The 288,358-nt window shown below is 41.5% G+C and overlaps 5 protein-coding genes, 2 non-coding genes and 2 pseudogenes across 13 annotated transcripts; 6 read left to right on the top strand and 3 right to left on the bottom strand.

Moving 5' to 3' along the window:
* Nucleotides 1-36,127: 36,127 nt before the first annotated feature.
* LOC123815975 lies at nt 36,128-36,290 on the top strand. Its single transcript, XR_006785196.1, has one exon. It is a non-coding gene; the product is annotated as a U1 spliceosomal RNA (small nuclear RNA).
* A 21,322-nt stretch (nt 36,291-57,612) lies between these two features.
* IGFBP7 (insulin like growth factor binding protein 7) lies at nt 57,613-125,589 on the top strand. The gene is made up of 5 exons (XM_045834606.1): nt 57,613-58,182; nt 114,983-115,092; nt 122,837-122,953; nt 123,576-123,702; nt 125,324-125,589. The coding sequence occupies exons 1-5, from the start codon at nt 57,708-57,710 to the stop codon at nt 125,341-125,343; spliced, it is 849 nt and encodes a 282-aa protein (XP_045690562.1). The 5' UTR covers nt 57,613-57,707; the 3' UTR covers nt 125,344-125,589.
* On the top strand, nt 72,262-72,820 carry LOC123815900 (annotated as a pseudogene).
* On the bottom strand, nt 125,506-167,258 carry POLR2B (RNA polymerase II subunit B). The gene is made up of 25 exons (XM_045834603.1): nt 167,106-167,258; nt 162,200-162,272; nt 158,501-158,651; nt 156,413-156,525; nt 156,068-156,287; nt 155,533-155,691; nt 152,696-152,860; nt 149,299-149,495; nt 149,029-149,148; nt 148,041-148,227; nt 145,210-145,353; nt 144,829-144,968; nt 144,617-144,728; nt 140,668-140,822; nt 139,741-139,939; nt 139,249-139,417; nt 133,740-133,836; nt 132,707-132,801; nt 131,404-131,654; nt 131,234-131,323; nt 130,887-130,994; nt 129,920-130,033; nt 129,367-129,527; nt 126,560-126,755; nt 125,506-125,767 (listed from the first exon to the last, which is right to left on the bottom strand). The coding sequence occupies exons 1-25, from the start codon at nt 167,122-167,124 to the stop codon at nt 125,678-125,680; spliced, it is 3,525 nt and encodes a 1,174-aa protein (XP_045690559.1). The 5' UTR covers nt 167,125-167,258; the 3' UTR covers nt 125,506-125,677.
* A 495-nt stretch (nt 167,259-167,753) lies between these two features.
* Nucleotides 167,754-181,548, top strand: NOA1 (nitric oxide associated 1). The gene is made up of 7 exons (XM_045834605.1): nt 167,754-169,061; nt 169,935-170,099; nt 171,011-171,216; nt 175,360-175,491; nt 176,442-176,558; nt 179,364-179,484; nt 180,159-181,548. Exons 1-7 carry the CDS (start codon nt 167,912-167,914, stop codon nt 180,368-180,370), a joined length of 2,103 nt encoding a protein of 700 aa, XP_045690561.1. The 5' UTR covers nt 167,754-167,911; the 3' UTR covers nt 180,371-181,548.
* On the top strand, nt 179,965-180,133 carry LOC123815977. Its single transcript, XR_006785198.1, has one exon. It is a non-coding gene; the product is annotated as a U1 spliceosomal RNA (small nuclear RNA).
* Nucleotides 181,549-194,601: 13,053 nt separating the features above from the next.
* REST (RE1 silencing transcription factor) lies at nt 194,602-216,622 on the bottom strand. Of its 7 annotated transcripts, none has more exons than XM_045834155.1 (5): nt 216,448-216,622; nt 216,277-216,347; nt 213,011-213,914; nt 207,180-207,263; nt 194,602-200,241 (listed from the first exon to the last, which is right to left on the bottom strand). In XM_045834155.1, exons 3-5 carry the CDS (start codon nt 213,903-213,905, stop codon nt 198,269-198,271), a joined length of 2,952 nt encoding a protein of 983 aa, XP_045690111.1. In that variant the 5' UTR covers nt 213,906-213,914; nt 216,277-216,347; nt 216,448-216,622; the 3' UTR covers nt 194,602-198,268. The 7 variants fall into 7 exon arrangements, with proteins under 7 accessions (XP_045690111.1, XP_045690115.1, XP_045690116.1 ...); XM_045834159.1 differs by lacking the exons at nt 216,277-216,347; nt 216,448-216,622 and adding an exon at nt 215,465-215,585 and having other exon boundaries at nt 194,602-196,551; nt 198,401-200,241; XM_045834160.1 differs by lacking the exons at nt 216,277-216,347; nt 216,448-216,622 and adding an exon at nt 215,465-215,585 and having other exon boundaries at nt 194,602-196,551; nt 198,487-200,241.
* Nucleotides 216,623-261,281: 44,659 nt separating this feature from the next.
* On the bottom strand, nt 261,282-262,227 carry LOC123815624 (annotated as a pseudogene).
* Nucleotides 262,228-279,463: 17,236 nt separating this feature from the next.
* On the top strand, nt 279,464-288,008 carry SPINK2 (serine peptidase inhibitor Kazal type 2). The gene is made up of 4 exons (XM_045834571.1): nt 279,464-279,574; nt 280,376-280,419; nt 286,485-286,594; nt 287,698-288,008. The coding sequence occupies exons 1-4, from the start codon at nt 279,520-279,522 to the stop codon at nt 287,741-287,743; spliced, it is 255 nt and encodes an 84-aa protein (XP_045690527.1). The 5' UTR covers nt 279,464-279,519; the 3' UTR covers nt 287,744-288,008.
* The last annotated feature ends 350 nt before the right edge of the window (nt 288,009-288,358 follow it).

The raw sequence follows: 288,358 nt of genomic DNA, 5'->3' as shown, positions 1-288,358 counted from the left end.
TTGAGTTGACCACACCCCTAACCTCACTCCTCCAAAGCGGTAGAAGTCACCTGCCTGCCTGTGGTGGCTATTTCTCATTCTACAGTACTCGGCTGCCAGGTCCAGGGTGAAGAGAGACACACAACCATGGGGACATCCACAAAATAAAGGCAAAGAAAGAGTTAGGTTTCAACAAGAGAAGACTCCTGAATTTTAAGCTCTGCTTTTCTGCAAAAGTTGTTTCATTGTCGTCGTAATTACCAAATTTACATTATCTCTATTTTCAGGTCTCAGGAAGCCATAAAGAGAGAAAGAAGAGATTTTTCAGGGTGAGAAATAAGAAATGATGAGGGGAAGAGAGTGGCCTGGGGAGCAGGCTTGAAGAGGAAAAATGTTTCTGGAGTCAGGTGCAGCCAAGGCGGAAAGGAAGGAGCAATGGCACCAGGTGAGTGGACAGGGAAAGTGGGAAAGGCGGGATTCTGCGCAATGAGTTTGAATCAGGTCAGAGGTGAGGACCACAGATGGAGTTCTAGGAAGGACTTTTTCAATGATGGCCATTGAAGATGAATACTAAAGTGAATGCCGAAAATGAAATCATATTGCTTTCTGTGCCTGTGAGCAGTGTTCGCAAAGGATGGGGATTATACACTCAGACTCTGGATTTCTTCTGTGTATTTAAAAAAATAACAATAAAGCAAAAACACAGGAGACATGACAATGATAATCAACTGATGGATCCTTGCTACCTCCCCAGGGAACATTTGTCAACAAAGGCTGGAGTCCCTGTTCCCTTGATGGTCTGTGCATGGGTGCATTTCTCAGTAATTTTTAAAGGCTTTATTTTTGCAAAGTGGGTGGACTCCACTTTGGTTTCTAAATATATGATACCTCTAAGTAATATCCAGAAACATAAGGAATGGTCACCTTTTGGTAATTATGAAAAATTTTAGAAATGATGGAACTATTTCTATAGGTAACACCTAATTTTGATCAAGTACACATTACATGCACACACATTATGTAATGTAATTTTCACAACCCGCTGAGCGTGCAGTATCCTCCCAGTTTAACAATGAAGAAACAAAGGCTCTGCAATGTTAAGTAAATTACCAAGTTGCTGCTGTGGACTGAATGTGTCCCCCAGAATGTTGAAGCCGTAACCCCCAATGTGATGGTGGGAGGAGGTGGGACCTTTGGAAGGGAATTAGATCATGAGGATGAAGCCCTGGTGAATGGCATTAGTGCCCTTATCAGAAGAGACATGAGAGAGAAGATCTCTCTCGGTCATATGAGGTCACAGCAGCAAGGGGGCCATCTGCAAACCAGGAAGAGAGTCCCCACCAAGAACCACATCAGCCAGCACCTTGATCTTGTCTGCCCAGCCTCTAGAACTGTGAGAAATGTCTGCCACTTAAGACAACCAGTCCATGGTATTTTCTATAAGAGCTCAAGCTGACTAAGATAGTTACACATCCAGTAAGCAATGGAGCAAGGACATGATATGAAGTCAGTACTCATTTTATTGTACCAGACTGCATATCAGTAGCTTGACCAACCTCTGGGCGTGACAATCACAGTCACACCCTTATGTCTGTGTGGCTCACAGAGTTGACAAAGCACTTTCTCATCCATCACTTACTTTAGAGAGTGTTGTAAAAGGCAAGGTCTAGAATCTTCAGACCTCTGTTCCTAGATCCCATTACCCACTGCACACACACATCATTGTATATTATTTCTAACAGAAACAAACTGGTGAAACAAACTTTACACTCATAACATGCGGTGTTTCTGAGGATGCAGGGACATTAACATTATTTTACCCCCTCACTGAACATGCCACATGGCATAAACTTTCTGGAGAATAATTTAGTAACAAAAGTTTTAGAAGTCCACAATTTTACACCCAGTAACTCTGCTTCTGGTACTATGTTTTAAGAAAAGGGTGATAAATGTATAGAAAGATTAATAAAAGGGATATTTACTATATGATATCAAATAAGAGTAAAAACTTGGAAACAACCTAAAAATCCATAAAATCATTAATTGACTAAATAGATCATATGTACATATATATGTATGTATAACACAATATCATGTGTCCATTACATATGTCATCAAAGAATGTGGAAAGATATGTGGAACGCTCCTAATATAGCTTAAGTGAAAAAGCAAGTCACAAAATAGTATATGAAGCATGATTCCTGATTTTAAATTGTACCTACATAGAAATGTGATCAGACACAAACACACCTACCGTTAACCGTGGCTTCCTCTGGATGGGAGAGTGACAGATGATCTTTGATTCCCTTAACATTCTTTTGTATTGTCTATATGTCTGTATCTTTTCTAGTGAGAGAAAAAGAAAATAGAATGTCATGTTTAATTTATAATAATTGTACAGGAAGGCCTCCCCACTAATCACTTCTTTGCGAAGGAACCCCAAAACACCCATTCCCACCCACCCCACTCCTCCAGCCACAGATCTGTCTGCATTATTAATACCATCACTCCCATTCTTCTTGAAAAATTAAGTCTCTTCAAGGGCATTTAAAATTTCTGTAGTGTCTTGCGCTAGCTGGTGTGGCTCAGTGGATTGAGCACTGGCCTTTGAGCCAAAGGGTCACCCATTTCGATTCCTAGTCAGGGCACATGCCTGGGTCGCAGGCCAGGTCCCGAGTAGGCGGAGCATGAGAGGCAACCACACATTAATCTTTCTCTCCCTCTCTTACTCCCTCCCTTCCCCTCTTTGAAAATAAATAAATAAAATCTTTTTTTAAAAAATTTCTTCAAAGGTAGGGGCTCTGTCTTAGTTGTTTCCATGCCCCCAGAGCCAAGGTAGTGCCTAACACAAAGTGACAGCTGAGTAAGTGTTCATAATTAAATAAATAAATCACCAGCCTTCTGGTCCCCAAGTTAGATGACCACATTTACTCCTTAGCCCTTCTCGTGTTAATTAGATCAAGAGAAATATCACAGCAGCCATACCCAGCACTCGGTCTCTGCATCCTATAAATCATCACATCCACACCTACTCCATTCATTCCCCATGTCACTTGGCAAAGACATGAGAGCCAAGGAAAAAAATCCCATGTCAACGAGCCTTCAGAGAACCTGGACAAATTCAGGAGTGAAGCCACATGTCCACTCTCTTGACCGCTCGTGCCGTCGTATCCTCAGTGTAACAACGGGCAAGTGAGATCAGATCAAGGTGCTTACCCAGGGTCATCTGACCCCTGTGCACCAAACTCCACATAAAGTGTCTGTTCAGGATCCCCATCAGGCTTGCCAGTCTACTGTTCGCAAAGAGCTGGCCCTGGGAAAAGAAAGGGAAATGCTGCTGCCACATGAGTCGCAGAGGGCACGGCTCAACCGCGTGGGCCCTGGGTAGAGATGCTACTGGGCGTGCATGCAACCAGTCATGTGTTCAGCTTCAGATCTGCTCGGCCCACCATTGCTCGGCCTGTAGCACAGCATGCTTTAGCAGGAAGAGCTCTGGGGCAGGGTCAGAAGCCCTGCATTGGAATCCCAGCTCTAGTTCTCACAAACTACATAACCTTGGCCCACTCAGCTCTTTGGGCCTCAGCTCCCTCTTCTGTAAAATGTAAATAATAACAACTCCTTCACAATGTTGGTCTGAGATTAACCGAGATGTGTTGTGTCAAGTTCAGTGCCCATCATTGCCTCAGTATGCAATCGATGCAAGTGGAAAATGACTACATGGGTCCTATTTGCTCAGGTCTGTGCTTGGATCGGAAGAGGCAGAGTCAGACAAGGTCAGGCCACATCCACAAGAGGCCATGTTCAAAATGTCCTTGGACTTGTGCTCTGCAGACCTCCCACTCATGGTTAACTTGAAGATTTTTCTTTTTTTTCTTTTTTTAAATATATTTTATTGATTATTCTATTACAGTTGTCCCATTACCCTCCCTTCATTCCTCTCCACCCTGCACACCCTCTCCCACTCACACTCCCCGCTTTAGTTCATATCCATGTGTCATAAGTTCTTTAGCTTCTACATTTCCCATACTATTCTTACCCTCCCCTGTCTATTTTCTACCTACAATCTATGCTACTTATTCTCGGTAACTTTTTCCCCTCTATCCTCCTCCCACTCCCCTGTTGCTAACCCTCCATGTGATCTCCATTTCTATGGTTCTGTTCCTGTTCTAGTTGTTTGCTTAGTTTCTTTTTCTTTTTGTTTTAGGTGTGATTGTTAATAATTGTGAGTTTGCTATCATTTTACTGTACATGTTTTTTATCTTCTTTTTCTTAAATAAGTCCCTTTAACATTTCATAAAATAAGGGCTTGGTGATGATGAACTCTTTCACTTGACCTTATCTGAGAAGCACTTTATCTGCCCTTCCATTCTAAATGAAAGCTTTTCTGAATAGAGCAATCTTGGGTGTAGGTCCTTGACTTTCATGACTTTAAATACTTCTTTCCAGCCCCTTCTTGCCTGTAAGATCTCTTTTGAGAAATCAGCTGACAGTCTGATGGGAACTCCTTTATAGGTAACTGTCTCCTTTTCTCTTGCTGCTTTTAAGATTCTCTCCTTATATTTTATCTTGGGTAATGTAATTATGATGTGCCTTGGTGTGTTCCTCCTTGAGTCCAATTTCTTTGGGACTCTCTGAGCTTCCTGGACTTCCTGGAAGTCTATTTCCTTTGCCAGATTGGGGAAGTTCTCATTTATTATTTGTTCAAATAACTTTTCCACTTGTTGTTCTTCCTCTTCCCCTTCTGGTACTCCTATAATTTGGATGTTGGAACATTTAAAGATGTCCTGGAGGTTTGTAAGCCTCTCCTTATTTTTTTTAATTCTTATTTTTTCATTCTTTTCTGTTTGATTGTTTCTTTCTTCCTTCTGGTCCACTCCATTGACTTGAGTCCCAGTTTTCTTCCCAGCACTATTGGTTCCCTGTGCATTTTCCTTCATTTCACTTAGCATAGCCTTCATTTTTTCATCTAATTTGAATGCAAATTCAAATAGTTCTGTGAGCATCCTGATCACCAATGCTTTGAACTGTGCATCTGATAGGTTGGCTATCTCTTGGTTGCTTAGTTGTATTTTCTGTGGAGCTTTGATCTGTTCTTCCATATGGGCCATTTTTTTGGTCTTGTCCCACCTGTTATATATGAGGGGTGTAGCCTTAGGTGTTCACCAGGGCAGGGCAACCCTCGTCGTTGGGTTGTGATCCTGTATGTGGGGGCAGGGTCCAAGAGAACTGTGGCATCCGCTCTGCTCTCCGTCAGACTTCAGTCCCTTCCACTACTTCCCCAAGCAAACTGGGCCCTTCTGGTGCTGATTTCCATGTGGGTGGGCTTGTGCACATTCTAGGACCCCCATGGGTCTCTCCAGTGAACTTTCCTATGAGGCTGGGAGTCTCTCCCTGTACCTCAACCCCCATGGGTGTTTTCAATCAGTGCCCCGAGGCCCTATTTTCTGGCGCTGGGACCCTGGGTTACAAGTAGTGCCTTGCTTCACAGTCGCTGCCTCATTGGGTCTGCCGGTTGTCACCCTGCACCTGGGGTCTGCCAGCCACCGCCTGTGTGCCCAGCGCCCATCCACTGCAGTCTTGTGTGCCCAGGATGCCTTACGCACCTGGTGCTACCGCTCTTTGTGCTGTGACCCCTCTCCACCCAGCTGCCTGATTCCACCCCTCCTACCGGTCTGGTGAACGTGTCTATTTTAACTCCTTGGTTGTCCGACTTCCATACAGTTCAATTTTCTGTGAGTTCTGGTTGTTATTCTATTTCTAAATTGCTGTTGTCCCTATCTTGGTTGTGCGAGGAGGCACAGTGTGTCTACCTACACGCCTCCATCTTGGCCAGAAGTCCCTGATCTAAAGATTTTTCTTGAAAGGAACTACAGCACCTACCAAGGAACCTCATGACCAAGCTCTTTCCAGTTGTCTCACTGTGCCACATGGCTTCGTCACATAACATTGCCCAAGCCCCTTAATCTTTCTGTCTCAATTTCCTCATCCACAACAGGAGGATACATAATCTCTGTCTCCTTTCAAAGAGGTTTTTGAGAGGATCAAATGACACAATGGAGATAAACATCTATGGAAGAGACTGCCAATTATTCACCATTCTCCCCACTTTCCCTTGGCAATAACAACCCAAACTCCAGCTAAACACACACTGCCGAGCCAGAGACTAGAGGGCCCAGCCTTTGCTGCAGCCGATGTAGCCAAGCAACCATGGCTTGCCAATGCAATACAAAGAGAAATGATATCTGCAACTCTCAGACCATGCCTTGAAAAAGGAGCTGTTTGCTCTATTTTCCCCTCGCCTTCTTTCTGCAAATGTTATTTGGACTTGGTGGTGATGAGTCATATCTGCCCTTAAAGGATGGTGGATGAACAAAAGAAAAGACATCTGGGTCCTGCACAACCTCATGAAGCAGAGCTCCCTACCACCCCTGGGCCACCTACCAGCTCATTTTTCTAAAGGACAAAGAAATAATCTATTTTATTACATACACTATTATTTTATTCTCTAATGCACCAGCAGAACCAATGTCCTAACTATTGCAACATCCTTTTAATGTATAACTGTCATGCCAAGACATGATATTGTTCCTATTGTTAATTACATCTGCTGTCTTGACTGGACAACCCTGTTGTCACATAACAGTCACCATCTTACCCTAGGATCCCAGTTTCTGCTTCTGCAGGTCTGGAAGGCTGCACAACCTCACCTGTGGTTGTCCCACGTCCACATGTGAGGGCTGCTCCTAGCATCCCTCTGGCACGGCTCCTTCTGTCTCTGCACCAACACTCCCTGGTAACTTTCTTCCTTACAACACTTCATTTCCAGTTGAGAATTTGGAAGCTCAGCAAATACCAGGCTCAGCTCCTGTGATAACCGGACTCTCAGGTGATGTTTTCCTCAACCTGGCTTGGAACAAGCAAAGAGGCCATCATCCTACTTCTAAATAAACTTCAGCCAAGCAAGCTAAACATTTCAATTAAAAAGGTTACTTAAGGGTTTTCGCTTGTTTGTTTTTGTATCTTTTCATTACATTCACTGGGATGTCATTGGTTAATGAGATTATATAGGTTTCAAGGGTACATTTCTACAATTCATGATCTGTACATTGCACTGTCTACACCTAACGCCAAACCATCCTCTGTCACCATATATTTGGCCCCCTTTACCCTTTACCACCCCTCATCCTCCTTCCCTCTGGGAACCACCATGCGGTTGTCTGTGTCTATGAGTTTCAGTTTTGTATTCCACATATGAGTGAGATCATATGGTTCTTAGCTTTTTCTAACTGACTTGTTTCACTTAGCATAATATTCTCAAGGTCCATCCATGTTGTTGCAAGTGGCAGTATTTCATCTTTTCTTGCGGCTGAGTAGTTTGCCATTGTGTGTGTGTACCGCATCTTCTTTATCCAATCATCAATCAAAGGATGATTTTGTTGTTCCATGTCTTGGCCACTGTGAATAATGCTACATAAACATAAGGATGCACATGTCTTTGTGAATTAATGTTTTCAAATTTTTTGGTTAGATACTCAGAAGAGGGCTTGCTGGGTCATTTGGTAACTTTATTCTCAATTTTTTGAAGAACCTCCATACTGCTTTCCAAAATGGCTGTACCAGTTTAAATTTCCAATAGCACTGAATACATGTTCCTTTCTCTCCACAGCCTATCGAATACTTGTTATTAAGTGTCTTATTAATAATAGCCATTCTAACAGGTGTGAGATAGTATCTCATTGTAATTTTGATTTGCATTTCCCTAGTAGTACCTTTTCATGTATTTTGAGCATCTTTTCATATATTTGTTGGTCATTTATATGTCTTCTTAGGAGAAGTGTTATTTTTTAATTGGTATGTTTGTTTGGTGATGAATTTGTGAGTTCTTTATATATTTTGGATATTAATCCCTTGTTGGAGCTGTTATTTGCAAATATCCTCTCTCATTCATTTGATTGCCTTTTTGTTCTGTTGGCAGTTTCTTTTTTGCCTCACAGAAGCTTTTTAGTTTGATATTATCCCATTCACTTATTTTTGCCTCTACTTCTCTTGCCTTTGGGGTCAAATTCTTAAAACCTTCTGTAGAACCAAGGTCCATAAGTTTAGTACCTATGTTTTCTTCTACATAATTTATTGTTTCAGATCTTATATTTAGGTCTTAATCAATTTTAAATTAATTTATATACATGGGAACAAACTGTAGTTTAGTTTCATTCTCTTGCATGTGGCTTTCTAATTCTCCCAGAACAATTTATTGAAGAGGCTTTCTTTTCTCCATTTGTTTTTTTATCCTCACCCAAGGACCTTTTTTCATTGCTTTTTAGAGAGAGGGGAAGGGAGAAAGAGAGAGACAGGGAGAAAGAATGAGAGGTAGAGAGAGACATCAGTGTGAGAAAGGAACATCAGCTGGTGGCCTTCTCATACACATCCCAACTGGGAATTGAATCCACAACCTGGGGAAGTGCTCTGACAGGGAATTGAACCCATTACCTTTGGGTCTATGCAACGATGCTCCAACCAAGTGAGCCACACCAGCCAGGTCTTGTTTTTGTGTTTTAATGTGTGCACAAAGAGATGAACCTGCCATGTCTGCTGTGGGGAAAGAGTACAGGGGGAAATAACTAAGAGGCAATACTATCAAGCACGTTTACTTCTCCCATCTCATTTACCCTCACACCATCTTGCACACTCTATGACCAGCTATCCTGGAATACATGTACTTCCCAAATTGACATGCTCTCCCACACCTGAGGGCTTGTAACTTCACCTTCCCCTTGGGAAGGACTGTTAACTCCCATACATCTTCCACGACTCAGTAGAACATCCACCCTCCAGCAAACCTTTTCTGACCCTCCAAGACTGGGTCCAGCAGCCTGCATCACTCTGACTGCCCTGTATTAGAATCACCTCTTTATTTGTCAGTGCCCCACTTGGACTATAAGCATTATAAGGTAGGGACTGTGTCTTATCCACCTCTGTGTGCCTGGCTTCTAGTGTGGGGTCTGGCACCAAGGAGATAATAAATATTGATTAATAAATGGAGGCATCATGCCCCCACCACCAACAACAAAGGCCCTAGCTGTTCTTGCTCCACACAGAGAAAGAGACAGCAGGCCCTGAGAAAGAAGGACCACACTATCTTCTATAATGCCCACATTTGATGCAGTTTAGAAACCTGTAAAGGTCTGGCTCCAGGCCTGGAAGCTTGAAAAACAAAACCTTGCCCTACTGGATGTGATACTAACAATCCAAAAACCTTACCCAGCTAGGCTGAGTGATCCTCTGTCCACATCTATCTGTTAGAATACTTAAAAAAGAAATCTCTCCCTTAAAGCAAAGTGTGCCCTGCCTATTAGTCCAGCAGCAGGAGAGCAGCAGGGTGCCAGCCCTGTTAGAGGTTTACTCGGACCTGTTAAGCGTCACACTCTAGATCTCACTGACTGCATTGCAATTGGATGCCGATGGTTAGGCATTTTTAGCAGGAACTGTTTCAGTGGGTGGTGGGTTTGCAAATGTGCTATTTTAATGGCTATTCGTATTAGCTCTGTTTTACAGGTCCCAGGTTATATCTCCACTCAGTCTGGTGTTTATTTAGTGCTCTTAGAACGAGTAATCAGCCTCTTAGCTTTGTGACAGATTGTTCTTTAAACATGAGACTCATCAGCCAGCACGCTGCCCTGGAGCTCCTGCTAAGCAGAGAAGAATCCTAGGGTATAACCCCTCGGTCTGCAGGAGCTTGTGAAACTGGAGATCTGCGGCAGGGCAAACAAACCTGGAAAAAAGCTCTGCAACATAGAATCCGTTTCCTCCCACTGAGACTAGTGGGGGGTGGGGGGGCGCCCATAGGAAAACATGGATTATGCATTTGCAGTTGACTTGGAAGCACCAAATTTGGGTACAAGTAATTCTTTGCAGGTTTTTTAAAATTCCAGGTTTTCTTTTTCTACCCCTCTGAGAGGACAGAAATAGATACTCTGACCTTCTTTACTGATGGAGAAAACAAAGCGTAGAGCTGTGGACAGCCTGAGCCATGCAGGAAGTGCTACCCGGTCAGTCAGTACAGCAGCTAGGATTCTGGGGCCTAGAGCGCATCCTGACCACTTGCTCACATGAATGACAGAGCCTGGTACATGACATGCAGGCAAACAACAAGTGCTTACTGAATGAATGCGTGAAATCAACCAAGCGTGTGTGTCAAACTTGAGTAACATAAGGACCTCTTTTGAAGAAAAAAATTGTCTCTTAACCCAAGAGATTATTTATAAAACCATTTATGTCATACAGTCTTTAAAAAGTTCATTCCTATTCTTTGAAAATATCTCTCAGTAGCCAATTATCATTGTAAAATATAATTTCAATCCTTATAACTGATACAGATGTTTTTATTATTGAAAGGGGAACATAATATATGAAGTTCTCACAGAATTCACAGGCCCCAGGTAATACCAGTTGGAAAAAGACTGGACCAGGCTGCGCGCCGTTGGCAGAGGGGGGACAGAGGGTTGTCCTCGGCCCCGTGACCAAGTAGACTTTCTGCCACTCTCTGAGAGTGATGCCGGGGATGGGATCGTGGCCAGCCTCCCACACTCTCAACAGAAAGGGACAACTGGCAGTGCCATCTAGCCAACACACGGTGGAGCTCCGGAGCAGGATGGTTGGTTAAAGGCACGGCAGTGGAGCGGTACTCCAGTCAGCTGTGTGCTCGGAGATGGTAGGAGGTGGATGGGGCCTGGGAACACGAAAAGGACTTGGTCACACAGAGGTGGGAGAGGAGGAGAAGGGCTTTGGCCAGAAGGAAAGGGAGTCCTTCCTTTCCTGTTGATTCATGGCCTCCTCTTAAATTGGATTTGCCAGCAAAGACAGGCCCTGAGGATTTGCATCAGAAGCCTGCCCAAACCCCAAAGGATGGACTGGGTTTTGAGTGATTCCCAACCAGGAAGGACACACTAGAAATACAATTAAAAACCTAAGGATTTTTATGCCCCAGTGAAGAAAGCATTCCAGCAAGGTGGAAGAAAATTATTCTTTTCAAACACTCTGTCTCCTTTCTCCCTACTCCTGAGTATAAAAACTAATACAGGCCACTCAGATCCTGTTCTTCCCAAAATGCGAAGTTTGTCTTTTAGACTCTGAAACTTCCATTTGTTTTCCGGTGTGTTTTCACCCACAGCCCTGCACCCCTGCACAGAGTGTCCTTGAGGTCAACTGGAGTGTCTTTTTCATGTTTATTTCCGTGTCTAACTGCCAAACCCTACTCAGGCATTCAATAAATGTTTGCTAAAAGAGTATTGTTTAGCCAAATCGATGCCCAGAGTTCTCCTATGGCCCTGTCTCTCTGCCACACCAAAGTTACTCCCGTGACATTCAGACACAGGAAAGTCTGACTGCCACCACTCAGCATGTTGCCCTGCTCCTGTGGCATTTTAGATCCCCCATAAGGACTTTTTGTATGTACACAAACTGGTTTTTTGTGTATTCACAAACCGATTTGGGAGAGAGTTCAAGGCTAAAGAAGAAGTGTCCCTGAGCAAGCAGGTATATTTTAGTAATGCTATCCTTGAAGCGAGCTGTTATCAAAAAGACAGAGTGAGAGTTTGGCAAACTTAGAGAAGGACAGTCAAGTTCTGTGATGACAAATATGAATGGCAAAGAGCAGCCCTTAAAAAAAAAAAAAAGAAAAACACCTACAGTCTATAGCCTAGCAACACTTATTAAGATGAGATTTAACCAAAGACTATAAAATCTTAAATGGTAGATAAAAAGGTCAAGTCAAGTTACTATTTTCAGCTCAGAACAGATGACAAGACAGGACATAAATGGAAATTAAAAGGGATTCAGAACCGATCAGAAGGTTACCCACAATAATCAATGGCTGAAATGATTTGCTGGACTCCTTCACTTGTGCTGAAAATATTGGGTCATTGAAAAAGTAATGAGATGTATGTTCTTGGGAAACGGAATGGTTAACATGAATGAGTCCAGATGGACCCAAAGATTTTAATCCTTCTGAAGAGAAAGGCTTGCTGGAACACTCTTAAACCAAGCTGACATTTCATTCTGCGGGGATAACGAGGTGGAGAAGAGGACTTCACTTTCCACGTCCCCGGAGTTGCAGCAGGATGCAGAGCTCCCCTTCAGAGTCGCAGTGGGATTTAACATCAAGGGACTCTAGGAGAGGCGCCTCCTACTGGGTCTTCACAACAAAAACGGGCAAGACAACCACTAGGGACATGATGCCCTGGAGTTCATCCTCAGCCAGGCTCCCAACCAAGGTGGACATCTTCTCCGTGTCCCCCCAAGTCACACACCTGCCAGGGCATAAGCTCCGGAACAGCACAGTTCAGGGGCAGCGGAATGGACTGTCTCCCGCCCCAATCATTAGGTGGCTAGAATGTTTCCGGCAGTGCAGTGCCTCCCGGGGGTCCCCTGTCTGATTACGTTCTTCACAGCTATACCCTGTGTGTCTACTTCTACATGGTGACTCAGCAAATATCTAAAGGCAGAAAAAGTAAAGTGCTCTCTTTTCCAAGTTAAATATCCCATTTCCTTCATATGATAAGTTTTCCAGACTCTTTGCCTTCTCAACCAGCATCCTTGAACAGACTCTAAATGTTGAGTAGTCACACATGCCCAAATGCACATGTGCGCACACACCTCCTGAAGTGGGTGCCCACAACTGAGCGTGTGCCCCCAGACAAAGCTGAGAAGGACATCAACTACTGTCTCTTATCTAGAAACACCTCCTCTGCCAATACAGCCAAATAACATTAGCAGTAGCTACTCTTCACCACAGCCCACTGCAGGCCAGATACTGGGCTAGCCAGCTGCATACATCATTTCCAATCATAACCATGGCCTATTTTAACATTTCCACTTTACAGATGAAAAAATTTAAACTCAGAGAGAAAATAACATGCTCAAGTTTGCAGAACTAAAAAATAAATAAGCAGGGATTCACACTCGGATCTGTTCGACTCTGAAGCTGCCACTCTATGCAATAGTCCGTACTGCCTAATACTTTCCTAATGACTGCATCCTGTTCTTTCATTAAAACTGGTGGTGAAGTCAATATAAACAAACAAGCCAAACAGAAACGGGCTCATAGATACAGGCAGTAGAACTGGTGGTTGTCGGAGGGGAGCAGGGTTGGGGGACTGGATAGAAGAGAAGGGAGAAAGAAATACAAACTGGTAGTTATAGAGTAGTCATGGTGATATAAAGAAGGCAAGGAGAATACAGTCAATACTACTGAAACAACTATTTGGCGTGCCAGGTGGTTACTAGACTTGGTAGAGGGATCATTTCATAAATTATATAAATATCTAACCACTATGCTGTACACCTAAACTAATATAAAATAATATTGCAAGTCAACTGTAATTAGAAAAACAAAAAAACTATGGCTAACTACCATCCCCAGAACTCTTGCACCTTCACATATTTCAGGATGTTTGCTCAGCAAGAAGTATAGGATTTGCAGGTAGAGCATTTGTCGCAAGGCACTCTGGGAGAAAGAGGCTGGACCAAGCAGGGAGAAGTTCAGGGCTGTGTGGGCAGAGCTATGACCCAAAGATAGGCCATCTATTGTCCAAATCCCATTCCAAGCAGACACATAGCCAGTGCAGCCCACTTCCAGGGTCTCCACGGTACGGAGACCAGGTCAGGGCCACGGCTCCAGAAGGATGAAGTAGTGACTATGAGAATGGCAAGCTACCCAACGTCCTACACAAAACTCTGCCTCCAACAGGGCCTCAGAGAACAATGTATGAGCCATGAGGGCTTAAATCAGGGTTTTGACCACCTGGCTCAGGCCCCATGATGTAGAAAAAGGTGAAAAACAAAAATTCTAATCACCCAAGAGATATTGGGAGCTTAGAAGGGAATCAGGCCCTGCTTGCAGAGCCCAACCTCCTCCACAGTCAAGGTCAACTTGCAGGCTTGGGATGTTCAGACCCAGCACACCCCAGAGAAAGGACTAATCCTCGCCAGTTACTAGGAGGTGACCTGTAACCCTTGGAGTAATGTGGCTGAGAAGAGCATCTTTGTATACCTGGAGTCCTGGGCCACGACAGGTGGTTCGTGCTAGCAGTGTGATATATGGTAAATGACTACTTTTGTTTGCCTGGGGCCTTGGGCCAGACTCAGTCAGTTTGATGGTGGGGAGGCTGGTGACCAAGTAGCTAGGTCAGTCGCAGGGTCACTCCACACTTACATGGCAGACCCGTCATGCAAAGCCTGGACACCAGGGCTCACGTGAGCAACACTTGTGTGCACTGTCCATGTGCCCTCACTGGATGAGGACAAAAGCTCGTGCCTGGCTGCTCCTGGACTCTGCTCTCTACACCTTTTCCTTTGCTGTCACAAACTGTAACTGTATCCTTTCCAACTGTATCCTTTCCATCTGTATCCTTTCACTGCAATAAACCATAACTGTGACTATAACGTTTTTTCTGAGTTCAGTGAGTTCTAGCAAATTATCGAATCTGAGGGTAACCCGGGGCCCCCACACAGACTTCCCAATGGCAGAATCTGTGAGGGGGTGGCTGTTGGAAGGCTCAGAACTCAGACATGGAACCCACCACAAAGGCTAATTCCAAACCTCCATATGGGAGTCAGATGGGACTTTTTTTTTCCATACAGGACTCTTACATAACAGGCCCACTGGCGGGTCACTGGTAGGAGGGGAGAGCCAGCAGAAAATAGGCTATCATTTAGAATAAGTGGGATGGATCTAGGACAGGGGCAAAAATCCACCCAGCTATCTCCATCTGGTATTCATTCATATGAGTGGCGGTTTTTTAAATAAATTTATCAGCAGGCTCCATGGTTCTAATTGTGAAAGGAATACATATTCACTGTTGAAAATCTGGAAAATGAAACAAAACACACAGAGAAGGAAACAGCCCCCTGGAATCCCACCCCCCGGAGGTAAGCATGGCTGACTCTGCAGTCTAGCTCTTCCCGGCCAATCTCCTTTTCACGAACATGCATTGGTGTCCCTGAGGAGACCGAATTTTAAAATGTTTTGTTAGCACGGAAATCTGCGAGTTGAAAGTTGACAGCCACGTCCACGTCCATGTCTAACAAGACATCTTGGGACGCACTTTCGTCCTGAAAACAGTCACGTGGGCAGTCTCCCTGCGCTTCGCAGACGCAGGCGCGGCACCCACCGTCCAGAGGCAGGGGACAACGGGACACAGTCACGGGACAACGCTTCCCTTGACAAAGGCTGTCCATCTCGTCCTGGCGCTGCAGCCCAGTGCCACGGGGACGCGAGTGAGGCCAGTGTGAGAGGGCCTAGAAGCTTCCTAAGAGGAAAGCAATCAGGCCCCCAACTACCTCTGAGGCTCACTCAGTTTCGGCACGTCTGACGAGTTCGGTGGGCCTCACCCAGGAGCCTGGATCGCTGGGTGGTTGGCGCTACAGGGCAGGCGGCTTAGGCGTGGCCCGGGATGGACACAGGAACCTGCCACAGCCACGGGGGCGGGCTGGGGGGGGGACCAGGGAGAGTCATGGTTTGACAAAAACGTGTGTGAGGGCAAACTAAGAAGCTGAAACATTGGGAGTCCAGGCCTTTGTCGGTACAGAAGAAATCGCCTCTTTCTGGCACCACAAAAACCAGGCAACGACCAGGTGTGGCGGCATGGCCGGGGTGGCCCACTGCTTTCCCAGGCGCGAGGGCCGGGAGCCGGGAGCCACGGGGACAGTGCAGCGCGGACTGGCCAGGCCCCCCACCCGGCGCTCTCTCCCTCCGCAGGCACGGGGGACTGCCCCGGGTCCTCTGGTCTGAAAAAGCTGGAACCGAGGAGCCTTACCTCTGCCGCGAGAAGGGGCCCACCGGGAAAGAGAAGGGCATTCTCTTCTACTCTCCTGAGACATGTGACCATGTCTTCTACCCCAAGCGGAGGAAATAGACCATCTAAACTATACAAAAACACAAACCCAGGTAATCTGTAACAAAAGGGAATTAAACTGCATAATATGTATTTTTCCTCAATTAACGTTATCTCCTGAGCATTTTCTAATGCCAGTAAACATGTTTGGAAACAGCGTTAGTAGGTAACAACAGTAGCTAGCACTTGTGTAGGGCTTGGTGTATCACTCACTACGGGAGGTAGTATGAGTTACTCTGTATTCTAGATAAGAAAACTGAGGCACACAGAGGTTAGGTAACTTGTCCAATCAGGTGGCTTTGTTAGTAAATGCAGAAGCTAGCATTTGAACCCAATTTTGTACACGTAGGATATTCAATCATTTCCTAGGGCTGAGTATTTCATCTTTTCCATTTATTCACTATTATAAATGTGCAGTGATAAACATAAATCTTTGACAGTCTATTAAAATTTTCAACCCAAGTGCAGAACGTCACATTGGTTGAACTCCATCACTTCTAATTACACCTGTGAGATGTTCTTGGATCTCAGCTCTGTAATTCACGCTTCCCACTTTCCTCCCAGCTTTGTATTACTCAGATTTAAGTGGTCGGTCCTCTCCAAATGCTTTATACAAAGCGTGACCCGGGCGAGACAGGGTCCTGGGCTCGGTTCCCGTCTCCCTCACCAGTTCCCCACCGGCCCAGCTTCCGGTTCCTCAGCCACACGTGCTCTCTCAGCCCCGGGGCCTTGACACCCTCTGCTCCGCACAGAAACCCCCTCCCTGCTCCTCTGCGTCTCAGCCCAAGCTGAGATCTGAGTGACTTCTTTAAACTCACAGAACCACCTTTTTTTTCTTCCAAGTAGAAAATTTATGCACATTGTCACTAAATTACCTGATTAATGGCTCTCTCCCCCCACTCAACAATAGATTCTATGACAGAAGGAGCCATACCTACTTTCCCACTGTGGTATCCCCAGCACCAGGCAGTATACTTGGCCTTAAGTGGTATTCAATGAATATTTTTTGCTAAATAAATGAATACAGCACCCCATGGTAGAGCCACTGACCATCTGTGTTGACGATAGCATGCACGAACTCATCAGCCTTCCCTGAGCACAGGCTCCCATCAGTTACAATTTGTGACTTCCCACAGCTCTTATCTTAGCCTCGGGCTATTTCTAGAGAGTTTGTCAGATACAGCTGAGATCTAGCCTGCGGGATGGACCTCCTCCCCTCCCCTCTCTCCAAGCATCCTCTATTCAGCCTCCAGTCATCCTTCCAAAAGCAGCTCTGATTACCCAGACTCCCCGATTAAAAACCTCTGGGGCTCCACAGTGTCCTCAGGATGTCAAGTCCAAGCTCCATGACAGGCCCTTCACATTCCAGCCCCAGTCGGCCATTCTCCTGTCATCTTCCCCTGCCACTGACCTCCACCCCCTTCCCTCCCACTCACACTGCGTAAAACTACAGGTCATCGCCTGCACCACGTGTTTATGTATCTTTCGGCCTTTTCTCTCTCCCTAGAATGCAAACCCCTCTATTCTGTCTGGCAAACTCCCTTTGTCCTTCAAGGTCCAGGTCAAAAGTCACCTGCACCTTTGGAAGTCTCCCTATCTGCTTCCCACGCCCATCAAAGGCAGAGCTAAGGACTCCTTCTCTTGTATTCCTGTGGCATTTTGTACACAGTTCTGGTCTGCTGTCTTCACTGTGTGACAGAAGGACGGTGGGCTCCTTGGAGCCAGGACCCATATCTTACTGACTCTATTTCCCCAGAAACCTCCTTAGTTCCCGACATAAAACAGGCAGCCAGTAAGTACTTCATGTGGCTATGCCTTTGGCTATGTTCCCATCCACAGATCTCATGACACTTTTAAAACACATCCAACTTTTAGAGCCATGGCTGCCCAGCCTGCTAAGACCCCGAGGTAGGTGGGACGTGGAGCTTCCCGGTAATACATGGGGTGAGGGTGGAATCTCTGCTTCCTCCACCACCGCAGGCTGTTGCCCCCACCCCGTCCGCCACCCGTCAGTCCAGTGGGGGTGTCTGCTCCACCGTGCCTGTCCTCTCTGCTGCCTGCATTTCTAGTGCTCTGTCCTCCTTCATAAATGAACCTCAATCCTGGGCTGGCTCCAGGTGAAGAGGCTACAGGCAGAATATAGGAAAACCTTCAGAATCCAAGGGAAGAGAGTACTGTGGGTGTCCTGAGACACTGGAAATGGAGGCACTCCAGGACTAGCTAACCCTCACCTCTTTCTCCTTCCTCCTCCTCCTCAGCTAGTTGCCTCAGTTCACTCATCTTTTACATACTGTCCCCCTCCCCGCTACATGACTTTTCAGCTCAGCTCTCCAAATTTCAACTTAGACCATTCTTTTCGGTCTCAGAATCTCAAAAGAAGACTCTGCCATCATGTTGCCACCCCATTTTTGTAGCTTTGGCTCAGGGGTCCTGCCCTGGCCCAAGCAGCCAGGGCTAGGAGAGAAGTTCAGATGGAGCGGCCAGGTGTGATGCCCTCGGCAGAGGGCGGAGGAGGAGAGGACGGTTCAGCGACTGCATCCCCAGCTGAGCACTAGGCAAGGACAAGTTTTGATCCCGAGCAAGCCTTGAAAGAGGACACCAGCTATTTGGGGTGAAGCTATTTGGGTTGTTATTCAGGCATTGCTGTGCACAAGACGAGCACTGCCGACCACCCCCACTCGGTGGCATAGCCCAGGTGCTACTTCCCACACATTATTTCCAGGCAGCCCCTCGTAGCCTGGCAAAACGAAGAAATGGGTCTGTACCTCAAGAGAGAAATTTGAACTGGAGGTAATAATGTGGTCATCGTCAGGATAAAGGATCCGCAGAGGCTGCTGGGAAGGCAGTGCAGGGGTGGGCTCTGTGGACATAAACAGGGTCTGAGGGAGGATGAGGAGCCATGAGAGGGGACAGAGAACAGGATGCTGGGGCCACCAACATTTGAAGGGTTGGCAAAGGAAGAAAATTCCTATGGAAAAGAAAGGAACAATCAAAGCGGTGAAACTCTCAGAACCAAAATCCAGGCGGGGTGGGATAGAGTATGGAGGAAAGGAGAGGCTGTCAGTTGTAAAGAGATTAAAGAGATAAGGATGGACTTCTGAGAAGTGGAGGGGAGGGGGTGCAATAATTGTGAGGGGGATGCAGGAGGCAGACCAACTAAAAGCAAGGTTGCTGGATGGGGAGTGCCCTGAGAGAGAGGTCAGAGGGGAACTTAGTGACACGGAGAATCTTTTTCCCAAGATGAGTTTTACCTGAAGCTGTTTAAAAGCTGTTGGGAAAAGCCAACATATTCAGACAGGTTGAGAAACAGTTAAGAGTGGAAGATGGGTGAAATGATACTCCTGAGCTTATGGGAGCTGAAGCACTCGGTGAAAGATCACACATAGTCAGGGACAGGGAATGCCTCCACCAAAGGCGATTGCCGGTCCCAAGGTCACGCCTAGGACAGGGACGGCGCTGAAAGGCCCGCTGCCTGCCTGAGCCGGACTCCAGCGCAGCATGTGACGATGGTGCCCTCTAGTGGCGACAGTTGGCATCGCAGGGCATGCAAAGCCCCTGTTGACAGGGGACAGAGCAAAAGACAAGCACCTCGGGACCCTGAGATGGGGGAGGATGAAGCGGCTTCGAATAATAAAGCTTATAGCGCAAAAGAAATGGGGGGAGAAGCTATTTGTTTGCGTGACGTTTATCAGCTTTCCCTGCACTTCTACTTCGTGAAGGTAAAAAAAAAAAAAAAAAATCAAGCAAGCTGGGCCAATTAGCCAAAGCAACGGTTATGCCTGGAAGCACAAAAACACCCGAGTCTGAGTGAGCCTCATACTGTGGACTCAGACCTGTTACCCGCCAAGCTCAGCTAGCTGCAGACGGTGTGGCACAGCAGGCGCTGCCACCTTCGCCTCGCAGCCCAGCGCCGGGAACAACACAGGGGAAAAGCCAGGCTTGCTCCGGGAGCGGGGGCATCGGCTGCACAATGCTGCCATCTAGTGGACATGTCCGGGAATGCTCGGCCTCCCGGAGCTCGCCCAGGTGGCCAAGGCACTTCTACACAGTGGGAGCCTGTCCAGCTCAACAGTAGCACCAGATCTGTTATTAGTGGGCGGATTTCAGGCTTAGCAACACAGGGACTCACTGGCTTGCATAGCAGCTCGGGAAAAATATGCAAACAACAACACTCCCATGACCAAACCATATAAAAATCTCCAATAAGTGTATATAAAACAAAACATGTCTGTCTCTGGGGTCAGGAATGGTGTGTGTGGTGGTCCAAGGTCATTCTCAGCCTTACAGGTCTGTGTAGCACATGGAAAAGGGGTTTTACTTACGTCTGTTAGTTTCTCTGGGCTCAGTTTCTTCATCTGTAACATGGCAATAAATCTGGTCTCAGAAATGCTCTGAAGATCAGATACCCTGATCCCTGGAGAGAGTGTGGGAAGTGTAAAGCTGAATGTCATCACTGGATGAGATCAAGTGCAAATTCTTTCTCCAGATCTCATTAGCAGTGGCTGGTGCTGACGGGTGAAGCTGAGTATCTCCATTCCACTTTCCCCGATAAAACCTGGCTCTCCTGAGTGGTTCTCCCATAGCATCTCTAGGGCTGTTGTAAGGAAGAATTAAATGGCTTTCATAAAAAGCATACCTCTGTCCCTGGAGCACAGTTACCAGAGACTGCAGAGGACATTTGTTTCTTGGGGTTGTATTTGTCCACTCAAAATGTATGTAAGTCTTATTTTTTAGCAGCTAAACAAAATAAATGCTAGACATCTCTGCAGTGAGCATGACTTTCTCTCCAAGAGAAAACTGAGATTCATAGAGGCTAATTGCCCGAGGTCACAAAGCAAGTAAGCGATAAGTATAAGACTCGTTATTGGGAGAGAGAAGATCGAGAAACTTTGAACAAAGCTAGCCTTGGCCTTAGGCAGTATAAGGGACCATCCACAACATCATTTTAGATGCAACGTGCAGACTTCCCCGCCTGCAAAAAGCACTTTCCCTGCCTGCTTCTAGAGAAAATGTTCCCATTAGAGAATAATTACTCAAGTTGAAGGCAGTTTTGTTCCCTTTTTTGAAAAGCAAATTCTCTTGAGAATGGTAATAACTTTAAGCTTTTTAGTCATTTATACCTAAGTTTTCAAAAAAAAAGTTTATTCTTCTCCAGAGAGCAGCTTTTGCTAAAAAGATGGATAGAAACCACGGGGAGAGCCTGAATGCCCACAGGGAAGAAAAAGAAAAGGGATAGAGAAAAGGAGACAGGTTGCCCAAAATTACCTATTTCACTGTTTTACCTCGAGTTTTGGCTTTGACGAGGGGATGTGGTTTTGGTGCCAAAATATCATTTACTGAAAAAGAACAAAGCTGGAGAAGTCACATTCCTGATTCCCACTCACTGTGGAGCTGCAGTGGTCACGGCATAAGTGTGGAACTGGTGCGAGGACTGGCCGAAACGGAGCAAAACTGAGAGTCAGGAATAAACCTTAACATTATGGTCAATTGATTTTTGACCAAGATGCCAAGAAAATTCAATGGAGGGGGAAATAGCCTTCTCAACAAACGGTGCTAAGAAAACTGACATCCACATGTAAAGAATGAGGTTGGGCCCTTCACTCGCACTATGTACAAAAATTAACCCAGTGTGGCTTATACACCTGAATGCCAGAGCAAAAACTAGAAAGGTCTTAAAAGTAAATATAGGAGTAAAATCTTCATAAACTCAGGTTAGGCAAATCCTTCTTGGATATGATATCAAAAGCACAAACAACAGAAGTAAAAAAAATAATAAATTGGACTAAAAATTTAAACATTGGACGTCAAAGGACTGCGTAAGACATTCTCTAGAAAGTGAAAAGAACCCACAGAACGGGAGAAAATACTTGAAAATCGAACATCTGATGAGGAAATTGTCTAAAATGTATTAAAAATACATGTAAGTTTAATAATAAAAAGACAACTCACTTTAAAAACGGGCAAAGAGATGAGGTCAGCGCATTCAGGGTAACATGGCCTGAAGAAGACCACAGCAAGACAGGTCGTCACTAAAATGCCGAAGGTCAAAGATAAGGAGAGAATCCTTGAAGCAGCAAGAGAAAATCAGAGTTACCTACAAAGGAGTTCCCATCAGACTGTCAGCTGATTTCTCAAAAGAGATCTTACAGGCAAGAAGGGGCCAGAAATAAGTATTCCAAGTCATGAAAGGCAAGGACCTACACCCAAGATTGCTCTATTCAGAAAAGCTTTCATTTAGAATGGAAGGGCAGATAAAGTGCTTCTCAGATAAGGTCAAGTTAAAGGAGTTCATCATTACCAAACCATTATACCTGAAACATTAAAGGGACTTATCTAAGAAAAAGAAGATTAAAACTATGAACATTAAAAGGGCAAAAAAATCACCATTATAAACCACTGAATCTAAGAAAGCAAACTAAGCAAACAACCAGAACAGGAACAGAATCACAAAAATGAAGATCATTTGGAGGCTTACCAGCTGGGAAGGGGGAGAGGAAGAATGGGAGAAAAGGTGCACAGATTAAAAAGCATAATGGGTAGGTACAAAATAGACAGGGGGGTGTTAAGAATAGTATAGGAAATGGGGAAGCCAAAGAACGTAAATGTACAACACATGGACATGAACTAAGTAGGGGGATTTGCTGGAGGGAATGGGGGTACCAGGTGGAAGGGGGGCAAAAGGGGAAAATTGGGACAACTGTAATAGTGTAATCAATAAAGTATATTTAATAAACGGGCCAAGAACTCAAGTAGATATTTCCCTAAAGAAGGTACACAAATGTCCAGAAGGCACATGAAAAGATCCTCAGCGATGTAAGCCACTGGGGCAACGCTAATTAAAACCACAGTCAGGTATCACTTCAGCCCCGGCCAGATGTGTGTGAAGAGCCTTGTGGATGGGTCTAGCCTCCAGTCATTCAAGTGTTCCCATGAGGACCGAGACACAGCAGGGCAGACAAGTCATCCCCGCGTGTGCAGCCCAAATCCCTGACCCACGGACCCATGCGCATGACCAAATGGCTGCTGTGTTGCACCGTAAATTTGGGATGCTGTGGAATGCCACCGTAGATAACCAGAATGTTGTTCTGACATCAGTGCTCAGACTCCGTCCCTCTGTCAACCTGAGCAACACAGGACCAACACACGGGAGAAGAGTATAGGGGTCTCAGTGTGAAATTACCCACCACCACCACCAATGGAAACCGTGAACTGGGCACGTGTTAAATGCTAGGGTGCTCCAGGGGCCTTCTACAGTTCATCACGTACTCTCCTGGAAACCCACCCGGTGGGTGGCATGAGCCCCGTGGTACACAAGGAAGCTGGGGTCAAGCAACGACTTCCCCATGGTCACATCAGCAGTCGGCAGCCTGGAATGACATCCACCTGACCGCACTGCTACCACAGCCGAAACCCATGTTTCCCCCCCAACCCTGGAGCACCCACTGCCCCACCCCACCCCCAGACGATCCACCAGGATGCAAGATTATTCCTAAAACCACAAGCAAAGCATTGAGGTATGTAAAGAATGGTGCCATCTTTAGTTTCACTGTCAAAACTTCACAAGATATGCAGAAAGTCAAGTGGCAGAGGCGTTCAAAATGTTTATTTTCATTAATTCATCTTACCGAAAGAAATTTAAATAATACAAGCCTTTCCGTTCTACACCAGCTTTAGGGTATCGACCTGGCTGGATCATTGCATGCCCTGTGGACACAGGAGGTGGCCAACTGTGGGGGGTGGGGGGCGTGATCCAGAGGTCCCGGACCCTTCGGGAAAGGCCAGAGCCTGCAGGGTGCCTGGCCAGACAGAGACTCAGCCCCACACCACGCCCGCAAGCAGTTACAGAATTATTCAGTATGTCAACTGTTTAATGTCTGAATTAACCATTGTGCTCCAAACAAAGATTGTAGATTATATATATGCATGTATCTCTCTCTACATATGTATGTGTGTCCAGGAATAATCCAACTATTGTTAATATAATGAGAACAGTTTGAACAACATCGATGTAACCCGGCAGCCAAGGAGAGTGGACTGGAATGCACATGTGTGAACAATGACGACTTCACTGTACTAGTCAGTGGGAGTGGTAGACACCATTCAGTGAGCATGTGTGCTGTGTGGCCACTGCATTCAAAATGACTGAGTGAGTACAGCAACAAATCTGATCAAATTTTGTGTTAAGCTTGAACATTCCTCCAAGGAAATTATCTGGCTGATTCAGAAGGCTGACACTGTGGGCAACTGGTGATTGGCAGCTTCATCATCACAACGTGTCCACTCACACATCAAGTCTCACATCTTGTGCCAAGGCTTTTGGTGGAACGTCAAATCACCCAGGTGACTCAGCCCCACTACAGCCCAGATTCGGTGCCCTGTGACATCTGGCTTTTCCCAAAACTAAAATCACCATTGAAAGTGAACAGATTTCAGACTGTTGATGAGATTCAGGAAAATACAACAGGGCAGATGATGGCAATTAGGAGAACTGTGTGAGGTCCCAAGGTGCCTATTTTAAAGGGGACTGAGGTGTCATTGTCCTGTGTACAATGTTTCTTGTATCTCATAGCTTCTTCCATAAATGTCTCTATTTTTCACATTGCAAGCTGGATACTTTCTGGACAGACTATATCTATATCTATACCTATATCCATATCTATCTGGAGAGAGAGAGAGACAGATTTATCGCAAGGAATTAGCTCACATGACTGTGGAGGCTGAAAAGCCCCGACATCGGGAGTCGGCAGGCTGGGGCCTTGGGAGAGCTGACGGCATAGTTCCAGTCCACGTCTGAAAGGAGGAAAAGACCAATGTCCCACGCAAGCAGTCAGGGCACTGAAGCTCCCTTTTACTCAGCCTTTTAGTTCTTCAGGCCTTCAGCTCATTGGATAAGGCCTGCCCACAGTGGGGAGGGCAACCTGCTTTACTCAGTCTACGGATTCAATAACAATCTCATCCAAAACACCCTCCCAGAATACCTAGAGTGATGCTAGACCGAACATCTGGGCACTGCATGGCTCAGTCAAGCTGACAAATGAAATGAGCCATCAGTGTCCCTTGCACCTCCCAGACTGCAATCTCCCCAAGACCAGTGACTATTTCTTGTTCCCATAGTCTCAGAAGCTGGCATAGTAGTCTGTCTTCAAGACGCAGCTGCATAAATATTTGTTGAATGAACGACAAGGCATGACCCGTAGGAGGCTGCTTCACTGACACCAAACTACCGAGTCCTCTCTGAGTGCCTGGTTATGACCATGCGTACCCAAGTGTGAAATAACACTCATGCAGTGAACTACCTTTTACGTTTTAAGGTCCAATGCAAATGACCTATCCAGTTCTCACCAGTAACAGTGATGTCAAATGAAGAAGGCAGAGGTTAAAAACAGAGTAAAGGGCCCTGGCTGGTGTGGCTCAGTGGACTGAGTACGGGCCTGTGAACCAAAGGGTCACTGGTTCAATTCCCAGTCAGGGCACATGCCTGCATTGTGAGGCCAGGTCCCCAGCAGGGGGCATGCAAGAGGCAACCACGCAGAAATGTTTCTCTCCCTCTCTTTCTCCTTCCCTTCCCCTCTCTAGAAATAAATAAATAAAACCTTTTAAAAATAGAATAAAGGTATTTAGGGGTGCAGATGAACCTAAAGTAATCCAGTAAAAATGTAATGTGAACCACGTGGGTATTTTCAACATTTTAGTGGCCACAATTTTTAAAAGTAAGAAGCAATAGGTAAAGTATTTTAATAAAATATTTATATGGTTATAAATATAAATTATCAGTTTTACATATAATTATTTCACCCAATATATTCAAACTGTAATTTCAGCATGATCCACATAAAAGTTATTACAGGGATAGCTCACCTTCTTTCACACTCAGCCTTTGAAACTCACACAGCACACCTCAGTTCGGACTAGCCAGATTTCAAGTGCTCAGTAGTCAGTGCAGCAGGCGGCCAGTGCAGCCTAGAGGACGGCAACGCAATGCCCAGGTACTTCTAAGTAAGGACCTGTGACATCGCCAAAGCGCTGCTTACTTAGTGAGCCTGACTGGCGTCTCCCTGGGACTCAAAGTCAATGCTCCCCTGTCTTCTCTGATCTGAGAAAAGTCAGAAGCAGGCTCACTGTGTACCTGAATAAAGTCTATGGAGCCCGATAGGGCTAGAACTAGGCACCTGCCCTGCTCTGAGGGCCCCGGCCTCACAAATCACATGGAGCACCGCTGGCATCATTGAGTCTCAAACCCTGCACGACTCTCCTCCCGCACAGGGCACGTCAGGTCCCAGGCTGACCTCCCCAGACATGAAGCTAAATGGGGGCCTGCTATTGGCTGCTTCTGCAGAACAGCAGGCACTTGACTTAAAAAAAGAAGGAAATTCTGTAATGTGCAACACTATTAGAATAAGTAATACAAGCCCAGACACAGAGAACAAGTACTACATGTTTCCACGTATGTGAGGTTTCTAAAATATTCAGATTCATATAATCTATAATATTGTAACAACTATGTGTAGTACCAGGTGGGTACTTCAAATATAGAGGCTTCACTGCAAAATGCATGCTTGTCTAACCACGGTGCTGTACACCTGAAACTAATACAAAACAACCTTGACTGTCAACTGTAGTTGAAAAACAAAATTTTAATTAATAAATAAATAAAATACCGTAACATAGATTTGTAAAATCCCAGACTGGAAGGACGGTTGCCAGGGGCTGGGAGGAGGGGAAAACAGGGGGTTACTCGCCAACGGCCATGAAGTTTCCGTTAAATAAGATGAATACGCTCTGGAGCTCTGCCCTACAACGCAGTACCTGTAGTCCACAGTAACACAGTGTGCCCTTAAAGTAGATCTCATGTTAAGCATTTTTACCAAGATAAATTTTTAACAAGAATGGCTGACGCTTGAACAGAGTCTGAAAGAAGTTCCCACCTCCCTGGGACCAGGTGGGACCCTGAAGGAAGAGAGCCTGTGAGTGGCCACCGCCCACGGAGGCACCTGGTGGTCTTTCCCAGCCCCTGACACATGCTTCTAGCCAAGACACAGGAGATTCGAGTAGAGCGAATCGCCTGTCAGATCCCAGAATCACTGACATTCGCTACAGTGTGAGCAAAGACGCACACTCCCTCACTCTCTCCGCCACTTTGGAATCATCCCAGGAGCTCAGAGGCGCATGGACTGGGGCGCCCAGGGATGCCGGCATCTCCAGGGAATGATGCCGGGATCAGTCACGTTAGGACGACAGTCACAAACCCACCTGTGGCCATCACAGCTGCCTCCAATCCCCCGCCCGTGCTCTGCTCTCCCACCGTGCACACACCTTCAAACTCCCCATAAGAGCAGCTTCTGGACGTCATAGGTATTTAGAAATCTGCCACCTTCTCCTATGCTCTAATTTCTGTGCTGGCTTCCTAGCTCCCTCCACATTAACCTCCTACCAAATGTTATCAAATACATGTCCCCATTGATGATGTGTCAGCCTTGTAATCTTTTAGAACGGTGACACGGAGAGAAGACACGAGCCCAGATGGCTTTTTGACTGCCCATGGAGTTCTTGCAGATCCGTTAGCGAGACTTCCAATGCCTTCTTCCCTACGGGTAGCCCCAGCCGCAGGCCTCGGGCTGACAATGCCCTTGCCGGCAGTGGGGTTGCTCCAGTCTGGTCTAGAATAAAGCCCAGCTGTTCTCTTCTCTATCCCACAGTAAAAAGGGAGTTGTGAGTAGCTCATATATTATCTCAAAGCAAAAAATGTTTAAGACACTTCCTGCTTAAATAGAACTGTGTGGAGAAGCAGCTGGAGCATGCACCACGTGTAAGCTCCTGCTGGGAGCACACGCCGGCAGGGCTGCTGGGGAGGACCGGCCCTCCTGAGGACGCCGGGGCAAGGGGAGCAGGGAGATGGGAAAGAAGGGGGAGAAAAGGTAAAAAAGAGGGTGGTTTTAGTGACGGGGAGGAGGCGTGTTGGTTGAATGCCTGCGTGGTAGACGTGAAAATAAGCTGCCTGCCCGACACAGCCTCCAGACGCCAGCTCAGGGTGAGCCTCTGCTGTGGGAGCCGCCTCGCCCAGGGCTTGCCCTTCCCGGCGGCTGAGTGAGGTGGGGAGGCGAAAGGCTCACTGTGTGGGCCCCGCATGGGACAACTCCCGTGGACAGTACTCACTCCGGGCTCCGGGGTTGGCCGAGGGTCCACAGGACCTGCAGCTCATTCCGCCCCCCCCCCAACCCCGTCCAGTCCTGCGCCCTTGCCTTTCTGCTCACAGCAGCTGATCCCCGATTAAGGTCTTGCACCCCAAACTCCATTTCAGCATCTGCTTCTGAAAACCCAACCTGCAATGACCTAGATTCAATTATACTGGATATTTTACATACTTTGCCCCTCTTACCCTGAACTATTGTGTGGTATATATATTATTAGTACATAATTGAGGAAACCAAGGCTCTTGGGTCACGCGGTGGCGGATGCGGGGTTGCTCCACCAGGAACGTAAGCCACCTTCCTGGGCTCGCTGGCCGGAAGCCCCTCTGAATGAATTGCTGCTGACCCACAACGTGCCAGAAAGTCGGGGCTGGAGCGAGCCCCTTTGAGGAAAGAGCAGAGATGGAAGAAAAACTGCAGTCACCTTTTGATGAGATTTCAGGTTTCTTGGAAGGTCCCTTGCACACAAAATACTCTGCCCACCTGTCCAACTGCTCACTACAATCCCTTTCCTTCCCAAATTGGAGAGAAAAGTTAATATATAAATCCTGAGGAGAAGATCTCATCCACAGGGTCAGGTCAGCAACAGCCAGCACCCCCTTCCTTTATTCCTATCCAGCACAGCCCGCTTTGCCCCCTTGCTCCTGTGCTGCCCCAGATCCCTCCTGTCGTGAGAGAAGCAACCCCATAAACTAACTCCTTCAGAGAGACATGCAAAAATCTATGGGTGTACATTTTGCAAGATGACTCGGGAAGTGGCTAATGTTTAACCCAAGCACTGGGGTTCCACGTGCGGCAGGTATTTTAAGGCAGGAGGATCGTGACATGTGCTATCTATCACTTTATAGATTTGCATTTGCAAGTGCGTTTTATTTCTTCCCAGCTACCTTGCCCTTAATTGAGATATGGTGGATAATAGTCCTTTAGTAATTGTTTAGTGGTAAAAATAGCTTTTCTTTGCACAGCGTGGTTGACACAGATATTTTCTAACAGCCCAAATAGAATTCTTCATTAAGCAACACAATTAAATACTAGTCTCTAAAATATAACACATAATTAAGGGAAGGCTTTTTTTAAATAAAAATAATTGAAATCTAATTCTACTAGCCCTTTCGATAAGCGTTTCATCCCAGCATAGCCGCCCTCCACGGGATGACTGCGCCCCCACTCTCTTACCCGCCAATAAATAAAACGCCGCAATGACGCTGCTCTTGCGCGCGCGCACGTCCGAGTGTCACCAGCCCTGACTTTGGCAAGTCTCTGAATCCTCTGCCCCATGAAGGGGCCCAGAATATGCCACCCCAAAATACGCTACCTTGGCACAAAGATTAGTTTGAGCTAAAGGCAATTGAGGGTCAACAGATGCGGAGAGAGTTCTCTGACCTCCTCTTTCTTACCTTCCTAAAATCAGGGCATTGATGTCCCTGGGTGAAGGCACTCCCCTCCCCATCCCATTCCATGAAGAGGAGAGCATTCTTATCACACTGGGAAGACCTTACATAGACATACCTTACTAAATAGCCTTTCTGTTCCATGTGTTGCCCTACGTATTAGTCACTTCCCCGTGATGTGTCATCTCTTGACGCCCAAACCCTCAGAGTTCAACCACTCTTCTGAGTTTCTGTAAACTCTGGGGCAAATAAAATATTGATTAAATTGTATCCTTTTTTTTCTTTTGTGAATCGGTATTTTGCTGGTTTAATTCACAGGCCCCAGTCACTGAACACAAGAGAAGAGAAAGCTTTTCCTCTGTGACATCAGCTACTGGCATCTTTTTTCTCAAGACAGAGAGCCTTTGGGTCACTGTGGAGTTTCCCTCCACGGGGCGGGGAGGGGGGGGCGGGGCTCAGGATTCATTCTACCTAACAAGGCAAGATCTCCTTGTTGCCCACTTTGAAGGAAAACACTTTCTGAGTAATCTAGCTACTGAAGGGAAATCACATCATCTCCTGATGCACCACTTCTCTAGGCGCAGAAACCCTTGAGACGCACGGAGGTAGTGCATACCTGCAGTCTGGGTTCTGTGCTAACTGTTCTGTGACTGGGCAGGGACCCACCTAGGGCTCAGTTTCCTCACAAAGGGAGGAAAGGGGAGGGGGCGAGGTGAGGAGAGTTGATTTTAACTCCAGCTCCTCTGCTTATTCTCCGACTGGCCTTGAGCCAGCCCCCCACCTCTCCAAGTTTTAACTTCCCCTAATCATTGCTTCTCAAGGTGTGGCTCCCCCCATCCCAGCAGAATCAGCAGCACTGGGGCCTCATTAGAGGAAATTATTAGAAATGCAAACATATGGGCCTTACCCAGACCTACTGAATCAGAATCTCTGGGGCACAGTGTATTAACAAATCAGAAATCTGTGTGTGAACAACTTCTCCAGGTGATTTTCACTCAAATGATCTCACAGGTCTCTTCCAGATTAAAAGCTTCACTCTTTTTGCCCCGGCCTTAAGACTTTCTTTCTTTCTCTAAAAAACAAACAGAAAACTGCTCCAAACTACTTCTTTCCTCCCTTAAGATTGCTATCTTCAAAAAAAAACTTATAATAAAATTTGCATTCAGTCATTTCCATAGCAACTTAAACAAAACCATTAAGATTCTTTTGTTCTTTAATACCTCTGCTCCTTCTTTTAAAGGGACTGCTCCTTCTTTTTCTTTTCTGCTTTCTTTTAAAGGGACTGGTTTGTTTTCTGGTTTTTGTTTCTTTTAATTATAAAGCCAACCTTATCTAACAATACCTCTTAAAGACATTTCAGTGGTACATAATTATAGTCCCAACCAGCAATGCAAAGAATGTCATTTGAATGATCTTCTACATTGATTTTCTACCTAAATTGATCTTCTATATCAATTCTCAAGATAGAACGAATTCTAAGCTCCTAAATCCACACGGAAGAATCTGTCTCCATAGTAATACTCCATACATCTTTCTTGATTTCACACTCCATCCATTGACCCTACTTCTAGATATAACTGCCAACTCCAATCAGTGAGCCTCCCTGCCCCACTCAGACCATGAAGTCCTGGTGCAGCTGACTCCACCCCCAGCTCCAGGTTTGGCCAATCAAAGCCTTCACGGTCCTGAGCACTCTAACTGGTTCAGAGACGGACACAGAACCCATCAGAATCAATGAGACATTGACGGAAACTTCTGGGATATAAACCCGTGATGTTTCTCATTAGACTAGAACTTGCAGTGATGAAGCCCATAACTCCACAGCTGTTTTAATCCCATGAAGGAAGATTTGTCTGAGATGGAGTCTCCAAAGAGAAGGTAGAGCCGAGAGGCCAAGAGAGAGAAAATACAGCCAGATGACATCATTTCTGAGCCTGTATCCAACCATGCTTAAAAATAGTCCCTGCTGGACCTTTTAGGACAAGGTTCATTAAACTTCCTTTTTCCATTTTGGGTTGACTTTTCTATCACCTGACACCAAAAATATTTTAATGCATTCAGAGTATAAATCAATACAGCTTTTGGTAGGCAACTTATCAGTGTCTATTAAAAATTTGTTCATGTGCATAACTCTTGTCCTAGTGAGTTTACTTCCAGAAATATACTCTTTAGAAATGTTCTCAGAAGTATGGAATATACATATATATTCCATCTTGAAGTTCATCGAAGTATATTATTTGCCACAGCAAAGAGCTGGAAACAACCTAGTGTCGTTCAATATAAACCTACCTCATTTTTACTCATTTATGATGTTAATGAAGAGGAAAACACAACCCTGATCTTAAAATCAAAGACTCTCAGAGCTAGAAGGCACTTCAGGTCAGATATTCAACATTTATCTCCTGATAGATGCAAAATCTGAATCCCACAAAGGTAATGTGACTTGGCTAATTCACCCAGCTAGTTCTTCAGAGCCAAGACAAGATCCCTTATTTTCTGGCAACCTTTCCTCCTCTCTCATGCTGGGTTTGAAATTTCAATTGTGCTGGTCATTGTTAGACAATGGCTGGAATCTGGCATTTCACTGGAAAATCAATAACCCCAGTGCAAAAGTTAAATCAACATTACACTCAGTGTCAATGATAACAAATCACACAGCTTCAAGCTAACTGTAATGCAAGAAACGTTCAAACCTGGAGAGAATTTTTGTGAGTCTATCTGAACCAAACTGACAGCAATTGCCAGGAAATAAAATCTGGAGCATTGAGGAAATGCTCCAGAGAATGGCAGTTTGACAGTTTATTTTATACATGCAAATCAAAGGAGGAGACATAGGGGAGTTACGTGAAACTCATTGGTGGTAGATGAGGGAGGCAGGAAAAAGCAGAGCAGGGAAATGTCCGAGATTGGATAAAGATCAAAACAGAGAGACATGTACTTCTTTTGATTGGTGGGCACTGGATAATTAACAGTTAACATTTACAGCACCTACAGACAGTGTGTGGGGAACAAGACAACACTGAGAAGTCCTTTGGTCTTGTGCTCTGGTGCTAGGTCGTACATCCAGGAATCTGGAAAAGGAGATTACTCTGACATTTCAAAGGTTTACTATCTTAGATGCAAAAAGACAAACCCAGACTTCCTTAAGATAAAGATTGACCTTTGTCAAGGAAGCTACAGGCCTAGGATATGACTACCCACCATGCTCAGCTTTCAGCTAGGAATGTTCAGACTACCCTATGTGGTAACTTTCTGCCTCTGAGTGTGTAAGGCCCATCATGCAGACTTCCCCTGAGCTTGGCGGGTTTAGTAAGTGGCCTTTTTTCCATCCACATGACAAAAATAGCTTTTTCCCTACAGACAACTTATTCTTTTTCTCTCTTCCCCTTCCCATCCCCCGAAAACTTATACTTGCTTTCGATACTCCAACACAAACGACAGTTCAGAAAACTTCAGTGGCTAAATGCCAATCTCAGCAAAGCTCTCTTCCCTGCCACAGTGGCAGAGCAGTTGAAAGTACTGTGCATTCAAGTCACAAGAGAGATCATTTCTGCCTGAGATTCTCCAATAACAGAAAATGAGTGATGGTTCTTTGCCTGAAAATACATATTGATTGTTGGCTGTGAATTTCGCCATGGATAACGTGGAAGTCACCATCCTTCAAGTGTGTGTGAACTGAAGGTGCTGTTGCCTACTCTTTGCAGGATGATTTGTAGCAAAAGACAAGACAAGGCAGGAGAAATGTCCACATCCAGGTCAGGCTGGATGTTCTCCAGCCAATCTTCCATCCTGGATTATCTGATCTTCGCTTCTAAGGTCCCCGTGTATGGCATGCAAAAGGCAGATTGATTGCCTTCATTTGACTAAGATGAAAACACTTTCATATTCTTTAATCTTTTTCCAAACTGAATTCCTCAAAACTCACCCCATCATCCCAAGCCCAGCCACCATTTAACAACTTCTACCTCCAATGGCCTGACCTACCCTGGGCTGTACACACCGTACGCTTGCTGGTGAACGGGACCCATCGGAAACCAGCAGGTATAGTGTCATTGCCTCACCCCAGGCCAGACCAGATGTCACCTTTGCTGCTCAGACACAGCATCATTGGTTCATTTTTATCACTTTCTGATATGTAAAAGCATCCAGCATGACTGGCTAAGTTGGTGCCAGGATACTTTTACATCCTGCAGAGGTGGCTGTTTGCTCGTTGGTGGTCAACAGAGGAACAAACAAAAGTATCTGTCTGAGCGTCAGCCTTGTGCTACTCACAACCTTTCGCATGTGCTACTCATAATCCCAGAGTCTGGTGAGCTCAGAGATTCTATGTACAAAGTTTATCACAGGATAAGAATCACAGAATTCAGGAGTTCCCAAAAGTTTCCCCTAACCCAAAAATCTTCCCTCAGTGACCTATGATACCTAAAATGTCACCATTACAAATTTGTTGCATTGGAGTTCAACCAAATCAGGATTTCTAACTGGCCCTTAGAAAAATTCTAATACCACTGAGAAGGCTAAATATCATCTCCACCTCTGCAGACAGGCCTTCTAAGTCGACAGGCATTGACCACGGGGCTTTATGGGAACATGAAACACCCCCATCAGGGAGAGACGTGAGGGGGAAGAAGAGTCATGGGAAGAAAAGGCAGGCAGGCACCGCAGACACCTACCTTCCAATTTAGCCCAGGATCAGCTCGAGCAAAGCTCTGAGCCAGTTTGTAAGAGAAACTAGTCCCAGCAAAATGTCCTATAGATAGAAGGACAAAATTGCACAAGCCATTCCTGGAACCTCAGTAAGTCCCAGAGGGGCTTTTTCATGCCTTTCCAGCTCTGTAACTCACTTCCCTGGTTGCTCCCAGATGACTAATGAGGAAAACAGGACCACCCAGGAGACACACTCCCAGCAGGGAGGATTTGAAGAGGAGAACCACACCATTCAATATAACCAAGTGTCATTAAATAGGTTTTTAATGCTTCATATAATCAGCAAGACAAATCAGTTGACTTCACCTTTCTTAAAGTATAAAATATTGCAGTTATAGCAGCACCAGAAAAATTTCCTTAGATATTCCAATGCTTTATCATTGTTGTCAGCTCTTGCTTTGTCTAACTAATGACTTAATCATCTTTCTCCTTCCCCCAAGGAAGAGCAGAGGCAGTTCCTCCGCACACTCCCAGTTGGTACTTAGACTGTGCAGGTAACCATGGCCTCATCATCATTTCTCTTCAGGAAGGTCTCTACTGACCTGAAATTCTTCCCCTCTAAATGGATCCTACCATTGCCCTGAGACCCAGATTCACTTTCTGTTCTGGCTTGTGTTAGGTGACGACTATAGGTATAGGTTGAGGGGGTACTGAACATGTAGATGCCCCCACCCCACCTACTGCATGTATGTCAGTGTACCTCTTGTGTTTAGGACAAACTCACATGAGATTATCCAATGTCACCGTCATCACAGCACCTGCTGGCCTCTGAGAAAACCTGCCTGGGGACAAATCCTCTGAAGCCTCTACACTCAGTCTTTGAATGTACTCATCTCATCATCCATCATTCCTCCTTCCAGCTCACCTCAGGATAAATGCTGTACCGACTCGCTTAGGAGAAAAGCACCTTCACTTTCTCTTCATCTTGTCCATTTCTCTTCTGCTGAGTCTTGAAATATTAACTTTCTACCCTCAGCCATCACTTCATCATAAATGCTCCCTTTCCTCCACCCTCTTACTCTTTTTCTCTAAATTTGGACCTAAGCCCTGACCAGCATGGCTCAGTGGGTTGGGCAGCATCCCACAAACCAAAAGGTCATCAGTTCCATTCCCAGTCAGGGCACATAGCCTGGGCTGTGGGCCAGGCCCCCAACTGGGGTCATGCGATAGACAACTAATTGATGTTTCTTTTGCATATGAATTGTTCTCTCCCCTTCTCCCTCCTTTCCTCTCTCTCAAAAAATAAACAAAAAAATTTTTTAATATGCACCTGGCTCCTTCAATTATAAAACATCACAATCTTCTCTCCACATAAAAAGTGCAAAGACTAGTTCAATGGCTAAGCTTTCTTTCCTTTAAACCATATATCTAAAGTGCTAGCCACACAGAGGATTTTCCAAAAACTGCAGTTCTCTTTGCCCAAATTGTGATGATTTGCTCCTCAGCCTTCCAGACAAGTCTGGGGCAGTGAAGCACAGTGTAAAGGGCACAGACAGATCGTTAGGGTCAGGCCAATCTAGGTGTCCTTCCCAGCCCCTGCACTTACTGTCATGTCTGTATGACAGTGAGGGTTGTTGACAGTTTGGTGGGACTGGGCATAGAGAATCAGTGCAGGATTTTTCCCTCTCCCAGCATCGAGGGCAGGAACCATGACCTCAGTGATCTTCACATCTATCTCCAGTCCCGAGAGACACACCTGGCAATGGGAGCTGTTCAATACCTATCTGTTGAACTAACATGCAACAGAGACAACTCAAGATGATATTAAAGGTAACATCAGATGCCATGGAGCTATGGGAGGGAAAAAATACAGGTTTTCAGGTAAAAATTCCCTGCAAGTCAAGAGTAGCTGTTGAGAAATGGACAAGAGGAGAAGGGGTAACCACAGAAAAAAAAAAAGGTAAGAAACTAAAGATTGCCAGAACAAACATTTAGTTCTCTACTCCTTTCTTAAAAAAAAATAAAAATAATAATATTTACCTGGCTGGGGGAGACACTATGATCACGATTGTGGTTTTCCCGGGATGAGGCTTATCCATTGCACTTTGGGTGTCCTGACCCCTGCGATTTCCCCAAATGTGGGAGACTTGACTGCATAATTTGTGGTTGTGGGGGACTGTGTTCATGGTCTCCCCTAAAAAAAAAGCCCTGTCTGGTGTGGCTCAGTAGATTGAGCACCAGCCTGTGAACCAAAGGGTCAGGGCACATTCCCAGTCAGGGCACATGCCTGGGTCGCAGGTCAGGTCCCCAGTAGGGTGTGTGTGAGAGGCAACCACACACTGATGTTTCTCTCCCTCTCTTTCTCCCTCCCTTCCCCTCGCTCATTAAATAAATAAATAAATAATAACAATAAATTTCTATTAAAATTTTTGAAGGACTCTACAATATTTCTATGGGCATTTTCAGTCATAAAATGTTTTTTGTGTCAATTTTCCCTCTTGTCAAAAACAGCAAGAATTTAAAATTTACTTGGGTGCAGGATCAAGAGGAGAAAGAAACTTGAGGGAGGGTTAATCATCTAAAAGACATCAAGGAAATATTTTGGCATAGACCTCCAGAAACCAAAAGGTCCAGGTAGAAGAAAGATGTGAGCTTCTCTAAGGAAGGTTCCTTTCAACTCTTTTGAAAAGGTATCTTGAGTGAGGCTCTGCCCTTATTTAGCCTTGGATGTTTTGAAATCATGTAGCATTTTATAGTCAAAGATTTTTGCCATTTATTTGTTTTCGTGAAAGTGTATCCAGGGTTACAGAAGGGAATCCATGTTTTATTTGGAACTAGAAGCTCCATGTAATCATTTAAGCTAAAGGTGATTGGTCAACTATTTTCTATGTGGAAGAGAATTCTCTATCACAGGAGAAAAAGGGGTTGGTGTCTCAGGTCCTCAGAGATTGCTCCTAAAGCCCTGGCCACGAGGTCCAACAGCTGGAAGGCCTTTATCAGAAAGAAGCACAGTGGAGACAGCCAGTGATGACACTAGGGTCCCGTTATCCAGAGAAGCCAGTGGATAGTAAGTTTCTACCTTGACATATTTTCTGAAGTGCTTGCTTTCCTTGGAGGAATAAAAGATAATAAATGTGAAATTACCATGTTTTCAAAACCTAATCGATTCTGAAGATGGGATTATGAATTTTTTATATTCTCTTCTTTGTTCTTTCTCTTTGTAACCCAAAGAGAACTGGGTATTTCACAGTCTCATCGCAGTTTTGCATGCAAAAGCATCCAAAAGAACACATTGAAAAGCAATTTAAGCCTGTATAGGAACCTTTAGAAGAAGACGGGAAAGGGGTTTTAGATGCGATGAAATCTGGGGAGACTTCCTTCAATGTGCAATTTAATGTTGCTCCTTGGCAGTTCCACACAGAACTCCAGTCTTCTTCCTCTCCTTCCCACCCCAAACACTCATTCTGAAATCCGTTCCATTCTTCCAATAGGTCAGCACTCTCTCCACTAGAAACCAGTCTAGTCTTTCTCTTTCTTCCAGTTCTGCAGCCTCACATTCCTCAATTAGCACAGAAAACACTAGATCCTAACCTCCGTCTTTCCTGAGGTGAGGCTGCAGAGCCAGAAGAAAGAGACTAGACTAGTGGTGGGGAAAGCTGCTATTACTTCTACATTAATACCGTACAATGTCACCAACTCTATCATATCTGTATTTTCTAATATTATAATGAGCATGTGTAACTTTAATTGTGTAAAAATTTATTTTTTTCCTTCACTTTTATGTTGTGTTGATTTCAGGTGTACAACTTAGTGGTTAGACAATCATATACTTCACAAAGTGTTCCCTCTGATATTTCCAGTACCTACTTGGCACCATACATAGTTAGTACAACACCATTGACTATATTCCCTATGCTTTCCTTTATATCCCCGTGACTATTTTCTAATTACCAGTTTGTGCTTAATCCCTTCACCTCTCTTGCCCAGTCCCTCCAACCCCCCTCCCCTCTGGCAGACATCTGACCACTCTCTGTGTCTATGAGTCTGGTTCAATTTTGTTTGTTTTTATAGCTCTTTAGATTCCACATATAGGTGAAATCATATGGTATTTGTCTTTCTCTGACTGACCTATTTCACTGAGTATAATACCCTCTAGATAAATCCATGCTGTTGCAAATGGTGGATTTCCTTCTTTGTATGGCTGAGTCCATTGTGTATACACACCACAGCTTTTTTATCCATTTGTCTATTGATGGACACTTGGGCTGCTTCCAAATCTTGGCTGCTATAAATAATGGTGCAATGAGCATAGGAATGTATATACTCTTTCCAATTAGTGTTTTGGGTTTCTTTGAATAAATCCCCAGCAGTAGAATCACTGGATCATAAGGAAGTTTCCATTTTAACTTAAGAAAACTCTATACTGCTTTCTGTAGTGGCTGTACCAATCTGCCTTCCCACCAACAGTGCACAATGGTTCTTTTTCTCCACATCCTCACCAGTGCTTGTTGTTTGTTGATTTATTGATGATGGCCATTCTGACAGCTGTGAGGTGATATCTCACTGTGGTTTTTATATGTATTTCTCTGATGATTAGTGACATGAGCATCTTTTCATGTCTATTGACCATCTTTATGTCTTCTTTGGAAAAGTGTTCAGTCAGGTCCTCTGCCCATTTTTAATTGTGTGGGTTGGTTTTGTTTTTTGGAGGGGTTTTTGGTGTTAAGTGGTATAAGTTTTATTTTGGATATTAACCCCTTATCAGATGTAAACATGTGTAACTTTGTAATCGGGGAAAAATACATGTTTCTATTTTTTCAATAAAACATAGAGAATCTTTAAAATGTACCTTATCTTCTGGTCAAGATGACAGCATAGATAAACATGGCTCACCTCCTCACACAATCACATCAAAACCACAACTAAAACATAGAACAACCATTACTAAGAACCATCAGAAATCAAGCTTAATGGAAGTCTGACAACTACGGAATTGCAGAAACCACATCTGTCCAGACTGGTAGCGGGGCAGAGACACAGAACAGGTTGGTCCCACATACATGTGTGGTGGATAAAAATTTGTGAAGGACGTCTCAGGAGTGAAAAGTCCCAGCCCCACACTAGGCCCAGGGTTCCAGTGCCAGGAACTTTCCCACAACTTCTGGCTATAAAAAGCAGTAGGAACTGAGTTAGTGGAAAGAACTTCTCAAGTCCCCAGCAGTTCCTCTTAAAGAACTCACACATGAACTTACTCAGACTCACACCCTCTGAGCTCTAGTACTGGGGTAGCAGCTTGAAAGGCACCAGTGGCAAACAGGGAGTAACTAAAGTACCTGGCATCAAGGCAAGAGCTGGGGGACAGCTTTTTCCCAGACAGAAAGGCAGACAGAGCTCACTATCTCTTTTCTGAACCCTCCCCGCACAGAGCCACAGGGCTAACAGGCAGATGCTATTTCTGAGACTCCATCAACTTGGCTAACACTGTTTGACCCACCCCGGAGGTCCTCTGAGACTCCGTCCCACCAATATGGCCTCCCCCAAGTTGTTAACCATCACTTTTCCATGTGGATGGCTGGTCTTGGTTCATGTTTTACAACTTTCTAAATCCTCTCAAACAAGCAAAAGCCAGTCTCACCAAGGACCCAGCCCCTGTGCTACTCAATAAGGGGCCCTAGGCCTGGCACTAGCAGCAGTCAGCCTAGATTCACAGCTTGGCTTTGCCTAGGAATCTCCAAGCCCAGCACAAGTAGCAGACATGTCAGATTGCTTTATAGCTCAGGCAGTATGGTCCCAGACAAAACACAGGTGAGGGCTTTCCTTGGCCTGCACCACCTGGGAAACCTCAGAGTCTGAGCACCCAGTTGACAGCTACAGGCCACATTGGAGCACCACTATGTTGCCCCCACACAGCTGATCTTCCACAGAGGGTGGAGGTTGGTGGTCAGTGGTCACAGCCAGTCCTTGAAGCTGACTGGCCTGGGTTATCCCTCCCATTGACCTGCAAACAGCAATGGAGTGTCAACTACATGAGGAAGGTGTACTCAGACCACATGAAGGGCACACATCAGGTACCCAGCTTGGGTGATAAGAGAGGCTGTGCCACTGAACCCTAAAGGGCACCTACTACATTGGGCCACACTACCAAGATGAAGAGTCAAACAAGTTCTACCTAACACATAGAAACAAACACAGGGAGGCTACCAAAGTGAGGAGATAAAGAAACATGGCACAAATAAAAGAACAGATCAAAACACCAGAAAAAGTACTAAATGAAATGGAGATAAGCAATCTATCAGATGCAGAGTTCAAAACAGTGGTTATAAGGTTGCTTGAAGAATTTAGTGAGGATCTCAACTGTACAAAAAAGATCCAATTAAAATCGAAGGACACACTAATTGAAATAAAGAACAATTTACAGGAAAACAACAGTAGAGTGGATGAAGCCAAGAATCAAATCAATAATTTGAAACATAAGGAAGCATAATCAATAAAATATATTTTAAAAAAAGAAAGAAACATAAGGAAGCAAAAAACAACCAATCAGAGCAACAAAAAGAAAAAAGAATCCAAAAAACAAGGATAGCGTAAGCAGACTCTGGGATAATTTCAAGCAACCCAATATTTGCATCATAGGGGTACCAGATAGAGAAAAGAAAAAGCAAGAAATTGGAAATCAATTTGAAAAAATAATGAAAGGAAACTTCCTTAATTTGGTGAAGGAAATAGACATGCAAGTCCAGGAAGTACAGGGAATCCCAAACAAGATCAATACGAAGAGGCTCACTCCAAGACACATCATAATTAAAGGTTAAAGATAAAGAAAGAATTTTGAAAGCAGCTAGTTACCTACAGGGGAATTCCCAAAAGACTGATTTCTCTAAAGGAACTTTTCAGGTTACAAGGGACTGGCAAGAAATATCCAAAGTCATGAAAAGCAGGAAACTACAGCCAGGATTGCTCTACCCAGCAAAGCTATCATTTAGAATAAACAGCTTCCCAGACAAGACTAAAGGACTTCATCATTACCAAACCATTATTATATGAAATGTTAAAGGGATTGTTTAATACAAATAAGAAGATCAAAACTATGAACAATAAAATGAAAATAAATACATATCTGTCAACAACTGAATCTAAAAAACAAACTAAGCAAACAGGAGGAACAGACACAGAATCATGGATATGGACAGCATTTTGATGGTTGCCAGATGGCAGAAGGTTGTGGGGGGATGTGTGAAGAGGTGAGGGGATTAAGAAGTACAAATAGGTAGTTACAGAACAGCCATGGGGTTGTAAAGTACAGAGTAGCCAGAGAACCTGTGCATGACCCATGGATGTGAATAACGGTGGGGGTACTGCCTAAAGGAGTGGGTGGTGCTGGGTGGAGGAGGGCAAAGGGGTATAAATCAGGACAACTATAATAGTATAATCAATAAAATAAAATTAAAATTAAAAATGTACCTTAAAACAGTGGTACCCAGATTTTAGAATTCTATAAACATATATAATTTTAATAAAAATCTTGAGGACGAACGCAGAACTAATAACTTCACATTTTGCCCAAAAAATAGGAGTACTTTTTAAATCTGTTATCTTCATCATTTCGTTTTTTTTAAAAAGAGTATTTTAACAGCCATATAAGCAGGGTAGACATTACTTCATAATGAATGAAAATCTCTTAAACTGGGTGATTTGGTTTTAAAAACTCACTAAACTTTGGTTCTATCTTCTTTCACCACTCAAGGTACAGTGTGAACTTTGCTCAGAACTTCTCTGAGCGCAGGCATTTGAAATCTACCAGTATAGACATGATGGAAAAACAAGAATGAAGTCAGGGGAGACTAGGGAATGTAGAGAAAAAAGATTAGGAACCGTCAAGCAATGATTCAGCAGGGCAGCTGCAGGGAAGGAGAAGAATAACAAAGGCTCCCACTTCAGCCAAAGACACTTCAGTGGGAGTCCACCCAGTCAGGCCAGTCTGGGATGCAGTGGTTCTCCCAACGGGCTAGTGGTTCAGACCAATTCTTTAAATATCAAGTGATAGCAAATAGTGACAGTAGAAAAGATTGATTTCTGTTGATAAAAATCACACACCCTTTTATGTTCAGAACAAGGGACAATCATATACACTAATCATTACCGTATCTTTAAACTTATTTGTCTTTTATTTTACTGATTTTCCAATATTCCTAACTACGACGCACTACTCACTCACACCCAGACCGTCAAACTCGCAGGGATGGAAGCAGCCTGTGTGGCTATTTCTACATGCCTTTGTCCTGTTTTGCTGTGTCGTTCCTTTTCTGAAATGTGTTCTCACTTAGGATGTAAATCTGGATATATCCAAACCAGATACACTTTAGGAGACATTAAAGGGCTTAAAATTTATATGATGAGATATATCATTCATTCTCAGCAAGTGGAGCTAAGTGATATATTGTTGGATTTTAGAATTTCGACTGATTGTGGCTGCCAACTCCTGGCTACGCTAGGCTGGCTGGCCAGGGTTGGCTGGGGCCGCTGAACTTCACACACACTGGAGTCATAAAAGCATTCCGAAAACATTGGCCACTGCCACCAAGAGTGTTCTGTGTTTTTGTTTTTATTTCCACATGAGGGCCTCTCCTTCATCAATAATAGGAACAATACACATTTGGACACAATTGGAACAATACACACTTTTTGAAAATAATAGCAGGTGGAAACATGAGTTTAAAAGTATCATACTTCTGACTTCTTCCAGAATCCCTTAAAGTTGCCTCCTTAGGAAGAAGCTCAGTTGACCTGCTTCTGAATCCAGCTCTACAGAATTCACCAGGGTTTGGCTTTTACATAAACTTTAAAACCCATGAAAGAGTAGGTGTGCACATCGGGGCACACCAGAGGGCTACAATGTGTAGTTGAAAACAAAGAGTGTTTCTAGGGCTTCATGTAGTTACTGACTCTGTTTCCCTCATCTAGCCCAAACTGGTAACAATTGCCCTACCTCTGAAGGTCAGCTTTGATTGCTGCCAGATGTAGGACGGAAAGGGAGAATGAAGGGAAGGAGACACCAGGTGATGCTGACAGTGTATCCTCCCAAAGGGAGGAGGAGAGGAGTCTCTTCTGCCTCCTCTCCCCAGCCCCCCACCATACTTGGCCAACATCCATGGAAAATATGTGCAACAACAGCAGTCACTTCCCCTCTCACCATCACCCTACAAATTTGCACCTTCCCCCACCCCCCTGACTGATGCAGAAAGGAGCCAACACAGCGGGAGAGAATCAAGCCCAAATTCCTGTCCAACAAACTGAGCAGCAGCCTGGCTCTGTGGTCCCAATGGTAGTGTGCCCACAGGGATGGGAGATCCGCGCAGGTAGGACTTGGCACTCGCTGGAGCTGCCCTCTGAAGCACATCCAGTAATCCACCCCTCTGGATGCAGGAGGTGTGGAGACAATGACTATTTCCTGAATGTCATGCTGTTTAAATAGCTCTGCTGTGGTGTTTGGAGAAAGTCAGGATGTTTTTGCACCAGGTGCTGTTGGAGCTGCCTAGCTAAGCTAAATACTACTCACAGGCATTGAGAACAGGTGGTGGCTGGCCAGATTGCTGGTAGTCAGGGCGGTGGTGGTTGTTTTTCTTGTTCCAGCAGTTGGCAGAGGAATGCATGCTTCAGTGTTATCAGTAGCTTCTCATCCTTGAAAAAGGAGTGTTTTCCCTGACACCAGAACAAGAAGACACACTCTACACTGCTAAGAAGCCCTTCCTAAGACCACGCCGAGTCCAAAACTGCAGGCTGCTATTCAGAATAGTCCTCAATTTATCCCTGTTTTTAGTTAAAGTACTTTGGCTTGCAAAACCGGAGACCCGCTTCAAGCTAGTGCCAAAGAGGGTGGGGTGTGTGTGTGTGTGTGTGTCTGTTATGGAAGAATCCAAGGGAGGATATAGCTCTGGGGCTCAAAGGAACCAGAAGCCCACCAGGAATCACCGATATCTCCCTAAATCTCTGGGACCACACAACCTCCCACCTCTAGTTTCCTCACTACCTGTCCCCTGGCAATGATTCCCCTCCTGGCTGCCATGGCCTACGTGCCCACCAGGCTCTGTCACCGTTTTGGAAAGGCCTTCCCTGACCCTCCCATTTGATGATATCTGTCTCTCCCATTTATACTCATATTGGATGACCCTGCTTATCCTTCCATTGCCTTTATCGCTGCGATGGACCAAATATTTGTGTCCCCCCCACCACCAAACTCACATGTTGAAACCAAATCCCCACTGTGATGTTATTAGGAGTTGGGGCTTTCGGGACATAATTAGGTCCTGAGGTGGAGCAGTGCCCTTATAAGAAGAAGCAAGACAGCTACCTGGCCCTCCTCCTGCCATGGAGGGCACAACAAAAGGATGGCTGTCTGCAAACCAGGAAGCAGGCCTTGCCCAGGACCCAAGCATGCTGGCACTCTGACCTTGAACCTCCAGCCCCTAGAACTAAGTTTCTGCTTTTTATAAGCCACCCAGTCTATGGTACTGACTAAGACAATTACCACGTGAAATTTATGTGTTTATTTGCTTGTTCATGGCTCCACTTTAAGGTAAGCTCCATGAGAACAGGACTTCCTCCTGCATATCCCCACAGCCGCAGGCCCTAAAGCAGCACAAGGCAGAGAGCACTCTCCGTGATCTTTCACGCCCAGTGCCCTCTGTAATGAGATTTCTGGGACTGCTGGCTTACATTCCCCAAAGAGATCATCTCACTGTTCTCCAGCCAACAAGTGTACTTGTGCGTTTAGTTCTGGAAACCATCCTTGGCCCACCATCCAGGTCAAGGGGGGAGGGTGTGGTCATAGACTGCCCTTTCCATGGAAATAGGAAGTGCTGGGCCTCTGGAGGGTTGCCTGGGGGAAGAAGATACTGAAGCTTGTCCCAGAGGTGACTCCCCAGCTTTGCAGAGTCACCTCCCCCTACAAAGGGGTGCACACAGTGTGCGCACAACCCATTCTGCACCCCATTCCCTTGGGCCTCTCGCTTCCCATGAAGACCCCTGGCTCTTGTTAGGCACTCAGAACCTTCTAGGTCACCTTGGGTTTCTTGCTTCTAGGTCTTGCCTCAAGCTGTTCCCTGTCTTCCAGAAAGGCTCACCCCCACCAGGCCCAACAGCCTCCCTCAGTCTATAGATGTTATGACCTCCTTTCAGAATTCTCAGATTCCACCACTTCCCAGATTCTGTCATTCCGAATTAGTCACTCCTTTCCCCGACCCCAGGAATCGCCTTGTTAGAGACTTGCTCCAGGCTTCCTTCCAAGAGAAAGGTTAAGAATCAGATAAAAAAAATGCCACACAAAAACCCTTTGCAGTTTTACTCACAGTAAGATGGAGCTAAAGGGTGACACCCGTGTCTGATACAAGAGGCTGCCGTGAGTGCATTCGCACGGAGGGCAAAGCCCCTGAAGGAGGCCCTTAGAGGGGAGGTGGCGACGCAAAATGACAAGGAAAGAATCAGCGAAGGCCATGAGGATAAATTTGCCCATTTAACAACTAGCATAAGCCCAGCCTTTACCCAAATACAGGCTATCGCTAGATTTTACTCTGGGGATCAGTGGTTATCAACTTTGGCTGTATGTTAATGTCACGTGGGGTGTTTTTGAAAAATATCCACATCCAGACCCTACTCTGGAGATTGTGATGTAATTGTGCTGAGGTGGGACGTGGCTATTGAGAACCACTGGCCGAGAGCTATACCAAAACATGCACCCTAAGAGAAAGACAGGGCTTTGGTTCCCGAGTGGGCTGAGCGCGGAGTCCCAGCTCCACCCTCTACAGTTTCACCATCTCCTGCAACTCATTGAAACTCTCTGGACCTCCCTTTCCATACAAATAAAATGGTGCTAATAATTCCTACCTCATATGATTATCATAAGGATCAGATAGAACATGTTGGAACCTCCTAGACCATAAGAGACCCTCAGTAAGATGGCAGGTATAAATGTTATTAATGCCCCCAACAAGCTGTTGCAGAGTGTGATTTAATACTTTATCATTTAAACATGTAAGGCAATGTTGCCTACATGACAAAACAATCAAGCATGAAGGAAAAGGATGGCTTTGTTTCTGCAGGGGCCACCTGAGCCCAGTCACATAAGAAAGTTGCTTGGCAGGCTCCACGTACGCCTCTCTGAAAATGAACACTGTCCAGACTCTGACTTCTCACTGAGGCAGTGTGCCCTTACTAAGTACCATTCGTGTCAGCCGCTGCAGACCAGGAGGCAGCTATTCTGCACAAAGCAAGTCACAGAGTATTCAGTAACTGCTCTTGAATAAGAATGCTGCACCAACAGAAAGCACTGGGGGAAAAGGCACTGTGGGAACAGCACGTGTGTCTGGGCCAGGCATGTCTCGTGTGTTTCAGGCATATTGTTATGTGAGGAGAAAAAGCACCATCATGCTCAGAAGACAAGGAGAAATGTCTTTCCTGTTTGTTTTTGTTTTACCAAAATCATAGTATCCATTTCCCAAATTCCAGTAAAGAAACACTTCCTGGCTTTTTCACTGTACTTGACCCTCTTCCCACCCAAAACTAATCTAAAATACAATGGCATGAAGCTGAGAGTCTGCAAAGTCTGGCCTGATTGAGGCCAAGTTTGTGTGCAAGATAACATGTTGTACGTACAGTCTGAACCACTGGAGAAAATAGCACATTTTATTCAGGATAATTATTTGTTAATTTAATTTATGCTTGTGAAAATATTGATGAGTCTCGATTCCCTCTTGAAGAAGATATGGGGAGAAATTCCAATGTGGGAATCAACAGATTAAATTTAGACAAACTCTTGCAAGACAAACAAAAAAAAATCTGAGAAAACAAAAGTATCCTAATCAGGACCCTAATTCAGGAACTGACCTATTGGTTTTTTCTCAGCTGTCAACCTTAGCCAGTGTCTACTCACTATCCTTGATGGCAGAGGCCACCAAACTATAGCCCAGGACTCAAACCTGGCTCACTACCTGTTTCTGTAAATAAAGTCTTATTGGAACATCTCCATGTTTACTTGTTTGCATATCGTGTATGGCTGCTTTCATGCTACAAAAGCACAATTATACAGTTTCAAGATCATATAACCTGTCAAGTTGAAAATATTTATTATGTGGCCCTTTAACCAAAAGTTTGTTGAGCTCTGATCCACAGAAATATGCCATAATATCCTTTCCTCATCCAAAATACTTAGACTAAATATGACATAATAAGCATGACATAATAAAAATATATTAAAATATGGGCTTGAAGATTTATGCTTTATATTGAAGTACATGGAATAGCAATAATGTGTTTATTATTTGTTACATACCACTTGGGAAAAATTAATAAGTAAAATTATTTCATATCACTAACTATTTTAATACATGTATGAGTTATGCTAATGGTAAAGATTTCACTTCAGTCTTTATTACTAATTACTAGGTGGCTAGTTATTTTCACCTATCAGAGTAACTTGGAAAAGAAATACAGTTCAAGCCCTGGCTGGTGTAGCTCAGTGGATTGAGCGTGGGCTGGGAACCAACATGTCCCAGGTTCGATTCCCAGCCAGGGTACATTCCTGGGTTGCAGGCCATAACCCCCAGCAACCACACATTGATGTTTCTCTCCCTCTCTCGCTCTCTCTCTCTCTCTCTCTCTCTCTCTCTCCCCCCTCCCTCCCTCCCTTCCCTCTCTAAAAATAAAAAAAAAAGAAATACAGTTCATATTATTTCTGTCTTTTACACAGATTAAATGTAAGAGGAAATGAAACTGGTATATTTAATTCAACTCAGCACTTTCTAACAAGGATGAAATAGTGTCAATTATATGCACTGCAGTTCTTTTAAAGCAAACAGAAACATAAAATATACTCAATTTAATTAAAGCATGAAAATAAAATGAGGTATCAATAGTAAGAGAGTGAGAACAGCAGTACTGGTATGGTAATCTTATTTATGCTTCTAGATTTACTGTATCTAAAATTGTGTTTGTTTTAAACAGTCATTAATGGGAATCTGGTTAAAATAGAGCAACAAAGAAGGCAAAAAACAATTTAGATAAGTGACTTTTTTTTTTGCATTTAGCCATCTTCTAAATAAGGAGGCTGGTACATTTTTAAATCCACTCCTAATCAAAGTTTAGTGGTATAATATTTCATTGAAAACAACACCAGATGTTCTTTATCAAAACATCTTTCAAGGCCTGAGAAGTTATGTAATGAGATAATTGTCGGTCTATGAATACAGCGGCAATGTCTTATTTACTCATGGCATGAGAACACTCAGGTTTGGAGGCTGGTCAGAGTTCTGTCTGCTGCTATCTACTTCTCATTTCTCTCCTTGCGAAGTTCAAGCAAAGACGGGTGCTTGGAACACCAACCTCACAGTCCAAATCCCACAGACGAAACCAGGGATCGATGCCCTGGAAGACTGGCACCCCTCTCTGAACCACAGGGAGAATTATATTGATTGAGTTACAGAACCTAGGCAGCAAACTCTGAGGTGCGAGGCACACAAACGTGAGAAAGGGAGCCACAAAGCTTGGCTTCAGAGAAGAATTAATCTCAGAAGACAGCATTTGGCACTCATAATAAGCAGAATTCTGAACTGACCATCCAGGATTTCCTCCCCTAATTTCCTGGACTGTAAATATGATGAGATATCATGTCCATGATTATGCTGCATTGGGGGCAAAAAAAGATTTTATTTATTTATTTATTTTTTATTCTATTAATCAATTTTGTCAAACATTGTTGCTTTAGTTACCCTGTGAAAATACCACGGAAAACAGAGGCAATAATTAAATAATAACATTTATTGAGAGTTATGTCCCAAACACTGTTCCAAGTACTCTATGTGCATTAGCTCATTTATTGCCCCCGTAACCTTGTGAGGTAAGTACTACTCTTATCTTCATATCATATCATAGATGAGAAAATTGATGCACAGAGAACTTTAGTTACTTACTCAAGGTCATACAGTTAGAAAGTGCTGGAAACTGGAATAAGAAAAGAAAGGGATTCCCCTTCCCCCCAACGCATGCCCCCAAAACTCTAAAGATTATATGGCAATTAAGATGCCTTAGGCAACAGAGCTAACCTGTAGAAGATAGAGAAATTATTCTTTCTTTCTTCCTTCCTTCCTTCCTTTCATTCCTCCCTTCCTTTTTCTTTTCTTCTCTTTTCTCTTTTCCTTCATGCATACATGCACCCATTGTGCTGAGTGCTAGAGATACAGCAATAGTAAATCACTTTTTAAATCTAGTCATTACCCTGAGATCGCACAGTCCAGGGATTAGTCAGACAAAATGCTGTAAATCTAGGGGAGAAAATGCACCCAGGGGGCTCCTCCAGCAGACCTGAGGAATAGAGAAGGCCCCTCCCGCAGACAGCAACGTCTGGGCTAAAGGACGAGCAAGAACGCTCTGGGCGGCAGAGAGGAGATAACAAGGGGCTCTGCAGTCTTTGCTCTGGTGTGCGGACTGTGTCACGAGCAGTCTGGAAAAGATTATTCTGACATTTCGAAGGTTATCTTAGATGCGGAAAATGCTGGACAGGCTCTTTAAGGCAAACGCTGACCTTTGTCAAGGAAGCTACAGGCCTAGGACGTGGCTACCTGCCATAACCTGCTTTTAGTTGGGAATTTTTAGGTTCAGAACATCCTGTGTGGTTACTTTCAGTCTCTGAGTTTGTAAGGCCACCGTGCAGGCCTCCCCTGAGCTTTTTGGGTTCAGGATGTGGCCCCTTTTTCATCCACACCTGGCAACAAACTGCAGGAGTCCAGACTGCGCTGGGGTTCAGAAGCAAGACAACTGCCCACAGGGAAACGGGCAGAGGCAAAGGCCCACCTCGGGGGGAGCAAACAGGGCTTAAGGATGAGGGAAATGCCCAGCTTCCCCAGAGAGTTCTAAAGAGAATAAATACCACATAAGAAGCCTAGTGAGAACATCACATCCAGGGAACCAGAAGTGTTTTTTGGTTTGGCAGTTCAGGGAGGTCAAAGGGGAAAAGTCAAGGATGCAGCTGGAGTACAGGTTTTAAATCGTTTTGTAAAGAAAATTTTAGGGGGTACAAGGGGACTACATGGTAATGGAAAAATACAATAAAGATTATTTTTTTTTTAAAAAAAGGTTTTAAAGTCTGTCATTCTTATCAAACTGGGGTGGTAAATCAAGAGTATTTATTTAGGAATAAACCCTCAACTAACCAGAGCTGCCTCAAAAGGCCCAGATTAAGAATTCTCTACGTTCTCATTGGTTTGGTGCAGTTATACTTGGGCATAACTTTTCTTCAGTCCCCAATGAGCCTCCTGCAAATGCTATTGCTATAGAATTACCTTAAGAATGTGGGAAGAAAAGATTCTTAGCAAGATGGTTTCTGAGAGGCATATGAAGCTGGAAAGCATCACTTTCCCCTAATAAGCCAGTTTTCTGGACTTGTGAATGTCTATCACCTCATTGCCACGGCTAAAGAGGTAGCAGGTTTCCCACACAGGCACTATTGCCACCACAAAGCCCCTCCAAACACTCCCACTGCACACCTACCAGCTCATCTCAGTTGAGTCTACTTCCCACCCTGAAGGCGTGCAAGCCTCCCCTGGGCTCCCCAGCCGTGTGCTAGCTGGCCCCATGAATTCCTGAGACCTGGGACCACACAGAGCTGTGAGAGATCTCACTGTGGGCCAAGGACACACCAGTTCCTTTCTCCTGCAGCTGTATCCTCTCTCCCCTCTCTCACTTTTCCCACAGGAAGAGTATCACTGGGGAGCCTGCCCTGCCCCTGAAGGCCCTGACTTGCACGCCAACCACCAGTGCATCTCATGGTCTTCCAGGACACAAGGTCAAGTGACATGAGGACAAAAATTTCACCTCTGAACCTTAGAGAAAACCTAAATATGTTACTTCTCAATAGGGTGTAAGAATGACCTGAGAGAATTCCACACAAAAAGAATCAAAAAAAAAGAGGAACTTAAATTTTTCCAGCATTCCCACTTGTCTGGCACATCATCATTCCTTGTAAAAAGCAAGCATTTCTATTAAACGTTAATGCTATTAGAAGGCACTCATGGGGGGCGTGGCTTGGATTTCTATCTGAGGCTTGATGGCTATAGATGTGACAACGCTGGGATGAGCTGTTGTTCTTTAAAGAGGCGGACACACCAGCCAGGGTTAATAAAGCAACAATCGTGTCATTCAGTTATGGCCTTTACAAAAGTAAATCTTTAGCATCAGTGAAAGGAATAGTCATTATATGAATCCCCTAACAACCTTTGTTTTATCCGTTTGTTACTCCACACCTTAACATCTTAGCCAACGATCTGCTCAGAAGGGAAGGAATCAGCGCTCTCGGGATAAGCACGCAGACAGTCAGACACCCGTGGAACCCACCCTTCATGACCACAGAGTTTCACACTCAGTTAAGTTTGTGACGACAACTTATTCCCTGAAAATATCTTATTTGCCCTACTTTGTCCTTCTAGGCCTCTTCTAACGGTGAGGAGTAATGTTTTATTTTTATTTTTCTCCTTTGCCAAGGTGAATTATGCAATCAGGCAACTGGAAGATTAATATGGGGCACTGCATCATTTCCCACCCAATGATCACATCATTTCCCCCATAACAAAAAAGGATGGGGCCTAATTATGGAATAGCCCAAAGAGATTTCTTCCTATTTGTTGTCACAAAAAGCAATGCTCTCTATTGTATAGGGAAATGTAAAAGTCTGTGTTAATTCAAAGTTAAAGTGAAAAGATAATGATTTTAAGCCAGGAAATGAAGCTCCTAGAGGTTTAACAGCCTCCTATGATATATATATGGCAGAGTGAGGATTAGAGTTTAAATTTCATTGCAACTGTGTATATTTGGAAGTTGGCTTATTATTCCATGACCTTCAGAAATCTTGAAAGGCTGTCAAATAATAGAGCGGAATACAAGAGAGACCATCTTCCTTGATGATCTCTAAGAGTTCTTCGGGTATCGGTGAGCCCCGATGACTAATGATCAGGGCTAACAGCATGCTCCAGTGCCATCCAGCTTTAAATGACCCCCAGACAGTCCTTCAAATCCTGTGTCTCTAAATATTGAATTTTATAGGCTATTAATGCCTTTTCAATTATATCATTAGCTATTTCCCTGCACAGCCATAACTCTTCTAGAAGATCAGATAAGAATGCTGTTAAGAAATCAGTTCCTATCCTTTATTACACAATGAGATTTTATCACTGAGGGACTTCACATATATAGAGAGAACAAATATCAAGGACTTACTCTAAGTCAAATGGCCAGCAAGGTCTCTACAACAATGTGCAATCATCACTAAGAAGCCCCCTTCTCTTTCTAGAAGTATCCAAAAGGAACAGACCTGGTTTTGTAAAGAAATTAGCACGTCCAAAATCCAGCTTGGCACCCTCCCCCAACACAAACCTGCTTTAACAGTTGCCTTCACCCAGGCCCCCATGCAAAAAAAAAAAAAAATGTCAAGGTCTCTCTCGACTTCTCTCAGATACTTTCCAAGGCCTGTATATTTTATTTCTCAAAGATCTCTCATCTGCCCTTCCCCCTTCTATTTAGGGTGATCATATGTCCCTGCTGTCCAGGACAATCTTGATTTATGCCGGTTATCCCAGGATAATTATGAACAAAAGTGTCCATCATGGACAACAACTAACATGGCCCATTTCCCCCATTCCCACAGCCAACTTCCTCCAAGCCCTCATTGATCCCCATAGATGGTAGCAGTTGTTGGCAATAGTGACCTGAAGTACCTGTCCAACTGATATTCCCTTTCATCCATTTACTTTTTCAAAATTTTAATTGAGTGCTAATTCTGTACCAGACACTGTGTTGGCACCAGGTTGGGCCCCCCCATAAGGCTGTATGGTTTGCGCAGTGCCCTGGAGCACCCACCCCAGGCACCAAGTGAGGCTGAAATTTAGCCCTCCCTTCACCCACTAAGCCGTGCTAGGCTCGGTTTTCCTCCTAGACGGAAGAAGCACATTTTTCTTGGCATGAAAGCACCATCTCCTTGCCCTGTATCTGCCCAGTGAGGGGTGCTTTTTTCTAACTCACATAAAAACACTGCATAGGCTATGAGTATCTCCTGCATTGTGAGAATTACATTCTGTCCCTATTAGAATCCGTTCCCCTCTTCTGTATTTACCTTCCTACATTGCAAACCTGATCTTGCCTCTCTCCTGCATCCTTCAATAGCTGACTGCCACCTATATCTCTGGGCCAAAATCCTGGGTGTGGCGTCCAAAGTCTTTGGCATCTGGCACCTGCCCTACCTCTAGTCTCATTTCTCCCCATACAAACCTTACTTCACCTGTGCAGGCCTTTTTCTGGCTGCTGGAATGTACCAAAATGATTTCCCCTGGCTTCATTCCTTTCCACAGGCTATTCATTGGAGCTTGGATGATCATCCACACCCCACCCCACCACCCAACAATCTACTTACAGATAATGATGAAGGAGGAGGGAGAAGAGGGAAAAATGTAGTGATGCTAAAGATGATAAATGACTACCGTAATAACTTTTGAATAGAACCATTTTTCCCTTGCCTGGAACTGGCACTAGGATACACAGCCCCAAGTTAGAGGTGCTACATGTGCCCACCTTCTAAAAAAGAGCCATCAAGAACTGGAGCAGAGTGTTCCTCAGTGTTAACGGGCCCCACCACAATCAACCCGCCTGGCACACTACGCCCCACTCTGTACAAGCAGGTTGGGGTGAGTGACAACCCAGGGGAGGATGCATGGAGTTTCTCCTCCCCAACCATGCCTGTCCTCCCACCCCACCCAAAAAAAAGCCAAAAGAACAGGAAGAAACCAACATATGTGTAATGTCAGCATCACAAACATTGATAAAGGGAGACAAGCATTCCATTCTCCAGGCAGACATCTGCCGGAGAGGCAGGGCACCAAGGAACACAGCAGGGCAGGTTGCCTGAAACCATGGGTTTTCCACAAATGCCACTGAAGTTCACAGATGTCATGAGAAGTCTTGGAGGTGTCCCACCAGGAAGGCTGCCTGCCAGGTCCAAGGACCATCAGCAAAGGGTTCTGGAGGGTACTGTGGGTTGGAGCAGGGGAATGCTAAGCTGAAGTAGTACAGAAAAGAAGGAGCTGGAAAGGACATCGCTCATGGGTCATTGCCCTTCACCCAAAGACCACCAGGAATACACCTAATAAGTCAAATAATTGGGTTTACTACTCATCATAGCAAGAGGGAATGGACTGCATATGGAACTGTGGGGTGTCTCAGGAAGAGGGTGTTAGAAAGAACAGATTATGGGTTTGGGGCTTTGACTGAGTAATTTGGGGGAAGGAGTTCACTCTAGATGGGGTCAATTCTATGATTATCTCCATAAATCTTACCTGTAGTAAAGGCAGACTCAAGCAATATAAACCTATGATTGGTAAAGCAGCAGTCTTGTCTAGTGGGAGACAGAGGTGCTTAGTGTTTTGTGGCGGCACCATGCCTGAACTGGGAGAGGATCTTGCCGTTGCGGCCCTCAGAGGAAATCAACTCTATGGCACCTTGTTCTTGCACTCTCAGCCTTCAGAGCTGTGGGAAAATAAACATCTGTGATGTAAGCCACCCAGTCTGTGCTTTTTTTCTTATGCATTCCTAGCAAACCAATACAGACCTAGAACAAGTAAAAAGATTGAAGTGGGCACCAAAACACTTCCCATGAAGAAAAGCCCAGGCCCAGTTGGCATCACTGGTAAACTCTAGTAAACATTAAAAGAAGAATTAATACCAATTCTTCACAAACTCGTCCCCTAAAAAAAAGGAAATGAGGGAACACTTCCTAACTCATTCTATGAGGCTACTATTATCTTGATACCCAAAACCAAAGACGTCACAAGGAATCTCCAATCCAATACCTCCTTTAGACACCAAAGTCCTCAACTAAATATTAGCAAATAAAACCCAGAAACACATAAAAAAGGATTATACATCATGACAAGTGTGATTTATCCCAGGAATACAAATTTGGTTTAACATTCAAAAGTCAATTACTGTAATATACCCTAACAACAGAACAGAATACATCATATTAATAGTTACCAAAAAAGGCATTTATCAAAATTCAATACCGCTTCATGGTAAAAGCACATCAGTGGGATAGAAAGGCATTTCCTCAACCTCATAAGACCTCATTCATAAAGGACCCACAGCTAACATCATGCTTAATGGTGCAAGACTGAAAGCTTTCCCTCTAAGGTTGGGAATAAGACAAGGATACCCACTCTTGCCACTTCTATTCCACATTACACTGGAGGTTCTAACCACTGCAATGAGGCAAGAAAGAGAAATAAAGGCCATCTAGATTAAACAGGAAGAAGTCAAATTCTTTGTGCAGACAACATAATCCTGTCTCCATATCCAGGACCTTTGTCTCACTAGAACTGAAGCTGAATGGGTGGCAATGTCTTCTTTCTTGGAAGAAAGGCGTTGTCAAAGAACTCCTCTCTTGGAAGCAAGGCATTCTCTTCCAATTTTCAAGTCCTCCAGACAGGTATCATCGCATAGCCCAGTGTCCCCTTCAGTGATGAGGACCCTGCTTACTCTTCTGCTTGCTGCTCAGTGAGGCCCCCGCAAAGGGACTCTCCTGCCCCAACTGCCTGTGTTCTTACTGCTGACTTCCACGCAGCGTTTAAAAACACTGTGGGGGCAGCTGTTAGTGGGGCAGCTGCTGACAGTGCCTCTATGCCCCCTACACACACACACACACACACACACCACACACACACACTCAGTTTGTAGAGCCTGGGGTCTTGTCTGGCAGCACAGCCCGATACCCAAACTGATACCCGCCCTGACTTGATAACCATCTTTTTTCTCTCTCTTTTTTTACATTGTTGTTCAAGTACAGTCGTCTCCGTTTTCCCCCCACCACTCCTCCACCTCAGCCATCCCCACCTCCCACCTTCGATCCTACCCCCTTGGCTTTGTCCATTTGTCCTTTATACGTGTTCCTTGACAATCCGCCCTTTTTTGATAAGCATCTTCACTGGCGCTCTTCCCTTCCTGCTCACTCCCTACCTCACCTCCCCCTCTCCCCCACCCCGTGCCCTCCCAACAAACTGGTATGTCCTGACCTGGCCTCTCAGACACACGAACTACTTGCACCAAGGTCTTTGTCTAACAGTTGGCTGCTGGGGAACCTAGTAAATCATGAAATCAGTTTGGTGGACTTTGACCAGCAAATTAATAAAATTGAAATAGAATAGAATAGAATAGAACAGAATAGGAAATACCAGAGTATGCTCTGCACGTGTTTCAACTTGGTACTGTAAACCGTATCTCTTACTGCGGGTCAAAGGCAAAAATATTCAGGAAAATTCTACTGTAAAGACTTTTCATTGTTTTTAAACAATTGTCATATTAACAAATGACCCTTTTAAAAAAGTACCACTTTCCTAGGACATGTTAAGAGGCCAAAAAGCAGTACCAGGTTTTCTTAATAGGAGGGTGCTTGGTTTTGATTTTTTCCTTCAATATTGTTATTTAATTTTCAAGAAGTTTACAGTAATAATCCTAGAAAGACTGTTGTTAAGAGCGACATCTATATATTGCTGATGACATTGTGAACCACACACTCCGAGTTAGCTCAAAATCCTATAAATCCCTGGATTTATGCTAAGAAAAAAAGAACTAAAATGTGACACAGAATCACACACACACTGCAGTGTTTTATGTTCAATTAAAAAATGGAAGCAACTTAAATCCTGAATAAGAGGAGTTTGAAGGACCGATTTCTTGGAAAAAGAGACTTTCAAGTTGAATTTGTAGAGTCCTTTACCAAAACATCGAGGAGGAATTGTCAGGCGTATACATCAAAAACCTCACAAAATTGATAGTGAAAACTGGGGGTGCTTTACGTCTTCAGTGGCACCCCCAGCTCAGCTCAGTTCTCCGGAGAGGTTTGACGGAGGTCCAGCACGGTTTAGTACGAACTTAAAACATTGGCACAGCTCTCACATGGATGGATTCCAGTATTCACACTCCAAACTTGACTTGGCATAAGAAAGCAGAGGGAGAGGAGGCAGTTGCGGTTCCAAAGAGAGTAGGGGTTGGCAAGATTATCCCCCTTTGGCCTGGCACCCAAGACCACATGGGGTCTGTGGCCAACGGGACTCAAAATCCCCAGGTGGCGTCGTAAAACGACCACAGGGTAATGAATACCCTGGTTTCTCGGGCCCACGGAGAAGTTAATACATTAAACACTTGTACAGATATCTGTACATTAAGTACAAATATCTGGACTGGGAAAGACGAGGGTCCAGAGGGTAAGAGAGGCGATCTACTAGGGGTTGGGGCGCAGCCCACGAGGCAAAGGGCAGGAGGCTTAGCCGGAGCCGGCGGGGTGCGCTCCGAGGCCCCTGCCGATCGCAGCAGGCCTGAGCCCGAGCGCCCTGGGCTCCCGCGGATGCCCCACCCTTCCCCGCCTGCTGGAGCGCGCTTGAGCCCGCGGGCCCGGGCGGGGCGACGGAGCACTCGCCGCCCCGGGGTGTGGTTCCCGCGGCCGGGACGGGTGGGGCACTGCGTTTAAGGCGCCGGCCAGCAGGTCGCGGCTCACTCGCTCTCCCTCACCGCCGCCGCCGCGCCCCACAATGGAGCGGCCGCCGCTACGCGCCTTGCTCTTCGGCGCCGCCGGGCTGCTGCTCCTGCTCCTACCCCTCCCCTCTTCCTCCTCTTCCGACGTCTGCGGTCCGTGCGAGCCGGCCTCCTGCCCGCCCCTGCCCCCGCGGGGCTGTCGGCTGGGCGAGACCCGCGACGCGTGCGGCTGCTGCCCGATGTGCGCCCGTGGCGAGGGCGAGCCGTGCGGGGGCAGCGGCGCCGGCAGGGGGTACTGCGCGCCGGGCATGGAGTGCGTGAAGAGCCGCAAGAGGAGGAAGGGTAAAGCTGGGGCAGCAGCGGGCGGCGCTGTGGTGAGCGGCGTGTGCATGTGCAAAAACCGCTACCCGGTGTGCGGCAGCGACGGCAACACCTACCCCAGCGGGTGCCAGCTGCGTGCCGCCAGCCTGAGGGCCGAGAGCCGCGGGGAGAAGGCCATCACCCAGGTCAGCAAGGGCACCTGCGATCAAGGTGGGCACGAGCGCTTTCCTCTCCCACCCCGCTCCCCTCGCCCAAGTCCTCAAGGCTGGACAGCCGGGCGCCCCCTGGCGGGTCAGACCCGACCAGGCAGGCGACCGTGGCGGGTGAGCCCCGCGCTGGTTCCCGCGACGACTCAGTTGGGCATCCCAGGAAACACTTGGGAGGGGAGAAACTCGCAGCCACGGGGATGCTGGCAGAAATTGGTGACGCCTCCCTTCTCTCTCTCTCTCTCTCTCTCTCTCTCTCTCTCTCTCTCTCTCTCTCTCTCTCTCTCTCTCTCTCTCTCTCTCTCTCTCTCCCTCTCTCCCTCTCTCCTCTCTCCTCTCTCCTCTCTCCTCTCTCTCCTCTCTCTCCTCTCTCTCCTCTCTCTCCTCTCTCTTTGTGTGTGTGTGTGTGTGTGTGTGGTTCTATTTTAAAAGTTTGCTGCGTGCGCCAAGAAAGTGAGGACTCGAAGGGCCAGTGTATGTACGTATAGAAAAGATTTTGAGATAGCTCAGACTACCGCATCCCAAAAGCTCACCTAAGTGATGCGAACAGTTGGAAAGTCTATTGCAAAAGTGGTCCCCATTCTTTTGGGACACCAGAGAAATCATGTTGTCATCATTTTTTCTCGGTTGGGGAGTACAAATAAAGGTGAAGTCAAGAAATAGGGAAAAGAAGTTTGACCATGAAATGCGAAGTAAGGACTTACAGAGAATTGTTTGTTTCACCTTTAATTGGCTAGATTGTTAGAATTAAAACCAGGATTTCATGGTTTCTTAATATATAGAAAAATACTTCACTTATGGGAAATTATGGATTCTTAAACACTAATCTAGCTAATTGTTTGTGAGCAAAAAATATATACAGACTTTGACAAATGTCTTTATTATGTAGTTTATGTTATGAACCTCATGGACATATTGTGGTTTTTTTTCTTGTTCCTTTTTTGTATAATCTGTCCCCAGGATGCACTGTTCAGCAAGAATGGCTTTGAGGTTATTTTGCAATGGTTTATTCCGAACAAGTGCAATCTTACCATAAATCAAAGTGGAAAATAAGTAGAGTCCTAACTTGGGGAGGGAGGGGAACAGATTTTAACTCTAATGCCTGAAATAACATTTTCCATAGGCAGTAGTTTCAAGGGAAGGTTAGAAATCCATCCTTGGCAGTCGGTCCCCTGGTCCCAGCCAAAGTAGAAAAAGGGAGCGAGGCAGTTCTGAAATGACAGAAGCAGTTGCTTCTTTCACAGCGCAGATTTTCACTGAACTTTCCAAATAATTCACTTTTACAGCTTTTCCCAGAAGTCCCTCTGCTAACAGGTCATGTATTATTAATTTCAGAGTTCACTACTGAAAGCCTTAAATCATATAACTTAACTGGTAACTATATTATGGTCACCTGAAACTTACAAAGTCACAGCCCAAAGTAATGCACATACTTTTCCAACAGAAACAGTCATTTGTTCCTTTGGATCTAATTTATCAGTCACATCATGAAAGAGAAATGTGCATAGCTGAAGAGTTCATTTCAAATACTGAGACTTCCTTAAATGCCCCAAGGGGCATTTTTCTCCATAGTCTTTCCAGGTCATAGTCTTTCCAGATCAGTCTTTCCAGATCAGTCTTTCCAGTGGCTGAGACTGGTAGTCGTATGAACCTACTGCTTATCTCAGAGGTGATGAGGTTAGGTTCCAGACCTCTGAATCAGAGTCGTAATCACTTTTTTTTTTTAGGTGGAAGGCCTTGTAGTCAATTTGTCTTTGAAGCACTGACACTTATGAAATGCATGCAATAAAGCGAAATGTGATAATGAGGAATACCTGTGGTTGTGTGACCGTTACCATGCACACCGAGCTTCTCAGCCTCTTTCCAGGCTGCAAACCCCATGAGGGCAAAGACCTGGTTTTTCTTTATGTTTGGATAAATGTTAAGAGAAATCACATCTGAAACTGGAAACCTAGAAATAAATGAGCCATTTCTTCCCAACCTAAATTTAGAGATGGAGTCTAGTGCCTGGGACCAGTTATAGGAGAATTCCAGAGAGCACAGAAGACACTGTGAGGTCCACCAGAGTGCTTTTCCACAGCAGATACAATTAGGGCAAAAAACAGATTTTCTGATATACTACTCTGACTCCTAAATGTATTTTGATAATTATAGAAGCAAACCCGATATAGTGCCATTTACTTCTGTGCCATTTACTATTGGGCCTTTGCAGAAAGTAAGAAATGCATTTTCTAGGTTTCTGCAGCCATTTCTACCCTCAGAAGGAACACGAGTTATGTTTGCTCCTTTATTGAGAGGGAGGGGACATTGTAGGACTCAGCCACAATGGTGCGGTCCAATCTATATTCTTTTGTATTGGTCTCACATAACCCACACTTACTGAGCATCCAAAGTGTGTCAGCACTATGCTAGGTGCATACAGCAATGGATGCACAAAACAGAACTGGTGCTGCTGATTAGGAAAGTATCTATACAAGTTGCAAACTCAACTCCCTGGGTGCTTTTACGGGAGCCCTGGAGATACTCCCAAACCTTGCCCTCATTTTTTGAGGGCACTTACCCACCTTCAGGAGACAGAGATTGGTCTGTTTGTTTTCTGTACCTCTGGTGATAAGAGGCAAAGCCATCTTCTTGAAAATCTGTTTGAAAGGTAATAAGCTAATAATCTCACATCTTAGAACTGTCATCATGAATTTACTGCCACTAAATCTTATTGAGGTCCCTGAAGGCATGAGTAACTAGAAGAGGGGATTTGACAATTCAGTTTCATAAAAAGTGAATATAGAAAAGCAGCGATGTTTAATAAAATCTCGCAGTTGGAAGAGACCATGGTGCTCCTTTATTCCAGTTCTTGGTTACGCTTCTTGTTCGTGGCCCTTTAAATCTGGTTAGTTACTTTGGTAATCCCAGTTCAGCCCTTGGTCCCTTGGTCCCTTTTGGGTCCCATATTCTCATTTTCTCCCTCAGAATTAATTTTAACATGTGGTATCAGAATACATTCTTTAAGAGTCTCCCTTGTTAGTACCTTTAGGACCAAGTTCAAACAACCTAGCAGGGCACACAGACCATTCACAATAACTCTTCTGTTATTTTGGCCTCTTCTCTGCAGCCCCCTTATAGACCAGCTGCGGTGTTTGCTGTTTGCAGTCCCACCCGCGCTCTCGCCCTCACTTACCCTTCCATGCTCTGCACTCTTAGCTTTCAAGGATCAGCACGTGTCACTTTCTCTGTGAAGCTCTTGACTCTCCCAGCCCCGCAGCTCCTCAGTGATGTCCCTGTCCTTCAGCCCTTCCAGCCATTTTTTCAATAATGTTTATTGCACACCTACTGTGCATATCAAACCAAGAGGTATTCTAGAAGAATAGTTCAGATACTGAGCTACAGAACCAGACTCCTGGAAGGTGAATCGTTACTTTTTCATTTACTTAGCCTTGAGCAAATTTCTTGACCTCTCTGGGCCTGGATTTTCTCACCTGTCATGCAAGGACTGTAATCATACTTGTCCCACAGAGTTGTAAAGAGTCAATGTTGTGAAGGTTTTCATAGAAAGCCCTCAAAGAACATTCATCATCGTCATCATTCAACCTTCAAGTAAACTCCATGAGGGAGGGGGAGTTTTGCTCCCCGATCCATCCCCAAGGGCCCAGATCAGTGCCTGGTACCAGTAGATGCTTTAAATACATGTTGAATAATGAATATATGAATTTTCCAAGTATTATACTAGTACTGGAAAATTTTCCAAGACTGTACTAGTCTCAGCCTTGAATAAGATAGACAAGATATATCCCTGTCTTATGGCATTTACTGTAAGATTTGCACAGAAATAACTGAACAAATAGTTTCGTGTAGTCCTATGGGCTGTGAAGAATGTGCCCCAGGAAATGGGACAGAGACTGGAGATGGATGAGCAGTATTTAGTGGGGTGGGCCAAGCAATGCGGAGGACCCACGCATGGATTTCAGCAAAGGGAACAGAGCTTCTGAGGGGAAAACGAGCTCTGCTGGTTAGTGTAGTACCTCCCAGCAGCCTCCAAGGGTCTCTCTGAACATTTGTCTCCCCCCGGGACTGGGAGCATCCTAAAAGAGGGGCTTCATCTTCTAATTCTTTATAAACACAGTGGCTGGCTAATAGTTGGACACTTTGTAAATATTTGTTGATTAAACACAGGACTCTCTTAAGAAAGTGCCTTCCTATTTGGAAACGCAGGCAATGGACTCTGCTGCCTGTCTGCTCTCTCTTCTCCTTGCAGCCTCTGCCTTCTTAAAATCCAGGCTGGGGAATACATTTGACATCGACTCACCTTCCCATCCTCTACTATCTGGAAATCTGACATCAGGTGGCCACTCTCCCCACTCCTGCCCTCACCGACAAATCTCAGCATTTCCACATCCCACTGCGGGTTAGAATTTGGTTCAGAGCAACAGAAACTGCTGAAACTGTTCTGTAAATGGAGAAAGCTTCAGTGAGTGTTTTTATTCATAGAAACTCATTTTGATGGATTTTAAACATTCATTCTTTAAGAAGCTCATTTTGCGCTCATTTTTGTGTTGATAACATATTACTTAAATGCCCATGTTTAATTACTGTTTTTCAATGAATTTATGAACTTGTGATATTGTGATTTATAATAGGAAATATATATATTTGATCTTCACCCCATATAGCTCCTCGAACCTTTGACAATTGTCCAATTGTCTCAATTCTCCAATTGAGAGCAACAAGGTGTCTTGTTAAATTAACAAGGTGACTTTCAGAAAGCCCCTAAGTCCGCTAAGGATGCCCATCAATTGCCAGTGCAGCCAACCATGTGATTAGTGGGTTGGAACTTTCAGTGCCGCCCCTCTGACCTCCTGGGAGGAAGAGGGGCTGGAATTTGAGTTCAGTCACCAATGACTGTATGATTCAATGACTTGATCGACCATGCCTACGTAGTGAGGCCTCCCTAAAAGCCCAAGAGGATGGGTTTAGAGAACTTCTGGGCTCTCCAGGTGATGGAAAAGTGGCTCGCACAGTGCACGTGGAGGCCACTTGCACTGTCCTTTCTTCATACCTTGCCCTGTGCATCTCTTCCATCTGGCTGTTCCTGAGTTACAGCCTTTTATAGTACACTGGTAACCTAATAACCACGTAAAATGTTTTTGACTCCTGTGAGTCACTCTAGCAAACTAATAGAACCAGGGAAGGGGTTGTTGGAACCTCCAATCTATGACCAGTCGGTCAGAAGCACAGATGACAACCTGGACCTGTGGCTGGCACATGACGTGGGGGATGGGGTGATCTTTTTGGACTGAGCCCTGAACTTGTGCAATCTGATGCTGTCCCAGGTAGATAGTGTCAGAATTAGTTGAATTGGAGGACACCCAGCTGGTGTTGGAGAATTGTTCGGTGATGTAAACAAAGACACACATGCAACGGGTGTCAGAATGGTAGCACTCATTGAAAGTTGAGACAGAGTGTTTCAAAGTTAAATGAAATTATTGAAGCCTGGCTTACCTTGTGGCAAAGGGTTGGGGTGGCGGACAATGCAAGTCAGGTTAGTACTTTGTTAAACTGCCACTGCCATACCACAAAGATGGCCAGGGAGCCCATTTAATTCAGATTTACGAAGAGCTAGGGATGACCTCCTAAAAGAGTCATATCCTGACTGAGACAGGGATGAGAAGGAATTGGCTGGAGAAGAGCTAGCATGAAGCTTGTAGGGAGTTAGAAGGAAGTGAGAGGAGCATTACGAGCAGAAGGAACAGAGCCAAAGGAACAGCACGTGGCTCCTTGGGGCTGTCTGACAGAGAGGGAGAGCCACGGGGGCAGCTGGACACTTAACAGAGCTTAGTAATCCAGGGCCTCATGGCCCATTAAGGAGTTCAGACACTCTCAGAAGAGGGTGGGCCACTGAATGATGTGATTTGATTTGTGCTTTTAAAAATATCTGTTGTCGGCCCTTAAGAGGATGGCTTGGAAGGGGCAAGACTGTGGTCAGGGACTCCCATTAGGAAGCTGTTACAATAATCCCAGCGACAGATGCCTACCTGCTTCTTCACAGGACCTTCAGTTTCTCTCTCAGACCTCAGAAGCATTGCTGAATCCAGGGTCCTAACCTGCCGTAGCAAGCTGTTCGTTACTTGGAAGTGAAAAGTCTGTACTGTGCTTTTTTCTTAACTAAATGACTCCCCACAAAGCACACTGGCATTGCTCTCTCATGAGCCAGCGCTGCGCCCAAATGACAGCCACTTGCTAATTTTATTTCAGGAAGATTTTCCCCCTATAATCTCCACTCCTCTCTCTCTCTCTCTCCATTTTCGGATCCAAAACAGAAAAAGTCACATCCTGAAGAGTCTACCACAGCTCCATAGAAATGCTTTAAATTTTTTCTAGCTTCAGTTGCCCTTCTTGAGTACAGAAACTTCTAGAAAACTGAGTGAATCACTAGTTCTTTCCTATCACTTTACCCAGTTTTAATCACTGCATCTTAGGACAGATTTGAAAACCTGAAGAAACCCTTAGAAAAGAAAGCAGGCAGCCTTGTTCTCCAATCCTGCTTGTCAGGAACTGACACCATTAGCAGTTGTGTAAACTTCCAGACCTTTTCCTATTCACATATAAATGTATTTTTGTGTGCACATGTAACATATATAGCAAAGGTATAACATACTTATGTGTGGCCACACATTTATTCACAATTAACTTGGTTTTTTACTGTACACCCTACACGTGCATTTTTGTGAATTTATAATAGTATTTGATTGATAGTTTACTATCAGTAGAATTGATAGAATAAAGGTTGTTCACATTTTAAATGTTATAAGCCAGTTGCCTCCCTAAAAGATTTATACTCCCTCCAACTGTATACATGAGCATCCTTTTTCTCACACCCTTGCCAGCATGGGTACCATCCATCTCTCTAATTCTTGCCAAGCTGAGAAGCAGTATCTCCATGTTCAGTTTGCAACTTCCCGGTCTCCAGTGAGGTTGAACACCTTGTATGTCTTCTGTGAATTGCCTGTATATGCTTTGCCATTTTTTTCTGTGTGTTATTTTGTATTTTTCATATTTGTTTGTAGAAGATTTTGAATTATTAAAGGTATTAACATTTTATAAAATATTTATTTTTTCTCTTAAAAGAAAATAGGCGGCCTTAAAGAAGGGTTTTAGAGGACTTAAGATTCTTTTCGAGGAAAGTAACCCAAAGAACAAATCAATGTTTCTTCATGGTTTGGAAATTAGTTATTAAATGGAAAGTGCCTGACCTGCTTTTCTATAATTCTTCAAGAGATGGAATTAGAAAGGCCTGGAATTAAATAGCCCCTCTCAACCAATGGTCATTGGCATTAATTCAATGTCAATAGGACTCCCCAGTTTGGGGCGTGGTAAAGAAGGAAACTTTATTCAGTGAAAGCAGCTCAATTGTGATACAGCCCAGCTGTGGAACAGCTCAGTCGTGTTACAGCTCAATTATGAAGCAGCAAGGCTCTAAAGAGGCCCTGGAGAGAGGCCCGTCTTCAGCTAGGCACCTCCGGCCTGCTCTGCATGCTCCAGTCGCATGCTCCAGTCCACCCCCGTCTGCGTCTGTCTGCCTCACTCTGCTCCTTTGCTCCTCCTGCAGGATGTGTTTGGTTTTGAGCTCCAGCCGGGGAAATGAACTCTTCGGTCTTGGGTGGAAAGAGAAAGAAAGTGTGCTTGGCGGAGCTGGCTTATATAGACAGAAGCCCCTGTCCCTGGTGCGGATTGATCCATCTTCATGCAAATAAGAACTCCAAATCTTCCCAGTTTGATTAGTCCAAAAGGCACTGTCCTGATTGGTCAGAATGGAGCTGCTCTGATTGCTTGGTGAAGATGCTGATGGGGATTTAGCTGTGCAGCTCCAATTGGATGGGGAAAGTCACAGCCCTATTGGTTGAAATAGGATTCCAGGAACTCTTTATAAGGGCTGGCTCAGGTGGCAGAATACAGTGCAGGTAGGCAGTTCAGTGCAGAGGTGGGTAGCTTAGTTGCAGGCTTCTTCTCCCTGAAGTGCAGTGGGAGTGACAGACCCCTGTGTAGAAATGTCTGCTAGGCAGTTTTTCAAATTTGAGCCCAATTAAGCCACTGAGGGCCCTTCTTAGTAGGTATTTTCTTTCTCAGGGTCCACACCACAAAGCATAGTTAGCTTACACACCAGGAAGAATTTGCAGGTTAAAAACTGTTGAACACTGTTACATGCTCATACGGGAGTGAGGAGTGTTCTGTTCTGCAGATTCTCTACTGGAGAGCTGAGAGGTAACCTAAGTGAGAAGGGGAAGCTGGGAGAGCATGCTATCACCATTTAGATCTTTTATACTCCAGATATGAGATGGAATGATTAAGCTGACCAGGCATCTGTTATCATCTTTAAATATGACTTCCATCCTGTCCCTAGAGCCTGCCCTCGGGGTTTACCAAAGACTCGCCTTCTGGAAGAAACTGCCTTATAAGTATCTCTTGGATATTTTAATGACAGAACTCCCTTGGGTAGAGTCCAAGGCCAGCCGGCCTTCCCTTGTTCTAAATTCCTCCCCCACAGTGGATAAGATGATGGTGCTTTCTTTAACCTCAAGACACTCCCCAAACGATTTGACCTCATCTGTGTTTTTAATTGTGAGATGAAGAACATCTTATTCTTAGCAACTATTGAAAGGAGGCCCTGAATTAGTGTCAAAAGAACTTTTAGGGTGGAGAATATGTGAGTATAAGCTTTTTTGTCATTTAAATCCAGGAATGGCACCTTTTGACAGCTTTGAGATGGAAGGAGGCTTAAAAGTATATAAATTAATGAGTCTGCTTGTTTCAGGCAATTTTAAAGATTTCTCAGTGAATCCTTTTTATGAGGATTCATTTATGAGGGCATAGAAAGGTGGGAAGGACTAGAAATGTCAAAGGAAAACCTTCCCAAGCCTGTTCTAGGTGGATTTTCCAGGTCAATCAAGACCATCACCCAACAGCACCTCACCACCCCCACGAAGCCTCAAAGAGAAAATAAGGAGGTTGGGAGAAGAAAACCGTGGTTGATAATGTGGGGAGACAATGTTTATTTCTGACTTACAGTTGATGTGTTAAATAGTTGAATTAATGGCAAATTAATGGTGGGATTCATTAGAAACAGCTGGAGCTAGCAATAAGCCCACCCCCTCAAGACCTCCACCAAGCAGTAGGTTACTGAGAGAGGCACTGTCTGTGAATCAGCTGGGCCCCAAATCAGGCCAGGGCTGCAGAGAAAGTTTGTGTCTGAAAAGCAAGAAAGGTTCAGACCAGGTAAAGCAGACCTAGTATCCCCATGCTGACAAAGCCGCATTCATTTGGTATGAAGTTTCTTACTTGCACTAGGAGTGTTGACAAGGCTAAGCACAAGCTGACACGTTCAAAGTAGAGTTTACCACTATGAGAAAGCAACCGCCCCCCAAAAAAACTTAAGAAAAATATTTATTATAAAGGTAGTTTTAGTTTACCTCCTTCACAGGATTATTGCAGTCACATTATAGAACAGATATGAAATCACAGTGTAAACAGCACAGCACCACATACATATAAAGTATTATTGACTGCCTGTTAACTCCCTTGAGCAAGAATTCCATGTAGTGCCTTGTAGGTGGTGATAATGACGACTGAGGTTTGTGGTACTTCCCAGGTTACTGGGGGCTTCTGTGGATGTTTCCTCATTGTTACAATGATTTCGGAAAGTAAGGGAAGTTACTGTCCCAGTTTCCAAATAAGGAAACTGAAAGCCAGCTATCACATAACCAAGTGAACAGCAGTTCTGGTATGTAAATCTAGATACCCTGCTACAGCCTTGCTGCTCAGAGTATGACCTGTAGGCCAGCACTGGCCCTCTGTACAGTCTTTCTCTTCTGTAACCCTAGCACTGTTTCAAAATAAACAGTTTAAAACAGAAGTAGCCTTGACCGAGTAGCTCAGTTGGTTAGAGCATCATCCAGACACGTCATCCATCCAAAGTTGCAGGTTCAATCCCCAGTCAGGGCACATACAAGAAGCAACCAATGACTGCATAAATAAGTGGAACAATAATATCATGGTTTCTCTCTCTCCCTTCTCTCTCTCCAAAATGAATCAATCAATAAAAAAATTAAGTGATTCATGGGAGTCAAACTCTTGGATGTGAAAAACTTTAGGAAGACCTTAGTGAATTTATCTTGCTTATATTTTCTTTTTTGATGAATTGTTAAGGGGGATGCATGGTACATTCCTGTCTAAGTAGCTTTAAAAGAGCTCTTTCAATTAGCATAGAGTAGAAATTCTATATGCTAAAAAAGTTTATGTCATATTTAGGTCACTTTTTTGTGGTAATTTGGTACACCCTATAATAAATGTCATATCACATTCTGGGAAAGATGGAATTTCTTACATGAATGACCGTCTCTGAGGGGACATATTTTGTACCGATCCCTGAGCCCAGTCCAGCATCAGTGCCTCCAGGGCCCAATTGGAAACCCGAGGGCCAGTCTCCTCATCAGCAACCAACAGGCTCCGGAAGGGCCAGTGGATTGGGGGCAGCAGGCCCGGATATTTTCCCAGGCAGGCCTTCTTGGGGCATAACGTTCGTGTGTGGCGTTTGATCATTTGCCAGGCCTTCCTGGTAACTCCAAGTAGGGTAAAGGAGGAGAAAAATCACTAAGAACCGACAACATGCTCAAGTGCTCATTTCCACTGGAGGTTTTAGCGTGCGCGCCGACTGAGCCCTGTCTGCAGCACCACTCTGCCCTCAACTCTCCCAGCCAGGATAACAGTGTTCGCCCCCCGCATCTCAGCCGTGGTTCACTGGGGGGGGCTACTCTTTTCTGGGAATCTGCATTTTTAGGGACTGAAGCATATTTTTGGTCAGGTGACATCTTCCAGAAGAAGGAAAACCCATGTGAGAACTCAAGCATAATCCATTTTGACTTTCTGAAGAGAGTGAGGGGAGAGCATTTTAGTATTCTCACTCAGCTGACTCCAATCACCCTGTTCTTCCATGTTGTTTTTCTTGAAGAACAGTCTCCAGCTTTTTTTGGAGACTTGTCTTTTTCCCGGAGTGAGTGGGCCAGTGGTCAAGTGCTTGAATCAGGAAAGCCTTAGATCTAACATCTGTTCTGCTCTCCTCTGGCCCGACCCCAAGCAAGGGAAAAAATTTTATCAAGAAATAGATCTCCTGGAACTTTCAGAAGGCTTTGAAAGAGACCACACAGAAATGAGGCTTTAGGAATTTGTCAGGGGGAGCCTGGGCCTACAGGCCACAAAGCCTGCTCCTCCTCCCTGTGAGCTTTCAGAGCTTTCAGGAACCAAAATCCAAAAGTGAATTTCAATAGCAGCTGCAGCAATTACATTGCAGTCGGCACCCCCCCACACACACCTCCAACCTCAGGAAGCCACAGAGCCTGTGATAGAAAATGAAATGCTTAGGCAACAGTGCCGCTCAGAATTTGAGAAGGCTGGCTGAGGGGATCCATGCGGTGAGGCTGCTTATTAGAGATGCTCAGCCCAGCTGGAAGGGGCAGGCTAGGGCAGAGATCAAGATGCTACTGCGTGTTGACAGGCCAGGGCTGTGGAGCCAGAGGCTGTTCTCCACTCAGGTGTGTCTCAGATGAGAGCTGCAGGGCGGGAGGGAGAAACTGGTCCAGCGAGGCTCCGTCTGCACCATGGAGCCTTTGGTTCACTAGAAGATAACCGTCAGGGCAGGAGCAGGCTGTCCAGGACCAGTCACGATGTGGAAAAGTTAGCGGCCCCCTACCTCGTTTCTGTCTCATCTGAGCCCTCTTGCTTTCCACCTGCTCTGCCTGGGCTCTCATGGCATGCTGCCCCTTTTTCCTGCCTAACTGAGCACAAGTGTGGTTTTCTTTTTCCACCCCCAACCCTTTCTCAGTAACAGGGCTTGGCCAGCAACTTGATAAATTGAGCTCTGCTCAATCTGCTCCCCCACCCCCATTTCATGCCTGAACTCATGAGCCACCTCTGGCATTCCCCCCAAACTTGGCATGCCACCCCTGAGGGGTAGCCAACACAGTCCGAGTCATCCAGGAAATGGTTGTCCCTTCTTTTCTTGATGCTACTTTGGGATGAAGTTTTTACAGATGTCTTAGGATCCTAATCTACTCCATGCATCAGCCCAAAACTTATGGCCCCTCTTCCAGTCCAAGGAGGTAAGGGAGACAGCCAAAACCCTATGGCATGAAACATTGTAGCTAGCACATAGTAAAGTCTCAGTGGATGTTGTCTCACTTCCATTTTTATTGTTATTGGCATTATAAACCCTGGTATGAGTTCACTGTAACAGCCTTGATTGTGATATGTTGATGTCTTATTTTGACCAATCCAAACATAATACTGCCTTATGTATCTCCAGGTTAGATCTGAAACCTGTTTTGGATCTATGCAAACAAAATGGCAGGATAAAGTTCTTATAACAAGTCCCTAGGAACTTCCATCTAGCTCTTGTTCTTGCTCTTCAGGGATTCCAGGACAAGCAGTCCTGTTCCATCTCAGAGAGACCTCAGAGTCCAAATGCAGTCACATGGGAAGCACCCTAGGTGCTGGTCAGAGGGTTTGCTTTGCTTTATAGCATGAAATATTTCCATCTTCAAGTTCAGAGTCACACACACGATTTTCTAATGACAATTTTAGGTAAATAGGACATTTTGGAGTCAAAAGACACTCAAATTCAGTAATTATTGGTCCCTTTCTGCCCTATATGTATAAGAAATATTTTGGTGTTTTGTTGGTTGGTTCATTTTTTTAAAAGATGGAGATATTGGCTTCACAGAGGAATGTGAACCAAAATCACAGAGTTTGGCAGAGAAAGAATATTATTAATGTCCATTGGGCACATATTAAACATTATCCTTGACTTTTAGAGCTTATTGGTGCAAATAATAAAACTCTTTGCTCACAATTTATGTCTATCTTCTTTCACTTTCACGTGTATCCTCAGCTTAGCAGGAACTCATTTAAAAAATTGAAGCATTTAACTATAAATGGGCATATTTAGACTCCGGAAGATACTCACTAAGGTGGTTCTCAGCATCTATCAGAAAAGTGGTAACATCCACCCCACCCCCAGCACAAGGTGGAGAGAAGTAATAAAGCTGTGCAGACGAGATTTAAGGATCTGGATAACTTTTCAGGTCCACCAGGATCAGTAATTGTGCGTGAAATTGACAGAATATTGGGACTACGAACCCTCTATGCACAGGGTACTCTATCACCTCCCAAAGCAGAGGCTCTTGACCTTGGCTGGACATCAGAACTACCTGGGGAGTTTTACAAAGATCCAATGCCTGAGTTCAACTCCAAGATTCTGACTTCACTGGTTTGCTTGTGACCTGGACAGCAGGAGTTTTAAAAGATTCCCAGATGATTTAATATCCAGACCAAGTTCAGGACATTGTCCTAAAAAGACTTCAAGTGGCTTTGGAGGTGCATTTTTTCCTTGGTATAATTATCATAATGATGGGCCAATTTTTGCTTAGTTTATCCAGCATCTAGTGTTTTACAGCAAGATGACATTTCAGAATGTCTCTAATACACCACAGGAAGTAGAAACCCTGGAAAACATGAGCACTTGGTACAGTGCAAGCAGCAGAGTGAGTTGGCTGCTTCTTGTCCTCTTGGCTACTTCACTGCCATTATCTGAGTCAGATATAACATTTCTGCATCTATCAGTATTATTGGTATTAATAGAAGTTTGAATGCCACAATACTTTAAGAAAAGTATTCACCTAAAGCCACAAGAGTCTAGTATTTCAGTTATGCTACTAGAATGTAAGTCCCATGAACTTAGTGCTTTTATCTGTTTCGTTAATTGTTGAGTACCCAGAGTCTAAAGAGTCCTTGGGATGTAGTAGGTACTCAATACATACTTGTTGAATAATTGAACAAATAACAGTGGATTACAGGGTCCTTGCCAACAGCTACCACAGCTTCCTCCTTCAACAGTGCTTCAACAGAACCTGGCACTTGATCCGCATCCCAGCCCCCAACCCAGATCCATCCTTCCACCACCTCCTCACAGTTCCCCGTGACTGCCCTAAAGCCCCCACCACCGCTCCAGCACCACGAAGCCACCCCTCCTCAGCTGACCATCATGACCACCGCGTCCACCTTGTAGGTGCGCCAGAACTACCACCAGGACTCAGAAGCCACCATCCACCTGGAGCTCTATGCTTCCCACATCTACCTGTCCATGTCTTATTACTTTGACCACAATGATGTGGCTTTGAAGAACTTTACCTAATATTTTCTTCACCAATCTCATGAAGAGAGGGAACATGCTGAGAAACTGATGAAGCTGCAGAACCAACGAGATGGCCAGATCTTCTTTCCGGATATCAAGAAACCAGCCCGTGGTGACTGGCAGAATGGGCTGAATGCAATGGAGTGTGCATTACACTTGGAAACAAGTGTGAATCAGTCCCTGCTGGACTTGCACAAACTGGCCACTGAAAAACACGATCTTCATTTATGTGACTTCACTAAGACTCACTTCCTGGATGAGCAGATGAAATCCATCAAAGAATTGGGTGACCACGTAACCAACTCGTGCCTGTTGGGGTCCCCTGGGTCTGGCACAGCAGAACGTCTCCTTGACAAACACACTCTGGGAGACAGTGGAGAGAGCTAAGCCTTAGGCTGGCTTCCCACAGCCACAGGGGACTTCCCTGGTCACCAAAGCAGTAGGTGCATGTTGGAGTTACCTTTACCTTTCCTGTAACTTGTAGCAAATCATCCACATATGTCTTTCATTTGTACCATTCCTTCAAATAAAGTAATTTGGCAACCCCCCACCAAAAAGAGTAGATTATGGTATGCCCCATTGGAGTGGGGAACCTGGTAGAAGCCTCCCTTTGTCGCCCAGTCTGGGATCTCTAATAAGAGAGGAGACTCTGTCCGGCTTATAGGTCTCCCACCCTAGAGGAGAATCAAAGCCAACAGCCTCTAAGTAATGCTCAAACAAAGATTATCTAACACACATATTTTCTCTAGGACACAAAACAGCCATTTTTTTCCTCAGGAACACTAGACAGCACTTCCATACTACACTTGGGGACCATTTAAACAACAAGATCACCAACAGAAAGCACAGAAATGCAAAAAATATGTGGCATTAAGTAGACTGTGAAAGGGACACTTGTTTATAGTGTGAAAGCTGAAACAAGAAGGCAGAGTGTTGTCCCTCAGCTGGGACCTCAAATGTTTGCCACTCCGTGAATGTCTAAGAATGGTTTTATTTAGGGGTGACAAATAAATCTCAGCAAGTAGGTAGATTCACAGATATGGGATCTGTGAATAATGAGGATCGATGTGTTGGAAATGGTCAGATCAGTGACAAGCATTAGGGAACTCCCAGGATTTCTGAGGTTGGAGGGCATGCATGAGATATGCTCCCTTTGAATGCCCCAAAGCACTCAACATAGTTCTGGGCACAGAGAGGGTGCTTAGTAGATCATTTTTGGACTCTTGGTCCCATTTAATAAGCACATGTACTGTTCCTGTGTAGACTCTCCATGAGGAGCCTCTGTTTTTGCCTTGTACCCATCTGCTAGCAGGATGCCCATTCCACAGGCGTTAATGAGAAGGGGAGATTTTTCTAAGTTTCCGAAGGGGCAACAGTAAAGCCCCTCCCATTTCTCTCCAGTCTTCCCACCAGCTGGAGACTCCTGTATGGCCATTCCCTCGCACAGAGCCAGCCTGGCCTTCACTCTGCCTGCAACCAGGCCTCTCATCCCTCTCCAGGTTTATGCTTATAAATTAGTCTCTGTGCAGGCTCCTCCAAGCTCACCTATCATGTAGCTCAGGAAACAAAGGTTACCTGGATTCTCACTATCACTAGAAGTGGAAAATTATGATTCCCTGTCACTCATGTCCAGTGCTCGCTTTTTGTAAACGCTGTGCTGGCGCCATAAGGAAAGTTGCAGTGATGAGACAGATAATGCCCCTTCTCTAAGGAGCCACAAACCTGTGGTCCATCTGGTGGGTTCTGAAGCATGGGAAGACAGAAGAGGCAATTAGACTAAAATAGAAGAGCCCCGTGTAAGTCAAGTCAACAAAAATGCAGACAAGCAAAGAATGCATACACATATGTACACTCCCCTACTATTTTAATCATGGCAATCATGTACTTTCTGTGCAGTTTCTACTGGAAGGGAAAAACAAACAAAGGTACATTCACATTTGTGGCCTACGAATACATTATAATTTAATTATAGACTGCATGAGCTTATAAATAATGTAACTATGACTAGATGTGTAGTATATAAGTTAATGAATTAGTTATTAGCTTGCCCAAAGTGACATTCTGGAGTGGAGATGAATGAATGTTGTTTTGTTTGCTCAGAATTGAGCTAAGGATAGAATATTGATCCAAAAGGATATTAGAGGTTGTATTTAACTTGGTAAACACTAAGGAAAAAATACACAGTAAATTCACTTTCCTTTTCATCATTCCCTGCAAATGTGTAAAAGCAAAATTTTAAATTGGCACAGTGACCTATTGAGACGAGTAGGATGCTGTTTTGCAGTAAGTGATCCATTGTCATACATTTAGCCATTTGCACAAACCACAGTGGGTTTTCAATTCTAGACATACGTGTCCTTGTCAGTTAATTTCAGCTGCCGTGCAAGTATGGTAATATGTTTTGTGGGAGTATGAGCTAATTTAACCTCCCTTTCAATAAAGATTTTTTTGTTGTTGTTGGAGAAGAACATAAACATTGAAATTTGAAGGACTCATTGAAATCAGGGACAGTCATTAGTATTTTCGGTATACCCCCTCCATGTTTTATTGTTTCTTATTCTAGTGTTTTGATAGACACATGTAATTGATAGTGGTATTCATATCTTTTTAGACATCTTGTTTTCACTTTACAAATATTTTCTATGTGTTTAAAATATTTTATAAATATCATTTATGCTGCATAATCATCTGAAGGAACCATGATTTACTACCATTTTTCTCTGTCACAAATAATGCTTAAATACTCATCTTTGGACATAAAGACCTTATTTATTCAGCATTTTTTTAGAATAGGTCTCTGAACATATTTTTAATTTTATATATGCAGACAATGGTAATTCCATTTTAAAAATTAGCCTCTTCTAAATAATTTAGGCACACTTTCTCTAGAAAACACAAAGCCAAAGCAAAGCATTCCAATGTGCAGTTGAAATTACTTTTTAATTATCTTCAGACTTGATTATACTCATGACTGTCCCTCCCCAATGGCATAGAGACCATTGCGAGTAGTATTTCACCCCAATTTCTGTGTACGAAATTTGTAATGATGGGCCAAAAAAAAAGGAAAAAAAAAGCCCTGCCAATTGTCTAGTTTGCGCCCAAAGCATCGGGAGCAGTCCAGATCAGCTACAACCCTTCCAGCCAGGACAAAAAGGCTGTATGCTTGCTAGCATGCTTTTCTTTTGTTAAAGTCCATTTTGCCAATAAAGTATTTCAAAATAATGGGGAAATGGAAAGAATATGCCTTTGTACATCATTGCATTTGGGGCTCATCCCTGATAGAGGAGCTTGAATATGTCTGGTAAAGGCAGCCACTTACATGAGATGTGAACAGTAAAAAGGTTGTGAAATTTGGAGGTCTGTCTTTAGTATTTTCTCACAGCAGGAAAAAATGGCCTTCACAACTCTATTTGACTACAGTCAAATACCCGTACAATTGATTCCCAGCATCTCTGCGCACGACACGGAGACCACAGCTCGACCACCAGTTTCATCTCAGAGCGAGCTGAGCTGTTACTCTCCAGCTCTCAGGGAGCCTCTGGCCTGCTCCACTTGTTAAAACTGGAAAGGAATCTGCTCACAGCATTTTAATGCCTGTGTCTCTGGGTCCTTAAAGAGATCGACAAAGCCCCATTTCTCTCTTCCTCAGATCCTTTCATTTCCAGCACCTTCAGCAACAATAGTTCTTTGTTAGGCAGTTATTCCCACTAATGCAGTAACTAGACAGTGTCGAGGGTGTATTTATAAAGTGAAGAAGCTGCTTGTGATTTTTCTGGCAGAATTTTTCCCATATTTGTCCAGGAGATAGGAATACAACAATGACTTACATTAACATAGCACAGTATGGTTTATAAAAATGGTCACATACTTTCATGTGGAGATCACCTTTTTAATCCTCATAAGAATGCTGTGTTGTAAGTATTAGCCCCACATTATATAATCAGCAACCAAGATGCAGTGCATTTGAGTGTCCGAGCAGAATCCTAAATAATGGGATTCAAGTGAAGCCAGAGCAGATCTGAGGTGAGCTGCCGTGAACACAGGCGCACACACATGTGTGCTCACATTTAAAGCCATGGGAAGGTAAAACTGAGTTTCAGAGCCAGTTAAATGTGACACACCTTATTCCAATTCTTTTTTGTTAAGTCCTCGCCCAAGGACATCCTTTCATTGCTTTTAAAGGGAGAGAAAGGAGGAAAGAGAAACACTGATGGAGAGAAACATGAACTGGTTGCCTCTTGCATGCACCCTGACTGGGGATGGAACCCACAACCTGGGTATGTGCCCTGACCAGGAATCGAACCTGCAACCCTTCATTCTGCAGGACGACATTCCAACCAACTGAGCCACACCAGCCAGGGCCTCGTTCCAATTCTTGTTTTGTATTTTTTTATTGTTTATGCTATACAATTGTCCCAGTTTTTCCTCGCTTTGCACCCCCAACCACTCCCCCCACTTCCGTAGTCAATCCCCACACCATTGATATGTACAAAGGTCCATGTCCATGGGTCCTTCTTATATGTTCTTGGACTTCAGTCTCCACTCCTAAATCCATGTCTCCTTCATTAAATTCCCTGTATTGTTAATACACTACGTGTTCACAATCTCCAGTTACCCTGATTGTTACCAGGGTATGGAAATGCACATGCTTGTGCTTGTCTTGTTAAACCAGGCAGGTATGTTTGAAGAAAAATATCCAGAGAATCTAAAGATGTTGTTTTAGTTAATTAACATAACTTAAATTCAAGGTTTCAGTAATGGCAGTTGTCTAATATGGCGTGATAAAATTATTCTCCAAGTGCCCATGATTAACTTGGTTAATTAGAGATGGTTCAACTCCCAAAGCACACACACAGCCTGGGTCCGTTCATTTTATTAGCTTTGCTCAATAAAATAACCAATGTGACATACATTCTGAGTAAAATGTAAAATAAGTTAGAAAATCAGATAAGTTGCTGCTTTCATATATATTTTCTAAAAATCAAACATAACTGAAGAGTATAAAAAGAACTTTATGAAAAACAAATTAAATTTTAATCAATTTGAATAAAATTGAGTTTGGGGGAGATTTCATTTTGGATGTGCTTCTCTGTGAAATGAGAATGTGACCCACTGCAAAGTCCTTAAAACCAATAGCCTGTGTCATAGAACTAGGAAGCCTAACTCTGGACACTGCCAAAGACAGCAGGAAATAGTAGGTTTTTCATGGAAGCCTGAGCTTATCTCAAACTCAGCAGATTCTTGGGCAAAGAGGTGAAGAAACATGTCTCAGCAATCAGTCATGTAATTTAGTTTGGAGGTACTTTGGATTATATTTTAGTTTGTAAATACTGTTAGGTATGTCTTCACCTGACGGAAGCTGCCATTCTGTACTAGTTCCTTCAGCTTAGAAGAAGATGGGTGAGTTTTGGGGAAGGGAAAAAGAAGAATGATCACCCAGAGACAACAGCTATTCTATCAGTAAGGAATGTGTTTGGCTGCAAGTAATAGGAAACCTGGCTACAGTAGCTCACCCAAAAAGCAGTAAAAGGGGTTTCCAGTCATCCTTAACTACCTGAGAGGGATTGAGTCTAGGACCCCCCTCATATAAAATGGTGTAGTATTTGCATATAACTTATGCACATTCCTCCATATGCTTTAAATCAACTCTAGATTATTTACAATACCTTATATAATGTAAATAGTTGTTACACTGTATTGCTTAGGGAATAATGACAATAAAAAAGTCTGTACATGTTTAGTACAGACTCGACCATCATAAGCCTAATACATGATACACATCAGCAACAATGTTAACTTTTTTTCAAATACAGAGTCTGGCACAAATAACGCCCCTTTTATTACAACATCTTTTATTACAAAATCATAAACACGTAATTCTGTAACATAATATCACACTCAAGCACACCATATGGCATTTTAGGTGAAATGTCCAAATTAAAACTATAAATTATTACACCCATATTATCACCCTACCAACCACACTCAAGCAGGCGTGACTTCTGCCAGACCCCTGTTCTTTCGTTCTGCAACTGGTTGAATCTGCAGGTCCAGAACCCACAGATATGGAGGGCCAGCTGTACTTGCATGCAGAACAAGGAGTCCAGGTGTAGATGCTGCTGGTGTGAGTTTAACCACCCAACAATGCTGTCCAGAGCTCAAGCCTAATGGTCAAAAGTAGGGCGCTGCACCTCCCAATATTGAGTCCTAAGTCAAAGCTGTTAGAAGGAACAGAGAAAAAGGTTGTTCCGGCCTTACATCCAAAATTATCAGATGAGCAAATGTTGCTCAGAAGTGCTTCTCTCAGCAAATGTCTGCCTAATCTCACTGGCCAGAAATGGTCATTTAGCCACCTCTAGCAGCAAGACGGACTGGGGAGGAGGGCAGGGGTTAGGCGGCATCAGCCTGCCGTTGCTGGGCAGCAGTTCCTGGTTTTAGTTACATTTCAGAAACAGTTGCTGAAGGCAGTTTTAAAAGATGACTGACTGGAAGTGTAGTGTCAGAGAATCCACAGACCCCTTCAGAGTAGTAATCAATCACTTTTGAAACCCAAATGATAAAATAGATCATGGCTGGCGAAAAAAAAAAGAGACAAGCTTTGAAGCAAAATATGCCATGCCCAAAAATCAGTGGGAAGAGAGAAGTCCTTTCTAAAAACTGCCAAAGGTCTTCACAGAGACAATTTTGAGAGAAGTGATATTTCCTCCTTAACAGTTTCCTCTGCAGAAATGATGGTCAACACATTTGAGAGTTCCTGCCTGATTTGCTCTACTGTGTGAAAAGGAATCATTTGAAATTAATTCAAACAATAAGAAAAAATGTTTTAACTGTTTGTATGCAGATTTGTGTTATAAAACTCTTAGAAAACAAGCATACTTTGATTTTCATTAATTGCATAAAGATAAGCTTCAATTCACCCTCAGATCTAAGTATGCTCAATTTCTAACTGTAATTTTTTATGCTTATTTAAGTCATACATATTACAGAGATTAATGTTTAGGACAACATGGAGTTCAAATCCCCACCCTCCCACTTACTAAATGCATGACCTTGGGCAAGTTACTTAACTTCTCCGAGACTCGGTTTTGTCATCTGTAAAGTGGGGACCATAATGCCCACCGTGCAGGGTTGGTAATAGGACTACCTCTGTGTGAGGCTTCCAGCGTGGTGCCTGTCGGTCTCACACGGTAGGGGCTCCGCCTGGTCACTCCCCTTATCGTAAGTCGTAGTCCTAATGCTTCTAGAACTGTCATACCACAGTATTTGACCTTTGTTCTTCCCTCTTTTTTGTCTCTCCGCAACTAGAGATGTGCTGATCAGGGATGGAGGCAGAAACTGGGTGGTAGCAGTTGTTTTGAAGGTTGTATGAAGACAACAAAGCCTATTTTTGCCCAGACTAGTCCAGCACCTCTTTGTTTTTATATATTTATAATTTATACCTGCCTTCTTCCAACGTGGGATATGAGGTGGTCTATACCACCTCACTCTTCTGGTAATAACAGTAGTGTAATAAACACTGGACTTAGAAGAACAGTCAGAGTGCTGACTGTGCCCTGACCAAATGTGTGCCTGTGAGCACATCACTTAGTCTCTCAGGCACCCTCATTTCCTCACCCGAGAAGCGGAGCTAGCAGGACCTGTATTAAAGCCTGAGGGTAGGCTTATGGGAATAAACGAGGTAATGGGTTTGAAAGCCCTTGTAACTATAAGGACTCTATGAAGGCAAGATTTTTTCCCTTTGATTTCACCAATTATTTATAACTCTCAAATATGCCCAATTAGTTAATTACATAGTGTGCATCTGTGTCAAATGTTCACTTTTTAATAGGCCGCTCATGTATACCTGGGCCATGTGCCTCCCTCCCTTCAAATCACTACCAGAAGTAGTGCCCAGAGACGGCTTATGTTGTGATGTGAGCCTGAACCAAGCACAATTAGTAAGGAAATGTGCCACAACAAATTCATACATGGCAGAATGTGAAGTACTTTAAAATCAGCATCCATTTGAGATGGACTGCCCTTCAGTTGGGTAATCAAGAGTTGGCAGCATCCTCCCATCTAGAAACTCCTGTTGCATATTGACCTGGAAAGGTATTAGTCCAGGTAACGATGGCAACTTTTATGTTAACCATCAATCACTTTAATGACTACAAGAAAGCATCCTATCATCCTGCCAGAAACAGGAATTAGGGGTGACTCACTCATCAGTTGAATATGTGCATGTTTTCCACGTGTCGGGTGCTACACTGGAGCCGTGGGCACGGCGCGCAGACTCGTCTCCAGGAGTTTCAGATTAGCCTGGGGGCCCTGGCAGCAGCAGAGACTGATAATGTCCCTGAATTCAATCCTGTCATAGAAACAGAGCCACTAGAAGGGTGGTTGCCAGGGCTGGGGAAAAAAGGAAGGGGGAATTATTTAATGAGTACAGCATTCCATTTTGCAGGATGAAGAACATTCTGGAAATTGGGTTGCACAGCTGAATGTACTATACACTTAAAAAGAGTTTAAGATGGTTAATCTTATACAATGTGTATTTCACCATAATTTTTAAACATTAAAAAAATAAGAATAAAGCCACTGGATACCAAAACCCCCTGGACAGCACTTACCACAGAAAAAGTGATAAGTTATTCCCTCAAATCCCAATAAAAAGGGTTGAAACAACCCACCCACCCATGCCATAAGGCCTTTGTAAAGTCGGCTTTGTGGGAATCTGCTCACTATGTTCTTAACACCAAGTGAAAACAACACAAAATGGAGCTCTGAGGAGTTAGAAAAGGTACCTTGGACAATACCTCCTTGTACAAGTTCAAGAAAACTAATTTTCCATAAAGGCAAGCACAGAAAAGGAATAAGTTCAATGTCATACTAGAAAGAAATCCCATATAAGAACGAGAGAGACAGAGAATGGATATAACATCCCTACAGATAGTGAAAGCAAGTCAAAAGACATACCTACAAAGCAGGTGGAAACTATAACCTACTATTCAAAATGAGCTACAAGACATTTTTTTAAATACAAGATATTAAATAATAATAGAAATCAGAAGAATTAAAAAATGAGGTGAGCTCAAGAAATAATTACAAATAAAAAGTAAAATTATTTTAGAACTATAGTGAAAAGACAAAAAAACACAATAGCATATAAACACAACAGATAGTTCCTCAAAAGAAATAGGTCAGAAGGAGAAAATTGTTAAAATTAAAAAGAAATTAAAAAAATGAAAGAAATCAAAATCAGCCACTGAAAATATGCAAAGCAGATATAGCACAGAAAACTATAGCAAGAGAACAGATTAAATACTTAAAACCGTATTCTAGAACTGTATTCTAAAACTATATCCTACAAAACTGTCATATATATATATATATATATATATATATATAATTGGAGAAGTAGAGAGTATACCTAAGAATAATTGATCTAGAATGACAGACACCAAATCATATTCTTGTAAAATTAGTGAACTTTTAAAGGGAAAAAAAACCATTTCAACATCTGAGTAAAAAGAGAAAATTACTTATAAGGTAAAAAACTTATTGTCAGACCTCTTGACAGAAGCTCTTTATGCTGGAAAAAAAATGGAGTAACCATTGAATAATGGAGGCAGCTTAGGTTTGCTCGCAAGCCACCTTGTGAGCAGTGCCCCGGGCAGGGGTGGTGGAAAAAAGAATCCCCAGACAAGTCCAGACACAGAAGGCACGACTCTCAAGCAGCAAGACTTCATGGAGGAGGGTGGAAGTGTTTTCTCATTAAAGAAAGCCTTGAAAATTTTTAAGCTGCTAACATATTTCAGAATTATAATGTATAAATGTAATGTATTCTCAAAATGTTTAACTATGTGCAATATTGGGTTCATTGCATACCACCCTGTGTCCATATTTTTCCTTTGTTTTTACAAAGCGTACATTATTTCTAGCTAAAAGGATTTTTAATATTTGAATGTGAGTGATTTATTCTGTAAATCCAGGATATGTTGCTATTAAATAAATTATATACAATTCAGTGATTTTATTAGAGTAGATGTGATTTAAGCAACATACTTAAATTTTTTATGTGTAAATAGAACCCTTGATAATCCAGCCTCTGAGTTGGTTGGTAATTGAGACAAAAGTGATTGTATGTAATTAAAGAGAAATCTAACCAAAATTGTTTATAAAGCACTCTCCATCTTTATTTATTTGGGGGCTAATTATTTTTAGATATTTTAATAATATATAAGATGGATAATAGGGTATAATTACATTTTAATGCACAGAACACCTTAAACTAATTTCTAAAAAGAATTTGCATCTTATGTAATGCTTTTTGTACAAAGTAGTGGCCAAAGTTCAGAGTCAGACAGTTTACCCTGCTTCACACCATATGCAGAACAAATTCAAGATGAATTAGGATTCCAAATAGAAAAAAAATTAATAAAGAATTCAAGATGGATTCAAGAACTAATTGCAAAATAAAATAAAATAAAATAGAGCTATTCTTTTTTAAAAATTTTTATTTATTTATTTTTAGAGAGGGAAGGGAGGAAGAAAGAGAGAGAGAGAGAAACATCAATGTGCGGTTGCAGGGGGCTGTGGCCTGCAACCCAGGCAAGTGCCCTGACTGGGAATCGAACCTGCGATGCTTAGGTTCGCAGCCCATGCTCAGTCCACTGAGCTACGCCAGCCAGGGATTAAAATAGAGCTATTCTGATAGCCCGGAAACCATAGAGGAAAAAAATTGACAGCTACATGAAAATGTTAAGCTTATATGTTCATTCATTCGTTCATTCATGAGTCCTTGTTTTTTTGGAGAAGGCTGTTCTCAGTGCTGAGGACAGGATGCAGCAGTGTACTACACAGCCATCATCACCACTCTGCTAGAGCTTACATGCCATATGGCAACCAACACCACAAACAAGTGGCTGTAGACAAAACTGAAAGACAGTGATTCCTGGAGAATTATTTACAAATGTATGATAAGGAGTAAATATCTGTTAAAAAAAAAAAAGAGCTCATATAAATTGATAAACAAACCAAGTGGAAAATGAGCAGAAGTTACAAATAGTAAATTAGAAGGAAAGCAACTACGCATGGCTAATAAACACACGAAGAGTTGCTCAACCTCACAGCAGTCCCAGAAGAGCAATTAGAACAACAATGACAAACAGTGTTTCCCCTTCTGCTTGACCTAACTTTTAAAAATTTCTAAGTTCTGCTGCTGGGAAATGTGTGTGGAAATGAGCACCCTCATACACTATTGGCAAGTCCAAGAATTCCTAACAACCTTTTTGAAAGTAGGAGTATCTATTAAAATTAAACATTCTCATACCCTTTGCCCCAGGCACCACATTGCTGGAAACCTAACCCACAGAAACAAAAGCATTAATACATAGGACATTTGTATAAGGATCTTTATCATATCATAGTTTGTATATAGAAAAAAACTTGAAACATCCTGAATGTTCTTAGCGGTATGCCCATGTTATAGAATATTTTACAGCTTTTGAAAGAACAAATTTGATTTATGTGTATTGACCTAATATGATCAATATGTGGTATATTGATTGTTCACTGACAAGGCAGTTCATAGGGTAGTTGGTATGAATTTTTTAATTAGAAAAGGAAAGTAAAAAATGTATGTGTAAGTATAAACTGCTAATGTAGGTTATTTGGGGGTGAGGATTATCATAAGGTTAAAGAGGACAATCTACTACCTCTCATAACATGCTTGTATAAGAGTGTTGTTTGAATTGTTACGATGAACAGGTACTTTTTGAACATCATATGGAAAAACAATTTATTTCACGATATTTTGGAGGATGGAACTGTAATCAATGGCGGAAGTTCAGGAAGGCTGATTTTTAGTTCATCTAAGGAGAAACTTTATAACAATAACAGCGATTCAACAATGGATTCCAGAACCTCGGGTGCGGGTTTCTGGATGTGTTCAGGCTGAGACCTGCAGCTGGGGGAGAGAAGGCTTCGTGTCTAATTTGAAAGCTGGACTACAGGACTCTGAGATCCCTCCCAACCCCCCCCCCCACCCAGTTTTTGTAATAGCTTAATCACATTACATAACAAGATGTGTAACTATCTTTATTAAGGTTTTTATTGAGATATAATTGGCATATTACATTAGTTTCAGATGTACAATATAATGATTTGATATTTGTATATATTGCAAAATGACCACAATAAGTTTAGTTAACATCCTTCACCACACAGCTACGAATTTTTTCCTTGTGATAAAAACTTTTAAGATCTACCCCTCTTAGCAAATTTTAAATAGACAATACAGCATTATTAACTGTAGTCACTATGCCGCACCTTACATCCCCATGGCTTATTTATTTATAACTGGATTGTGTGCCTTTGACACCCTTCACCCATTTTTCCCTCCTGTTGTCCCTCCCCCACCCTCCCCCTGCTTCTGGAAACCTCTGTTCTCTATGAGTTCGGTTTGTTTGTTGGTTGGTTGGTTTGTTTGTTTGTTCTAGATTCCACATATAAATGAAATCATACAGTATTTGCTTTTCTCTTGCTGACTTATTTCACTTAATATAATACCTTCAAGTCCATCCATGTTATTGTAAAAGGCAGGATTTCCTTCCTTTTAATGGCTGCATTGTATATGTATATCACATTTATCCATTCATCCCAATCCTTCTAGGGATGAATGGATAGTCAGAAGTGATTGATGCACATTTAGATTTGTTTTCGTGTTTGGGCTGTTGTCAATAATGTTGCAATGACCATGGTAGTACAGATAACTTTTCTAGTTAGTGTTATTTCCTTCAGACAAATAGACAGGAGTGGAATTGCTAGATCATATGGTAGTTCTTGTTTTAATTTTTTTAAGAACCTCCATTCTGTTTTCTAATTAACCATCCCCAGCTCGCATTTCTATTTTATTCCAATCTAAGAGATTTCAAACACGACAACTCCAAAGACACTAGCACCAGAAGAGCTCTCTCAGACCACAAATGGGGACCCACATTGGTCCAGAAAGAAAATCCCAGAGTATCCTTTGCAAACAGGTTTACTCTTAGGAAAGTCTTTCCTATTGTGATTGATACCCTTTGTGCTGAAACTTATACTCATTTCCCCCACCTCAGATATTAAAGAAGCAGAAATGATGTATTGGCCTCAAAAGGACCTCCTAGGTGATTGCTTCCACCTCCCCCTTTTAGAGATGGAAAGAAAACAGAACCCAGGAGAATGTGGCACCGCCTGTGGTGAGAACTGGTGCCAAAACCCACTCACCTCCCTCCTACATGAGTATACTTCCTGTTGTCCCAGGCATTCCTTTCTCTCAGATACACACTAGCTCCCCTAGCTGGTTCTACATACAATGTCTTTTACTCATTAGATTTACTCATTAGATACAGAACATCCAAAGTATAAACTAATTTATCAATGTCAAAGGCCCAGATAGGCAAAGTAGGAGTGTTTCAGAGCCAGGATAAAACTGAATGGCTCCTAATGTTGTTGTAAGGATCTAGAACCTCCACTTTCCCCTCTCCAGTTCCAGACTCCATGCTGGGGCTTTGTTTTAAGATCAAGGTCCCACAGGATAAGGAACCAAGGTGATTTTCCCCCCCAAACCTATTCAAAACTGAAGCCCTGCCACCATCAAGAAGCTCAAGTTCTTTGCTCAGCGTCTGCTTGTGTCTGGGCTAAGTGAAAATCCCTGAGGAGCAGTGGATGCTTCCAGCACCAAATGATTTCTGCATGAGGTCCAAGCATTCCTCTTTTTCTGATATGAGGCTCACACCACACACCAAGGAGGATGTGACTAATAAAAATGTGACTTCAGAGACTCTGCAAGTCCAGACAACTTCTGATAAACATTTAGACAGACGTTAAGAATGTTTTCCTTTCTGAGGGGAAACTATGTGGTCTATGGTGTGAGTGGGAGGAGGCAGAAGAGACTAAGTCTAAATATCAGCTTCCTCCTTTCATAATTCTTACACAGTGTAGCAGCCATTTTTAACTCCTTGACAAGCTTTCATATGCATACCCCTCACCTGGGTGCAAGTCACAGAAAAGAGGGACAGGATCTGTGAAGAATGAGCGATTCCAAAGTGATTACCAAGCAAGTTTCAAACTAAACTGGACACTGGGGCCAGTGTCCCTGGTTCCCACCGAGGCCAGGAATGCTTCAAAAGGTGTCCACTTGCCCTGGCTGGCATAGCTCTGTGGATTGAGCGCAGGCTGTGAGCCAAAGTGTCGCAGGATCGATTCCCAGTCAGGGCACATGCCTGGGTTGCAGGCCATGGCCCCCAGCAACCGCACATTGATGTTTCTCTCTCTCTCTCTTTCTCTCTCCCTTCCCTCTCTAAAAATAAATGAATAAAATCTTTAAAAAAAAAAGGTGTCCACTCAAGGCACAGTAGAAGTACCGACATTGAGATTCTCATGAGTTCTCATTTCCTGTGCTGACAAAAGGGAAAGGCTCGGTGGAGGAAATGGGTGTTGACTTCCAGGGGAAGAAAGGTGAGGTGGAGTAGATGGCACCTCTCAGCATTCTCAACCCACCCAAGGAATTCCAGGAACATGGGGCCAGGACAGGGAGGAGAGACTGAAGAGCAGAGAGCCAGCAGAGACATCCCTTGGCAGGGGAAAGGAAAGCAGCAGAGTTTTTGAGATCCAAAGCGCTTTCATTGGTAGTACTGATCCAACTTATGTCTTTGAGCACCTTCCTTCCCATTGGCTGTTTGGTTTGTCCCCCCACATTTCCTGGACCATTGCGTGTTATGGGGCATGAGGGTGTTGGGTGGGGGTAGATAAGACTGGCATTCTCTCTAACCAATTCTAATAAAAAAGTAAGGAAAATAAATGCGTTGCAAGAAAAGACATGGATGTTAACTTTAGTAAAAAACCCTTCATGTATCCAGAATCTCATGTCTGAATGAGAAACATATTTGAAAGAAATTTTTGACTATCTGTTATTTTAGCCACGACCCCCGTGGCCAGGAGCGCTCGGACAGAATGCAGTTCTGCCACTTCTAGTCCTTTGACTTTTAAGCAGGTGGAGAAATGATTGCATTTTGAAATCATAAGGATTCCCATACTCAGTTTTAGTTATTTCTTGCTTTTCTGAGAGAGTACTTTATTTTAAAAAGCTAGTGTTCAGAAACAGTCACTTGTTTTTGTTCGTTCATATGTTCATTTATTCATTCATTCATTTGTTCGACCATTCATGGGGATGGAAAGCGCCATATCAGTGGCTCATTACTCAAAGACTTGAGAATCATAATCAGGATGAAAGCTCCGAAGTTAAATGTACCATAGAATCCTGGCCGTGCTACTGATAAGTTCTGTGACTCTGTTCAGAGCCTCTGCCTTCTCATCTGTAAAATGGGGTTAAGACAAGCATCACCACCTCATTGGATTCTTGTGAAAATTATCTGATAACATAAGGAAGAGCCTGCACTGAGCCTAGCATATAATAAGCTCAGTAAATGGTAGTAGCAGAAGTATTCGTGGTGATGGCAAGGACAGTAGTAATTTTTATTATTAACAATTATTATTAATGAGACCAGTAGCGTAAGAGTGATTGGGCAAACCACCGTTAGATGTCAGTTGGGGGAAGAGATTGCGGGACGGGAAGATTTCACATAGACCTTGACTTGCTAGGTTTCTTTCCTTTGAGCTCTATTTTTTTCAATCACATCTTAGTGGAGAAATTGGGAAAGTCCTTTCCCTTTGCATTACATTTTCTATTACATTCCTGAGGACTGCAGCTTTGGTACCAAATTCAATTGAAGGCCACATTCCAGCATTTGCATTGACCTTGGAGTGCCAGAATAATTATTCTGTCAATTATTTGACTTGTTAAACTGTGCTTACCTTGGAGAACCTCTGCAAAGGAGGACTGTGTTAATGTGTAACACAGAGATAAGCCGGGTGCTGCTTTTTTTTTCATGGCCGTTCAACTGGAAAACTGAAATGGTTTCTATTTGCATCTCATCGAGCAGTGTTGGACGGTGGGGAGGGCTTTTACTAATGAAGTACAGTGGGGTATGAATTTAAGCAACACAAAATGCAATTTGTTTTTTTTTAGAAGAAAAGTAAATTACAAGACCGTGTAATACCTCACATGAGGAAGTGATGATATTCAGCAAGAAGACAGCCAAGAGGAGTACACTGAGTTGGTCAAATCAAGTAGCTTTGTGCTTTTCTCATAGATAGAATGAATGGTTCCCACTTGCATGGATGGCAAGGTCATTTTTCTCACCTTAAATAGAAAGCATTAATCACTGGGGCTGGATGACAAGATTTGGGACAGGAAGAAATAAGCAACTGCAGCAGGCAGCGTTGAGTTAAGCCAGGAGGGTGGAGGACCCTGTGGGCAGGAGCCAGCTCTGCCCTGCTGGCAGCTCCCAGGCTGCAGGGGGGACCCTGGGAGGAACAGTGGGGTGGTAAAGCTGGTCTTCTAGAGCCCTGAAAGCTCCGTTGGTAACTTTCTGTTGTTAGAGAAACCTCCTACTCATCATACAAGTGCGTTTCTGAAATGCCTGACTGCTCAGGGCTCGGTAAGCTGTGGATTAGCCAGCCCTCCATGCCCCCAGCCTGCCAATATTTTTTAACTCACCACACAGGTGAATAGGAAATGCATATTTGTATCACTGGGCCATCAAGGCTAAGGGTGTTTGAGAGAAGAGAGAAAGAAATTGATAATTAGGAATAAAACGCTGGCATTTTGAGGTAGAAGAACAATGTTGAAGACTGAAGAACTTGAAAGCAAACACTGGATCTGTAACCACTTTTCTGTCAACTGCAACAAGTAGTTTACTCAGATGTTGGTTAATTGATGTGTCGAGGCAGAATTTTTGGTTACCGATAAGGTAACATGGCATAGTGGTTAGGCGCCTGGGTTCTAGAACCAATTTGCCTAGTTTTGAATCCCAGCTCTGCCATCCTTTAGCCTTGTGAGTTTAAGGCTAGTCACTCAACCTTTCTGTGCCTCAGTTCCCCCCCCCCCCCCGTAAAATGGGAGGTAGCTCCAACTGCACAAGGTTGTAGAGAGGGTTAGTTATACATCTGGATGCCGTCAGTGAGCAGTCAATGAATAGCTGTTGCTGTTGTTTTTGTTAATGGCCTCTAGTGGGGAGGTGGTGGGCGGGAGTGAGTTCAGGCAGAAAAAGTAATGTGGAATAGGATCTTACAGTATGGTGGTGGGCAGGAACTCTGCAAGTCATTTAGTTCAGCCTCTTCCTTAACCAGGGAAACAAATTCCATCACATTTTTAAATAATAATAAATCATAAATAACAGTGACCATTTATTGAGTGGTCACTATGTGCCAGACAGCCTAGGAAGTCCTGTGCATATATCACAACAATCTCACAAGGCCTGGGTACTGTTATTACTCCATTTTATAGATGAGAAGACTGAGGCTCAAAATGTTAATTGACTTACCCAAAGTCACTTAGATTAGAATTGAGATCTGTCTGAATCCAGAGATTATATGAACACAGCCATTCCTTTGCCTTTGCATTCCCTTTTCTATTACATTCCTGAAGACTAAAGCCTTGGTGCAGGACTCACCTGAAGGCTCCTACCTCCCAACATTTGCATTGGGCTGTCAGTCATTTGGCTTTTTAAAATTTGCTTACCTTGAAGAACCTCTGGGAAGGGAGGACTGATTTATTGTGTCCTGTGGTCTCATAGAAGCAATTATACAATATCTATGCTTTGTTCCTTGCATATAAATCCAGGGCACCGTATTTTGAAAATTAATTCTATTCATCTTGAATGAAGCATTTCCCAATGCTATTGAGGTTAGCTACGTAAAAGACATGGTAATATTAAGTAATAAAAATTTTTCTTTGGAATCACTTGAGTGTATTTAATTAAAGAAAATGAAGACTCCATCCTTGACAACCCTAAGCCATTGCTCATATACACACAACTGCCTTTAAGGAAGTCTTGTTTATTGTTGGACAGCTTTGTCTGCCCACACTTTGTTCCCTTGACCTTAAATATGCAATGCATCTTTGATCTTAGTGCTTTCTTCTGGAGAAACTAAAATCCAGACTTCTCATTCCATGACATGGCTTTCCTTCAGATGTTGGAAGATATTTAACAGGTACTTCCTTCCCTCAGGCCTCTCTCCTTTAGTTAAATACTCACATGCTATCTGTGTTGGTTTTCAGACCCCACAACATCCTTTAATGGGTCAGTTCTGCTTTTAACCCCTTGAATGGGACCCAGAGCTATAGGGCTGATGGATGGGTACAGAGCACAGTGCGGCCACAGGCGTGTGCAAATACCGACCAAGAGGGCTGGCCTCTAGCTCTCTGCCTCACTGATGTGACGGTGGGCTCCACAGTTAAATAGTGAAGACACAGTGACGAGCGGAACCAAGGGAAGAACCAGTCTAACAAACCAGTCTAACAAAGAGAGCCTTGGTCGTCAAGACTTTTTACACACTATTTCTAAATTCTGAGGAACAGGTTCTAAAAATGAAGGGAGGTTTCTTCTTTTCATAATAGGGGACATTTGTAGCTATGTTTATCACAGATCCGCATTACAAATAGACAAGGATGCATAGAAAGGGAGATATTTGAAGTCAGATGTTGAGATATTCGGGTGGCTCCCTTGTAATCTAACTACTATACTGCTTCATGTCCACTCTTTCTCTCAGGTGTGACATTACTGGACTTTATTTTTCCACTTGTCAAATTCTCTAGCTTTTTAACTGCTGTGTTGAACTCTTCTTTCCCTTAAAGGCATTTAGTTATTTTTGTTTAATGTTTTTGCTTCACTGAAGCTTATTATGTTTGTTATGGTTTTATAGTTACCTTGCAGAAATCTCATTAGAAAAGCACTTTAATATATTACTTGGCAACCAGACATCTGACAGTGTCCTAGTTCATTAGTTAGGAAACCTCCCCCAGCTCAGAGGAATGGACATTCCTCTGTGAGTTGGGAAGCTCTGATCACTGCTTCGAGAGCCAGGACTTTTTATATGCATTTTTCAAGGAGGGGAAGAGCTACTCTAAATCTGGCCAAATAAAAATAGCACCGACTAAGAAAACACTGAAACATTCTTGAAGAAGGAAGACAGAACTCATTTCAGAAAACAGGTCTCCTTTCATGGGCAAAAGGCTCATCAAACAGCCTCACACCAGACCACAGATCACATTGAAATGATGCTAATGAGGATAGACTTTTCAAAGCTATGTTCACTTTACCATGAATAACTGGATTCAAGTCTTATTCGTGGGCTTTTAATTTTCAACTTTGAATTTGCAAACTATCAAATTCCTTCAAAGCTATGGTGTGCAGAGAAGGCTCCGAGTAATAGGATTGCTTATTTTTTAAAGGAAGATGCCCTTTAGCAAAGCACTAGGCTTTGAAATGTGATCAGTCAAGGGTCCAATCGGCATGGACTTCCCCACGTGTCAGTTTCTTGTTGAATTCCAACCAGGTTTAATATCTTACACGAAGTACGCTACCCTGAGGGCTTCCAGTGCTTTCAAAGTAGATGATGCTGTATTGTTTAACACCGATTATAGCAAATGAAGGAACATTTTAGTCCCTAAAGCATGACAGTCCTTGGGTGCTGGTGACTTTTTTTTTTAATTTAAGATCTGTATCTTTTTAAATTGAAGGACTTAAAAGAAGCAAGCCATCAGAAAATGTGTTTTAAAAAAAAGAAAAAGAGGGCTCGTTGTTAGAATGGTATAAATAGGACAGAACACAGGCCTGCTGTGAAAGACAGGCGTTCCTCCAGCTTCAAGAGATAAAGGAGGAGGAACAGACAGCTTTGCAAGAGCGAGTTAAGCCCCTGAACTAAGTGAAGCTGGACAGTAAACACCAGCATCTCCCGTGATGAGATAGGTAGGTGAAGCCCGCAGTACTTTCAGATTTGCCTGAATGAAAAACGGAACCCAGATGCCAGTTAGGGCTCACTTTTACCTTTTCACATTTTCAGAGACAACAGGAGACAGGAAGGAAGGATAGAAGGAAAGGGCAGAAACAATAGAATGATTTTGTTCTGGGTTAGAGGCATTTTCCAAAGAGGAAACAGGCCAGCAGTGTTGGGACTCATAAAAGGAGAGCAGCTGTGTGAGCTCCTGGCCTCAGGCAGGTGACTCAATCCGTCTCCCTCACCCCCGGGTCCTCACCTCTGTCTGACAGGGGTCACGGGGCCTCTGCTGATGGCTGAGTGACATACACGCTTCAGAGAGCGCTCCACAAACGGTCGGGGGGTGGGGCGGGGCGGGGTAGTTAGAGCTGATGATGCTGACGGTGGTGTTGTACTGGGTGGATTTGTAGCCCAGCCAGTTACTGAGTAGTCGTGGAAGTTGATGAGGCTACCCAGAAGACCCACCCAAGTCTCACCCCCATGATTCAGAGACCCCAGTAATCTTGGGCAGTTCTGGAACATTCTTTATAACCACCTCCCTCCCTCCCTCCAGCCAGGGTTCCCAATACCCAAGGAAAAGCTGTTCAAGCCTCTTAAGCAGACCAAAATTTTGAAAGTCAGAGTGGACCTGCCTTCCTGAGTACCCTGATATCCTCCATGCCGAGTACAGCACAATACCAGTGTGACTTCCTTAGACATGTCACACGCTGACCGAGGCCCAACGCCTCTGCTGGGCTGAACACCGAGACTGTGGGTCGGGGCCTGAGGGCCCAGTGCATGCTGTCAGAGGACCCCGTCTACCCAGTGACCATCCAGGGAAAACCAAAGAGAGGCCGTCTTACCTGGTGCGTGTTAGAACTCGCCAGCGTTGGAGATCTGGGACTGCTCAAAGTCTGAGTAATCAAGAACTGGGTTCAGTGCCAGAATGAACACAGGTTTTTTGTTTTGGTTTGGTTTGGTTTGGTTTTTGTCAGCACAGATGGAAAAAAGAAAAAGGCATGCTAGGCATGTGAGAGTCCCACATGGACCCTTTACGGACCACCTCTCCCCTTACGCACGCAGAACTCCCCTGATGTGTAGAGTCACATTCTCAGTGATGACGTGGGATGCAGCGCTGGACCGCAGGAAGAGGCTTCCCAAGGCGGCGGCAGGGGGAGCAGCCTGTGTAAATTCCAAGCTAATGTTGCGTGCCCCAGATACATCAAAAACAGCGCCTTCCGTTGGACCTAGCGTTACGCGTTGGTGGGCATCGCTTTCCGCCAAAATGTGCTTACACTGCACTTTGTACCAGTTTTCATAATTCTTCCAGCCAGGCTTCACCACCACCATATATGCACATGAACCACAGTGACTCTGTGAACCTGGTGGGCCAGGTATGTTCAGAGCAAACGGAATAGGACAGAGTATAAAATGAACACATGTGCAGAGAATGCATCTACAGATAAACTGGCTTTTTTAATTAGCCACTTTATTTCAATCAGTTATTTAGTACATTGAAATGTGTGCATTGGATCATTCACCATTGATCAACAAGATTGATAGAATTTGTTTTTCAGGATCAAATAGAAAGTGCACTGAGGTTTCCCTGTGTTCGTCGCCCATTACCCCTCTGCCCAGTTTGTGAGCTGGCTTGGGTTATCTTAGACACTGAAAAGAAAAAACAAAGGTGTTTTTATTTAAGCCTTTGATTTTACATTTTGCATGTTTTGATTTGAGAACGATTTTCGTCTCAGGTTGAGGCCTGCAGTGAGAGACTGAGAACCTTCCATTATTATAAATGTGGCCTGGGGCATCCACCTCATTGTACAGCATAATGGGGAGGAGTGATTTGGGACTGACTCCTTCCTCCTACAAATTAATCTTTTTAAATGGTTTGCACTTTTTCGTTTCCCTAAAGGGATTTGTTAAATGTGATTTTTTTTAGCGAGCAATGTGCTTTCATCACATTTGTTATCCATAATGGAAGTGCACAGACAACAGGACCTGTGCTACTATAATAAGTCAGTCAGACCTGCAGGGGTGGGGGGGCACCATGGAGGAGACAAAGCTAGAAAGGCCCTGTCAAACATGAAATGGGTCTTTCTTTGCTTTTCATTGTTATTTAAACCAGCCTCCTCTGTATAAAATTAACTTCTTAATAAGACAACATTATACAGTGAGTCTGATCAACATTTTGAGGGAAAAACATCTCCCTCTGGGAGGACTCCTAGAAGAAAGAGAGAAAGACTCACACCTGGACACCTGTAGGAACTCTAGAGAGGATCCCCGCTGCTGAGGGGCTCCTGCTGAGGAACCGCGTTTGTGCTGTGCTGTGAGGGACCTAGAGAGACAGAAACCTCAATGACTGGACATGCGTGGTTCCTGCCCAACCACTGTCTGCTTAGTTGCTGTCTTTATCCTTCTCTTCCTCTCCCTCCAGCCCCACAGATGGCCCAAGAGGCTCTGGTGGGCATCCCAGCTTCCACACCAACTTGTTCTCTTACTGAGCAAGTCAGTGTGCCTTGATAATATTATCTTGAAACAATACAAGGGGAGGGTATTGTTCTCCTTCATTTGACTCTTGGAAGCACACTTAGAGGAAGGCGTAAGAGCCATAGGTTTGGTGGGAGCCAGCCCAGATTCGGTCTCCTGACTTTGACCCCCACCCCTCAATGTCTGGGCGAGGAAGGGGTTCAGAACATTGCTCTAGTCTTGGCCGGAAAGCCTTCCTAGAGAAGCCTTGGCTCCTCTCTCATGTTCTTCAGAAGGGGCCTGCACCTGAGAGTGGTCATTGAAAAGCTTCACAAAATTAGCTTTTAATGTAAAAAAATAAATAAAATAAAAGCAGGTGGAAGAATCAGTAAAGAGAAAGCACGCTTCAACTGTCAATCAGCTTTGAGAGCATTGGTATATGTTCTAAAGTTAATCAGAACTCTCCCCTTTCTCCTTGTCCTGATAATATCCACAGTTTCTTTTCAATTCCCCTCATGCCTTCCATTAGTTGCATCCCGGGTTCACTATGTGGCAATGATAATTAGATAGATACACCATGAAAATTCCACCCCTCGTGTGCCCTTTCCCCTCTTTTGCTAATTTTGTTCCTTCTTTTCGTGGAAAATGATACAGCAGAAACTTGCCATCCATAGGATCTTCACTGTTGGCCCAATTGTGTATTAATGAATAGAGAGCATTTCCATCTTCTTTCTTTTTCTCTGTCAATACAGATGTAACGCATGGCCCCTCTGAGCTGTGCACAAGCTCATTGCTTATCTGAGTCTTCACTGGTTTCTGTTTTGCCCTCTGCCCTTTTCCTTGGGTATTATGTTTACACAATCTTTGCTGTAAGGACAATTAGAAAGTAAACTGGTGATGTCAGTGCTTTGATTAGACCTTATCTTTCAAATGCCTCTGTATTTTTTTCTTAGGCCCACTTATTTTGAAACTTCAAATCTAGATCAGTGATTCCCAGACTTCTTGGATTTACAACATCCCATCCTTCTGTTTGGTTACATGGCATCCTACCTTCCTTCCCACCCTGCCGATCCTCTAGGAAGAAGGGAGAAACATTTTGTTTTATTGTAAAAACAAGTAAATTTTATTTTTTATTTTTTTATTTTTTTCTTTTGAGGTATTTTTTGAAACAGTATGACACTCAGTTCTGGAGTATTGCAAAAAAAGAAATTACTGCTGTGAATCTGGAATTCTTAGAAGGTCATTTTAATCTCATTATTTCTGTTTATTGTGGTTAAAAACCATAACATGAAATTTCTTCTCTTAAATTTAAGTGCACGATATAGTATTGCTAGCTATGTACACATTGTTTTATAGCAGATCTCCAGAACTTTCTCATCTTACACTGAAACTCTATACTCACTGAACAGTGACTCCCCCATTTCGTCTTCCGCTAATCTCTGGTAACCACCATTCAACTCTCTGCTTTATGACTCATCTCGATACCATGTGGAAGCACACAGTGTTTGTCCTTCTTTGACTGGCTTGCTTCACTTAGTATAATGTCCTCAAGGTTTATCCACATAGTATCTAGCAGGTTAATCTCACTCACTATTCTTAAATACAAGACTCTTTTTTAAGAGTCTTGCTCTTAAAAAATGCTCATAGTCGAGGCTTATGTCTTGGGGATTCTGAGAAATGTAAGTTTCAATCCTTTTTTATGTGATGATGAAATAATATAAAAGATTCTAGGTTAGCAGGTACAAAGAACATGTTAAGAGTAGTCCTTGACAACTCTAATAGCATAATCAATAAAATATAATTTAAAAAATAAAATAAAGGAAAATCTGGGAAGATGGGGTAAACTGGAACAGGAGCTGGCAAACTATTATCTGTGCCTATTTTTGTAAATAAAATTTTATGGAGATGCACTCACATGAAAAAAATAAGTCCTTGAAAATGCGTATTATCATCATGCAGCCATGTCCTCAGGGTTGGGCCACAATGGCCTCAAATCAAAAAACCTCCATCCATGAGGACTCTGTATAAATGTGGGTTTTTTTTTTTTACCCTAGCCCTTGGGAAGAGAACATTATGACAAAAAACAACCAAGGAAAAAAAAACTCTCATTCTCCAAAAAGAGATAACTTAATTAAGGGAAAACTCAGTTAGTGCTGGAGGAAGTTCAAAGATGTTGTTTTAGTTATTTATTGCTACATAGTAAATTAGCCTAAAACTTAGAGGCCTAAAACAACAGTGAACATTTATTATCTCATGCAATTTTTGTGGGTCAGACATTTTTGGGGGGTAGTTCTGGCGTGAGGTCTCTCGCAAGGCTGCAGTTAAGATGTCAGAGGGGACTGCGGTCATCCGCAAGCTTGACTGGGTGGTAGGTAGGGTCCCTTTCCACACTGGCCCACTCACATGGCTGTAGTCGTGAGGATTTAGTGCCTCCTCGCACGGACCTCTCCGTTGCTCTGCTGGAGCATCCTGACAACACGGCACCTGCCTTCTCCCAGAGCCCGTGAAGCAAGAAAAGGCAAGAAAAAGCAAGAAGGAAGCTGCAGCCCATGCTGGGTAGCTCAGTTGGTTAGAGTGTTGTCCCATAGGCCAAGGTTGCAGGTTTGATCCCTGGTCAGGGCACAAACAAGAACCAACCAAATAAGTAGAACAAGTCGATGTTTATCTCTCTCTTCCTCTCTCCTTCCTTCATTCCCTGCATCCCTCCCTCCTTCCCTACCCTCTACCTCCCTTCCTTCCTCTCTGTTCAAAATCAATAAATAAAATTTAACTTTAAAAAGAAGGAAGTTGCAATGCCTTTAACAACCTGTCCTTTTACCATAGTCTGTTCAGTAGAAGTGAGTTACTAAGCCCAGCCCACACTCAAGGGGAGCAGAATTAGGTTCTCCCTAAAAAGAGAGGATTTGATAAGGGGATGGGAGACCCATGCAGAGGAAGGGATGAACAGGACCTGGACCAGATTCTCTACTGACACTGGGAGACAAGGAGAGACAGTGAGAATGTGGACTCAAGCTCACACCTGTGGTAGGTGGGGGGCTTGGGTAGGAGGTGGGTGGGGGCAGAATGAGGGGAACAACTGGCCAGCCAAGCCAGAGAAGGGATACAGGTAAGGGCAGTGTCGACCAGGGGGAAAAGTAGATGCTCCAGCCCACCCCAGGAGCTTGGCACTCCTGGAAGGAGGAAGTACTATTCACCACCAGACAATCATTCGCAGCTGTTACAGTGCCATCGGGCCCTGTTCTCACTGGAGAGGCTCTTTCAGCTCAGCGAGCAGCTGGCTCAGAATCCAGATTCCACATTTCTATGGAGTGGGCAGAAGGCTAACAGCTTGGTGCTATTTGCCTCTGGACTTGCTTCTTTGAACCAGTTCATCTGTTGGCGTTTTCAGAGCTCCATGCCTTAAGAGTGAGCCCTTTTCTTACTGTGCAGTCAGATTCCAGGGATGGCTTCCGTGTTTTCCCCAAAGCCAAACTTGTGTTTACTTCCTAAATTGGCCTCCTAACCTCCATAGACTTGAGTTTATTTGTCTTGATGGATGAATCAGCATCTCAAAATCATCTCTTGGTCTCCAGCTCTCTTGGCAGAGAACACAGGAAGATAGTTTTTGCTGATGTGTGTGTTTTGGGAGGATTTTTTCTGTGTTTTTCTCTCTGCCACAGCCCGTGGGCGAGCCAGCACCTGGGGCCTTGACAAGCCTCCATGCGTGGGCTGAGGTCCCATGGGGAGTTCTACCCGGTACCATGTGTGATGGTCCTGAATTCCAGAGCAGGCTGCGGTTTTCCAATCCAAGGCTCAGGGGAACTAGGGAAATTACGTTTCTGGAGCCAGCCTTATCTTATTTGTCCCCGTTCCATTCACGCCAATTGGAAATACTCCCACAGCTAAGCTACATCTCTGCCTGGGAACTGTAGCTGTGGACGCTTAGTGGCTTTGCTCAGCGCCTTCCTAATCTCTCCGTTTCACACTGTTTAAATGGTGACCCGCTGATGAGGAGAGATAATGATTTTTTTCTGTGTTATTTATAAAGCACAAGGACATGAATTTTTATATATTCTGTCATCATCCAGGAATGAGCTTAGGCAAATGTTTAACCCACACGAGTCTCATCTGTAAAATAAGAATTTGGACAAGATGGTTCTTAGGGTTATTCCAAAAGAGTTCATTGGTTATGTGATAATTTAGGAATATGGAAGTATTAACAGGGAGGGATTTGTATACTATGGGGGGAGGACCTCAATGTGGGCTCCTATCACCCATGTCCCTCAGTGGGAGTTTTTCCTCTACGTATGGGATCAGCAATTCTTCTTTCGAGTCTGGAAACAGATTGTAGGTTGACTTTTTTCACTTAAAACCTCATATAAATGTTTTGAACATCTTTGGAGAACTAGGGCTTATGCTTAGGTGGTTTTCTTTTAAATCCATTTTTTCCAATATAATTTTATTGTTTGGCAACAGAATTGCATGGCAACAGAATTGCACTTTTGCACATCTAAGTAGTTACCCCAAACTTCATTGTAATTTCTGCCACCAGAAGTCTGACCAAACCCCCAATTTTAAAATCTTATAAATTTATGAATGAGGGACATTTTGCTATAGAGTCTGTCTTTACTTTTTGTCTCCTGGGTCTTACCTATATTGTTTAGTGGGATGACTATCTCTTTATAGGTTTCTAACATATGATGTATGTTAGTATAGGTGTGAAAATACGGAATCAGCACCCTTGGCTATTTTACTGCTCTAGTTGAGCAGCTGAGCCAGGTACGTAAGAAGGGCGCACCTAAACATGGACCTGTTGGTACCTAGGCACAGCTGAGGCCAACCAATTCTTAACTCGGCCACAGTGAATCATAATCCCCATAATTCAACCTTTCCTGTGTGCTAAAACCTTTAGCATGTGTGCTAAAACATGCCCTTGTGCAAACTCTGGAATAAAAGTACAGCTGACCCGTGAACAACACGGCTTTGAACGGTGCAGATCCACTGTACATGGATTTTTTCTCAATTGACTTGTACAGTTCAATTGACCCACGCAGTTCAAACCCATGTTACTCAAGGGTCAACCTTGCATATATGGAGGGCGGACTGGAGTTATATGCGCATTTCCCACTGTGCAGAGGTCAGCTCCCCTAAGCCCCACATTGTTCAAGGATTAACTGCCATTATAGCTAGCTAGACCCCAAAGTCTTTTTAATAATCAACAACAAAGAAAGACAGTTTCTTAGAACGGTTCCCAAGCTCCTACTATTTAAACCTTCCTATGAAAATACTTAACCTGGTGTATATTTTGGTAGTGACATTGATTTTCTCAACTTCCCAGCAATTTGTTGACCATCCACTCAAGTGCTAGCCCTCGGCACACGGGGAAGAAGTAGAGAGAATAAACTGATGGGTCCTTACCGACATGGAGCCCATAATCTAGTGGGATGTGCAGACACGAATATGATGCATTGTGAAAGTGCTGTGAAAGGGATAAATACACAAAGCCACAGAAGCAGAAAGGAAGCCCCCATTCTAAAGGGGGTGGGTGGCAACAAGGGATGAAGAAAGAGAGCAATGAAGAGGGAAGGTTGTCGAAGGAGGCTTGTCAAACAAAAAGATGACTAAACCCAGACCTGAAGGATATCTAGGAGATAACCAGGCAGAGGTGTGGAGAAATGGGAAAAGAGGGATGAGAGTCCAGAAAGAGCAGGAACGCAGGAGTTTATTAGGGCTGGAGCCCAGGGTTCAGGAGCGATGTGGCAAGAAATGAGGCTGGGAAGATCCTCAGGGCCAGATCTTACTTGTTCTGGATTTCTTAGTTTAGTAAATGTATTCGTTTAGGACGCTCATTTCCTTTCTGGCAGTTATGAATTTTTTCTCAAGATGCAGATGTAAATCTACAGCATTTCTTAGAGAGGAAACATGGTCACTATTATAAAGATTGCTTGGCTGTGCCCAGGAATGTTTACTCAGGGCTATCAATGACTTCTAAAGCTCTCATTGGATTCCTGCCTATATGAGGTACTTTCTAAGAATATGGCATCATCTTAGTCATTTTCAAGAAAAAAGTATGAAGGATTATTTTCAAATACTGATTTTTGCCATTAAACATTCATTGAAACCATTAAAATCCAACAACAAAAAAAGTGCTGGAGTTCCCAGATTGTGTTATTCTAAGATATGGGTAGGACCCTAGCCATATGGTCATACTAGGGTTAACACCCACCCAGCATTATATATAAGGAGAATAACTCTAACCTATTTGGAGTCACAAGTCCAAATTACCCAGAACCAGTAAGATAACACCCCTGAAACTTCTCGGGCCAGAGTGTGAGTGGTGAGCCAAGACCTCTATTTTATGCTTCTAGCATGTGTGTGGCATGCTCTCCAAAATATGTTAATGTTTTAATTCTCTTGTTTTTCCTTTCACTATGATAACTTGTAGACATAACTAAACTCGTTGGCTTGACATTGAAAACCAACTAGTCTGGACTCTAGTGCCCAAGATTTCTTTTCCTTCTCTTGAAATACCTCACCCTCCAACAAAACAAAGCAAGGCAGAATGCCTCAGCCTTCTAGAGAGAGGCTCCACTAGGTAGCCCAGAGAAAGCTCTGAGTTAGACTCAAAACCTAGATTCCTGTCCCGGTCATACCACCCCCCAGTCTAGGTGACTCTGCACAAGACACTTAACCTTACTGAACCTCAGTTTCTGTGTCTGCAAAATGACCAGCTTAGCTCACAAGATTGTTGGGAAATTCAAAGGAAGTAGTGGATATAAAAACTCTTTGTGGAGTGTAAAGCCCAATTCCAATATTAAGTAGTATTGTTTCTCCTGCAAGGGACACCCCAGGTGACATCTCACCTCTTTGAGCATGCTGATCCCCTTGCCTGGAATTTCCTTACCTGCTTCACCCACCATCTTTAACTTTTGATAGCCCTTTTTCCTCTTCCACGAATTCAGTTCTGACCCACTCAGTCAAAATAGTTTTTATATTTACATATATGCCACAGGGCGAGTCATACTTTGTCCATATTATAATTGCTTCTGTACTTGTATATGTGTCTGTGCTTCCTGGGGTGTACACCCTCACCAGGCCAGGAGTCCGGCCACCTTATCTTCCCACCCTCACGTCACCCAGCACTGCACTCAGTTCACAAGGGACCTGAGTGAATTAATCTGCTCCGCGCTTCTATCTGCTTCGTGCCATGCAGTGCTGAAATTTGGTTTATTTAATATCACTGTGGGTCTTTCTCAGCTTTTATACCATTTCCAACAGGGACTTTCCTTTAAAGGATAAATTCGGCTGGGCCACAGTGGAAGTTAACACTCTTATTAAGGGTTGGATATTAAAGTTAATGACGAATGGATGGCATTTTTCTTTTGATATCCCCTAAGTATTAGGAATTAAACGTCTGGCCAGCCCAGTTTTACCTGGTGATCAGTAGGTCCCAGGCCATTTTTTAATCAGCTTTTGAGCATATTGCATGAGCCTGGGAAAGCTCTCCAGTGCTGGCACTGTGGAATACTGGTGGAGTTGTCATTCCTCATGACTATAGTGTAGGTAAAAATACTGCTTTCTCATTTCAAAAAAGTGCTTAGAACTGTCTGTGAATGGGATTCATCTCAGCTCCAGCGATCGTGACCCTCAGTTCTCATACAGGCCAAGCTCCCATGGATGTGTGGGTGGAATTTGGAGACAGGTTGCATGTTTAGCCAATGTCATACTTGCCCCAAGGGGCTTGTTCTTATTATTCCTACTTGAGTCTCCTTTGAGTTTTCCTCTCTTCAAGTGACCGTTTAACTGGCTTATGGTCCCAGAGACCATAATCCTTTCCCATGGACAGATGAGTCTGGACCTTTTCCTTTTCCATCGCTCCTCCCTCATTCACAAGCAGCACAGCATCTTGTCCCCTGTGAAAAGCATCATCTTCGAAGCTCCCCGCTTCCTAAAGGAGTCACCCATTTGCTAAAGAGATTCCCTGAAAAATGTACCCAAAAGGAGTGAGGAGACGTAAGCTGCAGCTTCCAAGTCAATTTCAGGAAGATCGAGGACATTTTCTTCCCAGTTCTCTAAAGAACACATTTCCTACTTTTATGTATGGCTGCTCTGAAGAGGTGCCAACTCTGAAATTCCAGCTGCTCTCTGAGGAAGTTATCAAACAAAAGAATAAAATCTCTAGGGCCAGAGCTGGTGGCTGCTCTAAGGAAGACCCCTGGCGGGAAAGGGTGCTGCTACGGGGGCCCAGGCTTCTCCCTGAGGCTCACCTCACCTGTAGGGCCCTTTGTGTACAGTTGCTCCCAGTTCTTGCAAAGAAGCAACATCCTCACCTTTCAAAACCAATCCACTTGAAACCATGGAAACCCCTTTCCTTGTTTCTTCTTGCACTGTAAAAGGAATTAACAACTCAAGGAAAACAAAATCAAAACAAACCCAAAAAAGCACCACTAATTACAGAAAAATAATCACTGCCTAAAATTAGTCACAGTGCCAGAGTAAAGCTGTCTGGTCCTATAAATCCCAGTAAAAGCAGGAACGAACAAACCCACGCCCCCAGGACCCCTACTTCTAGGGTAGCTACTCCTCTGTACATTGGCACAGCTCTTCCCCATCTGCTTCTCATTCTCAGAGTTTATTCCCATCAGGTTGGGCTCCAGGTGGTTCCCCACCCGATAAGAACAAGTGGGACTTGCCTCACTAATGAAACATAGAGTATCCTATTCAAAGCCCCCCAGTTCCCCCTAGATAGGCCCTGTGGTCAGAGAGACACACCAACCCATTTTCCCTGGTCTCGCATTGTTTGGCACTTCTGAGCCACCTTGAACAATCTAGCTCTTCCGGTCCAGACGGTCCAGTGCACCCACAACTAGCATCTTCTGTGATGTGAATTTCCCCCCAGAAAGAATGCCTTGTAGTTGCGCTGGAACACGGTGTGTTCACAGTGATTGGCGACGCAAGTACACAGTCGTAAGCAAAGGAAGTACCCAGGACACATGTACCCACAGGGTAAGAGGAGTGTTCTGTTCCAATGTGAGCCTGGGGGACAGCACTAGAAAATACAGAACAGGGGGAAAGACATGATAAATCCTACCAGGAAGCTGGAAGGAAATCTGAGAACACTCAACAAAGCCGAGATAAACAAAGGATGAGACTTGGGGTAAACAGCGGAGAGCTTTCCAGTCTGTGGACCTCACAAAGGAGCACAGAAAATAACCAGAGGGCACAAGTGAGAGAGGGAAAAACACTGAGAAAGAACAGGGGGGGAGCTGTTATGCTGGCTGATTAATGTCTGGGGTTGTCGGCCAAGGAGGCAACTGTAACCCAGAAAGAAGTGAAAAGAAGGCCGGGCCCTAAAGGCAAAAAACATCACCGAGTAAAAATGCCAGGCGCAAGCACAGCAGGCCCCAGCGCTGCTGCTGGCCTCCACTGCCGTTTCCTTGCACACAGACCCCTTGTGTTTCCCCCTGCTCCTGGCCTCTCAAGGCCAAGTCCAATGTGTCCTGACAGGCGATCTGACACAAAACGAGCAAAGGCAAAGGGTCCTGATTTGGTGGGATTTTATTTAAGCCCCACAGACTCCTGCCCCTTCTCTTCACACTGCCAGTCAGGGTAGGGACTAGGACAGCAGGAGAGGGCAGGGGCAGGGCTGGGGCTGTGAACCAAATGCTTTATTTTAGGAAAAGGGAAAATAACACAGGAGAACTGTTAAACTCTGAGACCAGGCAACTCAGAGCTTTGACAAAAAAGGGGGGTAAGTCAGACACTACCCACCGTTCCCTGACATGGCTTAAAACAGTGATGATAAAAACAATACAGTGTCGTTCTTTCCATCAGGTGTCTATACCCTTCCCCCTTCAGTCCAGCTCCCGGGCTTTTTCTCTCTTCTCCTTGAGCACTTGCATCTCTGGGTGTCCTGGCCTCTCCCTGAAAAGACTTGGGAGCCTTATGTCTTCAAATCTGTCCTCCTGTCCTCCTCCCTTACTTCCCACCTTCCTGTCTTTCTCATCATCTGACTAACTGCTGTTCTGAAGGCATGTTTGAACTGAGTGGTTCCTTCTATGGAGTTTTTCAAAAGTCCCAGTGCCAGACTCCACGCCCAGCCCCAGGGGAGACTCTGGGAGTGCCGCCCAGGCCTGGGTACTATGAAAATCCACCGGAGGAGCCCGGCGTGCAGCCAGGGCTGGCAACCACTGCAACAGAGAACCCGTCTTAGAGCCGGTTTCCGGGTGTCTGGAGCTTGCCTTGTTGGCTCAGCTTGTCCGGTGGCTGTTGTTCCTGCTGACTCCCCTCTGCGAGATCTTTTCCAGCATGCATAACCTTCCTGAGACTGAACAACCCTATTCCTGTTGATAACTCCTGGTCTGAAAGGGTGACCTGTGTGCTGCACTGACTGAGCCCTTCCGCAGGCTGTCTCCAGAGCTGTCAGCCCAGCCTGCGGGTTTGCTGGGACTGCTACAATGGAAAGCTCTTCCTCGGTCAGACAGTGGAACTGAGGGCTTCTCTAGTTCTCAGGGAGCTGAAGAACTTTAGTCTTCCACTAAAGACCCAGCTGGGAGGCTCCCTGGTAACCGGGCTTTCCCCCGGACAGGGAACAGCAGAGGTGACTCTGTGGTAGTATCTTCCCAAGGCCTCCTGGGAGTCCAGGCCCCAGCCTTCTTCAGCTTTCCACAGAGTTCTAGGCACTAGGCTTAGCAAGACCAACGCTCCTGAAGTTGAAGGCCATGGGGAAGTTCCTCACATCCTTCTCCCCAGGGGCAGGGTTCAAGAACACCGATTTCTTTGGGACCCCACAGACTGCAACTCTTGTGATTCAGGACAGAGCCCGCAGGCCAAGACTAAGCGTTGAGGGTGGGTGAGCCTGCAGGCTCTGGAAGACTGCCCCTCACAGCTCGGTTCAGGAAACGCCTCCTGATGCCTGACATGCCGGCGCTGGGTGTGCATGTAGGGGAGAGGGCAGGGGAGAGGGTGGGGGAGAGGGTGGGCAGGATCTCCGAGAGGAAGTGTGCTGGGGGAGCCCACTGTCCAAGTTCCTAGGAACTCCAGAATTAGGTGGCAGTAAGTGCCTTCCTGTGGAAACTTCCTCACTTGATTCAGTGCGTGTGGAAGAGGGAAAGGTGACCCCGGGTTTTAATTCTTTGAATTTAAGATGTGTCATAGTCCAGACAGGACAGGCCCATGAAATGTGGAAAGTATTTCCGAGACTACAGTAACATGAACAAGATACACCCCCACCCCTAGGGCATTTCCCTTCATAAAGGTATGCTGTATACAGTCAGTCCTTTCATCGCACTCACACCAAATAAAAATCTAGCCTGCTGATTTAATTTGTGTGGACATCAGTCAGCCTGGTATTATGATGGTAGCCATGGTATTTCAGCTTCCATGGAGCTCAGTGAATGAGCTCACCCCTCTGCAGGGTCGCTGGCACAGCCCCACGGAGCTTGCCCACCACGTGGCTACCAGAGAGATCTCTCCACCTTACACATCTGACCTTGCCCTTCATGGATCTATCTTTCCTAATGCAGGCTTCCTCCAAAAATGGCCCTTGCCAACCAGAACTGCCCGTGGGGGAGGAGGCCTCACACCCTGGAGTCAGATGCTTGGTCAGAACCCTACTTTTTCTTGTGCTAGAGCCACACAAGTTTGGGGGAAAGAATAAAAACACATAGTCAAGGAACAAATTTGTTTGCAGGCAACAAATCATTAAAAATCAACTTTCTGTTTATGTTCCATGGCAAGTTCAAACTTAGAGTGATCATTTAGAGACACCGTGAGATTCACAATCATCATAGAAAGACATATGAATACTGTGACATCTACTACAGAAGAAATAGTCTAACACACTCCAGGAAGATTTCCAGTATCAGAGAGAGGAGCCAGCACAGGGTGTCTCATTAACCCAGAGGCGCCTAGGAGTCGGGAAGTGTAATTTACAGGGCCTGTGTGTGCCATCACCAGGTTGGTATCATAATGGAAAGTCTGCTTCCAGATGGGCTGCTCCCATAAATAAGTGGCTGGTGGCTAAGCAATGCCTTAGCTGTCTACTTCTCTGCCTTAGCTGGGGTGGGGTGAGGATAGGTTGGGGGTCACCAGAGAGAGCTGCCAAGGGAAGGAAAGCCAGAGCTGTCTTCCTTGCGTATGAAGGAACCCACCTAACCTACCCAGAGCTAAAACATAAACTAGACAGAGTTTACCTTAGCGCCCCTGGTCTGCCCCAGTCTGTATCCTTTTCCCTTTCTCCATGGGGCTGAGCACGTCCGCATTGCCCAGATGATAGCTCCAATGTAGCTCATGTAAACCCAGATCCACCCTTTCCCCCTGCCCCAATCCAGTGCCTTCCTCACACTGACATCCCTGCTTCTGTCTGTCGGGTGGCAGCCTCCTCTTGCCCAGGCCCACAGCTTTTGACTCATTCCCGTCTTCCCCACGTTCCATCAGTTACTGGATAGTGTCCGTTCTTCCTGAATAGCCTCAAGTCTGCCTCCTCCCTCTCTGTTCCATTGCCACAAGCTTGATTGAGGCCCCTAAACCCCACCCTGTCTCAATCCTGCTGCAAAAGCCTCTAAAATCATCTCCTGAAATGCTACTTCAGTCCCATTGCTCCAGCATCCAGAGACCCGGGAATCTCAGCTTCTCCCATTTGCCCAGGGCTCTCCCAGAGCTGGGTTGGTGTGCTCACTCTCTGTTCCTTGGGCAGGGTGGTGTTTCCCTGCCTCCACACCTCTGCTCTCTGAAGGGGAAAACCATCCTTGGGAGAAGGCCGACTTCTGGACTTCCAGGCCCACTCAGATGCCGTCTCCTTTCCCTAGCCACCCCAGGTTCAAGTGATGTGTTCCCTCCATCCCCTGAATAAGCGACTTGTATCAGCTCTAATCACAAGGAATTTACTTTGAAATAAAAACAATGGCTAATACTTATTGAGTATTTGCCACAGGCCAGGCACTGTGCTACTTCCTGTATCGTATGTAATCTTTCTGATAGTATAATGACTTAGGTGTCATTACCCCATTTCACAGATGGGCAAACTGAGATGTTAAATAACATGTGCAGTGCCACATAACTCAGTGTGGAAGAGCAGAGCTCCTGCTTCCAAAGTCCATGCTCCAAATTCACCACAGACCATTACCTTCCCAGCATTTTGTTCTCAGTCTAAACGCATTGAACCTCCCCCATCCCATCCCAGTGGATTATATTTAGAAAAGAGGAAGCAATTCTTACACACTTTTCTCTGGCAGTGCTTGGCAGGGCCCCATCACTATAAACTATTGGCTTTTCATTCACGCTAAAGTGTAAATGACTAACAGTAGCTACCATGAATGGATAACTTCTTAAACTAATACCCTGAAGTTAAACCTAAACTATGCTGCTTAAGGTTTAGTACTTTTATCTCCTACCCTTGCTGTCCTCAGCTGATACCCTTGAGTCTGTGAGTGAGATTCCTGTACCAAGGTCCAGATGCTAAGACACCCCACCTCTGGAAGTTCCCGAAATGACTTGCCTTGGCAAGTGGCTTCACTCTTTAATTAGCCATACAGTTACTGCTTCCCCTTATTTAATATCAGGAAGTTTACACATGTTTCATCCCCTTCCCCGTCTTGGCCATAGTGCTTTCCTACCATTCTTTTCCCATGCTGTACTTTTGTTTAGTGCTTTTCCCTTCAATGTGTTATCGGAATTCAATCTGCAGATTTTTGCCAAGTTGTCTGAACTCTTTATCTCCATATGTGGTACCTCAGGTCTTTCCTAAACCCTCCTTTTTTGGTATGAATGCACAAATTTTGCGTGAGCTATTCCAGGACTCAGCATCATTGAGAGTCAAGGTGGATGAGGGTTGCCCTGACTGGTGTGGCTCAGTGGGTTAGGTGTCATCCCAAAAAGCAAAAGGTCTCTGGTTGGATTCCCAATCAGAGCACATGCCTGGGTTGTGGGCCAGGTCCCTGGTTGGGGGCATGCAAGAGGCAACCGATCGATGTTTCTCTTGCACATCAACGTTTCTGTCCCTCTCTTGCTCCCTCCCTTCTCTTCTCTCTGAAGAAAGACAAATAAAATCTTTAAAAAAAATGAAATAAAAAGATGAGTGTGGATTGCCCACCTACCAAAACTTACAGAAGTCTTTACACTTAGCTGTCTTAGACATATTAATAAATACTCAGGGAGGGCTTCGTGGCAGTCACAGACGCCCTGTGACTGCTCTGGGACACATTCATGAGAGGGCCGGTCACTTCCGGGCCCAGAGAGATCCTCAGACCCGGTTTCCTCTTCTGTGAAAATAGGTGAGTGGCTTATTCAAGGTCTCTGGGCTATAAATGGCAGACAAGATTCCAGAGCCAAGTTTTCTGTCCCCAAGAGTGCTTTCTTTTTAGTGGTAACATGGTAAGGACATCTTAGGTCATGTCTGGGGACTGTTTTGTGCTGAAGGAGACAAGGAAATTGTTCACTCACATACTTCTTTTACATCCCCCCCCCATGCTTTTTAGAGCATGATAAGTTTTAACTCTGTTTTCTTTACTACAACTTGATGAAAAAGCAGCTTGAATGAATTGCTTGTCAGATTCAAAGTTAATTCTATTTCAGGGTCTTCTTCTCATGACATTTGTGTATTTTGTGAGAACTGTCCTTCTTAGCTTCTTCAGAACCAAGTCAAAATATTCCAGATTTAAATCCATTCACCCACATTAACCAATGTCACCCCAATAAATGTAATTGAAAATAAATAATCAAATCCATCTATCCATAATTCTTCCTTTTCTATAGCTTTAGTGATTTCACAGAACATTGTTATTTCAAGGTTATCATCGAATTTTCCTCAACTGATCTGCTAGTCAGTGGGCCATTTATCTAGAACTTAATGAAAAGGGGCTAAGGAGGACGAGACAGACAGGTAGAGTGTCTCAGGGAGACACCCAACTCCTTCTAGGTACTTTTAAGGTGACACTGATCCATTAAATTGAATTTTAGTTTTTCTTCCAAATTTACAACTTTCTTCTTCCTCACTACAACTTCATTTAGGGTCTGGCTGTCTTTCTTTTCACTTTTTCCCTTTTCCTCCTTCTCTTCTACTTCCTCTCTCCCCTCTTTTTTCTTCCTCTTTCCTTTTAAAGAATGATTTTTGAAAAGACACCATCCATGATGGAAGGAGACTTGACTTGGGGGGTGAACACACAACACAGTGTACAGATGATGTCTTGGGGAATTGTGTTCCTGAAACCTGTATGATTTTGTTAACCAAAGTCACCTCAATAAATTCGATAGAAAGGAGAAATTATAATGATAAACAAACAAACAAAAAGACACCATGCATGGTTACTGGCAAGAGTTATGAATAAGAGATCAAGAAATGGACTTAAAGAATTGAGAAAATCAAGAGATTGAATGAGAACAGAGTCGTGAAAGGTAAGAAAGGAAACGGAGTAGCCTGGTTTGGGTCCAGCCATTTGAGACAGAAAGACACGGGTGGGTTTGGGTTGGGGAACCGTGGGGAAGACGGTCTCCACCAGCCAGCAGGCAGCACTGTGGGCAGCTTGGTTACTGCCTGGAGTTGCCCAGGGTGGGGAAGGGGTGCGGAAAGGTAGTGGCCGTCATTTAATCCTATACACAGGATGTTTGCCAGACAGGTGTGTGTGAGCAGCCTGAGGTCCTTACCAAAACAATGGCAAGAATAAATAAATAAGTGGACCTGTCCTGACGTTTGTCCCTGTACATTTACATATTCTGTGACTTGCTTTAAGTGGAATCCGAACACCATGCATGATTTAGATGGCAGTGTTGTTGTTATCCTTGGCCTGGCCTCCGGGACTGATTTTGAGCTTTCTGCCTGAAAATGAGCTCAGAGTAGACTAAAAGGTCCTTTATTCTTAAAAACAGAAATAAATTCTGGATCTGCTTTGGCGTTCTTGGAAAGAAGGCGCAGTGGAGAGATTTAGAAGTTACTTGGTAAGGAGTCATTTTGCTGAGCACTCTTCTGAGGTAGAATTGAGTTGCATGGAATTGAGGGATTCCATGCAGCTCCTCAGTAGGAATTGCGTTGCATGATAGACAGGCAATTTGCAGTGATTGTGTGCAGGGAAATTGCTTATCAGTGGAAATTGGGGGAAGAGAGTGCAGTGTTGTTGGATCTGCCATCCTGTTATCCCCAAATATTTCCACCATCCGTCGCTTCCATGCAAGACTCGTCCACCTGCTATCTCCGTGGGTCACCATTCAGTCCCTTCCTTACTTTTTTTCATTACTCAACTTCCTATAATGCTGCTGCTTTATGCCTTTATCAAGAATTTCTCCATTCCATCTTTATATTGTGAGGGAATTTCCAATTTCCAGCCCAGTGAGTGGCAAGTCACTAGGCAGAGTTTAGTGAGTGCATGATCCTGTGGGTGTCGGTGCTGAACGAAGTAAACAGGAAGAATCTGAAACCTGTGGGTTCTTCCAACCCTGGGAAGTCAGGTGGAAGCCAGTCCAGCCTCTAACTACTCAGGAAGTTCGGCTGATCACTCGAATATTAGTCTAATCATTGATCTGACTTTCCTTTGCAAGAGACCACATATCAAGCATTAGCTCTTTCCAGTTTAGATACTGTTACTGAATCCAACATTGTCCAAGGACTTTTGAAATAGCCGTGGGTTTTTGTAAGCATTGTGCAGCAAACTAGTGCAAATGGCCCCTCCTCGGCTCCTCCATCCATCAACTCAACAGGAGTCAGTGAGTAAAACAGAGTGTTGTTGCTCGGAAATCTGGTGGAATTCCTGGGATAGCCTGGTGGCAGAATTGATGAAATCATTTATATTTTTCAGATGGTCCAAATATATACTCAGCTCATTAACCTAAAGTATGATATGTATTCCAAGGGTTGGGAGAAAGGAGGAGAAACCTGCAGTATAACTTGTCCTAGCCTTGAACCCCTGGTGATGGATCTCATTGAAAGTGTTTTAGGGTTCACATTTGTTAAAGAATTCTTGCTCCTCCTTGTATGTTCTACTTCCTGAAACAAGAAGAGGACTGGAGGGAGATGGAAATAATGGATCCACCCTCTGTTCAGTGCTTCAGTTATAATACAGTTAATTCTGAATTATACTGTGGTCGCTGGTCAGGGACAGACACACAGATCAACGGGACAAAACAGAGAATCCCGCCAGTAATTCTTGACAGAAGCTCCCACGTGTATGGCTAATGGATTCACCACAAAGCCGTCATTACGGTTCAGGAGGGAAAAGATGGTCTTTTCAACAAATGGTGCCAAGGCAAGTGGATGTCCTTTGGGGGACGTGGGTGAACTTTGACCTCTACTTCATAACATACACAAAAATTAATTAAAGATGGACCACAGCCTAAAATGTGCAAGGTGAAACCATAAAGCTTAGAGAAGAAAACAGGAGATTTTTACAGACTTGGGCTAGGCAAAAATGTCTTTACCAGGACACAAAATGCACTAATCATAAAAGAAAACTTGATCAAATGGACTATATTAAAACTAAGAATAGCTTAGTTCTTATATTACGCCGTGGGAAGGTCCCATAGCAGGTCTTGACAGAAGATCGGGCGGGAATCCCGCGTGCGCTCCTGAATCTGTCCCGAACAAAGAGGAACGGCCGCCACTCGGAGCCCTCGCAGTGAAAGTGCCTCACGTTCCTCATGAGGTTTGGGCACATGAGCTTTGCTCCTGAGCCCCTGCACATATCTGAAGACTCGTGTACTCTTCCCAGACAGTCCCTTGAGGTCCCCTGAGCTTTGATGTCATCCTGCTAAGTCCATGTGTGGGGAGGAGGACAAAGCCACATGGGGGCCCTCAGAGAGGTGAGTGAAAGTAGTTCAAAGTCCAGCCAGATCCGGTCGTGTGGTGTCCAAGGCCTTGTGGTCCCAGAGCCCCGGAGGAAGCCTGGGATGGGGCGAGGCCCAGCGCGGCCCTTTGCGGGGTCCTGGGTCGCTGCAGCCAGACCAGGAAGCATCTGAGACAGGGCCAGAAACACAGACAAACACAGCCCCACCGTGCTCACCACGTCCGCATCTACAACAGAAAAGTCCAGACCCCCAGCCAAGACAGGCTTCCTCTGCAACCCCGTGGTGTACAGGGAGGGGAGCGCGAAATATACTTAGAGCTTTCAAAACTTTGATTGTTTTGCACATTCTTGCAAAGGAAAAAAAATTAAAATACCCCAGGGACTTCTAAAAAATCAGCATCTAACCCTTTAGATGAGTGGGAAAAATCTTACATGGTAGGATCATTTCCTTTCTGTTTCTGGAAATTAATGGTGTGCTGGAAATAGCCCGTTGCAAGAGGGGAGACTTCGTGTCCTTCAAATGCTGATTATGCGAGAAAACTTTCCAGGCCTAAAGGGGAGAGTGTCCTTTTCCCAGGACTCTGATGCAGGATGACCCTGCAGTTAGACATGTGGCTGAAACCCCAGGGCAGAGGGGAGCTGCAGTTCAGCGGGAAGACTTAACTCATTCATCCAAGAAACAGCACTGAGCCTGAGGACTGAGCCTGAGGCCAGGCCTGGTTCTGGAGTAGTGCACTGTCCTGGAGTGGGGAACCCAGCTCCCAGCTCCCACCTCCACTCCCCTCCTCTGTGGGCTGTCCCTGGTCTCTCTGAAGGTCCCTGGTGCCTGGAACCTGGCATTCGGAATTAGCAGAAGTGAAATTCTGATTTCCACCTATTAAAAAGTAGGTATACGTGTCTCTTCTGCTGCAGATGCTAGGGAGCTGGCACCTCAGCAGGAAAGAGCTGTTAGCAAGTCCTGATCCTCCAGTATCTGTTGGCTTCAAAAGGGCTGCATTTCAGGGCTGGAGCAGAAATCACGCCCTGAGTGCACTTGCATCTGCTCTGGGTCATGTGAAACACACTGAAGTCCGGAGACTCTCCCGTGATGTCTTATCTCAGTATGGGTTCCCCTCAGTTGATCAGAGCAGGGATCTGTACCTCTCCTGTGTAGAGACAAACAGAAAATACTTTAGGCCATATAGTCTTCACCACAACTGCTCCACTCGGGGCATGGCTGTGTTCCAATAAAACTTTATTTTATGGATACTGAAATGTGAATTTCCTAAATTTTTCACATTATAAAATATTCTTTTAATTTTTTTCCAACCACTTACAAATGCAAATACTACATAAGCCACATGGAAGCAAGCAGCCCACAGGCTGTAGTTTGCCAACCTCAGGACCTCTTTAGTAACAAAAAGAATGCATATCTGCCCTGGCTGGTGTTGCTCAGTGGATTGAGTTCCAACCTGTGAACCAAAGGGTCACAAGATCGATTCCCAGTCAGGGCACATGCCTGGGATGCAGGCCAGGTCCCCAGTGGGGGGCGTGTGAGAGGCAACCACACAGTGATGTTTCTCTCCTTTTCTTTCTCCCTCCCCCTCCTTCGCTCTAAAAATAAATAAATAAAATCTTTAAAAAGAAAAGGAGACATATCATTTACATTGGTGCTAAGGACCTTCTTACTGGAGGGGATATGATAGAGAAGACCTGTGTTCCAGGATTGAGGGGACAGGGAAGTGTCACTCTGGGCTCTCCCTGGCTGGTCCCATACCGGTGACTCTTCAGACAGTTCTTTGACAGGTGCCCTCACTTGCCAGCGTGCACTGCCAGGGACCTGGACACTGAGAATCCTGGGGAAGAGCCCTCTCCTTGGTGGCCCTGGTCACATACCACAGACCTGTCACTGCTTCTTTTTTACCCACTGCTCCCCCAACCTAGGAAGCTGGGAAGAAAGACCCTTCTTTCCACCTTTTTCCTTGACACCCGGGCCACTCTGTTCAAAAGTGTCTCCTTCCAGTCTCCGAGGTCACATGCCCTTCATGCCAATCTCTTTGATGAAAGTTTCCATCCCTGCTCTATCGCCCCTGACTCGTCAGCCTGAGATCCTAAGCTTCTTAAGGCAGGGACTACCGTCTTTTCAGGGTACTCAATGCGTTTTCATATACCTTCTTAGGTTCGTTTTGTTTATTAATCAAGGAGTGGTTTCATGTTGTCACCCCCCCACCCCTTGAAGTAAAAACAGCTGGTAAATTCAAACTCCTTTAAGCATGATTTGAGAGAGAAGAAAATCTTATAAACAATAAATTTTTCTTCCTCATTATCATTTTTGTGTAGATGTGTGCATTCTCAAAGCATAGCTTAAAGCCATGCTCGTGGCAGGAGGAAGCCCATCTGGTCTTTGAAATTCACTTCGGACAATTCACTGAGGGACGGCCTCATAAACATAATCAAGTATTTATTTCCTATCATGCTGACTGACATTAAAGCCTTTGAAAATATGTTTGTCTTTGTGCCCTCTCTTGTAGGTCCTTCCATTGTGACCTCCCCCAAGGACATCTGGAATGTCACTGGTGCCAAGGTGTACTTGAGCTGTGAGGTCATCGGAATCCCAACCCCTGTCCTCATCTGGAACAAGGTCAGTGACACAGATTTCAGAAAGACATCCTAGACTGGCAAGCTCCTCTCTTTCTGCCCAAGGGCGGTAATAACCTAAAATCCTCAGCCTGTTCCATTGCCTGCCCCTCCTCAAAGGTGAAGCCTTATGCCAGTCTTCCACCCACCTCCCCGAGATCCAGCCAATGATTTTACAGGGAGCCTTAGGAACTGGAGAACTATAATGCTGAACACCCAAACCCACCCTCTGAGCATGTACATGTGTGCACATGGGAGCATGCATGTGCTTCAGTGTGTGAGGAGCATGTGTATGCACGGATGTGTGTGTGTGTGTGTGTGTGTCCCCATTGAAGGCTGAAGCATGTGATTTAAGAATAGTGGTTAATGCCCCAGCCAGGTGGCTCAGTTGGTTGAAGCATCATCCTGTGCACCACAAGGTTGTAGGTTTGACTCCCAGTCAGGGCACATACCTAGGTTGTGGGTTTGGTTCCCAGTCAGGATGTGTATGGGAGGCAACAGGTCAATGCTTCTCTCTCACATCACTATTTCTCTCTCTCTCCCCCCTTCCCCTCTCTTTAAAATCAATAAACATATCTTCAGGTGAGTATTTAAAAAAAAACAGAATAGTGGTTAAGAATGTGAGTTCTTACTCAGGTTGGCTGAGTTCTCCCTAAGCCAGGGTTTCATAGCCTCAGCACTGTTGACATTTGGAGGCAGATAATTCTTTGTCGTGCCCTGCAAGATGTTTAGCGGCATCCCTGGCCTCTACCCACTAGATGCTAGTGCCCGCCCCCCTCCCAGCTGTGACCATCAAACACGTCTCCAGGCACTGCCAAATGTCCCCTAGGGCAAAAATTACCTAGATTGAGAACCACAGCTCTAGGTCTCCCCTGCATGATGAAAGTAGCATGTAATTCTTGTAAAAATTACATGAAATAAAGCAGGTAAAATCAATTGGCTTGGTGTCAGATGCATTATTTGCACTGTTTGTTAGGTGCTGTTCCTGGAAATGCTTCCTTTCCAGTGGCATTATCTTGTACCACTGTCTTGACTTCGAAGGCCAGCATAGTCTCAGCCTGTCCGTAGAAGGGAAAACATTTGCTGGGTCAAATAATACTTAACGATTGTACTGTACGTTATTGTATATTTCCTTTTTTATACATTTTGACGCGTTTAGATGCTGCAACAATCCTGCTGAGCAAATATCATCAGACTCATGCTAACAAAAAGGAAATCCGTTTAAGTAAAAAGGCAGAGCCACATTCTCTGTGGCAGGTTCCTTCCCCCGTGAGCTCTAAGACGGACATGGTCTCTTGGCTATTTTGTTTGCTTGGTGTCTGACTACAGGAGCAACTTTTGGAGCTCTAGGAAGGATTTTGGCACCAGAACTCTTTTTGTTGCAAGTTGGAGAAACTCACTTCAAATTAATTTAGGCAAAAAAAAGGGGGAGGTAAGGGGAACGGGGGCGGGGGCGAAGGCGGAGTGGTGACGATTCCTCAAGGGCAGCGGATCCCGGTACAGTGTGGTCAGGTTCTTTGCTCTTGACTCTGCTTCCACTGGTGGTGGTGTTTTTTTCCTTCCACCTCAGAAAGCTTCCTCTACACTGTAGGCGATATTGTCACTGGCAGCTCCAATTTCACGTTATTGCCACAGATTAATGACCCCAGAGGAAATTTCTTTCTGCTCTCTATGTAGGACATTGTAAAATTTCCACTGATCACCTGCCAGCCTCTAGCGCCCCCATGTGGCCAGAGGGATGCATCGCCCCCACGGGGTCCTCTGGTGGGAGTGAACGCAGGGTTTTTCCAGAAAATGCCTGCGGGTGAGGGTGGATAGAGACAGCAACAACCATTCTTTACAGCTGGAATTTTTGTTAAAGAAAGCAGTGAAATCTCACCTCAATAGGTTATTTTTTAAAGGGGAGAGGGGAGCCATGAAGAGCAAAAACGCAGCCAGTGGGCATGTACCTCGCGGCCTCTGGCGAAAACTGCCGAGGATCCTCACTGATTATTTGGAAGTTATTGGTTGGGGGGCTGAGGGCGGGTGGGGAAGAGGCGGAGGAACAACATCTGCAAAGATCATCCATACAGGGCTCTGTTGCAGTGCTCTAGGGACTGCACAGTGGGAAGTCAGGGTGACCCAAGTGTCCCTGGACTGTGACTTCATTGTCGAATCTGGCCACGAATAATTTCTTCAGCCCTCTCTCTGCCCCATCCCAGCTAACGGACAAAAATATCAGGGGAATAAATCTCCCTGGGGAACCTTTTCCTTTAGGTTTCTTGAATTGCTTGGGGCAGGTCCCATGGGCTTTCCTGGGGCTTGTCAACTGGGGGGTGGGGGTAAAGGAAATGACTTGGGGGGAGGGGGACAAGAAAAAAATAATGTTCTACATACTTGCCAGAAACAAGCAAAAATCCAGCCGCTAGACTCTTGACTTTCCTACACCTTCATAACCTACTCGCCACACTCATAACATGAAGCACCTTTTTCAACCTGCAGATCACGACTCATCAGTGAGTCCTGAATGCAATACAGGGCTCACAACCAGCATTTTCATTAAAAATAAAAAATAGGACAGAAGCCCTGGCTGGTGTGGCTCAGTGAACTGAGCATGGGCTGCAAACCAGAGGGTTGTCGGTTGGATTCCCAGTTGGGGTGCATGCTTGGGTTATGGGCCAGGTCCCCAGTGTGGGTCACGTGACAGGCAACCACATATTGATGTTTCTCTCCCTCTCTTTCTCCTGCTCTTCCCCTCTCTAAAAACGAATAAATAAAATCTTTTTTTAAAAAAAAAAGCTTCCAAGGGCAGTTTTAAAATGGAAAAATGAACTGAAATAGCCTTATTTACATAAACCAAATAAGTCAGAGGTGATGCTTACAGGGAAGATAAAACACCCAAAATTCCTTCCTTCCAAACACTTGGATGTTTCTGAGATGGGGAGGTTCCCTATTCCGTTCTTTTTTTCCTGCCTGAACATTTCTTCAGATGTAGGCTTTTACGACTTCTAAGAATATTCTTTTTTTAATTACAAATACACAGTTAAGTTATAATGATGATAAGGAGAAACTACCCAAAGATGTATAAAGAAGAGTTCATAGTCTCCAGTGTGAACTGCCCTGGTTTGTATCTTTCATCCCCTCGTTTATGTCCAAACACATACAAGTAAATACCCTTTGTATGCGGAGTGAGGTGAGAATATAGTGTGCATATGACTCTGAAACTTGTTTTGCTCGATAAATACTTCATGGGCATCCCTCCAGGTCTGCTTCCAGTAACTACATAATATTCCAAGTACAAGTGTGCCATAACCATTAAAGAATGCCACCCTAAACACCCAAGTACACATATCCTATGTGAACTTTTTTTCCCCTATAGGATAGAGTTCCCTATAGGAAAGTTCTGTGAGTACGTCAAAAGATTTTAGTTTCACGGATATTGCAGATTACTCTCCACGTGGACTGGAGCAGTCCGCATGTCCCAGCAGTGTGGGAGGCCATGTCCCTGCATCCTCTCCAGCACAGAGTATTACCCCTCCTTTTAGTTTTTGTTAAAGATGGGTGAAAGTACCATCACATTATTGCTTTTATTTCCTTGACTACATTGAGAATATCTTCATATTTGGACTTTCTCTTTTGTAAGTTACCTGTTCATATCCTTTATCCATTTTTCCATTGGATTGTTTCTTGTTATCAGTCTGTGGCTTTGTAAATTAAAGGTATGGACCCTTTCTCCTGTATTATAAATATTTTTTCCTAGACAGTCATTTTATCATTTGTTTACAGTGGCTGGGGATCTGAAAGTTTTAATGGACACATATTCTATTTCGTCATAAACTCTACTGAAACTTGCCATAAAGGTACAACAATATGTTCTGGGCCCAGGCTGGGTATCTTCACTGGTTAGAGCATCAACCTGATATACCGAGGTTGTGGGTTCAATCCCTGGTCCATACACATACAGGGGTCAACTAATGAATGCATAAATAAGTGGAACAACAAATGGATGTTTTTCTCTGTCTCTCTCTGTCTCTTTCTCTGTTTTCCCTCCCCCACCCTCCCTTTTCCCCTCTCTGTCTAAAATCAAGAAATAAAATTTCTAAAAAATATGTTCTGGACTGTATAAATGTCCTTTAAAGTTTCCATGAAATTTAGTAAACCCTTAAAATGCATTAACCCGTAGGAATCCGACTAAGTCATCCTGCTTCTGTAATCACTGGCACTTTAAAAAAAAAAAGTTGAGGTATAATTAACATATAACATTATGTTAGTTTCAGGTATAGAATATAATTGATATTTGTATACATGGTGAAATCACCACACTATGTCTCCCTAGTTAATATCTGTCACTTGAGGTAGTTACAAAAAAATTTTTTTCTTGCAGTGAGAACTTTTAAGATCTTTCTTAGCAACTTTCAAACATGCAATACAGTATTGATTATACTCACCATGCTGTACATTACATCCTCATCACTAACGTATTATAATTGGAAGCTCGTACCTTTGACCCCCTTCATCCACTTCTTGACCCCATACCCATCTCTGGCAACCACCAATCTGTTCTCTGTATCTATGAGCTTGGGGTTAGTTTGCTTTTGTTTTTGTTCTTGTGTTTTATATTCTACATATAACTGAGATCATACATTTGTCTTTCTCTTTCTGACTTATTTCACTTAGTGTAATGCCCTGAAGGTCCATCCATGTTTTTGCAAATGGCAAGATTTTCTTCTTCTTACAGCTAAATAATATTCCCCTCTATGTAGTTATACCACACTGTCTTCATCTATTTATCTTCCCATGGACACTCAGGTTATTGCCATGTCTTGGCTATTATAATCAATGCTTCAATGAATATAAGGGTGCAGGTATCTTTTCAAGATGGTGATTTTGTTTCCTGCAGGTAAGTACCCAGAACTGGCATTGCTGGATTACATGCTAGTTCTATTTTTATTTTTTGAGGAGTCTCCACACTGTTTTTCATGATAGCTGCGCCAATTTACATTCCCACCAACAGTGCACAACAGTTCCCTTTTCTCCATATCCTCGCCAACACTATCTCTTGTGTTTTTGGTGATAGTCATTCTGACAGGTGTGAGACAGCTGCTTGTAGTTTTGATTTGTATATCTCTGATGATCAATGGTATTGAACATCTTTTCATGGGCCTGTTGGACATCTGTATGCCTTCTTTGGAAAAATGTCTGTTCAGATCCTCTGCCCACTTACTCTGATTGTGTGTGTGTGTGTGTGTGTGTGTGTGTGTGTGCATGTGCTGTTGGATTGTACAAGTCCTTTATATATTCTGGATACTAACTTCATATGAAATTTGCTAATTCTCCATTCAGTGGGTTGCCTTTCCACTTTGCATATGATCTCCTTTGCCATTCAGAAACTTTTTAGTTCAATGTAGTCCAACTTGTTTATTTTAGCTTTTGTCACCTTTGCTCTGAGTCACATCCAGAAAATCATCACCAAGACTGATGCTGAAGAGCTTACCACCTATGTTTTTTCTTCCAGGAGTCTTTTGATTTCAGGTCTTACGTTCATATCTTTATTCCATTTTGAGTTATTGTTTGTGTATGGTATAAGATAGTGGTCCAATTTCACTTCTGCATGTGGCTACGCAGTTTTGCCACCACTGTTTGTGGCACTTTTCTTTTTCTTATTATTTGCTTATCTGCAATAATAGGATTCAGGGAGATTTTGCGGCTTTTGAGATTTCAGGGAGGATGCAGCTCAAATACAAACAGAGGGGCCTGAAATGATTTCCTGGTCTCCCTCTGATTCTCTCCGTTTGGCCCTGTATGGTCAGCTGTCACTACTAGGCAGTTTTTTCTGCACTACAGATATCTCAAGTTCAGACTTTGAGGCACTTCCAGCCAGTTACATATTTGTACAATCACCTTAGAAGCCACTTTTATCCAGCTTCATCTTGTAAAAAAATAAATTTTAAAAAACCCTCCCCTTACACAAGCAAGCAGGTATTTGCCATGTAAAAATTCTTGACACCTTTTTCTGTATTTTTTACATAGTGTACTAACTTTTTACAATATGTTAAAATGACTTCTGTTAAATGTAAGTATTCATTTTCCAATCAAAACAGTTGATAAGAACAACTTCTCTGCGCATAGTGGATTAGGTTAACGGGCACCGAAAGGTCTTTATAAAGAGCTGCAGACCTGAGGAGCAATGGCCCGGATGCTCAGACGCTCGGTTTCTCTGCTGCAGTGTTTTTCTGCTTTGGTCACACACAGAACCCTTCAAGAATCCTGAATTCCATAAATAAAGACCAAAGATGTATTCCTTTAGCCATTGAATCAAATTAATACTTACACATGAGAAACCATTTTTAAACAGCTATTTCAAAATCAGCACTAGCATAAACCATTTCTGCCAGCAACTGGGGGAACTGAAGAAAAAAGATGCATGTTGAGTCTATCAGTTCTGTCTTATAACATTCATGGGAAAAACACAAAGATACCAGGTTTCCTCTGTTAGTGACAATGTGGGGGAACCCTAGGAGAGAAAAGCAAAGCAGCAAAAACCAGGCATTCCAAACCAGTGATGCTAGATCTTTTTTATAGAGGAGTTGGCCTGATCCTACTTTTTTATAGAGGAGTTGGCCTGAGGTTCTCAGTCTCAGCCTTGGCATCAGAAAGCAGAGAAAACAGAGTGGGTTTGAAGCTGAGACAATGGCTTAGCCACACCGTGTGGTGAGGGTGGGGTTACGTGTAAGACGGCCAACACTGATGCAGGGTGTCAAAAAAAATGTATATACTATGGTCTGACCTTTTTAACTGAAGATTTGCTTCATTATAAAAAAAAAAGGAAACTACCTGTTTGAAATTGTTTTTTCTAATTACAAAGGTACTATCCATAATCATCAGCTTATCTTTTAAAGAACCTGGGATGGAATAAACATCGCTTCATGTACCCTTTAAAAAAAAACCCATCATTATAACAAGCCTTAAAATATATTTATCCTCTGTGACTCAATTCCACTTCTAGAAACTTATGCTAAAGGTGTATTATGGAGGAGTTACAAGTAAATTTTATTCTATAAATTTTGGTATCTTTTCCGAAGTTTACATAATGAGCAGTTTGCCTTTTCAAATGAAGGGGAAAGTTAGTGTTCGCTATTGGCCTACAATCCAGGAAACAATTTTCTTAACCCACCCTGATCCTCATGGTGAGATGTACAGGGGTAGGCAGCAAGTGTTGTCATGAGAACAATGACAGAGGTGTGTGCTTGACAGGCATTTTTTGTTCTCAGGACTTTAGTAAATATTTGATGAATCCTTCGCCCTCAGGACAAAGGGCTGGCATTGGCCATGGACTCAACCTACTTTCCATGGATGAGTGTGTTGAAGGAAGAACCCTGGATCTGGACTCCTACACAAAATCCCAAGCATCAAACCTACCTAGCACTGGGGGATGCAGTTTGTCAGTCAGGTACACTTGGCAAGCAAGAGAAGGCCCAGCACTGAGGAGAATTTACAAGGGCATGAATGAATGGTGAGAGCCAGTGGCAGGAGAGTGTGACGTATTCCCCAAGCATGCAGAAAAATACATTAATTTAAAACATGTAAGCTTACAGGGAAACCAACAGGAATATTTTTATAAGTATTCAGGAAACAGGAATGTGAAAATTGCTAGTTTTCATTTCATTAAAGTTTGATGTACCCCTTGTGCAATTACAGAAATGTGGCCACTTCCAAGCTCATGATTCAGTGCAGAGAACATAGTGACTATTTCCCCCCCTTTTTTGCAGGTAAAAAGGGATGAGGATGGATTTCAGAGGATAGAACTCTTGCCTGGTGACCGGGAAAACCTGGCCATTCAGACCAGAGGCGGCCCAGAAAAGCATGAAGTAACTGGCTGGGTGCTGGTGAGTACCAAGAGTCGGCACGAATTTCTTTGTTGGGATTAGATTCAGCGGACCTGGCAAAGATGCCTGATGCACACCAGGCTGAACGTACTTACATGGTGCTGCTGCTCCGCTTTCAGAGGAAACTAAACAAACAGCGGAGGTTTATTGGGTATTTTGAAACTGAACAACAAATAAACAAGAACTACAAAATTTTTTTTCCTAAGAGTTCAAAGCAAAATTCTCACAGCCAACTAAATGATCCAAGCCATTAATTACTTTAGTCAACTATTATTACTTTCTTTCTTTTACTTGATCTCTGATAGCCGTGAATACTCATGGATAGTACTTCGATCATAACCCTATCACAGATTTCCTCAAACCTATACATGCACCTCTCCAGTTTTTAACCTTTGCAATGTGACCAAAAGTTGTCCACATTTCCTCAGAGTATGAATCTTCCCAGCAGACCAAATATGGTAGCTGTATGATTCTCCTAGCACAGGACTTGCACTGTTTCTAGCAGTATCTTTGCTGAATTCCCTGGTCATCTTAGGGAAATTATGAAATAATGACTTAATTGAACCCGCTAGAAAAAGAGAGGAGCAGCACAGAGGCACTAATGGTCCTTTTTCCCCCACAGTTATCCCCTCTCAGTAAGGAGGACGCAGGCGAGTATGAGTGCCATGCCTCCAATTCCCAAGGACAGGCTTCAGCATCAGCAAAAATTACAGTGGTTAATAGCTTACATGAAATACCAGTGAAAAAAGGTAGGTAATAAATCTCACAACCACTTAAAAATGACTAGTGTTTCTGCTTAATAAAGGACAGAACCAATTTGAAGTTATCAAACATAGCTCTTAATGAAATTCTAACGGTAGGACTCCACAGGGCATTAAGTATGTAATCAAAATGTGGAGCGCGTAGGCTCTGAAAGTCCCCTTCAGACAGTTGATGGAATGCTATTATGATGACTTAGATGATTTCACCTTATCTCATACGTAAGAGACAAAACCTCAAACTTGACTGGAATGACTTATATTGGGTTGGCCAAAAAGTTCATTTGGTCTTTTCTGTAAGATCGCTCTAGTAGCGCTTAGTTGTCTTTAACTTCAAAACAATTTTGTTATTGTACTGTGATAGCTGTCGTATCAGCATTCATTTTTTTTAAACATCAAAATTCATGAATTCTTGTGTAACCATGTTAATACTGAAGATGGAAGAAAATATGCAACATTTTAGGCATATTATACTTTATTAGTTCAAGAAAGGTAAAAACACAACTGAAATGCAAAAAAAGATTTGTGCAGTGTCTGAAGAAAGTGCTGTGACTGACCAAATGTGTCAGAAGTGGTTCATGAGGTTTTGTGCCACAAATTTCTCGCTGGACGATGCTCCATGCTTGGGTAGACCAGTTGAAGTTGACAGTGATCAAATTGAGACATTAATTGAGAATAATTAATGTTATACCACATGGGAGATAGCCAATATACTCAAAATGTCCAAATCAATGAAGTTATTGGTGAAAATGAAAAATGTGTCTTTTATTTTACGGAAAAAACCATACAGACTTTTTGGCCAACACAGTATTTCCCATAACTTTCTATCTACATTTTTCCTTAGTGTTGTGATTATTATATTAAACTCTCATGTAAAAGGAAACAATTGTGGGTCCATCACCATGAGCTTTTATAAAAGCCAGAAAGGAGAGTACAATGGCAGGTACCCAACTCTGTTCTGCCTACACCCACACTCCACTGTCAAAAGCTTCCTCGTAAGCACCCGTCCTGGTGGTGTCATAATAATGCAGCTTTGTATTTACAGTATATAGTTCTATTAGGATGATGTCTGGATTGGCTTGCCCTTAAACCAAAAATACAAAATTTACTGTCAGCATTTGTCAAACCATTCCTGTATGCGGATCACTCAGCTGTGGTATCAAAGGAAGAAACATCAAGTAAAGGTGTTTCATCAGACTCTCTTCAGCCAAGATGTGTAAAGCCAGGAGATGAAACAGAGCAGTAGCTAAGAGTTATGTGTTTGAGCCTCAGCTCTGCCAGTCATCATTCCACTTTAAATTTTCGATAAGAGCCGGGTGACAAAGGAAAATTCTTAGCCTCTCTGGATCTCAGCACGCTCGTTTGCGAAATGTGTTCTGCCATTCCATAAGGTCCATGCTTAGACACAGACCAGTTCAACAAATTTGCCTTCCACATCTAAAATGGTATATAGCTCAACCTCCAAAGAGCACTCCCCCAAGTCATGCATACAGTGTATCCTTTTTCCCCACATTTTAACATCATTTACTTGGAAACACTAAAATAGCTAAAAATCAGAAAGTCAACCATGTACAAACATGTAACTAGGTTTTTCATCTTTTTTTTTAAACAGGTGAAGGTGCCAAGCTATAAACCTGAAGAATATATTAGTCTGCACAGCTAAAAATAATCATGGATACCTACAATACCTGTTCTTGCCTAATAATCAGTTTTTTTTCATCCAGTCCACTAACACCTTACTTATACTCACTGGTTTTACATAATGAAATACAAAATAAAGACAACACATCAAGATTATCTACAAAAATTTATTATCTATTTACAGAAGAAAAGCATGCATATCATCAAACGAAACAAATAAAATGCTTTTTCTCACAATGTAGCTCGTATTTGTTATTTTTAAAGCCACTTCATAAAGACAAGACACAAAAGATATTTAAAAGTATCTTACGATGAATCTTTTAAGCTAAACACTCATCATTCGAGGAGCAATACTCATAGACATAAGCTCCTGAAACAACAGTTTGCACGCATAAGGCATTCGCACCAAAGAAATCTGAAAGGAAAAAAAAAAAGTAATTAGCAAAGTTGTACTGAAATGAGCCTACTTCCCTACCCCAGAAAGAGGTAAAGACTTGGTACTTGAGATGATGATCAATAAATGAGTAGGAAGATAACATCCTACAAAGTTGACCTTCATTGGTCCTTTCTCTTAATAGGCTTTAGTGTTTCACCCTTTGTGCCAGACCATTTATATTCACCCTTCTTAAAAAAAGATTTTATTTTCTTATTTTTAGGCACAGAGGAAGGCAGGGAGAGAAACATCAATGTGTGGTTCCCTCTCGTGCACCCCCTACTGGAGACCTCACCCGCAACCCAGGCATGTGCCCTGATTAGGAATTGAACCAGTGGCCCTTTGGTTCACAGGCCAGCACTCAATCCACTGAGCACAGCAGCCAGGGCTATATTCACCCTTCTTAAGTAATAGGTTTTTTAACTGTACCTGAACAACAATTTAAAAAAATAGCATGAAAAACATTGACTGTAAATGTAATTGAAAAATAAATAAAATAAATGATAAGAAATAAAATAAAATTCCTTCTACAAGGCCTTTTCCAAAAGATGAACAGCTTAGAGACAATACTATGGTAAAATTTAAACAGATTTTTAGAAAAATCTAATTTTGGGTTGTTTTTTTTTCCATTTAAAACTAGGTATCTTATAAAGGTACGCCATTGAAAATTGTGAAAATGCCAATCTGTTCCGCCACACTAAATCTGCCGGGGTGATTAGACCAACATGGTTACATACTAAACTGGTATCAACAGCCCCAAAAGTCTATACACACCTGGGTTTTATTTCGACAGCCCCTGCACTCATACGTGTGCGTCCTGGTGTTAGCGATCGCCATTATTCCACAAAGATTGCAAACATGAACCTGATAGGGATCTGATGCCTCAAACAATCTTTCCCTTAAAAACTGGGCTGCCCCATGGGCAATCTGACAATCTCGTTCCATTTCTCCAAAACGCAGGCCACCATCACTGTTAAAGGAAAAACAACAGATTACTTTGTATTTTTCTATGTTAACACCACCTTCACTGATGGCAAAGGTAAAGAAGGATATTAGCAATGGAGAACTAGATTCTAATTTGTATACCCTAGCATTCTCTCTCCATGGTGGGGAGGGGAGAAATCTACCAACTATTTGATGTCCATTAGAAGGTCCCCAAAGAGAATAAACACATTAGATCCTCACGTGTAGCATATAATTTTCCTCATAAAATACAATGAGGTACAGAGTAGAGCCTCATATTAATTCAACTTACTAGAATTCAACTCTATGCTCTAAAATAAATAACAAAATTTGATCTAAATAAAGTAGCTTCTCCATGAGTAGGTCTCCCAGGCAATCACGCCTGCAGTAATAAATGCATGCTGGCAGAAGTAGTGGGAAGAACAAGTGAACAATAACTGGTTTCCCCAGATTGGAAGTGAAATAAAACATGCTCTTCAGATGGCCAGGCAGGTGAATGGTGATGGCTTTCTTAACATTCTTAATACACAAAAACATCAAGTCAGTTGAGTTTCTAATGTTATTACCAAAAAATCAATCACTAGTCAACTTTGAAGGTTGCTAGACAACCAATTCATAAACTGGAAAATAAAGGGAGAGAATGAAGCATTTATCTGCCTTTACTATACAAACTATGTCACCAGGTAACCAGTTGATGAAACCAAGTTTCTCTTCCATAAAAGTATTCTAGCAAATAAATGAAAAAGGAATAATAAGGTTAGAATCTCATCAGTCTGCAATCCTTATCTGATTAATGGCTTTAGGTAATGATCATTAGTTAATAGCTGCTGAAGTCGAGAGAGACAACCAAATATCAGAAGTATACAATCACCTATGAAGTATTACTGAACACAATCACATCATCTCATCAAGGCTCTAGATGTGACTAGCTAATCACAAGAAAAACAGGAACACACAGCCCTCAAATGCAAAAATCCAAACTGCAAAGGAATGCAATCTATACAGCAAAATCTGGACTGGGAGAAACCCTCCAGGATAAACAACCCAGTTTCTTCAACAAACAAATTACGAGGGAAAAAAGGCTGCAAAGCTGCCTATAGATTTAAAAAGCTTAAGAGAAGTATCAACTGCAAAGCACAGACCTTATTTGTATTCTGAAGGTTTTAAAACCAACAAACCTTCTGAAAATTTATTCAAGGAATAGGTAAATCTGAACACTGCATATTTAATAATATTAAGGAACTACTGTGGTTAGTTTTTGGTTTTTCATGTTCTAATCTTTTAAAGCAAAGGTTGTCTGTGGACCCTGTGAATGTGAAAACTATTTTTACAATAATACTAACAACACATCTGCTTCTTTCACTCTGCTGACACTGCACTGATGGTTGCAAAGCAACGGAATAAAAACTGCTGGCACCTGAACACACATCAAGGCAGTGCAACCAAACCTGACCAGCTGTCTTGTTTGCTACTGTGAGTGAAGGAGGGGAAAAGCCCATTTGATTTAAGAGCATCAGTAATAAAGCAGTAAAAATGGTTGGTTTTATTAAAACCTGACTCTTGAATACACATCTTTTTAATATTTATGACAAAATGGGAAGTTCTCATAAAGTACTTCTGTTGAATACTGAACAGCACGGTCTTGAAGAAAAGCACTTGAACTAGTCACTTTGACCATGGAATATCTTTTCTACTTAAAAAAATAGCTGACTCCAACCATGTTAATCCTCCAATGATAACACCAAATTATGTTAATTCAGACTTATATGGCAGAATATTTTCTGAAAAGGAACAATGCAAGCCTTTTACTTCCAAGAAAACAATTTGAAGTATTTGCTGAAAATGATTAAAAATTTGAGTTTTTGATCCATAATTAGAATTTGAGAAAACCTCTATCCAACACTATGGGCTTGATACTTCCCAATATTTTAAGACTATTCTGATGACCTCAGTGGTGATATTCACAAATGTGAATTTTTTTCTGGTATAATGAAATATGTCAACATTTAAAAATCTGCGTAACTCAGTGAACCAATATTTTCCAAATGACTAACTATGATGCTACAAAATCATGCATGTGTAAAAGATACATTCGAAGTGCAAAAACAGGTCAACAAATTTTAATATAATAAACATAAAAATTCACTTAATATGGTTTCAGACTCTACATTATAACTAGCCTATGAGAGAAACTACAACTTGTCACTTTGGTGTAACATCCAAAGAAACATATCCACAATCGCCTGAAAACGCTATTAAAATATTCTTCCCTTGTCCAACCACTTATCTATCTATATGAGGACAATTATCCTCATATACTTAAATATAGATATAATTCATAAACAAAAGCTCTTTGGGGTCCTGGAATCAAGAAATTCGAGAACCACTCTTTTATAAATATTTGATGAAATATTTACAGAAGAAATTGTATGTTTGGGCTGTGCTTAAAGATAACCAGTGGCTGGTGACAATGCCTTGAGTTCATAATTACTGAAGTGGGGTGACAAGAACATGGAGGTTCATTATACCATCATCTCTATTTTTCTGTGTTTCACATTTTTCATCAAAGAAAAAAAAGCTAATTAATAATAACAATGACAATGGTGCAGTTCTCTTACCGGGATCTGCCCTCCATGGGTTGTCTGTTAAGAATCTGAATAGGCCCCCTAGCACGAGAATGAATCTTGTCATCCACCATATGCTTCAAACGCTGGTAATAAGTGGGACCAATGAAAATCTGTGATGTGATTTTTCTGCCAGTGAATCCATTGTACAGGACCTGAAACAGATTTTGAAGCACAGACTTAAAAATATTAAACAAGTTCAAAGAATATATATGCATATACTGTATGATTGTATTCTCATTAAAAATCAAAACACACAAAACTAATCCATACTGTTAAAAGTCAAGAAATGGTTACCCTGGAGAGGGGGAGTGAGGTACGAGGGGACACGAGAGTAGGTCTAGGCATAACAGAGTTCTGGAGCCAGTAACACACACATGCTCTGTGAAACTTCACCAAGCTCTACATTTGTAATTTATGAACATACTTGAAGTATATGTTATACCTCAATAAAAGGCTTAATTTTTTAAGGATGAAACTACACACATACAAAAAAGAATATACATAACAAATGTAAGCAACTTAGTAAATGTAAAAGCAAGCATACCTCATTTCCTCTGAGATGGTAGCCATAATCAGATAAAAGGTTAGAAATCTTCTGTACATTAACAGCATCATTAAATGGAGTGGCATCACCAATTTCACCCTTGTTAGCGGAAACCTTTTAAAAAAAAGTAGTCTTTAAAAGGATGCTTCCTTCATTCTCCCTTTAGAAATCTACATCAGTAATATATTCAATTAAAAGTCCTTCCTAGAAAAGGAAAGATTTTTGAACCTAAAAAAAAAATCTGTTCTGAAAAGCTATATTATAAGGTAACTTTATAAACACAGTATTTGTAACTACTTATTAACATAGTATTTATAACTAAATTTACCAAAAAAAAAAAAAAACCCTCAATGATAACACTTGAAATAGGAACCTATCCATAGGAACAGTTACCAAAAAGAGACTCCCAAATACTTCCTATGGCTCAAGAAAAACATTTTAATGCCCTAAAACTAAGTCATCCAATTGTTAGGCTGCAGCCATTGTACCTTAAGACACTTAAAAACAGAAAACCTCCATTGAAAAATGCACACACAACTAATAAAATTAAGCTGACAATTAATTAACCATCAATGAATTAACACTTCATCTATAGAAAGAAACAAAAGTATAACCAACATATACAGAGGTGGGTAACAGTAGGTTCACAGTTGTGAGTACACAAAAGAGTTTATTCTTGTATTATTTATTAATGATTGTATTATTTTCCACATGCACAACTATGCACCTACTTTTGCCCACCCCTGTATATGTACAGGTTGGGTGTAGTAAATTTTATAAAAATTGTGATGTAGCCATAACTGCAAATTTTGGAGGGGAGAAAAGGCATAATTATAACCAATTTAGAAGCAGGAACATATCATACTAGCCTTTTCCAAGGTACCCTGGCTCAAACATGAGAAAATACACCTATCATTCTGGAAGGAACATTAGCTTGGAACCCATATTGTTAAAGAAAACCTCTTACCTTCCCTTGAAGACATTCAATCAAGTGACCAATAGTCATACGAGAGGGGATGGCATGGGGATTTATGATGATGTCAGGGGTGATACCTTCACAGGTGAAAGGCATATCCTATAAAGAAATGTTTAGAAAGAAACTTAAATCTCTTAGCTATGGAACTAGGTCCCCCCTCACCTAAGTTTTTCTATGTCCTAAATTCTGTTCAATATAGTATGTTCATATTATTCAACACTAAAATTAAATGTCAAGCATTTACCACCTTTCAATTCTTAAGTTGAAACCAATTTTGATCTAATGAAATGTCCAACAAAACTGGGTTAGGAGTGAGGGAGATTAGAAAAACAACTTACCTCTTGTCTATACTGAATACCACAAGTACCCTTCTGACCATGTCGACTGGCAAATTTGTCTCCAATCTGTGGGATTCTAACAGAGCGTACCTGAATTCATATAAAAATAAGTTATTTAAGTCAACCTGGTTTATTTCCTATAAACAGTGGTATGACAAAACTATACTCACCCTTATCTTACAAAATTTATATCCTTCCTGGTTGAGGGTTACCATAACCTGATCCACAATGCCTGTCTCACTAGTTCTGAGAAAAGTGCTACAGTCTCTCTTGGTATAGCGTCTATTAGTGCTCTCCAACTCATCTTCATTTTCAGGCAAGGTGACTGTTTTGCCTATAATAACATCATCTCCTGATACACGAACCCCAGGAGCTATCAAGCCATCATCATCCAGCTTGTCGTAAATGGCATGCCTCATACCTACAAGGAAAAAGACGTGGAATTTTCTGAAATGGCACTACCACATAGAAGAATATTTAAAATGTCACTTAATCCCCCCTAAAGATTAAAAACCAAATACATAAATCAATTCCAAGTCAGAGAAGTTCACAGGACTCTCTCACACACCATGACCCTATGTGTAGTAATACTAGAATGCCCTTACTCCAAATATTACAAGTTATTCTAAACTCCATAAAAAAGCTCTGGACTAAGCCCTGGAAAATGAGATTCTCCATTTGCTGGCCAACTCTGGGTAAGTGTGTCACCATCTTCTGATCTCTACCTTACATGAGAAAATATCTATGCCCTCTACACACATCCACCCACAGCAATTTTAAATTCTGTCTTATGTAATCTTAACTCTACTGGACAGAAATTCTCTACTACACAGAACCAGCCCAGAAAATGAAGAAATAGGAAGATGCCTAGGGAACAAAACACATTTTTACTTCATGTAATACTACTGGAAGTCAAAACTGAAACAGAGATACCCTGTTTCCCTGGGACATTCTATCCATACTACTGTACACACATTTTCTAAGTGTCTACGAAAATAGTAACAACTAGAAATAAGTTTGAGTTTTTTAGAAGATACAAAAAATGTTAAGATACCCTATCATTTATTTGGTAAATGTACAGAAATACTGTGACTAGACAAATACGGTCACACCACAACGTTAAGGAGGGAGGGAGTTCCGTGCAAATACACAAACTAAGGGACAGGACATTGCACAAGTGAAAACGAAGCTGAGGTGCATCCCGTGAAATCACCTGACCTCTCTGATTTACAAACACCCTCCTCAAAGCACAATCTACCAGGACAGGAGAACTGACACCAAGCCCACTCCTAGATACAAAAACTTTTGGTAAACACACATATTTTCTTAAATATGACCTCTAAATGACATAAAACCATACTCCTACACAGCAGGAAAAAAAAGGGGGGGAGAAACAAAACCCAGAAAAATTAATTAGGAAAACCATGGTAAATTAAGTATGAATTCCATAATTTAAATGTTGTTATCACTTACCCTGGCATGTTTCACGTGTAGGCTTCTCAAAAACTTCTTCTTGATCAAATCCTTTTTTAGACTCCTGTTCTTTGTATGATCGATAGAAAACAGACCTAAAAAACACATGGTTCTGAAGGCAACTTCTATTTTCCTCTAGTAAAAGGACTTAGAACATACCAATAATTTTTACTTGCTTGGTATTTGGGAAATAATTTAAATCATGAATTTAGGGTAAGAGTTAACTGTGTTAAGGGTCATAATTAAGTCCTAAGTGGTATTACGTGGGCCACACATGCAGCATTTGGCCCATAACTTTAACACAGCTGGAATTATATGTGAGAACAGGAAGGACCTAATGTCACTGAGTCCACCCTCCTACCCAAAACGGGCATCCTCCCATTGCTACCCCAGAGCTACCCCTATGTCCTAGTGCTAGCCTCTGAACTACACCAAAAAAAAATCCATCCTCTTCTAATTTTCCAGTTTTTTAACCAGTCAGCATATGCCCAAGATTTGAAACTGTTTTAATAAATAGCATAACAGAAAAGAAAACTGAAAAGAAAACACATTATAATTTTACCGGTCATATATGGGTCTTACGATTACAGGGTTATTTTTATTTCTTACATGTTTCTCTATTATCTAAACACAAACACACATTTGCTTACAAAAAAGGTGGTGGTGGGGCTCAAAATATTAGCATCTGAAAATCCTGAGATACAGGAAGCAGTGTCTTCAGCAGTTCAAGGCCATCAACCAGGCCTTCTGCTTTCTGGAGTAAGGGAATGGTTTCACCACACTAAGCTCTACACAGGCACCCACAGCAGCATGTGCCTGCCAGACAGCCACAAGCTTCGTGAATGGAGGTAAAGGATTAAGTATCTTAACGGAAAAATTTCTCTGTTACCAGATCAGAATTTCTCCCAGTCAGACCTTCAAGACCACCAAAAAGTTTGACATATAAATCAAACCTATTTTTAGAGAGTTTTTCTGATTAACACATTAATATTTCCATCATTTCTGTATTCAACAACTTTTATAAAGTGCTGACCTGAAAAAGCCTCGATCTACAGCTGAACGATTCATGATGACAGAGTCCTCTTGATTGTATCCGGTATATGATGCAATGGCCACAATTGAGTTGATACCTGTGGTGCATGGAAGAGCATACATTAAAGCATCACGTGGGAAACAAAGACAAATTGCCCCTTTCTTTCACATCAATTTTATTTCACTGTATCTGCCACAGCTTTTTTCACCACGGCAACTGTCAACATCTACTCCTCCTGGAATAGCAGTCTGTGAGGCAACTACTCCAAACGGCTTAACATTTAATACAAGCAAATCCTAAGAGCAGTCATTCCCAATGTATTCTTTCTTGGGACTAGTGATTATATATGCAGGCTACCTCAGATTTGTAAAGCACCTCCCCAAGCCAAGTTTCATGAATCTCATAGTAACCCCGTGTCATAAACAAGACTGTACTATTATTATTCTCATTATCAGAAAGAGCTAATTAAGTAATTTATCCATGATCCCAAAGTTAAAAAGCAATGGGCTGATTTCTCAGGTCAGAACCTGGTACTACCTCTTCCCAGCCCTGCTGTGTTCCCAGATCCTCTTCCTATGCCACCAAAAAAGTGGTATTATTTCTTCACCACCACAATTTTACTCCCAGTTGCTCCAGACCTCCCCAGCTGCCGAAACTACTTTTGATGAGACTGTAAAAAAAAAATACCAAGTATTCAAGAGAAAAGTCGAAAACACACTACATTACAATATAAGAAATGACTTTTGAATGCAAGTATGGTTTCAATGAACATAATCCACATATTTGTGAATCATCAGATTTTTCCAAAAATTAAAATCTGTTATACTCTAAATGTACAGTTAACAAAATACCTTGATTTAAAATATTTCAAATGTGGAACAATAACTATGACTACAGAATATAAAGGAACCAAAATCTGGATTACTGAATGTTCTGGCTATCTGAATTCTGAACAAATCTTTTATATCTGCTTCCTTAAAGCAAAATTCAATTTTCAAAACACAACCCACCCTTCATAAAGACACACCCTTCATTTACTCCTTTGTGAATTCAAAGGAATTCACACAGGAATATAACAGTTTTAACAAGGGGAGTGTAGGTAGAGGGTGGCCGTGCTGCTGGCCTGGGACACTTAGGCACACTGCTCCAAGTCCCACTCACCCCCACCCAAAGGACAAGCAGATTTGGAGAAAGGGTGCACACGAAGGGCAGCCCCTGCTCCCTAACAACTGCATTTGCCCCTTGAAAGCTCTGCTGTGCCGCAGGAAGCTTTCTGCCAGCTGTTTTAAACACACTGGCCCAAGGCAGCTGATTCCAGAGTCTGTTTTTAACCTGAATTCATTCCTAACATTTAAAAAAGAAATTTCACACAAAAGCTTAGGTTTCAAACTTTTCTTGAAAAATATATCTGACATCACTGGGTCTGCACATACACATCACAACCACAGCTCAAGCTAAATCAGGCCAAACTCAAGAGACAGGCAAACCTCTCTCCACTTACCAACTACTCACCAGCCCAGCCTAGTCCTGCAAGAATCTGAGATAGCGGGCCCCTTTAAAACATAGCACGAAATGCTTGTGCTAACTATAAATGTGACTGCTCTCTAGGGATGAAGGATCATAGAAAGAAGGCACTTGTTTTTCTGAGCACCTGCATGCGTTGGAGTATTTACCCTGAGAGTGGAAAAAGCTAGAATGCTCTGCTTAGGGAAGGAGAGTGTGAAATTCTCCAAGGGCAGGACAGCATGAGGGAAGCTGAGCCCTTCCTGGGAAGGGCCAGAGATAAAGCCCCCAGTAGCAAGCAGTCAAGAAGAGATCAGGAAAGTCAGAGTCACTTCTCAGGTGTGCAATAAAAACTCCTCTTGAAATCAAAATGATTTCCTCTAAGAACTCTTTAGTAACACCCACATTGGTCATCATCCTTTTGTGTGCATTCTTTGGGAGAGCTAGAAGAATTTTAAGTTTCACACAGCCAAGCAGCATAATGCAGGATTTTGAAGGCAGAGAGACCTGAAAAGAACTGAGAATTTGCAGAAACCTCAGGGTCTTGGGAGATGTGATGTGATCCTAGGACGTAAGTGACATTTGTGATACATGGACTGGGAAGAGCTCCTAGCATGTCCTCACCTTTCCATGGAGCACTGCTATGGCCCCACTCTTCTCCAGGTATGCAGCCCACAGGTGCTCAACTTGTCTTGGCCCTTGTGCGGCAATCCCTGGATCGCCCACGTACGTCACATCCACTAATGCCCAGGAGGCAACCTCCTCCATCCTACAACCTTACCCACAGTATTTTGGCAGGTATGAGAGGTCAGCTGAATTTAGCTGAAAACAGTACACTTCTGAATTGTTTCTTTAATTGTTTCCTTAGCTTAATAGTCCAAAATCAGGAAGCAACGTGGTGAAAAGAACACAAGAAAGGGAAAGGCGGTGGGTGGGGGGGTGGAGGTCAAGGCCTGTATCTGGTCAAAAAGGCAAACATACACAAGAGTTTAAATTCTGGATTTATCTATTTAAGTTATGTAGCTTTAGGCAAATAACCCTTCTGACCCTATCTCCACATGTGTAAAACAGAGATGGTATAACCCCACCACTGTTACTGATATTTATTCCTCCCTTACTGAGAGGCACTAAACCATGACTTTTAAGTGGATTTAACCATTTAATCATCACAAAGGTACTATTATCATTCTCATTTTGCAGGTGAAGAAACACCACAAAGCTTTTATGAGGTTTAGAAATGGTGTGTAAAGCACCTTGGACAGTGTTTCACATACAATGAATGCTCGATAAATAGTAATAACTTTGTTAAAAATGTCTGCCAGTTCAAGAACTACATACATGTGCAATCACGTCAGCCCGGCTCAAAGCCTTCCTGCCACTTTGTCCTCACCCACTTTAAGCCTCGGCTCAGCACTGAGGAGGCTCAAAGCCCAGACCCACTTTAAGTCAAGGTGAACTTTTGTCACAAGGACCTTTGCTCCCAGAAAGATGTCAAACAAGGTAACAGTACTCCACAGAAACAGGAATGATACTAATCAGAATGACTTTCCTTAAGATAGCCTAATTAGCCCACTGCGCTCAGTCAGCACTCGGAAGTTAGCCAATGTGGCTGGTGTGTTACGCAGGGCTCAGGGCCAGTAATTCATCCAGGATGGCCAGGAGATTGGTTCCAGCAACAGACTGAGCAAAGCAAATATACTAAGAACAACGGGGTCCAGGCTTCTCACTGTGAGAGATTGCAGTTCTAAAATAAACACTGTGGTGTGAACTCACGATTCTTTCCTATACAGAGATAGAAAATTAGATAAGAGGGTGTGTTTGGATATACACATATATATTTTTCTTAGCGCTGTCAACTGAGAGAAACTAGAAGACATTCTAATAGCATGGAGCATACCTAGTAACTTGCCTGAACTCTCCAAAAGTGTCAAAGTCATGAGAGACAAGGAAAGACTAAGGAACTGTTCCAGATTAAGACTCAATGAGACATGCAACCAAATGCAATGCACAGTCCTAAGTTAGATCCTGGACCCAACAAGACACTTTGAGGACAACTGGCAAAATCTGAACCAGGGACTACTGACTAGATGGGTACCAATGTTAACCTCCTGATTTTGATGACTGTAGTATGGAGCTGTGCTTGTTTTGGGGGAACATACGCTGAGGAACTAAAGAGTGATGCAGCTTCATGTCTGCAACTTATTCTCAAATGGTTCAGAGAGAGAGAGAGAAGGGAAAAATGAGGCAAATGTAGCAAAATAGAAACTAGGATATCTGGATGAAGAGTACACAGGAGTTATTTGTACTAGTCTTACAACTTTTCTTTAAGTTTGAAATTATCTCAAAGTTTCTAAAATAGGTAACATGATTAAGACATGAAACCGTAACAGAACTGCAAGGCCCGCAGACCCCACCACCAAGCTCTCACCACTTCCCATCAGCACCAGAGGACATTTTACTTCAAACCCAATCCTTCAGTTATCTTTATTTTCTTCTCTAGCTATAAAGAAACCAGTATCTATATGCTGAAGAACACACAGCACTGTAAGCATAGCCCAAAGATATGAGCATACTGTTGAAAACTTAACAGATTTTGTTTTTCTAGACAAGAGTAACCCCTTGTGGAGGACTTTAAAAATAAATCATTCTAACCTGTGAGAATCTGCTATCCAAATGTTAAGTCCCTTATTATAGCTAACAATTTAAAGCCTCTACTTACAAAGCACACTTTACTAAATAAATAATGTTACCCACAGTAAAAGCCAAAATACATTAATGATACAAGAAAACAACTGTAGCAAAGAACATGCTGTCTCCTTTTATATTCGACATTCTCATACCCTTAGACTACTCTGCACCCTTCTGCCTACTGTCCAGTCTCCTTGAGAATCTCCTCCTACCAACTCCTGATTCTCCTCATCAACTATGTCCCAAATCCCCTCTCCTGATTTCTTGTCCTGGTGCCTAAAGTTCTGTCTATCTCTGGCTATAGTCTAGATCTGAACTTAACCTCAGCAATTTTATAGTCATCTATAGCTACCATTAATATATCAGAAACTTCAGAGCTCTAGATTTGACTTTCTTTCAAACCATACTTGTAACTCACTATTGGAAAATAATTTCTTAGATGTTCTGGCAGCAACTCAAAATCAACAGGTCAAAAACAGAATTTATCTTACCTCCAAAACCTCTTCCTTCTTCCAATGTGCTCCCAATCTTATTAATAGTACCTCTCTCTCCCTGATCACCCAAGCCAGGCACACCACAAATATTTCCAATTCCTTTCTTCCCTCTCTTCAGCGTTCCACGTCCAATCAGTCATCAAGTCCTATCAAGTGTATTCTAACACATACCTCCCCTTTACTCTTTTTCAATTTTCTCAGACCTTACCACATCTCACTTACACCAATGCAAAAACCTCTAAATTATCTCTGTGCTAATATTGTATCTGACTCCAATTTATTCCTCAGACAACTACCACAAGAATATTCCTAAAATAAATTTCTAATTCTATTATTTTCCTGCTCAAAAGGACTAAATGGGTCTTCATTCTCAAAATGAAATTCAAGCTGCTCTCCTCCACACAAGGAGATGAAGTTTTACTCACATGCATTTATACTCCAGTCATCAAACTGACATGACTATTGACCATTCTCGTATCTCGTGTGTTCCTAGATCTAGGCCCTGATGAAACTTTCTCTCAAACTCAAATACCCTTTCATCAATGTTAGTCTAAAATGCTGCTACCTCCCCCATGCAACTGGCTCTAGTCTCCCAACAAGAATCAATCATTTCCTTCACTCTGTGCTATCAAAGGACCGTGTGCCCCCATCATAACAGTTTTAACATGTCTACCTTTTTATTCAATTGTGTTCATGTTTCCCAGCACAGTATCAATTCCATGGAATAGAGACTGTCATATGCATTTTATTAACCTTCCCAAGAACCCAGAGAAGTGCCTTAAGCATGACAGATCTAAAAAAATGTAGAACAAAACTGAACATACCTGCTGGCAGCTCTCTAAACCGTAGATATTCCATAGACCGTGTGGTCACAAGTGGTTTTTGAGGATAATAAAGAACGTGAGCCAGTGTATCCATACGAACATGAAAGTTGGTGATATAAACCCCCATAGCCTGCTTACCCATAGCAGACTGGTATGTGTTTCTAGGGGACTAGGGACAGAAATTAAAAAGAAGAATCAATAAAAATTTAATTATTTCTAAAGGAATAGACTCTACAGGTTACTACATAAACCAAAATATGATTGGTAAAGTTTCTCTTTTTTTTCCCTCAGAGATAAGTGATAACCCTTTGGAATAATTAATTATGGCTCTTAACAGTGAAACTCAAGAATAAGCATGTTAAATTCTGATTCTATAGGAGCTCACAGCCTTTTCATAAAAAGGCTCCTCTTTAAAAACGACACACTAATCTCTAACTTCTATTCTACTTCCCCCAATTCCTCGCAAATGAGAAGTTACGAATGGCTACCAACCTGGTTATGATCAGGAAATGGAATAATTGATGCACAGACACCAAGAATCATCGACGGGTGAATCTCACAATGTGTGTACGTGGAACAATAAGCTACTTCTTTCTCCTGCAAGTCATCTGGAGTCATTGCAAGCATCACTGTTTCTTCTTCTAGAGTATCAATGTATTCTACTACTCCACTGGCCACGAGATCCTGCCAACTAAAAAAGAATTCTTAGTTTCCTTATTTTCTGAACTCTTTTAACGAGACATTTTACCTAATCGAGAGTATTCCTATACATATATTTACTCATATACAGTTACAAAATAAGCACATTACTGTTAACAGTGGAAAAAATGCAAGTTACTAGACATTATTATTAGTTTTGTTTTGTTCTAAAGAAAGGAATATATTTGTGGGGGTAAGGAGTAAGTATATAATACACAGATTAAGGTCTGGAGGAATACATACCCAATGGTTACAGTACTTACTTTTGAAGAGGAGAGTATGAATCAGGGGCTTTTATTACACATACTGTCTGATTTTTTTTACAATAAAATTATACAAACTCATTATTACTAAAAATAAATTTTAAAGCAGGTCCATCTTTTTATTTATTTACATATTGTTCATACTATATGTTATTTGTAATATATGTTACTATTATTATTACTAGACTTTAACATGTCACAAAGACTTTTATGCTTAAACAAAACCTGTTAAGTCCCTTACTTGGTAACAAAAATTAAAATTAAAAAAAAAACAAGTGTGACTGCTAATGAGTACAGAGTTTCTTGTTGGGGCGATGAAAATGTTCTAGCATTAGATGGTGGAGGTGGTTACACAATCTTGTGAATATACTAAAAATCACTGAACTGTCTACATTAAAATCATTAACTTCATGGTATGTGAATTATAGCTCAATTCTTTCTCACTGCGTGTACTCACCTGTAGTTGTTGTATTCTCTCTCTTTCAGTTGATCAATGTGTCTCTTCTTCAACAGCAGCTTTTGTTTTTCCACAATCAGAAGTGGTCTACAAATACGACCTGCATCTGTATAGATCCGAATCTCCCTCTCTCGAATATCTCTGATCATAGAAACCTAGACATTAAAAAAAATCTTATGGACTTTTATTTTCTCTGTATCATCAAGGTTTAGCTAAAAATACAATAAAATTTCTAATGAATTTCTGGAACACCCAATTTTCAAACAAAATGGACAAATTTTAATTTATCATTGGTTAATATACTAAAAACCTAGGTATAAATTTAAATTTTATCAAGATTATCTAACCGTGGTAATTATAGAGCAGAACAGCAACATCCAGTAATAATGTCATGCAAGATAAAGCAAACTGAAAAACTATTTTTGGTATCACAAACACTAGTAAATGGCAATTTCTTACTTTGCCTCTTTGATGATCACATATACTTCACTCTGTAACCTTCTGACAACCTGCCCTATTATCACTCTGACTTGACAATACTTTCCCAGTAATAAGCCTGACTTCTCCCACTCACCTAATAGACAAACAGCTTATAGCCTAGCTGTCCAATATAGTAGTTGTTAACCACATCACTACTGAGCACCTAAAATGTGGCCAATGCAAACTGACATACACCGTAAGTATAAAGTACACACTGGATTTCAAAGACAGTACCACAAAAAAAAAGTTTTTCACAATATTTATTTTGATTGTATGTTAAAGTTGTAATATTTTAGATGCATCAGGTCAAATAAGATATATCATTAAAATTATTTTCTTTTGTTTTTTACTTTTTAAGATGGCAACTAGAAAAATTTTAATTGAATATGTAGCCCACACTATATTTCTCCCAGATAGTGCTAAAAAATATATTCCTAGAATATATCAAAAATATAAAAAATTTGCAATAAAAAGCATAATTATTAAAAGCACTGCAGAATCTGAAGTACCTATATATAAAAAAGTAAAAAAAACACAAGAATTTCAAGTTAATTGTCTAGATCTAATATATAATCTCGGAAGTCAGCTAGGAAATGAACTGCCAGTGAATTGGGAAATGAAAAAATAGGCTGCTATTTCTCTACAAAAATACTTTTAAAAAGTAAAATCACATCTGGATACTTTTATTATAAAAAAAAGACTACTGAGTCTATTTAAGAAAGGAAAAAATATGAATTACTCAGTTTAAAAACAGTAGTAAACCAGCCCTGACCAGTTGGGTTTCATCCAGCAAAGTGAAAGTTCTCCAGTTTGAATCCCAGTCAGGGCACATGCCTAGGTTGCTGGTTCAGTCCCCTGCTGGGGCACGTATTAGAGACACCAATCAACGGTTTTCTCTCATACTGATGTTTCTCTCCTTCTCTTTCTCCCTCTCTTCTCCTCTCTTTAAAATTAAATAAGTAAATCTTTAAAAAAAAATAGTAAGGCATAAAAGGTTTACCAGAAACAGTAAGTTCTCCAAAACTAAAGTGCCAAAGCCAGTAAGAAGAAAGCATTCCAAGTTCTTAGCCCACTTCCTATCCTTGAAAAACAGCATGAGAAGCAGTGTCTGTGAGCAAAAACCTGAGTGGCATTCTCAAGTCACAGAAAAGACACTGCTTTCAAATGCTTTGCCTTGAATCCTTAGAGAGTTCCTAGTAGAATACAGCTCTAGTAACTTAACAGAAGGACATAAATTGAGTTGTGCCTCTCAAAGGCCAAATAGTATCCTTATGTTCCAAAGGAAACAGGTGTTCTCTAGTATGTTTAGAGGACTATTGACAGGAAAGCCTAAAGAGCCCAATATACGACTCAAGTAAGATATGCGGAAAAGAGAACTTCTGATAATCAGAAATTATGAAGGAAAAGAAAAAGTACAGACTACTTCTGGAAAATAGACACAATTCCCCCACAGAAAGGCTCCCAACATCACTCTCCAACAGGAGATTAAACTGCCTGGTCCAAGGACACAGGTCCATTTATAATGTTCAACAAACATTCAGGGTCTACTGTATGTCAGCACCATGTTCAGTGCAGAAAATCCAGTCACAGTAAGACACGTTCCCTGTCTCTGAGGAGTTAACAATGTAGTGAGTGAGTCAGGCAAATGAATCAATAGTTACTATATGGTATAAGCATTCTGTCAGAAGTAGTTAAGTAAATATGCTATCTACAATAACAATAATCTAAATATGGGGGTCACTGAACAGTCTACAGACCAAATCTGCCCTTGCCTATCAAATGTTTTTATACATAAAGTTTTATTGGTTCACATACTGTCTATGGCTGCTTTTCACTACACCAGGGTTGAAAGCACAAGACACTGCATAGTGAACAAAGCCTGAAATATCTAATAGAAAGGCCCTTTATAGAAAATGCTTGCCATCCTGGTTGATGTGGCTCAACGGATTGAGCGCTGGCCTGCGAACCAAAGGGTCTCCAGTTTGATTCCCAGTCAGGGCACATGCCTAGGTTGAGGGCCAGGTCCCCACTAGGGGGTGCGTGAGAAGCAACCATGCAGTGATGTTTCCCTCCTTCTCTTTCACCCTCCCTTCCCCTCTAAAAATAAATAAATAAAATAAATGAAAAAATAAATCTTAAAAAAAAAAAAAGAAAGAAAATGATTGCCAACCTCTTATCTAAACCAAACTGGGAGGTTAGATAAGGTATCCTGAAGAAGATGAGTGTTAATATGCATTTTGCAGAATAAGTGAGATTTACCTGGAAAAAGTAATAAGCACACCCTTCTCCCTACTGCCTGTTTTTAAGGAGGTATTGGGCCACAGGGAGCAAAAATATTCCAGGTAAGGGAATGGGCCATGAAAAGGTAAAAAGACCTAAAACAGCATGAAGAATTTAGTTTTACTTTACCTCAGAGAATACAGAAAAGCTGAAGACGGCTCTCAGCAGAAAAACATGGCATTAACAGTTCTTACTCATAAAAAATACAGCCAATTTTGGTTCCTAGGTTTTTTCTTAGCCCTGCCTGCCCTCAAATGAAACAGCTCTTCCTGCCTTCAAGCTGTGAAAACACTGGGTCAAAAACTAGGCTGTCTGCCTGCTGGAGTAAGGTCTGGAGCAACCAAACTGTCTCTCTGCTCTGCTAGGTAGAAAGGAAGCCAGCTACTGGCTTAAGTGTATTACAGTTTCCCTCCCAATCCACTTTCACCTAGATAGACCCCAACAGTTTTGGAAGAATCAAAAGACTTAATACAGTACTAAAAGCAAAAGCCCTATCTTAGGAAGTAATAAAGCTTGTGTTATATTTTAGTAATTTGTTAAAAATCCAACCTTATCCCAAAGCATTTCAATATCCACCTAAATATTAGAATTAATTAGAGGTGTATCACACTTTGCGAATGAATCTCTGGATTCAGAAGGTTCAAAGACAATCATTTCCTTTTTAAAAGCATTGTTGTCAGCCCTGACCAGTGTGGCTCAGATGGCTGGGCACTGTCTGCAAAGCAAAATGTCAGAGGCTCCATTATGGGTCAGGGCACATGCTTGGGTTGCAGTTAGGTCCCAGATGGGACACGTTCAAGAGATTAACAGATAGATGTTTCTCTAATCAATATTTCTCTCCCTCTCTTTCTCCCCTCCTTCCCCTCTCTCTAAAAAAATAAAATAAAAGCATTGTTGTCAGCCTTAAAAAAAGATCCTCAAAAAAATTCCTTTTACTTTAAAATATAATTTAAGGTCTAAAATATAATTTAATAACTTAAATTACATATCAATTTTTAGGAGCATATATCTGAAGCATTAGGGCAAACAATATCTTATACTAATTGAATTTAGCTCAAAATATCACCTGCACTTTTGATAATTCAAGAAACCAGTTAAAGATGCCAATACAAAGATAATTTCCTCCCACCTTACGCCTTATTTAGAAATCCCACAGATCATGCCCTCTTAGTTAATTAAAGACTCTTACCTCAGACACAATGATGTCCATCTGACGCCGCAGTTTCCTCAGGGTGTTCATAAGCTGTTCAGGATCTTTATGTATGCCAACCCAGCAGCCATTAACAAAAATTTTGGTTGCACTAAAATACAAAACCAAAAGCAGTTTGCACTTAGTAACTCTACATTAAGCTATAACCAAAAATTAACAAAAGCTTTTTTTTTAATTGCATCTATACACACTCAGCAATAGCTGCAGGAGAAATTTCTTCTAAATTTTCCATACTCCATTCTTCTAAAAATTCCAGAATTGGAGAAGGTTGAGATCCAACTGAAATATAAGCCATCAGGGCTAAATTCTTCACAAGTCCTACAGCATGGCCCTTGGAATAATGAACGAAGTATTAGCCATACTGATTTAGCCTATCAAAATTCTCTTTCACAAACACTTTTCCTTCAATTGGATTTTAGGATTTACTCTTACTTTCAAAGAACAAAATTAAAAATAATATCATAGTTCTAAACCACACTACATAATTAAATAAAAACTCACTCTGAAAGTAATTATATCCTACGTAATTACTGGCAGACTTTTTGTTCCAAACATAAATTCTCACGCATTACCTCCGGGGTCTCAGCAGGACACACCATTCCCCACAGTGTATTATGCAACTGTCTTGGTTTGGCCAATTTGCCATCTCTACCAATAGGAGAATTCAAACGTCGCAGGTGAGAAAGAGTAGATGCAAAAGTCAGGCGGTTTAGCACCTAGAACACAATAACAAAGTTTTAAAGTTCAGGCATTTGTTACACTATCACATTTTTGGCAAATACTAGAATGAGGCAAAGTCATATTTTTACATATAACCCATTATGTGTCAAACTGACCCCATCCGGCCTTTCTCCATCCTTTCCCAGTATAATCTTGTTCACTTGCATAACTTCCATAATTTAACTGCCCCTCTGAACAGGGATGGCAAATATGTAATGTAAAGTTCTAATACACCACCACAAAACATAAATGTTTTCTTTATGGTGGGGATTTTTTATTTGTTTTGTTCTCTGTTGCATCCCGGTGCCTAGAACAATACTTGGCATACATCAGGCACTCAGTAAGCATTAAATAGTACCAACTCACATTCCTTTGACCATAACAGACATCACTAATCCATCCCAGTACTTCTTCCAGGTGAGATCTCTGAATCCAACAAGGACATTCAATACTTACAGGATATCCAGCAAGGCAATATTTACAAGGTAACATTTAGAGGAAATAGAGCAAGCAATACAAGCTCAATATAGCTAATAACAAATCACCACCTTTCCCAGCTCTACTAAAACTCTAACCTCCTTCCTCTTCCTAAGTCTCTCATCACAGTTAATGGCATCACCCTTCCCTTAATCTTCCAATCCAGAAATCTCAAAATAGTTTTTGCCTCTGACTTCCTCATATCACATATCAACAAACATATCTGATCAACTCTACTTTCAAATTTTCTCAGAAACTCAACCCCTCCATTCCCAATGGCACAGCAATACACCAACCCCTCACCTCTTACCTATACTACTATCATCACCTCGTAAGTTCCTGCAATGTCCCCTCCAGTCTACCCTCCTCAATTACCAGATTAAAACACAAGTATGTCACATCTCTCACCCATTTAAAAAATTTTAAAACAACTCCCCACCAACTACTGAGGAGCATACTTTTAAAACTCTTCTCCATGAAGTCCCAAACAACCTTCCCGTACCAGCCTCCTAAACTCCTGAACTCCATCAGCACTGCCAAACACCCTCTCACAGAGACACCTTTGACCATGCTGCTGCCACGGAATGGAACACATTTCCCCATGCTGCTCTGCCTGCTCTGTAAAAGCCATCTGACCCACCTCCAGGAAGATCTGTTCTCTTTGCTATACTCTATGGAGTTTTCCATCACTTAACTAGTCAATCACAAAATCTTACAAAACATACTTCCTAAATAGTTCTGAAATTTGACTCCACTCTCCGTCTCTACAAGACTGCTCTACTCCAAGCCCTAATTATTTCTCACTCAGCCTGTTGCAACAATCTTCCTCCCACCAACTTTACCCTTCTCAAATCTTTTCTTCACACTGCCAATTACTGTGAAACTACCTAAAAACAAAAATGACCACGTCTGCTCCCCTCTCCAACCCCGCCTTCCTAACCCTCCCACTTTGAAAGTCCTAGACTGCTCTAGCTCCTCCCACAAACACTAGTTACCTTCTCTCCATCCCTTTGTTCAGGATATCAAGAAATCTCCAATTTTCCTGTGAACCACTGGTTCTCCACTCCTCCCAGGCATGGACTATTTTCCAATTGCCCTTCAAGATTCAGCTCAGGTGTCACCTCCTGAAGAATGCCTTTCACCTTCTCGGCTGTGTTAAATGCTTTTTCCAGCATTCCCACAAAGCAGCTGTGCACATCTCTCCTTATATATCCTGTACCGTGTTATAACTATCTATTTGCATCTATCTGTGAGTACACATGGTAAGCTACTGGAGATGAGCAATGATGTTTTATTCATCTTTGCATCTCCAATGTGTGGCAGAGTCCCTGGCTCATCAAAAGTCCCAATAAGCAACCATTCACTGAACTGAACAGGCAACACGGCATTTATCATAATGCAGCTCATAGCCTCCAGAGCTGTACTCGGATGAATCTGCTTCCTCTAGTAGATGGTGAGCTCCTCGAGGGCTGGAACGGTATCCCACTCATGTTTGTGAATCCCACATCACAAACACTGCATATATTCAATAAATCCTTACTAAATTAAGTGGAACTAGAAATTTAACTTTGCTATCAGAAAGCCTCCCAGAATTTCTCAGAGCTTCTAGGTTTCCAGGAATTAAGCACCTGAAGTTGGTGTCTGAATGCCAAGTTAACCAGGTGGTACTGGTACAGGCAAATAGGCCAAGATCCAAAAAAAGAAAAAGCATAAAGTTAGACATTACATTACAGATTCTCAATCTTCAATGAAAACGAAATAGAAAAAAATTAAAACGCCTGATGAGACATTCCCCATCATTCCATCTGAGAGTAGGTACTGCTATCACTGTAAACACAGCCAGCAGACAGAGAAATCAGCATTAGAAGTTCTATATTTTGCAACAAAGTGGATTTATATTTTCAGTCAGCTTCTAATATGAAGCTTTTAAGACACAAAAATTTCACTAACATGGACTGTCTCACCTCCCAAATAGCTACGCTAATTTATTAACTATCTTGATGAAAGCCAAAACCTTAAGTCTCTCTTAGTAACAGTAATAGCTAATTCAAGAAAAATTACATTTTCATAATTCAAAACCCTCTAGTGCTTTTACACCTGACCAAGGGGGGTGGAATGCAAAATAATTAGCATTCAATGAATGAAAGAATCTATTAGTCCCATAGCATTTTCCTGTCAAGCCTGTAGTCATAGTCAACATCCCTACCTGAGATACTCCAGCTCTGGCTTGATGAGCTTTCTTTTGGTCACCCCAGTTTCCAGTAGCTAAAGAATATTTTAGGCCATCAGATATAATCCTTGTTTTAATTGCCAACTCCAAGTTAAAATCCTTTCCTCGATCAATAAACTTCTGTGCATAGATCCGCACTTCTTTAAGCAAATTCTTAAACATGCTGCCAAATAAAATGGTACTGTTTTACACAAGTAAAAGTCTACATCATGCATCCTCAATAAGAACAATACTGCCCACAAGGGGACAAAAAGTGGCTGGAGTAGAGAAAGAGAGGTGTTACTACTCTTTTTACGTATAAAGTACAGATGTACATAGAGTACATAAACATATATGGAGAGAGCAATTAGGGGCAAAAAATGTCAAAAGAGGTTATTTAGTGGGGTGATTAAAAAAAGTTAAAATTAACACTAATCTATAACACAATAAAAGAATATGTATAAAACACTGCTAATATTATATTTATTAAATTGCCTACATATTTTATTTTTAAAAATAATTTTTCTAATTTTAAAAATATGTTTACCATAAAAGGAAAATATAAAAACGTAACAAAAATAAAATAAAAATGATATACAACCCCAATACAGTGAGACAACCACTGCTAATATTTTGATAGAGTTCCCTCCACTTTTGTGTTTTTATAAACTGCAAAGGCAGGACTAATAAAAGTTCTAATATCAACTCTTAGAAAATCAAGGCAATAATTCAACTTTTCCAAATGCCTTGCAAAGCTATCAGAGAAATACAGAAAATGTAAACAAGGACCATAATAAATTGTTTTCACAAAGTTAAAATTCTCAGACATGAAACAAAACTAAATCTGAGCAAGTGGCAAAGAGAACACAGTTAACTTCATATGCACCCAGTATGGATGCCGAGATGGTTTAGTACCTCTACATGCAATGACCAACCTAAAATGAAATCTCTCTACTTGTAATAATGTCATTTTATAATTGTTTACCCTCTAAATAAGAATGCAAGTAGTGGTCCAGCAAGATCCAATCTTTTGTTTCCATAGTGATCTCTGTCATCTAATTCTCTTCTACCCAAAGCTGCTAGAAGCAACCTATGAACCATGTACCTTAAAAAAGAAAAAAAAGAAAACACATGGTTTTTAGCATTTTGAAAAGTTTACATATTAAAAATCATTTTTGACATTTTGAGCTTTAAGAAAAGCTTTATCTCAACTACACATTTTATAAAGAACTTAAAACAATGAAATTTAACATACCCCAAGAAATAAGCTTTTTTGGTCTCACAAAAATCGCTGACACCAACATGAGGGAGCATTTCCTTTTGTAAGACTTCCTTTGCATATTTAATTCTTTTCTCTTTGGTGACACCAGGTTTTGCCCCTCTTGAGCCAATGAAATTTAGTGCAACATTCTGTTCTTGGATGACAAAAGCTTCATCAAGAGAAGGTTTAACCTATCAGAGAATTTACATAAAAGTTATTTTAAAATTCATATTTTTACCTTAAAAATGAGTTAACTGTTAACTTATAATATGCTAACTATCCTGATAAACTTAATCAATTATGCAAATACTTTTAGAAAATCAAGGAATCAAAAAATCTTTGAAGATGAAGATACTTGAGGGATCTAGAGATCTCTAACAAAAACCACTGATCAGAACTTTCCAGAAAAATACAAATAATTCCATTATAAAAACAATAGTTTCTTTTTTTACATTTTAATAAATAATGGTAAAACGAAGTTTCCTAAAAATATTTATAATCAATTTAGAGAGGTTTAACAGTCATATTAAAATTTACTAACCTACGTACAAATAAATGTGCCAGATTGTTTTAAACCTTGGTTTAAGAGGTTTTTTATCCTGTAAATAAAACCACTCCCTCTTTTGTAAAGGAGAATATTTTAAAGGCACATTGCTAGGGAGACCTGCATTCCACACCTGCCACTAACTGTTGCAGCTATGGTGTCTCAGCAGCCATGTACTCAGTTTCCTCGTCCACAAAGAAGCTAAACAAAATCATGTCTAAATCCCATTTCAGTTCTAACACTGTAAAGTTCCAATTTTACAAAATAATGAATGTGAGAATGAGGGACAACATTTAGTAAATGCTGACCCCTGTAAATACACTTTAAGTCCTATCACAGCTACTGACATGCCCTTCCTGTCTTTGATTTCCTATGTCCATGTATCACTGATCCACAAGTTTACACATCCCAATTCCAATCACAGAACCAAAGGTCATAAACATGTCAGTCAACCAAAGTGAGGCTACGGTATGGTAAACAAAAGTAATCTTTTTAAAGGTAATTGTTGTTATGAAACTGTTCCTTAAGGTTAATATGGATTTGAAAAAAGGAGAATAACAATGTATTTTCAGGAAAAGAAAATAAAGCACTTTTACACAGTGAATGCTTAACTCACAGATGTAAAATTTGACTTAGGTTTGCCCTGGCTGGTGTAGCTCAGTGGATTGAGCGCGGGCTGTGAACCAAAGTGTCGCAGGTTCAATTCCCAGCCAGGGTACATGCCTGGGTTGCAGGTCATAACCCCCAGCAACCACACATTGATGTTTCTCTCTATCTCCCTCCCTTCCCTCTCTAAAAATAAATAAAATCTTTTTAAAAAAATTTGACTTAGGCTTCATAAGAGATATAGAAACAAACGGTAATTTTCAGAAAGGTAATATGCATATATATATATATATATATATATATATATATATATATATATATATACACACACACACACATAAAAAAGGCAAAAAGACAATCTACATAAAGCAAATCAGGTCTTTCACTTTACTAAGAAAATTCCAGTACTAACTGAACCCAGTTCAAATCATTTGGGATGCCTTTTGGATAAAAGATAACATGTATTACTTTTTTAAAAATAATTAAATACTAGCCTGGCTGGCGTAGCTCAGTGGATTGAGCGCGGGCTGGGAACCAAAGTGTCCCAGGTTCAATTCCCAGCCAGGGTACATTCCTGGGTTGCAGGCCATAACCCCCAGCAACCGCACATTGATGTTTCTCTCTCTCTCTCTCTATCTCCCTCCCTTCCCTCTCTAAAAATAAATAAATAAAATATTTTTTAAAAATGATAATTAAATACTTATTATTTTTAAGTATTAAAAAAAAGCATATGGCTAAAAGTGAAAGCTCAAACCAGTAAAATCTCACCAGAACCCATTTTACTCATGTAACCGTATCAATAAATATTCTAATAACTAAATGCATTCCCCCTTCTAACCTTGTGACCAATGCTTAGCCTGAACTTTACCTTATCTCTCTGTAGTCTTAAAGTCTCTGGACAATTCAGAACAATTTTAAGACTCAACTACTATTTATTGAGACAAGGATCATTAATAGAAAAGACTGATAAGGAAATGAGTATTTATCTGGACTCAAAGGACCTTCCCACAAAAAGTGTAACTTTATAGAAGAGGAACCTAAAGACACCACACTATACAGTTAACATTACAAATAAACAGACAAAATGACATCATGTGATTCCTGATGCAATGTCCTGGGAAGCACACAGTATTATTTCTGTATTTTTCCTGCCCCCAAATGCATAAATTTAATCACATCATGAAGAAATATCAGAAAACCCAAATTGAAGGAAATCATACAAAATAAATGGCCTATCCTCTCCAAAACTTTCAATGCTATTAAACACTGAGGGAAAAGAAGAGGGAAAGAGACAGAAAACAATATGCAGTTCATGATCCTGGACTGGATTCTCAACCACGAAACAGAAATACCATTAAGAACATTATCAGGACAACTGGCAAAAACCTGAGTAAGATCTGTGGGTTACCAGAGTTGTAGGTAAGTTACCGTATCTTTAGGACCATAAAATGCACCTAGGTTTTAGAGGAGGAAAATAGGAAAAAAAATTTTGAAGCAAAAAATGAGGTAAAATATTTAAAGACCTGTGACCCTACTCCACCACCACCCCCCCCAACAGTGAGCCAGGTATGCTACATTCAGACTGTAAAACACACCCCCATTCTCCTCCCAAATGTGGGGGAGGGAGTATGTCTTATAATTCGTTTTATAATCCATTTTATAATCCATTTTATAGTCCAAAAATACGGTAAATGTCCTGATTATGTAAGTGAATGTCCCGGTTCTTAGGCAATATACCCTGAAGTTTTTAGGAGTAAAGGGGCATGACCCCTGAAGTGCACTCTCTAATGTTCCAGAAAAAAGGTGCATATAAAGAGAATGCTAAAGCAAATGCGCCAAAGGTTACCACAGATGAATCTGAGTAAAGAGCATACAAGAGTTCTTCCAAACTTTCTGTAACTTTGAAATTACTTCAAAATAAAAAGTAAAAAAAAAGATATAAACTACTAATTTTCCCATTTTTCTAAATTATACCAGACTGGAATGCTTCTAAGATTTTCCTTACTACTGTTCTTTCCTGCAGCTGTCAATGAACCCTGGCGCATCTAGTTTTCACATCTATTTTATTGAGAATTACCAGGAAAGAACCCAAGGCTAAAGGCTTGCGCTACACAATAAATGGCATGAAATTTGTAACAAGTAAATTGCTCTTTAGAGCAGCTTTCTATTTGTTTTAAGATTAGCAACACTCAGTAACTTTGAACATATTGTAAAACACAATATATTTTGTTTACACATTACCATTTCCATCATCTCTGGATCTTCAAAATCATAAATAATATGCTCTAAAATATCTCTGTCAGACACAAAACCTAATGCTCTGAACACAATAATGATGGGAACTTCTTGCTTGATATATGGTAAAGTTGCCACAATGCGCTGACCAATAGCACTCTTTTTTGCACCCTAGGAAAATAAAATATTAGCATATGAGTATACAGATATCACAGCCATATGAAAACATCGTAAGAACCATTTTATATACATGTTAATTACTGTACATATTTCAAAAGAAGCATGCCTCTCACACTATAAGGCATGTCCTATGGCTACTTTTCAAAACCACTGGAACAGATTCATTAATTTTATGGACAGATTTGTCATTTAGATCTAAGAAAACATCCTTTCTCTACTACTGCCTGCCAAAATTCTCTCAGAATCACCCAACACTGTACTTGGAAATGACTTTTTGGCTGCAAAAAATGTATGAACACTGACCCCTCAGCTTCTCACCCACAAAATCAATCAATCAATCAATCAATCAATCAATCCTCTGAAAGAAAAGAGAACATGAAAAAGTGTGAGAGAATACGGACAGACATATGTTGAAAAATGCTGAAAAATAAGTATTAGCTCAGAGCTGGTCTATGTAGTATCATCTCCTTGTTTGAATAAACAACCTATTTCACAACCTTCATTTTTTCCAATTTCTCTTCTTTTTAATTGTACACACAAAAAAAACAAAACGAAAATTACTAGCCTAAACTGCCATACAAATATGCGTTTTCTCAGTTTTCATCATATTTCTTTCCTTCAATAGCAAATTCTACCTTCTCTTGGCCTCAAAACCGCACATTATCATGATCCCTCTAACAGCAGTTTGTCATCTTCCTCTTCCTACTGCAGGCCTCCTTCCTCAGAAGCCTCATCCCATCTCCTGGCTGTTCAGTGACAACTTTTCATAAATGATCCCCAAATCCTCATCTTGATCTTTTTTCTATACTCAGCCCTCAGATGTCCAACTACCATTTGGTTATTTCTATCAATTATTCCATTCAGTCTATTTGTTTCATCATAGATCTTTTTCCAAATAAGCAAAACATTAAAAAATAATGCCCACATCACTACTCCCCCTAAAAAATCTTTTGTCTCAAAATGAAATCAATAGATTCTCTCTAAAAATAAATTCTTGAAAGTTATTTTATATAGAACATCAGGATAGAAATCACAGAATCTTAAATGGCTCATCTTCATACTCTATCAAACCTATCACTAAATCCAGATGATTCTCCTTTCTCTGCCTCTAATTCATTTTGCCCATTTGTTGCCATGATAATCTCTGCAATATATGTTGTGTTCATAGCTCTGCCCTCCACAACCCAGGCCAGTGCTTCTCAAAAATAAATGCACATCACAACCACCTGGGGATCTTCTCCAAACACTTATACTTGGGCCTCATCCCACTCTCATTTACAAGTAAAAACCTTTTAAATTAACATGTATTCTACATGTGTGTTTAACTTTAGGCAGTTAAAACTCTCTAATCTTTAAGGTTTGATCTTTGCAAGACTTATACAAAGTGAAGTTAGACTGCAGAACTATTTGTAAGAGCACAGGACTGGAAACTTAAATGACCACCTTAAGAGAAGCAGTTAAATTATGCTACATCTACATATGGAATATCACAGCCCAAAAAGAATGATAGAGTGAGGATGTAAACATGACTTTAAAGGATACCAGTAAAGTGTGTATGGTAAGCTCTCACTTGTATTTTCTGCATTAAGACTATTTCTGGACTGATTCACAAGAAATTTTCAAAAGCAGCTGCCTATAGGGAAAAGAACTGGGGGTCAAAGACTACTTTCTATGGATACCCTTTATTGTACTTCTTGAACTATTTTATCATGCACGTATGACTTATTCAAAAAAAATTTTAGCCCTGGCTGGTGTGGCTCAGTGGATTGAGTGCCAGCCTGCAAACCAAAGGGTTGCCAATTTCAATTTCTAGTCTAGGGCACATGCCTGGGTTGTGGGCCTGGTCCCCAGTAGGAGGCATATGAGAGGCAACCACACACTGATGTTTCTCTCCCTCTCTTTCTCCTTCCTCTCTCTAAATAAATAAATGAATGAATGAATGAATAAATGAATAAATAAAATCTTTTTAAAAATTTTAATAGAAAACATACGTAAAATTAAAGAGGTAATTACAACTACTTTCCAAGATAGCTGTAAAGATTAAAACAAGCAATCCAAATAACTTAATTGGCACACAGCAAATATTCAAGAAATACTACCTATTATTAGATTACATTACTTTAAGTAACATGCCTATGGTAGGAAGCTTCAAAGATTGTGCCTGACAATCCCTGCCTACTACTATTATCACCTATGTAATTCCCTCGCATGGAGTAGGGAGCTGAGCATACTGACTTACATCTAACAAAAACAGTGTGGCAAAAATGTAAGATGTCACTTCCAATATTAAGTTATAAAAGACTGTGCTTTCCACCTTGTACACTCTATGGCTCTTCAATTACTCTCTCTGATGAGGCAAGCTACCATATTGTCAGCTGCTGTATAGAGAGCTTAAGATGACTGCAGTCTAGGCAAACACACTGATTGCAGCTTTGTGAGAGATGCTCAACTAGAGGACCCAACTAAGCCTCACCAAGATTTTGGATACAGAAACTGTGAAAAGATGTATGTTGCTATTGGAGTAATTTGTTACACAGCAATAAGTAAATAATACAATGCCTGTCATGTAACACTGATAATATGTTCAAGAAAAGCTTTCTAAGAACCCAGTCTATAAATTACAAAAGGAATAAACCTAAACAACATCATATTCCAGTCCATACCTGTCCTCCTCTTGCCAGCATGCTAACCCAAATTGTGCTGGTGGGTCGGGAAGAATTCTCCAGACATGATCTGCACTCTCCTGTGTAGGCATATTTAGAATCCTTTTTGGCAAACACATAGACTGTGTTTGTTGCCATTTTCTCTTGAGCAATCAGAACCTATATGGACAATAAAAAAAGTTACAGCCAGAAATCCCATAAGATCCCTGAAATGGAAGAGTGAAATCTGTATCTTAATTTAATCTGATCATATAGGCTCACTGAAACATCAATTCTTGAACATCACGAATTCCATTTTGCATAAACACTTCATAGAAACAAGTAAGCTTAAACAACAGACCTTATATCTAGTGCATATTATATAATACAGCTACATAAAATTTTGGTTCACATAACTACAACTCTCACACTTCTATAAATATTTCAATTGTCACTTCCAGGTTATTCTGCATAAAAGTTTACTTTTTAATTTCAATTTTCATAATTTAAATCTTAATCTTCATTGTGTAATTTTTTTTAAATAATGCTACTATACCTTTTCCGATCCATTAATAATGAAATAGCCACCAGGATCCAAGGGGCATTCATTTAATTCACAAAGATCACGATCTGTTAAGCCATTCAATAGGCAGTAAGTTGAACGCAACATAATTGGAATTTTTCCTATAAAAGTTTTCTGATGCTGAGTCTGAAGCTGTTCTTCGCCTTCTTTAATAACTGTTTTTGTTATATCAACATAAAGTGGAGCAGAATACCTTTGAAAATAAAAATAGAACATAATAAGTAATAGTAAGGTATTTGCTAAAACTCTCAACTCATTAAACTTAAGTTTTCTGAATTGTATTTCACTACCAGCTACTAGAAAAAAATCTTTTCTTACGTGAGATTTCTTAATCTGGCCTCATTTGGCATCATTGGTGAAGGAGCACCATCTCTTTCCCAGTGGGTAGGCTTGGAGAGATAAATTTGTTCAAACTTCAGCAAATATCTTGGCTGAAATAAAACCAAAAAAACAAAGAAGGTAAATAATTTTTTTCCATAAAAATTTTAATGATTCCATTTCAATCCACATTAACATTTTGAGAAGAAGCTATAGAAACTGACGAAATTCATCCACGTTACCAACAGGGATGTTCCAAAGTCAACATTCTTATTCCATAGATGTCAAATTTTATACTTAATCACTTTCTTAAGGCAGAAGAAACAAAAAAACACTTAATATATCAAAAGTAAATAAAAACTATGCACATCTCATGTGCTCTAAGTTTACAACAGTTAAAATGCATTTGTATTAAAAATCTATATAGTTCCACGTGCCCTCTCCTTAGTCAGGGTCAAAAGTACAAAGTTATCAGGAAACAAAGAAAAGGTAACCCATACAATTAAGAGCTTCCCTCTAATCTAATCAATGGAATACCCGAAAAAAACACACCTAATTCTTATATGAAACATACAAAAAGATACTAATTATTCTATGTAAGGTAGTAGAACTTCCAACCCTAGTTGACCATAGCTCAACCAACAGTAGGAGAAAAAAAGAAGGGTCTCAATTAAATATCTATTTGTGTCCTGGCTGGTGTGGCTCAGTGGTTTGAGTGCTGGCCTACAAACCAAGGGTTGCTGGTTCAATTCCCAGTCATGACACATGCCTGGGTTACAGGCCAGATCCCCAGTTGGGGACACAAAAGAGGAAACCACACATCGATGTTTCTCTCCCCCTTCTCTCTCTAAAAATATATAAGATCTTTAAACTTGTGTGTGTATTTGCTGCCCAATAACAAGATCCATGAGAGCTTCCCAGAGATAAATGGATAGTGAGTTTCTCTCTAAATCCAATCTCAGAGAAAGAGAAGACGGGACTAAATAGACCACTGAAGGTAAACTGACACTCTAGTTTCCCAAAATGGAGTAGATAAGGGCAAAGAGAACTGGTGATGACAATGAAGCAAAGGGAAGCCTTCCATCTACTCCTTATTTCCACCATCACTCTAGCCTAGGACATTATTATTTTAAACTTAGGCTATTCCAAGATTTTTCAATAATTCCCCATGACACCCAAAGATATCCAAAGCTTGGGACCATCTGGTTCCATCTCACATTCCATTAGCAGCTACCAAAACCAGATCAAACCAAAAATCATATACTGAATGTTGTGGTCCCCATTCCATCCCCAAGCCAAACACACCAAGCATTTTCTTGCTGAAATGCCTAAGTATCTTTTCTCTACTAAGATAAGTTCCACCCTGCCCTCCACAGTCCTTCAAATACTTTTACTTTTAAGATTCCTTATACTGTCAAAGAAACAAGTGGGTTTTTCTGAAGGAATTTTTGACTTGCTTCATCTTATTTCTGAGTTCCCTCTTCCCAACCATTAAATACCTACTATCTGAATAGGATTAGGGTTTTGGATTACAGTTGACCCTTGAACAACTTGGGGGTTGGGGTGCCAACCCACATCCCCAATCTCATGTAGTCAAAAATCTGCATGTAACTTTAGACACCCCCAAACCTTAACTACTAACAGCCTACTGTTGACCGAAAGCCTTACTTACTGATAACATAAACAGTCAATTAACACTCTGAATGTTAAATGTATTATACACAATATTCTCACAATAAAGCCAGATAACAGAGTGTTATTAACAGAATCATAGGGAAAATACATTTTTAGTACTACACTGTATTTATCAAGACTATAAGTTTACACAATCTGTGTCCAAGATGAGTAATACCCACATGTATAGGGACCCAAGCAGTTCAAATCCGTGTTGTTCAAAGGTCAACTGTACTCGCAAAAATGCATCTCTCCATTTGTAAAAATAAAGTAGGAGCTGACTGAAGACCCATAAGTACTCTGCTAAACACACCAACTGACTTTTTTTTAACCTTTAAGTCAGGTGAGAGAATTGAGATTTCAAATCCATATTCTTCTTTTACTTATGTTACTTTATTAGCATAACCATCTTACCGGTTCTTCAACTTCTCCACTCGCATGCTGAGCCTCAGCTTGCAGGTCTATAGGTGGAGCATCTTCCACAATTCTTTGAACAGACATCTGAATAAACTCATCAAAAGAATCCAGCTGTTGTCTGACCAAGCCTTTCTCATCAAAATAGGAACTGGGAAAATATTTGAGTTCATAATCAGTTACAACCTAGTGATGTTTTCTAGTACATTTCCCCATTTTCATTATAATTAAATTCAATAAACAATCATTAAATACCAACCACTACATGACCACCACTACACAAGACACTATGAGGTATCCAAAAAAGGGGTGAGACTAGGAAAACTTTCTTTGTAGAACTTCTTAAGCTTATAGAAACAAGACTTATAGGTAAAATAATTAAAATACAACATAAGAACTATACAGGAGGACTAATTTACAAATGTCCTTTATAGACAGATTTCATCCAACCTCTAAGAAACATTTCTTGAAAAAAAATGTCAGGAGAGAAAACTAAAAAATTGCAATCAAAGACAAAAACAAGAACTCTAATTTCAATAGGAAGTAAGATAATATTAGTGACCTTTAAAATATGTATGCATTAAGAATTTCAATTTTAGATTAAAGATTATTAGTTCTATTTTGAATATGTTAAAGGGGAGATGAGAGTAAGGCATTTAAGCTGCATAGCTGGGCTTTATTGAGACTTGAAGAGCTCCGAGATCCAACACGATTCTAAGGACAAGACTATTTCATCACCCCTCAGCAGCAGGAACTGCCCAGACAGCACACCTCTGTAATTCAACTCCTCCACGTTGTGACCTCTGCATCTTCTATCTTGGTACCTCCCCTTAGCTTCTGCTCACTTCTCCCTAGTAACTACTGACTCCATCCTCACATCAATTTTCTAAGACAACATGCATAGCCCAACTCACCACCAGCCTCCCCATTTGGCATTATCAGGTCACCTCAAAGATCACTGGCACGCCTACATACTGCCTTTGGGTTAAGGTCCCACCCTAATTTAATCAACTGCGACCACCAATGTCAGAAGTCTGATCCTATGGTAAGTAACAGCACATAATGCTTGTGTAAGGTAAGACTTAATGATGACTGGGGCAATTTCCTTTATAGAGACTATGAGCTAACAGGAGAGAAATGTCTCATAACCATTTGAGTCAGCCATTGATATTTAAGAAACACATGGAAAGCTCTGTCTGTTAATATAAATAGTAATGGTTTTTATGGACAATTAATGATTTTTAAAAATCTTTACAAAACAATGGACAAGTTCCAGTCCCCCCGGAAGCTAAGCCATAGCTACTTTCCCCAAAATCATCAGAACAGTGCTTCACTGGAATGTAATCCTTTAAATGCCTAAATTATGTATTTTATATTTATATCTAATATTACGATTATTTTACCATAAGTCATCTTACTGAAGTCACTAGTGATATTGCTATCACATTCACACTGCTTGGGAAAGATCACTGGATGTTAAAAACCAAAAGAACAAAACATCATCTCACAATAACCACTGCATCTACAATTAAAATGTAAAGTCTAGTCACTTATTTTGCAAAAAATATTAAATGGGGTGACCATTCACAATATAGTATCTTATCCTTCAGCAATCTACCACATATGTTGAAAACAATTCATTTTCACCTAAGACCAAAATATTCTTTGAATATAGGCATATCTCGCAGAACATCTACCTGATTTTTATTTCCTAGTAAAAGGCCTCTTGGTGGTTATTATTCAAACATAATAGAAAATCCAAATGTCTCAATACAAAATCTTTTTAACCCACATTTAATAGGAAAAATATGTATTAACATCCTAAAAACTCCATACATTTTCAATAAAACAATGTTGAAGAAATGTTCAGTTATATTACAAATACAAATGGCACAATGTCAGAAACATGCGTTCTTTGGAAAGGGAGCAAAGGGAGAAAATGTCAACCAGAGGATGTACATCCTGGAGCTGGTGGAGATCAAAGAGGCTCCATCATGTTACATACAGAAAGCATGGTGTAAGTTTATTACTTAAAAGTTACTTTTCTGTCTGTGGCCAAACCACCCAGAGCGCACCTGATCTCATCTGGTCTCAGAAAAGGTACTTTTCTTACCTATATATAAGGCTTCTTCCTGAGTTTTATTACATTTTAATTATACTTAGAATTAGGAGAATTTGGGTTGAAATACTACCTATTGTAACATTATCCATTTAAAATAAATCAAATTAATTTCACCAGTAATGAAACAAATGGGCATTTGTACCTCCTAATATGATGCCCCAAGAACAGAACATCACTACTGCCTAAAGTAACCTTCTGAATCTAATTAAGAAAACATCAGACAAATCCTAAACTGAGGGGCACTCTAAAAAGTAACTGGCTTGCCCTGACTGGTGTAGCTCTGTGAAATGGGTATCGTCCCACAAACCGAAAGGTCACCGGTTCGATTCCCTGTCAGGGCACATGCCTGGGATGCTACCCAGGTCCTCACTGGGGGTGCGTGAAGCAACTGACTGATGTTTTTCTCTCGCATCAATATTTCTCTCCTTCCCTTCCTATCTCTCTAAAAATAAATAAAATTTTGAAAAAAATAAAAAATAACTGGCCTATACTCTTCAAGACTGTCAAGGTCAAAAACAAAAAGAGAAAGACTGAGGAACTATTCTAGATTACAGGAGATAAAAAAATAAATCCTGAAAACCAAACACATTTTATGATCCTAGGTTGGATCCAGAATCAGAAAAAATAATTTATTTTGCTATAAACATTAGTGAGACAAGTGGCAAAATTTGGATAAGGTCTATAAGATTAAATAAAATTAATACTGGATTGGCCCAAAAGTCCATATGGTTTTTTCTGTAAAGTAAAAGACATTTTTCATTTTCGCCAATAACTTTATTGACTTGGATATTTTGAGTATGTTGGCCACCTCCCACAATTGGCTTCTAGTGGGTAGAGGCCAGGGGTGCTGCTAAACATCTTCCAATGCATAAAACAGCTTCATAACAAAGAGTTATTTGGCCAAGATGTCAATAGTACCAAGACACTTGGCAAACCACTTCTGACACGTTCCATCAGTCACAACACCTTCTCCTTACACTATACAAATCTTTTTTTTTGCATTTCTGTTGTGTTTTTACCTTTCCTCATACAATAAAGCATAATATGCCATATTTTCTTCCATCTTCAATATTAAAATGGCTGCACAAAAATTCACCAATTTTGATAAGTTTTTTTTAACAAACGCTGATATGACAGTTGTCACAACACAATCTAACAAAATTATTTCAAATGAAGTTAAAGACAACTAACAACTGCTAGAGCAATAGTACAGAAAACATTAAATTAACTTTTTGGCCAACCCACTATATTAATATTAATTTCCTGATTTTGATGACTTATGTTACATAAAAAGAATGTCCTTATGTCTGCAACTTATTCTCAAATGGTTCAGAAAAAAATATAGAGAAAGACAAATATACAGTAAAAGGTTAACTAACATTTAGGTAAAGTTATACATGAATTCTGTGCATAACCTTTCTATAAGTCCGAAATACTTAAAATATATATAAACAAACTGGCTCTCATGTGACACATTCACATTAGAACATCTAATTTTCAAGAACAGAATAAACAGGAAATCCCTTTATAGGTTATAGTTCCTTTTAAAGCTTATTCAGTTTAGTCTAAAAAGTTACCTGATTACAATCCAACATGCTTCTTGCCACAAATCTGGGGTGATTTCATCATCGTCCTCATCATATTGCATATCTGCAAAAAAACAAAAACATTGCACTAGTTTAAAATAAAATGCTACTAATTAACAACACCTTGCTCCAAAGACACTAAGTAGCAGAAACATATTTACTCTCTGCTAAATAAAAAGCAATTCTTTCACCTCACTTTTCTCAAATTTCAATTACATTAATTGAATAACATACATAAGTGGTTATATGTCTATGTATAGGTCTACAACACAGAGGTATTCTCCCCATGCACAAAGAGACCTCATTACAAAGGTTCAACGTAAGTGTGAATCTGTAGTTTTTCATTTTCTCCAGAAAATCCATCTAATTCTCATCAACAGCTAACTATGAAGGTAACCAGGAGCAAGCTCACAGTCCTCTGATCATTAAGCTCCTCAGAGACTGGAGTCAGGGATTAGGGTAAGAGTGTAGAGACGGAAAAGGGTTCCAATAGCTAGATAATACCTTAAGGTTGGGTGATCCATTACAGCAATATTTCATGAATGTACATGTATGTACAGATGGTATTTTCCAACTACATCTTATATTTCACAAGCCTTTTTACTTGTGATCTTGAATTTCCTACCATCAAGACACAGGGGTCTACATTTCCTTCCTTTGAATCTAGGCAGGTTTTTTATTCCCCCATAACTAAGACAATGCTGCTAAAGCAACGTTATATGACTTCAGAAGCTAAGTCAGGAAAGGCAATGCTGTTTCACCTTGCTTGTAGAAACACTTGATTTTGGAACCCTGAACTGCCATTAAGAAGTCCTACTACTCTAAAACTGTCTACCATGAGGGAGCCCCAATCATATGGAGAAGCTACTTATCAACACGCCGGTCTGCAACCCTAGTCCTTGAGCCCTCCTAAACTGCACGCCAGCCACGGGAGTAAACACTCCAGATCATGCATCCCCCAGCTGTCAACACCCAGTCTTTGAGTCTTTCCAGGTGAACTACTGACGTGGAGCAGATAAGTCATTCCTACTACAATATATCCGAATTCCCGACCACTTAAATCCATGAACACATTAAATTAATTTTTAGGCAACCAAATTTTGGAGTAGTTATGCAGCAATAGTAATTTGAACAACAGAGCATTCAAAAAACCAGTGTGTACTGATCATCTAATATTATTCTCATCTTATGTTAAGAAATAAATGTGCTGTATTTTTGTTTTTATATTCTGACACACACACACACACACACACACACACACACACACACACATATATATGGTCTGTAAAACTTAAGAACTCTGGATTCAAAATCTGATATACATCCAAAATAAATTATTTAATAAGTTCTTGAATAGACTAGAATTACTGATAACTACACATGGGGCAAGGGGTAAGAAAAAGCTATCTAAAATAACTCAGAGATTTCTAGCTTTGATGACAGACTCTGATCATTAGAGGTTAATTTCAAAGCCACACAGGAAAAGCAAGTAAGAAGGTGGGAAAAGGAAAGAAAATGATGAGGTCGGCTTTAGGTATACTTACAAAACATGTATCCCTTTAAATACTTATAGTAGGCAACCAAAGATAAAATGAAACTCGGGGGATATAAATTACAAAAAGCCGAGAACATCTACATGGGGTTTGTAGGATACAGAGAGTTTCCAAAGAGAAGGAAGACTGAAGGCAGAATACTAGAGAACACTGCTGTTAGCCATGTGAAAGAAAATGAACCCCATGAAAGTTACTCATTCATCCATCCATTCTTCAAATATTTATTGAATGTGATTGCTTACTATGTCCCAGGCATTGGAGACACCACCTGCAACAAGATAAAAAAAAAAAGAGCTGCATCCTCACAGAGGGTATCACCTACCGAGGAGATATCTGAGTAAGAACAAAGTGATATAAATAGTCCTAACCTGGACCTGAGGAGGTTAGGAAAGACTCCCCAAAAGCTGAGCTAGGCAGACCTCACGTATGAATAAACAGGAATAAATTAGGCAAAAGAAGAGGGTGGAGGTGAAAGGGATAGAGAAGTATTCCAAACAGAAAATATAAATGGTGCAAAAGACTCCACAATGAAAGATATTCAAGAAATGAAAGAAGGCCAATGTAGCTGAAACACAGAGTATGAAGTTAGGAGTGGCCAAAGAGCTTGGTGTTCACTAACAGAGCTTTGAAGAACTTGTGTAAGATTTAAGCAAGGATATAGCTAGATCAAATTTTCATTTCTGAAAAATCACTATGTCCACCCTGTAGAAAGTGGATAGGAGAGGCAAGAAAACTAGACACACACAAAACAGTAAGGAGTCTGAGGAAACAGTCCAAGCAAGAGATGGTGATGGTCTGAATTAGAACTGTGGCAGAGGGGACAAAGAAGTGACTAGGTTTGAGATAGTTAGGAGAGAGAACCCCCGGGGCTTGATGACTGATTAGATATAGGGGCGAAGGAGAGGAATTAAGAATGAGGCCTAGGCTCTGGTTTCACAACAGAAGAAGGTGATACCATTCTCTGAGTTGGAAAGCACAGGCAGAAGCATCTTTGGAAGAAGGATTGCTAATAGAAAATGCTCAGTTTGGGCAGTAAGTTTGAGGGACCTGGGAGACAACCATGTGAAACTGTCTAGCAGCAGTTAGACATACAAAACATATGGCCTGGAAATATATTTCCAGAAGTCATCCACATATTGATGGTAACTAAAGTCATGGAGAATGAATGAAATCATCCAGGAAGAATGTGAACAGTATAAGAGAAAAGAAGGAAAGTCACATAGATAAGAATTAAGTGACAGTGGTGTGGCAAAAGGGCAGGAGTGAGTTTCCAGAGGTAAGTCATCAATAGTGTTGAATACAACAGGGTTTGGGTAAGGTTTAAAAATGTCAGTGCTAGCCAGGTGGCTTAGTTGGTTAGAGCACTGTCCCCAATATGCGAAGGTTGTGGTTTAGATCCCTGCTCAGGGCACATACAAGAAGCAACCAATGAATGTCTAAGTGGAACAACAAATTGATCTTCTCGCTCTTTCTCAAACCAATAAACACATACAAAAAAATTTTTAATGTCTACCTGACTTATCAATTGAGAAATCACTGATATTCTTAATAAAAGCTCTTTAATGTGTTGGCATGAGCATAATCAGACTGCAGCGGATTGAGAAAAACCTGAAAATGGGTATCAGATACAAGAATAGCCTATTCTTTTTAGAAGCTTGAGGTTATGGAAGGAGAAAAGCAAAATGTTAGAAGAAAAAGGAAAAAATAAAGAGCTTAATTTATTTCTTGCAGACAAGAGATTTAATATTTGACATTAAATCTCCATCAGTTTTCAGAAAAGGAGTATCTAAAAACTGATGAAGGCATATCTAAGATACCAAAGGATACTGGCAGGAATGAAATGTAAACTCAATCCTGAAGCAAACTTGATAAACAGGATAACTTGTAACTCTTTTTTCCATAGGATTATGATACAATGTCAATGAGAAGGCAAATTAAAGCAATCACTATGGTCACTTGGCATCACCTAACAAAATGTTAAACGTGTGTTATCATTTGACCTGACAATTCTACATCTAGAAATTATCCTACAGACACACTTGTCCTGGACAAAATGACAGGTATAAGATTATTCATTCCAGCACTGTCTGAACCAGAAAAAAAGTGGAAATCCACCAAATGTCCATCAATAAGACACTACTTCAGTTATGGTATCCACTCAAACTAGATAGCTGTGGGGGTGGGAGAGGGAAGGACACTCTATGTACTGATATGAAAATCTAGATGTACATAAAGCAAAAAATTTAAAATACAGAGAAGTGTAAATGTTCATCTGGAGGGAAACTGAATCCATTTGCTTGAATATGCATGCAGAATTATGAAGTGATAAGAATCGAAGAACAGCAATTACCTGCTGTGGGGGGACTTCACACTGAACAGCTGGTGAACAAGAAAGAGACCTGACACTTTAATAAATTCTGGCTGTGAGATATATTACCTACTTGAAAGATAAAACTAAAAAAAATTTTTTAATCTCTTTTCCACTGATAGGAGTTAAGAATGTAATAATGCTAATAAATTTCTAGACTCAGATACGAGACAGGAAAGTTTAAACAGCAGAGTTTAAGCATTTGTTTTTCTATTTTTTCCATGAAGTAGCTGACATAAAGAAAGAAATGTGAAGGGTGGCCACGGGATTGAGAGATAGAAAAAAATGAAGTTTGAAATAGTAGCTGTGGAGAATGGAAGTGGGAGCTTTAAAAATGCACAATGAAAATACACTAGATATGACTAATCATATATGTGAAAAGAAAAAATAAAAACGTATTGATTGGCCCAATTAACCGTCATTTTTGGAAAGAGAAAATTTAACGGTCATCTTTTAAGACGACTTACTTTCACATATGACAGCATGAAGAATTGCCAAACTAGACCAATCCCCACCCCCTGCCACAACTACATTCTCTGTCCCTGGTGTATTTCCAGAGCCTACTTCAATGCCTCGCACAGGCTGACGCTCAAAAACTCTACCATTCAATAAATCCACTAACTCTGGCCTTAAGGGAAACGAAAAATAAAAGTGCCCTTTACTTCAAAGGACCAAACAAAGTAATTTGTCTTATGGTTCTGCACGCTTTTTAAAATGCGGGAAGGTAGTACTGATTCATCAAGGAGCAAGCAGAGGAGAGAACAATATCACTCTGATCGGGAACATTACTGCTCCACTCCCTGCACCCTCCACCTCTCGCAATCCCGGCTTCATTCCGGTCTGGAGTAAGGGGGAACACGACTGGGGACACTATCGTGGCGGGATTGGGGGAAGGCCGCAAATCTTCAATTCGTCCAGCTCCCCACATTTCCCTCTTTAGATGGGTCTCCGCGGTGTGTTTTGAGTGGCCACCTACCCTCGTCTGCGTCATACATATTGGCAAACGGTTCCCGAACTCCTAACTCTTGAAATCGCAGACAGAAAGATACACCGCGACCACCGGCACCTGGAACGTGAGATAAAGTGATTTCCGGCTCCGGCGTTCCCAGAATACTCTGCGTCTTCCGCCAGAGGCCACCCACAAAGAAGCTAACGTAAGGTCTGCGCCTGCGCGAACGGTAGGCCGAGGGTTGATCGCGGTTAGAATTGCGCAGGCGCAAATTGTGGGCTACCGCCTCTTAACGCTGATTGCGGGTACTATTACAGTTCGAGAGTCGGATCCAGCCAAGGAAGGTTTTTTTTTTTTTTTTGCTTTCCAACGGTATTACACAAACGATGACATCTGAAAAAAAAAGCCAATACTTATAAATAAAAAGTTTTAGTTGCGGCTCGTGAGTCCGCGGCATTTAATGTTCTCGTTTGTGCGCCTTTAAAGACAAGAAACAACGCTTTTAAAGCGCTGCTAAGGGCGGGTTGTGCCAGCACTGGCGTATTGAAGATGCCTGAAAGTGACAAACCCTCACTTGCCCTTTCAGTACACGCGGCACAACCTAGGTCCTGACACCTTTGCCGCTTGCCGCAGCGTTAAGCGGACTCTCAAACCTCGGAGCCTTCATCGCGAGAATTTACGGGATTAGACTCGGGAGGGGAAGACGACTTTTGGCGGCTGACAAATAGCTTTCAGAAGTACTGGGCTTTAGTCTCCGGTTTAAAGCGCCTCTCGGACCCCATTGCGCGTGCGCGCACGTGGCTCCACCCTCTTTGTCCGGCACCTTGTTCCCAATGCTTCCTGCACGCTGGACGGCTGGACTCCTCTGGCCCTCAGTTAGGAGGTCCACTCCCACCGTAGTGCGCCACGGCCTCCGAGAGCCGCTCTTCCAGAGACGATGCGCGGTCGCCACCTCCTCCCAGCACCCAGCGGGCCTGGGACCTGGGCTTCCTCGTGGCCCGACGGCGAGTGGGGTTTACAAAGGAAGGGATGACTTGGAGGAGAGTTTTTTATTTCCCGAGTATTTCCCGGAGCCGGAGCCCGCACCGGCTCTAGAAGAGCAGCTGCGGGAGCTGCGGCAGCGTCAGGAAGAGGAGGAACGACAAAAGCAACAGCAGCGAGAGGAGCGGCGGCAGCAGAAGCTACGGGACAGCCTCCGGGTGCACCGGGTCGTGGGACACCCTGACCCGACGGTGCCGCCCAGCGGCCTGAACTGCTCGGGCTGCGGGGCGGAGCTGCACTGCCAGGACCCTGGCGTGCCCGGCTACCTGCCCAGCGAGAAGTTCCTTAGCGCCGCGGCGCAGGCCGACGGCGGGCTTGTGCGGACCGTGTGCCAGCGGTGCTGGCTACTGGTGCACCACCGGCGCGCCTTGCGCCTGCAGGTGAGCCGCGAGCAGTACCTAGAGTTGGTGAGCGCTGCGCTGCGGCAGCCTGAGCCCGCCCTGGTCCTTTACATGGTGGACTTGCTCGATTTGCCTGACGCCTTGCTTCCCGATCTGCCCGCGCTGGTAGGCCCAAAGCAGCTGATCGTGCTGGGGAACAAGGTGGACCTACTGCCCCAGGACGCGCCCGGCTACCTACATCGGCTCCGGGAGCGGCTGTGGGAAGACTGTGCCCGCGCCGGGCTCCTGCGATCCCCGGGCCACAGAGGACCACTGCACCCCGGCAGGGGCGGGCCACCAGATGGGGAGGAGAATTCAGATCATTCGGCCAGGTCCCGTACTGTACTCCGGGACGTGCGGCTTATCAGCGCCAAGACTGGCTATGGAGTGGAAGAGTTGATCTCTGCGCTTCAGCGTTCCTGGCGATATCGCGGCAACGTCTACCTCGTTGGTGCTACCAACGCTGGCAAGTCCACTCTCTTCAACACGCTCCTGGAGTCAGATTACTGCATCGCCAAGGGATCTGAGGCTATTGACCGAGCCACTATCTCCTCCTGGCCTGGTGAGCCTTAGGAGGTCCGCCCCCTTCGTGTTTTTGTTTTTGTTTTCACACAATTGTATATCAAGTGTTTACTAAAAACCTTTCGTTTTCTGAGATGTCAGGAACCGTTTGGAGCCTTCGCCTTAACAGTTCTCTCTACTGTGGTCACACCAGTCTTCCGGCGTCAGCTTAGTGCTTGGAATAATAATAGAAATATTTATGGAGCAGTTCTGTGTTCCAGTCACGGTTCGAGGCATTGGAGATAGCTAAGCCAGGCAACAAAACAGTTCCTGCCCTCATGGAGGTTTCCCTTTAGCTTTACTGTATGTTTTCCTGGAATGTCCTTTGACTTTCTAAACCTACCTCCACTATCTTAAGTTTACCCATGAGATCAGTATACTATAGACATTTAACATTGTAATAATTCACTGGCACAGTATGATATGTAGCTTTCTTGAGAAGAAATGTCAATTTTGGGGGTTTAAGATGCAAATCGGGTCCTTCTGTGACCCTGTCTTTATTTAACATGTGGCAAAACTACCTCATTTGTTTCTCTGAAACCAGTGTTTAACTTAGTTTTGTACACTGTTCTCTGCCCTGGACTTTGCTCGGATTATACACAGCAGTTCTTTTATATAGAGTGGTAGTTTGGTGAAGATAAAAAGAATCAGGCCTGCAGATTTAGGATTCACATCCTGGTTGAGCCTGTGAGCCAGTCCCTGAACCCATTTCCTCATATGTGAAGTAAGGGTAGTTTTGTAGAGAGTTGTCATAAAGGTTAAGTAAAATAAATCACAGTACCCAAAGACAGTGTGTAGCTCTTCGAAAAATGTTACTTGTCCTCCCCTTACTCCATTGTGCAATTTTGTTAAAATACATTGTTTGGTATTTCAGGTACTACATTAAACCTACTGAAGTTCCCTATTTGCAACCCAACTCCTTACAGAATGTTTGAAAGGCAAAAAAGGCTTAAAAAATATGCAGCTGAAGCTGAAGAAGATCTTAGTCAGCTAGAACAAAATCAACTTCATCTCTTAAAAAAGCATGGTTATGTAGTAGGTAAGCATCTCCTGCAGGAAAACTCTTGAGGGGGTCTACACTGAAATTCTTTTTCTTTTTTTTTTTTTTTAATCTTCACCAGAAGACATGCTCTCAGACCTTAGAGAGAAGGGCAGGGATGGGGAGAGAGAGGGAGGGTCACACGAGGACATGCTCACTGACCTTAGAGAGAGGGGAAGACGGAGAGAAACATCGATTTGCCGCCTCCGGTCCAATCAGGACCAACCCCACAACCTAGGCTTGTGTGTCCTGACTGGAATTGAACCTGCGACCTTTTGGTCTATGGGGCCAGCCCGCAACCAACTGAGTCACACTGGCGAGGCCTCTATGCTAAAAGTCTTTGTGAAGCAACCTGAAATACTGCTGTCTGGGCTAGCCAGTTTTTGCGGGGACAGACTACTTTCCTCATTCTGGAAGATCAGGGCCCTTGAGAGGCAAACCCAGAGTTCATGGTGCTGAGAAAATTGAGAAAGTAGATACTTGGGGAAACCCAGGAAAGGAATCGTATAGTAACTGCCCGCCTAGGCAGTGTCAGCAGTAAAAGCATTCCCACTGAGATGCAGCCCCACTCCTTGCAGACCAGTGCAGGTGGTCGACTCTAAGCAGCAGCTTTACGTCAGATGGTCCCCTTTCTTTGGTATTTCCTTTCAACCTTCATTTACTAAAAACAGTTTGATTTCCAATACTTCCCCCCATGCCTGATATACACAGCCAGCCACACACTTGATCCTTACAAGAGTCTGACTCCTGCTGCCTTTTTTTAAAAAATAAATACATAAAGCTATTATCATTGTATCTCACTTTCATAGCTCATAGTCTTAGTAACTTATTTGACACAAACATAAGAATTATCTGTCTAGAGTCAAAGGCTTTAAAGGAGTGACTAATAACTTCAATATAACTTGTTCTAGGAAGAGTTGGAAGAACATTCGTGTATTCAGAAGAACAGAAGGATGAAGCTCCCTTTGAGTTTGATGCTGATTCGCTTGCCTTTGACATGGAAAATGAACCTGTTAGAGCTGCAGATAAATCCACCAAAAAAGTAGATCTGACCCCACAAGATGTGAAAGATGCCCACTGGTTTTATGACACCCCTGGAATTACAAAGGAAAATTGTGTATGTATTTGATGTGTTTTAGAAACAACTTTGAACTACACAAATACTGTCTACCTATTAAGATAGAACACAGGAAGAGAGGTACACTTTCATTCTAGACTCAGTTTTGACTCATTCATAGAAGTGGTTCAAGGATGACTATATTCCATCAAGTTCTGTATTTCATTTGTTGGGCTTCACTGCTAACACCCTACTTACATTATTATTATGCTTCTTGCCTTAATCAGGGAGACATTTATAGAATCAGATTTTTGAGGTTGAAAGAAAGCATACCATATTTTGCTGTGGATAATGCGCACCCACAGTTTTATGTTCATTATCTATGGGATTATTTTACCCATGGTACGTGATCATTATACCCATGTATAATGCACATCCTTATATTTCCCTCAAAAATCTGGGCAAAAAAGTGCACATCATACACAACGGTATACCGTAAATTGCACTGCAGCCCAGCTGCCTATGCACATTCGAAGTCCCTCTATAACCTGTTCATCGGAGGGCATCCAGCCTGAACTAAAAAGTAAGGAGTGACTCATCAACTGCAGCAGTGATGCCTTGCCTCCCAAGGTAACCTGTTTGGTTTTCATCTGCTCTTTGTATTGAGCTGAACAGTCTCCCTGTACCTTGTACTCATTGTTTCTCAAAGTTGTGTGGAATGAATGTAACACCTATTTTTCTTGTCAGATTTTGAAATATTTTAAAGTATAGTGTCCTATCTCTCCCTCATCCTGCCTTTTTCTTTCATTAGTTCATCCAGCAAACAGTGAGTACTTACTATGCTAACATAATCCAGATTATTTGTTCTTATTTCGTACACATGTTCTCTCTGAGCGACAGACTATACATCAACCCAGGTCCTTTTCGGAATGTTTTCTTCTTTTTTCTTTTGCTTTTAAAATATAGCATTCTTTACTGGCAATTCTTTATTAGAATTAGTGGGGTTTTTAAATTATGTTTTATTGTTTATGCGATTACAATTGTCCCAGTTTTCCCCTCTTTGTACCCCCTCCACCCACCCACCCACCCACTCCCACGCCCTCAGGCGATCCACACACGGTTGTCCATGACCATGGGCCACGCATATATGTTCTTTGCAGGATGTTTTCAAATTTGTTTTTGTTCTTGGAGTATAACACTAAGAACTAAATTTCTTGTATAAGTGCCCTCCTACGAGAATAATTTAGAATAGGATTAGTGCCTTTTTAATCCAATAGCAGTATCTCCTGGACAGCTTTCATTCAATCTTGTTAAATTTAGCCTATATCCTGCATACTCATTAAATCTCACAACTTTTTATTTGCAGTTTCGATCATCATCCAAGTCATTCATTGACTCAAGTGTGCGTCCAGAATACAGCCTAACCGCAGGTCCATTAATCAGCTTCCTTTGAATCTGGTTACTGACCAGTCTGTAATTCACCTAATTGTCTCTGTATCTCCCTGTGAAACAACATTGGTTTCTTAAGTGCTTTCCTTGCTTTGTCTCATGGGGATTAGAGTGCCAGTCTCAGAATTGTGTTCTATTTAGTGACCCATAACATAGAATCATATGAATCTTTTTTTTTTCCCTTCTAGAATTAGTGCCATGTCCGGTCTTCCTTAGCAATCAAAAACTTCAGAGTAATTGGACTGTTTTCTAATAATGTTCTATCACCTTAACTTCAACTCATTTTCCCATTTTAGACTTAGGTCAGGGATAACAGTTACTTTAGTCATATATACCCTCTTGTCAGATAGTCAGAAAGGCAAGAATTTGCTAAATATTCCAGCCAGAAGAATGAGACCTCAAGATATTGGATATAAAGGGTCTTCAAGATTTTTAAGATAGTTTGCATCTAGTGTCAGATTATCGATATATTTATTTGAGGCCTTAAATCAGTGTTTCCCAAACCAAACCAAGAAATTCTGTTGTAAAATGGAAGTATTAGGGTCTAAAAAGTGTTAAGGTGGTTTCTTTACCGCAGTTTCTTTACTGTGCTTTTTCAAACACATGTCCTGGGGAAAACTACTTGCAGCCCCCTTATGTATTTTCTTGTGAGCCTCTCTAGGTATCACATGTTTTTATTGTTATTATAATAATTTCCTTACTATTTTTCTATTTTTTATGTTTTCAACACGAATTATATTTCATTTTAATGCTTTTTTATTTTTTTATTGTTCTATTACAGTTGTCCTAATTTTTCCCCATTGCTCTGTCTCTCCTGCCCCGCCCACCATACCCTACAGTCAGTCCCGACACTGTTGTCCCTGTCCATGGGTCATTTATACCCATTCATTGAGTAGACCCTACCCCTTCTTTCCCCGCTTCACCCCTCCAGTTGCTGTCAGTGTGTTCCCTGTTTCCATGCCTCTGGTTCTATTTTGTTTGAAATGTAAATGTACCACAGTTTTTTGATCCAGTCATTTACTGATAGGCACTTAAGCTGTTCCAGCACTTGGCTGTTGTCAATTGTCCTGTTATGAACATTGGAGTGCATAGGTTCTTTTGGATTGGTGTTTCAGGATTCTTAGGGTAGAATCCCAGCATTGGAATCACTGGGTCAAAAGGCAGTTCTATTTTTAGTTTTTTGAGGAAATTCTGTGCTGTTTTCCACAGTGGCTGCACCCATCTGCATTCCCACCAACAGTGCACTAGGTTTCCCTTTTCTCCGCATCCTAACACTTGTTTGTTGATTTGTTAATGATAGCCATTCTGACCAGTGTGAGGTGATATCTCATTGCAGTTTTAATTTGCATTTCTCTGATGGCTAATGATGCTGAGCATCCTTTCATATACCTCTGGGCCTTCTGTATGTCCTCCTTGCAGAAGTGTCTGTTCAGGTCCTTTGCCCATTTTTTAATTGGATTGTTTGTCTTCCTGGTGTGGAGTCCTATGAGTTTTTTATATATTTTGGAGATCAAACCCTTGTCCCAGGTGTCATTGGAAAATGTTTTCCCATATGTTTGGTTCCCTTTTCATTTTTGATGTTTTCTTTGGCTGTGCAGAAGCTTTTTATATTGATGTAGTCCTATTTGTTTAGTCTTTCCTTTATGTCCCTTGCCCTGGCAAGTGTGCCCAACCTGTGGCACATAGGACACATGGATCCCAGGATGGCTATGAATGCAGCCCAACACAAAATCGTAAATTTATTTCAAACCTTTTTTTTTTTTGCTCATCAGTTTTCATTAGTGTTTGTGTATTTAATGTGTGGCCCAAGACAACTCTTCTCTTCCAGTGTGGCCCAGGGACGCCAAAAGGTTGGATGCCCCTGCGAGGATACACAGGCGACAATATTGCTGCATGGGGTGTCTGAATTTTACTGCCTGTTTTCCTTTCCTCTAGGACTTTTATGATGTCACAGCTCATGTTTAAATTTTTTCCATTTTGACTTTATTCTTATAGTGGTGTAAGTTGGTGATCTAGTTTCATTCTTATTATTTTTCTTAAGAGCCAAGTTCACAAAAATTTTGTTTTCCCTTTTTTTACCTTCTCTATTCTCTTCCTTTTTAAATCAGATGTCAGTTCCTTAGATCTTACCAAAATCTTATACTTTCTGACTTTCGTTTCTATTTTCTCTAATCTATTAATCCTTCTTCATCCTTAGACGCCAAAGGATTCATAACTTTCTCATTTTTGTTGAGTATTTGGGGGAAATAGGGAAACTAAAGACCAGAATTTAGGAAGGCGTTCTTTAAGCTCTTTACCTGATCCTAGAATGCTGTGACCATTTTGCATTTAATGCAGGCACACTGGCCACTAGGATATAAGATAGTTTATTGCCTCTCCTTTAACTGAAAACCGCTGCCCTCTAGAAGCTTTGATGGTGAGGACATATATTTCCATCTTGAGACTGGAACATCAGTGTTTTCAGCTCATGCCAATTTTGACATTCGGGGGATGCTGCTGACATAAGAAAGTTTCATACTTCTATAAATATTTTGTCATTACTCAAGATTAACTTGTGAAACAAGCATAGAGCATTTGTAAATTGATTCATTTAGACAGAAACAATGAATAAATTTTATGTGCAACGAAGTTCAACATATTTTGGTTTATTGTGAAATATGGAATATATTTTCATCACTTTATCTTACAGGTAAATCCAGTATATCTTCAATAAAAGTAATTCTGTAAAAATAAAATCTGCCCTTTGCTTCACAGATTTTAAATCTTCTAACAGAAAAAGAAGTAAATACTGTTTTGCCAACACATGCCATTGTTCCAAGAACTTTTGTGCTTAAACCAGGAATGGTTTTATTTTTGGGTGCCATAGGCCGCATAGATTTCCTGCAGGTAAGAGAAGTCTGTATGTACCATTAAAAAATGACTTAGTATTGGGATTTATTTTAGGGAAGCAGGTTTATGAACACTGGGAAAATGTTGATAACTAGGTCATGACTATGTGGAGCACTGAGTACTATTCTTTTTGTTTTCTTTTCAAAATGCCCATTGTAAAAACCTAGGACAAATTAATGGGGGGAGAATACAGTAGTAGGGCTTAAAACCCTATCTTCACTAGTATGTCGAGTACCCTATACAGCTGGCATTAAGAAAAGATACTTCCACTACCCCGTGGTATTGTTCCCCATGGAAATCATCAGTCAGACCTTTTAAGTACAGGCTTAATATGCATTAAATAGATTCCACATTTCTTTACATCCCAGGATTTGTATACTTTTGTATATGTGGTTTTTGTCTGGAATTCTCTGAGATAGCATCATCCTGGGGGTTAGACTATCTGGAGAATTGCTCCCGTCTTGCCAAGTGAGGAGAAGAAGATAAACAAAACATGGTCGTGTCCGACAACACTTTTTGCTACTTGCAGGCTGTTGCTTCAGCACACTTCTTGGGTTTTGTGTTTGTCCACAATTGTTCGGAAATTTAGCCTTACACACCTAAACCCTTATATATTTCTTTAAAGCTCACAGAAGGTTAATTTTTTAAAACCTAACTTTACCCAGAGACAGTTGAAGCGACAGTATTTCCTTTTTTTTTTTTTTTTTAAGAAAAGTATCTTTAAATGAAATGAAACAAGACTAGGTAAGGAATCATAGTTTTACATAAATTGTGGAAATGCACTGCTTCTAACATATTGTGCCCTTGTTTTTGGGCATCAATATAGTTTAATTACAGCTGCCATGCCAGTACTTACAAAGGGAGCTTGATTTTTTTTTAATTATATCATGTAATGTGCTGCTTTTGCAACTGTTTCATTGTGCCAAATAACTTCTTTCTTTCTGAAGGGAAGTCAGTCAGCTTGGTTTACAGTTGTGGCTTCCAACTTCCTTCCTGTGCACATCACTTCCTTGGACAAGGCAGATGCTATATACCAGAAGCATGCAGGTCACACATTACTCAAGGTGAGGTGACACATTTTGGTGATTGCATAGTTAGGTTAACATACACCATGATGCTAGACACCCCACAGCTCTGCTAAGAAAGCAGAACCCCCTCTGTCATACCGTCAGCTGGCTCTCCCCTCACCTTGTTCTCCTTGAGGATCTGACTGTAAAGTGAAGTGGGCCCTATTGAAAAAGGGGATGTTGGACGGACCCTAGAATAACTACGGAGCTATGTTTTCTCTAGACTGTACTTTCCAATGTGGTAGCTGCATTTGGCTGTTTAAATTCATTAATTTAATATTAAATAAAATGTCACATTTTGTTCATTATTTGCACTAGCCACTTTCCAACGGCTCAGCAGTCACATCACTGCAGAGAGTTGTACTGGATAACGCCGAGTGAAGAGAAGTGACAGATTTTCTCAGAACTGGGAGATGCTACTGGCGTCTTAATAGGTGGAGGTCCAGGGTGATGCTAAACATTCTACAGGGCACAGGATAGCCCCTCACGACAAAGAATTGTCTGGTCCAAAATGTCATACTGCCAGTGCTGAGAAGCCCTAGTCTGGGCAGAAAAACTCTCTTCCCAGCTTCTTAATCCCAGATACCTATAGACTACATCTCACCTTTTGTCCGCTGTTCCACGAGCTACTTTCTTCAACCTGTAAATATGTTAAGGTTTCTTTCATCTCTAAAAACAAAACTCAGGGTCCTCTTTATTTCTTTTCTTTACAATCGAGATCACTCCTGCTCCTCATGCCCCTTCCTCTGAAGCCCCTGTTTGGCCCTTATGTGCCACTGACATTGTTCTTACCAAATGTGCCAAAGACTGAGTGGGTACTACTTTCAGCTCCTTAGCAAGACATGCTGTAGACACTGTTGGCTAGTGAGTATTGTAAAATGGTTAAGGTCACAGGAGCCAGACTGCCATCAAATTCCACTGCATTCCACCACTGAACAACGCTGTGTGACTTTAGGCAAAAGTCACCTTTACCTCTCTGTGTTGAACCTATGTCATGAGGTGGAGGTCAGCGCACTGAGCTAAGTAAGTGCTGTGTGAGCGTCTGTGGTGGTGCTGGAACGTGACAGTTGCAGAAGTACCAGGTACATCCAGTGAGAGGTAGCTTAACATTAATTCATGCTCATGCAACCAAAAATAAGTCAAAACACAAAACATACGTCTGCCCTTCAAAGATGGTAAAAACTAACCTGGCTTGAGATACAAATACTTCTCTCTGGATTTCCTAAGAAAGCTAGGCTGAAACTAAAACTCCATTGAAAGAACTGCCCTACAATTAATATTCCAGAGACTTGTAGGATTTGCCAAGTGGGTGGGGACATAAAGGCAATTGGCAATATAGGATCTGTTGCTTTTTCTGCAACAAGACTTCCTTAGTTTATGTGACATGGCTCTCAGGAACATGAACTCTGTGTTGCTCTACCCCAGGTATCTGTGTAGTTTTGGGGATGGACCCCACTGACATTTTCCAAAGCAGCGATTCCAGTCTTCTCTCCCAGTGTGGCATAAACAGTTTCTCTCTGAATCTAGCCCTGGAGTTCAAGCTATGATCTGCTTTCATTAGGCTGTTTTTGAGATCCTTAAATATTTTCTCAGCTTCCAGTTTTTGCTGCCCTCCTCAGTTTTTACCCCCACCACAAGAGCAGTGGTTCTCAACCAGCACAAACTTTGCCTCCAGAGGACATTGGGCAATGACTAGAGACGTTTTTGGCTTTTACAGCTTGGTAGGTGCCGTGTAGATGCCAAGGATGCTGCTGAGAATCATACACTGCACAGGATGGCCTCCCCACCCCCTGACAAAGATCCATTCAGTCCAGAATGTCAGCAGTGCTGAGGTCAAAAACCCTGCACTGCAGAGATCTTCCCCAAGTACAAACACAGCAGGTCACAGTGTTGGTGGTGGTGGTTGTCGTCATCTCTGTTCTCTTTCCTCTTTATGATCCCTTGGTAGTTTCACATTACTGAGGAGTTTGCACTGATAGCCTCATCACTAATGCACAGACACACAGCGTACCCTGGACAGTTAAACTACAGTTCCTGAACTCATCCCTTCTCCAGTTTTGTATCTATACATGAATGCTAACCCAGCATAACTTTCCACTAACTTCTACCTGCTTCTCAAAATACTGCTGAGATACTGCTTCTTCATTGATGTTTTCCTTGACCAAAACCCATTCATTACTTCTTCTTCCACAGCCATAGCACATAGTATATGCCTCTCATCACATTCCTTGCTTAATATGTTTACATGTTATTTCCACTTTCTGATCTTCCTAGGAGATGAGACCATATTGTAAAATCTATCTTTGTGTCCCTAGTACTAAACACAGACATCTGTTAATGAATAGTTATTATCTAGTCACTTCCAACTCATGGAAACATCTTTAAACATAGAAGTTGTATCTTATATATGTATTCTTGGCTTGTCGTGAGGCAGGGGTTAATCTTTGTGGGATGCCAGGCTTATAAGAGCTAAGGTATTTGGAAAGATGTTCCTTTAATCGCCCAACAGTACTCAGTGTAAGGCTTTATGGAGGGCTGTAAAAACAGTGCAAACTCATAAAGCAAGATTCTGCTATCAGGAGGTTACCGCCCACACGTGGCCCCTGGCACTGGGAACTGAATGCTTGCTGTGCTTCTCATTCGACCCAGAAGTGCTTTGGGGTTTTTCCAACAGTTAATGATTAAAAGGATTTTACTCTTGATCCCTATATGGAATTATCAGTGTTTTAATTAATATTAGAGTTATGGGGAATTTAATTTGAATTTCCATTTCCAAACATCTTCGTTTTATCCCCATGGAAGGTTCCAATGGGTGGAAAAGAACGAATGGCGGAATTTCCTCCTCTTGTTGCTGAAGACATTACCTTAGAAGGAGGACTTGGGGAATCTGAAGCAGTGGCTGACATCAAGTTTTCCTCTGCAGGTAAGTTCACACCAGGCACTTCTTTAAAGGTGAATAAAGTAGACTTCTTATATTTTTGTAGGAGTCTGCCTTAACCAACACAAGGTGAGTATTTTAAGGTATATATACTAGTTTATTCATAAATGCAACCTACTCTGAAAACAAATTTGTACCTTTTCACAAATGCATCATATGCTCTTTTAAAAAATAGAATGAAGGAGAACAGTAGCCTTCTTCAGTGCTCCATTTTAAGCTTTAATTCAGTGGTTTTCTTTTTTTTTTTTTAGAATTTTTTATTTATCAATTTTAGAGCAAGAGAAAGAGCAAAGGGAGAGAAACATCAATTTGTTGTTCCATTTATTTCTGTATCCATTGGTTGATTTTTGTATGTGCCCTGACTGGGGATCAAACTTGCAGCCTTCGCATATCAGGAAAACCCTTTAATCCACTGATGTACCTTTCTAGGGCAGGTTTAGTGTTTTCAGTAAGACAGTTGCTAACATACGTACCTGGCAGGAGAGACACTGATCATGAAGGAGGTTTTCCCAGGGCGAGGCTTATCCACTGCACTCCAGATGAGCTGACCCCTGTGATTTCCCCCACTGTGGGAAACCCCGCTGCACGATGTGTGGTAGTGGGGAGAGGGGGGCAGGGAGTTGCTGATACCATTTGTGTTCTGTCACATGCCTGCATAGGTTGGGTTGCTGTAACGCCTCAGCTTAAGGACAGGCTACATCTCCGAGGCTATACACCTCAAGGAACAGCGCTGACAGTCCGGCCCCCCCTCTTGCCCCATATTGTTAACGTCAAAGGAGAGCGCATCAAGAGGAGCGTGGCCTATAAAACCAAGAAGCTTCCTTCCCTGGTGTATAATCTGCAGAAGAAGAAACAACAGATGAAGATATAAAGCTGACCTTGCTCGTGCTGAATATTTTAGCTAAACTACAAAGCTAAATTTGTTACTGCTCAGAACTGTGCATATTTGTAATGTACTCAGTTTGTAAATACAAGTTTTCTTGTAGGGTGTGTACATATGTGTGACCCAAATATTTGTATACCTAAAAAGGAGTTCTGCTACATTCAAGTGCCTCACTACTGTCTTTTTTTATTGAGAACAGATGTCATTTCTTATTTGCAGTCTACTTGAGAGGACAGTTTAGCGATTGGCCTATGAAAAAGTGGCAGGAAATCAATTTCTCCAAATAAGAGAGACATGAGTAGGTGGCTCTGCACCGTGTGGTCGCCCAGGGTTCCCGCTGGTGGAACATTCCATGGCTTCGCTCTCCAGTCGGGTGTTTGCTCAAGTGGCCATCCTTTCCCAGTGAGGGGGGAGAGGCGAGGCGATGAAGTGCAAGCAGCTTCCCCGTTTAAAAGAAGGGGCAGAACCTGAAGGTGCATACATCATTTCACACAGTCCATTGGTCAGCAGTCACATGGCCAGACCCACCCACAAAAAGCTGGGAGATTGGGGGGCCAGTAGGGACCATTTCAGATCTTTAGCACTTAAGACAAGGGGAGAATGAACACTGGAGAACAAAAAGAAGTTTACCTTACAGGAGTTAAAAGTGTTTGAAATTTTAGGTAAAAAGGTTTCAAGTTACATCTTGTTAGCATCCATAGTCTATTCTGCAACTACCAGAGAGTTTAATTAACCATTTTCACATTTGTATACACTGTGTAACATTACATCAATCAGAAATGTTTACCTTTTGTTATTTCTAGATGAATACATACAACGAGCAATTGGCAGGTCAAGTCCCAGGCGCCTTGCCATAAGTTGAGAAAAGTGCTAGCAGGATAAGCTGGCCTGAAATGCAGTCAGGTCCAAGAAGTTCCTATAGACTCAGGTTTAACATAAAGTACTTCGAATTGTTTTATTTCATTTTACTGATTTTAGAGAGAGAGAAGGAAGGGAGAGAGAGAAACGTCGATTTGGTGTTCCACTATTTATTTAAAGGATCGGAAGACACTCTAGCCCACTGAGCTACTCAGCCTGGGCAGCATAAACTTTTGTTCTCTGTCAATGTGTACCCTCTAGCCCCCCTTCTCACTAAGTCCTCTTAGAATAAATGCAACTTGTAAAAACTTTGTAGATCTCGCTTTCATCGTGCTTCAAAGTGAATGCTATTGGCATATTGGGGAAGGTAGTTTTTTATGTTTAAAACTGCACTTAAGTGTGTCGGGGCGTCCCTCTTCCCAGATAATAAAGGCCGGTCGCCCCTCCCCCACTCCGGCAGTCACTGTGGCAACCTAACAGTACTGCTAACGTTTCTCAACTCACCCTCTAGAGGGCAGTAGCTTCCCAACTTCAAATTGGTAACTGATTTCCAGGTTTTCATTATGGACAATGAAGTACCATTATTTTTACAAAGTTAAATTGTGGCCACTATATTTTTCTCTGCTGTTCCTAGTTTGGAGCTTAGGCCTACTCTTTAGAAAAAAAATGAAGGAAATATGGTAAACTTGGCATTTGTACAGAAAATACAGAACCTAAAAACTGATGCTGTCAGTACCCCAGTAACTTCTCAATACATATTCTAGGAAGAAGAGCTCTCCCTAGTCTCTGTAGGCTTTTAGGCCTCTTGCCTAACAAAGATTCCATGTTTTAACATTCACCACTTATATTCCCAGGTCTCTTTTACCTCTAAAATTCAATGTTTCGGTTTCATACATCTTGACTGAGGCATATCTAAAAATGTTCCAAGGTGCCTTGCTAGGAGTTTTAAACAGCGCAGTTTACTAAGTTTCAGTTTCCCTAGTTACATTAATCATTTCTTCGGGTCTTCATTTTCTCACCAATAAAGTGAGGAAATGGCAGATTTTTCTCAGCCCTAACCTTTTACGATTCTCAGTAAAAAAGCAGGAAAGCAAGGAAAGGGTGGTTCCAACACCTCTCTCACAAAAAAGACACTGCATGCTTAGACAGCCGAGGACTTCTGCTAGGCTCTGGTATTAATTTACTTCATATTCTGCTAACATAATGCAGCCCAGGATCACTGCTGGCCTATTCAACTGTTCCACAGTGGGTTTTGCTTTAAGAAAGTTGGTTTCTGAGTCTTAGTTTACTGACACTCCTTACTCCATTAATCTGAGTATAAAGACTTCCCTTGAATCAGTAATCAGTTACACATGGCAGCTTACAGGAGCTGGTAAAGAGGACAAATTAATGGCTAAGTGGCAGGACAGCCCCCTCACTTCCACAGAACAAGTTGTTCTGAATGGTGAGAAAACAATTAAGCAAGTTTATACTAGATTGTTTACTTGGCTCTACAGCCTTGTGGTGGTCGGTATGTCACTTCTTTTGTATTCATGACACCTACAAAGACAAAGCATGTGCCCTTAAAGGGCTTTTTACTTTCTATGTGATACTAGGTTTTATTTTTAAAAGTTACACCTTCTTTCTCTTTAAAACAGCACCATTTTTTTCCAAAGTTGCTGAGACGAAGTTCAGTTTAACACACTTTGTATTTTTAGTCACCATAAACAGCAAGCTGTACCCATCACCAGGGCTTTACTGTGTAGTTCCCCAGAGTCTGCATTTATGTTACTTGCAACACTTCCCATGACCAAGGAGAAGTGGCGTGCAGATGCAATCTTGTGCGCTTGTGTGTTTTGATCATTCAGACACTTCTTGCAAAAGGGAGCTCGAGACATTTCCTGCAGATGACTAACTTGGAGCTTCAGCTGTCCCGGCCATGGCAGGGTTGTTGTTGCTTCACTGGGTAGGCACCCAGCGCCGAGGCAAGCTGTTTCGTAGACAGCCTCTGATCATTTACCCTGGCTGCCCTCCCACTTGGCTCTGCCTCATGGAGCAATAGAATCATTTCCATTCTTTCTCAGACTGTTCCATTTTCTCTTGGCTGCTTTCCTCCTCCCAGGGGGATTGTTTTCCCTCAACTGTCAAAGAGTAATGCTTAAACATTAAAAACAAGACTCCAGAGTCATGTGAATTGAATAGATAGCACCTCTGCGGGCTCTTAATGTCTGTCATTGTTGTCTGCCCCATTAGTGACCTGTAGTGGCAAGGGACTGGTTCAAGATTAGTACTTGAACATCATATAGAAATGATGCCTCACTTGTCCCCTTCCTGTCAAAGAGCATCCATTTAGTCAAGGAATTTCACTCTCTGAATATTTCTAAGTCTATGCTTAGACCATCCTTAAAACACCCATGGCTTGAAACTCTGTTTTTCTAAAGCTTCCTTTTACTTCCCAAATAATTCTCAGAATTTATCTTCTGGGTAATGAACCTAGTAGAAGAATGTACTGGGACTTAACATTATTATTGATAGATTCAGTAGGTATGATGCTTAATCACAGACATCATCAGTACCTTTGGCCTATAGCTACAGTAAATTTAAGAAAACTGAGGCCACCCCCCCCCAAAAAAGAGACACACATGTGCTCGAGAACACGTCATCAGGTGATCTGGGAAGTGAAAAACTGCCAAGATAATTTCTTTTCAGTAGGTCCCTGGAAAATAGACATTCAATTAGGAGAATGAATTAGAAGAATGAGGGAATTTGTTTGGTTGGTTGGTTGGTTGATTAGTTTATGTCCTCCCTGGATAATAGCAACAGAGCAGACTTAAATATGCTTAGCAGAATTTACACTTTTCTTGAGTTTCTTCCTTGCTTGCATAATGGCAGTGGTGCCCCACGTTAGGTGTGTTTCAGACTACTCATAGTTGCTCTAGTCATACAATAGCCCATGTACCTTATCATTTCTTTACAGTCCTGTAACAGTAGCTAACTCTTGCACTGAGCCAGGCACTATTTGGAGTGCTGTATGTATATTAAATGAATCCTTACAACAACCCCATGCAGGAAGAACTGTTACCTGCATTTACAGGTGAGGAGACTGATGCCCAAGCAACTTGTCCAGGGTTACACAGCTAGTAAGTGATGGAGCCCTGATTCAAACCCAATCAGTCTAGCTCCAACACCCATGTGGGGTTTTTTTAATAATATAGTGAAACTGGCTTGTTTACCTTTTGATATACAGTTTTACAGATTATAATATTGGTATAGGTTCATTTAACCACCACCATAATCAGGATACAGAACTAGCCCACCAGCACCCATGTATTTAATCACTATACATACTTCCTCCATGTACTAAAGCCCATCATAAGTCTAAGCACCAGAACTTTTCAACCTCAGCAGGGAAACATGTTATCTCAGGAAAAAAAAAAAAAAAAAGCACAATAACTTACCTTGAAGACCTCCAAAAGAAATGACAGTTTCTTGTTAACTCTGTGTAACTGCTACTTAATTGTCTTTCTAGCTTTCTTTGATTCCTACCATATACAATTCTACCTTTAAAATATTTAAGAGCTGGGAGGGGTGAAATGTATGAGATGCTACATCCTTGCAGTCTTACTTTACCAATGCTACCCAAACCTAAACAAATGTCCCAGTGTGATTTTCACGCTGTCTTACCATCTCAGGTAGCTTTAAATTGACTGTGTTTACCCTGACTGGTGTGGCTCAGTGGGTTGGGCATCATCCTGCAAACTGAAAGATTACTGGTTTGACTCCCCATCAGGGTACATGCCTGGGTTGTGAGCCAGGTCCCTGGTTGGGGGCCGCTGAGAGACAACCTACCTTGCACATCAATCTCTTTTCTCTCTTAGCATAATAAAATCTTTTAAAAGAACAAAAATAAGCTAAATAAATTCACTGTGCTTTTATGGCTCTCTGGGAAGCTTTTCACATTGCTAGTGAGCTTTTCCAAGTACCACGGACAGATCACAGCATGAGTGGAGATCCTGACCCACAATTCTGATTAAGAAAATAGTAAATAAGGTACACAGGAAATCTGGAATGCAAGCATCTAAAGAATTACACCACCAAACTATCAGAGAACAGAATCTGATTTTTAACCCTGGCCCTACCAGTGACATAGGATCAGAACAAGTGGTCCCCATTCACTCACAAATCACATAGCCTGAAAAACAAAATTAGTTTAGCTCTGAATCTGTTTAAATGGCCTTGTCTTCTACTTCTGTAGCACTCATCCTGTTTCCTGTTCCTTTTAACATCTTTGACTAAAAGAGCATTCTGGTTTTCTAATTAAAAACTTTCTATTATCTCCAGTTTTAACATCTGGCCTAAAAAAAGATTTATCTTCTTTTACTGCCTTTGACTTTAAACTCTATGGTTACTCAACAGGATGGAAAATTAGAAAAATGGGGACTACTTTCCTTTAAAGGGGCACATAAAAGGTGTGTTTTATTGAAGCACTAAGGAAAATGTCTTTTTCATGGAATAAAGCTATTACATAAAGCTAATTCTGAGAAATGTGTTGAAAGTTTTCAGCATGGGAACTTGAATGAAACTGTTCAACAAAGGAAAATAATGCTTAACAGTCCCATTTACCCATGAACTCTCCCATTTGGCATGGAGCAAGTCACTTCTGGGCAGTTCTCGTTTAATTGGAAATGCTTCTTTTCCATTAACTAGATTGAGGGCATGATTAAGCGTGCATCCATGTCTATTGCTGAGTAACGAACCACTCCAAAACTTGGTGACTTTCAGTGAACATTATTTGCTCCCATTCTTTAGTTTGGCAGTGTAACCTGGGCTTAGCTTAATAGTTCTGCTGAGGACATGCATTTGGAGATCTCGCTCCATGTCAGGGGCTTCAGTTGAGATGGTTGTTAACAGCTGGGCCTTTTTCCATTAGCCACTCTACCTAGCAGGGGCGTCCACCCTTTTAGTGTCTCTGGGATACACTGGAAGAAGAGTTGTCTTGGGCCACACATTAGATACATTGCAACCATAATCACAAAAAAAAAACTCATACTGTTTTAAGTAAATTTACAATTTGGGGTTGGGTGGCATGCATAGCCGTGGGTTGAACACTCCTGATTGGGTCTCACCCTCAAGTAACTAGTTGAGGCCGATAGGCTTGTTCACAAGGTGGCGTGTTCAGAAAGTCCAGAGTGTGAGAGTAGAAGCTGCAAGGCCTTTGGAAGCCAAAGCTCAGAAGCCAGATATTGTCACTTTCTACGGGTCAAAGCAAGTCCTAATGTCAGCACAGATTCAAGCTAATTGGAAGGGCTGCAAAGAACTTGTGGCCATTTCTATCCACCTTGAGGAAAATGCAGTATAACATGTTATCTGTTCTAATGATCTTACATGAAGAGAACCCACTGTAAATCAAGTAAGAAATATGATGCTAAATTTACCTCAGGAGACAGATGCATAAAGCAGCTATGTGACGAGAAAAGGAAGAAGGGAGAGGCTGTGAAATTTCTATTCCATTATAAATCTTTTTGGAATATTTTGTTTTTAGCTGTGCAATTTTTACTGGGTTGGCCAGAAAAAACCCATTACGTTTTTTCAGTACAATGGCTCTAGTAGTGCTTAATTGTCTTTAACTTCATTTCAAAGTTTTGTTAGGTTGTATTGTGACAGTTGTCATATCAGTGTCCATTTAAAAAAAAATCAAAACTGCCAAATTTTTGTACAGCCATTTTAATATTGAAGATGGGGGAAAATATGAAGCATTTTCATATTATGCTTTACCATTTCAAGAAAGATAAATACACAACTGAAATGCAAAGAAAGATTTGTGCGTTGTATAGAGAAGGTGCCATGACTGATCAAACTTGATCAGTCAAAAGTGATTTGTGAAGTCTCTTGGTACAATTGACATTTTGGCCAAATAATTCTTTGCTGTGGGACTGCCTGATGCACTGGAAGATGTTTAGCAGGCCACTGGCCTCTACCCACTAGAAGCCAATTGCAGGAGATAGCCCACATACTCAAAATATCCAAATCAATAAACGTATTGGTAAAAATGAAAAGTGTCTTATTTTATAGAAAAATATAACAGACTTGTTGGCCAACCCAATACTTTGGTAAATTTAAAATGGAATAAAGTTTACTCTTCAAGGAAAAAAGTTGGGGGTTTGAGGAAGACTCCAAGCTAAAGATCCTGAGGCCCTAGGAACTGGCTCGAACCACGGAGAGGGGTTAGAAGTGATTTCAGAGACCCTTTTAGCACTGGCCACCTGCCAGCATTTTTCCTATCCATCCCTATCCCCACCTACATCTATTCCAGTCCTGTCAGAGGACGCTGGGTCCAGGCTTAGTTTTGGAGGAGGGGACCTTGTGGAGCAGGGACTGGGGAGAATAATTGCAGTCCCACTTCCTCCTAAACCAGTCTTCAAATCAGTGTTTTATTAGAATTTTACAATGGGGATCTAGAGATACAGTACTAATTTCTGACTGTTACAGCTCCCCTCTGGAACTCCTGAAGTAGTATTATTTATTGGCAGGGCAGAGTTTGGGCATTCCTAGGTTGCTGCCCTCAATTCAATCACACCAAAGAATAATAAAACCTCTCCACTTTAAAACTCTAACAAGATATGCAAAACACACAAAACCACTTCATCTTCTAAATAGCTGAAATTCTCCAAGAGGCAAGAGTGGCTTACCCTGTGTCAAGACCTTGGAGGGTGGAAGGAAGACAGGTTAAAAATGGTGCCAGATGAGAGGGGGGTTGAGTGGAAAAGGTGAAGGGATTAAGAGGTACAAATTGGTAGTTACAGAACAGTCACAGAGTTGTAAATTATAGTACAGGGACCATAGTCAGTAATGTAGTAACCACGTCTAGGGCCAGGTGGGTACTGGAAGTATCAGGGGACCACTCTGTAGGGTACATGATTGTCTCTACCTCCTACACTCTACATCTGAAACCAGCACAGAACAATGTTGAATCAGGGCTGTAACTGAAGGATACAAAATGTAAATAAATGCAATCAAGTTTCAGATCTTTTTAAAAATAAAAAACCAGAAAACCCCCCAGCACATGCACGTTTCTCAACTACATTCCAGAAAGAGTAGCACACATTTCCCTTAATATCCATTCAAACCTAAATGTATATTCATCTAGCTTCCTCAGCCACCACTATCCTATTTACTGACACATTCAAAACTTTTTTCAGACTCAAAAAATATTGAAACCCAAAAAGAAACTATTTGAATTATCCCCACCAGTTAATGTGAAAACCATCATAAAAATGAAAAGCAAAAAAAGGTACAAAGTTGTAACATAATTTTAAAAGCTTTATGAATTTCGTTTTACAGAATTGTTAACTTTGTTAAGGCCACTTAACTGACAGTGTTTGAGCAAGATTTGGGATCTGGGGACCTGCAAAAGCCTTAGGGTATACACTCTATGACTTCCCAGACGCTACCGTAAAGGACATTTCCATTCATTCGACCCAAGTCCAGGAGATCTATCTCCATGAGGGGTCCTTCTTCTGGAGTTCACTGACTTGAGACCAAGGCCCTAAAATAAATTTGTGCCTCTTTTTCTGCATGGGGTGAGCTGACCTGGGGCTGCTTGCCAGCAAGCCCTCAACTTATCAGCCCAAACTCCAGCATCGTTAGTGCAGTTTACAGGCTGGTGGGTGTGTTTGTCTCTGCCCGCTGGATACCACACAAGCAGATATGCATTCATGTCAAGGGTATTTGCTGCTCTCACCTTTCCTTGTGTCTAGATGTCCTGTTAAAGTAGGTCTCTACCACAGCCTATCAATTCTGAGAGACTGAGTCATGAACCTCCTGCAAGTATCTGCAACTCAAGTGATATTCTAATGGATCAGACGGGACAAATACCAAGGCTTACAATATAGCAGGCTCAGAAGGTCCAAGGGCCAAGGACATTTTCAAGTAAATCCAATTCTTAATGTTTTCAAATAGTTACCTACATAATGAACAAGGCAGCTTATCTAAAAATGCAAGCTTATACTCAGTTGTAGGCATAAATAGAATCAGGGCAATTGTTTTACATGTACTTTTATATCAAAAGGTACAATTAATCTTACTGCTGGCAAACTTCTTAAGGTCTTTAGTAAATATAAACTAGTTAGCAGAATGCCCTCCATATCATGTCAATGCATTAACCTTGTTAAGAACATTCAGATTAGACTTAAACCCATCCTATTATTTTAGCATCCATTTCCCCACATTATATCCTTCACTTAATCAGAAAAACAGTATGCATGTGGCACAGACCTATCACTTACTACTTGTGTGACATCAGGCAACTAACTCATCTTTAGAATGCAGCCTACTTCTTAGGCGTGTTAAGGGGATTAATAGTTAATCTAATGTGGTTAAAATAATGCTTGGTTCTGTACATCTAGAATTACTCATAATGCTAATGCAGGATCTCCAGTCTCATGCAAAATGTTCGGATTACTTCTGGGGATCCCCAGATGGCTCATGAGTAAAGCCTGCCCACTCTTACATGAGCCACTTTCTTCCTCCCTAACAGCTCACTTTAATGGAATTTCCCACTTCTGTGCATAAGGCACAGAGCAGCCAAAGGCAATGTCTCCTCACACAACTGCTGCTGCTACTGACCAGTGAAATTATCACGTTCATCAGTGTCCCTACCAAGGGCTCTCTGTGCTTCTCATACTGCTTGACCATTACTGCCCTTGCCTTTCTCTGGACTCTAGGTACTGCAATCACCATAGTTACCTTGGCTAGTTCTAACTCCAAGGACCCATGCTTGCTGAGTAAACTTGCCTCATTCTCACTTTTAAGGTAAGCTATATCTTGTCAGAAAAATCTTCTCTCATGCAAACAAGGATCCCACTGAACTTCCCACACTGGTCCACTAGACACGACTGAATTCCAGCTATGGGTGTAGCTTATGCTCATGTAGGGACCTATAAAAGTTATTAAATTGTAATTTAATGTACCATTATGTGGATAATTCATTCACTCCAGTAATGTTAGTTAAGTGACAGAGTGCTATTCCCCTACTGCAGTATTTTGCCATGTATAATGAGCACCCACGCTTTTGGTCCAAACTTTTAGAAAAAAAATCTTTTTTTTTAATTCAATTTTTATTTATATTTAGAAACAAAACCAATTATCATATTCCACGGTGTTATTTTGCATATGGATATCGTTATTGCTTTCTAGAGTTACACTTTTAACACACAAGCATAAATAAAAGAACTAAAACATTTATATAAATAGGGAATTAGTACTGCCCATGTATAGGGCACATCCTTATTTTTCCCTCAAAAAAACTGGGCAAAAAAGTGCACATTATACACAGAAAAATGCTGTATATTTATGCTAAACATTAGTTATTGGACATGTTACTCATCATTATTGTAAACAACACTAAATTAAATATTCCAAATACATAATCTCCCATGTTAAGAAAAACTTTAAAGAGTGTTAAGACTTGACTACTATTGGCAAATCTGAAAGATTTGCAAATCTTAAGAAACTAAGTATAAACTTGTAAAGTTTAAGAAATTATGGTCCTCTGAAACACTTCATAGTTTCCACTCCCATATACATCCACACTGTCAACAAATTCTGGCAATAAGTATATCAGAAAAAGAAATTAATTAAACCATAATAATCCACAACTATAGAGAACATCATGCAGTAGCTATAAAGAATGAGGAAGGTCCTTAACTACTGACAAAGACCTTCAAATTATGAGTTTTGCAAATTGCAGGGTATTGGTAATCTTATTTACAGTAAAAGCAAGAAATAATGCATTTTGATATGCACACATATGGAGGTAAACAGTAACCAGTAAACCATCAACAGCAGTTAACTCTAAAGAAACAAATGAATAAGAGGGGGGAAAATGAGTTAAGCAGATCAGTAGGAAAAAGCTAGTTATGATGGATTTTTATTAAGTTTTATGAGAATGTAGTTGTATATGCATCATGTGATTTTAAATGTAATTAGAGTGCACAGAAAAAGGTGTGATGTCTCAAAATCATTAAATTAGGTTATTGTTCTCAAAAATTGCCCCTTCTGGTAGTATAAACTTGACCTCTAATAAATTTCCACTTGCAGTTTACTCCTCAAGAAATTCCATCAAGCTTTCATAAATTTTATAATACTGTTATGACTTAAGCAGAGAAAAATTTTGATATGTCTCAGCTCCAAAGTACTTGGTCCTGAGTAAGAATCCTTCAGTTTATTAAGTGACTTGAAGAAGTCTCATATAGGAAGCTGGAAAGGGCAGCCCCCACCGGCTGAACTGGCATAAAGTGAATGAATTACTGTCAGATCACATACGAGAAGAATTTGAGTCCCCAGGAGAAGGTAATGGGCAGAATATCACCTCATCCAGAGGGTGTAATAGAGTCAAGCAAAAATCAAGAGATGCCAAAGTCTTTGTGTTTGTTGGGGAATAAGAGTTTCAATATATCCTCCCACAGAATATTAATTATAAAGGGAAAAATCAACTTTACAGTGCAGAAATCTGGTGGACACCTTAACTAAATAAAATACAGGCAATAATGGGACTAACCTGACATGTGCCTTCCTATGTAACTGATGCAGTTTAGTATTTCTGACAAAATGCATAACAAAAAGCATGAGGAAACAATTAGAATAATCCAAATTAAGGATCATTCTTTAAACAGCTGACATGTACTCTTCTTAATGACAAAAAGGAATTTTTCCAAATTGAACTGAAGAAATGAGGACAGCTCAATGTTGTGGGTGATTAGGAACAGGGAGATTGGTACAGCATTTTGACATGTGGCTCAATTCACACAGACTGCTATTAGATGCTACCCCAACCTTAAAAGTCCTGAATTTGATTAATTACAGTATGGGTGTACAAGAGAATACCCTTATCCTTAGGGAGACCCAAACTAAAATAAATATTCAAAGATGAAGGGGTATTCTTGGAATTTATTCTTGGTATTCTTATGGTTCAGCAAGTAATACTTAATACATATAGAAAGCAAATGAGTGGTGAATCCAAGTTAGGGGTACACAAGATCTTCAGGATAGCATTCCTGCATCTTCTCTAGAAGTTTGAAACCTCCTCAATAAATGTTTCTTAAGTCTCTTTCTTAAGATCTATTTCCTACTACTTGGGTTGACTCTCCTTGACTATAAATGTTAAGGCATCCAGAAAAATACCCTAATCTGTCCGTGAACCAGAAGATTTCTGCATTATAAGAATTTTTTAAGTTCAGTAAAACTGTCTACTGATTAGCGAAAACAAAGACAAACACACCTCACACACAGTTCTTGGACTAAGCAATGAACAACTGTTTGCCCTACTAAGGACCACATAATGTTTTAGATGCTTGAATAAAACAGTGAACATAAAAGCATCCTCACTCTGAAGATTATAATACAGACACAAAGCCCATATACTACTTTAAAAGCTCACTATTTTGAGCCCTGACCGGGGAACTCAGTTGGTTAGGCCATCATCCTAACACACCAAGGTTGCAGGTTTAACCCCCAGTCAGGGTGCAACCAATAGACACAAAGAAGCAACCAATAAAGGCATAAATGAGTGGAGCAGCAAATTTATGTTTCCCTCTCTCTGAAGTCAATAAATTTTTAAAAACTTTTTTTACTTAAAAAAATAAATAAATAAAAGCTCACTATTTTGCATGCAGGACAGCCAGGCAAATTATACAACTTCATCGCACTCTGACAGTGGAAGCACTTTATATATTTAAGGACACTTAATTTGGTTATCTAGTAAAAGAGATCTTAAAATTGTAGGCCAACCACTAGACTAAATGTTTAGTAAGCATTTAACATTCACAGCCACTCTATAGATATAGGTCCCCATTTTATAGAGGAAGAAACAGGTTTATTAAAAGTTAAAATGATTTGTCCAACTATAGTAAGAAAGATAGCTCTATTGTGAACCCCTCTAACTAGGCCCTGCAGACTACATAATACAGTGAGCATCAAAATCCTTTGAAAAAGCTATTTCTTAACATTAAAAATTTCCCTGATTAGCCAACATCAGCACATTGTTCTTAGCACTTTCACCACACTGCCTTCCTGAAGCTGATGATAAGAGCTATAAAGTATCCCTGGGAGTAGCTCATACTATCAATACTAATACTACTATACTAGGGCCAAGCCCTGACTGAGACATTAGGGAGAAAAAGGTTAATAATAAATGTATGACACAGGTAAAAATCCTAACGGGGGTAAACCTCTGGGAAAATAGCAGCAAGGGACAAAAGAAAGACACTAAAATCATTCTGATTCATTAAAGGTAACAAAACTAATCAGACATCAATAGCATGTATGTCTTCAGCTATCTACTGAGCTACACCTGTAGCTCAGTAGACTCAGTGGACCGAAGCAAAGGTTGCTGGTTAGATTTCCAGTCACAGAACATGCCTGGGTTATGGGCCAGGTCACCAGTAAGGGGCATGCAAGAGGCAACCACACATTGATGTTTCTCTTTCTCCTTCCCTTCCCCTTTCTCTAAAAATAAATAAATAAAATCTTTTTTAAAAAAAAGCAGTATGTATTCACAGTAAATTCCCCGTATTCCCCCATATATCCTTGATCAGGCAGAAACTTCCCAGATCATTGTCACTTGTTCTACCATGCCAATAAAATGAATGCTTAGAAATTCATTTTGTCTTGTTGCTTATGAGGAATCTTAAAGTAAGGGAAAGAGTGAATCACTCTCATCAATTCAAATACGAAATATCCATTCTTTAAGATTCACGATATTCCAGGTCTCTTCACTGCATCAGGACAGAATGCAAACCCAGTTGTTTTGATGCTTACATAGCCAAAGAGATTTCTCCGATTCCTCCTTTTTCTCAACTTCACAAAAACATAAGCTCAACTGTATATTTCCATCAACAAAAGAAGCAAAACCTAACAAAAAGGTTTATCACTTTCCCTTGAGTTCCAATTTCTTCTGAGTTCCATTAAATACAGTAAAAATCCTTTAACACTCTGTAACTCAACTTACCTTCCCTTCAATCACCTTTTTCTATTTATGAGTCCAAATTTACTACCACCATACCTGCCAAGGGACTTACACATTAAGACTGGTAAGGGGACCTGCAGCTGGGAAGTAATTACCATATACAAAATCTTCTGTGGATTGAGCTCTCATTGTTTCTCCCTCCTCTCCACCTCCCAGAAAGCAGGCAACAGGAAGATATGCTTTGGACTACTATACAATGGTTTATTTCCCCAAGCAATAGGTTGTCATGACCTTTTTATCTACTATGAGTTACCTGGAGAAAAAACTTTATTAAAATTACTGATATACTTGCAATTCCAGCAAAATAAATTTAGCTTCCTTGGTACTTGATATACCAATAATAAACAAAGGCACAATATGCTTTTTAAAACTTTATTTCAACATAACTATGCTTACAGAAATACACTCATAATGGTTAATAGAATGCAATTTAACTTATTTTACATGATTTTGGACCAACATCTTGGTACATGGTTTAAGCATTAAAAAAAAAGGATTTGCAATCTGGTTTATTTTTCATCTATTACAAATGTATATAAAAGATCATCCATCAAATGCTGCTAAAGCAGGCAGCAAGAACCTTGAGAAATTAACCTTTGGTTTGTCTCTGAAAAATAACACGTATTGCACTGTAAAAGTTTATAAAACTGGTGCAACAAAATAGTGTTGCAATGTTTCCATGCCAGTTTACAAAGTTCAATAACTAATGGATGCTGAAAAGGGTGGTGAGAGCCTATGTACACGGGTGAAACTGTAAAAGCTATTTGATTTAGTTAATATTGCATGTAGATTGCAAATCTACACAAACCAAGATTCAGATAACTTCCTGAATCTGAATAACACTATCAGCTCAGTTTATCTGCTGAGGTCAACAAGGAAACTCCATATACTAGCTATTTTTCTGATTTATGCAAAAAAGCAAATTACATTTCTTCCCCAGCTTTTCGGTCCAGAACTGATACTGATACTACAGGCAAGGTAGTCCTTCCATCCTCAACATTCAGAGGGTGACACGTGATGAGGTCTACTTGGGTTTAAATATGTATTAGCACTTAAATGCAAAACAGTCCCCAAAGTTAAAGACCACAGGACTTTAGAAGTGACTCTAAAAAATAAAATGGCCCTTCTTGGAAGACTAGAAAAAACATCCAGCCATAGTTATAAGAAGCCTTGTCAAAAATTGTTACCCCTTGTAAATTACACTTCAATTAAAAAAAAAAAAAAGCCCCAAAGCAGCTCTGAAAAGAGGAAAAATATATAACTTAAAATATCTTGAAAACATTACAGATGCAAAAAGATAGTTAAGAGATACATTTTCATAAAACTACCTATGATTAGGCTTATAATGTCTTCTAGGATTTCAAGTTTATCTCTAGTTACTAAACATCAATTTACATATAACATGTTTCACTTTTTATTCCTTTATCAAAAGGGAAAATTCTAGTTTCAATTCTATCCAGTGGAGGGGAAACTGAAAAAGCAAAGATTCAAACAGTTCCATGCAAATATCACATTCTGCAAATGGAAGAACTCCCAACTAGACTAGAAGTTCATATTACTAATATACTTTTCACTGAAACAATTTTTAGTAAGTACAAATACATGGCATTAAGGTTCAGAACCTAATATAGGCCTGACAATCAAGTCCTTGTTTTCTGGAATAAAGGCCTCAAGTCCTACTCAATTTCTAGTAAAAATTTTTCCAGATAATTAAACAATAAAGGGTTTTAATTTCCTTTATATTTTTGTTTTTGGTGTTCTGGTCTTTAAAACTAAATAAGAAAATCAATCCAATTCCACAGAGGTCAATTTTTTTCTTTTTTTGTAGTATGAAAAAATCCACAAAAACCTATCCCCAAAACTGATTCCCAGACTCTAATCTGTACTTAACAGGAATCTTTTCACATATAAAGTAAAAGACAACTTATATAAAATGTACCCATGAACATCAAAACTAGTTGTTAGAAAGATTTAACTAGCTTTATAATTTAAGTTTTAAAACATAAATATTTGCAGCTTGATCTTCTGTTGACAATGATTGTCGGAGCTGAGAATTCACCTAGAATTCAATTCAACATCATTTACAAATTCCCATTCATGCACACAAAACACACACCATGAACACACAACTTACTCCTCACGTCTTGAGAGAATCATCTTTCAATCTTTGGCCTCCCAGTCAATTCAAAGTTCAATTCAAACGTCTTTCAACTCAAACTTCACTCTCAGATTTTTAGCAAGTTTTCCACCCACACTTCATCAATGCTTTTCCTAATCTTCTTCATGTTGCACTGCCAAACTCTGAAACCTGTGCCCCAAAGAGATCACCAGATTAAAATGATAATAAGTGAAACATAAAGTGGTTATTTCAGAACAGAAAATGAAAAATCAGAATTGTTCAAGACTCCCTACTGGGACCATAGTTTATTTTTACTGCAATGAATACTACCAGCAAGAAAAATCCTATGTTGGATTTCCATATTCTTTAGCACCTGGCCAAAGAACCTACCAAAATAGTTTGGGAATACACACTCCTTTGCCCATACAAAGTATTCCCATAGGAACACCAGGATAGCTGCAATTCATTTGAGGCCTCACCTGTATAAAGAGGCTGTCACAGGAACAGCCAGGAAACCCACTAATTTGTGGAGATCCCTGAGAAAGTGTGATTTTTTAAATCTGAACTGTAATTAAGGTTCACCAGCCTTTTTCATTATACTCATAGGAAGTAGCAGCTGGTCAATCAGCACTCATACTGCATTTATCATCCTAGGTTTTCAGTATAATTGCTATGGCTTTGGAATCTCACAACTGACATTCTGTGTAAGTTGCAGGTGGTATATGTCTTTTAATTCCAGGTTTGCAATTTCCCAATGTCACACAGTTCTTTACTCAGCTGAGTAGTCATATGGACACCAACCATCTACGAAAAAAAGTTTTCCTCAAAGATGACTTAATACTGTACATTTAAGCAGTAGCTGTACTAAAACAAGCCAATAAACTTTACTTATGGTTGGTATTTGAGAGAAAAATCCATTCAATATAGAGCCTAGTGGTTCATTTATTGCAAAGTTCAAATTGAGAGCTGTGAATTTACTACATCCACTTAAAATAAATAACTTACATGAAATACAGATCTGGCATAGATATAAGATGTGAAAATCAAAATCGATGACTTGAACCTGCATGTTTCATTTGCTCACAAACTTGCACACACTAATATTCTGCAAAAAAGACAATTGCAGCAAAAGAAAAACTGCCCTTTTGCAAACAAGACTAAAAGCATCCTTCCAAAGAGGACAAAATAAACATGCATATATATGTATAAAGTGTTACTGCTCAACACAAATGCTATATCTAGGAAAAATTTAACTGCATAGGTTAAAAAAAAAACACAATGTGCAATATAGCCATTAAAGCACCAAAATAAAAAAATAAAATAAAAAAACAAAATCAATGTTCTTATGACGATTAACATACAAATAAGAAATATTGATCAAAACTCGGGAGTAAATACCTGGACTGAAACAATATCCACTGTTGGGAGATTTTTTTCAATTTAAATGTCTCTTCTCACCTCTAAAAAAATTTTAAAGTGCTAACTTTATATAAAGCAGGCAAATTCTTCAAGTAATTTGCTATTTAAGTATGCCAATTTTAATAGAGCTAAACAAAAAATTAAGAATAAACTAAATTGTAACAGGAAGACAGACATGGGGAGGAAACTGACAAGTCATAGCTAGAAAAAGCAACAGAATGCTGTAATACCACCTTGGCCTTCTAGTTCCAATTAAATGCACAAGCTAAAAGATTTAGGAGTCTGCAGGTTTAGTACACTAACTCCCTTGGATTTGCTAAAATTTACACACTAGGTATACAGAGTCCTAAGAAAAAGAGTGCCACTTAAAAATCAACATCAGACACTAATTAAAGCAATTCTAAAAATAAAAGGTGGTCTACCAGTATAAATGAATATAAAATGTAGACCTTACGAACTAAGAACTGAAGCCGTTTCCAAAGTTTAATTACTCCTGCCCTTTAGCTGCTTTTTCAAGGAAGTATACATTAACCAAGTGGCGATTGAGGTGTTTGCTATAATCTTTTTCCTTTCTAAAAGAACGATCACAGAAAATACAAACAAAATCTCCCTCAGCCACCTTGACTGGCAAGGCTTCCTTTGCATTCTTCCTACTAGTTTCCTGTGGAACTGGCCGGGCCCCATTTAATCCAGAATCATCACTACCCTCTGACATGTTGTCGCTTAGGTCACTTCCATCATGACTGTGGATGCCTTCATCTTCATCCATTTCCTGAGACTCGTTGACTGCAATGGTAACAGGAGGTGATGCCACGCCAGTTTTGAACACTGCTTCACCTTTTTCTGTTGGTAGGGGAAGAAGCAGTGGTGAAACTGGCTCGACTGCTGAGTCTTTTCCAGAGGGATTCTCTGTTTTGTTCTCACTAGTATCCATTTCACAAAGCCCAGTGTCAGCCTGATGTTTACCATCTGAAGTTTCCCCCTCTGGCATATTCAAGTTCTGTTCAGAGGATGAAGTATCGGCAGATTCCTTGACAACAGCAGCAAGACCAGCTAGACTCTTATCTGCCTCTTCTGCTTCTACTTTTTGAAGGGGAGCTTCTTTATTTTCTTCGCATTCAGTGAGTGATTTTTGGTCTGCTGACTCCTCTTCTTCTAAGTTTTCCTTTGGCAATGGTGGTGATGGTGGTAAGAAATCCTGTGCCCCTCCACTTTCCTTCCGAAGCTGGCTATCTTTAACAGGCACTAAGCCAACTTCAATAAGGACTTGCTCCTTCCTAGCCATTTCATTCTGTATGTTCAACTTTTCCTTTCTCTTATCTTTTTGAGGAGACCTTTTGGAAACTGGAGGCTCCGGAACAGGAGCAGGCTCCACCACAGGAACAGGCTCCTCCATGGGGGGAGGAGGCTCCACCACAGGGGGCTCCACCAGAGAAGGAGGTGCCACAGGAGGGGGCTCCTCCATGTGGACAGGCTCCTTCTGAACAACTTCCATCAGAGAAGGCTGGGGAGGAGGAGGCTCTGTGTGAACAGGCTGCATCTGAGCAGGCTCCACGGGAGGGTCCACGGGAGGCTCCACGGAAGACTCCACGGAAGGCTCCACGGGAGGCGGTGGCTCTGTCTGAGCAGGCCCCCTCTGAACAGTCTCCTTCGGAGCAGGCTTGCTGCTTTTTTTACTTGATTTATTATTTTTCAAAGTTTTCTTCTTTGTATTTTTTTTCCCAGAAGTATTTTGCTTCTTATTCTCCTCTACTTTGTTCTCAGCCTTTGGCACTTCCTGGCTATTTTTGGATTTGCTTTCTGTCTTCTTTTTCTTTTTTGTCACAGGTTCCTCATCATTAACAGAATCTTGTAAGGAATGGGCTTCCACTTCTACCTTCCTTTTACTTTTCTTGGTTTTACAGGTTTTTTCTGAATTGTTTCCTGTACGCACATCTGCGTCTTTAGCTTCCATTGCTGATTTGCGAGTTCTGGTAGTCACTTGGATCGAAGCATTACTACAAGGCTTTTTCTCCTTTGAAACATTATCTTTTTTCTCTGCTTTTACAGACTTCTCATTTTTCTTTCCAGCCACATCCCCCTTTGTTTTTATCTGCTCTGTTTCTGTTTTTTCCTTGGTATTGTTATCAGGCAAGTCAGCCTCCCGCTTTTTGGTTTTCTTTAGTTTCACTTTTGAGACATCCATTGTTTTATTAGGACAAGTAGGATGCTTAGATTTGAAGTGATACTGCAGATTACACTTCTTGGAAGCTGCATAGTCACATACAGGACAATTGAACTGCCGTGGATTAACATGTAGCTCTACATGTTTTTTGAAGTTACTTCTATCTGCTGTTTTGTAGTCACAGTGTGGGCAGTTAAGAGGTTTAGGCCCGTTGTGAACCTGTCTTGCATGGCGAGTTACTTCATGTTGATTAGAGGCCACATAACTGCACTGATCACATTTAAATGGCTTCTCACCTGAAAGTAAACGAGACATTAAAGACATATTAAAAAATAAATTCAAGATCTTACTAAAATACTAAGGAACTGGACTATGTAAACAAAAAACCCACAAAAAATTATTTGTGAAAAGTGTTTCATGCACTTAACATTTACCATATTTATTTGTATATCTTCTCCTATCCTTTGACATTGATTCTCAAGCCAAACAAAAATATCATCTCACAGTCATGACTATCTAACTAGTTCATCAAGCTAGGCTCTCAAGGATTACCAAAAAGCAGAGATTTGTTAGTACACAAATACTGGCAAAACTGACCTCTGGATACTAATTTTGGGGCAAGGGCTCTCAAAAAAAAATAACTTTTAAGTGTTTTATGTTTAGTTAAACAAATGTGCAATGGAGCAAAATATAAAATTCATACATATTTAAGATAAAACTTGAAACCTCAAAGAAATATTTTATACTCTAAGCTACACTCCCAGACTTTCAGTACAGAAGTTTTAAACACTGCTTTAACATCAGGGAGCAAAGGCTTTTTCTTTAAATTTAACCCTTTTATCCATCTAGGCAAGAGCTGAGTCAACCTTTATTGGGCACATTTTTCCAATGCCAAAATTGCTATTTTAAAGCAAAAATATAGTCTGATCAGAAATCTTTTCTTGATTTTTACCCATCTTCTTCTTTAAAACATGGGCCAAGAACCTAGGTAAATGAGAAGCAGCATACAAATAGATATGGTATGTAAAATAAGCAAACAAAGTCATAATCACAGGTATGTACAGAACCAGAACTCCCACCCCCAAATTAAAGGTACAAGAGTAACACATTCTACCTGAATACATACCCATCTAGATCACACTCTAGTAAATATTACCAAATGGCATCCATACCCCACTGGTCCAATGGAATGCATAGCAGAAAAACGGAAATTGACATTTATGAAAATTCATCTCTCAAACAATCTCAATTCATAGCAAATGTTAATTTTTTCATAAAGCAAAGCTATTCAGACATTAAATAAAACCATGTAGATGGTAAGTTCTACATGATTAAAAAATGTCTGATAATAAAAGACTCAATCACAAAAACAAACACTTATCCAGGTATGTCAGACTGGATACGTAGGTAAGTGGACAACTCTTTTCCATGTTCGTTCACTAATAAATTGGTAAATACAGGTTTCTATCACACGCTGTATTACACCATAGTACTTGGCCCTGTCCTGTCCTCTGCGCAGTGAATCACCTCAGTGGAGAAAAGCATTTAACATATACAAAGAACAGGCAAAGACAGGTGGCATCACAGTTAGGAACTGTTTTGGAGTAATCGTGTCTGTCTGGGTGATCAATATGGCGCCCTGCAACTTACTGTAAGATCTTGAGCAAGGTACTGAAAACTCTCTAAGGTTCAATTTCCTTATCTGTAAAATATTCTTTTTTAAAAAGTTTTTATTGAATTTATCAGGGTAACACTGGTTAATCAAATTAAAGGTTTTAGGTATACAGTTCTATATGTAAAATATTGTTGAGTGTCATGAGCTATAAATAATCTAATCATATAAAATACTTAGCATAGGCAGGTAAACAGGAAATCATTAAGCATCACTTTTCATCACTTTTGGAACAAACTGGTTAATTTTTAGTATGGGTTAAAAAAAATTGGAGGTAAGATCCATGTGTTGAGTTTATCCTGCCTTTCCACATAAACCCAACCTGAGTAACATCTGATTAATGCAGTTTGCCTCCTTATGAAAATATCTGTGCTAATAAAAGAGTTATAATGTAAACAGCGCCATTTAAAAAAACCCAGTGGATAAGGGCACCATATTTACACAGCAAGCATCAATCAAGTTACAGAAAGATGTAGGAATCTGTTCAAAATTTGATGGCAGCATAATTTGCCTGCTCCATTCATTCGCTGCCCCCATATTCCTTCTAGTGCCATAAAAATCCTGCTTGTATTAGAATATCTGTTCATCCAATTGTATAGCTTATTAGTACCTAGCTGAATATAAATCCTTTTGCCCTGTACCAACGGTTTTAACTCTCTTTTTCAATTCTAGTAATATAGGGTGAGGAAAAAGTAGGTTTACAGTTCATGTAAAAAAATAATACAGCCTGGCTGGCATAGCTCAGCGGATTGAGCGTGGGCTGCAAACCAAAGTGTCGCAGGTTCGAGTCCCAGTCAGGGCACATGCCTGGGTTGCAGGCCACGGCCCCCAGCAACCGCACACTGATGTTTCTCTCTCTCTCTTTCTCCCTCCCTTTCCTCTCTAAAAATAAATAAATAAAAATCTTTGGAAATAATAATAATAATACAATATAATAAATAATACAAGAATAAAATATTTTGCATCCGCACCACTATAAACCTACTTTGTTTTTGCCCCACCCTGTTATTTACCTATATTTTTCATCTTTATAAGCATGTCACATATCCATTTTATTCTTCCCAAATTAATTTATAGATGTATGGCAAATTCAAAAGGGAACTTTTTTTAACAAGCTTTACACATTCCTATCAAGAATAATCTAGAAAGAGCAGCAAGGACAATTTCTAAGTAAAAGAATAATAAGGACATACAACTGATTACTACTTAGCAATAAAAACAAAGTTCTGATCACAAAACAGGATGAATTGTCAAAAACATTTTATACGAGAATGTTCTTTCTGACAGGAAAAGTTAGAGAACTGGCTGGGCGAGACTATGGGAGTACTGACTGGAAAGGGTAATGAGGCAACTTTCCGAAGGTGGTGAAAATGTTCCACATCTTCAATCAATCTGGACAGTAGTCAAATAGGTGAAAACAAACGTAAGGTCACTCACTATATACCTAAGATGTGTGCATTTTCATGTGTGTAAATTAAACCTTAATAAAATACTGTTTAGCCCTGGCTGGTGTAGCTCAGCAGATTTAGTGCAGGCTGCGAACCAAAGGTCAAAGGTTCAATTCCCACTCAGGGCACATGCTTGGGTTGCAGGCCAGATCCCCAGCAGGGGGCACACGAGAGGCAACCACACATTGATGTTTCTCCCTTTCTCCTTCCTTTCACCTCTCTCTAAAAATAAATAAATAAAATCTTTAAAAAAAATAGTTTAATACTATTACAGAATTCATGACGAGAGTCTCAAACATCTTTCAAATAAGCCCAGCTATTAAAATAATGCCCCAATAATAATAATAATAATCAAGTACTCAGTGAGAGGAAAATAAACTTATTGCTAAATAAAATAATTTTCTATCTTAAAAAGAGTACTAAATGGAGGTGGTAGTTGGGAAGTTTTAAAATTCCCTTTAACATCCATTATGCTCATGATTGGAAAATCTTAAAAATGAACTTCATTTTTAAGAGAGAAGGGAAGGGAGGGAGAAAGGGAAACATCGATGTGAGAAAAATCAATCAGCTACCCCTTATACGCACCCCAATCAGGGACTGAACTCACAACCTAGGCATGTACCCTGACCAAGAATCAAACTGATGAGCTTTCACTTTGCGGGACACCATCCAACCAACTGAGCCACACATGTCAGGGTAAAAATGAACTCTTACACGAGCAGGATGGGGAACTGAATAAATACAAACAATGTATTTCACCCAACAAGAAATATTTCATCCAGGATGAAATGGATACTGAGAATATGAAAGGGAAAGCTGAGGATAATGTCAGTGTCTCTAGGACTACCCAGGTGAGGATACTCTAACAAACATTACATAGTAACACCAATAAAAGAGAAAAACACCAGATTAGATTAGTGTGTGTATTTTCATCAATATTCAATTTTCTTTTTCCAAGAGACGAAATCAACATTCTGGTCCCTTCCCTATTTGGCCTGACATTCTACCCTATGGATGGAAGTGCTCCAAGTAAATACCCAATGTGTTTTTGCCTCAAAAACCAATCTCTTTGTCAGTTTAGCTAAAATGTACCAACTCAACAAAGACTGATCTCTTCCAGAAATAAGACAGTGAGCACACACTTCTCTTATGTATAATATATTCACATGAGCAAGGAACCAAAATGCCGAAGATGACCTGTAAAGATCAGACTGCACTCCACAGAGAAGGCACCCATGACAGTCACTCCATGCAACCCCTTCCGAAACACTAGCTACTCAATTTGACTGAATTTAGCTTTACTTTATTCCAAGTGTTATCAGCAACATCTATTAAAAATATTAAAATACAGTATCTGCTGAAAATAATTCAGCATACTCATACACAAAACAGACTGGCCATGTTTTTTTCCAGTTTGCAACTCAAACGGTTGGCATCCAACATAAGACAATGGCTCTACTCTCTCAGTACATCCTGGTTCCAATTTCATTACGCAGTAGCTTCTTCAGCCATTCTCTGAGCCATATAATGTTCTTTCAAGGATGTTGATAAAAATGGAAGGGTAAGGGAGTCTGAGGCCAAATCCTAGCTCTTCCTAGCTCTTCTAATTTGGAGGAATGACAACCTTACATGGAACATTTGTCTTCTCTAAACCTGTGTCCTAATCTACAAATTGGGATTAAGTTATTTGAAGAGTACTAAATTTGGAGATAACAAAAAGCCCCGATTTCTCAGCACCCAGCATGCATACAATAAATAAATAGTATCCTCTATTCATTATTAACAGACTTTAAAATTGATTTTAGAGAGGAGGGGAGAGACAGAGGTGGATTGATTTGTTGTTCCACTTATTGATGAATTCATTGATTACTTCTTGTATGTGCCCTGACCTGGCATGACACCCACAACCTAGGTGTACAGCAACAATGCTCTAACCAACTGAGCTACCCAGCAGGACTATTAACAGACTTTTGAAAGACTTGCTGTATCATTAACAAACCACTAAAAATCACCTTTAAAATATAGCAAAGAAAATCCAAGACAACAGCACACTCAAAATTGTTCAGGCAAAGATTACTGACTAGTATAAAACACCACAGATAAATGCTTATACCATGACAAAAGTATTATGAATTTAATGAAAAAGATACAAGTACTGTCATTCTAATCCAGTGACCTAGCCAACACCAGTAACAGTCAACCAGATATGACTTCAAATGAAACACCCTGAAGTTAATGATCAAGCATATAATTTCCAGTGTGCAAGTAATACAAGGCACAGGGACAGAGGAAAAACTAAATGACACCAGGAGAAAGCAAGTTAAGACAAATCCGGAAGGGTGATATTCTACAAGAAAAATTACCACATTTCTTCAATGCCTTAGTTTCCCCATTTGTAAAATAGGAGAACTTCCACATTGTAGGACAGTTACAAAGACCAAAATGAGTTAACTCATGTAAGGTTCTTAAATGTTTTGTTGAAGAGCAAGAGCACAGCTGCCAACAAGACATATGCCTACCTTCAACAAAGCCTTAGAAAGCATCCAAGTTCCCTCAGAAAATGAAACTAGGAAGTGCAGAAAAAATAACTAGGTTCTGGTTAAGTGACCCAACTCAGTAACTTTGGAGACTTAGAAGGTGCATTCAATGTATATTAACATGACAAGCACGTATCAAGAAAGGCTAGCAGGCACACTATGCAATCCCTTCATTACTACTTAAATCAGAATCTGTACTGTAATCACGCCTTATCATCACTGATTCAAAACAGCTATATTCAATAGCAATAAAATGCAAGTATTTAATTTTAAATTTTCTAGTAGTCGCATTACAAAGGCAAAAAAAGAACCAGATACAAAATAAATTTACTACTTATGTAACCCAATATATCCAACAGTATGTCGACTCAAAAAATCAGTATTTAAAAAATAGGTTATTTACATTTTCTTTACATTGTTTTTGTTTAGAGTTGAAGATGGGAGAAGGGGAGAGGGCAAGGGGAAGAGAAGGGAGAGAGATTTGCTGTTACACTTATTTATGTATCCATTGCTTGATTCTTATATGTGCCCAGACCAGGGATCAAACTTATAACCTTGGTGAATTGGGAGGGCACTTTAACCAAATGAGCTGCATGGCCAGAGCTCTTCATACTGTTTGAATTTCAGTTATTTTATACATCTCAATTCCAACCAACCACATTTCACAAGCTCAATAAGCACATGGGGCTAGTGGCTACCCAACTGGACACACAGATGTAAGCTCCTTATTAACTTATGGAGATGGGTATACACAGACTTTTGTAAACAGCAAGACTTTATTTAGCATAGTTTGCCCACACGAGGTACATGCACATTCTAAACCTGGAAGGAGAGTGCTCTGGTCAGACATGCAGTTCACCAAGGGTCAATCATGGCCAAAATGAAAAAATGACCCATTCAAGACCACTTCTATTAATTATTTACTCCTTAACTTGGCCACCTTGATAATGGAGACCAATTCTGGTTGGTGATCCTGATTCTTTCACTGGAGTAGATAAATCTCCCACCTGTTATAGTCCTGCATTTTATCTATTACAGACTAGTAAATTAGTATCTCAGATTATATATAATTCTTTAAAGTTTACCTTTTGTAAATCATTCCTCAAAGAAGTCCTATCAACTTGCAAAAGAGAACAAATCCAAATTTCAAGACCTGAGAAGCTAAGAAGGGATCCCTGGAGCCGTGCAACCACACACTATGAAACTCAGTATCATACTGTGTTGAGGAAGGAGTGCAAGAAGGTAGTTGTTCCAAAAGGATTAACCAGCCTTGGTCTATGAAATTAGTTCAACTTTTGTTAGTGTCATGAAACTTGTTGAAGAACTAATGAAAATTAAGGACCTGCCTTCCAGAAAAGTACAAACACGTTTACATTTACAGAAGCTCCACCTATGGACTCATTAACAATCTCCATTTAAATACAGCTCCATAATAATAGAACATTTATTTTTAACTCTGATTTCTAAATTGTATTAAAAATATAATCATAAAGAATGTTCCAGGTCCAAGTCTAGAAGAACATCTTTATAATGGTAATTTACTAAAAATGACAGGAAAATTCCCGTTTCTTACCAACCTGAGTGAGTACGCATATGTCTAGTTAGATGAGTCTTCTGAGAACTTGAGTAAGGGCAAAGTTCACATTTATATGGGCGTTCTCCTGCAAAAATATAATGACTAATGGTTAAACACAATAAAAATATAATCCTTACTAATATTATATATAACCAATACTGAGTATTTTTACTATACATGTTTTTCCTACACCTAGTAAATAATTTATGTAAATATTAGAAATGTTAGTTATTTCACTTAGAATTTAAATAACATTTTAACTTTGCTGACAATATCATTGGCTTTCTTGAAAAATTTATTTTAGAGAGAAAGTGAAAGAGAAAGAAACATCAATTTGTTGTTCCACTTATTTATGCATTCACTGGTTGATTCTTGTATGTGCCTTGAGGGGAGAATCGAACCCACAACCTTGGCCTACCAGGACAACCCTCTAACCAACTGAGCTAGCTACTTGGCCAGAGGTACATTAAATACTAAGACCTGAAAAATTATCTTGATAAGGCATCAAGAAGCATTTTTTTAATTAGAATTACCCTTAAAGAAAAATCTACCCAAATTTTCTGAGTTACAACTTAGGTAACTTCTTAAAAAAATCCTTGTAAATGATAAATCTACCATTTGAAATTGTTCTACTTAAAGCAAGAATGCTTTTAGTGGGGATTATGTTGTTTTAAAACTTTCAAGTGGCAGATATAACTGTTATGAAGTATTAAAACAAATTTTATTCATAAAATCATAGAGACAGAGCAATTGAAGATGAGAGGCCAGTGATTTAGTATACTGTACAGAAGAATTTAAGGCAGAAAAATACGTGTTCTGTTTTTGTTTGAGTGTGGGTTGTCAACCAAAGTGTTGGGTTTTTTTTTAAGCTTGAAAATTTGTTTCATCTAGTCCTTGGCCACAAGGTAATAACTATGACCTTGAGCAAGTTTCTGTGTCTAGAAAAGTAACAGTATCTTCGCTTCTTAGAATTGTGAGAATTTAAGTTAACACATACAGAGTACTTAACATTGTGCCTGGCACATATTAGGCCCTCAATAAACATCAGTTATTTTGTCTACATAGTAAAATACAGCAACACATGCGTCTAATAAAATGAGACAAAAGAAAGAATGAAAAAAGAAAAAAGGATGTGGTGATGAGTGAGAAATGTGTTCCCAGTAACTGCTCAGCTGTAATTGGCTGGTAGCTATAGATTAGCTGTAAATAATTCATAGCATAGAATGACTACTATTAACTGCAAGAACTTTAAGAAAGTTTTAAAGGCTTTAAAAGTAGTTCTTTACAAAAGATCCACAAATGGCCAATTAGCACATGAAAAGATGCACAATATCTACAGCCATAAGGGAAATGAAAATCAAAATAAGATGAAGACTTCACACCTGATTATGTTGGCTATAACCAAAACAACAGATAAGACATTCTAAAAAAGAAAAGACAGATAGTAACAAGTATTGGTTAGGATATGGAACAACTAGAACCCTTATACACTGCTGGGATTGCAAAATAATGCAGCAAATTTAGAAAACATTTTGGCAATTCCTCAAATGATTAAACTTAATTATTAGGCCCAGCAATTCCACTCCCAGCTATATATATATAGCCAAAGGAGATTTAAAAGAAAAAAATTGTCCACACAAAAACTCGTACAAGAAATGTTCAGAGCAATATTATTCATTGACAAAAAAGTGGGAACAACCTAAACACCCATTAACTGATGAATGGATAAACAAAATGTTGTGCATGTATACAAGACATTATATGACAAGGAAAGGAAAGTAAGTACTGCACATACAACATGAGCAAACCTTGAAAACACTATGCTAAGGGAAAGCAGTCACACAGGACACATTTTGTGTGATTCCATAGATATGAAACGTCCAGAACAGGCCAATACATAGTGAATTGTATGCTATGTACCTCAACTAAGCTGTTATTTTAAAAAGTTAATGAAATAAAAATTAAATAAAATACTGCTATAGAGTAACATGAAGAATCAATAAAGCATAATTTACTTTTAAGTTCTTTGTAACAAAGTAGATTGCTTTATCTGTGCAATTCTACACTATAAGCACAATCTAGAAAACAGTGATTTTTCAGTCACACAAACAGGCAAGAATGTCATCTTTTAAAGTAGAATTCATGAACTGGTTAAATATCTAAACCACAAAATTAAAAACCTTTGATTGAAGACTTGAATGAAAACAGTCTTCAACCCCACCATGATAATTACCTATAAAAAGAAATTAGAAGCCCTGGCTGGTGTGGCACAGTGGACTGAGTGCAGGCCTATGAACTGAAAGGAGGCTGGTTGGATTCTGTGTCAGGGCACATGCCTAGGTTGCTGGCCAGGTCCCCAATATGGTGCACACAAGGGGCAACCAACCACACATTGATGTTTCTCTCCCTCTCATTCTCCCTCTCTTCCCCTCTCTAAAAGTAAATAAATAAAAAAAAATCTTATTTAAAAAAAATGAAATTAGGAACTTTGAATCTGCTGTATGTGACCTTGGGAACCTCCTCTAAGTAAACAAAGGCTACTGTCGGGCATACTCATTTCATCAACGGATAATTCTGAAGATTAGCATAGAATAGAAGAAAGTACCTCCCACTGGTCACTCAAAAGAAACCCATTAACTGACTCTGAAAACTAGGCTACCTAATAAGAAATAAGTGATTCTGCTATCAATCCTTTTCTCTACTCTTCAGCACTAGATGAATTTATTTTACCATAAATACAATTTTTTGCACCATGCATTAATACCAGACACTCTCAGAATTTAAATAATTAAATTATCCTTTAATTTATACATCATGAAATTGTTTTTTAAAAAATCATAAATATCACAAATAGGGTAAAAGAAGGGGGGAATCTCCTTTAAAAGCATAAAGACCAAATAGGTCTAACAATAAAATGTAAAATGAGGCACATACAACTAATATTAGTATGTAAATCATAACCTTATGGTGAAAATACCAACCTCAAATTAATGTGAAGAAAATGTTAAGAAATAGTATAATCTATATAAAATATAGCCATTAAAAATTAGTCACCTAGACTGTAATTAAGTTAAAATAAATCACTATATAAAAAAATTAATAAATGAAAAAGTCCTTATTTTAAACCTTTCACATAAAAAATTGGAAATACAAAAACAAATTTTTCCAGTTGTCTTTTTTTCTTCTAAAAAATGCTTTCATTTTTAAGATTTTATTTATTTTTAGAGAGAGGAAAAGGAAAAAGAGAGGGAGACAACATTGATCAGTTCCCTCTCGCGAGCCCCCACCAGGGACCTGCCCAAAACCGAGGCACCTGCCCTGACAGGGAATTGAACTGGTGACCTTTCACTCTGCAGGCCGATGTTCAACCAACTGAGCCATGCCAGTCAAGGCTAAAAATGTTCTTAAATCAACAATTTAGATTTATTGTTGAAAACATTTTTAATTTTGTTAGCCTGTGTCACCCCAATAAATTCAACAGAAAGGAAATAAAAATATTTTTAGCTTTTAGGGAAAATTTTTAAACTGTTCAGTGACCCAACAGTTCCAAAGTTATCAACTAAAATGATAAAAATAAAAAATTAATGTAACAAAGGCAATGAAGTGCTGGTAACATTCTCTGTTGACTTTCAGGGTGGTTATGAGTATATATATTTGTAAAACTACATCAAGGTGTATACATAAAAGTCATGCACTTTACTACATGTTATAGTTACTACCTGAAAGCTCTACATTATAGCCAGTTCTAAATTAGACCCCAAGGTTTTCAAAAGCTGTTAAATGAATATTAAGTACCTAAGAATGAAGTACATATGGTCTTTGGGATTAGTATTAAGACATTGTTGGTGAGGTTTAGTCTTTAACAATCTAACTCAAAAAACTGAGTTTTTGAGTCTTGCTCCAGAAATCTTTCATTTAATGGAATTTCACCTGCAAATTTGACGTCTACCACTTAAGCAAAGCAGTATCAATTTATCTCCCCACTGTGTCCCACACTTTACCTGTGGGGTTCAGTCCTACATAGCAACAACTCCTGCAAAAGGGAACTGACCAAACAGCACCCAGTACATCCCCCTTACACTTGTGGTGCAAGAGCACAGCACTAGATTACTCTGTTTTGTTCAGACTAGCAATCAGACCTGAGAGTACCAACTTTTAACAGTAAAATGTAAATTAAAATTACCCGTCAAGAGTTACAAACATTTCTTTGGGGGAAAAAAAATGAGACCACTAATTACAAAGATTTGAAAGTAAATTTAAAAGTGAATAATTAGGAAGTGTTGGGGACAAAGGGGGAGCGACCACTGATATGAGTTTCTTTTTGAAGCAAAAAGAACCTAAAATTGATAGTGGTGATGGCTGTACAACACTGTGACTGTATCATTTTTTAACTGAATTTGTTGGGGTGACATTGGCTAATAAAAACTGTATTAGGCATACAATTCTATATAATACATCAACTGTATAATGTACTGCTGTTCACCACTCCAAGTCAAGTCTTGCATCACCATTTATCCCCCTATAATTTCTTCTACCTTCCCCAACCCACCCCACTCTGGTAATCACCATGCTGTTGTCTGCATCTATGAGCTGTAGTTTTTTGTTTTGTTTTCTGCCTAATCCCTTCACCTTTTAACCCAGCCCAAAACTCCCCTCCCCTCTCAGAGCTGTCAGTCTATTCTCTACCTATGGGTCTGTTTCTATTTTGTTTGTTTGTTTTGGTCATTAGAGTCCACACATGAGTGAAATCATATGGTTCTTATCTCTCTGACTGTCTTATTTCACTTAGCACAATGCTCTCCAGCACTGTGAATATATTAAAACCACTGAATTGTAACTTTAAATGGACAAGCTCTGTGATAGTATAGTACAGTGTATCTCAATAAACCTATTATTTTAAAAAAGGAATTGCAAAATGTGACAAAATATTCATAACTGTTGGATATAGGTGATGGGTATATTTTGGAACAATGTAGCATTCTCTTTACTTTTAAGATGTTTGAAATTGTTCATTCTTTTAAGACTGTTCCTTTTTTTTTTTTTTGATAGACTGTACTTATAAATTAGGAAGGTCCTCTTACCTGTATGAGTTCAAACATGCTGAACATCATTTTTTGTCTGCAAAATAGTTGCATTTTCCATGTGTTTGCTTTCTGAGGAAAATGGGTTTCAAGTGTGGTGATCCCACCCATCCTTTAAAAACTAACTTCTCACCTTTCTATGCCTGGGGGACAAAACAAGTTAGGTTGTCCTATTTGGGAGCTCAATACCGCAAGTTAAATGTTTTAAATAGTTTGAGGCTGTGTTAAATGGGGTGATACAAATGTTAATCAATGGATTTTTTTCCTTTTTGTCTAAGCCCTTAATTCCTTTGGGAAACTACTGTATGCATTTTAGGATGTATTCACTGCCAGATAAATCTTCTAAAAGAGTTGTCTAATCTGGCCATTTAGCCAGATAAGACAACTGGCTGCTGATAAACTGAGGAGCAACCAATTCAGCTTTGGAGATATGTATTTTACATATCAGCTTTAAAATATGTATTTTAGAAAGAACACTGATAACATTTCTAATGGCTATTCTTCAATATAACACTCAGTACTTGTGTTCCTGCACTGAATCATTTAATCCTATGGTATACTGTGACCTCCACTGAGAATCTGAAGCATGTATAGAATAAATAATAAGTTCAAGGTCACAAAGACAGCATATAATGAAACCAGGGTTTGAATTCAGGGTCCCCCTTCCCCCTTTTTAACATTATTTTTAACTGCCCACTCACAATTAACTACCAAAAATGAGCTGAACTTACGGACTGCAAGAGCCTCTTACCTGTATGGGTTCGAACATGTTGAACATAATTGTTTTTTCTGTCTGAAAAATAGTTGCATTTTCCACATGTGTATACTTTCCTTGGAAAATGGTTTCTCAAGTGTTTTCTCCAGTGATATTCGCTTACTGTGGTGTACGTGCAAATGATGCACTTATAGACTCGCTCATTATCCCCTGCTCTGGTGTGGTGTTTCAGGTGAGCAGTATAGTGATCATATCGATTGGTATTGTAGCCACAGCGATCACAGCGAATGGGGCCCTTGGAGAAATCTCCCTCTTCTGCAGTGGAAGAGCCAGATTCCCTGGCTTTTGCTTGCTTCTCTGCACTTTCTTCCACAAAAAACTTCTTGGCACTATGAACTCTGATATGGTGCACAAACTGTTCTTCAGATTCTGCTTCATACTGGCATGGCTTACAGCGAAAGGGTTTGGTCTTCAAGTTTTTGCATTTGTCCTCTGCTCCAGGTGTTTCAGGAGGAAGATCCTTATTTGAGCTATAAATTTCTGGGGCAGCTGGTACCTCAAACACAGGCTGTGGCTCTGCAACACTGAGTTCCAAACTTTCCAGTTCCATGTTTTCCAGTCCATTGGGTTCGCCTTTTACTTCAGGAGACTCCTCAAGTCCTTCTCCATCACTATCTGAAAAGTTGTTATCCCCAACAGGCATCAATTCTGCCATCTGTCTTTCTTCACCAACTAGGTAATCACAGCAGCTGCCATTTACTTCCCCAGTTAAGGCCACATTTGCCAACATGATAAGCTGAGGAGCAGCCAATTCAGCTTTGGAGAGGTCGTGCAAGTCATACATATCGTTAGGCAAGGCCATGCCAATGTTGCCACTGCCGTTGAATAGCCCTCCTCCTCCAGAAGACTGCCCCATTACCTGGGTGGCCATAACTGTATTCTGAATTCAAAATGAAACAAAAAACACAAAAGCACCAGTTTAAATACAATTCTTAATACAATTCTTACTGGTCTAAAACCAAAACATCACTGTAATTCTTCGTAACTTTTTAAAAATACATTTTTCAATACAATTTTGAAGCTCAATGAACTTGGTTAACTAATAAAAATAAGCCTTTAAAATCTTTTTGTAATTTCAAATTCTCTTTACTGCATCACCCCAAAAATTTCTATTATCCCTCAGAAAAATTTTATTAACTGTTTGACACAACTCATCCATCAACTAGGTCTACTACTGGTACACACTTTTTAATTTTTTCTGGTGAAAAAAATCAATGGCCTTCACTTTTAATGTTAATTTAAATTATTTTTAAAATTCAATGTATGAGTAGTAGTAAATTGCCAGCCTCTCAAGTATCCCTTCAACTTTTACTGGTCTGAATCTGAAAGACAAGAAATCCAAAAGCCAGACAAACATGTCTAGAAAGTCGAAGCTGTAATAAGTGGTCAACTGAACAGAAATTCACATTACCTCAACTAATACCAGAGAAGTAAACTACTGTGAAAAAGTACCACTTACGGTAGTTTCTTTTTTTTTCTGATTTGTCCTGTTTGAAAGGGGGAAACAAAAATACGAGCCTTCTTTTCCTGTGAAAAAGTTTGGTGTACTCAAAATTTCACAAATGAAGATAAAGAATCTTTTTGCACACCTAATAAAATAAAATAATCATACAACTCAACTCAACAATCAGCAACTTTTTTGCATCGTGTTTGACTTGGCCTACTTGCCTAGTGGGAAGCCATTACAAGATCACCTTCTTGAAAACATGCTGGGCTTTTTAAAATCCTCTTAACCAGGTTGCTCTCCAACCTTTGGGTACTATTCTCAAAGTAGATGTTCTCTTGCAAATTACATAAAGTACTAAAAAAGTTAGATCCAAAATACAAAAGTAATCCGTTTCACCAAAATGTATAAACACAAACCGGTTGAGTTATATGTACCAACAAAAGTTGGAATCAAATGCCATCACAGAGAACAAACCGAGGGCAAAAGCTGTCCCAAGGTTTAATAGCCCGAGTTACTTGCTTATTTAACCAAACAAACACCGACTCTTCCAATACTCCCCAAAAACCCTAACTACCATCCCTAAAGGAATTTTAACGTTTGTTAGTAAGACTATCCAAGTAAAGTTCCAAAGCCCAATGTGTTGCACGAATTCCTATGTGCTCCTGCCACCAGCGCCTGCCTCGGCGGCGGCATTCCTGGCTGAAATAGGCATTCGGCCATTTTCTCAAAATACCAAACACAAAGCAGCTCTTTGCAAACTCGGGCGCTCTCGCTTCCTCTCGGCTCGGCTCGCTCACTGCACACATTTACAAACCAATTCATGGGAATTGCCCCGACACTCTTCCTGAAGTTTTCCTGTGCTCCCCAACACTAAAAAAGGCAAGAGGGGCCAACTCGGGGTGCAGTTGGGCCAGACCAAGTCTTCCCCAGTCCAGCCTCGTCTCTGGCCCTCGGGCCCGCGACTGGGAAGAGGGCAAAGTTACCGCGTCGCCCGAGTCCCGACTCCTCTCACCGTCCCCGGGCCAGCCCTCCACAGAGGGCATGGAGGCTGCGCGGGCGCCCTCCGGAGGCGTCGAGCCCTGAACGCCAGCGGGACCCCCACGAGCTCCCACTGCCCCCGGAAGTTTGCGAACTCACTCCCCCACGGCGCCACGCGGGACGTGCGCCCCAGCCCTGCCAGCTCGGGCGGCAAGGTGGCCAGGCGCGGAGGGCCGCGGCGGCGAAACGGCCCAAGTGCAGAAATCGCTGTCCAGCCCCATTGGCGGAAACGCCCGGGCCCCAGGGCTGACTCAACCCGCCCGGCCGCACTCAACGGCGCCTTCCGGCGAAAGGGAGAGGCCGGAGAGGGAGGGGGACGGGAGGGCCGCAAGCAGGCGAGGGGCTGCGGCGGGACTGGGGAGCAGCAGGAGGGCGAGAAGGAAGTTTCAGGACTAGGGCCCCAAGCAGCTCCGTTCCTCCGCCCCAGGAACCCGCTGCAAGACGCGTAGGGACCGCGCGGAGGCGGAGGCCCGGCCTGGACTGAGGAAGGGGTCCAGGCGCCGCGCAGCTCCCTACGGACGCCCCCGGCCCATCCCCCGGGCCCCGCCAGTGTAACCCGATCCCGCTCGGCCACCCGCCCCCGCCCGGCGCGGTCGCCGCCGCCGGAGCCACAGTATCTGCAAATCAGCCCTGGACAGCGCCTCGCTCCGCGTCCTTCCGCGCCCTCCCCCTCCCGCAGGCGCCGCCGCCACCACTACCGCCCGGCCAGCCCTCCCCCACCCCCTCAACCGAGCCCTCAGCCTCGCACCACACTTACCGGCCTTCCTCTGCGAAGAGGGACTGGAGACCCGGCGTCGCCGCTCCTTCTCCGACTACTTTTCTTTGTTGCTGGAGTTTCGGGGGAGGGGAGAGGGAGAGTGGAAAAGTTAGGCGCTGGGGCAGTCAAGGCCCGCGAAGGCCCGGGAGTGGAGCTGCAGAGAGTACTGACCGCTGGCTATCGCCCTGCTCTCCCGGCCGCCGCCACTGCCGCCAGCGTCTGGGGCCCCGGGCCTCGGCGGCGCTTGCTCTGTTGCTGCGCCGCGAGCTCGCGGGAGCCGCACATTCCAGCACAGCGTTGCGCACCCGGCCCGCGCTGCCGCTGCCTCCCGCGGGACACGCCTCCTCCTCCGCCTGCGCGCGCCCGCGGGACACGCCCATTCTACCCCCCCCCCCCGCGCGCGTGGCCGCCTGGTATGCCCCGCCCCTTGGCGAATTGGGTTGCGCGGGGCCGGGGCTGCGGTCCGGCACGCCTAGAGGCACCCTCACCTAATCGTCCCGGCCCCTCACTCTAGACCTTAGGTCAAAAAAAAAAAAAAAAAAAAAGGCGAGCCCTGCTCCCTTTCTGGATATCTTATTAAATAAGCTACAGAAAAGTTAGCCCCCAGCCCAGGCGAGAATGCATGAGAATAGAGCTGTTCAAAGAAAAATCTCCAGGCTTTAACCGTACTCTTGAGAACTAGTGTCACCCGCTTTTCATGGCAAAAGCGCTGGAAGATACCCTTCAGAATCTCTTCGAGGCTCCACCCATAGCCAACCCTTAACTAATGAAACTTGGTTTTAAGCTTGTACGTAAAAATGCATTCTAAATTTGAAACATAAACGAGGAAAATGCAAGCTGTTCTTGAGTAGCGAGAAGAAAACGTTTCGGGAAATCGAGGACTCAAAACAGAATGAGTGAGGAGGGAACAAGTCCCTAGACGTAGCTGGTAGCAGGTCATTGCTGAGCCTTCAAAGCACGACTTCAGTGGAGCAATTACCCTCAGATTACAGAGTGTAAAAATGGTGATGAGGACATAAAGGCTGCCTGGTGACCATGTGTTGGAGAATAACCTGGCTTCCCACGTTCCACGGGGTAACCTCGCATAATGCCTAGCACTTTGTAACGTGCTGAGAGAGAGAAAGAGGGGGGAGGGGTGAAGATTGTGCACCTCTTTACTTCAGTATGCACCAGAACTGCGTTCTTAGTCTGTCTTTGATCATTGAAATCACGCCAGTCCTCAGAAACTTTGTGGCTCCCATAAACCTAGTGTTGCATTCAAGGCCCTAACTAACCTTATCTAAATAAATTGGACTATCACCAGTAATACAATAGAAGTAGTGAAAAGTAGACGAAAGAACATTATACAAAATGAAAACAGCAAGCTCAAAAACCCACCTAATTGAGACTTCCTCCTTCGGCTCTCCGGGTTCCTTTTGTTTTAAGTTCCTTCACTTGTTTCTCTGACTAAAGAGCTGCCAGCCAGTCTGTTGTTTTCTGGTCTAGTACTCAGTATGACCTTTGTTTTCCTGTATCTGGACAATATATTATTAATTAATGAAGCATCTTGATTACTACTTACTATCAAATGCAAGCTTTTCCCATGAATCAAACTTGAGAAATATTACTTTTCATTGAACCAAAGAAGGGCAGGCCCTGGCTGGTATGGTTCAGTCGATTGGGGGTGGTCCATTTAAGCAAAAGGTTGCTAGTTCAATTCCCAGTCAGGGCACAGGCCTGGATTGTGGTTCAGTCCCCGATTGTGGTGTGTGCAAGAGGCAAACAGTTGGATGTTTCTCTCTCACATCAATATTTCTCTCCCTTTCTCTCTGTCTAGAATCAATAAAAGAAAAAAATTTTAAAGAAAAGAAAGAAGGAAGGAAATGCAGAAAGGAAGAAGGAAAAATAAAAAAGAAGGAAACATTTTTAGGTCTGGTACAAACTTTTCAACATTCATTCTCTTGTAAAATTTCTGGTTTGTTTGTTTGTTTGTTTGTTTGTTTGTTTGTTTTTAACTAAAATCTAGTTTGAGGCTTCATTGGTTTTTTAGATGCCCTAGCCCAGGGAGCAATTCTGGCCTCTATCACAAAACCCTCAGAGACATAAATTGTTTTCTCTCCCCCTTTTATGTCCAAAAAGGCAAAAATGAAACATCTCTTTTTAAACTTACTAGATAAACTGTCCTTCCTTCATTTCTTCAATCTGACTGCTTGCTGGAAATGTTTTATTAATTGCAAATTTATTCCCACATATGGTGATGCAAATAGAAGAATGGCAAATTGGCAGCTGTGTTCATTTAAAATTAGCAGAGGCCCTTGTTCAAGAAATGGCATATTCAGAGTGACCCAAATTATCATGACATGAATGCCAAGGTCAAATTCCAGGCCAGGTTACAAATCAATAGACAATTTCCTTGGGGGAAGCTGGTGTTATGAACATGAAATCTTAGTTGTTTTTCAAGAGACTGTATTTTATTCTGCTGCATCAAAATTTAAGATCTTCTGCAAGATAAAGACTCTGAAATGTGAATGAGTTGTTTTTTTTATTTTGAGAATATGGGTTCTTTCCTATATATTTAATTTGTCTATTTTAAATTTTAATTTTTCATATGTTCTTAGTATTGTTTTTCTCTAGAGACTTATTTTTAAAGTTCGATAAAATGCAGTTTTGGAGTTTCATGTGCTTTTTATTCCTTAGCATGTTTGATTTTTTTTCTTTAGACAACAGCATATTTTCTGTAGACGCACATCATAGAATACCTAAATATGTTGTTTCCTTTATTCGCAGAATTATTTGTTAGATCTGTAAACTATTTGTTAGCTACTAAAACTATAAAGCTCTAATATTCAAGTGTTTTTACTCTTAGGTTGACATAGCCCAATAATCTGCACTATTCTAGAGTATGATAGTTTAGGAGTGAAAATGATTTAAACTTACTCATGTTTAAAGGATGCCTGAAATTGAAAACCAGGCAGATACATGTACTCTGACCCTAACTGTGGCCCTGAACTAAACTACTAGAAGAAACGTGGTCCCAACAATTAGAGGCGGGGGATTTTTTAAGTATGCCATATTCAAGTGGAGATCAAAGAAGCCCCACTGAAAGAAGTGTGGATGACTGACATGACAACTGTGGATTGAGCAAAAATTATTTTTAAAAGGGATTAAGACTCAAAATCAGGAGGAATTAAGGCAGTGGAAGGAATCACATGTGAAATTCTTTAGATAAAAATTTATTAACTCAGAATAATTGTGCCTATGTTATACATAATAGAAAAAAACCTTTACACTTAAAAAAAAAGAAAAGAGGTTAATTGGACTGAACCACATTAATGTTACATTGAAGTTAAATTATCTGTGTGAAATGTTACATCTGACTCAAGGTTTGTGTAGATTAAAAGCTGAGATACACGTCTTCATCCTGATGTTGAAAGATTTCAGTTCCACTAGCTGTCACCAGACGAAAAGAAGACATTAGCGTGTCTAGGACCAATGCATGGGGCTTTTCTCCCATTCTCTCTACATTTCCGGTGGAACCTGTCACTGCTCACACCTCCAGGAATCTCATCCCAATGTAACTGATCCCGTGGGGTGGATCTCTGGCTCTGAAATTTTGCGCAATTTCTATTCCTCACTTAGTTAACAGTGAACTTAAAACACAACTTACAATATTGCTGCTCTTTCTCTATAATCTTACTCTGAAACTTACAGTAAGGGTAAAAAGGGTAGTGATAGAAAATGCACTGGCCATGTAAGCTAGAGGCCTCTTTCTCCTTTCCTGTGTTGCTTTAACAAATCACTTCTGTTGAGTTTTTTCTGTAGGATGCAAAGCTTGGACCAGTGATGACTAAAATTCTCAGGAGCCTAGAAATCTAGGGGGATTTTTATTCCATTTGAAATTTCGAATCATGTGCAGTTATTTCCTAGTACAATCATATGTATTTAAAGTTCAGTATATCTGGCCTCCCTAGTTTCTTTTCTAGAGCTCTCTTCTGCCCTCTCTGGAGACCCAGCAGTAGGCCTTGAGCCACACTGGCCTCAAAATGGATGGTGTCTGAAGACAGGGGGATTTAAGGCCTGGTTTAGGTCTATTTTAAATGCAGCATCATCTACCCTTACTGCTGGTTGGCCCCTGACCTTTTGCTCTGGGTTATGATAACTGGAACACTGTATCACATTCACTACGATATCTGCAGCTTAAGCCACGGAGGTGGTTCCTAAATCCTGAGAGGAGGGAGGTGAGCAAGGAAACTTCAGAATGAGCTGGGCTCCTTCCTGCCTTCTCCCAGAGCCCAGGCCATACTGTGAACCACTCTCCCCTTACTCCTCTTGCCTTCAGCCCCATGGGCCTCCTAGAACCCTGGCTATTCTCCCAACCTAGGTGCCTTGTTCTGTTTACTGTTTCCTCTCTGAAAGACTATCCAATACATCTCTATCCATGCTGCTTGCTCATTCCCTCCCTTCCTTGACTCAGGTTGTCATCTTTTCAGTGGCCACGCTATTTAGAATTACAGCCTTATTAGCATTTTTCTTATTAGAGTTTTATACTAGACACATTATGAATTTTATTTATTTACCCTATTTAATATTTATTTTCCCTTACTAGAACTTAACCTCCAGAAGGGCAGAAAAATGGATCCATATCTCCAGTGGCTATAACTTGGTAGATGGTGAACAAGTGTTTGTTAAGTTGTACAGGATCCTAGCTTGGTATCGCCATCTTTCGAAGAGGGGACTCCCATCCCCATACCAGTACCCCCAGTGAGCACCCATCACAGACCTCCCTTGTGCTAAATGTTAGCCAGCCCCCTTGAATTTTCTTCTAAAATACCCCACTTCTAGTACTGTTTGTTGAATGAAGAAATAAATGCTCCTGAATCTCTGGTCCCTGTGCTCTGCCTTCCTGTTGAAAAATCTTCTCGCCAGCTCCTCTGCATATCATATTTCTACCACACTCCTAGTTTCACACTCAGTCTCTTATTGGACTTTCCTTGGTGGCCCTTCACACTCTATCTGTGCCTGCCTTTTCATTTCCCTGTGTTTACTTTTTTTTTTTTTAATTTATTGATTTTGGAGAGAGAGGAAAGGGGAGGGGAAGAGAGAGAGAGAAATACTGATTTGTCATTCCACTTATTTTTGCATTGATTGGTTGATTCTTATATGTGCGCTGACAGAGGATCTAATCTGCAACCTTGGCATATCAGGATGATGCTCTTACCAACTGAGCTACCAGGCCAGGGCCATTACCCTGTGTTTAAATACAAGTCACACCCCTCTACTGGCACAGCCTGCATTGCCTTGTCCCTTTCCTGAATTGTAACTCTTTGCTCTGGCCTTTATCATTGTCCTTCTTCCAAAAAATTTCCCTCCATGTGGTGTACAGAACACAAAATGTCACAACTAAAAGAGACCTTAGGGGTCCAAGCTCTTCTTTTAAAGAAGAAAGGAGTTGGCTTGTCCAGGTTTGTACAGCTAAGTAGGGCACACCTGGAAATAGGATCCAGAGGCTCTGGTTTCCATACAGTCTGGTGTTTTTACCATCTCTCTCAGACTTCCCTCTGTTTTTCTACGGCCCCCGTAGCCCCCTTCCTGAAAATGTATTTTACTCTTGAGGGCCTGGTGGACTACTTTGTTCAATGGCTCTACAGTGTGTATTTGAGGTAAAAATTTTCTTCACATCTATATTGCCTTAACTCTTAAACCTATTTTCATATTAAGATTAATTGCCTTCTGGGTAGGGAAGGCCTTATTGTCTTCTGTTGCAAGTAAAATACTCAAGACCCAGCATTGACATGTTATTAATCTACAAAGCTTAACATCAAGTTTATGAAAAAGGGGACGTGACTTAAAAGACACCTTCTAGCAGCCTTGCCTTTTCTCCCAGGGTGAGGTAAAAAGCTTGCTCTGAAAGTGCCATGAGAAGTATACTCTTGTTCCACTTATTTATGCACTTATTGGTTGTTCCTTGTACATGCCCTGACCAGGGATTGAACCCACAACCTTGATGTATAGAGACAACATTCTAACCAACTGAGGTGTCCCACCAGGGCAAGAAGTATATCAGCTCTGTCCAGAAGGTTTAAAGTCGTGTAATAAGAAAAATAGAGACATGTGTTGAAAAAGATACAAACAAGATACAAGAAACATTGTGGGTAGGACAATAATGTCTCAGTATCCTTCAAATAGGTACCTTGGATCCTCACACAGTTCTCCCAATCACTATCAGCTGCTTCATTGTATTTTCTTGAATCTCACTGATGGTCTGAAATCTCTTCCCTTTCAAAGGTGATTTTAGTTCTGGAAAAAGCCAGAAGTCACAGGGCACCAAATCTGGTTTGTAGCAGGGTGTCACCTGGGTGATCTGATGTTTTGCCAAAAATCTCTGCACTAAATGTGATTTATGAGCAGGTGCATTGTCGTGATGAAGCTGCCTATTACCAGTTGCCCACTTCTGCAGACTTCTGTATCATTCCAATAGTTTCCATGGAGGAATGTTCAAGCTTAATGCAAAATCTGATGCAAACTCATTGCTTTACTTGCTCAGTCATTTTGAATGCAATGGTCACACAGTACACATGGTCACTCAATGGCATCTACCCCTACCCACCCCCACTGACTAAGACCATGAAGTCATTGTTCATGCATGTGCATTCCAGTCCACTCTCCCTGGCTGCCAGATTACACTGATGTCACAGAAACCATTATTATATTAACAATGGCTGGACTTTTTCTGGACAGACCTTGTATTCATACATATTTTCTTTCCCATGTCCTTCTTGCCTGACTGTGAGGACCTGAAGATAAGGAACTGTGTTAAATGTTCTCAACATGATCATATTTCTGACAGTCAACAAAATCAAACACTGACAAAGTGTATTAGCCTAGGCAAAGGTATAAACGGCACTGGTTTCATCAATGAATGTTTCAAAGATGAGTGAACCTATACATTTTCCTCATCCGTCTTCAAATTATCACTTCATTTACTGGAATATGTGAAAGTAAAACAGCTGACAATGTGAAGTGCTGAGCAACTGGAACTCCCATATATTTCTGATGAACATGCAAACTTGTATAACCACTTTGGAAACAGTCTTGCAGTTTCTTATAGAGATGTTTAGCATATAATTGTGGTATCCCATTCCTAGATATCAACCCAAGAGAATTGAAAATATATACCACACAAAAACACTGTAGGGAAGTGTCCAAAAGCTGGGAACAACCCAAAAGTCCAACTGGTGCACTGGTAAACCAATACAGTAGAATAACAGTGTCAGGGAGTTAAAACTTTCCCTGTACTCTTAGTGTAAGTGACTGGTATCCTGGAATTAAACTACAAAAGACATTAGCAAAAGATAAAATTAAGTCACCATGTTTTTGTAAAAGCATATGGAGGGTACACAGTAAAATGTGACTCATAGGGGCACATAGAATTTGGGGTTATATACCATTTAGATAAGGTCAGCAGAGGCAGGGAGGGACCTTTATGGAAAAATAAAGAACTTCTTAATAAGTGAAAGGAAAAGGAGAAAGAACATTTATGGAAAACGAAATGACTGCTTGGAAAGATAACTGTGTCTCAGGAGAATAGATGGGAGATATTATCTTTTTTAAGTATATTTTATTGATTACACTATTACAGTTGTCCCAATTTTTCCTTTTGGCCCCCCTCTGCCAGGTACTCCCTTCCCTCCACAATCCTCCCCCTTAGTTCATGTCTATGGGTCGTACATATAAGTTCTTTGGTTTCTCTGTTCCCTATACTATTCTTAACCTCCCCCTGTCTATTTTGTACCTACCATCTGTGCTTCTTATTCTCTGTACCTTTTTTCCCCATCCTCCCCACCTCCTCCCTGCTGATAACCCTCCAAGTAATCTCCATTTCTGTGATTCTGTTCCTGTTTTAGTTGTTTGCTTAGTTTGTTTTGTTTTGTTTTTAAGATTCAGTTGTTGATAGTTGTGAGTTTGTTGTCATTTTACTGTTCATAGTTTTGATCAACTTCTTTTTCTTAGATAAGTTCCTTTAACATTCCATATAATAAGGGTTTGGCAATGATAAACTCCTTTAACTTGACCTTATCTGGGAAGCACTTTATTTGCCTTTCCATTCTAAATGATAGCTTTACTGGATGGAGTAATCTAGATTGTAAATCCTTGCCTTTCTTTCCAGCCCCTTCTTGCCTGTAAGGTTTCTTTGAGAAATCAGCTCATAGTTTTATGGAAACTCCTTTGTAGGTAAAAGTCTCCTTTTCTCTGGCTGCTTTTAAGATTCTCTCCTTATCTTGGGTAATTTGATTATATCTCTTGGTATGCTCTCTCCTTGGATTCAAATTCCTTGAGGTTTCTTTGAGCTTCCTGGACTTGCATGTCTAGTTCCTTTGCTAGACTGGGAAAGTTTTCCTTTATTATTTTTTCAAATACGTTTTCAATTTATTGCTCTTCCTCTTCTCCTCTTGCACACTGTGATTTGGATGTTGGAATGTTCAAAATTGTCCCAGAGTTTCCTAAGCTTCTTCTCATTTTTTTGAATTCTTGTTTCTTCCTTCTGTTCCAGTTCAATGTTTATTTCTTCCTTCTGTTCCAAATCTTTGATTTGAGTCCTAGTTTACTTCCCTTCACTGTTGGTTCCCTGAATATTTTTCTTTATTTTACTATTCATAGCCCATACTTCTTCCTCTATTTTGTGACCATACTTAACCATTTCTTTGAATATCCTGATTACCAGTGTTTTGAACTCTGCATTTGATAGGTTGGCTATCTCCTCGTCACTTAATTCTTTTTCTGCAGTTTTGACCTGTTCTTTCATTTGGGCCATATTTCTTTGTCTCAGTGGACCTGTTACATTGTAGGGGGTGTTAAAGGAGTTTATTATCACCAAGCCCTTATTATATGGAATGTTAAAGGGATTTATCTAATAAAAAGAAGATGATCAAAACTATGAATAGGAAAATGACAACAAACACAACTATCAACAGCTGAACCTAAAAACACAAAACAAACTAAGCAAACAACTAGAACAGGAATAGAATCACAGAAATGGAGATCACAAGGAAGGTTAGCAGAGAGTAGATGGGTGGGAGGATGGGGAAAAGATATAGAGAATAAGAAGCATAAATGGTAGATACAAAATAGAAAGGGGAAGGTTAAGAATAGTATGGGAAATGTAGAAGCCAAAGAACTTATATATAACCCATGAACACGTACTAAGGTGGGGGAATGCTGGTGGGAGAGAGTGCAAGGTGGAGGGGAATAAAGGAGAGGAAAAAAATGGGACAACTATAATCACATAATCAATAAAATATATTTAAAAAATAAAAGCATATAAAGACAGGAAAAAATTATTATTGTAGGGTATTCTGAATATGAGGGATCTTTGAAGTTATATTAAATTTTACTTCATAAATTTTTTTAAAGACTTTTTATTTATTTACTTTTAGACAGAGGGAAAGGGAGGGAGAAAAAGAGGGAGAGAAACATTACTGTATGGTTGCCTTTTGGGCACCCCCCAGCTGGGGACCTGGCCTGCAACCCAGGCATGTGCCCTGACTGGGGATCCAACCAGTGACACTTTGGTTCAGGGCCAGTGCTCAATTCACTGAGCCACAGCAGCAAGGGCCAATAAAATATCTTTTAGAAATTCATAGTAATAAACAATTTAAAAGAGCAAATTTTACTGCATGTAAGGTATACTTCCACAAGCCTGACTTTAAAAATATAGCTGTAGACAACAGAAAGTCATTCTTGGCGGGGGATGGGGGGGCGGGAATTATTTACACAATTTTTGTAAGTCTTCAAAATCTTTTTACAAAATGTTATATCTGCAAATGATTATTTTTCTTCTGATAGAGTCTCTACCATTTTATACTAAAAAGTTACTTCCTGTTCTTAAAACTGTTCTACTTAGCAGATATTTATTAACTGCCTTTTCTGTTTAGGTCACAGGGTGATGCAGGAGTGCAAGACAGATAAAGAAGTATAAAATAGGTTTTGGCTGGTATGGATCAGTGGCTTGAGTGTCAGCCTGCAAACCAAAAGGTCACTGGTTCAATTCCCAGTCAGGGCACATGCCTGGGTTGCAGACCAGGTCCCCAGTTAGGGGCGTGCAAGAGGCAACCATATATTTCTCACACATCAATGTTTCTCTCCCCCTCTTTGTTCCTCCCCCCTCTCTAAAAGTTAAATAAATAGAATGTTAAAAAAAAGAAGTATAAAATAGGTTTTGACCTTAACCAGTTTATAATCTAGCTGGGGGAAAATACATACCCTACTTAATAAAAGCACAGTCAGTAAGAGCTTTTAGAATTTGGTGGGAAAATCATACCCAGCCAGGCAAAGCTTCAAGGAAACGGAGTATGTCTTCCAGGAAACTAAGCAGCCCATAGGCACACTATACAAGGAAAGAGTTCAAAACCTAGAGATCAGTTATCTTAAGGTTATTCTTAATGTGTCATTTAGGAGGGGAGTGTGGTCCTTTGCTGAAAGATAAAGAGGCAGGAGAAGGGATGCAGGGAAGAGAGTCTGATAAAGCAGAAATCCAAAGCAGCTGGGGTTGGAGCAAAACAGGGCTGAAGAGGAAGCAGAGCACAGTCTGGGGCAGACACCCTTAAAACTGGGCGTGGCTTGCTCCCAGAGGTCTGAAATGAGCAATGATGAATTCTCTCAGAAACAAAAAACCATAGCACTACAGTCTGTTCACAACTGTGATCATCACACAGTCGACCCTGAACCAAGTCAAGTATGCTGATTGTGAGAAAGATAAAAATCTAAATTTCTGTATTGTGCTTAAAAGAATGTATGTGTTCCATAAGAAGCTAATCTGTGTATAATCTAGAAATGAGGAAAATGAAGGGGAAAAAAATCACTTTGCCCAGAGATGACCGAGACACTGAATCTGACGGGCAGAAATGCAAACTCTAGGTTTCAGACACGGATAGCATACTCAGATTTTCCATGGTCTAGAATAGATGTCAAGATTATTTCATCTCTCCTGACTGTGAACATAAGAATGTCCAAAACTACAGAGAAATCTTACGAGTTTATTTGAGTCAGAACTGACAGTAACTGCTGGGAAGCAAGATCTCAAATGCCTCCAATAGTAACAGTTCTGCAGTTTCTTTCATACTTTTGAAATGAAGGGTGGTAAGGGAGATTACCCTGGAGGTGGGAAACAGCAGGCCGCGATCAGATTACAGGCTATCAAGGTTATGCGTTCTCCTGAGGACAGTCACGCCTTTGCCTTTGAGCAGTATTACCTCTGGCATTTCAAAGGTGTGTTAATCTAGATGCATAAGAACAATGGACAGGGTTTCTTTAAAAAACTTTTACTAAAGAAGCTATCGGCCTGAGGCATAGCTATCCACCAAGACCTGTCCAGGAATGTATGATTTATTACAGCACCCCATTTTCAGTCCTGTGACATTAAGTCCATGCTCACAAAGCAACTTAATTGTCAATAGTGTACACCCCCAAGTCATTTATCAACTGGTATTTTAACTTTTTCATCTATAATTTTCCCCTAACACCTCCCACAATATTTCTTCCTTCTCTTGCCTTCACTCACTGGGCTCAAGCCACACATGTCAGGTACAACCTAATCTCAAGGCTTTTGCAGATGTAATGAAATTAAGGATCTTGAAATTAGATCATCCAGGATTATTTGACTGTGTCCTAAATCAAAACACAAGTGTATTTTATAAGATTCACTGAGGAGAAAAATGACAGAGGAGAAGGCAATAATGTGAAGACTGAGGTAGGGATTGGAATGATATGACCACAAGCCAAAGAAGCTGGCAACCATCGGAAACCAGACGAGACGTGGAATGGATCTTTCCCTAGACGTCATTCAGAGGGAGCCCGGACTTGCCGACACCTTGATTTTGGCTTCCTAGTCTCCTGTGAGATAGTAAGTTTCTGCTGTTTTAAGCCATCCAGTTTGAGGTAAGATAAGCAGCCTTCGGAGATGAATGCACTGCATGATTCCATCTATGTATCATTTTAAATAGACACAATTGTAGACATGGAGAATACATGAGAAAAGGCCAAGTTGTTAAAAATGTGATGTGGTGACCCAGCAATACCACCTCTGGGAATATATTCAAAGGAACCCAAAACACTAATCCAAAAGAATACATGTACCCCTGTTTTCATAGCAGTATTACTTATAGTAACCAAGATTTGGAAGCAGCTCAAGTGCCCATAAAAAGATAATTGGATAAAAAAAGCCATGGGACATTTACACAATGGAATACTACTTGGCTATAAAAAAGCTGGAAATCTTACCTTTTATAACAGCATGGATGGACCTGGAGAGTATTATGCTAAGTGAAATAAACCAGTCAGAGAAAGACAAATACTGTATGACTTCAATTATGTGTGGAATCTAATGAACAAAATAAACTAACAAAATAGAAACACACTCATAGACACAGAGAACAGATTGACAGCTGTCAGAGGGAAGGGGGTTAAGAACAGGGTGAAAAAAGTGAAGAGATTAAGAAAAAAAAAAAATCCTTGCCCTGACTCCTGTGGCTCAATTGTTTGGATTTCATTCTGCAAAGTGAAAGGTCGCCCATTTGATTCTGGGGTCAGGGCACATGCCTGGGTTGTGGATTTGGTCTCCGGTTGGGGCACATGCAAGAGGCAACTGATCGATATTTCTCTCTCATGTTGATGCTTTTCTCCCTCTCTTTCTCTCTCACTTCCCCTCTCTCTAAAAATAAATAAATAAAAATCTTTATAAAATATGAATTTAAAAATATCCTCATAGAAAGACCACAGTATACTGATGACCAGAGGGAAAGGGAGTTGGGGGGGGGCGGGTAGAAGAGGGTAAAGGAAGGGATAAATGGTGATAGAAGGAGACTTGGCTTGTGGTGGTGAACACACAATGCAATACACAGATGACATACTACAGAACCGCACACCTGAAACATATAATTTGTTTAACCAATGTCACTCCAATCTGTTCAATTAAAAAAAGAATGAGATATAAGTTAGTGGCTTGTGAGTATAACGAGGTACCACAAGGACCATCTCTGTTGTAAAGGAAGTTTTGTGTGCATGCAAATCTGATGAAATCAGAACAAGGTCTGTGGACTGCATCACAGTCAATTTCTTGTTTTGACATTATAATTATATAAGATGTTCTCTCTGCAGGAAAGTGAAAAGGGAAACAGAGGATCCCTCTGTACTATTTTGCAGCTTCCTGTGAATCTAAAATTACTTTAAAAAGAAAAGTTTGAAGAATTAATTTCACTTGTTTCTTTTTTACTATTTTCAGTTGTAGCTGCTGGAAAATTCACAATTACATACGTGGCTTGCAATACATTTCTATTTGAATTGGTATAGGATGTTATTTTCCACTGTAGGGTTCTATATAAACAGCACCCTGCCTTGAAATCTCAACTTCACCTTCTGTAATTGCAGTGAAAACAATATAAGTCTGAGAAGTAAAGTGATAACAGAGGAGAAAGTACAAGCTGAGTCAGACAGTCCTGGGTGGAATCCTGGCTTTGCATTCAAGTTAGACCTCAGGCAAATTCCTTAGCCTCTCTCAGCCTGCCTTTCTTAGTGTGGAGATTAAGAATAATGTCATTTTGAAAGGGTTAAAGTGAGACAACAGGAGACCACAGATGGAGAACACCTAGCAAAGTGTCAGTTCTTTGCTTTTCTAAGTTTCTCAAGTCATATTAGGCCTTGATATCTCAAGAAAAGGGAAGAGGAGGGAAGTGATCATTGTGGGCCATGTTACAGGCTGCCTACCATGCATTGGAAAGAACATTATTGTTTAGAAATGCTTTCAGGTACTTAATTTCTTTCACTGCTCATGATAATCCTGTGATGTAAATTATTGCTGTTAATCATTAACCTTCCAAAAGACCACCAAAAAAACTTATTGTTCAAGCAATACTAAGTCTGTTAGAATACTTCAAAAAGAGGGAACAAGATCTTGACAGAATCTTAGTACTCCGAGGAGGATATTTATAGGGTTTGAGGCTCAAGTTGGCTGACTTAAGCAAGTCTGGCAAGACAGGAAACTGGTTGGGATGATCAGGGTTTATAATATAATAGTTTAGGATGAAGGAGCAGAACAAGGTAAAGGGCTTTTTAAATATACATTTTTAAAGATTTTATTTATTTATTTATTTTCAGAGAGAAGGGAAGGGAGGAAGAAAGAGAGGGAGAGAAACATCCATGTACGAAGAGAAACATTAATTGGTCACCTCTCATGCCCCAACCTGGGTACCTGGCCCGCAGCCCAGGCATGTGACTCGACAGGGATTCAAATCAGAGACCTGTTGTTTCGTTCACAGGGCACTGCTCAGTCCACCGAGCCACACCAGCCAAGGTGGTGAAGGTTTTGAAACAAGTATTAATAAGCAAGTTATTAATTTTCATAAATAAACTATTTGAATTGATTCATAGAGGTATCTTCTAGGGGCAAGATTTCATAGACCAAGTAGCTATTTTTACCTGACCCCAGAATTCTTTAGCCCAGGAATAAGAAAGTAAGCTGGTTTCAGTTCTAATGGCAAGTAACCTCAAAATGATTAATGTTCATGATACAGCAACAAAAAAAGACACATATTTAATGCAGCCATTAAATATGGTAATTATTAAAAGTACTAAAAATATGTTATCTTATATGTTTATGATATAATAATGTTAAATGAAGGAATCAGAAGACAAAATATTAACATAGTTATGACAATGTAAAACTATGTAACCCACTAAAACACTACTAGAACGGATAAACAAATTCAGTGAAGGATAGAAAATAAACATCCAGAAATCAGTTGCATTTTTATGTCAATAATAAACTATCAGAAAGTGAAACTAAGAAAAAATCCCATTTCTAACTGTATCAAAAAAAAATAAAATACCCCAGAATAACTTAACCAAGGATGCAAAAGACCTATACTCAGAAAATGAGAAGACACTGAAGAAAGAAACTAAAGAATGTAAAAAGAAGGGGAAGCACATACTGTGTTCATGGATATAAAGAATTCACATCATTAAAAATGTCCATACTACCCAAAGCAATCTATAGATCCAACATAATTTCTATCAAGATACCAATGACATATTTCACAAAACTAGAACAAATATTCCAAAAACGTGTATGGAACCATAAAAGACCCCAAATAGCCACAGCAATCTTGAGAAAGAAGAACAAAGTTGGAGGAATCATGCTACCTGATATTGTTACAGAACACAACAAGGGGGGCGCCTGAGACAATATACTATTATTTAAAAGGCCCCCAGGTCCGTCATGTCCGCCGCCAGAGGAAAGACGTCTCTCAATGCCAGAGATTCGTGAAAAGGAAAGGAAATGTTTATTTAATGCTATACAAACTTAAAGTAGTGACCTAATGTCTTTATCAAAAATCCTAAAGTCCCCCAAAACACCCACAAACAGACACAGTCCTTCCTTCCTTCCCCCTTTGCCCAGTCCAGAGTACCGTATCTCAGGAAAGGAAATAGAAGTCCATGGCTCAGGCAGTCCTCTGGTTCTTCCCAGTTAGCACTCGGTCTCAACTGGGAGACCTCCCTGGGTTCCCGGCAGCCTCGGCTGAGTCGCTGGGATCTCTGCTAAAACCAGGTGGTGGTTCCCCTTCTAAAGCTGTGGGGGTCCCTGCTCTGTCCAGGCCTCGTGGTTCTCCCTCTCAGGGCTGCAAGAGTCTCCACTCTGTCAAGGCCGCGTGGTTCTCTCTCCTAAAGCAGCACGGTTCTCCCTCAATGGTTGAGGTCCTCCCTATTTTGCTAAAGCCGCATGGTTCTCTCCCCCCAGGGCTGTGCATGGCTCTCCTTCCTAAAGCAGCATGGTTCTCCCTTCCTAATGGCCGCCAAGTCTGGGTTTTAAATCCCCGAGGCCAATCTTCCTCTGCAGCCTCATTTCCGACTCCTCCCACACTCGGCTTCACATGCCAGAACTGTATCCTTCCAGCTTTACTGGGCTGCCATCTTGAGTCTGGGCAGGTGTGGCCCATGTCCTGGAGCCAATCTTCTCCGAGCTCCCACGCAGGCGCTGTAGCTTGGGGGATCTGCCCCCGCCCAGTCACGTCTTGGTGGGGAAGTTACTTCCATTCCCCTGGCTCAGAGATGATCACAGCTATTTAACATATCTAAGCAACCAGCCAAAGGCTATAGATATGTTAAACGACCACACCAGAGGGTAGCTGCAAGACTGTTGCTATGCAAAACAGATCTCAATGGCCCTGCTCCATTTGTCCCTTCCCCCAACCCACACCCTGCGGGGGCGGGGGGTGGGGGGCGTGGAGACATCTTAAAATCTCCTGGACACCTTAAGTTCTGGACCCCATTTCAAATGCCCATTTGGGGTCTCCCCTCTTGGCTGCACCCTGTAACAATATCAAACTATACTATAAGGCCATAGTAAGCAAAACAGCAAAACTCATAAAACTCAACACCCCCCCAAAAATCCAATTGAAAAATGGGCAAAGGACCCGAATAGACACTTCTCCAAAGAGGACATTCAGATGCCAGTAGACATATAAAAAGATACTCAATGTCACTAATCGTCAGGGAAATGGAAATTAAAACTATAATGAAATATCACCTTATGCCTGTCAGAATGGTTATCATCAATAAATCAATAAACAACAAGTTTTGGCAAGGATGTAGAGAAAAGGGACCCCTTGTGCACTGTTGGTGGGAGTGCAGACTGGTGCAGCCACTGTGGAAAGCAATATGGAGTTACATCCAAAAACTAAAAATGGAACTGCCTTATGACCTCACAATTCCACTTCTGGGAATATATTCAAAGAAAGCCAAAACATGAATTCAAAAGAATATATGCACCCCTGTGTTTATTGCAGCATTATTTACAGTTTCCAAGATTTCAAAGCAGTCCAAGTGTCCATCAGTAGATGAGTGGATAAAAAAACTGTGATACATTTACCCAATGGAATACTACTCAGCCACAAAAAGAAGGAAATCTTAACCTTTGTGACAGCATGGATAAATCTGGAGAATGTTATGTTAAGTAAATTAAGTCAATCAGAAAAAGACAGGTACTATATGATTTCAGTCATGTGGAATTTAATGAACAAAATAAACTAACAAGGAAAAATTTGTGAGTGTGTGGAAGAAAATATGCTAAGAAAAGTATTCTAGGCTATGCAAGGTGGTGAGTATATGGGTCCTATCAGGAAGGGTCCTGGTCCTATCCGGTCCAGTCAGGGTCCTATCAGGAAGTAAAATCCATTTCTAAGTTTTAAAACAAAGGGAATCTGAAGTAAGGGATTGTTTACAGCAGGGGTGGAAAAACTGAGGCTCCAAATAGGGCAGCTAAAGAGTTAGGAAGGTATAACAGGAGCTGGAACGACGTGAGGCTAGTGTAGCAAGAAGTGGGGCCATGGAGATGCTGGAGCATAGGAAGAGATAACTGCCCTTGCAAAGATACTTTCCAAATCAGAAAGAGAGGGAAACAGCCAACTTCTCCCTTCCTCACCTACTGCAGGGGCTTCCCATTAGCCAACCGCACATGAGGCAGAGACTAGGAAATGAAGCTGGAGAAGGCCGGCCCCCATCAGAGGCGGAGGAGTACACGTGAGCTGGTAATATTGTTACAGGGTGCAGCCAAGAGGGGGGACCCCAAATAGGCATTTAAAATGGGGTCCAGAACTCAAGGTGTCCAGGGGATTTTTGGATGTCCTCACTCCCACTCCCCAGGTGTGGGTTGGGGGAAGGGACAAATGGAGCAGGGCCATTGAGATCTGTTTTGCATAGCAACAGCCTTGCAGCTAACCTCTGGTGTGGTCATTTAACATATCTATAGCCTTTGGCTGGTCGCTTAGATATGTTAAATAGCTGTGGCCATGCTCTGAGCCAGGGGAATGGAAATAACTACCCCACCGAGATGTAACTGGAGGGCAGGTCCCCCGAGCTACAGCGCCTGCGCCTGCGTGGGAGTTTGGACAAGATTGGCTCCAGGACATGGGGCCACACCTGCCCAGACTCATGATGGCAGCCCAGTAAAGCTGGAAGGATATGAGTTCTGGCATGTGAAGCCGAGTGTGGGAGGAGTCGGAAATGGGGCTGCAGAGGAAGACTGGCACGGGGATTAAAACCGAGATGCGGCAGCCATTGGAGGGAGAACCATGCGCAGCCCTGAGAGGGAGAACCATGCAGCTGTGGAAGTGGAGAGAACCACAGAGCTTTAGCAGAGTGGAGACTCCCGCAGCCCTGAGAGGGGGAGAATCAGGCGCAGCCCTAAGAGGGAGAACCTTGCGGCCTGGACAGAGTGGAGACTCCCGCAGCCCTGAGAGAGAGGGAGAACCATGCGGCTGTGGAATTGCAGAGAGGATCACAGCCCTGAGAGAGAGAACCACGCGGCCTCGACAGAGTGGAGACTCCCGCAGCATTGAAGAGGGAACCATGTGGCTTTGGCAGAGTGGGGACTCCCGTGGCCCTGAGGGAGAGGACCACGTGCCTTTGCCAGAGTGGGGACCCCCGCAGCTTTAGAAGGGGAACCACCACCTGGTTTTAGCAGAGATCCCAGCGACTCAGCCGAGGCTGCCGGGAACCCAGGGAGGTCTCCCAGTTGAGACCGAGTGCTAACTGGGAAGAACCAGAGGACTGCCTGAGCCATGAACTTCTGTTTCCTTTCCTGAGATACGGTACTCTGGACTGGGCAAAGGGGGAAGGAAGGAAGGACTGTGTCTGTTTGTGGGTGTTTTGGGGGACTTTAGGATTTTTGATAAAGACATTAGGTCACTACTTTAAGTTTGTATAGCATTAAATAAACATTTCCTTTCCTTTTCACAAATCTCTGGCATTGAGAGACGTCTTTCCTCTGGCGGCGGACATAGCGGACCTGGGGGCTTCTTTCAGTAATAGTATATTGTCCCAGGCCCCCCTTTTTTGTTCTGTAACAATATGTCCAAAGCTACAAGAAGAGTTCTCTGTTTGCTTGAAGAAAAAAATATACATATATGTGTGTATATATATGTATGTATGTATATATATATGTATATATATATACTGACATATTGCTTTTTCAATTCCAATGGGGAAAAATGTAAATAAATTAATAATTTATGAGAAAAAAACTTGAAGTGCTTGTCTAATACTAAGTCACCGTGTAAATTTGTGTCAGCTCTTGGGAGGGTAATGTGGCTACAGCACTTGAAAAGTTCATTGTACATATTCTTTGCCCCAGCAATTCTACTTCTAAGAATTTACAGAAATACTTGCAAAAATCTGCTAAGATATATGTGTAATGATGGCAATTGCAGCACCATTTGCAACTACAAGAAAACTGAAAATAGCCCAAATGTCCATCAATAGGGAATTGGTTTGGGATATAGTCATAACATATAGTTTCTAAAAAGGACAAAATACAATATATTGAAGGCACATTGTGCAATTTTTTCAAAAGCAGGTTTCATAACATAACATGTAGTATAAGCCAGTATTTAATATGTATCATCTCAAACTGACAAAATTATATGCTTGGAGACTAGGATGGATGTGGCTAATGTAATACTGTGACTCAGCTTAAAAGAGTGTATGTTGGTATGCAAAAATATTTGAAATAACATTTCAAACTATTTATGGTGATTTAGGAAGTAGGCTGAGAGGAGACTTCTGCTTTCAAATAGTACTTTTCTTGATGTTTTAATTTTTTATTACATTAAATATTATTATTGTATAACCTGAAATATACACATTCAATCCAGTAAATGCCTTATATCAGTTAGCCTAGGTCAGAGTGTCTCAACTGTGGCACTGATATTTTGGCTGGATGATCCTTCATTGTGGGCGTGCTGTCCTTGCATTTCAGGACAGTAGTATCCTGGCCTCCACCCCCTGGATGCCAGTAGCATCCCATCCCCCACCTCCCAGTTGTGGCCCCAGACCTTGGGAATGTTTTCCAGTAATGTGGTTGTCTTACATAAAGACCCAGTTAAATCTGAATTTCAGATAAGCAGCCAAATAATTTTTTTAAAGTATGTCTCATGTACATAGTGATACAAAACTGTATTTTTTTATAAGTATGGTACATCCCATATTTTTATTTACTAAATCTGGCAACCCTACCTGGGGACCAAATTGCCCTGGGTGAGACCCATTAACACTGCAGTTTTGTACAGAAAATTCCACTTCTTTGTCCCTCTTTTCACCATGAAATGGGCATGGCCAATAGGCTGATTAGAAGCCTGCAAAGAGCCAATCACTTTTCTGTTCCATTCTTTTGCACTGTCTGCCACTAAACAATCAATAATATAATCTAGAAAACTCTCTCATCCTGACTGAGTCTCACAATGTTTTCAAAAAGAATCTGCTGGGCCAGTTTTGTGTAGAAAATATAAATCATGTCCTTCTCCTCTAATGTGATCATTTCTAAGCCAATCAGCCATGCCTACAAAGGTTCATGCTCTGAAGTTTGAAAAATACATTATATGACAAATTGACAAAGGTTTAGTGAAATGGTTACAAATACATAATGTCAACTTAATTCATAAATTTAACATTTATTAAATGTCATTATATTTAAACAACTGATAGCCTAGATTTTCTCATTTCCCAAGAAATCATGTATGCAGAGAAATTATTGAGAAACCATAACTGATAAATAAGTTACTTATAATAACCAAGTACATTTAAAAGAAAAAAATGTTAAATTACCACCCTTTTATATATTATGTATGTAATATTATATTATATTAAATTATATACGTTACATTATAGAATAGAATGGTTTAGTACATTTGATGTGGGTGCATTTGAAGATGATTGGTAGGATGTAAGGTAGGGCCCTAAAAGGTAAGAATGCCTAAGGCCTCAAAGGCCTAGGCAGTTTTCTAGCCAGAATTCCTTAGCAGTGACATAAGTTGGTTACACATGTTGGGGAGAAGAGAAGAAAAACTAAAATTGGTTTTGGAAGTTTATTATATTGACCTTATCATAATCTCATTCTAAAATAATCCCCCAATTTGATAGAGGATAGGAAATACTGTAATTCCCTGGTTTGTATGCTCCAAAATTTTTCTAACTTTTTAAAAGGAATTATTACTTTCATAATTTAGAAAATAAAAATTTTTAAAGTACAACCATGGACAATCTCACAACACTGTGTTTGGGGGAGTGTTAACTGTTACAACCTTCTTGAAGAATAAATGGGTACTGTAATAAAAAGCATGCACACACACACATAAGCACAAAGCTTGGGTCCCAACATACCCTCCCATGTGCATAGGGTTTATACGGGAATGTTCAGTCCAGTGGCTTTAGCAAAGCTATTGGTCAAAATATTTACCAGGATTATTTTGCAGAATGGGTGTGTGGGAGGGCACTTTCACTTTCTACAACATGCATTTTATTTTTAAAGATTTTATATATTTATTTTTAGAGAGAGGGGCAGGGAGGAAGAAATAAAGAGAGAACATCAATGTGTGGTTGCTTCTCATGTTCCCTGTCCTGGGGACCTGGCCTGCAATCCAGGCGTGTGCCCTGACTGGGAATTGAATTGACAACCCTTTGGTTCTCAGGTCTGTGCTCAATCCACTGAACTACACCAGCCATGCCTCTGCAATATGCATTTCTATAGCATGCACCTTATAATGTTATACTTCAATTATGAGTCTTAAATTTGCTTAATAATTGCTTCATTTCTTCAACAAATATTCATATAATTTGCCAGATTTGTTCCTTTGACTCTGACCTCATCAATGTAAGATTGGGGTAAAAAATTATTTTATTTATTTACTTTTTAAATTTGTTTATTTATTGATTTTAGGGAGTGAGAGGAAGGAAAAGAAAGAGATCAATTTGTTCCACTTATTTATGCATTAATTGGTTGATTTTTATATGTGCCCTGACCAGGGATTGAACCCACAACCTGGGTTTATGGGGATGATGTTCTAACCAACTGAGCTACCCCGCCAGGGCATAAAATTAAAAAAAAGAGAGAGAGAGAGGGAGAGAAAATAGAGATGAGTAAGAAATGCTTTCTGGATACGAGAGAATCTAGGTGGTGCAGAAAGACTGGGAAGAAGATAAAACAGAGGATGCTAATTGAAGCTTTCCTAGATCACATCCTCCTAGAAAGGCCCACCACACTAGCCATTTTGAAAACCACACTGATAGCTTCCAAAGAAGGAAATATTACCCTTTGCGACAGTATGGATGGACCTGGAGAACATCATACTAAGTGAAATAAGCCAGTCAAACCCATGTGATTTCACTCATATGTGGAATCCAATGAACAAACTGAACTAACAACTGAAACAGAGACAGACTCATCGATGGAGAGCAGATGACAGCTAGTGGGGTGGGAGGAGGGTAGGTGGTGGAGGGACTGAGCAAAAAGTAAAAAGGACTCTTGGACATGGGCAACAGTGTGGTGATTGCTGGGGGGAGGGGGATATAAGGGGAATAAATGGTAATGGAAACAATGCAATAAAGATTAAATTTTTTAAAAAAGAGAGACTGATAGCTAAAGTTGATCCCTTTAACTGCCAACCATTACCCTCCAAGACCCAGAAATTTCAGATTGAAATCAAATAAGTTTACTTCACCACTATCCCATCTTCTATATAATTGTTTTAGTGAATGTAAATGGTTACATTTGCTTTCTATGTTCTGAGGCTATTAAATAATTAACAAACCCTGGTGTAAATAAAGCAAATCTGGACCTTCTTCAAGTTTATATTTAACATTGTAACATAAATCATAAATAGACAACTATGGTCATTCTTGATGGCTTATGTTGTGGTGACATTGATTACTCAACTTCAAGAAGAAATTTAAAAAATAACATTCATTGATCAGAGAAAGTGGGACAGGCAGGGACTTCTATATACATGAATTCACTTTGGTCTCACAACATCTCCTGTATGATAAGTATTGATAAAGGGAACTCGTATATTAGGACCCATAGAGTGGAGGTCGCCCCAGTGGCCTGGGCCACGTCACAAATCTAAACTTAAGTCAGCCTGCACTTACAGGAAACACCTTGAGGTGACCTAATATGACACCAATCATAATCCTTTAACTTAGCTTTAGCCAGTTTGCCTTACCCCAGAAAACAGGACCTGCTGGCCTTATCGGGAGATTCCTGACCTCCTAGTCAATCATGCTGTTTCCCATTTGCCTCTTTTAACGCCCTATAAAACTCATGCTTGCCCAAAACCCCTGGGGAGGAGCGCTTCCCAGCTTGTTAGGCCCTCTTCTTCCCCAATCCATGGATTTCCTCCCCCCCGCCACCGTGAATAAAGGACATCAAATTCATCACTAAATTGTATTGTTTTTGGCATTACAACATGGACTCCAGTTTCACAGAAGAACCGAACAGAGCTTGTGTCTTGCCCCATGCAAGAGCCACGGAGACCAGCAATTTGGAGTTATCTGTGACTATGGCTGTCAGTCCAACTACTGCCCTGCTGAGTCTAGCAGGTGGGGAACCCCAGGGTGCTGTGAATGACCAGAGCCCCGGGAAGCTCTGGACCAGTTTCCTTTGCAAAATTTTCAAAGGCCTTGAGTTTATACCTATGTCCCAACAGTTTTAAAGCATTGCTTCCTATAAATATTTATTATAAACATTTTCAAACATAATCAAAGTAGAGAATAATGCAATGAACTCTACAGATCTATTGTTTAGTATTGTGTTTTTATTTTTTAAATTTTAAAAGGAATTTTAAGCATTGCTTCTTTAAAAATTTAAAAACTTGTCATGTCGCATGAAGTGGTCTGTGAAAAATGATGGAAAGAGACAGAATGCACAACTGGTTTGTCATCCTAGCTCCCTATGACTAAGCTACGTGACACTGAATAATTTATAGTGCCACCTGGGACTCGGTTTCCTCATTAACTGAGATGTAAAACCTAGATGGAATTTCTGGGGACTTCCAGGTCTTATACCCTGCACTTTGATTCTAAAGTTCAATCATTCACTCAACTCCCACTCAACAAGACACCATTATCTCTTGTTTCAATCTCCCTTTGTCCTTTCTTGTTCCTCTACATTCCATTCTTCATCCAATGGCTTTCAAAATTCAACTTTTAAAATATAAATCAGATCATATGATCACATCATCCCTCTGCTAAAATTGTCTCTGCACCTTCACGTTTCTTTTAGGGCAATGGTCAAGCTGCTTAACAAGGCCTAGCAGGAGCTGCCGGAGCTGGCTGGGGCCCCGGCTGCTAAGGCTCCTTCTTTCACCAGCTGCACCACATGGGCCATCTCCAGTTTCAGGCTCCCGCTTGTGTTGTTCCACCTCAGCACCCATACCCTTCCCCGCACAGACATGCCCTGCTTGGGCAACTTTTTTTTCGTTCTTCAGAAATCCACGTAAATGTCACATCCTCCAGGAAGCCTTCACTAGAATTAGATCAAGTCCTACTAAGCCTATATGTGCTCCGTTAGTACCTGATACTTGGCTGTAATGGCCCTAAATACATTTTAATAAATTACTTACTTGTATATTTATTTAACAACTGATTTCCCCTACCAGACTATAAATTCTATAATATCTGTTTTTACTCTTTTTGGCCATTATTGTAATTCCAGCACCCAGCATGGTGCGTGGCACAGAATAAGTATGCAAATAAATATTTGTGGACAAACAACCAATTCCTTGCTAGGCCTTGGGGATAAAAAAACTCACAGTTTAGTGGGGAGAACAGACAGAGAATTGATAGTAAAATGATAATGTGTTTCTAGACATGCTAGGGTGAAAGAACAGATGCACAGCACTCATAGAGATCCATCAACCTAACCTCGTCTAAGCCAAGATAGATCTACTGCAGGGGAAGTGGCTAGGAGGAAATTTATTCAACGAGCTTCAGATAGAGAGTTTTCTATGTGGGGAGGAATACAGTGAGAAACAGACTCTGTGACCTTTTAGGAGTGTTCAGATGCTGACATTCCCACTTGTTTTCCCCCGATTAACTTGACCTGTGCTCAGGTGCACCCATGTTTTCCCACTCACAGAATGGGGTGTGAACAGAGCAACTATTGGTCTTAAGTTGAGCTGGTTAGTAAATGGGTACGAACTAGAAGCTCTTTTTTTTTTTTTAAGAGAGGAGTGGTAATGACACTTAAGAAGGTAGACTTTCCCTTAATTTAAGCTGTGAAATGGCAACATAACTTTTTAAAATTATAGTTGATATTCAATAACTTAAAAAAAAAGAATCACCACTTTTAATATGTCAGCAAATATAAAGTCATCTTGAACTGAAAGTCCAAACGAAACGGGTCATTTGCACCCAGAGAAAAGTTTTAGTCCAATCATTGGCTATTATTTTATGATAGTCTTATAATTTACTCCTTATTAGTTTCTATAAACATAAATTTAAATACTAAATAACTATATACTTTATAAATATTAGAGTCTGTAAATTTTGTGATTTACAACTAATCAGAAACAAGGTTGTAGAAAGTAGCGAACATTTTAGAAATAGACAATCTAAAAATTAAAACCTTATATATTAACCAAGTGAAATGTATTTATTTAGCACTTGTACTGGGTTGTGTCTCCTAGAAACATTTTAGCAAAATTATCTCAAGCATAAAACCTGCCAAATTGTGCTATATGTAAAAAGGTTAAATTTAATTTCTTGGAGGAAATCGACCCAGAGTAGAATTCTAGGAGGACAGAAGGGTAGAAAAGGTCAGTAGCGGAGAAGGAAAGAGGATGCTTCACAATCTATGTATTTGGCGTATTTGTGGTGTGCAGTTTTAGGAGTACAATGAGACTTTTTTTTTAATATATAGGAGGGCTGTCTTTAAGTGGAGATAAGAGATTAGTAGAATAGATAAACTAAAGAACAATGGTTTGCCTGTGCACTCACTTCAGAGTGACCTCGAAGGTTCCTCTGGGACCTGGTTTAATCCACAGAGGCATTTTTTTCACCCTTTCATCACTGTAGGTAAAATGCTGTTTGAAAAAAAAAAATCAGACACATTTTCTTTCCAGGTGGACATATTTTGCTGAAATTTCTTTAGTGCTTAGTTTCCTGAAGTGTTTTAGGTGTTTGGATTCCTACTGCTGTGCAAGGTGAAACAATGGAGGATCTAAAGCAGAGTGACCCCTTCTGATTATGTTTGCATGAGGTCACTTTGGCTGCTGTGGGGAAATGGATCATAGAGATGAGTAGCAGCCTAAGAGAGGTTTTATAAATAATGCGTGAAGGTCAAGCCATTTCTTCTTCAAAACTCTCTCTATCACGGAGTAAGGCCTTTCAGGGCTCAGGCTCCCTCCCTGTCTTCTCTCAGCACCACTCTGCCCTCTCCAGCCACCGCAGGCTGCCTGAGGGCAGGGCTTTACCGCTTGTTCCTTGCCGCAGGGCCAGTGCTTAGCAGAGCTTCCTGGCTAGTAGTGCTGATAATATTGGTTATGGAGTGAATGGTTCTCCTTTGACTTTATAAATAATTTAGAAACTTTTTTAAAAAAACATATAATCTGTATTATATTTTTTAGCATTACCATGTAGTCCCCCTTTTACCCTCCTCCCACCATAAAAATTCTTAAGTCAGTATCCAAGGTTTATCTGAGGCAGTCAACAGATTCATTTTATCTTTTTTGCCTCAAGCTCCTGTAGCCACACTGAACTGGTTTTCAATTTCTCACAGTCTTAGAATTCCCTGTGACCTCTGCCTACAAGAATCTCGACTTTCCCTTTCCTTGGCCAACTCCTTGTCAAACCTGAAGTTTCAGCTTTTGTCTGATTCTTCGGGATGGCCTTTCCTTGAGAGTTTTTATAGACTCTAACAATGAACATCCCATTTTTCACCTTTTTCATGTTGATCACAATAATTTTTGTTTTTATTTACAGGGAAAGTATTTAAAATTTTTTCTAGACTATTTTTGAGAACACTTAGATTTACAGAAAAATGGAGCAAATGGTGCAAAAGTCCCATATACCTTTCCCCCAAATGCAACTTCTCTACTATTAACATTTTATATTAACAAGGCACATTTGTTACAGTTCATGAACCCATGCGGGTTCATCACCTTCAACACATTATTGTGAACTGAAGTCCATAGTTAGTAAGTCCCTTCAGATTTCTGGAGTTTTTACTGATTGCCCCTTTTCTGTTCCAGAATCCAACCCAGGATACTGTATCATATTTAGTCGGCATGCCTCCTTAGGCTATGACTGTATCTGAGGTTTTCCTTACTTTTGATGGATTTGACAGTTTTGAGGAGTATTGGTCAAGTTTATTTAGGGTGTTACTTTACATAAAATTTGTATGTCAGTATAATTTCATAATAGTAATTTAATTCTCTTTGTGAAATTAGTATCTGTCTTCCCCAATACACTTTAATCTTCATGAAGCTCAGGGCCTGTCTGATCTCCTCATAGCTGTATCCCCAGTGTTTGCACGTAGCAGATGGCCAGCATAGATCGCTGAATGAATGAATGACTCACGCACAAAACGATGGCTCCTCCGGCAGGTAGCACTGATGACTCCCACTCTCAGGAATTCTCTTTGGGGCTAAGCATGGTCTTCTTAGTCTATCCGTTTAAATCGTATTCCTTCTTCTGGTCAAATTTCATATTCCTTTGTTCCATCAAGTTTTCCATATTATTTTACTTTACAATATGCCTCTTTTATCTCAATTTCATTAGTATTCATTTTGTCACCTATATGTGGCCTCATTTCTCACTAATCCTTACTGAGCCATGCAGAGCTTATTCAAGGGGCTAAAGGAAAGAAAACCTTTCGAGAGGCTTACAACCTACTTGTGGAGGCTAGGCATATATATAAAGATAAATAACGCTAAAGAAAACATTGGGTACACTGGCAAATGAATGGTACAATATAAACCTAAAGTACTTACTAAGTCTCTGGGAACAGCAAACTCAAGGGGATGAACAGAGCAGACTCCGAGGAAATCTAGCAACAAGGCTCAACTGTGTAAGAGCTCTCGGTTCTCTAAAGGACATTCAGTTGTCAGCCCTAGAGCATGAGAATCTCCATGGCACCCCTCCCAAATCAAAGATACTTCGTGTTGATGAAATATAGTAGAAGGAATATGAGCTTTGGGGTCAAAAATCCCAGCTCTGTCTATTATAAACTATGTGCTCAAGAAAAAAAGTGGGTAAAGATTATGATACTTGTTAAGAAAAATTATCCAAAGCATGGAAAAAAAGGCAAAAAGAAGGCCAGAAACCTTTTTAATATTGTAGTTCAGTTGTGTCTTAATAGGCCCGCCCAAGGATGATTTAATTCTCTAAGGAAATGACCACTCTTATTATGTACTATCAATTAGGCCCAGACTCTTTGAAGCTGCATGTTAACTTGTAGGTTTTTGTTTGATAGAAAGGTACATGGTTTCTCCGCAGCAGAGCAGGTACTTCCAAACGGCTGTCATCTGACTGTCCCGTAAGACATGAACTCGTTTTGTCTCTCACCTAGCACATTCACTTCAGCATGACTTTCTAGGCAGCCTTTATGAATCTCAGCTCTTCAAATGGTCTTTGAACCACTTTACTATTTGCCAGTTCTCTCATTGATAAGTTAAACAAATCTTTCACACACACACACACACACACACACACACACACACACACACACACTGTTTTTGGGGAAGCCATGTTTTAACGTTGGGCAAGTCACTAAAAATATCATTTTACTTACCCCATATTTCCTCTTTGTAGTCAGTGTCATGTGGCAAAACAACTTTTTTTTGGCAAGAGATTTGTCCAGTTTCCACACCTTGTGGAGCTTATTTTTTCTGCTTATACCTTGCAGTCATGTTTAGGTTTGAATATATGAGTTTTAAGATGCCCACGAAACACGCCGGTGAAGAGGTCAAGAAAGAACTGAGCTTGGAGCTAGGGAAGAGTCATGGACTGACAATATAAATCTGGGAGCCGTTAGCATCATCAAGAAACATCAGACATCAGAGAAGAAAAAAAAACACGGAAAAAGCAGAAACCAGAGGGCTAATGTGGGCTCAGTATGCTGAGAGGCTGGGTCAGATAAAGATTAGAAAGTACGTGTTAGACATGGCAACGTAGAAGACAGTAGTGAGATCACAGTAGAAAGATCACTGTGTGGAGTAATGAGCACAGATGCCTGGCTGGGTCTGAGTGGGTTGAAGGGTAGCCAAAGACGTGGTGGCGACACAAGTAGAAAACTTAAACCACGGGTATACCTGGGACTTCTGGAGGAGAGTTAGACTACAGGCGTTTATCTCATTCCTAGCAGGATCCTGATGATTTCACCAATGAGAAATCCAGCAAGACTGGATGCCTACTACATAGCACACTGTGTTGTATTACGGAATTATTGGCAGGAATACCTGAGGAAGCTTCCGCTCAAGTGGAATGTGGGTTCTAGAGCTGACTGCCTGGGCCCAAATCCCAGCCCTTTCACTCAATGTGCTTGGGCAATTACTACAAGTCTGAGTCTCAGTTTCTTCATCTATAAAATGGGAATAGACAGCAGCACCTAATTCATATGGCCGTGGTAGAGATAAAAAATGTTTAGAATATGTCTGGCACATAGCAAGTGCTCACTAAATGTTACCTTTAGCATTCATTTTTCCCCCCAAGAAGCTAGTTTAAGTAAGAAAATTATTTAAGAAACTTATAAATACAAGGTATTATGTCATGATCGAAGCACGAACACAGGTTATGAGAACCCAGAGGATTGCTTGGCCCAGAAAGGTCCAGGGAAGATCCCCATTGAGGTGACTCTCAATTAAAAAATAAGATTTTTTTTAAAAATGTATTGATTTGAGAGAGAGGGGGGAGGGAGAGATATTTTTTGTTTCACTTATTTATGTACTCATTGGTTGGTTCTTGTACATGTCCTGAACAAAGATCGAACCCACAACCTTGGCAAATTAGGACGCTGCTCTAACCAACTGAGCTACCCGCCAGGACCAAGGTTTCTGCTGATCTGTGTGTCTGGACTGTATGATTGTTTTTTTTCTCACGATGACCCATGAGGATATACTGCACTTTTCTGATTTCTTCAGACAGAATCAGAGAACAGATGTTGTAGTTTGTTATGGAAGCCAGAAAGCGCCCTTAAATAATTTTTCTTGTATTCTGCAAAACTGTAAAGGCCTGGGAATGTGTAGCTTTGAGATCATATGTATCTTGAGCAAAGACCGTATCTCCTATCAGATGCCTAATGGAATTTCTTGATGTAAACTTGCACTTAACTGCCGGGCGAGGGCAGGAGGGAGCTGCAGAGATAAAGACTTGTCTAGCGCTTTGTTGTTCTGTTATTTGGTGACTTTCCCTCATGGTAGCTTGTGTACTGTTAATATCCACCCTGGGACTAAAGTTTAATGCTTACTTAGCAAGAAAAGAGTGATAGTAAACCAATTTGACCAAGTCCCTTTTTGTTGAAAACCCATCAGTATTCCTCCTTGGTAAAGCCCTCAACAAGACCTGTTTTAGGATAGTTTCTATTCATATTCTTTTCATTTTTAATGTCTTCTTATGAAAAGTCTTCCTGCACAAACCCATTTAGTCCTTGCTTTGGAGACCTGGTGCCACTGAGTGTTCAGAATTCTGTGAATCAGCAACACTGTCATCATCTGAGAGATTGTGAAAAATGCAGAAAATGAGGCCCAAGCCCAGACCTCCTGAATCAGGAATTGCATTTTGACAAGTTGTCCATGCACATTAAAATTTAAGAAACAATTTTATAAAAGAGATGAAAGGAATTCAGGAAAACTTAAAGGATCCAACAGATTTTTGCACAGAAGTAGGACAAATCTACCATGGAAATGGTTTCCAAACTCAGATTTACAAGTTCAAAATAAAATTTGTGACATTTAGTATAATCATTCCAGTGACTTGCTACAAAGTGTTAGCTCCTTTTTAAGTTTTTAACTTTTTTCAGACAGTGGGAATTTCGTATTGATAGGTTTGACTTAAATAATGACAATGGAAAAGACACATTGTTGTATACTCACCGTAGGACAAAGTCATGTCCAAGAACATGGGTCAGACAGAAGAGGTTAGTTAAATGAATTCTCCTCCTGCATCTTTTTCTCCTTCTAGAATCAATTGTAGCCACTTTTAAAAATCTTCTTTTTCTATTTCTAAAGAACTCATCTGGCATTGTAGACAACTTAGCATTCTCTGTGATATATGTTCTTCCACCATTCCACATAAATAATTTGATACTTTTTTATTATTATTATTATGAGAAACCACTTTTTAGTCTCTGTGAACTTCTTGGATTTCCAGAAATTTTTAAACTACTTCTACCTACAACTCTACCAGTCAGGTTTGCAAGTGCATTTGAATATCATTTGTAGGAAACAATTTGTCAGTTTTAAATAATGTTAGGACTGGGCTTAGAAAAACATTGAGAAGTTCAAAGATGATGAGCATAACTTACACTATTTTGGTGTATTTGAAATGTGATTAGTTATGAAAGACAGTGGAAACCCAAGGTATGACTTCATTCAGTATGGCTGACATCTTTAGTTTACCTCACTGGGAAGCAGCCAATAGTAGAAACCTGGAGAACGAGAGTCTGAGAAGGGAGCCTCGGGTCCTTGAGTGCTTGTCAAAGGTGTGATGGGCTGGGAGTCAGGACACCTACTAAACTGTTAAAAATTTCTTAATGAAGTACTTTCAATAGTTTTCAAATTTCAGTTATTTCCCCCAAATCAGGATGCATTAAAGGTGAGCATTTTGCTCCAACTAATTAAACTAATATGTTGGGTTAGACTATTCTATGCCCAATCCCTGTGAAGCATAGTCCTAGTGTCATTACTGAGCACACAGCCCCTAACAAGTCAGTAATCTTGAATCCCATCCCCCACTCTCTCATAGTTCCTTGAGTCAAGAGATGAGAGTTTAGACCCTTAAGAGAGCCTCATTTTTCTCATCAGCAAATGGGACTGGTAATACCTCTTAAATGTGATAGGATTAAGATGGATCTGTACAGACCATAATTGTTACTCAATTAGTGTTAGTTCTTCCTCTGGCACTGCTTAAAATATCTTAATCCTTCAAGAAAGGTTTCTAGATGTGGAAGGTAGAAATGATTTATACAAGACAGCCTGTAGGGCAGTGCCATAACACTAGCCAGGATCTCCTCCTCTCCCTACCAGTTCTCTGAATTTCCCAACTACAGCCTTGCACTATTAAGAATCACTTTGCCACCCTGGCTTGGTGGCTCAGTTGGTTGGAGCATTGTCCAGTGAACCAAAAGTCTGCAGGTTTGATCCTGGTTGGGGCATGGACCAGAGGCAACCAACTGATGTTTCTCTCTCACATCAGTATTTTGCTCTCTCTCCCTTTTTCTCTCTACTCCTCCCTTTCCATCTCTCTAAAACTAAATAAGTAAAGTTTTTAAAAAATCAATAAACATATCCTAGGGTGAGGATTAAGAAAAAAGAAAAAAAAAAGAACCACTTTGCCCACAGCAGAGGCACCTTGGGGATCCAGTGGGGAGCCTCGGGCAGAGCTGCAGCTCAGAACCATGTGACAGTGGGCATGCCCTGTGGAAATGAAAATCGTCCGTTTCAGGGTGAGCAAACCCTTGGAAGTTGGCTTAGCTCTCTGTGCAGCCTTCAGCAGTACCGCTGATACTGCTGTTACTGAGGCAATAGTCTCCATTGTGTGGGCAGCCTCCCAGGGTAATTGACAGCGACAGAGGTTAGGAGAGGGAGAAAGGCCACAGAACAGACATCAAAGGCAATTATCACAAAACCCAGCTTGCTGTGAATGGAGGCAGTCACTCAGAATGTCATTTTGGAAATAAAGTCCCTAGACAGATTAAAATTTTTATAGTCACCAAAGTAAAAACAAGACCCCAGAGCTTTCTATGAAAAAGATGTTTTGACCAACAGCATACCAGCATCTGCTTCCTGGGGCTGGGTATTTCCTGGTTTGCAAACACGCCTTTCTAGTACCTCAAAAGCTCTTTGATTACATTTCCAAAGTAGTCACATCTGTTTTCCATTTCACAGTAACTTTATACACTCCTTCCTGACAGCTTGCAGTAAACAGTTAACATAGCACCTACTATGTGCAAATCATTGCTTCAGGTAATATGAAAAGTTGACCACGGAGGTGGACAGAGGAGCACATTAACGCAAACCAGAGATCTTACATTAATTATCACCCTGTCAATTATTTTTGTCGGTACTGGCTCCATGCCATCAGGAAAAATTCCTCTCCAGTTGGCCATAAAATCTGATAAAGCTGATGTTTTGATGGCCCCAGAGAATTAAGCTCACACAATGTTTTTTTGTTCTTAATATTGGAAAGTAGATCCTCAATTCAAAATCCCATTTTGTGTTATTATTTTATATACTCATATTTTAGTGTATATATTTCTCAACTTTGTTTTTTTGGAAATACACCTAGGTAGCCATAAAATTGAGGTCTCTGTCTTTACTCTTTTGCAACCCTCACTTCATTTAACAATCTACTACAAAGATCTTTTAATATTAATGAACATCCAAATTTGTATTTTTTTTCTTCATAACACATATCACTAGCTAAAATGAAATATTTTACTATATTACTTATTCATCCTCTTCTTATCTCCGGTGGTTGCCATGATCTCGCACCTTCATGCAAGCTCCAGAATGCAGAAGCCTTGTCTGCTGTGTTCCTGTGTCTGAAACAATGCCTGCACCTAGTAGGACGTTCATGGATATTCATTAAATAAATGTTTGAATGAATAACAAAAATCGGTTTCCTCGTCCACATCACCAGCAGGGGACCTGGACCACAACCCAGGCATGTGCCCTGACCGGGACTCGAACTGCAACCCTTTCGTTTGGGGGACAATGCCCAACCCACTGAGCCACACCAGTCAGGGCAAACATAATGTGCTTTAAATGCTAAGATATAACTACTCCTTTATTAAATTTTTACTATTTTATGTTTCTGGATTTGTGGTTTACACTGTTTTAAAGTAACCGTAGAAGAACAAACCCTCCTCCCCAAAGAAAGGAAAGCAAAAAACTATATATATAAAATAAATAAATATAAATAAACACTTATTTATAATATAAATTATATATATTTATAAACATATAAATATAAAATATATAAAATAAAGTGATGAGAATAAAAGCATAAAATTTTTAAGAAATAATATAAAAATTGCCAAACATTTCTTTTACCATTTTGGGGGCAAGGCTTAAATTTAGCACAGGTGGCAAACACAAGGCCTGCAGGCCGAATTCGGCCCTCCACCTTGTTTTATCCAGCCTGGCACCTTGTTTCTACTCGGTGGCAGCGCCAAGCTCCTTGCCCCTAGTTAAGGAGTAGTTACACTTATACAGTCCTAACATTACACTCAGCCCTTTGAAGGCAACCACGAGGCTGATGTGGCCCCCAGTGAAAATGAGTTTGACACTCCTGGTTAAAGGATGGTCTGAACTACCTCCAAATATAAATTCAAAAAAGTAGGGAATTTGATTTTAAATAAGCCATTCTAAAAAGTTAATCAGAACAACCTGAAATCTAATTGTTCTTTTCAAGAAGTCATGGTAATCTTCTCATGACTGAAACTCAAGGAACATTAAACACCTGCAATGGCCAGGAGAATAATCACTGGCTGAAGTATGAACAGAAGAAAAAATATTAAATATAATGATATGCTCCATTATATATTCACTTGCTCCTACTGACTGCTTGCCTGAAAACATGAACTTCTTTATGCCTGGCTCACAATCCTTCTTTGGGCACAGATAGTATTGAAACATGGAACTTACAGACTGCAAGAGGCTAGAGTTGTTGCTTCTTGACAATGTGTTTCTAGATCTCCCTAAATGAGAAACAAAGAACAGCATTCTTCCTGTGCCCCTTGCACAGAACAAAGGAAGCTCAGAGTAACATGCAAAAATCAGAGAGAAAATGAGGCTTAGCCATAATAAGAAGAACTCTGGATTATTCTGTTTGTTGATTATCATTGAAGATATCTGTGTATGACTTCACAAAACAAAACAAAAGAGAACCCCTCAGAGATAAGAAATGTTCTCTTCGTGCTAATAAGTGTTTCCTGTGGACACATTCAAAGGTGTCCAGGACAGGGTCACTGCCATGGGCCCCTGTCTTTAGAAGCTTGTGGAAGATGAATTTGAAAACCAGTCCCAGTATAAATGAAAACATGGGGTCCCTTGTTAAAATGTTTTTTTTTTTTTTAAGAATTTCTAGACAGTGACAACAGAGCATTAAATCAAAGGATCCTTCTAATCTCAGGGCCCCATGTGACCACGCAGGTTGCATCCCCATGAAACTGTCCCTGAAGGAAACAACAAACCACTAAGACAAAATAGAATGAAATAAATGCTGGAGAAACACGTAAGGTGCTGAGGAAATAAAAAAGGAAGCAGCTACAGGCACTCATGCAGCAGAAAAGGAGCTGAAAGATTATACACAAAAATGTCAATTCCTCCCCCGGGGCAGTGGACATGGGGCAGAGGAGGGTAGGGAGATGATGCAGGGAAATTTTCTTGTTTCGTTTCTGTATTTCTCTTTTGTTTGACTCTTTTAGAAAAAGTTTGTATTTATCTATTTGTTATTCAAATAAATGACTTACCAAAGAACCTAGGCTATAGCCTACTGTTTTTTTTTTTTTAAAGAAGTGTTTTCAAAAATTTTTTGTTTGTTTTTTATTTTGTTTTGGCTTTTAAAAATATTTTATTTATTTACTTTTTTCATTTATTTTTAGAGAGAGAGGAAGCAAGAGAGAAAGAGAGGGAAACATTAATGTGCAAGAGAAACATTGATCAGTTGCCTCTTATACACTCCCAACTGGGAACCTGGCCCACAACCCAGGCATGTGCCCTGACCGAGAATCGAACCAGCAGCCCTTTGATTCACAGGCCAGCACTCAATCTGCTGAGCCACGCCAGCCAGGGTCCCTACTGTTTCTCAACGCTTATCTTAGGAGTCAGGAGGAAGACAAATCTTTGGTATTAGTTCTTTATTTCTGAACTAAGTCAAACTGAGTGGCTTAAAACAACAATAAACACCAGCTCAGACAATACCAGGAATTTGGGAGCACCTTAGCTAGGTGCTTCTGGCTTGGGGTGTCTCATAAAGTTGTGGTCAAGATGTCAGCTGCAGCCACACCTGAAGTCTTGATGTGGTGAAAGGATCCACTGAGAAGGTAGTTCACTCATATGACCAGCCCACTTGGTGCTAGCCGTTGGTTGACAGAGGCCCTGGTTTCTCACCGTGGTGACCTCTTCATAGGACTCAAATGTCCTTATGACATGGCAGTTTACTTTCCCCAGACCAAGTGATTTAAGCACACAGGTCAAAAACTGCAATGTCTTGTATGACCTAGGCCAGGAACAGGCAAATTATGAGTGGCCGATAAAGCCAGACTGCCACCTGTTTTTGTACATAAAGTCTTATTGGAACACAGCTATACTCATTCATTTACTTATTGGTAGCTTTCATGCTACATGGATAGAGTTAAGTAGTTGCAATAGAAACCATATAGCCTGCAAAGCTTAAAATATTTATTAACTGGCCTTTTACGAAAAAAGTTTGCCAACCCTGACCTAGCCTTGGAAGTCACACACTAATGCTTCCATGGTGTTCTATTGGTTACAGAGTTAAAGCCTGATACAATGTGGGAAGAGACTACATAGAGCATGAATACCAGGATGCGGGGATTATCGGGGACCATCCTGGTCACCAGCTGCCACACGCTTCCCCTCCTAGGGGCTCTCTAATATCTCTATTGTTGCACTTGCCACTTCATATGTGTCAGTTGCCCCCACTGCAATACTAAAGCACCTGGAAGCCAAGATTGCACACTGTTTTATCTTTGGGCCTCAGAGCTAGTATAGCAGCAGCTACAAGCATAACGACAGAAAGAGTTCAGTAATGTTTGTGGACTGAATGTGTGTAAACTGGGAGTGGCTGAAAAGTTTTACTTCATTGGGCAGGGGGCATTGGAACAGATCATGAAGGAAGGGTTAGATCTGATTAAGGTGAGAAAATGAGGTAACAGAAGAGAACACAAAAATAGAAGAAAGAAAAGCCATTAAATAGAAGCGACAGTACAACTGTTGATTCTTTGCCTGGTGAATTATCATCATCTACTCTTCTTAAAAGCCTGTGCATTACTCAGGACCCTTTAGGCTGCAAACTGCAGAAGCCCAACTGTAGGAGAACCAGGCAAGGGCGGAGGTGCAAATGGGTCTCAGGGCTGTCCTGCATCCAGACTATAATGTCACAAGAGTCCTTTTCTCCGTATTTCCCCTGCTCTTCTGCCTGTCTATGGGCTACAAGGACTCTAGTAGGCCCCAGGAAAGGACTCTTTTTCTCTTTAGTGCTGAGTAGAAAAATTATAAGAAAGGATTCTGATTGGTCTATTTGAGTCACAGGTCCATTCCTGTGATGGTGGTTGAAAGCTGGCAGAGAATAGGTACTAAATTGGAGGAAGCCACAAGAACCCCTGACTCGAGTAGGAGGTGTACTGCATCCCCAAAAGGAAGCAGGATGCTGTTAATATTGGAAGAGAGGAGCACTGGGTGGACACAAGTAGTATCTACTCTACCAGTGGCTTCCGTATCTTTTTTACCTTAATGCCCAAAAAGGAAATGTATATTTTTAAAAGATTTATTTTTAGAGAAAGAAAGCAGGAGAAACACTGATGTGTGAGAGTACAGCCTTTCGCACACCTCCAACTGGGGATCTGGCCTACAACCCAGGCCTGTGCTCTGACTGGGAATTGAATTGGCGACCTTTTGGTTCACAGGCTGGCACTCAATCCACAGAGCCACACAAACCAGGGCAAAAAGGCATTTTATCATTATCATTGGGACCCATTGCATATATATATTACACTGAGTTCTCTGGGAAGCAGACTCTAGTGGGAGAATGCCATGTTGCTTGTTTATTGGGGAGTGCTCTAGGATCAGCATGTGTGAAAGAATAAGGCACACAGGATTGAGCAGAGGCAGAAGTTGGGCTGTGATGCCCTTGAAGCCTAGGGGAAGCTTCGATTGATTCCACAGAGAGTTCTGGAGTTGGCTCATCAGTGGTGCCCTAAATTGTGGCAAGAGTAGGATGACCAACCATTCCAGTTTGTCCAGGAGAGAGCAGGCGCTTCACAAAAGAAGATACTCAAATAGCCAATAAACATATGAAAAGGTCCTCAGCTTTAACATTCAACAGGAAAATGCTAATTTAAATCATACTGCAATACCACTGCATATCTAACCAAATGGTTAAAATGAGAAAAACAATGCCAATTATTAGTAAGGATATGGAGCAACTGGAGCTTCTATACATTATTTACAGGATTACAAATTGGCACAAGCTAAAAAAAATAACATTTTCTATTGAAGCTTTGCATACACATACACTTTGACCCAACAATTGCATTCCAGCACACGTATCCAACAGAAATGTGCATATGGTCACAATAAATGTGTGAGAATGGTCATAGCAGCTGGACAGATTCTATTTCTCCAAAGATGGCTGCAACTTAGGAAAGCATGTCTGACATGCTTTCCTATAATGTAACCTAGGGACTCCTCACTAGGAGGGGTAGGACCTGTGTGCCCTTCCTTTGGATGGAGGTAAGCCTGTGATTCACTTGCACCAAATAAAATGCTGTGGAAATGATGCTGTGTGACTTTTAAAGTTAAGTCAGTGTGGGGTAACAGAATATACCACCCCAAGATAAGTCATTTTGACATTAGGGTTCTTTTGAGGGGAAGCTAACTGAGAAAAAGGAAGCTATAATAAAAGCTCTCTGCCTTCCCTCTACTTAGCTAAATGCAGGACATACATAAAGGTGCTCTGTCTCCTCTCTATCAGGAAGGAGGGTAGTGAATCATCAGAGACAACTCCAGACCTTATCAGCCCGGAGATGGCACCATAACAAACCTCGCTAAAACTAGCCCTTATCTTCCATTAGTTCCCCCATATATTTACCTTCCCACAATTTGCTTCCCTAATAACTTGAAGTTCCTTTTATTTGTCTTATCACTTCTCTAAAAATTTGTAGTTCTTTTGTGAAGAGGTTATACAAGCCCAAGTTCTAACAGTCTCTTGAGTTGCTCAGTACAGTGTTCCCATGTGTATGTGTTACTCACATGTTAACAAACTTGTTTGTTTTTCTCGTTTTTTATTAAAGTATAAAACACAAGTACAGTTAGCATACAATATTATATTAGTTGTAGGAGTATAACATAGTGATTTTATATTTATATACCCTACCATATGATTACCATAAGTCTAGTGACCATCTGTCACAGTACAAAGTCACTGCATTATGGACCATGCTCTCTGTGCTGTAGACTACATCCCCATGACTTCCTTATTTTATGACAACTGCAATTTTGTACCTCTTATCCCCCTTCACCCGTTGACCCCTCCCCCTCCCCTCTGGCAATCATCAGTTTGTTCTCTGAATTTATAAGTCTGTTCCTATTTTGTTCTGCTTTTTTAATTCCACATCTAAGTGAAATCATATGATATTTGTCTTTCTTTGTCTGACTTATCTCACTTGGCATAATACCTGGTCCATCCACGTTTTCACAAATGGCAATTCTGTTCTTTTTTATAAATGAATAATATTCTATACAGTCTAACATTTTATTGTATATATCTCACATCTTGTTTATCCATTCACCTACAAAATGACACGTAGGTTGCTTCCATATCTTGGCTATTGTAAATAATGCTGCATGTTTTCTTCTTATTAATCTGGTTTGTTGGTTTTTTTTTTTTTGTCAGTCTAATTTGTAGGCTCTAGCCAATGATCCTAAAATGGGTAGAGGGAAGCTATTTTTTATCCTCTACATCAGAAAAAAAAAACCGAGTAGCTTCTACCTTGTTCCTGGGGACACACATCCTTGCAGCTTTGAGTCACCATGTGGGAAGGCCAGCTGCCCTGAGGCCACCATGCTGGGAAGAAGCCAAACTACCGGAGAGTCCACAATTGGCAGTACTTAGTCTCAGAGTCCTCTCAGCTCCGGTGCCAGGTACGTGAGTCACCATCAATTAACTTCCTTCTTCCCCCTCCTCCCCCTGCTACCCTGTTATTGAGTCTTTTCAGCCCGGGCCCCCGACCTCAGGCCACATTAAAGTAGAGATAAGCCATCTCCACATGGCCTTTTCCAAATTCCAGACTCATAAAATCTGTGAGCATGAGAATATGGTTGTTCTTTCACACTACTTTCTATAATCACCAAATACTGAAAACAACCCAAATGTCCACTAATAGCAGAATGGATAAATTGCAGCATAATCGTATAATAAAATATTCTATGGCAATGAGAGCTATTGATACACACAATAATATGGATGAATTTCACAATATAGTGCTGGACAAAAGAAGCAAATACAAAAGAATGCATATCATATGATTCTATTTATATAAAATCACAAAAGGGCAAAACTTACCTCTAGTGCTAGAAAGCAAGCTCGTGGTTAGCCTGATTTCTCTGGTGGGAGGGTGTATGTGTAGAGTTTCTGAAACGTTAGCCTTGTTCTGTTTCTTCATGTCAGTCTGGTTCCATGGGTGTGTTCATTCTGTAAAAAATTATTGAACTGTACACTTCTGATGTGTACACTCTTCTGCTTTTAGGTTGAGCTTCAAAAAATGTTTTAAAAGGTGCTGGCTATGACCCGCAGATTGATTTCTCAACCCACAAATAGATCATGCCTTTCAGTTCCACGTGAATGGTGCCCTGAGGAGTTGCACAGGACTGTGGCCACTGGTGATCTTGCCCCAGGCAGCCAGGTGCGTATTTCAGGTCAACTGCTCATGAGCGAGCACAGAGCATACTGCCTCCCAGAGGCAACTGCTCTGCATGGGAAGACTGTTCTTCCCTTTCAGATCCAGATTGAATTGAAGTGTGCCCCTGAAGAAGGCACCTGAACAAAAATGTTTCTTTAGCACCTACTCTGTACTAGCGCTTTATGTGTACAATCGTACAATCTCATATATCATCAGGACAAACCTATGCAGCAACTTAGTTCCAATTTAGAGATAAAGAAATTAAGAACAGAAGATGTTAAATAATCTCCTGGAGTTCCCACAGTCAGATTCATGTAGATAGTATTTATAAGTGTTCAAAGATAGAATCTGACATGTTACTACATTTATTGAGTTGCCTGAATACACGCACACACTTCAGACTGAAGGACTGAGAAGTGTAGAACTAGCCAGCCAAAAGTGGAAGGAAGAGTTTACCGATAACGCTAAAGACTCCTGGCCAAGAGCAAAGTGAGGTTAGGAATAACCTCTAGTGTGAGTCCATCTCCTTGACTCATCTTTGACTCAGTTGAGTCATTTGTTTTTGTGTGTGTGTGTGTGTGCTGTTAAGTTTGTTTTCCTTCTACAGATCATTGCTTTTAGACAAATGATTGTTAAGACTTTTTGGACTCTTCAGATCCTTGTTTGATTATCTTATTTCTATCACTCAGATCTTTGGCCAAAAGTCCACCTCCTCAGAAAGGTCTTTTCTAACCGACTTGTCTAAAAGATCCTCCTTGTCATTCTCTGGCTCCTTTTATTCTTTCTTTAGTTTTCTTCTGAGCAATTGTCAGTGCTTAGAGCCATATTATTTATTTGTTAATTGCCTGTTGCCCCCAAAGAGTTGTCTGTTTTGTTCACCCAACATCCCTGGTGCCTAGAGTAGTGCCTAGAAGGAATGTATCATTGTTGGTACTGGGGATGGAAGAAAGAAAGAAAGGGAGGGAGGGAAGGAGGAAGAGAGAGAGGGAGAGAGCAGAAGAAGGGGAATTGTATAAAGATACCTGAGGACTTTGAGATGGCATTTTGTGTAAGATTGCATTGGTAATACTAGCTGCTATGAGAGATAAACCACCCTACATCTCAGTACCTTCATATAAAACAGCTTATTACTAACTCACAAAATAGTCCAATGCAGATGTTCCTGGTTGGACAGTTCTCCACCAAGTAGTTCAGAGATCCAGGCTCCTTCCATGCAAAAACATGGCCCCCAAGGTTGCCCTGGCAGTCATCTCCCTACCTGTCAGTGGGGAGGGCTCAAGGGCATGGACGATGATGAGTGGGAGTTTTAATGGGCCAGGGCTGGAATTGGTACATGTCACTTTTAACCACATTCCACTGGACACACCTAAGTGCAAGGTTGGAAAATACAGTGTAGCTGCATGCCTGGGAGGAAAAGGAAACAGGTTTGATGAAAAGCTAACCAATCTCTGCCACTGTGGTTAAATAAGTTGGTGCCTGTAAGATATCTATAGAGAGTTTAGAGTGAAATAATTTGCTATTGTATATTTGTATTAAAAATTTTTTTAAAGCTCTGGCTGGGTAGCTCCATTAGTTAGAATATCATCCCATAAACCAAGGTTGCACGTTCAATCCCTCATCAGGGCACGTACAAGAATCAACCAATGAATGCATAAATAAGTGGAACAACAAATCTCTCCCTTCCTCTGTCTTTCTCTCTCTCTCTCTCCCCCTCTCTTTCTTTCTCCCCTACCTCTCTCTCTCTCTCAAATCGAGAAATTAAAAAAAAATTTTAGTGCTTATCTGAGGATATGTTTGAGGGAGAGAGAGAGAGAGAGAGACTGCCTCTCAAATGCACCTCAACTGGGGATTGAACCTGCAGTCTAGGCACATGCCCTGATGGGGATCGAACCCACAAACTTTCAGTGTATGGGACGATGCTTCAACCAGCTGAGCCACCTGGCCAGAGCTATATTTGCACTTATAAAATCTGGAAACCATTAGCTTCAGAGACTTGAGACTTTCCAAAGTCCATCTACAATAAAATCATTCCTTATTTTTGAGAGCTGCCTTTTATAAGCTCTGGGGAGAGGAAAAAAGAAGATAAATCAATTAATTTATTATAAAAACTCCAATTGTATCTAAATTGCTTTGCAAGGTGGTGTAATATTTAAATATAAGCTACAGTTTCGACTTTATTCAACACCTCCCAGAACTGCCCACAAAGGTATGGATTTTCTAACAGTGTGGGTGTCATCGCTGCAAAATTCACTTCTGAGACTTTGAAATCTTACCGCCTAGCAAGGAGTGGATATTTTTTTAATTTCCAAATTCTAATTTAGGCATAAGTAAAGCCTGATATTTCTACTCAAATTGCCTTACCATAGTGTTTCTTTATTTTATTTTATTTTATTTTATTTTTACTGTATTTTTTCCACTATCATTTAGTGCTTCCTTTCTAACTTAATACTGGTCAGGACTATAAGCTCTAGAAGAATGAGTTTAGGCCACTGGTCAGAGGTGTAGAAAAATGGTAACACAGAAAGATGGTAATAGGAAAGAAACTAACATTTACTGAGGCTTATTTGTCAAGACTGTGTTATGCACTCTGTCCATACACTTGATTTCTTTCAATCCTCACATCAGTCCACAGTTTTATTGGTGAGGACCCTTTGCCTCTGAGAGGTTAACTTACCTGCCATTCCAAGCCAGTAGGGGGCAAAACTTAGGTGTGAACTGAGGTGCCCCAAAGCCCACACCCTTGACTAGCCCAGACTGGGAAAGAGAATGAAAACGAGGAACTTGGGAAACGAGCTGGAGACCAACACTGAAGAGTTCGGTTCTTTGGAATTTGATTACTCAGTCTCCTCATTCCTAAGAAATCCCTGTAGATGATTAATAACTTTGTGTCTCTTAACCACTAGCACTGTACAACGACTGAAGTCACACGTACAGTGATAGCTTCAGATACCAGCACTGGCCCTCTGATGTTTCCAGTCCCTTCTTGAAATCTCCTTGCAAGGAGTTTTTCCAAACCAGCTGTCTGTGGGAGCAATCACGTTCCAGCCCCCGTTCCGACTGGGGAGGTTTGGGCTCCCTGATCACGCCTCCATGGGAAAAATGAAACTGACAGATTAAGGGAGCAATTCCAAGAATAATTTTGGCACTCGATTTAAGACTGGAAAATAATTTTCCTTCTTATTTGGGCAAGGAAAATGCCTCAAGAACAGAAAAGCCTGCAGGAGAGGCCAACTGAGAGCCCTTTTTCCTCTTCCCCTCTGCCAGAGCTTATGTCTGTACAACAGCTGAACTATTTGCTACCCTTCTGAGTTTGTACTTAGTTGTTTATAGCAGATCTGGAAATACGTGCATCATTAAAGTAAAAAAATTCAGCCAACTAGCAAGACTTCAGAATGGGAGGAACAACAGACTTTACAAGTACAAGAATTAAACCAAAATTCTAGCTTTATCCTAAGGCTAGAATTTTGCAACATGGAATGTATCATTTTTTGGAAAAGCCACTCTGTTAGAATCTTCTTGGTTAACACTATTTTCAAATTTCCTTTCTCAGAGCTATCACAAAGGCGATAAAGGACATTTGTGCTAAAATGCAGTCTTTGTAAATTGGTACAGTCTCTGTGGAATCTTGAAGAAGGGTACATTGACAACATTTATCAAAATTATAGCACAAAATTACAAACTTTTTGACTCAGAAATGTCACATCCAGGAATTCACATGATAAACATATGTGCACATGCACTGATGTATGGACATGGTTATTCTGCACCATGGTTTATATAAAGGCAAGAAAGAATAGAAACAACTTAAATGTCAATAGATGACAGTTGACTATAAATCACAGTACATGTATGCAATGAAATACTATTCATTCATCAGAATGAATGACACTAATATTTAATGTATTGGTCTTTAATGATCTCCATGACATATTGTTAAACTAAAGAAGCCAAGTGCAGAACAGTGTGGAAAGTACAGAAAAATCAATTTGAATGGGGTGGGGGTGGGGATATATATGTTTTTTATTTATATGTGCAGAAACTATATATGCAGAAGCTGATGTAAATCTGGGCTTTCTGGCTTTAACTATTCTCCGTAACTAAGGGTGGAGCAGGGTGAAAGTGTTACAGAGCAGGTGTGTGTGTGTGTGTGTGTGTGCGTGCAGGCGCGTGTGTTTTAGGGCACACAGGGCAAGTTCATTTGGTGAATGCTGATGGCAGACATCATCCAAGAGAGACAAGCTGGGGAAAGTCCTGTGACAGGAGGAGCACCCAGGAAGCCTTGGGGGTCTCAGACTTAGTCTCTCACAGGGGAGGGCACAGGACCCTGGTCACACTGGGAATGTGTTCAGACACTCAGCACCATGCAGGTGGGCTCTCCATCCTTGATACAACCATTGCTGTCCTTGTGCCCTGCCACCCACCAGCATCTTTACTTCTCCCTCTGTCGTCTTCTCACCCAGTGTGGCCAGAACATGCTGGCAATGCCATTCCCTTCCTTGTCAAACACTCTAAGGCCTTCGACATAGTCCTCATAGGTGCCCTGGTCCTTGCTCTTGGCCAGAGTCTGCAGCATGGGCGGGAAGTACTCAAAGTCCAATACCTTCACATTCATCCCATCACTCTTGGGGTTCCCCAGGACTTTGGACACCTCGGCATTGGTGGGGTACTGGTCCAGGCCCTCATCATGTCCTCACACTGGCTGTACAGAATTTTGCCACCCCCTGTTCAGTTAAACAGCCGCAAGTCTCCTTGAACTGCATGGTCTGGTCCTTGGGGAAGTCACACACCTTGACTGTTCAGCTCCATTGGAACTTTTCCTGCTGTAATGGCACCAGAGCGGTATTTTTTAAACTGTATGGTTCATGAAATCTATGTAGTGGATCCTGACCAGAACTTTGAAATTGCATATAATAGAATCTAAGAGTTTGAGCGCACAGCACGTAATAAAGATAAAGATTGTTTTCATAAAACTTGTACTTGCATGTCTGAGTGTGTACACATTAGTTACGTGTACAATGTACTATGTAAAATGCATTTCTTACTCGTTGTCCAGGTCAAAAGGATTTGAAAGCTATGAGTGCACAGATCTCAGGATACATGGAAAGTAATCCGTACACTCACATGGCTCCCCCAAACATCTTTAATTGTGAGCCTTAACTCCCAAACAGAAGGGTACAATGTTTCTCCATTGAAACGAGTGCCGCAACCTCCGGGGCTTCCGACTCTGACTCATCTTTTCCAGGGGTTAGCTCTCCTTTCTCTACCTGTAGAATATCACTGACAATTTCCATCTGGTCTGATGATCTTGTATTTCATGGCAACTCTTAGACTTCCTCAGTTTTATCCATTTTAAAATTACACCTGCATGTTTTTCATATTGAGAATTTGTTCATTTCTTGCTACATGGTGGATTCCTGAACTTTGACTATGGTATTTTTCCTTTAGTTTTAAGTTATAATTTGTTTCCACATGGAATCTGTCTGCCTAACATATGGAAAAACAAAGAAAAGCATTGATGATTAAGCCATTTCACCAGTCCTTTGGGTTGCCTTTGGCTCCTACCTTAACTTCTTCTTTCTGCTTTTTTCTACTCTTTTTTTAAGTGTTGCACTGAGAAGGCGTTTGACCTTCTTCTTCTCCTCCTCCTCCTTCTTCGTCGTCTTCTTTCTCCTCTTCCTCTTCTTCTCTGTCTTTTTTCTCTCTCTTCCTCCCTTCCTCCCCCACAATGGGCGAAGCCAGCTGCCGTGCTGTAAGTAGCCCCCTGGAGAGGCCTATGTGGCAAGGGAATGATGACTCTGGCTAACAGCCAGCAAAGGCCTGAGGCCTGACAACAGCCCCATGAGTGAATTTAGAGCCACGTCCTCACCCAAATGAGGATCCACCTCCTAGCTGAGCCTTGAGGTGACTGTACTCCTGACCGATGACTGATTGCTTCCTCCTGAGAGACCCGGATCCAAAGGACCCAGCCAAACTGTATCCAGCCTCCTAACCCACAGAAACTGTAAAATAACATTTATTGTTTTAAGTCGCTGTGATTTGGGGTAATTTGTCACACGGCAATAATAACGAACACAGGGGCAAGCCACCCATTGTTTGTACTTTGGTTGAAGGTATGGCTCAGCCCCCATCATGGGTGTTGAAACAAGCCAAGAAAGGTCTGTCCTCAATTCCTGACGAATGTGGGCCCATGTGAGCACATGACCAGGGCTCAGCCTGTCCGGGAATGGCCTGGGATTTAATGACCTAAATCAGTAAGTGTGATTGAGAAAGAGTTCTTCACAGTGGCTGCCCTGAGTGTCCTGCAGCAGAGGTGCCAATGGCAGCTTCCAAGCCAGACTGCTCCTGCAGGGAACCTTTGTCTCTGGTCCTCAATTTTCCCATCTATAAAATGGACATAATAACAGTTCCTATATTTTAGGGTGGTTGTGAGGATTATATGGACTCAAATGTGGGAAGTGCTTAGGTCAACACCTGGCAAACAGTAAGTGCTCTTTAGTGTTCACTTTTTAAAACAATTATTTTATACATGAGGAAACTAAGGCCCAGAGAAGTATAAAGCAATTTTCCAGGATTAAAAAAACTCTTACTAAAAACTGAGAAGAGGAAATACGAAAAAGGGGGTTCCTTTTCTTCTTTGCTCTTAGGGAACTTGTAGAAAGATGATCTAAAACTGGAAGATGTTGATACTGAAGACATAGGTTTAATGGGAGAGGGTGTTTTTAAAGATGTATTTATTTATCTTTATAGAGAGGGGAAGGCAGGAAGAAGAAAAGAGGAGAAACATCTATCACTCTATTGCCTTTTGCACATCAGCAACCCAGACATGTGCCCTGACCAGGAATCAGACCAGCAATGGTTCAGTTTGCAGGACAATGCCCAGCCCACTGAGCCACACCAGTCAGGGCACAATAGGAGAGTTTTCAGTAGTCCTGCCTCACCACCCCCAAGTCATTTTCTCCCCTGCACAATGTACACCTGAGAATCCTACCATCACACCGCTGTGTCTGTGCCGAGACGGGCTGGGGCCTCAGGGTTTCACTTCCCACTGGGAAGGGCCCTGGGCCCTGGTTTGCTAATATCAAGTACTACCGTGGGGGTGGGATGGAGGAAGGGACTTCCCAGTGCCAGTGGTCATATGTCCTAACCGATCTGGACCTGCATTGCACTACAATGACACCACTGGCCAGTGTCCTTGTTCTTAAACAAAGGGCACAGATCCACAGTGACTTTTGCTCCATGTCAATCCCTGAGTTAAGAGGTCACCAGGTTATTGTCCTATTCTCTCCAGGGACAAGGGGTGCTCTGAAACTGAGAGTGGATTTTCTGGTCCAGGAAGAGGAGGAGGAGGGGCCTCTAACTGCGTGGAATTAGGGCGGGAGCTGGGGGAGGAGCAGATTTTGCTCTAGACGGGGAGGTCAGGTTGGCAGGGAAGGGATGAGACCTAGACCACCATGAGGGAGACTTCGGACTCCCAGTATAGTTTGCTTCTTCAGGGCTGACACAAGCTCACATGGAGAGGTGAGATTAGGGCATCCCCAGCTTTTCTCTGTGAGCAATCCCAAATGATTAACACTTCCTGAGGGTTTACTGTGCGACTGCCACTAGTCTGTTACAGGCTTTTTATGCATTAATGCATCCCAGCAACCGTAAGGTGCTGTTATTATTATCCCCATTATAAAGATGAGGAAAATGGAGGCACAGAAAGGTTAAGTAACTTACCCAAGGTCACACAGCTAGTGAGTAGCAGAACTTTGAATTTGGGCAGTCTGGATCCAGATTGAGCTCCTAAACACTGTGCTTCCCTGCTTCTTAGGTGAAGATGTTCAGTCCTATTAATATCAAACAGGCTGACTTAGATACCCAGCAACCACCTCAAGTGCTGGTCACTGCAGTAGGCTGACTAATGGGCCCCAAAGATACCCATGTCCTAGGGTCCCGAACCTGTGAATGTCACCATATATGGCAAAAGGGACTTTGCAGCTGTGATTAAAAAGAAAATTAAAATGAAAAAAAAAACCACATCTTTTTCTAATTACTGTCGACATTCAATGTAAGTAGAAAATTTTGAAAGGCAGAGATTATCCTGGATTATCCAGCTGGGCACTAAATGTAGTCACAGGTGCCCCAAGTGAGAGCCCGAGGGGGATCTGAGCACAGGAGAGCCAAGAGGAGACCTGAGGAAGGAAGCAGGGGTTGGAGGATTTGAGAAAGGAGTCAGGAGTCAAGGAATGCAGGTGCCTCAAGAAGTTGGGAAAGGCAAGAAAATGGATTCTCTCCTCTGTCCCCAGAAAGATCCAGCCCTGAAGACACCTTGCCTTTAGCTCAGGAAAACTAATTTTGGACTTCTGACCTCCAGGAGTATAAGAGAACACATCTGAGTTCTTTTAAGCTACTAATTTTGTGGTAATTTGTCACTACAGCAATAGGGAACTAATATACTCACCAAACCCTAGGGTGCTTCATTTCAGGGGTCACAGCATTAAAGATTACAGGCAAATTCTGCCTCCCTCTACCCACACCACCCCCATCCCCTCCCTGCCAAATCATCACCTATCACATCGTGTGCCAGCTGCTTTCATTCCTTCATTCACATATTTATTGAGTGCCTCTTGGGATCTAAGCACTATTATAAACCCTGTGCAGTAAACAAGACAGAAATTCCATCTCACAGTGCCCATTCTAATGAAGGAGAGAGACCAGACATACAAAAATGAAGACATACTCTGAAGACAGTCACCTGTTTAGCTTCTGTCTCAGTCACCTGCCACCTGAGTAACCTCACAGCCCAGGTGACCTCTAGCTGCCTCCTCATGAAAGACTTCCTCATCCATTTCCTACACATGTCAGACCCTGGGTGAGGCACCTTCATTCTTCCAATCCCCTCGCCCCAACCAGCGCATTCACCACATTACAGAAAAATTTTCTTCAATGGCCCGTCTGCCTGGGAGATCAAGGACAAACCCCTTAGCATGGCTCAAAAGGTCCTTCATGCTCTGGTGCCTGCACTCCACGCCAGCCTCATCCCACCTTCCCCTGGCTCCACCCAACTTGCCCTCCAGCCCCGCTGACTCCCTGGCGCTCCTTCCCTAGGCCAGAACCCTCTCTAGGCCTTTGCCTATATACACACCTGCCTGAAGTACCTCTCCCCATGCACCTTCCAGAGAGCCTTTCCAGGACCCCCAAGCCTGGGTTGATTTTCCATGGTATTTGGGGAACACCCTAAACATAGCATCTACCACATAGTAATGTGTTCACATGTCCTCTTCCCTGACTGAACTGTGAGCTCCTTGGGAATAGGACTGCCCACTTTATCCATCCTGAAAGTGTTAGTGCACCTTACAGAATCTCCTGGCATGCGGGAAACCTTCATAAATATTTTCTGAATGAGGGTGTGAGCGAGAACGTTTTACAAGTTTAATCATAGAAGTGCAGAGAAAGAAGTTATTCATGAGGGCTAGGCGTGTCTTCTGGAGGATGTGAAATTTCAGACATGCTTCTTGGAAGGGACAGGCTTGGCAGGGGTTTTGCATATTGGCAAGCAGGTTTTTGGAGATGGAGGTGAGCTTAGTAGGTGAGCTTACCCAGACTGAGGTCAGAACTGTAGGCAGGCAAGTCTCAAGAAAACAGAAAAGTTTTTTAAACCATCTTGCTGAGGTGCATGAGCCTTAATTATCAAGGTGTCAGAAAACTGTTGAAGGCCGGTAAGCATTGGGTTGGCCAAAAAGTCCATTTAGTTTTTTCTATAAAATAAAAGACACGCATTATTATTTTCGCCAATAACTTTATTGATTTGGATATTTTGAGTATGTTGGCTATCACCCACATGGTGTAATGTTGACTCATCTCAATTAATGTTTCAATTTGATTGTTATCAATTTCAGCAGGTCTACCCGACTGTGGAGCATCATTCAGGGAGAAATCTCCAGCATGAAACTTCACAAACCACTTTTGACACGTACTATCAGCCATACCATCTTTTCCCTACACTGCACGAATGCTTTTGTTGCTTTTCAAGTACATTTTTACCTTTCTTTAAATAATATGCCAAACGTGTTGTATATTTCCTTCCATCTTCAATATTAAAGTGGTTACACAAAAATTCACCTAATTTGATAAGTGTTTTTTAAAAATGCGGGCTGATATGACAGCTGTCACAATACAATCTAACAAAATTGTTTCAAATGAAGTTAAAGACAACTAAGCACTACTAGAGCCAGCTTAGGAAAAAAAAAACCCACACAAACTTTTTGGCCAACCCAGTATTTGGGTTTCTTATATGGGTTGTACTGAAATAAGTGAAATGGTTCTTCCTTTGTTGGGGCCAGGCCACTTTAAGAAGGCTCAGACTGCCCCAGGAAGGACGAAGGACCCTGAAACAGAGGTCTGGGTGGTGGGTGGCAGGGAACCTCCAGAATTCCATGTGGCTGGAGACACTTCTGAATCTCCCAACAGCTCCAGGATTCTGTGAGCTTGTAGGCCCTTTCAAAGCTGGGATGGGAGTGAGCATCTTCAGTGCCTCTCTTCAGCTTGTTTACTTTCCAGGGCTTCTTTGATTGCTGCACTTCAGAATATTTGCATATGAATGAGGCACCAGGGGACAATAGTTACCTTTCAGGACCAGAACTGGGGGAGGATTGACCTTCAATTCTTCCAGAACTCTCTACGGCAACTTAATGGACTGCTGAGTTCATTCAGAAGAGGAGCTGGGTGGGGCTCAAATACTTTTATTCTCTTTTAACTGTTTTAGGGCTGAGAGGAGATAGGGGAGGGTGGAATTTCCTTTTTGCATCAGCATCCCCTTTATTCCTGCCCTGTGCATGGTCACTTTGCTCCCCAGTGGACCTGGGCTCCCACTAAACCCGCAGCCCTGGTCCTCCAGTTGTCACCAGATGTAGAACTTTTCGAAGAGCCAGAATTTTTGTAACTGTTCTGGTCTGTGACGGCATTCTGATGCCAAATGTCTTCCCTGCCTCCGTGCCTAACCCCTTCACCAACCCCATGTGGTGTCATCTCACTCAACATCTCTTCAAAGCCTGGATCTTGTCACCTTATTCTGCAGCAGATGCCAGACGTGATGTTGTTTGTGGAATTTTAGCCTAAAAATGGAGCCCTTCAGTGATACAAGGAATGGTTAAATATAATTGAAAACTGGGGACCACATACACATGTCTTCCCTGGATTGGACCTCACGTAGAAAAGATCCTCATCACTAACCCATGCTCTCTCTACTACCTTCTCAAAGTTTCACAGGAGAGGCACACAGGCCCCTCCGTGCTAAAGACTGTGAGATCCTTGAAGGTGGAGAACATGTCGTATTTATTCTTGCAGTGACCACACAGTTGCCATTCAGTATACACATTTGTATATTTAGAAGAGAAGTTGCTTGTGTTTTCTGAGCCAACTTTCCCCTCACACCCCTCCTTTACTGCATAAATCATGCACTTGGCTCTCACCCCTGCAAAACCAAACCTAGCGAGTGTGCCCATAATCTGTCCCTGTCCCCGCCTCACTGTCTCTTACTGGCCATTGGCCTTAGCTACTGCTCTTTTTCCCCTCTGTCTTTCTAGAAAAAGAAGAATAACTAGTTCCACCTCTATCCTCCTGCATTATGAAATCTGCTTTGAGTTTTCCATTATGCACAAATATTGCACTCACTACTTTCATCAGCAGCCTCATCCCTGCGGAACCAGCTGGGCCTTCTTTAGTCTCTCAGGATGGGTTGCTGTTGATTTTTTTGCCTCGACATGTTTCCATCATGTCTTCAGCAACACGTAAAAAGATGAATACTGTATGATTGCACTTGTCAGTAGGATCTGAAAGAAGTTCAACTCATAGAAACAGAAAATAGAATGGTGTTTGCCAGGGGCTGGGGGACCTGGGGAAATGGGAAGATGCTGGCCAAAGGGTACACACTTCCAGTTATAAGATGAACAGGTTCTGAGGACCTAATGGACAGTATGGTGACTATAAGTAACAATATGTATTATACACCAGAAAGTTGTTATGAGAGTGGTTCTTACCACACACACACACACACACACACACACACACAAACACAGAAAGCATAATTATGTGAGGTGATAACATGTAAACTAACCTTATAACCTTTTTTGTAAAGATGTTATTTATTAATTTTTAGAGGAAGGGGAAAGGAAAGAGAAAGAGAAGGAGAAAAACATCAATGTGTGGTTGCCTCTTACATGCCCCCCAGCTGGGGACCCAGTCCACAACCCAGGCATGTGCCCTGACTGGGAATCGAACCAACAACCTTTTGGTTCACAGGCCAGTGCCCAATCCACTGAGCCACACCAGCCAGGGCCTTTATAAATTTATTCTGGTAATCATTTTGCATTATGTATGTGTCTCAAATCATCACATCATATACTTCAGCTTGCACAATGTTATGTATCAGTTAGATCTCAATAAAGCTGGAAGACAAAATAAGAAACAAGGAAAAAAAGATTCTCTTTATAGATTTCAGAGAACTAAATTGAATTTTATTTTCATTAAATGAAATATTTAAAAATGTCCTGGGTTCCAATTTTAGCTAAGCTTTTTCCTAGCCGATGACCTTGGATAACTTCCCTCACTGCTGTGTGCCTTGATTTCCTCATCTATAAAATGGGAATAATAATTACTCTTACCTCACTGGAGTTTTTATGTGGATTAAATTATTATAATACTTGTAAAGGGCTTAGGAAAGTGCCTGACATATAATCACAATGCTTTGTGATACTGAAGATGATAATGAAGAAGAAAAAGATGATGATGATGATTGATATTAGTGATAGGTGCCTGAGTTTAAATCCTGATCTGTAAGCTGTACGACTTCGAATGTGTTTCTTGAATTCTCTAAGCCTTACCTTCCTCGTCTGTGAATGGAATAATGGCATAGGCAGTACATGTGCATCACTTTAGACTGTTATGAGGGGTGAATCAGATCCTATGGTGTCTGTATCACAGTAATCTCAATGATGTGAAGTTTCTTAAAAAATTAAAACAAACTGGAATAACAATTTCTATTTATAGGTTACAATGAAGATAAAATGAGAGCACCCTGAAAATGATCGTATAAATGAGTCACTCATTATAATGTCAATTCACTTACAGTGGATGGCAGTAGACACCAGCAAATACAGTTTAGCTCAACCAAAAAGCATATAGGGAGAACCAACACAGCACCGTTCTCATGAAATTACTTACCATGCCTAGTCTCACTTCTGTGACTATACTGAGCGAACAACCTGCTTGGGCTCAGGAATTTCTTTGTTTGATGTTAAAAAAATGATTACTTTTATTAGAAAGCCTGTTCTTGTTCCACATTAATTTCCCTCAGTTTCCATCTTCATCTCTGGACATCCCTTCCTGCACCTATGCTCTGGGCTATCCCTTGTTACTCGCAGTGGGTCCATGGACCAGCAGCATCAGCTTCACCCAGGAGCTTGTAGAAATGGAGGATCTTGGTCCGCACCTTACAGTTACAAAATCCAAGTGGTTCACACTCTTACCAAAGTTTGAGAAGCACTGCTTCAGCCACAGTGAACCCACTGGAATTCTCTCGAGGAGCCATGCTGGCCTTTGCACCTGCTGGTCTTCCCGAATCAGAAACACCCCTTCCCCATCTGCTAAGCAAACTGGTCTCTTATGTACTCTTCTTACCTCCTTGGTGAGGGAACCAGCAGCAGGACATGAACCCATCTCAAAGGAGAATAGAGCGGACTGGTAAATATTGTCTATGAAAAAAAAGAATGTTGGAATAAGACTGCAAAATTAAATGTAACACTGCATTATACTGATGGAACAATAAAATGGTAACTTTTGGAGCTATCTTTTCTTTTTTAAAAAAGATTTTATTTATTTATTTTTAGAGAGAAGGGAAGGGAAGGAGAAAGAGAGGGAGAGAAACATCAGTGTGTGGTTTCCTCTCACACACCCCATACTGGGGTCCTGGCCTGGCATGTGCCCTGACTGGGAATTGAACCAGTGATCCTTTGGTTCCCAGGCCTGTGCTCTATCCACTGAGCTACACCAGCCAGGGCTGGAACTATCTTTTCTATCTGACAAAGTCATTTGCAACTTCTCTTCTATAAGTTCATATCTAATTTACAGAGTCTAGGCCCTGTCAGCTGTGAACAAAATCCGAATGAGACGACATCCTTGGAATCAGATGACCCCCAGGCAGGCTTCTCTGTGCTCGGGCTACAAGGACTTGGAAAAGGCACATAGTGATATTTTGCCTTATTTCCAAGCTTTGGATAATTTTTCTTAAAAGTTTAAACTTGATGACAGGAGCCATAAGGAATACACATATTGGATTGCCAAACTTGACTTTACACAATTCCAGTTATGTTAGTGTCAGAGGATAAAGAGACTACCTCTCTCGCAGAGGTGTAGGGAAAGGGAGACAGGACCAGACTAGGCCTGTCTTTTAAAAGACATCTTCCTGCACTTATCTGAGCCCCATTATACTCACCAGAACTTGGGGATAACATCTATTTAATTCCAAGACCAAATTTGTATAGTCTTGTGAATTACTGAAGACCCCCCAAAGAGTGTTTTCTGTTAGGTCTATCAGTATTTAATATTAGAAATTAAAAGTGTCGCAGGTTCAATTCCCAGCCAGGGTACATTCCTGGGTTGCAGGCCAGAACCCCCAGCAACCGCACATTGATGTCTCTCTCTCTCTCTCTCCCCCTCCCTTCCCTCCCTAAAAATAAATAAATAAAATCCTTAAAAAAAAAAAAAAAGCCAAGTCGCTAAGTGTTTAAAAAAAAAAAGAAATTAAAACTGAGAATTTAGAAAATATCAAGGTATTTAATAGTAATAAAAACTCATCACTGACATAAATAACATCATTTTTATGACAAGGAATTATATTTTACAGAACCCCCAAAGGTTTGGCTTTGATTCAGAGGGCCCAGTTAAAGTTTTCCAGTGTCTCCTATAACTTATGTTTAGATGAGATTTGATAATAGGCTGGTTGAAGTTAAGCCTGGTAGTGATAACATATATCTTTGGTATGTGTGTATCTGTGTGTGTGTATATCCTGATTTAAAGAGCCTTCTGATCCATAGATCTTGTATAATCAATTAAGAGTAGGTCATACATTGATTAGGACCATTATTCAAATACTTTTTAGTAGCTGTGGGTACTGAGCTTTTCCTCGTGGTAATATCACTAGAATGACATCACTTCTCAAGGGCAGCGAGTTTTAGTCTGTCTAGTCTCCTGTCTTCCTAGGAGAGTGCATATATAGCATTTTGTAGTTATTTGTGGAATAGATGAATAAGTAAAATTTATAGGATCATGTATCCTTCTGGATAGTAGGGATGATTTATTTAAAAATAATGATGTTTCTTTGCCTTGTTTTTCTGTTAACTTCTAAATTGTGACCCTGCAAAATACCTACTGATATTTCAAAGAGGGTTCTTTTGGGAAGGAAAAATTTTTCCTCTCCCCTTTTAGTTTCTTTTGGCTTGTCTGATAATTACACATAAGGCAGATTAACAGGAGAAAAACAAATTTAATTACATACATACAGGAGTCCTATAAAAAATATGAGAAAGTCAGTCCTGGATGGTGTGCTTCAGTGGATTGAGTTCTGGCCTATGAACCAAAGGGTCACCGGTTCAATTCCCAGTCAAGGCACATGCCTGGGCTGCGGGCTGTGTCCCTGGTTGGCGGCATGTGATAGGCAACCACACGTCAATGTTTCTCTCCCTCTCTTTCTCCCTCCCTTGCCCTCTCTCTAAAAATAAATAAACAAAATCTTTTTAAAAATATGAGAATCATGAGCAAGTTGTTCACTTCAGGCTTATATGACACCCTGAAGTAAAGAATGGGACAGGAGCGTGGACTTCCGCGGGAGGAGGGACACTTACAGGACATTAAGAAAAGCAACTATTGACAGATGTTTGCCCTGCCACACAGATAGGTCACTCGGATATCAGTGATCCCTGGTAATCTCAAGAGACTCACTGGCACCTGTAATCACAGGCAGACCAGCAGCAAGTGACAGAAGACTGAAGTTAAAAGTCAGACCTTCATAGGCACAGTCAGTAAGATAACTCTGCATAAAAGAATAATGATTTTGAATGAATTGGCCAGATAATAGGCCTGAAAAAAATGGTTTTGCCTAAATTTCCTAGACACTTAATGAAATTTTTATTCATTTGGAGGTGTGGAGACCTAAGGCAGCAGTGCACACCTAAAAAAAGACTGAAAGCCCAACCATAAGGACTAAGCACAGAAATATCTCCTGCTCACTCTTGGTACTCCCTTTAACGAGTGTGCTGGTGATTGGCTTTGGTCATTTTTGTTTGGCATATTTGACCAGGGGTCAGTAAACCACGGCCCCTCATCTAGATGTGGCCTGCTGCCTGTTTTGTAAAGTTTTCCTGGAACAAAACCATGCCTATTCATATAGACTGGTGGTCCATGGCTGCTTTTGCACTACAGTGACTCAGTTGACAAGTTGTGACAGACCATATGACTCTCGAAGTCTGTACTTATTTGCTGGCCCTTTACAGGTTTAACATTTGTTAACCGTTGTTCTTGGCTAACAACTGCTGAGACAACTACGTGGGAAGCATCATGGCACAAAATATTTCTAACATCAACTGTTTGGAACAAACTAACATAAAGGCAGCAGCAATAACAATGCATTTATAACCAATCTACCTTGAGGAGTATATGGCTTTCTCTTTGAAGTGTTAACACAGCTCTAAGCTTTGTTCCTGAGTCTGTGTCAGATTTCAGTTTGTATTCCTGAAGCATCAGAGGTGAAGATGTTTATAAGCAAAGGGTATACGAGGTCTGTCCAGAAGGTATCCAGTCATGTACTATGAAAAATAGAGACATTTATTGAAGAAGATACAAGATACAAGAAACATTGCACATAGGACAGGATGCCTCAGTCTTCTTTAAAGTAGGCACCTTGGGACCTCACACAGTTCTTCCAATCGGCATCAGCTCGTCTCTTGTATTTTCCTGAATCTAAATGATGGTCTGAAATCTTTTCTCTTTCAAAGGTGATTTTAGTTTTGGGAAAAGCCAGAAGTTGCAGGGCACCAAATATGGGCTGTAGGGCGGCTGAGTCACGAAAAAGCTCTGCACGAGACATGATGCAAGGGCAGGCTCATTATCGTGATGAAGCTGCGGACTTCTGAATCACCCAAATAGTTTCTGCTGAGGAATGTTCAAGCTTAAGACAAAATTTGATGCTCATCCGTTGCTCTACTCACTCAATACGGCCACACTGTACACATGCTCACTCAGTTGCACCTACCACCCCAACCGACCAGGACAGTGAAGTCGCCATTCTCCACGCATGTGCATTCCAGTCCACGCTCCCTGGCTGTCAGTTTACATCGATGTCACATAAACCATTCTCATTATATCAGTAATGGCTGGATTTTTTTTTCCAGACAGAACTTGTATGTTAGTTGTTAACAGCAATCCAACAAAGTTGAGAAAACACTTTTGTATATTTATATATCAACCCTTGATGAAAGTCTTGAACAGAATAAGCCATCTGTATTTTATGACCTTTGTTCAAAGAACTTATACTAAGTGACTCAGAAAAGCATTAACACTCATTCCAAATTTACCCTTTGGCTTCAAACAGGACACTAGCCAGAATTCAGCTGTGCATGGTGCCAGATGGAGTTAAAACTGCACGCTGTCTTCTTGTCCCAGTTTTTGTGGTTGCTAAAGTCGAGGGGTGGGGTATGTGACCAGGCCAGTCATTAGGTTATTGTATGTCAGCTCTAAAGCCACCCTTCCAGACTCTGTGATGCTAGATCTTTTCTACTTGCCCAGCTGGCTTCCCAAAGGTCTGCCAATAGGATGCATTAGGAAGACACTGCAAGGCGAGGACAGGGAGGAGGACCTACTCCTATGTGCTTGTTGTTCCTTTCGGCAGCACCTCAGGTGACAGCAGCTGACGGCAGTCCCCACTTTGTCATACATTCTCAGAACTGCCTCACTGTGCTCCCTCAGACCCACCAGCCCCAGGCAGAGAGCACCCCTTCTCAGAGGTTTGATCCCCAGCTCTCCAGGGCCTCTCCTCCAAATTTCTAGCTTCTAACAATGCTGGTCCTTTGTTCTCCCCAACCGGGGGGGTGGTGGTGATACCTACATCCTGAAGTTAACCATCTCTGTGCGTGACCTCATTGTTCCCTTTCTGCTTTTTGCAGTTTTCCAATATTGGTTTGGCCAATTTCTTATATTAAATTCTCTTTGGTGCACTTCCTAGTGGGTCTTGTGTTTTCCAGGTGAGACCCTGACTCATACAGGGAGTACGTCACAGAATCAACATTAGAAAGAAAATGGACCTGCCACTGCGCGAACTTGCTCTGCTTCTTTGGCAAGATTACTTTTCTTCTCTAACCCTCTCATTAAGGTTTGCTGAATAGCTACCAAAACTCATACTCAGGATTAGTAAATATGTTGAAGGATGCTTGTTAAAAATAAAGAATCAGTAAGTGAATATTCTCAAATGCTATATGAGGTACTGTTGGAGGACATTGATGTTTGTGTCATAGAATAATTTTGTTAAATTTCATTTATTTATTTATTTATTTATTTATTATGTACTTATTTTTAGAGAGAGGGGAAGGGAGGGAGAAAGAGGCAGAGAAACATTGATGTGTGACAGAAACATTGATTCGTTGCCTCTGTGTGCCCTCAGCTGGGGGCCTGGCCCACAACCCAGCATGTTTTCTGACAAGGAATAGAACAGGGCACCTTTCAGTTTGCAGGATGACACCCAACCCACTGAGCCACACCAGTCAGGGCTATTTGCTAAATTTTTCAAAATTTAATTATTTTAATAAAAAACAATACATTCATATAACGCTAATGTTTTTAAATCACTGGTATGTGCTGTATTAGTTCACTTAGCTGCCTTAACAGAGTACCACAGACCAGGTGGCTAATGCTGTGGAAGTGCATTTCCTCATAGTCCTGGAGGCCTGGAGTCTAAGGCCAGTGTGTCAGCAGGCATTTGTTTTTTTCCCCTGAGGCTCCTCTCCTGGGGTTTCAGATGGCCATTTTCCCTCTGACTCCACTGTAACTTAACTACCTTCTTAAAGTCCCTATCTCAAAATACAGTTACACTCAGAGGTCCCAGTGGTTAGAACTTCAACACAAGTTTAGTAGGGGGGGGACACAATTCAGCCCCTGACACATGCAAAGCTTGTTAAGAGGAAACGCAGTGGGCGGTTCCTGCTTTCTCCCTCCTGTCTGGTCTCCCAATTTCCAGAGGAAACCAACTTGCACTGTTTTAATTCTTTGGATGTTTATCTTCACATCTCTAAATAATATGTATAAACCTCTCGGTTTTTCAGGTTAGATGTTCATCCCTTGTATTTCACCAGGAAAGATTTAACTCTTTCTCACCTCCTCTCCCTCTCACTACCCATGTGTACATTTCCTCCCTGTTCTCCCCAAAGAGTTCATCACAATTTTGGTTGGACCAGTGACCGATATTTACATTAGTGAACAACTTTGTTTTTCCTGAAGCCAATGACTGTCTTTTTCATTTTTTTTAGTTTTCTTTTTCCCCTTAATATTATTATATATTGGCAATACAAATAATCAAGACTGGTGAATAAGGAACTTAAAAAAATCACACTGTGCTTATTAAGGTTTAAGGGTTTTCCTCTGTGAAGCACAATACCACTCCTTAACTTTTTCACTTCTTCGATACAAAATCACTTTGCTGTGATAACCACGTGGCTCTCCTTCCCAGTCAAGACTTAGCACTCCTGACCCTCCATTTCTAAGTGACAAGACTTATTGTCCTTGCCTGCTATAATCAATAATAAAACCACCAGTCTGCAAGAATGTAGGTAAGAAGGAGTTTAAAGACAGTAAAGACATTCCTTAAAAACCTGAGCCTACTATAAGTTGTTCACTATTTTCTAGCGAAGTGGCTGGCATGGGCTGAATACGGTCTCTTTTCCTTTTCTGTTTCTTTTTCCAATCAGTAGCTCAAAGAAAAGATGGAGTGATTGTGTTTTAAAATCCAGCCAGACGTTCTATGGTAACTATTTTAGATGAACAATCTAGGGTCCTACTGAAGTCATTCAAACCTCATGCAAAATGCCTCATCACATTAGACAATTCAGTCACTTTCCATATTTAAACCATCTCGCACTGAAGTGGCAGTGGTCACTCTTCATTATTTTAGCATCCGACCTTAGGGACTTAGACATAAAATCGCTGTTGAGTAGTACCAAGCATTTTCTGAATGAGCAGTTTGGGTGTGTGTGTGCCTTTTGTTTTTCTGTTTTTTAATAAACTTATTTACCTTGTGCACAAACAATTTTTAAATGTTTTTAACTATTTGAATAATATCACTAACACACTATTTGGTATTAGCTCATCACTCAGTGTGAAGAATTAAAGAGCCCTAGATACTATAAATGTTTTACTTCACAAAGTGTAATTATAACGGAAGGATATACTGTATCTCTGAAAGAAAAGGAATTACACAGCAACTTTTATCCAACAACAACTACTACATAGAAAAGGAATGATAAGGGGAAAACTCAACTTCAAAAAAATATACTAAAAAATTTGACAGTCTTATGCAGGACCCATCAAAGTTTTAGTGTTCAATATTTAATAGCACAACTGACCAATGTCCAAGATGTGAAGTTACCATGTGGAAGAAACTGGTGGGAAAATCACTCTATAAGCTAACTACATAGTATGTGATAAGAAAAACGCACACTTTGTAATACAAAATCTGCCTGTACATAGTAGGTACATGCAAAAAGCTATCTGGTCTTCTCTTGGCTTGTGAAAACAATGTCCTTGGTTTCAGTGTAACTTAGCAGCCTTCAGCTCTTCCATGTAGCAGGTGTCTTGTGTCCCCCTTCCAGGTGTCCTCCCGTCCCCAGCCTGTGTCATGGGGCCTGCAATGTTTTTCTCCAGGTCATCAGTACAGCTACTCGTGTCATCAGCTCTTCCAATGACCTGTTTGTTGGACATAGTCTGAAATTTACCTGCGTCTGTCGCAGGCATGTCTGCCCCACTGAGGTGAGACCCTGCCTGGGGTCAGGCTCTGCCATGTCCCCGGTTCCCGGCCTGGCTGTAGAGTCTCAGACCATCACCTACACTTCTGTTTGTCACTGCACACACCCCCAGCCTACTTAGTTTTCTTTGTACTTGTTACTAATCAATCCCCAAAGTTACCCCTTTGGTGAAAATCTCACCCCAATTACTGTAGGACACATTTCCTATTCTATCTGTGTCACCCTCTAGAAATGGTCCCCCAGGGCCCACTGGTTGTTCCAGTCTGGATGGGCTGAGCTGTAGGACTACTATACTGTCGTCTGCTTCCTGGGTCCCGAGTCTTCCTCATTTTTGCTCTACTTTTTTCTTGTGATGTCAGTTTAACATTTTAAAAGTTCACTTATTCAGCCAGCATTTATTTATTGAGCATGTGGTAGGCACTAGGGACACAGAAGCCAGAGAAACAGACAATATCACTGCCTATAGGCTGGAGTGTTCGGCTCTGTGACAACACAACAGCCACTGTGACCCGAGTTAGGACTATGCCTAGTTGCTTAAGAACAGAATAACTGCCCTCTATACATGTCCTCATCTCTCACCTGGATCGTGGCAAAAGTCACCTAATTTGTCTCTCTGATAAATCTCCTCTCTCCTATCCATTCTTCATCCAATCTATCAAAATGTAATTCAGATTGGAGGCATTCCCTGGCTTAAAATCCTCCACTGGCTTATCACTGCAACCAGAAAAAAGATCCAAACCCCTTATCATGGCCCACCCAGCCACACGTGCTCTGGGCCCTGCAGTTCCCTCTCCTCCAGGCAGGGCTCCAGCTGACACACTGGGCCGACTCCTTCCCCTGGATGTCTGCACTTGCTTTTCTTTGAGCCTGGAATACTTGTCCCAAGGCCTTCACCAAGCTTCCTTCTCCTCATGCCTCAGCTTTGAGCTCAAATGTCACCTCTAAAAGGCCTATTTTCCACCCCCCAAACTCCCAATGGAAAGTCTTCCCTCCCCCTGCCCCCCGTTTTCTAACGCTTAATTTTAGAAATTGTTGTATTTATTCAGTTGTTTTAGAGTTCCCTGTGTCACCCCATCCACAACCCCTACAACAGAAACTTTTTGAAAGCAGGGATTCTTTTGCTGAGTTCAGCCCCCAAAACACTGGGACAGAGTAGATGCTGAAGAAGTAGGGGTTGACTGACAGAGCCCACAGGGTTGTTTCCCACGGCACTTACAGGGTCCTTGTTTGCTGCAGGAGGAGACCCTCCTCTTAATCATTTACTCCCATCGTCGTAGGGGTGGGGAAGGAGTGGGGGAGTGGACTAGTAGAGGACTAAGGTAGGTGCAACATCTACTTTCCTCTTCACCCTTTCTCCCCTGCTCCCCCCTCAACCCATCCGCTCCAGCCCCTCCCCTTCCTACCTTACCCTTTCTTAACACCTCTCTTAGCCCGCCCCTTCCCCGCCCCGCCCTCAGCCCAGCCTGCCTGACCTTTGCACGTCCGGAGTCTCGCGGGCACCAGTGCGTTCAGTCACCCATCGCCGGGAGAGGAGGGAGGATGGCTCTCTTGGGGGTGAGCGTGCTGCTGTTATTCCTGTCCCGGGACTTGACAGGTAACGCTCACCCGCCACCCTGGTCGGCCCAGGAACCCTGGAGGAGTAATGAGTGGGAGTCTCACTGGTGACCATCCGGATCCCAGCATCCCTGGCGTCCCTCCTCGCACTGTTAGTGGCAGTTCCTGGTAGAGGAACGTCGGAGTTTGGGGGGTGGCTGAGAAGCCGGGGACCCTGTAGTTCTTGCTTGGGCTTCACTCCCAGCTTGTTCTTAGTGACAGCCTGCTGTCTGCTCTTTCTCCCTTAAAGCAGATTTTCTGGAGCCCTTGTCTGGAGCCCAAGATAAGGAGTAGAGTTTTTTATATGCACAGTGGCCCTGGTGTATGGGAACTAGGAATAGTGAACGCCAAGTGCATTGGGAACTCAGAGGCGTATGAGAAAGGGGCTTCAGTCCAGCCAGACTTGACACCTTTTAAAAATGGAGTTAAAATGGTAACGCCTGAAGTTTTGCGTTCATTACCCTGAGCTGCAGAAGAAAAAAATATGGTGAATTATCAGGAGTTACTACTCTGACTTTTATTTTATAGCTCCATAGTCCTTGCTCAAGCAAACCTATTGGGCAGTCAGTTATGGAGCCCATACCAAATGTTCTTTGTGTGGGCCTGCTAGGAGAACTGCCAAAAAATAGCTGAGTGTCCTTTGGAGGAGAGTGTGGGGATCAGAGGGGTGGTTCAAAGAAGCTAGGCATTCCAGGGAAAGGAGGAGTGGCCTGGAAAAGTGATGGGCTGATTTTAAAAGCCCCTTGTGAACAATAATTGACCTTAATCACATACTTTAAAATGTCTTGTCTTCTTCTTGCAGCCTCTACAGACAGTCAATTTGATGAACCTTCAGAATATAAAACAGTAAGTAGGGAACCACTGGTCCTGTTTCTATAATACACTGAATCCCTCAACGGTTTGGGTTGGGGGCTAGCTTTCAGCCCTGACTGGCCACATTTGAAACTAAGGACTGCTTTAGAAGCCAGAATCTCCGGGAGGCTTTGGATGAAAATAGCTCATGGCTTGAAGGCCTCAGGGCTTTGTTTCCTTTAATATTTCCTTAAATGATTCAGAAAGTCCTTGGCTTAATAGTTACACTTTGTACTAAACATTTTTTGCACAGTACCTTATCAAATGAAATCCAGTGGAAGCAAAGACCAACCACATGAGAACAAAGAGAAGCTATTTATTCAGAACTTGCTGTAACAAGGGAGTCAGCCTGGCCACTTGTGTTTTGGCAGAAACTCAAAATGCAGGTTGGGGAGTGGGAAAGCTCTGTAGTGGGGGAAAGGAAGGCCTCAGGTGGGCCCTGATGCGAGGCTGCTGGCCTGGGGAGGCTGGAGACTGGCTCCTGAAACCAAGTAGTGTGTGGGTTGGACGTGTGATGGTCAGGAGTGCATGTTAGGTGTTCTCCAACTTGTCCTAAGTTGGAAGCAGGAACAAAAATTAGAGAAAGTGTCAGCTGTTAAGTCCTGACCATTTGGGGCCTATTATTATAGAGGTTATTATTTGGCTTCCTGGACCGTCACCAGAGCTAGCCATCTGTCTTCTTAGGAGTCTGACTTATGGTAGGCTGGCTTCCTGGGCTGGCTATTCCAAATAATGAATTAGTTTCCTGGGAAGGTTGCTGCAGGTTGTGGGTCAGATTTCTATTTTAATGCCAGGTCTGACATTGTCCATTTGTATATTCAGTCAATTCTCATAATGACCTTGTAAGATAAATAGATGTTTTTATTTTACATATAGGGATATTGACCTCTGGAGTTACATAACTTTGAGTGTCCAATTCAGATTAGACCTCTTCCAGGAAACCTTCCCACCCCATTTCCTCCTTCCAAAGTAGATAGAAATGCACCTTCTGCTTCCATTTGACCTATACTGCATCATCATCACTATAATAGTGTATGGGAGGGAAAAAATCTCTCTACCCTTCTGAGTTCTTAGCTGGGGTCCCTATGACAAAAGACAGATTAACAAGAGAAAAACAAACAAGTGTATTAACATGTGCATTACACGGCCACATAGGAGCGCTCAGAGATGAGGAACTCAAAGAGGTAGCTTAGAACTCCAGTTTACATGCCTTCTTTATTGAAGAACAGCAAATCTGTAGAGAAATGACTGGAAAGTGGTTTATGCTTCCGAGGTGCATCAAACAATGGCCCAGTAAATGAAAGAAAACTAGTGTGACAAGGTCTGTTTGCAGATGCCTCCGGGCTGATGAGATTCTAGATTCTGTCCAGTTAAGGAGAATTTATATTCAGCCTTTAGGCAGAAAAGGGGGTGCTAGAGAGAGCTTCTTCTGGGTTTGCTGGGTGTTTTTAGAATTTTACTATATTTTTCTTTATTTTATTTAAATATCTTATTGTGTATGCTATTACAGTTGTCCCAATTTTCTCCTTTTGTCCCCCCCTACCCAGCCCACCCCCACTTTGCTGCTTTTAAACTCCCTTTAGGTCAAAATTATTTTTATGTCAAAGAGCCATCTTTTAGAGGTAACATATTTTGGTTTTCTTCAACAAGGAATGCTTACTGTGTGCCAATCCCTGTGTGCCAAGCAGTGTTCTGGGCATTTTATATGTAATAACTATGAAGTAGGTATCACTGTTATCCCTTCTGGCCACGGTCAGTTGGAAATGAGGGAACTACGGTTCCAACCCAAGGGATCTGACTCCAGACCCAGGGCTCTTCAGGGCCCCGTCATAGCACTGGGTTGTAATTGCCTGTCTCCCCCCAGTAAACTGTACACTTCTGTAATCAAGGATAATGTCTTATTTGTTATTTAGCGTCCAATATTCAGCACTCAGTAGGAGCTCAGGAATACTTTTTGATCAAATGACTCAATTTTCTTGGGTTTGATTTTTCTGCCAGAAAATTGGGATAATCCCACCTCCATCTCAGAGCTGGGATTAGGTAGGGTAAGGTAAATGAGGTGCCTAGGCTGCAAACTTTAAGGAAACCTTCACTCTCAGGAGGCAGTTACCACAGAAACCTACTCTATTTGTATAGGATTATTAAGCAGATCAATCGTGCAAGAGATCCTTGTTTTTCCTTCCCCATTTCCATTGCCACCGCTCCAGTTTAGGGCCCTATTACCTCTTAACCTAGACTCGCGTAACAGCCCCGTAAGTGGGTCCTCAATCTTTAGCATCTCCACTTTCCAGCTCCTGCCACATGTTGCTGCTGCAATTACTCTTCAAAATCTTTACTCCGAGTAGAGCACATCCCTGTGCAGAGCCTAGAGACTTCCCAGTGCCCACGGAGAATGTTTCATGTCCTTACCGCAGCCTACCTTTCTCTGCTTCTCTGAGCCTTTCTCTGCTTTCTCATAGCTTACGCTCCTCTCTTCTTCCTGAGACAGTCTTCTGAAGGTCTGAGGAACGGTCTACCAGGTGTGACTCCCTATAGCTGGCATCCTGGGTATAATTTAAAGCCTCCCTAGATGATGAACCTATCCCAATTTTTTTTCCTTTGGCATAAATTTGGGGAAATGAGTAAAATTAAGGGCTTATGGGGGAATAATTTATTCATGAAATTCTGTGACCTCATCAATAAGGTTAAAAAGTCTTTGTTCATACAGCCCTATATCTCAGATCAGAGGAAATCCAGCAAGTGAGTAACCCAAATGTCGTAAAGTCACCTGGTAAGTAGCCAAACTGAGCTTTGAAATCAGGAGAATCAGGCAGGCTGGAAACAGACTGGAACACCATCACTTCCTTCTAGCCAGGCCGGCTCCCCGAAGATCTGAGGGACGTCAAAAGTCTTCTGCTTAAAAAAAAAATTCTTTACCTCAGCTCTTCAAAAGTCATGTATGAGTCATCCTCTGAGATGAAAGCATTTGAAAACTCCTGTTGAATATAAAAATACCTAACACTCTCAGGCTTAGATTGATTTTGAGTAGCTAGTTGTTTACCTCGTCATCTCTGAGAGACTGGGATGCAGGCGAGATATGTCTTGATTATAAAGGGGAGACAGTACAGGTCTAGAGCAGAGGGTTCTCTGAAATCGTGCATCAAATTCAGTGTCTTTGTGCATTTTCCTTAGCATTCACCAAGTAGTCAGAGTGGACTGAATGCTGAGATGGGTGGGAGCAGCCGTTCCCAAACCCAGTCCTCGCTGACTCAGAATTCAGAGGACTCTAGACACACAGATCCCAACCCTGGAGATTCTCTGATTGACTAGGTCTTGGGTGAGGCCCCCAGATCTGTGTTTTTAACAAGCTGCCACCAGGATGTGCCCGCCCATTCAGCCCCATGTGGGTCCACCATGTGCTACTTATTAGCAGTCAAAAACTCATGCAACCACCCTCCACTTTAGTACCTCACAAGCGAATGACCCCCTCCCTTCTCCGTGAGTAATTCTCACAGCACATGCATCACTGGATGTTTGTAGACAGACCGCTCTCTTGTCTGCCAGCAGCGGAGCTACTGCGGCACCAAGACTCACGTGTGTGTGATCAGAAGCCGGTTAGGCCAGCCGCCAGACTTATTTTAATTAAAAACGTAAAGACAACATAAACATGAGTGTAAAGAAGGAAAGTTGTAGCTCAGGTGAGAACTGTGTTGAATGCTTTTAAAAGACTTGCTAAAAGACAAATTGCTAAATAAAAAAAGAATTGCTGTTGAATTAGGTGAAGGTAAAACAACTATAAAAATTTTTAAAAATTGTATATTAGGTTGTTTTGCAATTGCCTTTAAATCTCACTGTGCTGTAAAACAGTGGCTCCCAACTGGGGGTGCTTTCACCCCCAGATGACATTATGACAGATATTTTTGACTAGGAAAGAGAGAACAAGGATGAGACCAGACATTCTACAAGATGAAGAACAGCCTCCCACAGCGAAGACTCCCCTGGTTCCCACATGTGAATAGGAGTTGAGAAATCCTTTTTTAAAGAAACCGAGACAGGAATTCCTAAGTGATTTATGAGTTTTGCAGTGATAACACACAGAACTCTAATTAGTTGAAACATTCAAAGGAAAGGTCTTATCTCCTGTGTTAGTTAAGATTAGATTCAGCTGCAAGGAACAAAGGCTCAAAATAACAGTGCACAGTGGTGCCCTCCTGGGACGTGGCCTTGGTCCTCCTGGTCCTCCATGCGCCCAGCAGCAGGATGGAGGAGTGGGCCAACAACAACACAAATTGAGGGAAGTGGAAGACAGGTAGTGGGTTTTTTGTGTTTGTTTGGTTTTCAATGAGGTTCCCAGAAGCTACTGCACAATAATTCCACATATATCCCGTTGGATTCTTCTTCATCACATGGTCATACCTAGCAGGACAAATGCCCAAATGCATCGCTATTCATTCTCTTACATCAGAAGATTGGCAGTTTTGTCTCCAGTTACGTTTTAGGATAAAATGTTTAGAGTCTGTATTATTTTTTTTATTGTTTCCTTGCTTCAATTTACTTTTTCCATAAATGACTAACCACCACTTGTCCCAGTCACTGGATAAGAGGGTGAGCAGCCCCACGTGGCACCATAGCCGGGAGCCTGGCGCAGCAAGAACACAGCGTGCCCCTGAGTGGGCGCAGAGTGCAGGACAGAGAGGATGGAAAGGGCCGGCAAAACCTGTTTGGCTACAGAGTTTGGCCCACAGCCAGCCCTGCTTAGGTCTTTTTAAACCCAGAAACTATCAATAAAAAGGTGTATTTCATTTATTCAGAGTGTTAAAATGGCTGACTCCATTTACTCTGAAGTGAAGAAAAGTGATCACCATTTACTAAGATAAACAAATGCCTTAAGTTTGGGGGGAATCAGCAGTTACAAGTGGATTTTTGACTGCTTCGGGGGTTTGTGCTCCTAACCCTCTTGCATTGTTCAAGGGAACTGTGTATGTAAATGTATGACTATAAGACAGACACGCAGCAGGCCATGTATTTAACCTTTTGTTAATGTGGCACTCTGCACACTCTGTGACCCGTCCTAGTCCAGGCCTTGCTGGACACTAGTGTCTAAGAGCAAGACATACTACCTTTCTGGTCTCCATTCCATCAAGTCAGATGCTTGAGTTCTATGACCGCATATCAGCTTCTTCAGGCCGCTGTCATAGAATACCACAAAGTGGGGTGATAGACCAACAGAAATTGATTGCCTCACAGTTCCGGAGGCTAGAAGTCCAAAATCAAGGTGTTGGCAGGGTTGGCTCCTTCTAAGGGGTGCGAGGGAGAATTGGTTCCATGCCTCTCTCCTAGCTTCTGGTTGGCCTCAGGCATCTTTTTGCTTGTAAAAAATGTGTTTTGTCTTCACATGATCCTTCCCTTAGTGTGTCACTTAGTGTCCAAATTTTCCCTTTTTGTAAGGACATCAGTCATATTGGTTTAGGGCTTACTCTGTAACCTCATTGAACTTGATTACTACATAAAGATCCTATTCCCAAATAAGGTCACATTCTGAGGTACTGGGGGTTAAGACATTAATGTACCTTTTGGGGGCAGAAACAATTAAACCCATAGCAACTCCTAAGGTCCAGTTCTGAACTTGCTGCTTTCTTTAGTGCTGGTGGTTAAATGCCAGTATCTTTAAAAGTCCAGACTAAAAACTTAGGTTCCCAAGTGTGTCTTAGCATTATGCCAAGGGGTTAAGGTGGAATGTAATAGAACATCCATGTAGAGATAGTCGGAAGTACAAATTATGATGCTAGAGAATAATTAAGTAGGCATGGTGGCATGCTTTGGGCTTTCATTAGAAAATCAGAACGAACCTTCCCAGGGAATCTTTTATTATGTAGTAGGTATTGAACCAATGCATCTGAATTCTGCAATAAAAAGCCATTTGTGTGTGTGTGCATGTGCGTGTATGTGTAAGATAAATATTTTTCTAGCATGTTTCTAGGAAATCTAAGGATACTTGGGAATTTGTCTGCCCTCAGCTATTTTGTGATGAGAATGTTTCAAGTTGTTCTCTAATTGTTGTCTTCCTTTTTCTTTTCTAGCCAAACTGTAATCACTATATATTGCCAGGATGTCCCAGAGACTTTAACCCTGTATGTGGAAGTGACATGTCCACTTATCCCAACGAGTGTACTCTGTGCTTGAAAATCAGGTAACATTTTTACAGTATAGAATAGCCATGTTTTCTTTAAAAAAAAGATTTTATTTATTTATTTTTAGAGAGAAGGGAAGGGGAGGAGAAAGAGAGGGAGAGAAACATCAATGTGTGGTTGCCTCTCACGTGCTCCCTGCTGGCGACCTGGACTGCAACCCAGGCACGTGCCCTGACCAGGAATCAAACCAGCGACCCTTTGATTCACAGGCCGGCACTCTGTCCACTGAGCCACACCAGTCAGGACAGAATAGCCATGTTTTCTTTAGTCTTTCTTGAATTTTGATTCCTTAAGAGGTAGTGGCTCTTTTCTTGGATATAAGATTCACACACAACATAAGTAGTTCTGTTTTCAGACTGATGTTCAAAAGTACACGGGCTCCTACAGTGCATTTTCCAGGTTGGAGTTGGAGTAGGACGTGTGCAGCGGTAGACCAGATAATCAAGTTCTGTTACTTTCCATGGATGGGTGACTTTCCAAAGTTAAGAATATATTTAATAGTTAAACTCTGTGGAATATTAAATGTTCTTTGAAATTCAGAGGGCATGTGCCGGTGACTTGATACCCCGCGGCATTATGTATTTTGCCATGTGTAATGCACACTTTCTTGCCCAAATTTTTGAGGGAAAGATAAGGATGCAAGTTATACATGGGCAGCACTAAAACATGGGTGCACACTATTCACGGCAAAATACAGTAGTTGGCAAACAGATCTGAATAACTGTGCCCACAGAACTCTAAGTAGTAAATGCATTACACCTGATGCCCTTCATATAACACACCTGGCCAAGTGACTGTGACTGGTTCTCCAGGTATGTATTTCAGGGGCCCATTCTCTGACTTCCATCTTCAGGGAGCTACCTAGGTCTTCTCAGAGTGATTCTTTTGGGGTTAGTGCCCTGTGCCCTACAGTTAGAGAAAAAAACATAGCAGAGTTGGGGCTGTCGCCCTCATTGTTTTCTTTGTTTAGCTTCAAAAATGATTACATAAACATCGCTCAAGAAGGAATGTAATCTACAATGGCATGGGTCTTTTTAATAATACCAGGACAGTGTCAGTATGGTAGGTGGTAAATGTGTTTTTATGGTTGTCCAATTTGCAGAGAAGATGGCCACAATATTAAAATAATCCGAGATGGACCATGCTGATGGAGCAGTTTACAGAAGAGAAGCTGGAGAAACCACCTTCACCTGCACACTAGATAAATTTCATTTCCCCTTTTTCTCTTTTCTTGTGTTTCTTTGCTTGAGATTTGTTAACCTACATTTTCCGAGAGGAGGTGTGGAAGACAGCCATGTGCAGGAACTGATAATTAAAGCAAAAAAAAAAAATCTTATTTCTTGAGCTAAGCTTGTTGCTCGGATGACTTGTGCATTGCTTTGTTTAGCTGGAATAAAATCAGCATGTATTCAACTACTGCTGTTCTCTGGTGAATATTTATTCTCACTCAGCAGCCTCTGGGTGGCTCTTTGCCTGTGAGGCAAAGGTGAATTTCCCTGTGGGCGAAGTGGAGTCACTGTGGAGAGCCAAGGTTTATGCTAATTAACTACTTCCCTGAATCTTGGATAGTAATATGTAACTAGTCCAGTTATTTGCACATGGTGAATAACTGTGAAATAGATGGAGCTGACTTTAGCCCGAGCTGGTCAGAACAAAGAATTATGCAAGGCAAATATTCACTAGATTCAATAACTTCTTTTAATACAGTTTTCCTTCCAGGTTAATGCAGGTATTTGGCTTTGTCCTCCTTTTAGAGCAGTGGT

This window comes from Phyllostomus hastatus, unplaced genomic scaffold, assembly GCF_019186645.2.
Source record: "Phyllostomus hastatus isolate PE091 unplaced genomic scaffold, TTU_PhHast_1.1 phas_contig_196, whole genome shotgun sequence".
Lineage (NCBI taxonomy): Eukaryota > Metazoa > Chordata > Mammalia > Chiroptera > Phyllostomidae > Phyllostomus > Phyllostomus hastatus.
This window is presented reverse-complemented; position numbering and strand designations above follow the sequence as displayed.

Excerpts from the sequence above, each read along its gene's own strand:
- SPINK2 (XM_045834571.1), top strand. The coding sequence starts at position 279,520 with ATGGCTCTCTTGGGGGTGAGCGTGCTGCTGTTATTCCTGTCCCGGGAC. Across the intron at positions 279,575-280,375 it reads CCTGTCCCGGGACTTGACAG|CCTCTACAGACAGTCAATTT; the intron begins GTAACGCTCACC and ends TTCTTCTTGCAG. Across the intron at positions 286,595-287,697 it reads ACTCTGTGCTTGAAAATCAG|AGAAGATGGCCACAATATTA; the intron begins GTAACATTTTTA and ends TCCAATTTGCAG.
- NOA1 (XM_045834605.1), top strand. The coding sequence starts at position 167,912 with ATGCTTCCTGCACGCTGGACGGCTGGACTCCTCTGGCCCTCAGTTAGG. Across the intron at positions 170,100-171,010 it reads AAAGCATGGTTATGTAGTAG|GAAGAGTTGGAAGAACATTC; the intron begins GTAAGCATCTCC and ends AACTTGTTCTAG. Across the intron at positions 175,492-176,441 it reads GCCGCATAGATTTCCTGCAG|GGAAGTCAGTCAGCTTGGTT; the intron begins GTAAGAGAAGTC and ends TTCTTTCTGAAG.
- POLR2B (XM_045834603.1), bottom strand. Across the intron at positions 149,149-149,298 it reads AAAAAAGCTTATTTCTTGGG|GTACATGGTTCATAGGTTGC; the intron begins GTATGTTAAATT and ends TTCTTTTTTAAG. Across the intron at positions 126,756-129,366 it reads CCCATGGAGGGCAGATCCCG|TGATGGTGGCCTGCGTTTTG; the intron begins GTAAGAGAACTG and ends TTCCTTTAACAG.
- REST (XM_045834154.1), bottom strand. The coding sequence starts at position 215,524 with ATGCCCTCTGTGGAGGGCTGGCCCGGGGACGGTGAGAGGAGTCGGGAC. Across the intron at positions 213,915-215,464 it reads GTCGGGACTCGGGCGACGCG|AATACAGTTATGGCCACCCA; the intron begins GTAACTTTGCCC and ends TTTTGAATTCAG. Across the intron at positions 200,242-207,179 it reads ACATATGCGTACTCACTCAG|GTGAGAAGCCATTTAAATGT; the intron begins GTTGGTAAGAAA and ends GTTTACTTTCAG.
- IGFBP7 (XM_045834606.1), top strand. The coding sequence starts at position 57,708 with ATGGAGCGGCCGCCGCTACGCGCCTTGCTCTTCGGCGCCGCCGGGCTG. Across the intron at positions 115,093-122,836 it reads CTGTCCTCATCTGGAACAAG|GTAAAAAGGGATGAGGATGG; the intron begins GTCAGTGACACA and ends CCTTTTTTGCAG. Across the intron at positions 122,954-123,575 it reads AAGTAACTGGCTGGGTGCTG|TTATCCCCTCTCAGTAAGGA; the intron begins GTGAGTACCAAG and ends TTTCCCCCACAG.